The following is a 264234-nucleotide window of genomic DNA, read 5'->3' as shown; positions in this document are numbered from 1 at the left end:
CCTCTGTCCATCCTGAGCCTCACTCAGTAATGGAGACTGTTTCTCAAGAGCGTGAGCGCTGGAGTCAGACTGCTTGGGTTTAAATTTTATTTCTGTTGTTCATCACCTGTGTAATCTTAGGCAGGTAGCTTCATCTTTCTGGGCTTCAGTATTTGTATTCATTTTACAAATTTAATGCTTCCTATGTGCCAGGAATTGTCCTAGATGCAGGGGAGACTGCAGTGAATAAAACCAATCCCTAGCTTTTAGAGCTTACATTGAGGTGGGGGGAGCAAAATAAGAAAAATTAAATATACAGTATGTTAGATAATGGTATGTGCTAAGGAGGAAAATAAACAGGGAAAGGAATAGGAAGTTCGGGAGGGTGTTGAAACTTTAGTGTGAGGAAGGCCTCAACGAGAAGGTAGCACTGAGGAAAGCAAAGGAATGAGTCATGCAGATATCAAAGAAGAGCCTTCTGTCCAGAGCCTCTGACATGGAAGTGTGTCTGGCATGACTGAAAAACCAGCAAGGAGGTCAGTGTGTTTGGAAGTGAGTGAATGAATGAGCAGTGGGGAGAGTGGTGGGAGATGAGGTCAGGATGGAAACCTGTTTCTGGTTCATGTAGAATCTTAATGGGGCCTATTTTTGCCTTTGCTCCGAGATGGGAAACCACTGAAGGGCTTCGAAAGAGAAGTGATGTGATCTGACACATGTAAAAAGATCATTCTAGGCACTGAGACAATCCAAGGTAGACAGGAAAATCTTTTCCAGAAATGGTGCTGGAACAACTGAGTCTAAATGAGAGAAAAATTGGGACTTCCCTGGTGGTCCAGTGATTAAGACTCTGAGCTTCCAAGGCAGGGGGTGAGGATTCGATCCCTGGTTGGGGAACTAAGATCCCACATGCTGCGCAGCAAAAATACATAAATAAATGAGAAAAAAATTGAATCACAATCCCTACCTCATTCCATATATTGATACAAAAACTAGTTTGAGATGGATCATAGATCTAATGTAAAAAATCAAACCATAAAGCTTATAAAACAAGAGGGAAATGTTTCTGTGACCTTCGCACAGGCAAGATTTCTTACGACAAAAATGAAAAAAGAAAGCACTAACCATAAAGAAAAAATTAATAAATTAGACCATCAAAATAAGTCTCTGTTCATCAAAAGAAACTTAAAATGAGAAGGCAAGCATAGTCAGAAAAAACATTTACAGTACGCGTTTCTAACAAAGGGCTTGCATCTCATTTAAAAAGAGCTCCCAGGTACTTCCCTGACAGTCCAGTGATTAGGACTCTGCGATTCCAGTGTCGTGGGCCCAGGTTCGGTCCCTAGTCAGGGAACTAAGATCCCACAAGCTGCTGGTGTGGCAATAAATAAATAAACAAATAAAAAGGGTTCCCACAAATCAATAATAGAAAGACAACACAATACAAACGTCACTCTGAATGCTCTGCTGAAAATAGAATGGAGAGGGACAGTTGCTTCTTACCTGTATTGCAATAATACAGGTGAAATATGATGGTGACTTGGACCAATGGGGGCTGGTGAGAAGCACTCAGATTCTGGATCTATTTTGAACTAACCACAGTTGCTGACATTGGGTATAAGAGAAAAAGAGGGGGAAAAAAATGCCCTCAGTATGCCATGTTCATGAATGTAAAGACAGTATTACAGGGACTTCCCTGGTGGTCCAGCACTTCCACTGCAGGGGGCAGGGGTTTGATCCCTGGTCTGGGAACTAAGATCCTGCATGCCGCACAGTGCGGCCAAAAAAAAAAAAAGATTCAGTATTGCAAAGATATAATTTCTCCCAAATTGGTCTATAGGTTCAATATAATACCAATCAAAATCCCAAGAGATTTTTAATTGACAGACTAATTCTGAAGTTATGGGGAAATGCCAAAGGACCAAGAATAAGCAAGAAGACAAGCTTGAAAAAGAGTAAAGTCGGAAGATTCGAACTATCAGATGTCAAGACTTTTAAAATTTTAGTAATCAAGACAGTGTGATACTGGCACTTAGTAGACCAATGGAATAGAACAGAAAGTCCAGAAAAAGACCCACACTTGTTTTATGACAAAAGTGGCAATGCAGAACTGTGGGGAAAAGACAGTCTTTTCAATAAACGATACTGGATATCTGGGGGGGGAATGGTTCTTGACCTTGAACCTCACACTGTACATGAAATCAGTTCCAGATGGGTTGTAGATCTAAATGTGAAAAGTAAAACTGTAAAACGTATAGAAAATAACAGAATATCTTCATGACCTTAGGATAATCAAAAAAGTTTTTTAAACAAGTCAAAACTCAATAACTATAAGAGAGGAAATTCCCTGGCTGTCCAGTGGTTAGGACTTGGCACTTTCACTGCAGTGGCCTGGGTTCAATCCCTGGTCAGGGAACTAAGATCCCGCAAGTCTCGAGGCGTGGCCAAAAATAATAAAAATAATCAAGAATATCTGTTTATCAAAAGACATACCGGGCTTCCCTGGTGGTGCAGTGGTTGAGAATCTGCCTGCCAATGCAGGGGACACGGGTTCGAGCCCTGGTCTGGGAAGATCCCACATGCCACGGAGCAACTGGGCCCGTGAGCCACAACTACTGAGCCTGCGCGTCTGGAGCCTGTGCTCCGCAGCAAGAGAGGCCGCGACAGTGAGAGGCCCGCGCACCGCAACGAAGAGTGGCCCCCGCTCGCCGCAACTCGAGAAAGCCCTCGCACAGAAATGAAGACCCAGGACAACCCCCAAAAAATTAATTAATTAATAAATTAAAAATTCATGTTTAAAAAAAAAAAAGACATATTAATCTCCAGGGAATTATACTGAGCAAAAAAGATCAGTACCGGGCTTCCCTGGTGGCGCAGTGGTTGAGAATCTGACTGCCAATGCAGGGGACACGGGTTCGAGCCCTGGTCTGGGAAGATCCCACATGCCGCGGAGCAACTGGGCCCGTGAGCCACAACTACTGAGCCTGCGCGTCTGGAGCCTGTGCTCCGCAACAAGAGAGGCCGCAATAGTGAGAGGTCCGCGCACCGCGTTGAAGAGTGGCCCCCGCTTGCCGCAACTAGAGAAAGCCCTCGCACAGAAACGAAGACCCAACACAGCCAAAAATAATAAATATTAAAAAATTAAAAAAAAAAAAAGATCAGTACCAAAATGTTACGTACTACATATATGATTCCAATTATACAACTTTTATTTTTAATTGTGGTAAAGTACACATAACATAAGATTTACCATCTCAACCAATTTGAAGCCTACATTTCAATGGTATTAAGTACATTTATATCATTATGTAACCATCACCACCATCCATCTCCCAGAACTCTTTGTATTTTGTAAAACTGAAACTCTATACCCATTCAACAATAACTCCCCATTCCTCCTTGTCCCCGGCCCCTGGCAACCATCGACCTACTTTCTGTCTCTATGAATTTCTCTACTACACATACCTCACATAAGTGAAATCATAAAATATTTGCCTTTTTGTGACTGGCTCCTTTCACTTAGTATAATATCCTCAGCGCTGAATAACATCCCACTGTATATATACACCACATTTTGCTTATCCATTCATCTGTTAATGGACACTTGGATTGCTTCCATGTTTTAGCTATTGTTTTTGTTTTGTTTTGGTTTGGTTTTTTCCCCCCCGACCAGGGATTGAACCCGGGCCCTCAGGAGTGAAAGCTCCGAGTCCTAACCACTTGACTACCAGGGAATCCCTATTTCTAATTTTTTGAGGAACTATATTTTTCTCCACAGCAGCTGCACCATTTTACATACCCACCACCTACCAACAGTGTACAAGTGTTCCAATTTCTCCACATTCTCACCAACACTTGTTCTTTTCTTTCTTTCTCCCTTTCTTTCTTTCTCTCTCTTTTTTTTTTGGTAGTAGCCATCCTAATGGGTGTGAGGTATATATAACATTTTTGAAATGACAAAATTTTAGAAATGGAGAACAGATAAGTGGCTGCCAGCGGTAGGAACAGGGGTGGGTGTGGTTATAAACATTAGGGATCCTTGTACTAGAACTGTTCAGTAACTTTATTGTGGTGGATACATGTACATACACAAGTGATGAAATTGTGTAGAACTTAATACACTTACATAAGTGAGCACAAGCAAAACAGGAAATCTGAATAAAATTGGTAACTTATATCAATGTCAACATCCTGTGATATTTGGCTGTGGTTATGATATTACTCTGCAGTTTTGCAAAACGTCACCAGTGGAGAAACTGGGCAAAGTGTGGAAGGGACCTCTCCATATTATTTCTGACAACTGCATGTGAATCTACAATTGTCTCAATAAAAATTTCAATTAATAAACACACACACACACTCACGCACAAGGACCCATTGAGAATGTGAGAAGGCAAGCCTTAGAATAATGGGAAAAGATATTTATAATACATATATCTGGGGGAAAAAAGTAGCACTCAGAATATATTTTGCAAATCAAGAAGGAAAAAGACAGATAACCCAACAGAAAAAGAGAAATGATGGCTCAAGCACTACACAGAATGGCCAATAGATGCATGAAAACATGTATGGCAAAGATAGTGGCAAAGACAGTGGCAACAATATTTTCCATTCTACATGTTCCTCTTACAGTGTGACTTTGACAGTCCTTCCAATTAGAGGTGGAGCCTATGCCCCCTTTCCCTTGAAACTGAGTGGACTTTAGTGACTATTTAGGTCAATAGAATACAGCAGAAGTGATATTATATGACTTCCAAGGCTAGCTCATAAAAGACAATGCATCTTCCACTTTATTTGCTGGAATATTCTGTCTTTAAGTCTTCAGCCACTGTGTAAGCAGTCTGACTGTGCTGTGAGGAAGCCCAAGCAGGCAGACCACATGGATAGGCTCTGAGCTACATGAAGAGAGAGGGATGCCCGGCCAGCTCCCAGCTCTCCCAGCCCCCATCTGACTTCATCTGCATGAGAAACCCCAAGCCAGTTCTGCCCAGCAGACCTCCTGAAATCCCGACTTCCAAAACTGTGCAAAGTAGGAAAAGGACTGTTGTTTAAGCTTCTAAGTTTGGGGATGATTTGTTACACAGCAATGGATAATGGGAATAGCATGCATAACTTCATTAGTCATCAGGGAAGTCCAAATTCTGACCAGAACAGATATCACTGCACATCCACCAGAATGACTAAAATGTAAAAGAGTAACAATACCAAGTGCAGGGGAGGATGTGGAGCAACTGGAAATTTCACACACGGCTGGAAGGAATGTCAATACAACCACTTTGAAAACCTGTTTGATGGAATATAGTACCTACACCTGAACGTAAGCATGCCCTTTGACCCAACCATTCCACGCCCAGCAGAAATACACACACATGTATGTACAAGAATAATGGGAGTTCCCTGGCGGCCTAGTGGTTGGGATTCCGGGCTTTCACCGCCATGGCCCATGGCAGCGTGGTAAAAAAAAGAATATTCATGGCAGCATTATGAATAACGGCCCCCAAACTCAAACAATCCAAATGTTTACTAATGGTAGAATGAATAAAGTGTAGTGTTTTCATGAAATTGAATACTGTGCAGTAATGAAAATAAACCAATTACTGATCCATACAACAACTTGAATGAGTCTTGTAAACATAATGTTGAGCTAAAATGATACATTGTACATCATTCCATTATACAACATCCAAAAAAGCAGGCAAAGCTAATCTATGGCATTAGAAGGCAGGATAGAAGTCACCTTTGGAGAGAAAGAGGTGGGTAACAGAGAGAGGATGCACCTGGGAAGGTGGTGTTTCTTGACCTGGGTGGTGGTTACTCGGGTGTGTTCACTTTGTGATAATTCACTTATGAGTTTGGTGGGGGGTTTTTTTTTCTTTCTTTTCGTTTTTTTTGGCGCCACGCAGCTTGCGGGATCTTAGTTCCCCGACCAGGGATCAAACCCAGGCCCCTTGCAGTGGAAGCTCAGAGTCCTAACTACTGGACCACCAGGGAATTCCCCATTTTTTGAATATATATATATATATATATATATATATATATATATATACACACACATATATTGTACTTCGGTAAAAAGTTAATTCAAGAATAAATTGTCGGGCTTCCCTGGTGGCGCAGTGGTTAAGAATCTGTGTGCCAATGAAGGGGACACGGGTTCAAACCCTGGCCTGGGAAGATCCCACATGCCACAGAGCAACAAATCCCGTGTGCCGTAACTACTGAGCCTGCGCTCTAGAGCCCGTGAGCCACAACTACTGAGCCCATACGCCTAGAGCCCATGCTCCACAACAAGAGAAGCCACGACAATGAGAAGCCCACACACCACAACAAAGAGTAGACCCCACTCGCCGCAACTAGAGAAAGCCCCCGCACAGCAACGAAGACCCAACACAGCCAAAAATAAAAACAAATAAATAAATTTTAAAAAGCGAAAAAAGAATAAATTGTCTCAGTGGGTGTATACATATTCCAAACTTATCAAATTGTGCATTTTTAATAGGTGCAGTTTATGGTCAATCATACCTCAATAAAGTATTTTTAAAAGTTGAAAAAAAAAAAGAATAAATTGCCTCCAAGGCTTTTTGGCTGATCTGGAAGAACGGAGCTGCTATTTACTGAAATGGGAAAAACAGTTGAAGGAGCAGGTTTGAGGTGGGATCAGGGACCTCAGTTTTTGACATGTTAAGTCTAAGGTGCCTATTAGAGAAATTTGCCAACTAGGAGGTTCACTTTACAAGTTAGTTTTGGGGAGAGGTCTGGCCTGGACACATGGATTAGGGAGTCACCGGTGTGTAGACAGTATTTAAAGCCATGGGACAAGATGAGATCAACGAAGGAATGAGTGCAGGTGTAAAGAGAAGAGGTTCAAGGATTGAGCCTGGGGCCGTCTATAGTGAGGGTTGTTATAAGGACTAAATGACATAGCTCATGTTCGCATCAAACATGGCACTTCATGAGCACTTAGCTTGTAGGAGCTGGTATGATTTGCTTGGTAGCTGGCTTATAAAGCCCTCTTGCAGGCATTTCTTTTTTTTTTTAACATCTTTATTGGAGTATAATTGCTTTACAATGGTGTGTTAGTTTCTGCTTTAGAACAAAGTGAATCAGCTATACATATACATATAGGCATTTCTTTTTTTCAGATTTTAATTTTATTTTCCAACTGATTACTAAAATGATGTATATGTTGTACTTATTTAATCCCTGAGTCAACCCTGTGAAAAGAGCTACTGCCCTCCATTTTATGAAATAACAGAGACTCACGGAAGTGGAGAAACTTGCCCGAGGTCACACAGGGTCCAAGCCAGAACCAGGACTGCCAGCCAGATGCCCAGACTCTGAGGCTCCTGCTCTTTTCACTGCTGCCTGTTGACTTTCAGGAAATGGAGGCCTGGGTGGCCGCACTAGGACCCAAGAAGTATATGGTCCTGGTTAGCCTTAGCGTCAGGGACAGTGGCTAGCCAGAGGAGACGACCAGCGGGGCCTGGGAAAAGGCAAGGGTCTTGCTGAAAGAGGCTTGAAGGATGCAGCAGGCGGGGAAGAGGCAATGATCTGGAGAGAGGCTGAGGCATCAGCACCTGTGTTAAAGCCAATGGACTCCGAGAGTGGGGAGAACAAGGCCTCGTTCCTGAGCCTGGAACCAGCCTCAGGAAGGGCTGAGGGCCCAGCACAGAGGGGGTTAAGCACCCTGGAACCTTTGCCTGGGGTGGGGGTGGAGGCGGAGGACTGTCTGGAGGAGCCTCTTCTGGCCTGATAATCCAGGCTGCCTATCTCTTTCACAGCAGCTGTGAAGCAGACAGGTTGTCCTGGCAGGGAGGGAGGGAGGTAAAGCCTGGCTGATGGCGGGAAGGATTTGAGGAAGGAGGGACACCCAGCCTCCCTGGAGATCCTTTCCCACCTAACAGCTACCTTCAGGACTGTGCCAGGAGATGGGAGCGGGCATGGCCCGCGTCTGGACATGGGGGCTCCCACTGACCAAGAGAACAGGAACTGGGAGCTGATGAACAGATCTAGGGAGGTGTGGGTTGGAAAGTTTCTATTTCTGCCTCAGTATGAGCCTGGGCAGGTGTGCGCTCCCACACACACCTGGCAGGTATTTGAGTGAGCACATGCCCCCCCCCCCGCCCCGGGGAGGATGAGTAGGAAAAGCCCATGGCAAAGCCAGAAGGGAAGGAGCCTGGCATTTGCTGAGCTCCTGTTACATATGAGCCAGTCCCTAGGTTAGAAACTGTCACCTCTACTGTCTCATTTCATCTGTACCACAATCATGAAAAAGATGGCATTTTAAGCCCATTTTACTGATAAGGAAGCCAAGGCTCCAAGAGCAGGGCAGGGCCCAGGCCCACTCGGCAAGCCGTGATAGAGCCCAGGCTCTGACAGATCCAAAGCCATGCTTTTCCCTTCTGGCTCTGAGTCCATCCTGGGCCGGTGGTCTGAACAAAAAAGCAAGAGTCTAAGGCATGACTCCTGAACTGTACAGGCTGAGGCTCTTGTTCAAGCCTCAGATGGCCTGGCCTGTGATTCCAGGGCGTGTGAGCTCCATACGAGGGCCTGGCTCGTGAGCCGCAGGAGGTCAGAGAATGGAGAGGATTGTTGCTGGGTTGAAGCTGGCCAAGAGCAGGTGTGGAAGAGGCTTAAAAAGGGGTGAGACGGGTGGGAGTATCTGAGGAAGCAGAAGCAAGGAGGGAATCCCGACTCCATTCGGGAGCTTCCCACATACTCTTTCACTGAGTCTTCCCAAGGTCAGCCCCATTTTAGAGACGAGGAGACCAAGGCTCAGACGGGTGAAGCAAGCAATATGGTCAGAATCACATTACTGGTAGGTGGCAAAACTCAGGTCTGATTCCATTGCCTCTGAAACTTTATAAGGCCCCACAGAGACACACACAAAATCAACCTCATTCATAGCAGCTTTGTGCACAGAGCCTGGGATCTGGAGTTTAGAGAGCAGAGTTGTAGTCTTGCCTCTTTTCCTGATTACTGTGTGACCCAGGGTCATGAGTTTCCTCCCAGAGCTTCAGTTTCTGTTATAAAATTGGCATGCAGTCATCTTTTGCAAACTGATGGACGTTGGCAAAGCCCCCAGAGAAGCCATTGCCATGACCCGCAGCACCTGAGTTCATTGCTCAAATCGTGCACTTGCTCATGGGGCCAACAGGAATAGAGCGTGTAAGGGGATGTGTTGAGAACGTGAGTACACACTGGTCACTGTCTGCAAGGCATCTGTTCAGTGTAAGGCTTTCTCTGAGCATCTCCCAGGATAAGGCCCATGAAGGGTGCTGGGGCCATAGAGAAGAATCAGACAAGGTGCCTGCTCATGGAGCCACTGGGGACAAATAGGGGATCAGATGAATTCTCACAGTGTGATAAGGAGAACAGAGCAGGTCCAAGCCTAGACACAGGGGCAAGTGTCAGGGAGGGTTAGGAGAAGCTTCACAGGCCAGTCATGACAAAACCACGCCGGGAGATAAGGCGATCGCCAGCAGTAATCTCCGACAAAGCCCCAGGTCGCAAGCTCCAATCTACCACATGGAGAGTAAGGATTAGATCAGTTTTCCAGCCTTTCTTTCTCACACCTGTTAAGCTCCTAGAACCACACCAGGCTCTTGTTTTGAGTCCCCCGAATCTAAAGCAAAACAGGAGAGCAAGAACTTCCCAGAACTTCTTAAAGTCCTTGGTTCCAAGATGAGTTTTGCTACTAACTGTGCTGTGAGTGAGACATTGAAAGACCATATTTTTTGGCCTTCTTTTATCTTTGTACAAAACTGCCAACTTCGTGAAACTAGTAAAACAACCAAGAGAAAATTAAGAGTAATTTTACTAGCTGAGTCCAATTTTTTTGATGTGTATCTCCGTGTGTTATAGGTCTATGCAGGCATCATACATGTGTGTTGTGTATGTGTATCTGTGTGTGACTGTGTGTGTATGTCTGTGTATCTGTGGGTAGCTGCTGCTGCCTTCCTGTTCCTCATAGGGTCATGGGTTCCCTGATTCTGAGAGGTGGAGGGAACCCTGAGGCTTTGGATGATACCCTCCCCTCCTCTGGGCCTCAGTTTCCTCTCTTATATAAAGGAGGGACTTGAACTTCATGATTTTGAAGGAATCTTGCAGATCTGACTGTCCTTAATTTCATCACTCAGCATATGGCTTAAGGACTTCATCCAAAGAAGGACAAAATAAGTCAAATGTTTAAAGCTGCAGTGGCAGGGATTGGAATCAGACTTTGGAAGGATAAGGTCCCAGACAAGCCCACCCTGGTCTCAGGAGAGCCATGAAGCTCCTAGTCTGAAGCAAAAGCTGTGAGCATATAAGGCTTCTCCCAAGGACTGGGATTGTGTCCCCCAACCCCAGGCTGGCTGCCAGGCAAGGGGCAGAGTCTCCATGTGACCTGCAGAAGGGGAGAAGGACTCCCAATCTAACTGCCCTCAGGGTTCTAAGGAGGGAGAAGGATGGAAAAGCAGCCATCCAGGAGACTGCCCTCAGCATGATGTGTCCTCAGGTTCTACTGTGGCCCTTGCAAGCTCCTGATAAGCAAAAGCACCCCTACCCTGATAGCCCCAAGTCTGCTAATCAGGGTCCCCAGACTACCCCGCCCAGGTTCAGACTCTCCTTCAGCCCACACCCTGATCGCAGGCCCCTCCACCCAGCTTGGGGCCACAGTCACAAGATCTCTGGCTGGTGGAGATATCTCTCCTCTACCTCCAGGACCGCTGAGTTCTGTCCATGCTCACCCTTGGACTTGGCCCCCAGGGTCTAAGTGGAAACCTAGCCAGCGAGTGGCATGAATTTGGCCCTAGTGCATGAAGGCTTTACTCTGGGAAAGGAGCCTGGACTATCTGTGGGGTCACAGGAAAGGGGGTTGCAGGGAGGCAGGAGTAGACAAGGATAATTCCTCACTGGGTTAGAGCACCTGGGTCTATAAAGGCTTCTCACCCACATTTCTCACTTAATTGTTACAACTTGGTAAGATACGTCTTATCACCAAAGCTCAGAACAGTGGCATTTGCCCCCAGTCACACAGCAAGAGAGTGAAACAGGAAAGGAGAGAAGGAAACTGACATTGGTTCATGCACGCTGGGCTCTGATCTGGGTGTTTGACATGAGTGCTCACATAATCCTTGCAACCACCGCTTGAGGTAGGTTGGACAGTGCCCATTTTACATTTGAGGAGACTGAAGCCGAGAGCACTTGGCCCAGAGGCACAGAGCTGGATGCAGTGGAGTCGGGACTGTCACCCCAGGCCTGTTACCTCTAAACCTGGGCTTTCTCTATGGCCTCCAGCTGCTTTCAAGAGTATTTCATGAGTTTTCAGATGTTCAACAACAGGTCTCAGGACTACCCTGGTGGCACAGTGGTTAAGAATCCGCCTGCCAATGCAGGGGACACGGGTTCGAACCCTGGTCCGGGAAGATCCCACGTGCCGTGGAGCAACTAAGCCTGTGTGCCACAACTACTGAGCCTGTGCTCTAGAACCTGGGCTCCGCAGCAAGAGAAGCCACTGCAATGAGAAGCCCGCACACTGCAACGAAGAGTAGCCCCCACTCGCCACAACTAGAGAAAGCCCACACGCAGCAACGAAGACCCAATGCAGCCAAAAATAAATAAATAAATTAATTAATTAACAAGAAACAACAGGCCTCGCCTGTGGCCTTCAGCGAGCCCCTGTGGGAAGGGGGTGAGGTGGCATTAATTTGTTTAACCCCTTCCGTGGGCCAGCACTAGCACTGTGCTAAGTGCTTCACCAGCAGCTCACCACCTAGCTCTCACAGATCTGCGAACTGGGGTCTGTTATTACTCCTGTTTACAAAGGCGAACAGGGATGGTCCAAGAAAATGACTTGCCTGAGAGAGCCACAGCTTTGTCTGTCTGCCTCCCCAGGTCAAAGTCTCTCCCCTTCCCCATATTACATCAGTCATCCGACGGGAACGCTTGTTTAGTCACTACTCTGTGGTAGAGATACGTTGGTGAATAAACCAGGCCCTCGTGATTATTTGCTTAATGTGAATAATCACACAAATAAACAAGCCCATAACAGGGGGATTTAACTAGCCAGGAAAAACTTCCCTGCAGAAGAGACACTTAGAGATCTGAAGAGGGAATAAGAGTTAACTAGACAAGAAAGGAGGGAAGATCATGCCAAACAGAGGCAAGAGCATGTGCTAAGCCTCTGTGACAGCAGGAGGTAAAACACCTCCAAGGAACCAAAAGATGTTTGGGTCTCTCCCCTCACTCCCCATCCTGGCCTCATCTGCCCCTGCAGAGGGGGGTGTAACTGCTTCCCAGCATACATACCAGATGGTCTAAGAGAGGGGAAGGGGAGGGAGCAGAGAAGCAGACGTGTTCCCCAGAATGTGGGTCCAAGGAGCAGAGGCCCTGCTTTGAGGAGTCTCTACTCCAAGTCTCACCTTTCCCGGAGGCAGAGAACCTAATACTGCCGGGCTCTCACTCTGGGGGCCTTGAGCTCTGATGAACAGCCCCTACCCATTCCTAAGCTGGCTCCCACGTGAGCTTGGGACTGACTCAGCCAGCCGCCCTCAAATGTTCCGGCAGAGGACCCCTCCCCCTAGAGGACCTTGCCCTGGCAGAGGTGGGCAAAGGGTCCGACCTCCTTGGGTTCAGCATAAACATAGACAGGGGCCTGGGGACTGAAATTTAGGTCAGAGCTTGCCCCAAGATCCAGCTGTCAGGACCCTCCCTGCCTTATAGAGATTCAAACTAACATTCCCACCACCAAAAACAACCACCACCACCTCCCCAGGGCTCTGACCAGCAATTAAGCCCTGCAGAATGGCTGGGGTGAGGCTGTGTTTTCTTCAGCCAGGCCCAGGCCCAGCAGGCTTAGCAAGGTCCATAAAAGAGTATGTGACAAAGGGCCTAATGGAGAAGGGCCAGTGACCCTCAGTCCAAGGAGTCTAGCAGGGAAAGGGTTAAGAGGCAGGGCCTTCCAGAACCCGGGAAAGTGCCCCACCCAAGGGGAGGGGCCAGCTGGTGGATTAAAAGGGAGCAGCTTGAGTGGAGAGGCAGGAGGGATGGGGTTTCCCTACTTCCAAAGGCCTTAGTCTGCAGTTCCAGCCCCAGGTAAGTGTTCCTCCTCTGGGTCTGTCTGCTTGTTGCTCTGACCAGAGGAAATCTTCTGCTTCATTATGTGATCTCTGGCTTGTTAAACTCCGGCGCTGGGTCCCTAAGGACATCTCAACAGACCCTAGCTCTGAAGGGCTCTTTGGATCAGTCCCCTTCAGGCTGCCCTTGACCACAGAATCAAGGAGATGCCGGCCAGGGAGTGGGGAGCTCTGTGTGTCCATCCCTGACCTGTCCTGCTGTGCTCCCAGTGCCTGGCTCTCTCTGCCACAGTGCTCTCCAAGCCACGCTCCCTGTGCCTCCTGCAGGGCCCTGACTGGGATATCATCATATACTGTAAGTTTGTGATGAGACACTACAGTATAGATGATGTACTAGTCCGGGTACTCCCAGCTCGGGAGGCTGATGAGGAGGCCAGGGGTTGCTGCAAGCCCACGGTGCTCACTGCTCAGCCTATCACAGCCTGCCGACCGCCAGGGCACTTGGGAGTGGCGAGGAAACCGTTACCATTACTGAGTTTAGTAATGGTAACGGTTCTCTTGCTGCACCCAGAAAACGTGCCAAGAAGATTGCTCGGGACCCTGGAGCAGCCTACTGAAGGGAGGGAGACTCCAGCTCAGACAACGGGGTAGGTGTGGAGGGAATGGGTACGTTTTCTCTTTCCTGTTCTAAAGAAATAAAGATGAGAACCAGAATGCTGCTTGTCTCTTAACTTTATTAGCATCCGAGATTGGAGACAGGGGTGGGGTGGGAGGGATCAATGACTTGAGGAGCAGGTGGGAGGCACTATCTCACTCAGGACACATAGGTCCTTACACAGCTGCAAGGTGTACGAACTGAGGGGAGAGGGGAAAGATCTCCCTGCTAACAACTCAGGAAGAAACTCTGGGCCCAATGCCAGGTGGCAGCAGTGCTCCCACACCAAAGGGCCAGCTTCCAAGACCTAAGCAGCTACAGGCCCAGGCAGAGGAACCACGTGCGAACCAGGCTAAGGTAGATTTCTTCCTCCAGCAGGAGGCATGGCCGGGCAGGGGCTGTGCAGACTTGCCAGCCACCCAGCGGTCAGCCAGCCAGTCACTGTCCGGGCCCGGGTCCAGGCCCTGCAGGCCCCAGGTAGGGGCAGTTCTGGTCAGTGGCTCCCGCCAGCAGCTTGGGCGGGGATGCCTTGGGAAAGATATCAGAGGGTGGTCACTTGAGGAGTTTCACAGACAGGCGGAGCTGAACTTCACAGAGGAAGATGTTCATGAGGTCGCGGCCCACCTCCTGTGCCATCTGGGAGATCAGGTGCCCTTTCGGACCGATCAGGATCCTCTGAGGGTGGGGTAATAGACAGGGACGTGAGCCTGCTCTCAGAGCTCCCAAGCAGTCAGGGAGGAACCCCTGCCTAACAGAGTATTGGCCCCTCCTCCAAGCCTGGCCCTGCTTACCATGTGAGATTCTTTGGGCACCAGAAGCTTCTGCTCAATCATCAGCTTCCCGTTTGGCCCTTCCTCCCACATTACCGTCTTCTGCACAGGGAGACATCATGACTGGTCAGGCAGGCCCCTACCCACGCCCTCTTTGGGACCCAGCTGTCTGCTCCGGGTGTGTGCCTGATGGAGAGCCCCATGACCCCCAAATGTGCCTGCACCTGCTGCACGTTGTAGGGCACCTCCTGGGGCAGGTACTCCAGGAGCTTCTCTCGGATCATGTTGGCGCAGATCTCCTCAGGCGTCTGGCTGGTGAGGACTCCACTGTGGAACTCCCAGGGCCCTGGCTGGGCCTGTGCCAGGAGGTATTGCTATGGGCACAGAGGGAGTAGGTAGGCATCTCAGTCCCAAGCAGGACTTTCCTCTCACTCTCACTTCCAGGAGGAGGAACTCTGAGGCTTGTCTTCACATGGTGGAAACCAAGGGCCAGGCTACGGTCAAGGCTAACTGACCTTTAGTGTTTTCACATCCTCCTGGCTTAGGGCTGACAACATGAAGATCTCCTGGAAGTGGGGCCAGCCAATCCGCTGAGGGTCTCCCATAGACAGTGTGTTTGGGCCCTTAGCTGCTAGGCTGGGGCAATGGTTGCCCCGCTGTGAGCAGATGGCCTGCCTCGTTTTGAGCTTCTTGCCATTGACCACACCTTCAGTGAGGGCTGCTGTAAGCTCCAGGAGAACTGACTTCTGCTTCAGGCAATCAACCTGGGGGTGGGGGACGGGCAGGGGATTGTGGTCAGTGAGACGGGGCCCTTGAAGTAGACCCCTTCCTCAGGTAGGTGGTGCTCACCTTGTTCATGACAAGGATGCTGGGGACTTGGGAGAACTGGGTCAAGCACTGGAGCACCTGGGGACTGAGCTGGTTCCGAGTCCACTTGTCCGAGACATCCACAAGAACCACAACTGGAAGTTGGCAGTGTAGGGAGGACAAGGTTATGACCACTCTTTCCCCCCAACTTCCAAAACTTACAGGGTATGGGATCTGGCCAACCCCCATCCCCCTTAACTATCAGCAATGAGAGGCCATGACCATGTAAATTGGGCTTCAGATTCCCATCCTGAGCCTAACCCAGATCAGCAGATTCCATGCTCTTCCACGGATCTTCCAACAAAGAGAGCTCCAGATGGTGCCTAAGGGACAGACATACATAGATCACGAAGGGTCTTGGGAGTGATGCTCTCCTGAGGAGGGATGGGGTGTGATAAGGGGGTTTTCCAGCCCCTATGATGGAATCTCCCCACTCCCTCTTCAACACCTTTCCCCCCTACAACTCCCTGTTTCCCCAGCTATTACCTTTTCTGTTTAGCAGGGCTGATGAGGCCAGGTGTGTCAAGTAGAATCTAAAATCAGGAAAGAGAGATGCCCAGACCCCCAACCCCAGGAGGAAAGATTATGGCTGGGTAGTGAAAGGTCACCCACCCTTGATGTCAGGAGCCTGCCCCCACTTCTTGGCCAAGCTGACTTCAAATTTTTACCCTCCAGCCTTGCTTTAATTCTAGATAGGATCCAGGAAAAAGAGGACAACTGAATATTTGGAAGATTAGGAAGCAGTAAAGAGGCAGTGAGACCTTTCTGACTAGATGCCAAAGGGGGAAGGTAGAGAGAGAACTGCATAGGCCTAAAGGAAGAGGAGCCCCCTTCCCTCAGAGAAGTGAGCCTAAGCATCATTTTCTTCAGGTCTAACAGTAAGGGAGACCCTCTTAGCTTCACCCTCTGTCCTGTTTGCTGGACATCCATTGCAAGTACCCACCACCTGGGTCTCTTTCTCTGTGATGACCCCCAGAGCTTGGCTGCGAGTGGTGTGCACCTTCTGGGAGACAGGGAACACCTGCCAGGAACAAAGAAGTCCCAAGTGAGGTCCCAGATCCCTCTAGAACAATCCACGAAGGCACAGTAAGAAGTGAGAAATGAAAGGGTGGGGGGTGTCAAGGATGCAGCATACTTTTCGGCCCAGCAGCTGGTTGGAGAGGGTTGACTTTCCCGCATTCGGGGCACCCAGAAGGACCACTCGTAGGACTCGGGGGTTCTCAGGCATGTCGGGGCGATGGACCAAGAGGAGATCCTGCTCATCTGTGTGGGGGAATGGGAGGGGAGTGAGAGGTAGTGCAACCTGGATCCCCTGTCAGGTACTCGGTCCTACCCATCGAAAAAGGGAATACGGATACAAGATTAGTGCATCAGGTTGAAGCCGAGACCTGGCTTTGAGATTCAGTTTGTCCATTACTTTGTTTATATGCCTTTATCAAGTTCTCTAACCTCTATAAGCCCCTTAGTTTTCTCATATGTAAAACAGAAATGATATCCATGGTAACTACTTACTGTATAACCTTCTTTTGACAATTGGCAATTGTGTAAAACCACTCAGCACAATGCCTGGCACTTAATACTCAATAACCTTGTGGAATCGTATTGTGTAGTTGTGCCCAGTAAATGTATGCACATGTGTGAAAGTATCTCTATACCAGATAAAGCCAGAAATCCCTCCAGCTCTATCTCACCCCACTAACAGTACAATGAAGGCTCGGCAAGCTTTCTCAGTCTTTCTGTATTTGCTCCTTATGACACTGCATCGTAATTACCAGTTTTTGTGTTCAGCCTTTAGTCTATGCTACTTGAAAAACAGAGGGTGCTATTTCCAGGTGTACAGTTGACCCTTGAGCAACATGGGTTTGAACTGTGCTGGTCCACTTATACGCAGATTTTTTTGTTTTTTTTTATTCTTCACTAAATGTGTACTATGCGATGTGCAGTTGGTTGAATCCTCAGATGGGAATCGTGGATACGGAGGAGCTGCATATACGGAGGGCCCACAATAAATTATATGAGGATTTTCGATTGCGTGGGTTCTGCACCCCTAACACCTCTGCCCCGAGTTGTTCAAGGGCCAACTGGAATTCAGTGTCTTGACAAGTAGATGGGTCAAGTTTGCTCCCCATGTGAGGACAGAGAGCCACAACTCTGCCATGCCTGTGGCCCTTCAATCTCCTGCTCTTTGCGAACGTCTGTGGTTGTGACCAGATCGGTTCCCTCTGGCTCGAAAACTCTTAGAACCTAGTATCTCTTTCCTATGAGATCCTTCACTGCTCGCTTCTATCTCTCGGGGCCTCAAGATCGTTTTCTGTAATACAGAGCCAAAGACGATATCCCCAGAGACTGAGGGGTTTCCCCGACACGGGACTTTCAGTGCTAAAACCGTGACAGCCCCAGACAAATCTATCTGGGCCCTTTACCTCTGTGCATGCACACGGCAGGGACGCGAAAATTCAACGAGCTGTCTGGCTGAGAGAGTCCGAGGAAGCAGTCCAGGGCTGAGTTCTGGCCATTAGGGCGAGAAGCCGAGGCCAGGCGGGGACCAAAGAAGGCCGGGCCCGAGACACAGGAGACGCACCTCTGCTGGCTTCCCAAGAGCGAGAGGAGCCGGGTCACCCATTCCCTCGCAGCGTCGGGACCCGGCGGCCAAACCCCTAACACGGTTCGAAGGAGCGCAGCCCCGCTCCTACCGGGGGCAGCCATCGCAACCGCAAGGCACTCCGGGAACTCCCAGGAACGCACCTATGATTGGACAGTGCTGCGGAGAGGCGAGCGAGCGGGAGAGAGCTAGATCGGCCCGAACAGAGCGGAGGAACATGGGACATTGGAGGTGGGCTGGAGTTGGAACCGCTCTGGAGACTGCCCGAGGCTAAGGAACGGGGGAAAAGTGTATTTAGAGTTTGTGTGAGCTTGAAGATCGTTTTGGATTCCCATACGCATCGTGTTTTCTTCTTCTCCTGCCAAAGTTTTGTAGATGGCCCTGCTAGCCCTGCCTCATGAAAGACTACATCTCCCACGAGGCCAAGCGGCAAAATCGTTCGCTTAGCGCCTGACCTCACTAAGCGGGAGAAACTCGCGCAACGGAGGAGGGATGGTCCGGGGCGTGGGACCGTGTACTGCTCCCCCTGAGGGTCTTTTTAGTCCTTTCCAGCCTCAGGCTTGCAGGATCCCCTCCCAGTGCCCCTCTGGCTTGGCCTAGCGTCGGCAGCGGCCTCCGGCAGTCTGTACCTTTACTTTATGGGAGCCTCCTGTAAGGAGTGGTCGGTGTTCCCAATGAGCAGCAGACCCGGATTTCCCTCCTGTAAGACTCGGCTACTATCTCCTCTCTGAGGCCATTCCTTTCTGGAGAAAAACCAGAGGGTCTGCAAAGGGAGAAGAAGCGGCTTAGTCATCTAGGATCTCCCGGACTGCCTTAGCGGCCTGAGGAACCTGATACACCTTGGCCGATCTGTGGCCTTAAGCCCTCTCTTCATCCTTTGAAGCCTCAGTCAGACTTTTGGAATCGAGGGATAAATGTCGCGGGTTTGGAGGTGCTGAGGATACAACAATGAACAAAGCGGATAGAAATCTCCAGCACGGGACTTGTATCCTGGGGGCCGTGTGTGTGTGTGTGTGTGTGTGTGTGTGTGTGTGTGTGTGTATGAGAGAGAGAGAGAGATACCTAAGTGACCTGTGACCTGACAGCAATAGTTTCAGTAGGATGGTCTGGGTGAAAGCCTAAATGGAGTGGGTTTAAGAGAGAATGAAGGGAAAGGAATTGAGGGCGGCCAGAATATATATACAACTCTTCCCAGAGGAGCAGAGCAAAAGAGAATGGTAACACAAGAGGGGGAGAGAGGGGTGGAGTTAAGAGAGGATTTCCTTTTTCTTTTTTTTAAGATGGGAGGTTTTTGTTTGCTCATGGTAGTGACCTAGTAGAGAGGAAGAAATGGATGATGTAGGACAGAGAGGGGAGAATTGTTGGAGGATGGTAAGAACCAACTGGCCAGGCTGCTGTTGTCGGAGTGGATGCTGAGTGTCCAGAGAAGCTTAGTGACGTGGATTGACAGAGCCTTGGGCAGCCAGATGCACTGATGGTTTGCAAATGGTGTCAAGTTCCAGCTTTCAGGCTGCCTGCTCTGTTAGTAGAAGAAACAACCTTTTTGGAACATGATATTCTGGATGTTCTTTGGGCATATGGGTGTCCAAAGAAAAAGATGCTACTAAATATGAGACAGCCGACAATCAGAAAAATACAAATCTTCCTTCATGGACAGTTAGGTGAAATACCATTTAAACTGCGATTTAGGTGAAGGGAAATTTCAGGTTAAACAGTAGTTGAAGAGCTTAATTGCATAAATGCAAATATCACCCAAGGAACACATATTAAGTACTACAGTGGTGGTAATAGATAACAGTGAAAGAATCCCAGGGATGACACAAAAACTTAGGGGAAATGAGTCAAAGTGTCTTGTTAATTCTCTTCTTTCCCAGAGATTTTCTCTCAAAGGATATTGTGGGGGGAATTTTGTATTTTGTGAGGTTAGGAGAGACTAATCAAATGAATCAGACTGCCTGGGTTCATATCTCAGCTTGCCACTTATTAGCTGTGTGAGTTTGGACAAGTTATTTAAACTCTCCACGTCAGTTTCCTCATCTGTAAAATGCAGATGATAATAAACATTTATCTAATATCATATGTTCATTTGAATCTAGGGTTTAGAACAATGTAGGCTCTTAATAAATGTTCCTATCTTAAGGCTGTTTTACCCCTTCAGAAACCTTATTCCATGAATTATCCTTTCTTTTCTTTTTTTAAAAGTAAATTTATTTATTTAATTTATTTATTTTTTGGCTGCCTCAGGTCTTCATTGCTGCGTGCGGGCTTTCTCTAGTTGCGGCGAATGGGGGCCACTCTTCGTTGCGGTGCGTGGGCTTCTCATTGCAGTGGTTTCTCCTGTTGCGGAGCACGGGCTCTAGGCGCACGGGCTTCAGTAGTTGTGGCACGCAGGCTCAGTAGTAGTGGCTCGCGGACTACAGAGCGTAGGCTCCGTAGTTGTGGCGCACAGGCTTTGTTACTCCGCGGCATGTGGGATCTTCCTGGACCAGGGCTCGAACCCATGTCCCCTGCATTGGCAGGAGGATTCTTAACCACTGCTCCACCAGGGAAGCCCCTATCCTTGCTTTTCTGTATAGACAATTTCTCTCTGTACTATATTCATCCCATCAGTATATTTTTTTAAAACATCTTTATTGGAGTATAACTGCTTTACAATGTTGTGTTAGTTTCTGCTGTATAACAAAGTGAATCAGCTATATGCATACATGTATCCCCGTATCCCCTCCCTCTTGCGTCTCCCTCCCACCCTCCCTATCCCACCCCTCTAGGTGGTCCCAAAGCACCGAGCTGATCTCCCTGTGCCATACAGCTGCTTCCCACTAGCTATCTATTTTACATTTGGTAGTGTATCTATGTCAGTGCTACTCTCTCACTTCGTCCCAGCTTACCCTTCCCCCTCCCCGTGTCCTCAAGTCCATTCTCTACATCTGTGTCTTTATTCCTGTGCTGCCCCTAGGTTCATCAGAACCTTTTTTTTTTTTTTAAGATTCCGTATATATATGTTAGCATACAGTATTTGTTTTTCTCTTTCTGACTTACTTCGCTCTGTATGACAGACTCTAGGTCCATCCACCTCACTACAATAACTCAATTTTGTTTCTTTTTATGGCTGAGTAATATTCCATTGTATATATGTGCCACATCTTCTTTATCCATTCATCTGTCGATGGACACTTAGGTTGATTCCATGTCCTGGCTATTGTAAATAGAGCTGCAATGAACGTTGTGGTACATGACTCTTTTTGAATTATGGTTATCTCAGGGTATATGCCCAGTAGTGGGATTGCTGGGTCGTATGGTAGTTCTACTTTTAGTTTTTTAAGGAACGTCCATACTGTTCTCCATAGTGGCTGTATCAATTTACATTCCCACCAACAGTGCAAGAGGGTACCCTTTTCTCCATACCCTCTCCAGCATTTATTATTTGTAGATTTTTTGATGATGGCCCTTCTGACCAGTGTGGGGTGATACCTCATTGTAGTTTTTGACTTGCATTTCTCTAATGATTAGTGGTGTTGAGCATCCTTTCATGTGTTTGTTGGCAATCTGTATATCTCTGGAGAAATGTCTATTTAGGTCTTCTGCCCATTTTTGGATTGTGTTGTTTGTTTTTTTTGATATTGAGCTGCATGAGCTGCTTGTATATTTTGGAGATTAATCCTTTGTCAGTTGCTTTGTTTGCAAATATTTTCTCCCATTCTGAGGGTTGTCTTTTCATCTTGTTTATGGTTTCCTTTGCTATGCAAAAGCTTTTAAGTTTCATTAGGTCCCATTTGTTTATTTTTGTTTTTATTTCCATTTCTCTAGGAGGTGGGTCAAAAAGGATCTTGCTGTGATTTATGTCATAGAGTGTTCTGCTTATGTTTTCCTCTAAGAGTTTCATAGTGTCTGGCCTTACATTTAGGTCTTTAATCCATTTTGAGTTTTTTTTTTTTGTGTATGTTTGTTAGGAAGTGTTCTAATTTCATTCTTTTACATGTAGCTGTCCAGTTTTCCCAGCACCACTTATTGAAGAAGCTGTCTTTTCTCCATTGTATACTCTTGCCTCCTTTATCAAAGATAAGGTGACCATATGTGCGTGGGTTTATCTCTGGGCTTTCTATCCTGTTCCATTGATCTATATTTCTGTTTTTGTGCCAGTACCAAACTGTATTGATTACTGTAGCTTTGTAATATAGTCTGAAGTCAGGGAGCCTGATTCCTCCAGCTCCACTTTTCGTTCTCAAGATTGCTTTGGCTATTCGGGGTCTTTTGTGTTTCCATATAAATTGTGAAATTTTTTGTTCTAGTTCTGTGAAAATTGCCATTGGTAGTTTGATAGGGATTCATTGAATCTGTAGATTGCTTTGGGTAGTATTTTCACAATATTGTTTCTTCCAATCCAAGAACATGGTATATCTCTCCATCTGTTGGTATCATCTTTAATTTCTTTCATCAGTGTCTTATAGTTTTCTGCATACAGGTCTTTTGTCTCCTTATGTAGGTTTATTCCTAAGTATTTTATTGTTTTTGTTGCAATGGTAAATGGGAGTGTTTCCTTAATTTCTCTTTCATATTTTTCATCATTAGTGTATAGGAATGCAAGAGATATCTGTGCATTAATTTTGTATCCTGCTACTCTACCAAGTTCATTGATTAGCTCTAGTAGTTTTCTGGTAGCATCTTTAGGAATCTCTATGTATAGTATCATGTCACCTGCAAACAGTGACAGTTTTACTTTTTCTTTTCCGATTTGGATTCCTTTTATTTCTTTTTCTTCTGTGATTGCTGTGGCTAAAACTTCTAAAACTATGTTGAATAATAGTGGTGAGAGTGGGCAGCCTTGTCTTGTTCCTGATCTTAGAGGAAATGGTTTCAGCTTTTCACCTTTGAGAACGATGTTGGCTGTGGGTTTGTCATATATGGCCTTTATTATGTTGATGTAGGTTCCCTCTATGCCTACTTTCTGGAGAGCTTTTATCATAAATGGGTGTTGAATTTTGTCAAAAGCTTTTTCTGCATCTATTGAGATTATCATATGGTTTTCATCCTTCAGTTTTTTAGTATGATGTATCACATTGATTGATTTGCATATGTTGAAGAATCCTTGCATTCTTGGGATAAACCCCCCTTGATCATGGTGTATGATCCTTTTAATGTGCTGTTGGATTCTGTTTGCTAGTATTTTGTGGAGGATTTTTGCATCTATGTTCATCAGAGATATTGGCCTGTAGTTTTCTTTTTTTGTGACATCTTTGTTTGGTTTTGGTATCAGGGTGACCTACCATCAGCATTTATTTTTTAAATGCTTCACCTCTTCCATCTGAACAGCAAAAACCAAAAACTTCCCTGACCCCCAAGTCCTTTTCCAATAGAAGTAACTTTATCTTTCTCACTAAAATAGTGCAGTGAACATGGTGGAGAGAAACAGATGGATTCCAGAGATTTAAGGAGATAGAATTTGAAGGAGATGGTGCTTAAAACCCTCCAATGGCCTCCTATTACAACTAGATTAGTCCAAAGTCCTTGCATGCATTGAGCCCTGCTAACTTCTACTCCCAAGGTGTCAGGCACACTAGTTTTCTCTTTTTTTTTTTTTTTTTAAAGCAGTTTGTTTAATTTTTTTTTTAAGACAAGTAGAGGTCATAGAGACCAACACAATTTTTTTTTTTTAACAATTTTAATGATGTAGTGAGATGTGGGCTTTTTTTTTTTTTATTTATTTATTTATTTATTTATGGCTGTGTTGGGTCTTCGTTTCTGTGCGAGGGCTTTCTCCAGTTGCGGCAAGTGGGGGCCACTCTTCATCGCGGTGCGCGGGCCTCTCATTATCGCGGCCTCTCTTGTTGCGGAGCACAGGCTCCAGACGCGCAGGCTCAGCAGTTGTGGCCCACGGGCCCAGTTGCTCCGCGGCATGTGGGATCCTCCCAGACCAGGGCTCGAACCCGTGTCCCCTGCAGTGGCAGTCAGATTCTCAACCACTGCGCCACCAGGGAAGCCCACTAGTTTTCTCTTGAATATATCAAGCTAATTTCTGCCTCAGGGCCTTTACACCTGCTACTCCTGCCTCCTATGTTCTAGATTTGGCTTCTGCTCCCCATTCAGGTCTCAGCTGAAATGTCACTTCCTCAGAGAGCCTTTTCCTCACAGCATTTATCACTACCTGCAATGATTCTGTTGCAGTGTCTGGAATACTATAAGAGGCTGCGCAGGGCTCTTCAGGGTCTTACCTACCTCCTGATGGCCCCAGTCTAACCGAGTCACTCCCTTGCTTCAGTGCCCTCAGGATAAAGTGTAAACTAAGTAACGTGGCTCCAGCTTACTTTGCCAGTCTCGTCTCTTGTTACGCCTCTTTTTCAGCTCAACTGAATTTTTTTCAGTCCCCCAATTGCCTGGTATTCTCTCTCACTTCTAGGTCTTTCCATAACCTGTTCCTTCCATGACTGGTTAAATTTTCTCTTAGGATCCTTTATCCTTCTATGACAAAGCAGTTAATAATATAGTGAATGAGCACACAGATTATTGAGCCAGACATCCTGGCTATGGTTCTCAGCCTCATTATTTTACTGTGTGACCCAGGGCAAGTAACTTCTCTCTACTTCAGTTTCCTCATCTATAAAACAGGAATAATGATTGTTGTTGTAAAAGAGGGTTGTTACGATTAAAGGAATTTAATATGTGTAAAGTGCTTAGAACAGTGCTTGGCACATTGTAAATGCTATGTGTCTGCTGTTATTATTATTAATTAATTAATTTATTTATTTATTTATTTTTGGCTGTGTTGGGTCTTCGTTGCTGCACGTGGGCTTTCTCTAGTTGTGGTGAGTGGGGGCTACTCTTTGCTGCAGTGTGCAGGCTTCTCATTGTGGTGGCTTCTCTTGTTGTGGAGCACGGGCTCTAGGCGCGCAGGCTTCAGTAGTTGTGGCACGTGGGCTCAGTAGTTGTGGCTCTAGAGTGCAGGTTCAGTAGTTGTGGTGCACAGGCTTACTTGCACCGCAGCATGTGGGATCTTCCCGGACCAGGACTCAAACCTGTGTCCCCTGCATTGGCAGGCGGATTCTTTTCTTTTTTAAAATTTATTTATTTTGTTTATTTATTTTTGGCTGTGTTGGGTCTTCGCTGCTGCACGCAGGCTTTCTCTAGTTGTGGTGAGCAGGGGCTATTCTTCCTTGCAGTGCATGGGCTTCTCATTGCGGGCTTCTTGTTGCAGAGCACGGGCTCTAGGTGCACGGGCTTCAGTAGTTGTGGCACATGGGCTCAGTAGTTGTGGCACGTGGGCTTAGTTACTCCGCGGCATGTGAGATCTTCCCGGACCAGGGCTGGAACCCGTGTCCCCTGCATTGGCAGGTGGATTCTTAACCACTGCACCACCAGGGAAGTCCCTGCTATTATTATTATAGGTCCTCTACTAGACTGTAAGTTGTGAGAGGACAAATAATATATATATTTTATATGTATGTCACTACTGTGTCTCCTGCATCTAGAGCAGTGTCTGGCACATAGTGGGCACATAGTGTCTGGCACATTGTTCAGTGACTGAATAAATTACATCTTTCTTTGGATTGGCAGTCCCTTGGTGGTGTCAACATGGTTGAAGCAGTTCCAGATATTATATCTTCTTACATCCAGTTTTTGTGGGAAAGAGCAACAGATCTTCCCAGAAGGAACTCCTTGTGCATTTTTGGCTCTGACTGGGTTACATGCCCATCCATGAAACAGTCATTGTAACTTAGGGAATGTTATGTGTTGATTGACTTGGGGTCTAGGCTATGTGCTCATCCACATGGTCTGAAATTGGAGTAGGGGTGACTCTCTGAATGAGTATCACTGGATATAGTGAGTGAATGCTTGGCAGGAAAAAAAAGTCACAATTTCGCCCTTGGTAAGACATTCAAATAGGGAAATGGCTCAGGAGACCCTTATGGTTCAAATATAAGAAAATATGCTGTCATCATATAGATTCCAGCAGGCCTTCCCAGGGGCTGTGTGTGGTGGTGGGGTTAGGAAGTCACAGTTTCCAGAAGCTTCAGGGGCAGCTATGGCCTACTTTTTAGTCATCCATTCATCAGAACATAGTGTCGATATTAATTCTTGCTCCTTTCTGGTTCTGCAATTCCCCTGTGGTGCCAAATGTGCTCTCATTCCAAAGGATAATACTTTTGCAAGTAATGACAACCCTTCTAAGCCTGGAGCTAGCCTCTGTAGAGCCCCACCTACAGGATGTCCTGTTTACTGCCCACCACCCTGCTCTGTCAGCTGTTGTAGTTTACTCTACGTATGTCCAGATGGAACTCCCTAGCTGGGAGGCTATTCATACATGAAGCCTGAACCTTTGAGTAGATTTGCTTTTCTAGGGACAGGATTATGCCAATTTATACACTGTTTCCTTCAGCAACATATGTATATATGTAAAAGCCTATGTATGTAAAAGTCACAAGCATCTGAGGAGAAAAAAAAATTCTTAGTTTCCTAGGTGCTGCAGGGAGTAACCCTTAGTTTCTTAGGGACCTGAGAATTCCATTATATGCATTTGTATATGTCTTCCTGCCTCCTTTTACAGAAGAATGTGAGCAGGCTCTATTACCTCCAGCATGTCTGTGACACTCCATTTACAGCCTTTTCAACCTTTACTCTAGGGCCTATTTTTGCTTTTTTCCAAAATGAGGAAGACCCTTAATGTTAGATGAGGAGTTCAAATATTAATCTTAGATGAGGAGTTCAAATATTCTTACCAGGTCCTGGCATCCAGCAGTAGCTTTTGCTTTCCCTAGAAGTAAAGCGAACTTAAGACCCTTCACAAAAGAATGGAACTTCTTCTCTTTCTCTCTCTCTCTCTGTGTCTCTCTCTGTCTGTCTGTCTGGACTTACATTATATCTTGGTCTCTATTCCTCCAGACTCTGAATTGTAGACAGGAGATTGGGCTGGAGGTAGGATGGAAGAGTCACGGTGATAAGGAGAGTTTGGTCCTGTACCTCCTCTTCCCTTTAACTGCAGTGCATCGCCCACAGCTTTCAAGTTTGCATTGTTGAGGTGAATTCCCTGGTGGTCCAGTGGTTAGGACTCCATGCTTTCACTACCTAGGGCCGGGGTTCCATCCCTGGTTGTGGAACTAAGATCCCACAAGCCACCAGACGCTGCCCCCCCCCCCCCCACAGACACAAAAAAGTTTGTATTGTTGAATTCCTGGGACTGAATTGAGCCTAGTTTCTTGTTGGATTATGCTAAGGCAGCAGTCTAGGTAGGGGTCTAGGGGTGATAGCTGGGCCTCCTTGGGCTAAAGGCCTGGTTTCTGTTTACCAATTTGCAAAAGAGCCAGACTCCACAGCGAGAGTTGTAAAGTAGGGGACTATTAACCTGCAAGTCCCTCGATGGCACATATGAGATGCCTAGAGCATTTTCGTCCCATAAACAGTACGTGCTTGATAAACAGACTGAACAGTGCATTCTAGGTGCAGTCACCTTCTTGACAAGGTCCCCAGGGCTTCTGAGCACCTACTGGCCAGTAGTGTATTCAGGGATGTCAAAGTTGACTCTTGCACAATTACCCCTCAGTGCATTCTAGATGTGATCGTATTCTTGAAAGAAACCTAAATTTATCAGTAGTCACGTCAGAGCATTCAGGCCTTTAAGTGTAAGTGGGATCCAGAATCCTGGAAGTGCTATGAAGTCTACGGCCCCTATGGGCACCGCGTTTAGAAACCTACGCTACCTTCCAGAAGCCTCAGACCCTTGGGCAGCCGCCAAAGCCTCTAAGTTTAAGTCCTCAAAGACAGCGGCCATGTCCACCCGAGACCCGGGGGTCCAGGGCATCAGGCACTGAGGCAGACACCCCCCCGGTGCGGGCTGCGCAGGCGCGGGCGGCCCGAGAGGGCCCCGGCGCTCCAGGCTGCGCAGGCGCAGGAGCGGCTGCCGGCGAGTCCCCACGGCGGCGGCGGCGGCGGCGGCAGCGACGACTGAAGGGTCGGGGCGTGGAGCGGCAGTGGCGGCGGCGGGCGGCAACGGAGCAGCCATGAGGGCCGGGCCCAGTCACCGACAGTGAGTGGTGGTGGAAGCGGGGTGGGCGACGGGAGGGAAGGGGGTAACCTGCTGGAGGGATACTCCGACTTGGTGGGGGGGGGCTCTGCCTGTCGGAGGCAAAGGGGCGTGGGGGAGGGACAGTTTGAGATGATGATGCGGGAATTTGGGGCAGGGGTGGTCAGATGGCCCGGCGTCAGGGCTGGACAGCTTGGGGAGGGAACGGTGTGCGCGCTGCAGAGTGAAGGAGCCCGCCGCTGGGGCAGTGTCCCGCGCTCCCCCGTTTGTCATCGTCCCTTCCCCCGGGAGCTTTCGGTCGCCTCTCCCTTTCTGCTTCTTTCAGGGAATCGTCTCGGGGGGTGGGGGTGCGTGGAGGATGAAAGCCCTGCTGGGGCTGAAGAAGACGGCTCTGGTCCAGGCAGGGAAGAACCGGTCGCCCGGAGTAATAGGCTGCTCTGGGTAGAGGGTGGGGGTCGTTTAAAGCTGGGAGGGGTCCAAGGAAAAGAGCTAGGGGCTTAGAGTCCGGCAGTTTCGAACCCACGTCCACCGCTGTTTAAAGCTGAAAGGTAACCTTGGGCAGGTCCCACTTAACCTTTCTGAACCTCTGGAAGATGTAATGTGTTTCAACGGACTGTTGCAAGCATCATGTATGTGATTGAGATCGTTTATAAAAATTGTAAATTGTGAGTACTGTGCCGAGGTTGCTATATCACCAACAGTATCACTGGATTTTAGATCTTACCGTTATTAATGGAATGACTGATTTCTTTGTCAAGGCGAAACATATTGTTTGTAAAACCTCAGTAGGCACAGACGTGTTTTCTTCATCAGCACAGCAGATCATGTGCAGAAATACCAGTTTCTTCTGTGATGTGACAAATTAACCATCAGACTTGTGTAGGAAAAATACCATACTCTCAGGCATTTTTACAAATGGTATGTAGTTCCTTACTCAAGTGGGAGGCAATAGAGAATGGAAGGCCAACCTGTTAAATGCTTTCTGAACACAGCCCGTTTAGGTTTGTTCCCTTGTAACCACAGTTGGTACTAACGTGCTTTATGATGAGTTGAAGAAACTAGTTTGAGACAAACTGGGAGGGGTGCACAGTGAGGGATGTGCAAATACAATTTGTTATTTTTTAATTGTAAAATAGTTTTTCGTTGCAAGAGTCTCTGGTTGCCCCAAGGCCCTGTCTCTATTTTAGAGGTTAGATAGCATATAGCAACTTTTCATCTCCACTTTTTGTTACCCTGCCTGTGGAACCTCCAGGGTGGAGTGCCTCTCAAAGAAAGACAGAAGCAGCTGTGCAAGAGCCCAAGAGGTGGCTGGTTTGTTTCTGAGGGGCTGAAGGAGCGCTCCTGAGGCTTTGTTGTTGTTCTTGCTGTTTAGGGTGGACAAAGCAGAGGACAGAGTTAAACTGTGTACTTGGAGAGAGAGAAAATGGCTTTCTAGTCACAGCTTTTGAAAGAGATGAAACTCCTTTCAAAAGGACAGAAAGAGACGATGCTTCATCTCTGCTGCCTCTGAGGATGCAGAGCTTGAAATGGCGAGGTCTTTTGGAAATTAGTGAGTGATTTGTCTTTCATCTGACCAAAGGTAGGGAGTATTAGATCCTTGAAGGTTCACAGATAAGGGGAATGAATTATTTTATAGGAATAGGGAAATGCACCTTAGTTGTCTTTAACTTCTCCATCTGGTAAAATGTGTTTTACTTCTTTCCTGGAAATACACAGTGATATATCATTTTTAACTTTTTGCTTTAGTTCCTTGGCTGTCCCGATAAAATCTCTGTCCATAACACAGAGGTAAGTTTTTTATTCTTATTTAGAGGATAGTTTAAAAAAGAAAGCATTTGTTACTGTTGTCATAGGTCATTTACAGGATACAAATTTATTCTATCTTTCACCACCACATGGAAGATGAAGTAGAGGTATAAAATGTTAGAACTAACCTAACCATCTTATTTTTAATAGTTGGACATTTATTTTTAATTTTGGTAATGCATTTTCCCCTCTATTGGAAATTTCCATCAGTTCAAACAAGTCCATAAGTGCTATCCTTATTACGTTAAAATGGTAGAGGTTTGTTCAGCTGTGATGAGAATTTCCTGTCCTCTCCTTCTATTCTCTTTCCTATTTGTGGTTCCTTTTATGTAGTAGATTACTGTTACAGAATGAGTAGTCTTCCCCTGAGGGAAAGAAAGAGGATGGCCAGTGCCTTGATTGCCTTGTTGTGTGAGCAGTCCGTCTAAAGTGGGGATGTAAGGACTTCCCCTGAATCCCTGACATAGCAAGAGCTAAAATAAAAGGAATAAGGTTTACCAGTTCATTTTTATTCTAATAAAATGAATCATTTTTCTTTAAAAAAAAAAAAAAGCAAAAAGCATCTCATGCCTCAGGGGAGCCTTTTTATTTTTTTAAAAAATTAATTAACTGATTAATTAATGTATTTTGGCTGCATTGGGTCTTCGTTGCTGCTCGCTGGCTTTCTCTAGTTGCGGCGAGTGGGGGCTGCTCTTCCTTGCGGTGCGCGGGCTTCTCATTGCGGTGGCTTATCTTGTTGCGGAGCACGCGCTCTAGGCGCGCGGGCTCTACAGCGCAGGCTCAGTAGTTGTGGCGCATGGGCTTAGTTGCTCCGTGGCATGTGGGATCTTCCCGGACCAGGGCTCGAACCTGTGCCCCCTGCATTGGCAGGCGGATTCTTAACCACTGCGCCACCAGGGAGGCCCCTCGGGGGAACCTTTTTAAAGCAGTCGGTATAAAAACAAAATTTTGGTGTTTTTACCTCCCTCTCTTTTTTCACTGAGAATATTTGCTTGCAAACAGAATCTTTGTTTCTTCAGAGCCTTTCTGATCTTGCCACCCATTCCTTAGCTGAAGTCACTTTTGTGATATTTTTATAGCCACTTAATAATTGACCACAAAGGGGTGGTTTTTTTTTTTTTTTTGGTTTGTCATTTGTTTTGGTTCTTGATAGAGTGCTAACAACTTTAAAGGAATACTATATGAGAAAATGTTAAAAAGGAAAAGTAGAGTGGATTTATTTATTTATTTATTTATTAAACTGAAGTATAGTTGATTTACAATGTTGTGAGGAGAGTGGATTTAACTTAGTGAATTTGTAAGTTGGTTCTGATGTTTGGAAGGTAAAGGATTCAAGAATGGACCTGTGGTTCAGAGTAACCTTCTGAGGACCAGGGTTTGCTTATCAGTGTTTATTTATTTAGCATAGTTGTTGGCATAGAGTAATTGCTCATTAAATATTTGCTGAAGGGAAAAATAATAATATGAATCATAATCAGCAAACATGGGTTCAAATCTTCTGCAACTTTGTGTATCTTTGAATAAGCTTACCCTTGTGTCTTTACCTGTTTCCTCATCTATAAAACAAAGATAATAATTGTACTTACTTCATAGGGTTGTTGTGAGGGTTAAATGTGGTAATACATGTAAACTGTTTAGAGTGGTACCTGATACTCAGTAAATGCTAAATGAATGCTAATTATTACTAGTGTTTGTTGGATACACACTCTCTTTGTGCCCAAATCACTGGTCAAAGATGATTATGACATAGCCCTTGCCCTCTGGGAGTTCACAGTCTAGTGAAGGAAACAGAAGTATACAAAGTAATTATATAGAATGCAATATCTGTTTCATCAAATCTGTGGTGCTAATGATTGTAAGGCTCACAGTTCTTTTGCATACCACTAAGAAAGAAGAAATGCTGCTAATGAGACTGGCGTGCCATCAGTTGTAAGATGTATACTGTTTTCAGAGAAATGTGACGGAAAAAAGGGTGTCTTAGAATTAGATGGAGAGACTTCCCTGGGGTCCAGTGGTGAAGACTCCATGCTTCCACTGCAGGGGACGATGGTACGATCCCTGGTCGGGGAACTAAGATCCTGCATGCCAAATGGCCAAAAGAAAAAAAAAAAAAAAGAATTGATGGAGTATAGTAAATGGTGCTCTACTAGAGAAAGGTACAGCTTGTTATGAGAGTTGATGGAAGGGCTGGGTTCAGATATTGTCAGTAAAGGCCTCTGCTGCATTGAACCTGCATGATAGGCCCTCACAGATGGACATGGAAGATAGGACATTCCAGACAGACAGTAAAGTCTGAAAATGGGAAGGGAGAGGGCATTATTGATGTGTACCACCATATCAGGGCAAGCAGGAGGAGGAAATGAGCTAAGGCTTTGGCAGAGTAACATTGTATAATGCAGCAGAGCAGGACAGGAAGCTTGGAACATTTTCAGAAGAGACATGGGCCTAATTCTTGGATTTAAACTCCTAAAATATCACAACTCTAAAAAGATGATTCTAATACAATAAATTGGGAAGTGAGAGTATGTGTGAGAAGTGAAGTGGTCGGGGGAAGGGCTGAAACTTTACAGCTGACCAGAGAGGGGATAAGTGTGAAGTCTCTGTACTCTTGGTGTGAGGTGAATGCTTTTTCAGCAGAGAAGTGTTTAATATCTATTTCTGTCTTTTCACTGCCTATCAAGGTCTTGATTGTGTCCCTTTTAGAGCTTTGTAACTTAGAGTGAAAAGGAATACAACTTGAGAGGAAAAATGCTAAATTTTCTTTATTAAAGATACATTTAATACAAGGAGGGTAATAAGTTATCAGATTTGATAACTCAGTTATAAAATGGTGGTTTGGTACAGTGCTGGATTGTACAGTTTCATGGGAAAATATAGGTCATTTAAGGAGTGACTTAAAAGACTCAGAAGAAAAGAAAAAAAGAAAGACTCAGTTACTAATTTTCTGGTAACTAACCCTGAAGCTAGTAGGGAAAACTATGAAAAACGAAAAATAGCATAAGCATGAATTTCTGTAGTGTCTTTTCTTTTCACCGGTAAGCCAAAACTTGACTCTCTCTCTCTCTCTCTCTTTTTTTTTTAAGTATTTATTTATTTATTTGGTTGTGCCGGGTCTTAGTTGCAGCAGACAGGCTCCTTAGTTGCAGCTCACCAGCTCCTTAGTTACAGCACATGGGCTCCTTAGTTGTGGCATGCATGTGGGATCTAGTTCCCTGACCAGGGATCGAACCCGGGTCCCCTGCATTGGGAGCATGGAGTCTTAACCTCTGTGCCACCAGGGAAATCCCCAAAACTGGACTCTCTTAAGCTTTTTGGACTCTGGTCTCATTGAAAAGTTTTGGGGTTGATCCTCAGCAGTCAAATTCAGCAAACATTGAAGTGCCTACTGTGTGTTAGGCATTGTGCTAGGCACTGAGAATTAAAATGTGAATGACATGATCCTTGTTTTTAAGGTGCTCACTTTTTTTTTTTTTTTTTTAATTTTTTGGCCACACTGCTCGGCATGTGGGATCTTGGTTCTCCCACCAGGGATTGAACCCGTGCCCCCTGCATTGGAAGCATGGAGTCTTAACTAACCACTGGACCACCAGGGAAGTCCATTAGGGTGCTCCCATTTTAAAAAAAATTATTTATTTATTTATTTATTTATTTATGGCTGCGTCGGGTCTTCGTTGCTGTGCGGGCTTTCTCTAGTTGCGGTGAGCGGGGGCTACTCTTCATTGCGGTGCGCGGGCTTCTCATTGCGGTGGCTTCTCTTGTTGCAGAGCACGGGCTCTAGGTGCGCGGGCTTCAGTAGCTGGCTCCCAGGCTCTAGAGCACAGGCTCAGTAGTTGTGGCTCACGGGCTTAGTTGCTCCGCAGCATGTGGTATCTTCCCAGATCAGGGCTTGAACCTGGATCCCCTGCATTGGCAGGCGGATTCTTAACCACTGCGCCACCAGGGAAGTCCCCTAGGGTGCTCACATTTTAATTGGAGGCTGACAAATATGTAATTATGAACCAATACAGTATGTGCTGTCATAGAGATCTGCACTAAGAGCTATGGGAGCACTGGTTCTGCCTGGTGGTGGGAAAGGAAGGTTGGAGAAGGCTTCCTGGAGGAAGAATCAATTGAGTCTTGAGGAATGAATAGTTTGGCTGCTTCAACAGAAAAGAATTGGAGAAGATAGTATTTCAAGTGCAAAGAACAACTTGCACAAGGGTATAAGAGTATGGACCCTCAGGCTAGTGGTTTAATGTGCATAGATCATGGGGTATGAGGTAGAAGTAGAAGGACATGAGGTGAAAGATGGGTTGGAGCCCAATTGTGGATGGCCTTGGTGAGGGGTCTGAATTTTATTTTGTAGGTGCTGTGGGAGAGTTCAGATCACTATTTAAGAAAAGTAACACTGATGGATCAACAGCAAGGTCCTATATCCTGTGATAAATCATAATGGTAAAGAATATGAAAAAGAATGTATATGTACAACTAAATCATTTTGCTGTATAGCAGAAATTAACACAACATTGTAAATCTACTATACTTCAATATAATAAATTAAAAAAAAAAAGAAAAGTAATCTAACACTGTTGACAGTGTGGAAGTTAGATTTTAAAAGGAGAACTTGGCCGCAGGGAGACAGTTCGTTATGAGACTGGTGTGATGGTTGCTTGAGAGATATTGAAGATCTCAATTACAGTGGTAGTGATGGAATTGTAGACAGATTAAAAAGCTTTTTAGGAGACTGACTAGAAGGATCTTATTGACTTTATGTTGGGGAGTGTGTAAGGGAGAAGGAGTTGCCGAAGATGGATTTGAAATTCCTTGCTTGGGCAACTAAGTGAATGGTGATGTCATTAAACAAGATAGGGAATACAGGAATAAGAGGGTGTTACATTTGAGGGAAAATGAGTTTGATTTTGGTATGTTAGATTTGAGGTGTCTGGGAAATCCAGGAGCAAATGTCCAATAGGCTTCTGGATATTTGGGTCTAGAGTTCGGTAGAGAGGTTTAGAATGGAGATGCACATCTAGAAATCATTAGGGTGTAAGTAATAGTTAAAGCCAGCATGATGACCCTGTGAGTCTAAGTTCCAGTTGCTTAATACGTTGTTCATTCACATCATCTGGAGGGATTGGCTTAATGGAAATGTGGCACTCAGTACTTTCTCAGTAGTAGTTCATACTTATTTTTACATTTTTTAATGTGTTACATACTTGGCTTAAATTAGCAGCTTTTAGGTTGCAAGCAAGAATAAAACACAAAACTTCTCATCTTAGTGGAAAGAATGGTATTACTCTTAATTAAATAAGGATACCATTCCTGCTTAAAAGCATATATAAGTTTGTAAATTTTTCAATGAAAGGAAATTAGTGTGCACGTCAGCTGTACATTTTCTTTTCCTATTCTCAGTGGTTTACCAGACTTAGAAAACTGCCTTTTCTTTCTTTATTTTTTCTTTCTTTCTCTCCTTCCTTTCTTCCTTCTTTTATTTTTGGCTGTGTTGGGTCTTTGTTGTGGCACACGGGCTCCTCTCTAGTTGTGGCGTGTGGGCTCTGTAGTTGCGGCACATGGGCTCTCTAGTTGTGTCGCGCAGGTTCAGTTGCCCCGCAGCGTGTGGGATCTTGGTTCCCCGACCAGGGATCCAACCCATGTCCCCTGCATTGGAAGGCGGATTCTTAACCACTGGACCACCAGGGAAATCCTGAAAACTGCCTTTTCTAACATCAGTTCCATTATAGATATGGGGGGGAAAAAAAGGTATCTGTTCCACTGAGTACCTCAGATTAGAAGCTAGGTGATTTTTTTTTTTTTTTTTTTTTTTGGCTGCGTTGGGTTTTCATTGCTGCGCGCAGGCTTTCTCTAGTTGTGACCAGCGGGGGCAACTCTTCGTTGCGGTGCACGGGCTTCTCACTGCAGTGGCTTCTCTTGTTGCGGAGCACAGGCTCTAGGCGTTCGGGCTTCAGTAGTTGTGGCTCACAGGCTCTAGAACGCAGGCTCAGTAGTTGTGGAGCATGGGCTTAGTTGCTCCACGGCATGTGGGATCTTCCTGGACCCATGTTCCCTGCATTGGCAGGTGGATTCTTAACCACTGTGCCACCAAGGAAGTCCCAAGCTAGGTGATTTTTATGAACCAAAACCTCAGAAGATTTGATTTGAAGACCACAGGATAATTTTGAATCAGTGATACCAGGTTAGTTCAGAGTTGGGATTGGGAACTCAAGTCAACTAACTCTGTACAGTCTTCTCCTACCACACAGCTTTCCACCATTTATATAATAACTGAAAACACTGAAATAAATATGCCCGATGGTAAGTGAAAGATATACATGCTGTTGTTGCTTTTTGGAAGGACAATTTGGTATAATTTAGGTGCTCTTTTTTTAGTTCATGATTTTGAAATATAAGCAAAGGCATGTTTTATGAAAGGAAGGAATTTGCAGAGTGTTTAAAGTTGTTGGTAGATTTTAGCTAAGCATTTTTAATATTGACATTGAACAGGATGTCTGGCTTTGACTGGAGAATCAAATGCTGGGGATCACAGACATCCCTAGGGTCTTGACTTGGTTCAAGGCTTAGCTTCCCATACTTTTCTTTTTCTCCCTTTCCTGGGGGATTTAATGTTAAAAGGAAAATTAATAATTCTGTAGATATGTTATCTTTTTACCCCTTTATTATGGAAAATTTCAAACATATGCAAGAGTAGACAGAACAGTATAATGAACCCCTATCACTCTGTTACAATAGTTGTCAACTCATGCCTGTCTTGTTTCATCTATGTACCCCCTACCCACTAAGCCACCTACATTATTTTTAAAAAATCCAGGATAATTTCATGAATAAATATTTCAGTATATATCTCTAAAAGATAAGGACTAAAAGAAATCCCACAAAAAATTAACAGACATTTCTTAATAGCATCAGTTATCCAGTTAGTTTTCACATTTCCCCAATTATCTCAATAATTTTTCAGCTGTTTGTTTGGAACAGTATCCAAATAGGTCCATACAGAATGATTTCATATGTCTACTATTTATCGTTTAACCTATAGGTTTGCCCTCCATTTCTTCATGTATTCATTGAAGATCTCTTTTTTTAAAAATATTTATTTATTTATTTTTGGCTGCGTTGGGTCTTCGTTGCTGCATGTGGGCTTTTTCTAGTTGGGGGGAGTGGGGGTACTCTTCGTTGCGGTGCGTGGGCTTCTCATTGAGGTGGCGTCTTGTTGCGGAGCACAGGCTCTAGGTGTGTGAGCTTCAGTAGTTGTGGCACGCTGGCTTAGTTTCTCCGCAGCATGTGAGATCTTCCCGGACCAACCCGTGTCCCCTGCGTTGGCAGGCAGATTCTTAACCACTGCGCCACCAGGGAAGCCCCAAGATCTCTCCTTTTTAACAGCTGTTATCCCCTTTTACTCTTTTGGAGGATTCCTTTTACAGTATGTCGACAAGGTAGGACATTCTCTTTTCAGTTTCTTCCGGTCATTCAAAGCAATTGGCCATTCACAACAAAGATTTATGCATTGCCTACTCTGTGCTGGGAGCTAAGAATGAATTAGCTAGTGTAGCTAGTTCTGCCCACCCAGAGTTTATGTCCTGATGGGAGAAACAAAGTTAGCTATCAGTTATAGAATATAACGTGTTAAGAGGGATGTTAGAGGACCTCAGGGTGCAATGGAAACATGTTAACCCTTAACCCATATTTGGGGGATCAAGAAAGGCATGTGGATGGATGAAAGAATGTTCAATGTAACACCTGAAGGATGACTTGGAGTTAGGATTACTGGCAGCAGAGGGACTGTTGTTTGTAAAGTATAATAAGTTTAACATTTTTATTTTCACTGTTTGAAATAAACAGCATGTTTTTCAGGAAAATCGTGTTTTCAACTTTATTGTACCAAATAATATTAATACACATCTTTATACAAAACATTTTTCTTCCCTTCACAACTGCAAGGAAATCTCAAAACAGCTGTGCAAGTGAAAAATCAGAACCTTGAAAAATAAGCCTAGAATTTCCAACCCGTACAATACCCCCATCGTTTGTTTATTTATTTATTTATGGCTGTGTTGAGTCTTCGTTGCTGCACGTGGGCTTTCTCTAGTTGTGTTGAGTGGGGGCTACTCTTCGTTGCGGTGCGAGGGCTTCTCATTGCAGTGGCTTCTCATTGCGGATCACAGGCTCTAGGTGCATGGGCTTCAGTAGTTGTGGCTCGCGGGCTCCGTAGTTGTGGCTTGCAGGCTCAGTAGTTGTGGCACACGGGCTTAGTTGCTCTGCAGCATGTGGGATCCTACCGGACCAGGGCTCGAACCCGTGTACCCTGCATTGGCAGGTGGATTCTCAACCACTGGGCCACCAGGGAAGCCTGTAACCCCATCGTCTTTCTTAAGGTTAACCTAGGCAGCCAATTTCCATCTATAAGTAGACAGTTTTGGGGAAGCTGAAAAAATCCTTGACAAATTGATTCTAAAATTTATATGGGAACAAAATAGCCAAAACAATTTTGAAAAAGGTTAACAAAGTTGGGAGACTCATACTACCTGATTTTAAGACTTACTAAAGAACTACGGTAACCAAGACAGTGTGGTATTGGCAAAAGGATAGATATATAGATCAATGAACAGAATAGAGAATCGAGAAATAGACCCACACTATTTTTTTTTTTTAATTTATTTATTTTCGGCTGTTTAGGATCTTCGTTTCTGTGCGAGGGCTTTCTCCAGCTGCGGCGAGTGGGGGCCACTCTTCATCGCAGTGTGCGGGCCTATCACTGTCGTGGCCTCTCTTGTTGCGGAGCACAGGCTCCAGACGCGCAGGCTCAGTAGTTGTGGCTCACGGGCCTAGTTGCTCCGCGGCGTGTGGGATCTTCCCAGACCAGGGCTCGAACCGTGTCCCCTGCATTGGCAGGCAGATTCTCAACCACTGCGCCACCAGGGAAGCCCGACCCACACTATTAAATAGGGCTGTTTGATTTTTGACGGAGGTGCAAAGGCAAGTCAACGGAGAAAGGATAGTTTTCTCAACCGCTAGTCATTGGAACAACTAGATATCTATATGCAAAAAAAAGAAAAAAAAGAACCTCAACCTACACTTCACACCTTATGTAAAAATTAACTCAAGATCAATCACAGACCTAAATGTAAAATGGAAAACTAAAAAAATATTTAGAATGAAACAGGAGAAAATCCTTGTTACCTTGAGTTAGGCAAAGAGTTCTTAGATACGGTACCAAAAGCAAGATCCATAAAAAAAAATTGATAAATTGGGCTTCATCAAAATTTAAAACTTTTACTCTGCAAAAGACAAGACACAGACTGGGAGAAAGTATTTGCAAGTCATATATCAAGATAGGAACTGTATATAGAATGTATAAAGAGCTCAAAACTCATCAAGAAGAAAAGCTAATGACACCATTAAAAAAATGGGTGAGAGATTTGAATGACTTCACCAGAGAAGATATATGGATGGCAAATAAGCTCATGAAAATGTCCTCAACATCTTAGTCATTAGAAAAATGCAAATTAAAATCATAATGAGATATGCCATTAGAATGACTAAAAAACAACAAAAGAAAACTGTCCAGATTATGGACTGATGAGGATGCGGAACAATTGGAACTTTGGAAAACACTGTGGTGGTTCCTTATAAAGTAAAACATACACTTAACCATGTGACCCAGGTGTTTACCCAAATGAAATGACAACCTCTGACACAAAAACCTGTATGTGAATATTTATAGCAGCTTTATCGGTACTCACCCAAAACTGGAAACAACCTGAATGTCCCTCAACTTTGGAATGGAAAAACCAACCGTGATATATCCATACAATGGAATACTACTCAGCAACAAAAAGGAACTATTCATATATGCAGTAACGTGAATGAATCTCATATGCATCATGGTAAGTGAAAGAAGCCATACTCAAAAAGGCTACTCTCTACAACCAGGACCTACTGTATAGTACAGGGAACTATATTCAATATCTTATAATAAACTATAATGGAAAAGAATTTGAAAGAAAATGTATATATGTGTGTGTGTGTATATATATATATGTGAGATATATATATATATATATATATATATATATATATATATATATATATATATATATCATATATATATAACTGAATCACTTTGTTGTGCACCTGAAACTAACACAACTTTGTAAATCAGCTATACTTCAATTAAAAAAAAAACTACTCACTACACGATTGAATTTATATGACATTCCTTCATTACCCACAGTGCCTGATACATAGCACATGCTTGATTCCGTCTTCCTTCCTCCTTTCCTCATTATGTTTTTGCTTAGGCTGTTTCCTTTCCCTCCAAGGACACTTCCAAACAGGCAGACAGACATAACCAATAATCTAGTGAATCTCCTGATTAATCTTTAGGATTTAGCTCATAGCTCATTTCTTCTGTGAAGTCTTCCTAATTTCCAAGTCAGAATTAATCACTCCTGCTTCTGGGCTGCTCTGATATTTTAGTATCCTGTTAGCATTACACTTATTATTCTAATGTTTTGTTTCCTCAACTGGATTGTGAGCTCTTTGTGGGTAGGGGTTATGTCTTTTTTACCCTTTTAAGTTCAGCAGCACCTAACAACTAAGCCTGCCAAATTTATTGAGTTTCTAGTATGTGTTGGGAACTAACAATTCTCTGGTAAACACAGTCCCTGTTCTTGTGGAGCTGATGTTCTAGTGAGGGTAAACAGACAACAAACAACTTTTAAAAAATCAGTTGCAGAGCATTAAAATAGAATGATGTATTAGAGGATGAATGGATAGCTACTTTAGATTGGGAGAATAGGGAATATCTCTCTGAGGGTATGACATTTAAGATCCAGGAGGATACAAGGATTTGCAGATCAAACATTCCAGTGCAAAACTAAGGAGGAATGAACTCCGTATGTTGGAGGAACAGGAATAAGGCCAATGTGGCTTGAATATGGTGGGTGAGAGGGAGAGTGATGCAAGAAGAGGACAGAGGCCATATGACGTTGAGATTTGAAAGCTAGGGTAGTGTGCTTCCTTTGGAGGCTTTTTTTTTTTTTTTAAACGGATTTTTTCTTTTAATTAATTAATTTATTTATTCATGGCTGTGTTGGGTCCCCGTCTCTGTGCGAGGGCCCTCTCCAGTTGCAGCAAGCGGGGGCCACTCTTCATCGCGGTGCGCGGGCCTCTCACTGTCGCGTCCTCTCTTGTTGCGGAGCACAGGCTCCAGACGCGCAGGCTCAGTAATTGTGGCTCACGGGCCCAGTTGCTCCGCGGCATGTGGGATCTTCCCAGACCAGGGCTCGAACCCGTGTCCCCTGCATTGGCAGGCAGATTCTCAACCACTGCGCCACCAGGGAAGCCCCCCTTTGGAGGCTTTTAAGCAGGGATGTGATGTAAGTTGATTTGTAATTTTAAAAAGATACTCTGGTTACTGTGTAGAACTGGATTGTAGAGGGATCAAGAGTGGAGGCAAGGAGACTAGTTACAAGGCTATTGTATTAATTCAGATGAGTTGATAGTGACTTGGATTGGGGAGATGCTAGAAGAGCTGTAGAAAAGTAGTAGATTTGGGATATCTTTTGGAAATGAAGTTGACAGGGCTTGCTCAGGAATTGTCAGCAGCCAGGGGAGTGAGGTAAAGAGAGAAATCATGGCTAACTTCCCCATTATTGGCTGGAGAAGTAGGTAGGTAAATGGTGATTATATTTATTGATATGGGTAAGACTGTGGCAGAACATATTTATCAAGAATTCTGTTTTGGTCATGTCGAGTTCGAGCTGCTTGTTTGACAGCCAACTGGAGCTGTAAGATAGTTGGGTAGAAAAGCCTGGCATTCCAGGGAGAAGTCTGGGCTGGAATTGTAGACTTGGAGATCATCAACGTGTAGATAGAAGTTGAAATCATGGAATTCAATCAGGAGGTCACCTAGAATGGTTTGTGTCTAGAGAAGAGAGGTCTGACAGAGAAGGAGCAGCCAGTGAGGTAGGAGGAAAACCAGGAAAAATGATGTTATGGAAGCCAAGTAAAGAACATGTAAAGAAGGGAGTGGACCACTGTATTGCATTGCTGTCTCAGATAAGAGCAGAGAAGTACCTGTGGGATTTGGCAACCTAGAGATTATTGGTGATCTTGAGTTAGAACTATCATTGGACTGGTGGAGATAGATGTCTGATTGTAGTGGTTGGAGGGAGCAAATGAGATGAAAAGCATTTCATTTTCGTATGATGACAGCGAGGTTTTGGAAGCCTATTTCTAAAAACTTCCTGTGTCATTGTTACTAAATTCTTACCTATTTGTATTCCATTGTGGTTATATATTTTTGTTAAAGCATTATAATCTTAATGTTTTTGTACCATCATTTTAGGTAGATTTCTGTTCTCTCAAAACCTAGCTTAGGGGCTTCCTTGGTGGTGCAGTGGTTAAGAACCCGCCTGCCAATGCAGGGGACACAGGTTTGAGCCCTGGTCCGGGAGGATCCCACATGCCGCGGAGCAACTAGGCCCGTGCACCACAACTGCTGAGCCTGCTCTCTGGAGCCCGCGAGCTACAACTACTGAGCCCACATACCACAACTACTGAAGCCCACGCGCCTAGAGCCCATGCACCGCAACGAGAGGGGCCACCGCAATGAGAGGCCCACGCACTGCAGTGAAGAGTAGTCCCCGCTTGCCACAACTAGAGAAGGCCCGCACACAGCAACAAAGACCCAACACAGCCAAAAATAAATAAAATAAATTTATTTTAAAAAAAAAACCAAAAAAACCCCCTAGTTTAACTAGGGTTATGAACAATACACATACACTGGTGAGTGAATGAGACTGTATTTAAGGATCAGGTCCCTGGTTTTGGAAAAGCAGACTGGCTTGACCTTGGCTTTATGATACATCAGTTTTCTCAGCTGTCAAATGAGGATAACAGGACCAGTTTAGCTCAGTGGGTGGTTGTGAGGCATGACTACTAATGAAAATAATTGTAAAACACTTTTGCAAGTTAAAGTGTGATATAAATGCTAAATAATAGTTCTTTATTGGGATGTTGTGAAAATTAGCAATATGCTGTCTCTTAGAGCCCTTAAGTTCCTTTTGAGAAAGGTGATATATACATATATATATATATTTTTTTAAATAAATTTATTTATTTTATTTTTGGCTGCGTTGGGTCTTCATTGCTGCACGCGGGCTTTCTCAAGTTGCGGCGAGTGGGGGCTACTCTTCGTTGCGGTGCGCGGGCTTCTCATTGCGGGGGCTTCTCTTGTTGCGGAGCACCGGCTCTAGGCACGCGGGCTTCAGTAGTTGTGGAGAGCTGGCTTCAGTAGTTGTGGCTCGCGGGCTCTAGAGCACAGGCTCAGTAGTTGTGGCGCACGGGCTTAGTTGCTCCGCGGCATGTGGGTTCTTCCCAGACCAGGGCTCGAACCAGTGTCCTCTACATTGGCAGGCGGATTCTTTTTTAAAAAAAATTAATTAATTAATTTATTTTTGGCTGTGTTGGGTCTTCGTTTCTGTGTGAGGGCTTTCTCTAGTTGTGGCAAGTGGGGGCCACTCTTCATCGCGGTGCGCGGGCCTCTCACTATCGCGGCCTCTCTTGTTGCGGAGCACAGGCTCCAGACGCGCAGGCTCAGTAGTTGTGGCTCACGGGCCTAGTTGCTCCGCGGCATGTAGAATCTTCCCAGACCAGGGCTCAAACCCGTGTGCCCTGCATTGGCAGGCAGATTCTCAACCACTGCGCCACCAGGGAAGTCCTGGTGATATATTTTTATAAATACTATATGCAGAAAAAAATAGCTCAGGATTTGGGAAAAGATTGCTATCCTAATTTCTGGAGTGTAACAATTATAGAACCATAATGAGACAACTTTTTACTAAAGAGAATATTTTCTAAAGGTTTATTATAATATCACTTTAGAGGTTTCTTATCACAAGGGTTTTACCATCTTGGCTTTTTGGTTCAAGTGAGGGTGTGAGTGCTACCCTATGGCAGTTAAAATTCTGACTGTTTAAAGGACTGGTGGTGGTGATTTATTATCTATATTTAAAGTGTCACAGCCAATCAATAGAACCACTCAAAAAAAGCATTGAAAAAGCATTTTATTTTAGGCAACACCATATAGACATTTTAATGCAGGCTTAGGTGATGGTTGCAGTTAGGCTTTAAAGAGAGACACAGTGCCATTTCAGACAAAACTAGCACTCCTTGTTCCACACCTGAGTCTAAATATAGAATTGGTGGCATCATTACCTATAATGTACTTAGAAAATGCCTGAAATTTGAATCTGATGAACTAAATTTTTCTCAGCCTCTAAAGTAGCATTAACAATAGAGGAAAACTGGGATGTGGTTCTTTTGATGTTTAAAACCGATAAGGGAAATGGTTAAGCAATAGTCTGCTGACGTGCTCAGAACTTTACCCTGCTGACAGCTCAGTTGGGATCTTGTGTATTATTTTTTTCAGTGGAGACCTGTGTATTGCTAATTTTAGAACAAAGTGACATGAAGTTCTTAGCTTTACATAGGTTGGAATTGAATCTTTTTTCTGCAATTTCGGTTCCACAATCCATTACCTCTTTGTATCAAGGACAAGTGAAAGGTTTAGGTTTCTTTTCCTCTTTGATGGGAAGACTGTACTTGTTTTTGCCGCACCCGGGCATTATTCGCTTTATTTTTGCATTTGGTGACTGGAAAAGGGGTCCCTGAATGGTCTGCTTCTACAGCAAAGACAGTGGAGTAAGCTTTCTTTCTTGGAGATGCTTTACATTTGTGGTTGTATTTAAGCTTTCTGTTATTTGCTGCCATCATCTGCCTTGCTCATTGTAGACTCAGGGATTGGCTTCAAGTTCATAGGTAAAGGTTCATCTTAAATTCTTATTTTAGTTCCTTTGGATTTGATTTGCAGTTGACCTGTATCCATTCTACTTAATTGTTTCTTGTTTCTTCTCCAGAGTAGATATTTCACAAAGCTTCTATCATATATTTTTAGGAATGTATATTTTTTCCAGCTTTATTAAGGTATAATTGATTAATAAAATTGGAAGATACTAAAGTGTACAACATGATGATTTGAGGCACCCTTATCTTTTGTTATTGTTCTTCTTTTCATTCTGGAGGCTTGCAGTTGGCAGGCCTATCAAGCCAAAATACCTTTGGGACTGTATGGAGAAGGCACTTTCCACTACTTCCTAACAATATGGAATATATGTAGTACTTGATCTTATGTATTTCTTCTGTGACTACTAACTAGTTCATGCCCTTTGAAAATTTCCCCTTCGGTTGTTTCTTTTTCTTATTGACTTGTAAAAATTCTTCGTATTTTGTGACCAATTTGTTGCAAATATTCTTTAAGGCTATGTATAAATGAGAAAGCAGGCTATTGCATCAAATGCTTATCCAAGATGATATTTGGTTAAAATGTTTGCCTTGGTTATTTGAGCAATGGTAAGCTTCTTTTGTCTCTTTCCTTCCAAAAATGCATAGAAAAGCTCCTTCTGTCTGAAGTAAAGTGTTGGCTCTGTGTTGGTTATAATTTGCTTTTTCTGGCTGGCAGAGCCTTCTTTTTGTTTTCTGTCTTCTGACAGATTATAGGATTGTGGGGAAACAGCGTCCAGGGCTTTTTCAGGAACTGTGCCATTTTATCTACAGGAGAAGCCATTGGCTTTGGCACTAGAAGGGAATTGGCTCTTCATTTAAAGATGCCAAATCATGCTTGATTCACAAGTTTGCTGTCTCATTTTGTGTATGTGTGTGAAACTTTTTCAGGATGTTGGCTTTTACTTTTTCTACCATGTGCTACTCCATCAGTATGAGAAATTAACAACTTGTTCCTTCTCTCCAACTCTCCACCCCCAACACACACAATCCAAACATCCCAAACCATAGCAAAAGATGCAACAGTCATTTTGAGGATTAGGGCAAAATACACCACCCAAATGTTTCCATTGCCCTTTTGGTGACTTTGAGTTTTAATTCTGCTTTATCAGTTAAAGTCTTCATCTTTCCTATGTAGGCTTGAATTATTTAGGTGGGGAAATGATTTTCCAACCAAGATGTCCCTTTACAGAGGCTTTTCAAAGGCATCAGTGGAAGTGAATTGTCAGAGTACTCTATTTCCTAACTTGGGAAACTTATTTGCATAAGAGAGAGCACATTTAGGAAACTTCTACTTATTTATTTATCCTTGACATGCTCTTTTCAGGGGAGTGTAGTGTAATTTATCCTGATCTCAAATGAGAATTTTTATTATCATGTAAGTAGTCTTAACTCCAATTGTATCTGTTACCTTCATGCTTTTTAAACTGCGTACAATTGATTTTGAAACCTAGCCAACTAGATATTTTAGCAAATCTTCCACACACGTTAATGCCTCACTCCTCTACTTTCTATAGATAACAGTTTAAAGATACCTTCTAAGTGAAGCTATTTCCATTTAGATTAAGGTGGGTAAATTGTAAATAGGAGAATAAGCCAGTTTTGATAAGCTGGTTTGTCTAGTATGAATTTTTATATGGACACATGTTTTTTTCTCCCTCTGCCTAACCGTCCTGCCCCAAACCCACAGTCTTGCAAAAGTTGGGGTTTGGTTCTCATGTGCATTCTTTGTTGTAGTTTGCCTTTTTTTTCAAACTGGTGTCTCCCTTCACTAGACTAAGCACCTTAAAGACAGAGTTTGTAGCTTATTTGTCTTTTTGTCTCTGGGGTCTAATGAAGCTCCTGGTATGTAGGAATGCACTAAATACGTGGTGATGTGAGTGAATGAATGAATGAATTGAATTCCCAAAGATACAGTGAATGGATTTTATACTTCCCTCTAGTGTCTGAAAGAGAAACTGCAGCCAGTTAAAAAAAAGGTTAAAAGAATACCTTGCTACATTGAAATAATAGTCAAGGCATTGCCTTTTTTCTTTTTTCCCCCCAAGTTTTCACACTTGTTTTTTCAGACCTGTTGTTCTCTTTAAGTCTAGTGAATAAAAAATTTCCTCATCAATGTCTGTGTTCTGTCTCTTGGGTGTTTGAATTTTGTGAAATGTCACTAGTGGGTCTTTATGAGGACAATGCCTTTTTATTTTATTTAATTTTATTTATTTATTTACTTACTTATTTTTTAACACTAAAGTTTTATTTTTTTTCTTTGCCATTATGCTTTATTACAGGATATTGTATATAGTTCCCTGTGCTATACAGTAGGACCTTGTGGTTTATCCAATCTATATATAATAGTTTGCATCTGCTAATCCCAAACTCCCAATCCCTCCCTCCCCCACACCCTCCCCCTTGGTAACCACAAGTCTGTTCTATGTCTGTGAGTCTGTTTCTGTTTTGTAAATAAGTTCATTTGTGCATATTTTAGATTACACATATAAGTCACATCATGTGGTATTTGTCGCTTTTATTTTTTTTATTTTTATTGGAGTACAGTTGCTTTCCAATGTTGTGTTAGTTTCTACCGTACAAAGTGAATCAGCTATATGTATATATACATCCCCTCTTTTTTGGATTTCCTTCCCGTTTAGGTCACCACAGAGCATTGAGTAGAGTTCCCTGTGCTATAAAGTAGGTTCTCATTAGTTATCTATTTTATACATAGTATCAGTATATGTCAATCCCAGTCTCTGAATTCATCCTCCCCCTGCTTCTGATTTACTTCACTTAGTATGATAATCTCTAGGTCCATCTGCATTGCTGCAAATGGCATTATTTCATTTTTTCTGGCTGAGTAGCATTCCATTGTTTATATATACCACATCTTCTTTATCCATTTATCTGTTGATGGACATTTAGGTTGCTTCCATGTCTTGGCTATTGTAAATAGTGCTGCTATGAACATGGGGGGTGGGGTGCATGTATCTTTTCAAATTATAGTTTTGTCTGGATATGTGTGCAGGAGTGGGATTTCTGGATCATATGGCAGCTCTATTTTTAGTTTTTGAGGAACCTCCATACTGTTTTCCATAGTGGCTGCACCAATGTACATTCCCACCAACAGTGTAGGAGGGTTCCCTTTTCTCCACACCCTCTCCAGCATTTGTTATCTGTAGACTTTTTAATGATGGCCATTCTGACTGGTGTGAGGTGGTACCTCGAAGTTTTGATTTGGAAAATGCCTTTTTAATAGTGTTTAGCTTAGGTTCAGAATAGATCATTGTTATTGTTTTATTTTTGTTATCTGGTTCTGCTGAAAGCTGTATGTTTATTTTGATTTGAGTAAATTAAGCATCAAAGGCACCTTTTTTGGGTTTTTTTGCTTGTTAAAAATGTCATTTGGGAAATTTGCAAAATAGAGTACTCAAGAAATATTGTAGTGCAAACAGTGATCAGACTAGATGGATGTTACCTAAACTAGTTTTCAATCCAACCCATTGATCTTTTCCTTCTATTTCTGAGAGATGGTATGTTTGTTTTGTGTTTTAATATCTTTTGCTGATTATGAATGTAAGTCATGTTCAACACAGAAAGTTTAAAAATTACAAAAATAATAATTTGTAATTCTACTACTCAGCTAATCTATTAAAATTACAAAATTAATGCATGTTTTTTATCTTTTAAAAGGTTGAGTAAAACAAATATAAAAAATTTTTCTCCTTCATTCCTCCGTACCCCTCTTTTCCTCCTCTCAGTGGTTACTACTGTTGACAGATTGGTGTATATACTTACAGATATTTTCTTGGACCTAGAGAAATATATATAATATTCATATGTACTTAAAAAATAGATGTGTTAAAAAAAAAGATGTGTTTATCTTATAATACAATCTGAAACTTGATGTTTTAAAACTTTTTATTAAGATAAAATATATGTATAGGAAAGTGCACATTAAGTGTACAGCTCAGTGAATTTTCACAAATTGAACATACTTATGTAACTAGTTCTCAGATCAAGAAACATTATCAGCCCTCTTGAATCCCCTCCTAGCAATTTGTCCATGATATTGTTGAAGCACAGAGTGGATAAGTCCTTGGTCAGTACTGGCAGAGTTAGAATTTGGTTATTTGTTCTATCTTGAAAATGAGTGAAGTTATTAATGATTTCAACTTTGGTGGCTGTTATGAGAACTTGGGTCATTTAGTGATTTGGACCATTCTTTTGCTGTAGTGTTTACTGGTCTAAATATTTATAGAGGACTTTACTATGTATGACTTACTGTGCAAAATTGGGAAAGGAGAAGATACAAAGACAAGTGTAATATAAGCTTTGACTTACAGTCTAAATTAGGAAGACAAATCACATATTAGACAACAGAACAGTTAAGTACTAAATTGTGTAGTAGTGATTCAGAAAAGGAATCATAGCTGACAGTATTAAAGAAGGCTCCACAAGGGAGGTGGAATTTGAGCTGAGCCTTGAAGAATGGGTAGGATTTAAATGGAATGGTTATAACAGTACAAGTCATGGCAAGAAAGTTGAAATGGAAGATACACGGACAGTGAGCAAGCAGATCGGTCTGTCTGCTATGGGGGTAAACTGCTGAGGAAAGGTGGAGAGTAAGTTTGATAACATAGGATAGCACCAGATTGTGGAACATACAATAGCCATAGAGTGGAAGCTTGGTTGGATGGCATAGGCACCAGAGAGCCACAGTAGAGCTTAATGGATAGGAGTATTAGACTTGGAGCCAGGAATACTCAACTTCTAAAATTGACTTTTCCATTTACCACCTTTGTGACCTAGAGCAGATTGTTCAGCCTCTCTGGACCTCAGTTTCTTTGTAAAAATGGGGGAAATATCTATTTCATAGGTTTATCATGATGATAAAATCATAATTATTTATTATGTATATTTTTTAAACTGAAGTATAGTTGACTTACAATATTTTTCAGGTGTACAGCAAAGTGATTCATTTATATGTATATTTTTTTCAGATTCTTTTCCATTATAACTTATTACAATATATTGAATACAGTTCTCTGTGATATACAGTAAGTCCTTGTTATTTATCTATTTTATGTGTGTGTGTGTGTGTGTGTATATGTATATATATATTTTTTCCCCTTGACACAGGGCCTTGCACCTAGTAAATGTGCAATAAATTGAACTGTTTCTGTAGTTCTTAAGGGGAAGAGCAAATGGATGTGAAAGCAGTGCTATGTGGAATGAGGGAGGCTAGAAAGAAGTTATAGTTTCCCCCACAGACGTAGTAAGGGTCTCTGTTAGGGTAGTGGTAATAAGATAGAGTACATTTGAGGGGCATGAAAAGAAATTGGACTTGAGTTCCTCTTTAGGAGGAAGTGTTTTGGGCTTCCCCTGTGATCTTGTGTTAAACAGTTGTAATCCTTCTCTGTTTTCTTGGACTGTGTAGATGAAGATAAATTTGATTTTTTAATTTTAGTTAAGGTATTCAAAATACCCTGAGTTCCTCATTTATATTTTAGAAGAGGATATTAGAAGTTTTGTCTGAATTACCTAATTGTCAAGAACATTTGTGATAATGGTGAGACTGGCATGTTTATTTGTTTGTTTTTGATGTCTTGGCAAATTAGTGGGCTTATGAGTGATCTTGGAAGGATTTTTTTTTTGGCCGCGCAGTGCGGCTTGTGGGATTTTAGTTCTCTGACCAGGGATTGAACCCAGGCCCTTGGCAATGAGCGAGCGTGGAGTCCTAACCACTGGACCGCCAGGGAATTCCCTAAATTTTAGTTTCTATTTAATCCTTAAAGAGAGAAAAATTGCCTTTTTCAAGAAGAGTAGAATTTGAAGGAAAGTACTGACACAGCTGTTTACCTTAGTCATCAAGAGTAGCTTTTAGGCCAGCTATTTAAAATAGTAGTTTCTTGAAGTATTGTTTAGTTATTTTAATATGGAAAATGCCAGAGAATTGCTAAATGATATGGAGAGTTGTAACTGCTTTTGTGCTTTTGAGGATTTTTGTTTAGGTCAGATGTATTTGGGAAGGGAATGGACTCCTTAGCTAATTTGGGAGACTTTTGTGGGCAGTATTTAAAATAAAATTTTCACATTTGGTTCTTTTTATCTGGAACCTAGTCTATGAGACAGCAATGAAGTTCCTCCATAAATCTATTTAAGCCCAAGCCTTTTAATTTGGGTTAGAAAAAAGAGCTGGCTTTTAAATGGGCATGTCACACAATTCCTTTTCCATCTTCCCAGAACACTGAGGTTATATATATATGTGAAATGCTTTGGGCTCCACATAAGAAAAGGCTACTTAATTTTAAAGTGTTTTGTTGTTGTTTTTTAAAAATTGTAGTAGCACTTGGGAACTAAGCTGGATTGTAGTGTGAGGTAGACACTTAACATTAGTTGCAAGAATTTTGTGGACAAAAATGACAGTGTAGGTAATAACTTGCCTTCCCCATCCCCACTTTTTCTTAAATGAACCCCTACTACTGCTTCACCACTATACCTAAGAAAATATTCTACAGTCTTTAGCATATTCCATCCCAGCAGTGTTAGGCCCTTAACATTGACGTTAGTGATTGAAGTGTTGATGCAACCTGCCAGTTATGCGGAGGCCTGGCAGTTCCTGAGAGTTTTTTCTAATATTAGGTGTATGGCTTGAACAAGACTTAGATGTTTGTTTCCTAATTGTACTGAAACCTGCTAAGGGAGTGGCTAGCTTGGGTTTAATTGGATGTGGATAGCTTGTATCTGAGCTGGGTTGCATCCAACTGTGTGTGTGTCTTTGGTGTTTTGTTTGTTGCAGATGATTTGATGTATTTCTTCTCCCAGCGCACCAACTTCCAGATGAATCCCTTCCCAATATGCGCCCCCCTCCCCCCTTAATTTCTGCGTCACGGGAAGCAGGAGTTTCAGACAGGGTGGATTGATGTGTGCAGCTGACCTAATATGCAAACCTAAATCTATGCACGGTTATGAGGGAGTGCAGTTGATTAGTCTGAGAAAAGAAGGGCGAGGCAGAGAGGCCTGGGGAGCATCTTTCTACCCTCAGGTGTCTCCGGATGGCTATTGCTGTGGAAGTCTGATGCACTCTGGGAGGTACTGCCTGGATGGGGGTCACTCCTAGTACCCAGGTAGGGCGTGGGCGGGGGAGCAGGAGAAGGGGCGCCGCATCACCTGGCCCATCCGGGCTGCCGGGCTGCTGGCTTCGGGGTGGGGGCCTGGAGAGATGGGGGCAGCTCTAACAAAGAGGAGCCGTGCCAGGGCCGGGGCCGCGGGTAGCTGGCCTATCCCGGGCGGCTGACCTCCCAGTGGGCCTCCCCAGTTGGCTGTTTGGTGAGTCGCTCCGCTGGCTCCCTGGCTCGCCATTGGCTGTGCGGACTGGAGGGGGCTCGAGAAGGGCCGGGATGGAGTTGAGGGGGCGGGGCTGGCTTCCGGCGGTGAAGGGGGAGCGAGCGGCAGCCGGCTGGGGGAGGGGGTGTCGGCGCGCCGCGGAGTGCTGCGCTCAGAGAGCCTGGCACCCGGAGCAGCCGCCTCCCCCTCCCCCTGCCAAGACAGCTAGAAACCCCTTCTCTTCCATCCTCCCGGGGCTCGGGCGAGGAGGGCTGAGCTGCCCCAGGCAGGCGGGGCGGAGCCCGGAGCCCCACCGAGCGCTGCGGAGCGAACCTCACCTCCCTCCCTTCCAGGGCTCAAGGTGTGTGTGCTTTTTCTAACCAACCCCGACTTCAGCCGACTTAACCTTGTGAGAAAAGCGGAAATGGAATGGGAAGTAAGAGCTCCCCATCTAATCAGTTTATTTTGATTTTCTAATTCTACCCTTCGTTCTTCTTTCCCTCCCTTCATCTCACCCGTGCAGCAGGGTAAGGAGATTCAGGACTCTCATCTCTTTTTACTGATGTGTCGATGTCGGTCGCGTAGTAAAATGAACAGAGGAAAAAAGAGGAGCCCTTTCTTGTGTGGCATCTGATGCAGTAAACCAAAAAAAAAAAAAAAGCAGGTTAGGATAGGAGTGGGTTTTGGGAACTGTTCTGCATCGTGTCCATTAAGGCTGTCTTCACCATTTTCCTACTTGGGACTGCCTTAATCAGCAAAAACAATCTGAAAAGGAAGGAGGTGCTAGTGGAAAGAGGGATCAGCCCCCGTCAGATGGTGGTTAAAGGAAATCCTGATAGTTGTTAGCGATTAACTCTGCTAAAGTCTCTCCCCGAGTACAGTGTTACCGGCTTTGTGTAGCACTCAGCCCTGTTGGAGAAACCTAGCTAGAGCAAGCAAACTTACCTTGCCGTTACTGAAACTTAAAAGTCTTATCTTTTTCTCCATCTGTATATTTCTCATTCATAGGCTCTCAGAGGGATTAGTTTCTGTCATTAAAAACCAAACTTTAAACAAATCCAGATGAATTTTGTTTAATTCATTTATTTTTTAAAGTGCCCCCCCATGAATTCGTGTGGCTGTATCATTACAATTTATATGTATGTCTTGAGTTCCTTTGCTTCTACAATGTATGTATCCCTTCTTTCTGAAGGACAGAGCTCATCTTCAGCCAAAATCAGGAACCTCTTTATAGGTTTTTAATTGAGAGGAAAGTTATCAATTGAAGATAGAGAACCCAAAATTTATGATAGAAACAAAGGGAGGGTGTGTGTGTGTGTGTGTGTTGAGTGGCAGTGTTCATGGTAAACTTGTTTGGACCAGATTTATCTTAATGTTGATTAGCAAAGAGCTAGAATGCCAAAAGTGAGGAATATCAGTTTTTTTGGCAGCACTTTGGTAAGTATTAATTGAAATGATTGAGAGTTGAGTCTTGTAATCCAGGTTCAGTTTCCAGAAATTGTTCTAACGGGAGTTCAGTTTTGAAGATAGAATTGATATGCTGGAGCTGTTTTACCATTTAAGCTAGATTAATATTTTTTCTTTACATTGATTTATTTTATCTCTAATCAATAAGGAGCAGTTTGGGGTAAAAGCAAGTATTATAAAGACTAGGGAGGATGGGGTAGGGAACCATCTCAGTTGTGGAAACTTACTAGGGATCAGGAACTTAGTATACTTTTTTTTTTTAATTGCAAGTAGCCTTAACATAGAGTTGTGCAAAAAAAAGTAGATTCACAGTAAACCTTTGTTAGATTTTGGGTTTTTAGTTTATTACCCATTTATCCCTTAAGACTCCATGAATCATGTTTAAATTGAAAGGCAAAGAGAATCCCCCAGATGTTGTCTTACCCAGCTTGTTATTGAGAATGAACTGTTAAAAATCACTTTGAAGCTTTGACGGCTAGCTAGTGTATAAAACGAAGTGTACTTTGATGTCTATATAGTAAGCTGAGGGAGTGACAAAACCCACTTGGAGGCCATGTTAAAGCATATACAACTTCAACTTACTTCTACCAAAAAACAGGTTGTCCTCCTATTTGATATCTAGGTGTTTTTTTCTTTGTCTACTCATGAGTGAGCAGTTAATACAGCTTTATAAAGTTACATTACACTTTGCTCACTTAATGTTTTTATATTTCTATTTTCTTGACAGATTTGTGTAATCTGTATTTTGCACGGTGCAGTGATTTCCCCAAAGAGTTTTTCCCAGGAGACAAAAGGCTATGTATAGGACTAATCATAGGTGTGTATCTATACTGATCTCCAATTATCATTTAAGGGGGATGGAAATTCAGATTTGGTCCTCTACAAGGAAACAATTATATGAAGCCATGACTTTCCATAATCTCTTAGGTTGAGGGGACATGGTGCAGCTGAGGTTCAGTCCACTGATTTTTCTTTAGCAATCTGTTTTTATCCATCCTGCTTATTTCTGTGAGTCACAGCTTAGAATGTGTTAAGAAAAAGGGCCCTATGTTCTCTCTAAAGGGAGACTCAAGCCCAATCCCCCATTCTCATCAGAAGTATAAAATGGTCCCCTTGAGAAGGTGAAGGAAAAGATTGGACCCTTGGCATTGTTTGAGTCTCATGATAATCAACTTGAGTGTTGTCAGGTTTGGAATTGGGAAAAGCTTGCTCAAGGTGAGAAAATATTAGAGGCAGAAAGACCTGGGAGACAATGAATGCATTCATATGGAGATGCGGCTGGTGGTAGTTTTTAGCTATTCAGCTCTGTCAGTCAGGTGTCTGAGACAATATTTTGTGTGTTTAAGCACAACCCCCTCCCCCAAAGGTTGACTCTTGGAAGCTGAATCTTTTGAGGAAGTTGTTTGCTGTCTGAATCCAGAGGGTAGAGGACTTGATGGAGTCTGTTATCTGTTTATGGCTTAGATAAGGACATGGAATTGATTGCTGGTGAGTTACTGAACTCTTCCTAATGAATGGTTGCTAGGCAAAGTGCATCTCAATCAGTTTAATCCTCAATAGTTTACAGGTCTGCTCTTGGAGAGGGCCAGAGCTGTCTTTCTAATGATACTGCCCTTTAAGAATCCTGTTGGATGTGCATATATGTTGCTCATTGGTTCAAAAAAAAAAAAAAAGAAGAAGACTAGAATAACTTGTGTGTTTCATTTCATCCATCTAAAATAATTTAGCTTTTGGTAACCTGGATCAGCATTATCATTAACTTCTCTCCTGGATCAAGTGGTGGGATGAAGTTGCTCTCCAGTGTTAAGATACCACTATTTGATTATCTTTGAGTTTGTAACTAGTAAGGCAGTGAACTAATACATTCATTTTGGAAACAGGCCAGTGATAACACTGCACTTGGGCCTGGATGGATGGAAAAATAGGACAGAGTAAACAATTGAGGGCATAAATAATGAATCTTCCAAATGAGCCCTGGGAGAATGAAGGAGATTATCCTCAGAGCTGTTCAATCTGGCAGTGAAAGGGGAAGAGTCCACTGAATTAATTACCCTGACTTGTTTGATACTGCACTTATTATGGGATTGTTAGAGCCATTCAAAATAGAGTTGCCTTTTAGATATAAACTTTTAATCCTTTTTTTTTTTTTTTTTAAGCCAAACACCCAGATAGCTCATCTGTTTCTTAGAATCCAGGCCTTTGCTCCCTCCCCCAACTTTGTTTTCTGTATTAGCATTTTATGAATACTGGACAGTCCTTTTGTTTGGCCACATCTTAGAATTTTGCTTAATTAGAGATTTCATCATCTGTAAATGTATATAGTAATAGAAGAGAGGACCTGAGCCTGGTTTAAAGGAATTATTTGATACCTTGAGTACATATTATATTGTACCTTGAAATTAAATGTCGGGTTGTAGGGTGTAATATATAACAACTCACAAAAGGTTAAGACAAGAATTCCTTCAGCCCAAGAATCATTTCCAGTATTAACATAAATATTTTTACTTTTCTTCCAATGAATTAAATAAGCACTCTCTTAGTGGTCTCAGCATTTCTCTGAGGTAGGGAAAACTAATGCCTCAAGAATGTCTGAATAACTTAGAAAGTGATTTGGTAGTGAAGCCAGACCCAGAGCCAAGGTCTCTGAATTTCTAATATGTTTAATTCTTTTATCCAAGAACTCCTTTCAGGGTCCCTATTTGAAATGATTGAAATTTTCCTATCTCTACCCTGAGAAGGTGTTTTTATTTCTCTAGTTGTGAAGAGAATCCAAAGACCAAGATGCCATGATCAGTCAAGAGAAGGAGAAAGGTTCAAGATGAGGTGTTGGAGGAATAAAAGAGATGTAAAGGAAAGGCCAAATTGAAGTTTTATTAAATTTGGTGCCGATGGATCCGGGGCGGGGTGGGGGGGGGAGCGGGTGGCTGATTAGATCAAATTTAGTCATAGACTGAGTTTGTTGCATTTAAGCCTAGCTGAAATGGGCAGGAGGCATCTTTACCAACATACAGGCAGAACTCTAGTTAAGGGCTCATTCCTGGTCGGAGAATACAGTCAGTTCTTGATTATTCATGCAGAAGGGCAAACAGGCAAAGTATAGACAAGTAAAATCCAAAGATATTCCTAGGCCACATTTTTAAGCAATAGCTTTAACTTCCTCTGCTTTTTTCTTTTTTTTAATTTTTATTTATTTATTTATTTATTTATTTATGGCTGTGTTGGGTTTTCGTTTCTGTGCGAGGGCTTTCTCTAGTTGTGGCAAGCGGGGGCCACTCTTCATTGTGGTGCGCGGGCCTCTCACTGTCGTGGCCTCTCTTGTTGCGGAGCACAGGCTCCAGACGCGCAGGCTCAGTGATTGTGGCTCACGGGCCCAGCTGCTCCGCGGCATGTGGGATCCTCCCAGACCGGGGCTCGAACCTGTGTCCCCTGCATTGGCAGGCAGATTCTCAACCACTGCGCCACCAGGGAAGCCCCTTCCTCTGCTTTTTAACTGCGATTTTCCAGCTGAACACACTGATTAAAATTTTGTTTCTTTGTCTGGTCATTCAAGAGACAAGTAGGTGAGATTGCCACCAGCTTGGTTTACAGTCAGTTTCTTAATCATCAAAGGTAGTGTATAGCTCAAAACAGAACCTAGAAAAGTTCAGCTCAGTTTTGTATCCTTGAGACAGTTTGTTTTATTTACTATTTTAAGACTTGACCCTTGTTATAGGACCTAATTATACTGAGGTTCTATGGAAAACTGAGATTTTCCAGGTAAATCATAAATCTTGACACTGGCATGTTTTCTTTGTTGGTGTCTTCTTGCCCCACAGATATGCAAATCATTCATCATATGTGGGCAAGCTGTAGATAGCCAAGCCAAAGAAGAACTATTACCAAAGTAAACCCCTTTTCTAACACTGGGCTCTGTGTACTCTAATGATGGGAGCTGTTGGCCGAAATGAAATCCATTTACACCTTAGATTGTGATCAAAGAAGTACTATAAATTACAAATTCAAAACTGAGTATTTCTTTAAACGCTGTTTGGTGGGAAAATGTTCTCTCTCTCTCTTTAGTGGAAGATCAACTGAATATTACAGCAGATTTAAAAGGCAATGTTTTATAACTACTCGCTAATTCTTGGCACTCAGCAAAGTGGTTTTGAGGATCAGTTGCTGATCTGAGTGAAATCAGATTTTATGCCACTTGCAAAATTGAAGTGATTTACACAGCATCCCTGTTGCTTCAGAGGAGAATCATAAGCATTATTACTCACAACTTAATTTTTTTCTTTCCTTCCAAAAAAGCTAAAGTACTTCTGCCATTGACATTTCATTTATCACTTACTATGTAAAGGATAGGACTTAATCTATTTTAAAAGGAAAGGGGTATCAAGACTATGAGAAGTTAAAGGCAGCTCATCCCAGGTCACAGTATATCAATGGAAAAGTCACATTTCCTGGGTTCCTGAATGGGCCTTCTTTATCACCCAGCTATTCAGCTGGAAGTGGTTTTACTATTATGAAGACATTAATTTTGTAGCTGTGAAGGTAGTGGTTGGCTTTTGCTTATCTTATTCTCCCAGAACCTCTTTCATTCAACAGAAAGTGGGACCAGTGGATTAATGAAGAATCCATATCTTGGTTCTGACCTGTCGTGCCAGGTGTTATTGTGCATTCACTAAAGTGCTTTACTGAGGATTTTAGTACTTAGGCTTCATTCAGTCCCTGTGAGGTATGCTACGATTGGAGTGTGATACTGTGTTAGAACATTTCTCCAGAGAGATGAAAGGAACCTTTCCTCTTAAGAAAAGTGCTTTGCCTTTTTCCATATCCTGTGGCAAAATTCAGTGGGAACAAGTTGCTTTTTCAGCAAGCTATATTTTAATTTTTGCCTCTTTCAAAGCTGAACAAATGTCCCAACTGAAAAGTGTCGTTCTTATCATTCATAGTATGTTCTGGAGAGCTTGTTCCTTAGTACACCTAGAAGTGAGAGGCTGATGCCACTTCAGTCTGCATGCCAATTTTGTAGCTCTCTAAAATTCTGTTTCTACCAGCTCCCTCCATCCCCCTGTCCACAGCTGCTCATCTTTCAGCTCCCCACAACTAGAGAAACGCTAGTCTTTATTAAAGTCAGAGTTGCATCCGGCAGCAGTCTTTGTGTGTGTGCTAGTGGGCTTGCATTACTTTTTGCATTATTTCTTGAAGAGTATTTCAGCATTACAGAAACAAAATTTTCTTCTTCAAAACAAGTTGATCAATTGCTTTTTATTAAATGTGCAAGTACCTAAGAGTTAAACTTGAAATGAGAGGGGGGAAAAACTATTTTAGTTATAGTTTAATTGCTAAAAAAAGATCTCTCATGTAATTAAAAGCTGTACTGCTGCCTTGCACTGAAACTAGCAGATAAAGCATGGAGAAAGTACAGTTTCTCAGTGAGGACCACACTCTGACTATGCTATTTAAGGTTGCCGCCCCATCCAGTCCTCCTCATCTCCTTACACTGTTTCATTTGTTTTTTTCATAGCATTTATCACCTTCTAATAGTCTATGTCACTTAACTATTCATTAAGTTTATCTGACCCTTGCACTCTACCTCATGTACAAATGGAAGCACCATGAAGACAGGAGTTTTTGTCTGTTTTTTTCATTGCTGAGTCCCTAGCTCCTGGAGCAATGCCTTGCTACATAGTAGGTACTCAATAAATATTGGCATTAATTAATTGGAGGAAGTACTCTTTAATAGAATAGATATCTGGGGATTAGAACTGGAGTGATGGGAAGAGAATATTCCTGGAGCTAGTACTAAATTAAGAATTAGATTACTTAACTACTTTAAGGGAAATAATATTTATGTGAAAAAACTCAAGTAAATGGGATTAATTATCCTAGATTAGAGAAATGACAGACATTTTACTTTATTATTTTTAATTAATTTATATTTTTGGCTGCGTTGGGTCTTTGTTGCTGTGCGCGGGCTCTTCTCTAGTTGTGGCGAGCGGGGGCTACTCTTCATTGCGGTGTGCAGGCTTCTCATTGGGTGGCTTCTCTTGTTGCGGAGCACGGGCTCTAGGCGCATGGGCTTCAGTAGTTGTGGCACTTGGGCTCAGTAGTTGTGGCTCGCGGGCTCTAGAGCACAGGCTCAGTCGTTGTGGCACACAGGCTTAGTTGCTCCGCGGCATGTGGGCTCTTCCCGGACCAGGGCTCGAACCCATGTCCCCTGCATTGGCAGGGGGATTCTTAACCACTGTGCCACCAGGGAAGCCAATGACAGACATTTTCTAGTATGTAAATATGAAGGAACATTGTATAAAGATAGATGGCTAGCTCTTATTCACCTACACGAGGGCAAAGGAATAGGCTGAAACTTCTGAACAACGAAAATAAGACATGCAAAAGAATTTACTGATTTTGAGAATAAACACTGGAACAGGTGACCAAAGAGGGATAGTTTCTCAGAATGGATTTTCAACACTGGCACCATGTTGGCGGCAATGGTGAGAATGGAAACAGCCGAGAGCCAGGAGTCAGGAAATCTGGTTGTAGTCCAGGCAGTTACTAGCTTTTCCTAATTTCTTCATCTGTGAAAATGGCACTAATGATACCTGCCCAGACTATCTCAGGGCATTTGAGAAAATTAAGTTAGAGAATCAATGTGAAAGCACTTTGAAAATTGTAAACCTCTCTACAAATGTAAGCAATTGTTAATGATTTTACAAAACCACCTCTGTAAGTGATTTAGAATCTTGGAATCTGGAAATTGGATTTAGTGGTTGTTTAGTCCAAACTCTTAGCCACTTAAAATAAACTCTTCTATCATTCTTAATGAATGGGTCATTGCTTTTGCTTTAGCGTTTCTAGTGCTGTGCCACTGTTGAATAAGCTCAAATTATTGTTTATGTTCACTGAAAATTGCCTTTCTTCAGACTTTATGAACCTATTTTTGATCTCTGGAGCTCAGAGATAAAGGTGCTTCCTCCTTTGTATGACAGACCTCTTATGACACCTTTATTTGAGATCTTCATCATCTCACACCTCGAAATCACTATAGCCACTTAAATGACTTCTGCCATCTCCCATTTGTCTTTCACACTTCCAGCAGATTTATTTAAAATAGACATCTGATCATGTTACTGTCCTTAAAACCTGTTCCTATCTCCCCATGGCTTCAGGATAAAGTCTGACATTAGCTAATAATAGTTATAACTACCATCATTGAGCATAGGCACTGTACTAAGCACTTTATAAATATAATCTCATTTAATCATCACAATTAGTCTATAAGATGTCAGGGCTACTTTTCTGCTGATTTATTTATTTATTTAAATTTTAAATTTTTTTGGGCTGCGTTGGGTCTTCGTTGCTGTGTGTGGGCTTCTCATTATGGTGGCTTCTCTTATTGCAGAGCACAGGCTCTAGGTGTGCGGGCTCAGTAGTTGTGGTGCACGGGCTTAGTTGCTCCACGGCATGTGGGATCTTCCTGGAGCAGGGCTCGAACCCTTGTCCCCTGCATTGGCAAGCGGATTCTTAGCCACTGCGCCACCAGGGAAGCCCCTGCTGATTTATTTTTAATCTGCTATTCTGTCCCTCTAGTATAAAATATAAGGCTCTTCATAATTTAACACATCAGGCTCATCTCCAGGTTTAGCCCATACACCCGACACTCTCCTCTCCATACCAGACCACTTGTGGTTCCCCAGACAAGCCAGTTAGTTTTACAACTGCATGCCTTGCATTATGCTAGTTTTCTCTGTGTAGAGTGGCCTACCTGTCTCAATCTGGTAAATTCTTGCTCAGCCTTCAATGACCCATATTGTTTTCTCCCATCTTTCTCATTGTTTCCTGGGAGTATTTTTTTCATTATTTGGGTTTTCAGACAGCTCTGTTTTCCTTCCTTCCTTCCGTCCTTCTTTTCCTGAAGTTTATTTATTTATTTATTATTTTAAAATTATTTATTTATTTATTTACTTGGCTGTGCTGGGTCTTCGTTGCGGCATGCAGGATCTTCAGTTGCGGCATATGAACTCTTAGTTTCAGCACGCGGGATCTAGTTCCCTGACCAAGGATCAAACCTGGGTCCCCTGCATTGGGAGTGTGGAGTCTTAGCCACTGAACCACCAGGGAAGTCCCTCCTGAGGTTTAATTGATAAACAATATGATATTAGTTTCATGTGTACAACATAATGATTTGATATTTGTATATATTATGAAATGATCACATTAATCACATACCTCATCAAGGTTTTGTCTGCCATATCTGTATTCTTAATACATAGTACTACTACTACCATAGTGCCTAGTGTATCATAGGTGCCCAGTGAATGAATGAATGAATGACGTTCCTACTACGTGTCCTCTTTTTCAGGTTAAACTCCTGTTTCACTTTACTATCCATATTACAGTTTCTAGATCCTTCTCTTTTTTACATACTGGATGAGCTATTCTTAGGCTTTTCCATATTTCACATCGGAAAATGTATTTTGATGACTAGAGGAAGTAAACTGCAACCTTCCAAAATAACTTTTATTGAAAAGTATACCAAATGGACAGTTGGTCCAGCTGCTTCCTTGGGGATGGTTCTGATTGCATTAGTAATTTCTCTAGCCACCTCCTTGCTGGGATAGAGCCCAGACCACCTAAGAAAAAATAAGCAGAGGTAGCACTTTGTACTTGTTTTTCTCTTTTACCTTCTGTCACCTCAGGAGGTTACTGCCTCCTGCTCACTTTACAGGTCATTGTAGATATAAAGACCACAATTTTCCCCTTTTGTAAGAGTGGCTACCCAAGATGCCATAATACCCTTAAGAGTCTCAGTCTCTTGGGCTGTAGACAGAATTGAAAAGCAGAGAGTCTGATACTAATTCCAGGGGAAAGGGCACAGTTCTTGTCCAGAATTGAAGGCAGATGAGTCAGGCAGCAGGAATCTATCAACTCCAAAGTCAATTCAGAAGCGATTTAATCTTTGCTATTGAAGCAGATCTGCAATGCCATTTGCCTGTCTAAAAATGAGATTACCCAGGATTCTCTTACAAGAAGATAAATTATTTGTGTAACAGTAGCTCCCAGCCTTGCATAATGTCTCTTCTTACTACCACATGCTAGTGGCACAGGGCACATCTCGTGTATAGTACTAAGGTGTGGAGATCAGGCCACATTGCTTTACTTAGGGTGTCCAGGGAAAGTTAACAGTTCTCAGCAACTCTCAGCCTTAATAGGCTTGGTTATTGTTAAAATTCATCTTTATCCAAGGAAGTGTTGGTTAATGATTTTTCTCTTGGCCCAACATGCCTGGGCATTAGCTGGAATTGCTGAGTGATTTGCAGTGGGGAAGCCATGAGAGCAATTTCTTGTTTGTCCACAGATTATCATTAGCAGTTTCATTTGCAGATTGAAGGAGCAGGAGGAGTGGGCTCTTCTCCAGTTGCAGCTTCCCTATGACTAGGGCGTTAGTTCAATTGTGTCCAATTAACTTTTATTGCAGACAGTGGTGATAATTACTTGCGAGTCAGTTTTTTGGCTGTAGTTATCCTGAGGCTGAAGTATGAACTTGATGGATTTTAATAACCAGAGTGACATGTTTCACTCCACTGCAGTTACTTATTTTTCCAGACTTCTTTTAGATAGGAGGTCAAAGCATTGTAAAAATCCATTTCAGAATTAAAACATATTGTCCTTCTTTTGAAGAGCTGTGTAGGATCATATTTTAAAAGAATCTATGAGGAGCAGCCTTAATGGCTTTTTATATTCTGACATCATATCCTTGAGTTCATTGCTGCTTATCATGGGAGAATAGACTGAGATGGAACTAAATGTCATTCACAGGAGTATGTGCTTATTGTAAGATTATAGTAATTAGCAAGGTGCAGTTTAGTCCTCTGCTTGCACTAAAAGTGCAAAAGAAAACTTTTGGGCACTAAAGTCAGTATGGGGACTTCCCTGGTGGCGCAGTGGTTAAGAATCCCCCTGTGCCAGTGTCGCCAATGCAGACGACACGGGTTTGATCCCGGGTCCGGGAAGAACCCACATGCCACGGAGCAACCAAGCCTGTGTGCCACAACTACTGAGCCTGCGCTCTAGAGCCCGTGAGCCACAACTACTGAGCCCATGCGCTGCAACTATTGAAACCTGAGCACCTCAACGAAGAGTAACCCCCGCACGCCGCAACTAGAGAAGCCCGCACGCAGCAATGAAGACCCAGCACAGCCAAAAAAAAAAAAAAAAAGATAATAATAATAAATTAAAAATTAAAAAAATAAAGTCAGTATGACACTGAGGACACGTTTCTTTAGCTCTATAGGAATTTTAGTTTGTGATTTTTAAAAGAAAGTTGCATAATGTCTTTGGAAACAATCCTTGCTAGGTAGAGAAAGAGGGAAGAAACAAAAGGAAATAGTTTGTCTTTCTCTAAAGATGATGAAGTTCCTTTGCTATTTCCTCTTTCTCTGTTGTTGTTTGATGGTTACCCTGAATTGGCTTGTAAGCAAAATTTTCTCTCTTTAACACGAGAAGAGTGAAGCTGATTCCAGCTAGGGCTGTTCCTCGATCTCTAGGTGACTTGCTGCTGCTTTCATTCTGGATGTTGTTGCTCACCTTAGTGTCCTTTGTTGCTAGGCTCTCTTCCCAAGGGCCTGTCAGTCTCCTTAGATATTTTCATGGATGTGGCTGCATAAAAATTTTGTTGAGGATAAGTTGCCAAAGAGTATGGCCATGCATTTTAAGAGTCTGCTTTTGTTAGTGTTTGTTTAAAGTAAGGGAAGGGGAATTCCCTGGCGGTCCAGTGGTTAGGACTTGGAACTTTTATTGCCATGGGCCCGGGTTCAATCCCTGGTCCCTGGTCCGGGACCTAAGATCCTACAAGCCGCGTGGCACAGCCAAAAAAAAGGGTGTGGGGGGGAGAAAGTTCATGGCTGCTTGGAGACAGGCTATAATATAGTTATTCCTCTTCCAAAACTTCCATGATCACCCTAAATAGGAAAGAAGAGGAAAGGATGAGTGATAAACATCATCTTTGTACTGCTTCAAAGCTCTTCATTGTTACTGAAAACCTTTCTGCTGTAGAATAACCAAGACTCTGCCTGCCAGCTGCTGCTGGTGTGAAAGTAGAGAAGCTAGTTATAGTTGCTACATTTCAGGAAGTCTGGAGATAAAGCTTATGATGTCATTTGAAACTTTTTGTGTAGTGGGAGGAAAGAGTGTCAAAACCCTGTTACAGTCTGGAAGATATAACAAGGCTTTCCCTTGGAGCATAGGTTATATGTGTTCAGAAGAAAAGGCCTTGAAAAACTCTTACTAAAACATGAACTTGATGGGGATGTTAGTGAATGTCAGGCCTAAAGAAAGGAGGGTCATTAATAGTGCCTCCTTCAGGATAAGACATTGCTTTTGGAACCTTTCTAAAGGTGAAATTTTCCATCTTTAGGGTAAGAGAGTTGTATGAAAGCCACTTAGTGGAAGCATTGCCAGAACAGAGTGGAGGTTGGGAGAGAATTTGAAGTGCAGGCACAGGAGAAAATGTTATTCAGATAAGTGCTGAAAAGAAATTAGAAGTTGATGAGGCAGAAAGATACAGGAAACCTATTCGAGAAGACAAGAACCCCAGTGTCGGCACTCACCAATTCAGAGATGTCACCTGCGTTGAGATAAAATGAGAATGGTTTCTAACAGACCACTCTTTTCAACTCTTCTTTATGATCTCCACACACCCCCCCTTCAGATTTCAACACTGCTATCTTGTTTTTTTTGTTTGTTTTAACAATTTTAGTAAAAAATTTGGAAACAGGGACTTCCCTGGTGGCGCAGTGGTTCAAATCCGCCTGGCAATGCAGGGGACACCGGTTCGATCCCTGGTCCAGGAAGATCCCACATGCCGCGGAGCAACTAAGCCCGTGTGCCGGAACTACTGAGCCTGTGCTCTAGAGCCCGCGAGCCACAACTACTGAGCCCGTGTGTCACAACTACTGAAGCCCGCACGCCTAGAGCCCGTGCTCCACAGGAAGAGAAGCCACCGCAATGAGAAGCCTGCACACCGCAATGAAGAGTAGCCCCCGCTCGCCACAACTAGAGAAAGGCAGCACGCAGCAATGAAGACCCAGCGCAGCCAAAAAAAAAAAAAAATTGGAAACAATCTCAAATTTATAGAAAAGCTGCAAGTACAGTACAGAGAATATTTTTCTTCCTTAAATCATTTGAGAATAAGTTGCTGACTTGATGCATCATCATCCTGAATACTTTGGTGTTTATCTTCTACGAACAAGAACATTCTCCAACATTATCACAATTCAGCCATCAAAATCAGGAAGTTAACATTGACAGATTGCCATCATATAATTCTCAGACACCCCTCAAATGTTGCTAGCTGTACCAGTAATGTTCTTTATTACAAAAAGGGTCCAGTTGAGGATCATACCTTGCATTTATTTCTTATGTCTTCTTGGTCTCCTTCAATTTGGAACAGTTTTTTAGGCCTTCTTTGATGTTCACGACCTTGACACTACTGAGTTATTTTGTAGAAAGTCCTCAATGTAGGATTGTGTAATGGTTCCTCGTGTTTAGTTTAGGTTATATATCTTTAACAGGAATATCACAGGAGTGATGCTGTGTTCTTCACTGCATAATTTCAAGAAGTGCAGAATTTTTATTTGTCCAGTTACTGGGAATGTTTGATCACTTGGTTAAGGTGGTGCCTGCTAGGCATTTCCAGTGTAAAGTTACTCTTTTCCCTTTGTAATTACTAAGTATTTTGGGAGGAGACAATTTGATACCATGCAAAAATATCCTTTTCCTCTTAAGCCTTTCAGTTTACTAGTTTGTTTACATTAGTATGGACTCATGATTTCCTATTTTATTCAACTTATTACATTTTATTAAATTTAATCTGTTATCTTTACTTACTTTGATGTTCAAATTATCCCAGATTTTGCCAGTAAATCAGGAAAGAAAAATACATAACTATATGTTTAACCCTTAAAGATGCCCAAGTGATTTGCTGTCCTTTTATTTCAAAGGTTTGGCTGACACTAACCCAAACTAACATCTTTTGAACAGTGGTAGGAAAAAAAGTTTCTAATTATTCTATTCCTAGTATATGCCTCCTTCACTCAGTGCATCCATTCTCTGTTCCCTCTAATTACTACTGTGTAAACTTATCTTTCTGGAGTTTCCCTCACCAGTTGAGCATCCTGTAGCCTCTGTGTTCTTTGACATGTCACCATTATTCTTTGAGCACTTCCTTTCCTGCACAGTAGTATGTACCAGCCTCATCTAGTACTTTCTCTGCCTCAGCCATTTTTCCAAGGAGCCTTTGTTCCTGTTAGTGGAGGATTTAGTATTTAGAAGCCAAGATCTGAGCAGACCCTATTGGGGCTCATTGTTATTGAATGGGAAGTAGTCGCTGCATCCATCCCCTCTGGGGATGTTCTCACACCACTTGGGTTCTGGCTCCCCACATCAGGGCTCCCCACCCTCAACTTTGTGGATACCCTCCGCACTCTGTACTCTGTTTGGGTACCTTCTCTTTCTAATCCAGTTGAAACAGAGGGAATTGGGTGAAAGTTGGTTAGGACACTTAGTTGGTGAGGGAGACCCCAGAGCGAGAAGTTGACAGAGTTGAAATTAGGACAGTGAATAGGTACACTGAGTAAAGGAGGCATGTACCAGGAATAGAAGAGCTGTGAACTTGTTTTTTGCCACTGTCTATAAAATGTTAATTTGTGTAGTGTTAGCCATTTCTTTGAGGTATCTTTGAGATAAAGGAAGACAGATCATTTAGACATCTGTAAGATAAAACGTGTATTTATATACTTTTTCCTGATTCACTCAATGCTAAAGTAATCTTGAGTTAAATTGCTTTGTTTGGGTGGCACTTAATATTTCGTATAAGACACATATTTGACTAGTTAGAACCGGTCACACACTGACATACAACAATGATGAATGATTATGGAATTTCTCAGGGCCAGTCTGCTGATGGGTTGATCTGTGAGTGAGCTGTAGTACTTTGAGTCCTTGAAAAATTTAAAACTACTTTGTTAGTTTTTGTTTTGTTTCCTAAGGCAGTTCCTGAAATGAGGAAGCCTCCTAAAGCTAAGTTCAGAATCTTATTTCTGTGGGTGTTTACTCTAGCTATCAAAGTATTCTTCCAGCAGGGAAGGGACTGTCTCTCTGTTCTCTAGTCTTCCTGTGGATATAGCCAGTATTCTGAATTTCATTAGCCAGTTGTGGTAGTTTGCAGGGTATGGGGGGAGGTGTTGCTCCTCTTCCTCAGTAAGCTTTCAGTTCCTGGGTCCTTTTGAGGTTTATCAGCCTCTCCTGCTTTCAGAAACACCTTTAGCTTCAGAAGCCTGGTAATTCCTTGGATATGTGGAGTGTGAGCCATAAAGCGTCAAGTGATAGTGAGTCTTAGTGAAATGGCAAGGCAAGATCTTTTGATTTTCACTAAGGCTATAGAAACCCTCCCCCAAAGCTGTTATACATCAGAATTCCTCACTGTCCTCTACTCAGGCTGGGGCAGAAGGAAGGGCCTAAATGAACAGAACGTATTAGTGTATCAATCATGCCTTGTCCTATTACCTTAAAATCTGCCTATTGCCAAACTAACCCTAATAATACTAATACAGTGAAGGGTGATGTGTTTACTATAAGCATAACTTCATTCCCTACCTGCACTGAATTTACTAGCCTTACTGAAACTCTACACTAGAAATCTAAGGCACATAAGCTCAAGGTATTGTGTACAGAGAACTAGTTCTAAGAAGGTAACAGACCAAATGAATATATGGTGGAAATAGTAGATGCATAGCCATGGAAAAGCGTGAGCTCCTTTTCACCCCCCCAAATTTAGAACATCTTAAAGAGCAGAGGGATGCTTCCTGTCAGAGACCTTGGTGGGCTGTGTGATGCCCAGCTTCCGTCATAGTAGGCGTGTCCAAAATGGAAACTGACTTAGAAAAGGTATGAGTTGAGAGTACGTTCAGAGTTAGTCAAGGTTTACTTCTCACATTCAGGAAAGAGCATGAGAATAGGAAGGGAAGAGTTTTCTGTACGAGGATTGAGAATGAGAGATAACTGTGTTTGATCATTACTTGTAGTATTCTCTGATACAGTTTCCTCAGTGTGAATGATAGAGCTTTCCCCTGGGGAAGAAAGTCTGACCACTCGAACTTAAAGCGTTTCTTTGCCTTTATGTAGTCACTTTCCCAATGCAGTCTTACCTTGGTTATAGTTGCTGCCCCGCCCCTTTTTTTAAAAAGGAATTTTCACTAAAAGCTGATTCCAAAGTGTTAGGCTAGCCGAAGAGTTACAGAGTATAATAGTATAATAGAGTTACAGAGCGAAGTGCTGATGTGGGACAGGTAGTTCCCCAAATCCATAGGAAAGTCGATAATTACACTTAAAAAACAAAACCATGGCTTAGAATTGTATGTTTTTGTTGTATATAATAGTGTAGGAAGAGGGCTATGATAGGTACTTAATAAATATTGACTTGAGAGGCAGCCGTGGTATAGGGCAGTGTTTTTCGAACATCTTCATCTGTGCCCACAATAAAGACTGCATCCCAGTAAATACACACATAATTTAAATAGCTGGAATAGAGTCATGAAACAATAAGCATTCTTACTGTTACTTTGTGATTTTTTTTTTTTTAAAGGCTGGTCACAGCCTACAGATTAGAAAATACTTGTCTAATGGAATGAGCCACAAGTCTAGAAGTTATGACAGAGACTCTATATGAGGTCCACTATCCCAGCTACATATCACTAGACAAGTTACCTAATCTTTCTAAACCTGCTAATCTATGGAAAGGGAATGATACTTATTCCATATAGATTAAAAGATTGTTTTAAATTTCAAGTGAAATACTGTATGCAAACGTGTTTCAGAGTATAAAGAACTGTAAAATGTAAGGTGGTGGTTTAGTTGTGTTGGGAAAATAAAAAGTGACCTGGATTTTGATAGATTAAGAAAGTGGTAAGAGCCAACATTTGAATAATGTTCAGGCACCGGTGTCCTAAGCACTTGAGTGTATTAAACTCATTTAATTCTTACAACAGTCCCATGAACTAGGTCCATTTTACAGATGAAGTTGTTTCTTTCCCAAGGTCACATAGCTGGTAAGCAGCAGAGCTGAGAGTCAAACTCAGTCTTGTCTCTTAACCACTTTGATGTTTTGCCTCTTGTTAATCCAGATTTCTTCAGGTGATTTGAGCTGCACTTGACACTTATCTACATGTGAGTTTTCCCCTTTTGAAAACTTATGAGAAAATGACTGCCCTTGCCACCCAGTTTTTTCCTAAGTTACTTCCTTGGCTCTGTTCGTTTTATATTCAAGAAATGAAAGCTAAGTAGAATGTTATCCTGAACTAGATAGTCCAGGAATGAGAATTTATCCCCACAAAAGTGCTGTAATGCATTTAATGGTCAAATACAAATGACTTCATAATTTTTATGTATATATAATAAATTTAACAAAATTATTATTATACCATATATATATATATATATATATATATATATATATATATATACACACTTTTTTTTTTTTTTTTTTTAGTTTTGGCTGTGTTGGGTCTTTGTTTTTGTGCGAGGGCTTTCTCTAGTTGAGGCGAGTGGGGGCCACTCTTCATCGTGGTGCGCGGGCCTCTCACTGTCGCGGCCTCTCTTGTTGCAGAGCACAGGCTCCAGACGCGCAGGCTCAGTGGTTGTGGCTCACGGGCCCAGTTGCTCCGCGGCATGTGGGATCTTCCCAGACCAGGGCTCGAACCCGTGTCCCCTGCATTGGCAGGCAGATTCTCAACCACTGCGCCGCCAGGGAAGCCCTATATATATACTCTTTTAACCCAGCATTTATATTATAAGCATTTTTTTGTCCTTAGATATTTTTTAACAATATATATTTTTTAATTTGGGAGGCTCATACTAATTTTATTAGATGAATAGCCCATAATTTATATAAGGATTTCCTTACTTTTGGACATTTAGATTGTTGGAGTTTTTGCACAATTATGAACCATACTACAGTGAAGAGAGTTGTATGGAAATCTTTGTTTACATTTCTGATTATTTCCTTAAGTTAGACTTTAGAAGTGTAGTTACCATATCAAGAGTATGAATATTTTTAAAACTTCATATTTATTTCTAGAAAGAATGTGTCAACATCTCACTTTAGTGACTGTTCAGTGTATCCTTGACTCAGTGTGTTCTAGATTTTTTTTCAAACATGTTTGTCAATTTTTAATCAAAAAATAAAATGTCATTCTATTTAATTTACATTTCTTTAAATATTAGATAGTTGCACCATTTCTTTATATGTTTAGTACTTGCTTATATTTCTCCAACGACTTTGGTGGGAGTTGTGTCTTCAGTCCACGCACATGCATTCAGATGTTGCTGTGGATCCTGTCTCCTTTCACTGCTTCCATTCATAACTCTTCAACACCTCTTCAAAATTTCATTAAAACCATTCTCTGCAGTTTTGACAAACTACTCTCTTAGGCAGTGTAAATCAGTGTTACTCATTACATAGCAAAAATATGGGTTTATAAATGTCTCTTGAAATTTCTAAACCCAGCAGTGAGCTTGGATGAGGCACTTTAGACCCAGAAAAGAAGACATCTTGGCACCGGGGTGAGGAAACAGAAGCACACACAGACGCAAACACTCTCATCTAGATGTGTTTTAGAATAATACCTTGTAGGGACTTCTCTGGTGGTGCAGTGGTTAAGAATCCGCCTGCCAGTGCAGGGGACACGGGTTCGAGCCCTGGTCTGGGAAGATCCCACATGCTGCAGAGCAACTAAGCCCATGCGCCACAACTACTGAGCCCGCGTGCTGCAACTACTGAAGTCCACGCGCCTAGAGCCCATGCTCCGAAACAAGAGAAACCACTGCAATGAGAAACTCTCGCTCACCACAACTAGAGAAAGCCTGTGCACAGCAACAAAGACCTGATGCAGCCAAAAATTTAAAAATAAATAAATAAATTTATTTATTAAAAAAAAAAAGAATAATGTCATGTAGTTACGTACTCAAAATGGAGCAGGCTTATAAAAAAGTGAAATAATGCCATTTGCAGCAACATGGAGGAACCTAGAGATTACATGCTAAGTGAAGTAAGTCAAAAAGAGAAAGACAAGGGGAGTTCCCTAGTGGCCTAGTGGTTAGGATTCTGGGCTTTCACTGCCGTGGCCCGGGTTTGATCCCTAGTTGGGGAACTGAGATCCTGCAAGCCATGCAGCTTGGCCAAAAAAAAAAAAAAAGAAAGAAAGAAAAGAAAGACAGACAAATACCATACGATATCACTTATATGTGGAATCTAAAATATGACACAAATGAACTTATCTACGAAACAGAAACAGACTCACAGACATAGAGAACAAACTTGTGGTTGCCAAGGGGGGGTGTGGGGGAGGGATGGACTGGGAGTTTGGGATTAGCAGATGCAAACTATTATTAAATATAGACTGGATACACAACAAGGTCCTACTGAAAAGAATATGAAAGAGAATGTATATATATGTATAACTGAATCACTTTGCTGTACAGCAGAAATTAACACAATGTTGTAAATCAACTTCAATAAAACACATTTTTTAAGAAAATGAAGCAGGCTTTCTAAATGACCTTAAGTCTCTTAAATTTCTGTCACCCTTTAAACTTGAAAACCAGACTCTAGACTGAGTTAGGGGGCCTACTCTGGTGAGGTGATTCTGAGGCAAGGGAGTGACTAGAGAATGCGGCCTCTGTGCAGGTGAGGGGAGGAGAAAGGGCGTGAGTAAGCAACTCATTTAGATGTTCTTTAAACACATGCTTGCCAACGTTTTTTAACAGCCTGCTAAATTCTTCAAATTCTTTTTCCATGTTGTGTCTTTGATCTGTAAAATTACAGAAGCTATACTGAGAAACTGCCTTTTTCATTTTTACCAGAATGAATACCTGTCTATGATCTGACTTGTTTTGGGCTCAGTCAAGGCCTATTAAAAGACTTTTTAGACACCCGGAGTCTTAAAATTGCACCCAACTTTGATATCTTTCCTACAGATTTCCTTTTTTTTTTTTTTTCAATGATTAGGTCTTATGCCTCAGTTTCCCCATCTGGGTGTGAGATCTGTGCTTCTCTGGCAGCTTTTCATGGACTCATGTGCGATGCGGGCTTTGAAGATTAAAAACTGCCACATAATTATAGGTTATTTGTTAACTTATATTTAATCTGAGTAATAATCAGAAACTTTCTGATTTGATACAAGTTTCTACAGGAAATTGTAGAAGGTAAAAATCCAATATTTGTGTATTATCTCAAGGAAGCGGTTTCTTCTGGTTTCTTGTTATTCTCATTGTCTTGCTGGGCACAGTCCCAGGTACTTATGAGTAAAATTCTACCCAGCTTGAGAGCTCTGCTTGTGATTATGAATGTGGTTAAATACAAAGGTCAGTCTACCTTTCTAAAACTGTTCAGCTTAAGTTATAGTGATACAACCCTGATAGGAAACTGAAGGCTATTACATACGATAATGAAAAACTGCAAATTCTGATTTAGCGGCTTGCAATGAACACAGCCTGCATTTCACATTTTTAGGAACACTGATTTCTACCTAATGGGGATGAAAGTACAGAAGCCAAAGGATACTTTTCTTTTTTCTTTCTTTTTTTACTTTTTGGCCTTGCTGCACTGCATGTGGGATCTTAATTCCCGGACAAGGGATCGAACTTGGCCCCCTGCAGTGGAAGCATGGAGTCTTAATCGCTGGACTACCAGGGAAGTCCCAAAGGATACTTTTCAATACAATGCAAAAGTAGTACCTGGGCCTTTTTTTTTTTTTTTTTTTTTTTTAAAGTATCTAGGCAGTTTTTGTCTCCTCTGCTCTCTCACTCTCAGAGTAAAGGCACCTGTGCACACACGGGCATGGACACTTTTTGGCACTTGTATTATCCATGTGTTTCAAGGACCTAAATTCAGATGAATTCCAGAGCCTGGGATTAAAGTATATTGCTATTCTTCTGGAATGTGAGCCAGTAATATTTATTAAACGTCTGTTACATGAATAATCTCATTTCTGACCCTGTAACTTGGAAGGATAAATAAAAGACAGTCTTTGGAAGCTCACACTTGAGTTGAAAGGTTAGAATGTCCAGGGCAAATACTTTCCTAGGACCTGAATAACAAATTCAGGAGAAAGCACTGGGTCATAGATGAAATAAATAATAAGAGGATCTAGGAAAGAGTATTCATGCTAAAGAAAGCACTGGCAGAGAAAGCACCTTTAGGGACCAGGGTGGGGGTGGGAAACAGAATAGGAACAGGACCTGTTGTGATGGGTTTAAAGGGTAGTTAGAAATAATGTTTCCAGGGCTTCCCTGGTGGCGCAGTGGTTGAGAATCCACCTGGCAATGCAGGGGACACAGGTTCGAGGCCTGGTCCTGGAAGATCCCACATGCCGCTGAGCACCTAAGCCCGTGCACCGCAACTACTGAGCCTGCACTCTAGAGCCCACGAACTACAACTACTGAAGCCCGTGCACCTAGAGCCCGTGCTCTGCAACAAGAGAAGCCCGCGCACCACAACGAAGAGTAGCCCCCGCTCACCACAACTAGAGAAAAGCCCGTGCGCAGCAACGAAGACCCAACGCAGCCATAAATAAATAAATAAATAAATATTTAAAAAATAATAAATAAATTTTTAAAAAAAGGAATAATGTTTCCAAACCCCTTGAGCCTCTGTGTTCAGCTATGTGGAGATGGTTTGCAGCAGGGATAGTTCTGGGCTTTCAACAAAGTTAGTCCAGAGTGAACATCCATCTTTCTCTCCTGCTCTTTCTCCCAGCCCAGAGTTGTGAGGTTACAGTTATAAGTGACTTTAAGTCCCCTATTGAGTTAAAGATAGAGAAGAAAGATGCCTTTGAGCAATGACTGTTACTCAGATTGGGTAAATAGTGAAAAGTACAAGGTAGTTGGAAGTTCACAGTTACCTGGACTGACAAAAATTACCGGTTGAATAGATTATTTCATTGACACAGACCATAAGATGACTGATTCTGCAGAGTCTGATTTGATAAACATGTAATATTTGCCATCCTTGACCCTGTTTATTTTCCCCAGAGCAGTATTTCCGTTAGGTTTTAACCTAATTTCTTGGGCTCCAGGAGTAAAAGAATGGGAAACAGTAGGATAAAACTTCTACCCCCACTACTGAAAAGTAGTGTTTTTAGATAAGCCTTTTACCTCATGGATGAGAAGCCTTATTAATCAGAGATAGTGATGACTCTTTTAATTAATGTAGTTTCTCAGTGTTAATCATATTCTCTTAAGATGCATGTGCTTAGGATTTTCACTGTTGGGTATATTTTATAAAGTGGAGTCAAATTACATGGGGCATAACATTTCTTTTTTTTACTTGGTATTTCAGAGATGGCACTGCTCTCAATTTCATTTTTTAATTAAAGTCCATAAATGGCAGGTTTAAAATTTTGAACCACAGCATGAATCAGAAATTGGGCTAGTCAACCTTTTTTTTGTGGCGGTAGTGGGGGGTTCTTTTTGAAGGTGGGGTTGAAGGCAGGGAAGGAAAAGGAAAGCAGGAGAGAGACTTGGCAAAGAAGGGTACTGGAAGGCACTAGGGTGTGAGTGGGAGACTATGCTGGGAAGTGATTACTCTAGATCGCTTCACCCCCAGCCCCCAAGTAAAAATATCTTTGCTAGCATTTTATTTTCTCTCCCTTCCTTTTCTCACTAAAAAAATATGAAGAGGAGTCTTCCTTTTTCCTCCTTTTCTACCCTTCAGTGGTCGTAAGCATAAACAGGGACAAACAGTACAGACAGCGGAGGTTTTCCTACCGGCACAAACCTGTCCTAAGGCAGAGATGGTCCTTTATCAGATGCCACCCAGGAAAGCAGAGAGTGTAACATCACAGCTCTTAATAAAACCTCTGTCAGTCTCAGTGGGGCGGAGGAGGTGGGGGGCATGGATGAAAGTCCTTTCGAATTTTCTCAGTGGGGACAGTGTTTTTTTGTTCCTTAATTAGAGGTAGTCTGGGAGAAGCTAGCACTTGTGCAAATGCCCCAGGAGAGTCTGGACACCTTAGTTCTGTGCTCATGGTTATACTGTCGTCCCCCTACTTAGGCAGCAGACCAGCTGGTGGTGGGAAAGCTGACTGAGAGCTCCCAGAGAGGCTCTGCCAAGATCTTTTTTCTTTCTCTGTGGCGTCTGCAGCTCATTTGGTCTGAGCACCAGGTTACTACTTGATTCTGTTCAGTAGTCTGGACTTGAATTTTGAGGCCCTTTCAGAGAAGGTAGAGCTCATGTTGATTTCTTGGTCTAATTGTGCTTCTGGAAATATCAGCTGTAAATTGTATTGGAATTTAACGTTTAAGAAAAAGCCAGATGGTAATCAAAATGTGTGGGTGGTTTGAAGTTTTTAAATAAAAGGCTTGTGCTCAGCTGTCAAGCCTCCAGAGGAGTGCTTTATACTATGCATCCCTGCTTTCTAGAATGGGTTGTGGAAGGAAGTTGCTTCCTTCCTGTTTCATCACAAGCTTCGTGACCTTGCCACATTCTCTGCCTTCCCTGCCCTGGCAGAATCTGATTCTTGACTACAGTAAAACTGCTCAAGGGGCTTGAAGATTAAGGATGGCAGAACTCTTAAAGAAAGGTTCACAAACTAAGGGCTGTACTCTTAGCAGCCCAGTTAATGCCAGTAAGAGCTCAAGAGTATTCTAGACTTGCTGGGTGATTCTGGTTGGGAACATAATCATAGAGGGTCCCAAGCTCTGGTGTCTTTCTTATTCATTTACTTCTTCCTGCCCAAACTAAAAACGGACTTTCTGGAGTCTTTACAGAATTCACCTCTTATTTTTGTTCCTTTGTTTGCTGTCAGTAAATCCATTAATGCCTTTTGCCACAGTTTAACTGGCTTAATTCTCTCCTGTTCTGCCTCTTTTTTTTTTTAATAAATTTATTTTTGGCTGCGTTGGGTCTTCCTTGCTGCGCGTGGGGTTTCTCTAGTTGTGGCAAGCAGGGGCTACTCTTCGTTGCAGTGCTCGGGCTTCTCATTGTGGTCGGGGGCTTCTCTTGTTGCGGAGTACAGGCTCTTGGCTCGTGGGCTTCAGTAGTTGTGGCTCACGGGCTTTAGAGCTCAGGCTCAGTAGTTGGGGCGCATGAGCTTAGTTGCTCCTGTGCATGTGGGATCTTCCGGGACCAGGGCTCGAACCCGTGTCCCCTGCATTGGCAGAGGGATTCTTAACCACTGCGCCACCAGGGAAGTCCCTCTATTTTTTTTTTATATTAATTTTATTTATTTATTTTTGGCTGTGTTGGGTCTTCGTTTCTGTGCGAGGGCTTTCTCTAGTTGCGGCAAGCGGGGGCCACTCTTCATCGTGGTGCGTGGACCTCTCACTATCGTGGCCCCTCTTGTTGGGAGCACAGGCTCCAGATGCGCAGGCTCAGTAGTTGTGGCTCACGGGCCTAGTTGCTCAGCGGCATGTGGGATCTTCCCAGACTGGCAGGCAGATTCTCAACCACTGTGCCACCAGGGAAGCCCCCTGTTCTGCCTCTTGAAATCCAGAGTTGTGACTTGAAAGGCAGTATGTTATAGTCAACTCTTAGGATACACAACTTCCACTCGTCTCTTCTTGGTTGCAAGGCATCAAGATTTACTAGGTATATCAGAGATTACAGTGATCATTCATAGATTGGTTCCTTCCAGAAAGTACAGGGAGAGAGTGTATCTGCAAGAGAGCTGAATGAATGTGTTTTTTGTACCTCCATAGTCACAGTATCTCAGCTTTCCAGGTGAGTTACAAAGCCTGGAGGTGGGGGTGTGCTTGGCTCGTTGGAAGAGCTCCAGGGAGACCACTGTGGCTGGAAGTAGAGTCAGCAAGAGGGGCAGGGGAGGTTAGAGGATGAGGTCGGAGAGGTAATGATCATGTAACAGATCATGGAAGGCCTTGTGGGCCACGTTAGGATTTTGTATTTTATTCTAAGTGAGATGGCAAGTCATTGGAGATTTTTGAGCTGATATGATTTCCAATTTAAAAAAATAAATTACTCTGGCTGCTATGTGGGGAATAGATTGGGTGATGGGGCAAGGGTGGAACAGAGAAACCATTTGGAAGGCTATTGTAGTAATCCAGGCTAGAGATGATGAGATGACAAGTGAATTTATTGCCTACTTCCAAGAAAGGTTGGGAGACGTAATTAAGAAAACATCACTAGGACTTCTCTGGTGGCGCAGTAGTTAAGAATCTGCCTGCCATCGTAGGGGACACGGGTTCGAGCCCTGGTCCAGGAAGATTCCACATGCCGCGGAGCAACCAAGCCTGTGCGCCACAACTACTGAAGCCCGCGCTCCTGGGGCCCGTGCTCTACAACAAGAGAAGCCACTGCAGTGAGAAGCCTGCACACTGCATCGAAGAGTAGCCCCCGCTCGCCGCAATGAAGACCCAACGCAGGCAGACATACATACATACATACATACCTAAATAAATAAATAAGAAAATGCCACTAAAGCCCCTCACACAGTCCATTTCACAATATTAGGCTCCAGTATTTGTTAATTCTCTTCCTTTCCTTGGAGTTTGCCCTCAGCTGTATTAGGACCATAGGGGGGGAGAGGTTATTAAATAGAGATCAGCATTCACAAGGGAAGGGTTGTGAGCAGTACCTCAGTCATTTGACCCTAACAGAAGACTTTTTATTTCTTGAGGCACTGCAGTTGACACACTGTGTTCATACTGTCATCCCACCCACCAGAGACCTGAAAAGACTGAATCTGTGCCAGAACTCTGGGGCAGCTCCATTCTCATTGAGGCATTCACTCTTCAGTTCTTTCTGCACTTGCTGTCTTAGACACAGTTTGAGTAGCCTTTTTTACAAAGTATCTTTTCAGCTACCTGGCCTTTCCAGCTGGAGCTCTCTGATACTCATCTTTACAAAGTAGTTTCACATACTTGAGAGGGCCCTCTAAGGGAAAGAAAGAGGTTTTGTGGTCTTTGTTTAACATTTGAGCTTTCCCCCATTCCTCTTTTGTTGTGATCTAAAGCCTTAATATGCCACCTTGATTTCTGGGGTTTGCAGTATGGGAAAGGAATTTAATGTGTTTTAGTACATTATAGTTGTTTGGGAAAAAGCTTGGTCCTTGGTACACAGGGAGCTTGCATTGTTGACAAGGCTTCCTTCCCTGCAGAAGGCTACATCAGTGTCTCTGCTTGCTTTGGCTGTATACCTCTTGTTGGAAGACTTCACTGATGAAACCATGCCATCTTGATACAATGTCAGGATTGCCTGCCCAAAGAGGGCTGCTGGCAGCCTACCACCTCCTTGATTTACCCTGGGAGCAAAGCAATTTTTTTCTTTTTTTGGGTTCTGGAGGTCTAATTGTGTGAATGGCAATAAGAAGGTGAATCCCTAGAAACGTACAAACAGAGTTTGCTTTAATAGTAGTTAATTTGTCTCTTAGGATGCTTTGTTCCTTCTTTTTAAAAGTAAGTTCAGGTGAAATTCCCTGGCGGTCCAGTGGTTAGGACTCTGCCCTTTCACTGCTGAGGGCCCAGGTTCAATCCCTGGTCAGGGAACTAAGATCCTGCAAGCCATGTGGTGTGGCCAAAAAAAAAAGTTCAGATTACCGGGGTCATAAGTTGGACTTTGGGTGCCTTTGCAACTCATATACTGTACTGTCTCTGGAGATGTCTGACTGCCCCAGCCCCCAGCCAAGGCTGTGAATAGACTGAGCCAGGCCCTATGAGGGCGAGCTCTCTTCAGGAACATTGTTCTGTTTTCAGGGAGAAATCATCTTTCCCTTCACCTCAGTTAGACTGTGCCCTAGCCTTTCTGCTCCTGCCTCAGCTGGGGCACAGATGAAAGCCAGCATGCCGTTTATCTGGCAGCCACATGGGCTTACCCAAAAGCAGTACGGAGAGGCAGTCTACAGGAAATGCAAATGCCAAACGAGTGCATCTATAGCTTGTGAACATAAAGACCTTCAATCGTTTGTGTGGATAGGTATTTTCTAGTTTTTATTTTTCCCACCCAAGCATCTGTGCTGACTGAAATATTTGAGCCATAGTAATAGTTGAGAGCAAATTGTGCTACAGATAAAGACATAGATATATTTTCAACCAACATGCTACTAATTAAATTGTTTATCTGTCTAAACCTGGACCACTGTTGCTCGTATCCGATGTCCCTGATAATCTTCCTTGAGTGAGTTGCCTTGTGTTCCATGACCTTGTTTTTTTGTCATTACAGTGTGAGTGACTGCCTCATGTTGTGTTGATGCTGGTCTGCCATGCTAGCCTGTCTACCAGGGCCAGGTGACCTGTCCTTTCAGCTTCTTTCTCACACGCAGATGAACACTGGACTTCAGAAATGTAAGTAATCTGGATCCCAGGGAAGGATGTGATCCTTTATTTTTTCCCTACATTTGAGCTATACCAGAGGCACATTTGGGGTACACTGACCATGAATTTTGGTACCTCCAAGATATTCTTCAGCACAGACAGCAAGAAAGCAGCTGCAAAACTTGTCAACAATGTGAGACACTTCTCTGATTAGAGAGAGCCTCTTTTTTTTTAATTAATTAATTTAGTTAGTTATTCTGTTTATTTGGCTGTGTTGGGTCTTCATTGCAGCACACAGGATCTTTGTTGCGACGCGCGGGCTCAGTAGTTGCGGTGCGCGGGCTCCAGAGCACGCAGGCTTAGTTGCCTCGTGGCATGTGGAACCTTAGTTCCCCCGACCAGGGATCAAACCTGTGTCCCCTGCATTGGAAGGCGGATTCTTAACCACTGGACCACCAGGGAAGTCCTGAGAAATCCTCTTAAATACTAGAGTTCCCCAGTGTGTATCATCTTAATTTTAATTGTTGCTGATAGTTATCTGTTAAGCAATAAGGCTGTAAGGAGTTTTACAGGATATATATCAAAGAAGTGTTTCAATTTGAACCCCCATGAGGAACTGAATGAAAACTCACAGTCCAGATTACTTACTGTATCTCTGAAACAAACTGTATCCACTGTTCTGTTGTTTTGAGCTCTCTGAGCACTCTCCGCCATGGAAATAGACAGTTCCCTTTGGCTTTTCTGTCTGCCTTCTGAGCTGTGGCCCTCAGTTCACAGCGAGTAAAGAAGCTTTCGCTTCCAGAACGGATAAGAAGCTGGCTTGCTCAGTCTCTTGGGCGTGTTCCTGTTAATATACTTGCTACAAGACGGAGTTTTTGAGAACTGTTAGATTCCTGTCTTACGTTGGCTGGAATTGGGGCTTTATACTTTGTATTTTCCCAGATTCCTACCTTCTATCCCTGTACTACATCATGTGCAAGGAAAAGAGTCTATTCCTGGCTTATTACCATGTACGGCATCTTCAAGTGTAAAAATGGCCCTAAATTTGGAATAGACTTTCCTTTCAGAGCAAAAAGGGAAAATCAATGAGGCATCTAGGCTTACCCCTTAATAGAAAAGGAGCTTCAGCACCTTACCTGAATCCTTTATGACAGAGGTTGGCAAACTTTTTCTGTAAAGAGTCAAATAGCAAATATTTTAGGCTTTGTGGATCAGCCCATATGGTCTCTGTTACATGCACTCACCTCAGCTGTCGTAGGGCACAGGCAACCGTAGACAGTATGTAAACAAATGAGTGTGGCTATGCTCCAGTAAAACTTTCTACAAAAGCACAGCAGCTGGGTTTTGGCTTGCAGGCTATAGTTTGCCGCCCCCTGCTCTGTGAGATCATCTTCAGAAGTTAAAAATGGTCTGGCCTCTTGACTTCCTTTCTTTGAGGGAGAGTAAGACTCAGAGCCTGGCTAGTTCTAGAATTTGGCCAGTGAATCCAACTTGCGTAATGACAAAGCTGAAGGTGACAGTCTTCCTTCTGCAGCTGCTTGACACAGTAGGCCAGCTCTGCTGTCCCAGCTCTTCCCCAGCTTTTCTCTTACTAAATGATAATTGGGTGAGGAAGTTGTCTGGGCTCTTTGGCCACCCAAATCTGCATGCTCACTGCATTGTGACTGGTTCCAGACTTCCAGGCACACAGCTGGGGAGGGAATGTACTCGGAAGCGTGCAACAAGATAACAAAGAGCAGCTCACCGTCTTCTAGGCGCCTTAGCACACTCTGGCAGCTTCACCCAGAGATGTACTATCAAGGGCTGAACCGTTTGGGAAGAAAGGCAAATTGGCAGCTTTATCTTAGTTGCTGACTTTGGACCTTCACGCCCTTCTCCCCAAAGCAGTCCCCAAGTAGCCTCTGCCAACCACTGTCCCAAATCTCTATTCAGGAATTGAGGTTTCCTTTTTCCCTGGTTTCAGGCTTACCTGTCCGTTTAGGGGACAGTGTATTTGAATCCCTTTGACTCTCTTGTTGCTCTCCTTAACTACACCTAAACTTTTGCAGAGGAGAAAACCCAGTGGTGTTTTTAAGCCCACTTACTTTCTTCTTTCCTCTCCCAAAATGTGTAAGAAAACAAAAATCCTGGGACTTCCCTGGCCGTCCAGTGGTTAAGACTCCGTGCTTCCAACTGCAGGGGGCATGGGTTCGATCCCTGGTTGGGGAACTAAGATCCTGCAGGCCACACAGTGCGGCCAAAAATTTAAAAAAGAAGAAGAAAATCCTGTCTTGTGACTTACAGCTCTTCGCATTAAGCATTTACCATTAAGGTGAGATGGAGTATAAGCTGTCTCCTTTGGAAACCAGCAGCCAAGGAGCTGCTCAGAGCCCAGGCCTATCAGCTGTAGAGACCTTAAAACCAGTTTTGTAACTGCTATTCAGCCTTTCCCTGCCCTCATCCTAGGGAGGGTCTTAAAAGATGTTCAAAACACGGAACTCCGTATCTGGTAAGGGGATGGGGTACTGATATTTATAGCTTAATATACTTTTTTTTTTTATTGTTAACATCTTTATTGGGGTATAATTGCTTTACAATGTTGTGTTAGTTTCTGCTGTATAACAAGGTGAATCAGCTATATGTATACATATATCCCCATATCCCCTTCCTCTTGCGCCTCCCTCCCCTCTTCCCTATCCCACCCCTCTAGGTGGTTACAAAGCACCGAGCTGATCGCCCTATGCTATGCAGCTGCTTCCCACTAGCTATCTGTTTTACATTTGGTGGTGTATATATGTCAGTGCTACTCTCTCACTTTGTCTCAGCTTACCCTTCCCCCTCCCCATGTCCTCAAGTCCATTCTCTATGTCTGCATCTTTATTCCTGTTCTGCCCCTAGGTTCATCAGAACCATTTTTTTTTTTAAGATTCCATATATATGTGTTAGCATACAGTATTTGTTTTTCTCTTTCTGACTTACTTCACTCTGTATGACAGACTCTAGGTCCATCCACCTCACTACAAATAACTCAGTTTCATTTCTTTTTATGGCTAAGTAATATTCCATTGTATATATGTGCCGCATCTTCTTTATCCATTCACCTGTCGATGGACATTTAGGTTGCTTCTGTGTCCTGGCTGTTGTAAATAGTGCTGCAGTGAACATTGTGGTACATGTCTGTTTTTGAATTATGGTTTTCTCAGGGTATATGCCCAGTAGTGGTGTTGCTGGGTCCTATGGTAGTTCTATTCTTAGTTTTTTAAGGAACGTCCATACTGTTCTCCATAGTGGCTGTATCAATTTACATTCCCACCAACAGTGCAAGAGGGTGTAGCTTAATATACTTTATATTGTAAGAGTCAGCTCAAGGCAGGGGAGATGGGTCTGGGGTCAGGAGAGGGCATATGTGGCTTCTTGGCCCAACACTGTCAGTCACCTGGCTAATCACTTTTCCCCAGGCTTGAGCTGCCTTATGTACAGAGTCACAGGATTGGTCCCTTCAAACGCCAACATTTTCTCTTCTCCCCTTCCTCTTCTACATGTATAGGATCACATCATCACAATGCATTTTCCAACCTAGAATATAATTTGCCATAGTTCAGGCTGGATTAAAGGACATCTTGCCTCTGGGTGGGTCCTGCACTTGGTAGAAGACCACAGTTGTGGTTAGGTGGATGCCCTCCTAGCACTTTTCTCGATTGTTATTCCATAATGTCATTTGCGTTGAGAGACCTCAGCCATTTTGGAACTTTGTACTTGCAAATCTATTTTCCTCTGACCCGTCTTCTCCCAATTCCCCAGAAAATGTGTTTTTGAACATTTTTTTCTTCATTAACCCCAAGCATCTGCTCCTATTTTTCCAGCTCACAGTCAGGTATATAGATAGGGTGGCTTGATAAATATTTCTGGGTAGAGTGGTTGAAATGACCAAAGGTCCCTGAGTCCTCGCATCATCTTTTAGACAGTTACTGTGACCTCTTTCATTGTAGAGTTTTGGGGCCTAGGGCAAGTATCGAAATTAATTTTTTACTACTTCTCTGTATGCTTATCTGCCCCCTAGTGGAAAGACCTGGAAATGGTGAATTGGCCCAGTGACTGGATAAACTACAGAGAAATATCAGAAACATTAGCTAACATTTGTTGAGTGCTTACCATATGCCAGGCACTATCTTGAATATTTGTATGTATGTTCTCATTCATTCCTCAATAATTCCATATGGGAGACTCTCTTATCTTTCTTTTCGGATGAGAGTGTTTGTCAGTGTCACATTACTATTCAGTGACTGGGCTAGAACTCCCACTTGGGTCAGACTCCAAAGCCTGTATTTGACACACACTGCCTGTGTCTCTCCACAGGTTAGAGGTTCCTGCTGCATAAGCCACCCATGTCTTTTGATCTTCAAAACAGAAGGATAAGCAGGGAGGTCCTTGCAGGGAAGCCTGGATTCAGGGAGATGCCCCCAGTTCCTGGAATAGACAGCAGCGCTTTCTCTACTACATGTAATGCTCAGACTCAAGTTCAGGAGGTACTGCAGTTAGGGCTTCCATGGTCAGGTTACTTTGTCCCGTCTGTGGGCAGACTCAGCCAAACCTGCTATCCTTGAACAATAACTATGGACAGTCATAGTTCCTGTTCACAGAGCATTTCCCATTCATTGGATCCCTTGATCTTAGTAATTCTGTGAGGTAGACAGCAGGTATCATCCCTGTTTATAAATGAGGAAGGACTGAGAGAGAGACTGAGTAGTCAGATAATAAAGCCAGTGCTCGAATCTGGATCTCTCTTTTTTCTAGCCACAGAGTCCCTGTTCTCTACCCTGCCTTATGTCTCGATTAATGACAGCACTGGTACCAGATATTTAAATAAGTTGCTTACAAAGCTGTAGTATCTGTGATAGCTGTGCATTTAGAGGAAGATGATGCAGAAGAAAGAAAGGCTTCAGGGTGCCTGTGTGGGGACTGAGATAAAGTACTGAGGAAAACTTGGCTCTTTTTTAAGGGTTGGGCTGAAATCTGGTACATGAGGTGGGTGGTGTTGGATTCCCAGAATGTGGCCTCTTTCTTGTCCAATATGCTCATCTCATCCTTGAGATTCTTCCTTAACATACTGTAGCCTGTGTCCACCCTTCCCGCCCCTCACCTCACCTCATCACCACTGTCAACATCAGTGGAGGCAGCACAGAGAGAGCTAATCGGGTGTAGTGTCCCACTCCACACTTCTGATTGAGGCCAAGCCATCAATACCTCTGCCTCTGCTAGAAAAAAACAGCCTTAGAGTTGATATTGACTTGGAGCAAAGGAGCTCTATTATTCAGCAAGCCACTGTACCAGTCTCTCTTCCCTGACCTTCAGAGAGAGGAGCCCATCAACATGGAGGAAAGCTCTTCCAACATGGAGGGGCGGACCTTCCTTTCCTGTCTGAACTGAAACCCAGCAGCTTCAGACTCCCATTACTCAGCCGAGTCCCAGTTGTTCAGTCAGACAGTACACTTACCAAGCACTTAACTACACGTTTGCTCTGGGTAAGGAAGACACTGAGCTAGGAATGTCACGTGTTTTTGATCAGTCACACAAGAGTACAGTGGCTGACCAGGGCAGCTTCTAATGGAATTCTGGTGCCTTGAGTTTAGGGAAGATGTTTCAGTGATCCCAGACTTTTTTGGTGTCTTCTTGTCCAGGAGAATGTAAAACCGATCAGAAAATGGCCCCACTTTGTCGAGACTGAAGCCTATTAAGGGTCAGTGGCTTATAAGAAGCCACAGAACTCTGTTCTCCAGGCTTTGACCTCCTTGCCAGCTAGTGCTACCTAGTAGGTGGGAGACTTCCAGGCCTCTCTGCCTCCCTCTTTTTCCTGCCTTCAGTTGTCACTGTCACATTCATCCTTCTAAATCAGTCCTTCTTCAAATCAGTCATCTTACAAACATTTCGTTTATGGACGGAGCAACTATTCTGTACTCAGTAAATAAAGCAGAACCTTAAATATGTGGGAGTGCCTACTAAGTTCAAGGCATTGTGCCCGTGTTTGAAAGCACAAACCTTTTCCTTTCTGTACCCTTTTTGCTAAGTTCTACCTTGTTGAGTATGAGTCCGGATCCCTCTGCCTCTTCTGGACTTGAGCTTTCTTTTCTTGCTTCCAAGAGCAGCAGTTTCTAAGCAGTTGCTGCCAGCCAACCAGCAATGTCACCTAACGCAGGCAGCTGTGCCCTTTTCCTGCTAGCACACTCACTAGACTACTTCTGTTCCAGTTGATGCCCAGCGACGTGACTTTGAATGGGGTCTCCTCTGGGCCAAGCCAGCTGAGGCCACAAGCCAGGCATTTGGCCAGCTCAGTCCTTGGTCTGCCCTGGCTGCCCCCTAGAAGGGGAGGAAGTAGGGAGGGAATCAGCTAGCTGAGCCAAGGCTCCCAGCCAGTCCCCTTTTTTTTCTGCTCTGGGCAGTCTGTGTACTTACTCAGCAAGCCTTTATTAAGCACCTTCTGTGTATACTCAGGGGAGACCCTCCCCAGAGAGAGGGAGAAGGGAGCAGAGACCCCTTGCCAGGAGCCTGGCATCCTTAAAGAGCTCTTGTTCTCAGAACCTTTTCCTTCTTGATGGAAGCACGACATCCGCTGGAGCCCCCTGATGGGAGGCAACTGGAGATGGGAACAAAGAGACTGTTAGCATTAATGAGGCCCATTGAGCGGTGTTTCCGCAGTCTCCAAAGAGGGCAGGTTTTTCCTCTTTCATTTTGGAAAGTGACAGCTCACAAGGGCCGAATACAGACTATTTTTGGCTCTCAGGACTTAAAGATTCTCTGAATCCTTTCTCCTCAGTTCCCTCCCTGCTGCCCTGTCATTATTGTCACCCCCACAAGGAAATAAATAAAGCCTTTTGATCTTCACCCAGTCAGGCTTAGAGTAAGCTTGTAAACAAAAGTGAACTTGTGACTTGGGGATGGGGAAGGGATGTTCGCAGCTTACTCCTCTGCCCCTGAAAAAGAAGCATCCTGTCTGCTGCGCCAGGATGCCCACCCAGTCGGCACGGTGCCCCAGCTGCCAAGGCAGAGAGAAAGTTGATGCCTCACTGGCAACTGCAGACTGTAGAGGAGTCGTTCTGGGTACCCTCTTCCCCAGGGTGTCATGGGGCAGGGACTGAGGGGCCCTGACAAACAGCTCTGCTTAGAACCTTCAACCCTCAGGCCAGGATGGGCTGGTAGGAACTTGGAGAGAATTCCATGTGAGAATTGGCCAAGTTCTGGCTCTCTAAGATACAAGACTTTGGAAAGTTGCTCTGCTATTCTGATCTTTAGTGACCTCATTTGTAAAGTGGGAATACCATGATAGTACCTGCCTCCTAAAGCAGTAGCAAGGATTCGTTGAGATAGCCTGTCACTCAGCACAAGACCTGGTCCATTAGAAGTACTCACTAAATGTGAGCAGTGCTTGTTTTTGTGGGGGCTGAGGCTGGGTCTCAGTGGAAGACTAGAGGTGACAGCTTAGTTCGCCCTGCCCCTCAGGCCCTCAAATGGGAAATCTAGAAGGGCTGGTTGGCTTGGCACTGATGAGCTCCGTCTCCTTCTTTGCTCTCCTTCCCCTTCTCTCTCTAGGGGACACTACACAGAAAATGAGAACTGCTCACTATCCTACCCCAGCCGAATTGGACGCGTATGCTAAGAAGGTCGCAAACAACCCACTGACTATAAAAATCTTCCCCAACAGTGTGAAGGTTCCCCAGCGGAAACACGTTCGTCGTACTGTGAACGGCCTCGACACATCAGCCCAGCGCTACAGCCCTTACCCGACTCAGGCTGCCACCAAGGCAGGCCTGCTTGCCATTGTCAAAGTGCCAGCCAAAAGCATACTCAAGGACTTTGACGGCACCCGAGCCCGGTTGCTCCCTGAGGCCATCATGAACCCCCCAGTGGCGCCCTATGCTACTGTGGCACCCAGCACTTTAGCCCACCCCCAGGCCCAGGCTCTGGCCCGCCAGCAGGCCCTGCAGCATGCACAGACCCTGGCCCATGCCCCTCCCCAGACGCTGCAGCACCCTCAGGGTATCCCGCCACCCCCGGCGCTGTCCCACCCTCAGAGCCTCCAGCAGCCTCAGGGCCTGGGCCACCCTCAGCCCATGGCCCAAACCCAGGGCTTGGTCCACCCTCAGGCCCTGTCTCACCAGGGTCTCCAGCACCTCCCCACTCCCTTGCTGCACGGAGGCCGGAAGATGCCAGACTCAGACGCCCCCCCGAATGTGACCGTGTCTACCTCAACTATCCCCCTTTCCATGGCGGCCACCCTGCAGCACAGCCAGCCCCCGGACCTGAGCAGCATCGTGCACCAGATCAACCAGTTTTGCCAGACGAGGGCAGGCATCAGCACTACCTCAGTGTGTGAGGGCCAGATCGCCAACCCCAGCCCCATTAGTCGCAGTCTGCTCATCAATGCAAGCACTCGGGTGTCGACCCACGGCGTCCCCACACCAATGCCTTCATGTGTGGTCAATCCCATGGAGCACACCCACGCGGCCGCAGCCGCATTGCCCGCTGCAGGCCCTGTCAACCTGCCCACGGGCATCTCTCGAGCCCCCACTGGCTACCCTAGCGACCTCAAGCCAGTCGCCTGGAACCAGCACCAGCTGGCCCACCTACAGCAGATGTGCAGTGAGGCCGGCGGGACGCCGGCCCCTGGCCTGACAGGCAAGCATGCGGCAGGACGCGAGTTGGCAGGGCCTGGCTTTGTGGGCAAGGCCCCTGCCTACCCGCAGGAACTCTGCCTGGCGCAGGCTTTCCATCTGAAGCCACCCCTGGAGAAGCCAACCCCATCCCCACCAGTCAACGGCCTGGCAGCCCCACTGGCCTACCCCAATGGTCACTACTTCCAGCCCCTGTGGAACAACATTCTGCCCACTCCCAATAGCGACAGCTCGGGGTCTCAGGACCTCGCCATGCCGTTCCACAGTGGGCAGCCTGCGGGCGCACCACTCGACTGCGCGGCGGCAGCGGCTGGGGCCCACTACCGGGCAGGGACCGGGGGCGGTCCGGTGGCAAGTCAGAACAGCCTGGTGCAGACACTGGATTACCTAAGCGGGGATTTCCCGCAGGCCTGCTTCCGAGACCAGAGCCTGGCCATGCTGAGCAAGGCCCACCGAGCCCCTGGCAGCCGAGCCCCTGATCCCACAGATAGTCGAAATCTTCATATTCAGCACCCTGGGTATAGATAGGTAGCCCTGGTGCCCTCCACAAGCTACACATCATACATCACCCTCCTAGGTTTAGTCTTACTTTTGAGTAATTGAATAGTTTCAAAGTTTCACTGCTCCAACGTGATCATTCTTAGATGTCTAAGAAAGGGAGTTTAGTGGGATCTAATTGAGGACACAGGGGCATCCTCTTTGCTCTCATCTTCCCCTCCACCAGCCCCAGCAACTTTTGGGTTTATGTTGGGACCTAATCCCAACTTCAGGCTTTTGTCTCTAATGCCTGCCTATCAGTGCAGTTCTTCCCCCCCCTGGCCATTTCCTACCAGCCCCCTTTTGTCTATTCCTGCACCTCTCACTGTTTCTCTTTGGACTGAGGTGTGGGCTAAGGGAAGGGCCCCCTAGGTCAGGTAGCTGTCAGTGCCCAGCCGCCTAAGCTAGGTCTCTCCCTGTCTGTCTCTCTCTCTGGGACTAAGAAGCCAGACCTCCCAAGTGCTCTGAAAGCCAATTCCTTGTTTACCCAAAGACCTCAAATCAAAACTGACCCAGTCTGCATCTCCTCCCAGCCCTTCTCCTTTCCTCGAGGCTTTGTTTTACATCTGCATTGACCCCAGAGCCACTGCACTTGTCCTTGCCACACTCCTCAACGGCATCCTGCACGCACGTGGCCATAGCCTTGAGACCGAGGGGAAAAAAACCTGTGTTTGGATTGATACCTTGGTTCCAGACTCCCTTTCCATCCCTAGAGAAATGCCGAGACCGTCCAGCATACCCAAGATCTTTCTCGCTGCTGTCTCTCTCCTAAGTCATCTGCTGCCCTCATCCCCCACTCCCCCCTCAAAAAAAAAAAAAAACGCAAAACAAAACAAAAAGTCTTTCTTGAGGGATTAGGTAGTAGGTATGGGATGATCACATTGGAGTTTGGAATTAAAAACACTGAAAAAAAAAGTTAAAGTGCATTTGGTTCTCTCTACACTGGCTAAGAATATTGCTCTACGCTGTAAGTTTTAAACGTCCTGTTTCTGTATGAATGTAGTGTGGGTTTGAGTAGCAATGTGTGTGAACGGCCCCACAGGTGCATTCACTGTCTAGTCACCTTTCGCAGCCCCTCAGTTTAACGAAGAAGAAAACACAAAGCCTTAAGCTCTTAGAATTCTCCTTTACCAAATGAGCATGGTTCTAACAGCTGGAGATGGGCCGCTCTTGGAAACAGCCCCTTCTGCCCCTCGCCCTTTCTTCACCCACTCCATGCTCCAAGTCTCATTCCCAGGTGACAGTTAGTTGGCTAGAAATTTAAAACTTTTCTGTAACTTTAAACTTAGATTATGTTTTGTTGTAATGTTTTGCACCCTTCTGTTAAAGATGCATAGTTGGGCTCTTTTTTTTTTTTTAAACCAAGTAAGCCCTACCCTTTCCTCTTGTCTCTGGGGAATGTGAGCTGATGTTCTTATTTAAGATTTGGGGTTTTGTTTACTATATTGTCTGCTGTTCTTCAGCCAGAAATTCTCTAGTGATCTGAAGCAATGTGACTGAAGACCAGTTTTTAAATTATGTGTTGGCAAGTTGCCTTATATTTAAAAAGAGAAAAAAGAAAAAAATGCCTGATTGTGTTATGCCAAATGATAGCAACATGAAGTCCTAACTCATTGTTCCCAATGGTTTTCCTGCCGTCTGTGAACACTGGCACCTCCCTGTCCTGAGCCCCCAGGAGCACCTGCAGCTTCTGGTGCGATGCCTTCTCCCTGTGTGTTGGCCACCATCTCACCCAGGGGCCCCTTCCAGTTCTCGCTTCTGAATGAACACCATTGTCTCCCCTTATCCCTTGCCTGATCTCCAAACCAGATATTTTTTGCGGTAATTTTTTCCAATGCCTCTCCCCAAAAGGTGAGCTGCCATTTTAGGAAATTGGACCAGACACCAACTTGGGGGCTTAAAGTCAAACCTCAAACCCATCTCTTCCTGTGTAGGGGTGCAAGCCTCTGAAGCTCTCACTCCCACCTCTAGTCTGCATGGAAAATGTACTGTGACCCCCTGCCCCCCACCTACCCTTGCCTTTGGTGTGAGATGTTTCCTAGTTCACCCTGAGCCCCTCTCCCCCTCTGCCAGCCAACCCCCAACCAGCAATAAGGGTCCAAGCCAGGGCCTCCTATCCGCACCCCCTGCCTCCATTCCACACTGCCCCTAGAAGATACCTGGATCCCCACACTGCCCACATACTGTAGCATTCATTCTCCATCTCCCTCATCTTCTCACCTGTGGTGGTTTATGGGTGTGATGGGGTTTTTAAGATTATTATAAACCAGTAAAATGAAAAAACTCACCTTTGATCTTGTCCTATTCGTTTAATGCTGTCAGTGTTTGAGGTGATCTTTCATAACGGTTTTTAATATGTCTTATTAAGAGAAGTAATTTCTCATTTTTAAGGGGATCCCTATAGTATTTGTCCCCGTCAGAAGCCCTCCCACTCCATTATCCCAGACCAGGTGTGTTCAGTCAGCCCCTGGAGGGCACCTGGCTGACCGGCCCTCCCCCTAGGCAGGGCTGCAGGGGGCTTGGTGGGATTTGGTGGTTAAGAATGGTTCGCTGCCCTTCACTGTTGGTCCAGTTCAATGTAATGCCACTTTCACTCCAAGGACTGTCCGTCACTGAAAAACGGGGATCCGGTTTGCTAATAAGCCAGCTTAAGACTAAACGACCTTTCCCCCTACCCCACAGCCTTCTCCAACCTTCTCGAACATTTTGGAATTTGAGGACCTCTGGCAGGTGGAAGTAATAGGTGGTGTGATAGGTGGTTTCCTTCCCCCCTACCCCACAGCCTTCTCCAACCTTCTCGAACATTTTGGAATTTGAGGACCTCTGGCAGGTGGAAGTAATAGGTGGTGTGATAGGTGGTTTCCTTCCCCCCACCCCACAACCTTCTCCAACCTTCTCGAACATTTTGGAATTTGAGGACTTCTGGCAGGTGGAAGTGATCTGTAGCACGAGAAGTGGCCCTCTTGGTGGTTTGAATCTTCTTAAGGGTTGAGTACTGATGGGAGAACTTTTTGTCTGCAGGGGAAAAAAAAATCCAAAAGAGCTATTTACGTCCTCTCCTCCCTCTCCTCCCCTTTCTCCTGCGTTTGGGTCTGGGCTAAGATGTGATGGAGGGAAGGAAAGATCCCACAGGTTGTGGGACTCAGTGAAGGTGGAATCAGATGGTTAGGTGGCGGCTCGAGTTGAAAGCACCCTCCTGAGCATGCCCTTTTCTGTGGGGTGCCCTTTTGTGAAGGTGCTTTGCCTCCTTTACTCATCCCATCCCTGTGAAAGAAAGCCCTCTTCTGCCTGTGTCAAATGAGACCTGCAGTCAGCCTAGGGTCACAGGACTAGACAGAGCAGATGGTTGAGTTGAGCCCAGCTCATGCTGTGAGGCAAAATCTGGCCTGAGTTCCACAAGCAGTTATGACTGCCTGCAAAGGCACTGAATGAGGGTTAGGCCTGGGTATGGGGTCAATCGCAATATCCACTGCAGGCAACTGAAGGCGGCACCAGCCTTCTTTGTGAACCTACCGCCTGGAATGGTGCAGTGGCACAGTGCTGCCAGCAGAGGGAGCCCAAGCTTGATCCGGGGGGGGGGGTCTGGCTTCTCTTGGAAGGCTTCTGCAGAAGAGTGGTTCTACCTGTTGCTGCGTGAAGCCCGTGCTTAGGTGAAGGCATTTCCCCTGCTAGAGCCCATGGTCTTCTCTACCAGCTTCCAGGCTTCACAGTACCAAGACAGTTTAGATGAAAGAGCCATCTTTACTTTCTCAGCAAGGCAGCCAGGGCTTCATCTCTCCCTAGATCAGTGAATTTGACCTTTTGAAGGCTAAGTTGATTAGTTCCCCGGGCTGGCTGTCTCAGGTTCAGACCTTTCCTATCACCTTCTGATAACGGCTCTTTTCACCTGAGTCTCTGGGAAGTAGAAAAGGCAGGCTACAGCCCTTGAACCTTCTCCATACTAAACAATACTTCCCATACACTGGGCCTCTTCTCAGGGCCAGGCAAGAGTAAGGCACTTTATGCTGATGAGTTAATCTTTATGAATCCAGCAGGACTACTTTAATTTTACCAGTGAGAGTAAGGATGCCCCATGTAGCTAAGTAACTTGCCAAAAAAGCAAGCACATCAAGGATCCAAAACCAAATCTACTGCCAAAATTAAAGGAAGCTAATCTTCTAGTGACTGCTGGAGCTTAAAACAGAATCCAGTGACAGGGGGGAAAAAAAATCCAGGCCCTGCCCCAAACTAGCTGAAAGATCACTGAAGTCAATTCACTCCTCTGTTCCTATTTCACCAGTCAAATGTGGATAATCACAGGTACCCATTGAGGCCTGTATGAAAAGTTTAAGTATGGATGAGAAAATTTGAAGGCTCCTGTGCACAGTTTAGGAGTCCCTGGGTGTGGGCTGGGCTTCGGAGTTAGACTAACATTCATAAAGCACTCACAGACATCCCTCAGTATCCACAGGGAATTGGTTTAAGAATTGCCAGCGGATACAGAAATTCACCAAGTCCCTGATATAAAATAGCATAGGATTTGCATGTAACCTATATACATCCTCTGGTATACTTTAATCTCTAGATTACTTATAATACCTAATACAATGTAATACTATGTAGATTTGCCCATGAGTGGCCCAAAACTTTTGCTTTTTGTAACTTTCTGGAACTTTTCCCCAAGTATTTCCAATTCACTGTTGATTGAATTCGAGGATGTGGAACCCACAGATACAAAGGACCGACTATTTTTACTGGGAACATGCATTGTCTTCACCACAGCCCACTAAGATAGGTCCTTTGATTAAAAGCTATTTCACTTGACTGTTGTATTAAAAGAAATAATGCATATTAAGTGCTTACCAGTGTCTGCCACATCAAAAGTACTCAATAAATGGTAGCTATTATCATTAGACCAAGAAAGACCTGCCTACAGCACAGGCACTAGTCCTTGGTGGGGTATCGATCAGAGACTCTAAACCTTGTAAGACGTCCAGAGCCTGCACCTCTCTCCTCTAACCACTAGAGGGCAGCAGCAGGCAAATGGCCTCCACACAAAGCCTAGTGCAGTCCCTCTGTCTTCCATCGGAGGGCGATCCAGCAGTGCAGCTGGATCCTGGGGCCAGAGCAGTTGCAGTCCCTGACTGGTCCCTTGACTTCACAATTGGGCCCTAAGCAACCCAGATGAGTCAGGCTGGAACCAAGTTAATAAATACAAGTCAGGATTTATTAAAAATCAGGGCTCCCCTGCTGTGCCCTTCTGGCACTAAGTAAATAAATAACCAGAGGGGACACAGCTGGGGAAAGGAGACATCAGATCTCAAGACAGATTCTTTAACTACCCCTCAGTTTCCCAACTCCCCCTCCCCCCTATGGCTCTTGGGACATAGCACCAGCAGGCACCTCAGTCCCTGGAAGAGTGTGGCCGGCACCAAGGCATGTCTGCCCTGATCCCAGGCAACAGGCCCCGGGATCGCTTGTTTCCAAGCCCTTGTTGACCCCAAGACCTGCTCTTCCCAGAGGCCAGGGCTGAAGCACCAAAAGGAGGCACCTGAGGGCGGTAGGGAAGGAGGGAGGGGGAACAGGGTAGCAGAACCTAGGCAGCAGAAGCAGCTGTAAGGGGGTCCGGCCCCCTCTCCAGGCTCAGCCTGCCTGATGGAAGTCATTTCCCACCCCCCTTTTTCCTATAGCTGGGTCTGCTCTCAGCTGAGGATCTTTCGGGGCAATTCAACAGAGGCACGGATGAAGACTGCATCATCCCGCACATAGTTTCGCTTGCGGATATCCTGGTGGGAGATGAACTTGGGGTAACCAAACCCCAGAGAACTCTCATCCAGGGAGCCCCGCCAAGTGCCTGGTTTTTGGAAATTCTTCCAGTTTGGGTCAGGGTGAAAGGTCTCAGTGACATGCTGTGGCTTAGCCAGCCCAGGGTCGCTCTGATCCAGCAGGGAGAAGGTGACGCGGCGGGCAAAGGGCCACTCAAGGAGATTGTCAAAGGCACCTGGCAGCACGCGAATGTAGAGCGAGAGATGTGTGCCCTCACCACTGCCATTGCCATTGAGGAATGCAGACACCTGCAGCTTGTAGCCATACTTATGCGTGTAGAAGGCGGGGCTGAAGCACTCGAGGTTGGGCTTGGCTTTGGCCTCCTGTAGCCGTCGCCCGTAACTGCCAATCTTCCAGATGAGCACGCCATCACTGCCCACGGACAGCTCCTCCAGCTCTCGTCGCAGCTCCTGCAGCTCTTGCCGTTGCCGGCTCACCAGGGCACACATCATGGCCAGATGTGGCTTCACGCTCTCCTCCACGTGCCGTGCCATTGCCAGCTTAGGGCACTGTTGGCAAAGCCCCAGGCCATGGGGGAAGAGAGGAGAGTTAGTCGGGGCAAGTTCAGGGGAGAGGGGAGGAGCAGGTACAGGGTGGTGGGCACCCAGCTCTGAATGAGGAAGGTAGGGGGCACTAGGAGGCGGCTGGAGCTGGCTGGCAAGGGAAGGGCTGAGGCTTCAGAGCAGCACAGCAGGGACCACTAAGGGCCTATGTCTGAGGTTTCAAGGACCAAGAAGAGAGCTGACAGGAAGGAAGAGAAGCATCTCACCCTGTGCTTGCAGCCGGAGTCTTTGAATGGGCACAGCACCAGGGCAGTGCTACAGCTGTCCTTGAGGTGGCCCGGCAGATCCTCCCGAGCCATGGTGCCCACGCCACACTGGTTGGGGCACGGCACAGGTAGCCTCGGGCACTGGTACTGGTGGCTCTAGGGCCGCAGAGGCAGAGAGAAGCAGTCAGTAGCCTGACTCCCTTCTACCTGCCCCGCGGCCCACAGCTCAGGAAGGGCCTCACCTGGATGGTGTCAAAGACAAACTCCTTGGTGCAGTAAGTGCAAGGCTGGGTGCGCTTGGGGCACTCAGAGGTGGCATGCTGGGCCAGGAGCCGCCGCATCATGCGGGCACCACACTTGTTCTCACAGTACACACTCTCTTGCGGGCACACACCTTCATGGCTCTGTGGAAACGCCAGAGGGGCTGAGTTAAGGGATCCCTGGGCCACCAGGTGCCCCACTCTCCCTCCACCCTCAGCCAGGCCCCACCCACCTCAAAGGCCTCCCCGCTGAAGTCACAGCCACAGAACTCGCACTTGAGTCGCCGCTTGGGGCAGTCGTGCTGCAGGTGCGCGGGCAGATCCCGGCGGCTCAGCTTGGCGGGGCAGCGGTTGGGGCAGGGGACAACGTTGAAGCTGCAGGTATTCAGGTGGCCCTGGTGGGAGGGGCCGCAGTTAGTGCCTGCCCAGGGAGGGGCAGTCCCCCCACCCCGGCCCCTTCAGAGCCTCACCTGTAGGTGGCGAAGTGGCCCACTCCAGCGGCAGCCCTCCTCACTGTGGATGCAGCGGATAGGCAGGCCCAGTACCTGTACCTCCAGCTCTGGGTCTGGGTAGATCTGGGGGCAAGGAGGCGGGGAACTGGCCAGGGTCAGAGCCTGCTACAGTCCCCAGTTCCCACCTCCTCCACCCCAGATAGCTTAGCTCTCTACCTTAGAGCCAGTAACAGCCCCTCGGTGGAAATTCTCCTCTGTGCCCAGGGATAAAGAGCGCAGCAGGTGGTCTCTGCTCCAACACTAGATTCCAGGGTCCCCAACACGCTGGCCCAGGACGCTCCCTTCGGAGCAGCAGCCAATCAGCCTGCTCAGCCCCAGGCAGCCTCCACACCCTTTGCTTCCTTCCTCCTGGTACAGGGGTCCTGGCCCTCAGCCACAGGGCTGGCCAGCCACCCAAATGGGAGGGGACACTTCTAGTGGGCACAGAGCGGCTCTGTACACCCCCACAGGCTGGGCATTGTGCCTGCCCTACAGGGCAGACTCGGGCCTCATCTGCAAACTGGCCTGGTGGGAGGGAACAGGCCACCTTCATAGGGGTGCGCGATTCCACAGCACCAGGTTGACACTGGCCCCGAGCCCACTGGCTGCAGCAGCTCCAGCCTCCACCGAGGGCAAGAGCCTGTACCTGGCACGGTGGACTCACCTTGGCATAGTCCAGAGGAAGTTGATCCTCAGGGCACTTGAAGACTCCTTCACTGTGAAGGGGGAGGGGACAGGGTCAAGGCGCCATACTATGGGAAGAGAGATCCCTGGGCCCCATCCCCTCAGCCAGGGTAGCCTCCTTCCCTCACCAGACTGGTTCCCAGGCAGCCCTACCGGAGAGGGCAAGTAGAGGCCTGAGGGTACCCACTTCTACAGGACCCCCAAAGATCCCAGCTCCTGTCCCCGGGAGGGTGGATTTGGGCCCAGTGGAGGCAGAGGCAGCTGCTTCAGACAGCATTTGGCCAACAGGTGGCAGCTGGCACCCCTCCCCCAGGATGGCAGCTGGACGGCGAAAGGAACAGGCTGCCCAGCCACCCAGCCCCCAGGTTACTTTTCATTGGCTGGGCTGAAAGCTGTTGGGGGAAGGTGAACACGGATGGGCTGAGGTTAAGAGCCAGGGCTGCCCAGCCCCTGTGAGGGTGCCCAGCCAAGAACCCAGGGCAAAGGTCAGCTTGGGGCCACCTTACCCCAACTCTCCCCTCCTCCTATGTGGGTGTGTCTTCTAAAGCAAAGAGGAGGAAAGGCTCACTCCAAGGGACTGTGTTTACACTCCCACCCAGTTCTCACAAACTGCCTGAGAAGGGGCTCAGTGTCCCCATTTTGCAGATGAAAGAACTGAGGCTCATGGGTGAACTGACTATGTCTGTCTGATTCCACAGCTCAGATAGTTTCTACTACCCTGTACACAGAAGAGAGGCTAGTCCAAGAAAAACTGTCCAGGCAAGCACAGCCAAGACTCTGGTCACTGCACGGCAGGCATCTGAAGCCTGCTGACCCTGTCCGCTGCTCTCCCTCTCCTCCACCAATCCCACACCAGGCTGTTAGCACTCAAGGAACCTGTGGCATGCCTCCTTCTGCTAACATGGCCTTGCTGACCCTAGCCAGAACCAGACACGCATGCCTGGCGCGGCCTAGGCAGGGCAAGGGCTCACCCAGCAGGACTGAAGACCCTCAGGCATGGCATTTCTGGCAAGTCTGAGTCAGGTAGGTGGGAGGCAGGCAAGGATGAAGGCGGAAGCAGAGGCTACATGGCAGCCCTGTCCATGAGGGCACTTTGCAGGACGTGGGCAGTCCATGCCCCAGGTGCTCAAAGGATTTCTAGCACCCACCTCCTCCCCCTGGCCCCACAACTACTACTGGGCATGCTGCCAATGCCAAGAATAATACATGCCCAGGCACTGAGGAGGTATGCCCATGCCCACAGGGTAACCAGGCTTCCTGGACCAACCTGAGTAACAGCGCTGGCAGGAGAAGGGAAAGAGGGGTGGGCCGTGGGGGAGGGGGTCTGCTTGGCTGCTTCAGGAATGTGCTGACTTAGTGATTTTGGAGTCAGGGAGGGGACTGAGGCAAGTCCCCAGGCTTCAGGCAGAAGATTAGCCTGGGCAGCTTGGGGCCCAGCCAGGACAAAGGTTCCCCTAGGGCTATGGACACCCTAGCTGGTAGGGTGGGAGGGGCAGGGCCTGTCCCACCATCCCTTCCCTCCCGGGCCTCAGCGTCAGAGTTCAGGCGCCAGCCGAGGTGGGGAGGCAAGGGCAGACACTGCTTCCAGGCCGTGCAGTGGAGGCCCAGGCCCAGGGGAGAAGACAGGATGGGGGGAAGGGGCTGTGGGAGAGGAAGAGGGGATTTCCGGGAGGGGGAGGGGAGAAGCAGCAGAGAGGGACAGAAGAGGGAAACAGGCCTGACAGCCCCCTCCCCCGTTCCTTCCCCGAGGCAGTCAGGGTGGGTCAGCTGAGGAGGGGGGAGGCTCAGCTGGCCTCATCTGGAAGCCAGAGGGCCGGGGAAGAGCACGGGAGAAGACAATGGGGCTGTGTGTAGGTAGGGGAGTGTGTGTACACTGAAGGGAGGAGGGAGGCGGGTGAGGGAAGAGGAGGGGGCAGCACAGCAGCTTGTGCAGGAGCATATGGGAGGGCAGGACCGGCCCAGGCTGCGGGGAACCGAAAACAAAGGGCCTGCTGAGATTTCCGCCGGGCAAGGGGCTGCGGAGGACGGAGGGACGGAATCCCAGGGGTGCTTTCCCAGCCTGCGTGCGCCCCACGAACCCTCAGCAAACAGCCTCCTGACTCAGGGCACTGGCTGACCCAGCCTTCCCCGGTGCTCTCGGCCCACGACCTCCCCACGAGACGGGGCTCCCTCTTCTTGCCTCCCCACACCCCAGAATGAGCAGGTCCCAGCGTGGACAGGAGACTCAGGACACCGCAGGGCGCCCAGAACTCAACGAGTGCCCAAGAGCCCAGGGAAGACCTGGGTCGGAAGAGGGCAGGGGGCGTTCAGTCACACCCAGGGTGCGACCCCCTCCCTCACGACTTCTAGATCACTCGCGGTACTCAGGACCCCCAGGGGCAGGGAGGGACACCCAACGGGTTCCTGTTTCAGGGGAGACCGGGAGCGTCGCGGTCCTCCCTCTATCGTGCGACCACAAGCAGGCCGGGCTTACACCCGTTAAGCCTTTAGGTAATTGTGCGACCGTGGGCAAATCGCAGCCTTCCTTTGAATTTGAATCTCGTTTCCTCATCTGTGAAATGGGAGAACAATAGCTGCCGTTCTCGGAACGTCCGAAGACTCAGAAGAGCTTAGATGGGTGAAAACTCCGGAGGCTTAAGGTGCTGCGCGGGGCAGAGGGTTTTGTCCTCCTCTTCCCAGAAGGATTCAAAGTTCAAGGGTGAGGCCGTTCTGGCTCTCAGGTGAGGGGGAAGGGCCGGCCACGGATCAGGAAGGGCGTCTTTTCCCACCTCCACCCTGCGGGAAGGCACGGAATTCTTCCCACCTGGCCCGTGGCACGCGGGACCCTACGGATCAGTGCGTGGGGTCCTCCCTCGGGGCCTGACGTCACCGCCGCCCTGTGACGTCACGGTGGGCGCTCCTGAGGTCACGGGGCCGCGGCGCAGACAAAGGCCCGGCGTGCCTCCGGCCTGGGTCCTCCCCCGGCGGCGTCTCCCACCCCCACCCGCCGTCCCCCGCTCCCGCCGGGCCGCACCTGAGGAACTCCTGCAGGCAGGTGTCGCAGAAGCGGTGGCCGCAGGTAGAAACTTGCACGGGCTCGCGCATGGGCTTCCCGCACAGCGGGCACAGCAGCCGACGCTTGGGCTTCTCCAAGAACTTGTAGTCAAAGCCGGGCATGGCGGGCGGGCACGGGCAAGCGGGGCCGGGTTCGCGGCGGCCCCACAGCCCGCGCCTCGCTCCGGCCGCGCTCCCGGCTGCGGGCGGCGCCGACTGGCAGCCGCGGCCTGCGCCCAGCCCTTGAGCCCGCCCGCCGGAAGAGGGGGCGGGGCTGTGCCCGCGCGGTCCTAGTGTCCTCTCCGCCGGGCTCCCCACCCACCCGGCCGTCCCGCGGCTTCGGGGTCTGCACTCAGACAGGCTCTCCCCCTCCAGGAAGCAGGGTCTCCTCTTTATGCTCGGGAACAGAGGTCGAGGCCCCGCTACTCCCCGGGGGTGGGGTGGGGTGGGGGGGAGCTCTGATGCTGGTTGGGGCGGAGAGCCTCGGGGGACGGGCCGCGCCACAAAGATTCGCTTCTCCGGAGTCAACAGCTCGGCCTCGGGGGCCACGTGTCGCCCAGGGGCCCGGGGCTCCAGCTTCCAGGTGCTAGGCAGCTGAAGCCTGGCAACCAGATCCGGGGAGCCCAGCTGGGTGGGGAGGCCGGGCTGGGAACTGGGCCAGAGGAACCTCGTCCCGGGCCTCAGGCTGCTCCCACATTCCTCTCTCCACCGCGGCCCTGCAGCCCAGATGGAGCCCAGCCCAGCCCTGGGGTGGCCGCCACCCCCAGCCCTCAAGAGACCACACTCTAGGCAGGCAGCTGATTTTTTATTGGCGCTACTTCCCAGTCATCTGGGAAACTAGTCTGGTCCAGCCAGCTACCCTTTCTCCCAACGTGCTTTGGGGGAATGGCATGGGGTGAGGGGCAACCTTCAGCAGGGATGTCCTCTGCTGTATACTGCAGCCCATGCACTCCCCCAGGGGAAGGGAGGCACTCAGAGATTGTGTAAACCCCTGCCTCAGGATATAGGCGTGGGGGCGGGTGGTAGCAGTCCCGGGACCTCCCTGCCCCAGGCAGTGCAGGGGCTAGGCCTCTGGAATGGCCAGAACAGGCAGGCCCCAGCTTGCTTTACTCCAAAGCACTGAGCTGCTCTCCCAGTAGACACCAGCGACTTATTTTCTAACTGGGCTGGGGGAAGGGGCAGCGTCTAGGTGGAGCCACAGCTACCTCCAGCCTTTTTCTGCAGAGGCTCTGGAGACCTCCCTGCTTCCAAAAGTTACATCTGGACTCCAACTCTAGCCAGGCTGAACCCTGGGGACGTTGACTAAAGATAAGAAGGGGTGGGGAGGGGAAAGAGGGATGTTGGGGGAATAGGGTGGGTTGAGTTTTACATATCCAGGGCCAAAGGCAGAGCAGGGGCTTTACTGGTTCTTATACCCCATTGATGATACAATCCAGGGGGCTGGTCATGCCTGAGGCACCTGCACTTTTCAAGAACGTTTACAGGAGAAGCAATATCAGGGTCATCCAGAGGTGTATCCAGGTGCCTCAAGGGGGGACTGGCTCATCTGTGACTGCTGGAGAGCACAAAAGAGAAATCCCTGCAGCCTCCCAGAGGGCGATGCCTCCAGCAAGCCTCAGCTACTTCCACTCTCACTCCCACACTGGGCCCTGGACTCTGGACCCTGCCAGGCCAGAAATAGAGGTTCAAACTAAACTGGACTTGAGGGTTGGAGGAGAAAGAACACATTTGGGCCCTGGGGAGGAGCGGAGGCAGCCCTTCAGGCACGAGAAGCACCTACCCTTGCCCACCCCAGGGGCTCACTTTTGCCCAGCAGCTTCTGCTTTCATTTATCTGGGGGCTGAAAATGCTTTTAATAATTTGGGCTGTGACCACTGGGGATGGGAATGTGGGCAGGGGCCAGCTGGGTTAACCCTTGTGTGGGTGAGGGTGAAGTTAGAACTCACGGCGGATAGCCAGGAGAGTGTTTCCATGGCAACAGGACACAGAAGTCACTGTGTAGGGGTGTGTCTCATCCAGCTGCACTGGCCTAGGGAGTCCAGCATCCTCATCCCTCCTTCCCAGTCGACCTCGGGCCCCTTTGCCCCAAGAGTACACTTCACTTTCTGCCAAAGAGAATCCCAAGGAGAGAAATGGAAGAAAGACATACCTTAGCTAGCTTCCTAGATTGCCATACTGGCCCCAACATGGGGTTGCTGAGTTCAGTAGCCCTGAGCATAACCCCCCATTGCCCCTGGGTCTGCCCACACCTCTACCTGCCCCCACAGTGCCCACTAATCACCTGCCCCAATGGCCACAGTGAAGGCATCCCCACAGGCCACCATTGCTATCTTGATTCCCTGGAGGCCTTGGACTTGACAAGGTACCCGGCTGACCCGGCGAGCGATGGTACCCAACTGCCCATGCTGATTGCTGCCAAATGTGTAGCAGTCACCAGAGGCTGTGGGGGAGGAGAGAAGAAAGGAAGGAAAGGGTGCCTCAACAGAGGGCCCAAGGAAGCCAGGGGAGTCCACCTTTGGCCTCCTGTGCCCAGGTCCTACTTACCAGTTACAGCAGCTGAATGAGCAGTGCCCAGGTCCACGCTCAGCAGGGGCTCCCGCTCCAGGGGTGCAGAACCTAGTGGTGTGAAGCTCAGGGCCTCCTCCACCTGCTGGTGTGGGGCAGGCTCCTCCCCTAGGGAGAGATGGTCCAGGCCCAGCTTGTTGAACCTGAGGGCAGAGCCAGAAGCCAAGTCCAGCTGACACAGTTTATATAGACTGTCCTCCCCCCACCTATCTGGGCAGGAGCTGCTGCACCAGGGGACATATCTTACACTGGGTTGAACCCACAGAGCACTCAAGCCCCCCTCAGTTCTAATCCCTGGTGGGAGGTAGGCAATGACAGATGGAGCACTGGCAGCTAAGGTGGGGGAGAGGGCGGGCTAGTCACTGTAGTGCACCTAGTTCACATACCTGTTGCTCCCACACGCCAGGGCTTGGCCGGGCACAGTGAGGATCATGGAGGAGTCAATGCCACATACAACCCGCTGGGCTTCCTGTCCTGGGGGCATGGGTACCTGCTGGGGGCAGCTGTGGGACTCCCTGGTGCCCAGTCCCAGCCGGCCTACAAGGAGAAACCGGCACTGGGCTAGTTTGAGCTTTAGGGTTAGTGATACTAGGATAAGGAGGACCCACAGTGCAGCATGAGTGAAGGCTGTTCCTGACTGAAATGCCCATCCTTGGCCCCTCCACGGGTCAAAATTCTACTCCTCTTTTAAGGCCCTGTTCAGGTGCCACATCTGTCTTCTCCAGGTAGAGTCCCTTGCCATTCCTTGTGTTCCCACACCTCTGGACCTTGGGTGAGCCCTGATGCTGTCTGTCCTCTATCACGCTGGAGATGTGTCATCCTTCCCCCATCTAGACTGAGCCCTCCAGGAGGACAGGGACCCCATCTAAGTCATCCCTAGTTTCAATGCCCAGCCTGATGCCTGACCCAGCGAGGGGCACAACATATATTGCTGGATGAATGAAATCTCTCTCATTACATCATGACCACCCGAAGGAATCGACATCATGTTCATCTTGTCTCAGCACCCAGCACAAGGTGGGTACATAGTGGGTGTGCAATAAAGGTTTGTCGAGTGAATAAATGAATCAGAGAGAAAAGGAGGAGGAGAAAACAGGCCATAGGGTAGAAGATGGCTATGAAGAGGAACAAATCATGGCTGGGGGGTTCCAGAGGCTAGAACAGAGTGAAATCTTACCACCATCTCCGCGGCCCCAGGCAAATAGTTCTCGCTCAGTGGACAAGGCCAGCACATGAGACGCCCCACAGGCCACCTGCACCATCTCATAGCCCAGCAGGGCCTCCACAATGGTGGGCTAGAGAGAGGGGAAGCAAGGGCAGACTGGGCAAGGGGTCTGGACTAGCCACCTGGCCTCAGCATCCTCTGTAGGGATGAAGTGGGAGGCTGCAAATTCTCATGAGGTGGCTGTCTCTTTAACTCCCCCCCACACATATTGCAACCACTGGGGAAGCCTGGTCTTTCTGTACTTCCCCAGATGCTGCCCAGAACAGGTGCAGCCTGGGAGCTACAGGGACCTGTGGCTGCTGGGGATTCCCCTGCCCCCAACCTGGGTGTCAGCTCTCAAATGTGGGCTGCTTGCCATCTCCCCACTTCCTCCTCCCCAATGTACACTCAAAACCCACCTGGCTGATATCATTGAGGCTGCCATGGCCTAGGCACCCATTGCTGCCACTGCCAAAGGTCATGATGATGCCTCGGTCTGGGAAGGGGAGCAGTGAGGAAAGGGAAAGGAAAGAGGTTAGGCTGTTTTTCCAGACAGACCAGTGCAACGTTGGATCGGAGGAGCAAGAAAAAGTTAGTTGGAGGCTAGGGCTGGAAGAATTGGATGGGGGGGGGGGCGGGGAAGGACTGGGGGTCTTTCTTCCCAAGTGTGTGACTTTGGACAAGTGTCAGCCTCTGAGCCTTAGTTTCTAGATCTGTCAAATGGGGATGATATAGCTGCCTTGTCAGGCCTACTGTGAAGGTAAAGGAGATCGGGTAAGTAAAGCACTCCCTGGAAGGTAAAAGCATTATTAAGTGAGCAGTTAGCAAATGATAGGCAAGGAAGGGAATTGCTCTGGGGGGGTCTTCTTATAGCTGAGTCCCCACAGGGTAGTCCCCTGACCGGCTCACCAGTCAGGCAGGCCGTGAAGAGGTCCCCACAGGCCACGTGCTTGATAGTCACACCCGACTGGCCCTCCAGGAAACGGGAGACGAACTGGGGCTGCTGCTGCTCCACCGCCCCAGGGAGGAGGGCGCCCCCTCCAGCGCCTAGGGGCGGGGCCTGCGAGCGGACAGGGGAGGGCGTGGGCGGCGCCTGAGTGCTCAGCTCCTGACCCACGCCCCCCTCCATTCAGGCCCACCCGCCGCCTGCTCACCTCCCAAAGTATGAGGCGCCCGGAGCGCGTGACGCCAGCCTTCTGCGTGCGCCCCGCTGCCACCTGGACCACCTCTGTGTTGAGCATTGGCAGCCGCAGCGGCACACTGAGCCCGCCACCCCACGCGTACACCGATGACAGCGGCGGCGGAATGGCCGGCCGGGCAGGTCCCCGGGGGACACCTGCGGGGACAACTCATCAGGCCTATTAAATTGGTGGGATGGACTTCCCTGGTGGTCCAGTGGATAAGACTCCACGCTCCCAGCGCAGGGGGGCCGGGTTCGATCTCTGGTCAGGGAACTAGATCCCGCATGCGTGCCGCAACTAAAAATCCCCACGTGCCGCAACAAAGATCCCCATATGCCGCAACTAAGACCGCGCACAGCCTAAATTAATTAATTACTTAATTAAAAAAAATAATAAATTGGTGGGAACGCCATGGTGTCCGTCGGAACCCCTGCGGTCGTCCCGACTTACCTCTGCAACGGCCACTGGTGGTCCTGCCCCCTGTGCTGCCGGGGGCCATGGGTGGCCCGGTGGCCAGGGGCTTCTCTGCCCTGCAGGACAGATGGGGGCCTCAGGACAAGGACCCTCCCTGGCATCCCCACACCCAGAAATGGTGGACTTGCCGAGAATGCCCCTCTCTGCCCCAGGTCTACTGTGCTCCCACGGGGTGCCCCACTGCTGCCCAGGGCCCCCTCCCTGCACCGGCCTCCGCATGCGGACGCTGCCCAGGTCGGTGTGGAGGTTGAGGAGCGCCCGGATGCAGAGGGGCTGCGCCATGATGTGGCTGAGCGGGGGCCGCTGTGCAGGCTCCAGGCTGAGCAGACTCAGAACCAGCTGGCGCAGCTCAGGGCTGTACCGGTCAGAGATGGGCGCAAAGGTGCCGCTCATGATCTTCAGCACCAGCGCCGGCAGGTTCTGTGAAGGCACCACGTGTGGGGTTGGCCAGAACCTCAGGCCAGGCTCTTAAACTGCAGCACCCCCAGCTCCAGCCCCAGCCCCTAGCCTGGTGGGGTGGTCACAGCCCTGCACTCAGAAGCCATCGGTCTGGTGAGGGGGCTCCCAGGATGATAGGGGAGCCAAACCCTGCTTTCAAGAACCTCTGATAGGGGAGCTGCAGCCATGTCAGCTGGCTGCATGTTGGGAAAACTCACGTCTTGCCCTTAGGAGGGTCCCTAATCTGATGGGAGAGCCCTACCCTCAGGAGCCCTCAGTTTAATGGGGGGACCCAAGCCCTACCCTAAGGGACCCATAGTCTTAGGGAAGCCACAGCCCTGGCCTGGGGTAATCCACCAGTCTGATGAGAGAGACATAAGTGAGCCACAAGAGAAGAAACACAGAAGTGGTTGGAGCCAAGGACTTCAGGAGATAGAGGTAGGGATTTCCCAGTTGTCCCCCTGGGGGGGACTTACTCACCGCAGCCTCAAAGGCCCTCTTGAGGCTGGCCAGCTCATATAGGACACAGCCCAGGGCCCAGATGTCACTCTTCTGGTTGTAGGGCTTGCCCTCACACAGTTCAGGGGAAATGTAGCATGGAGTACCCACCACCTGCAGGAGGGAAGCTGATATTACAGCCCCGGGGTGGGAGGACCAAGGCTCTGCCCAAAAGCCCACTTAGAGACAGCTTCTCCCCAAAGTAGGCAAAAGTGCTTCCTCCTGCAGGACCATCCAGCCAGGGACTAAGGGGCCAAGGTCTTGGGGGTGTGGGGCTGGGGACAGGGGTGCAAAGTAGACCTTGGCCCTCAAAACCTCCAGCACCCTTGAGGTCCCCTCCATGCCCAGGCACCGTGTAGGCCTTGCTCTTGCTGCTAAGGATCTTGGAGATGCCGAAGTCACCAATCTTGACGACCATGCGGTGTTTGTCTAGAAGGATGTTTTGGGTCTTGAGGTCCCGGTGCAGGATGAGGTGGGTGTGCACATGATGCAGCGCCAGCAGGATCTGCACAAAGAAGTGCAGGATGGTCTCCTCCTCCAGCAGGGAATTACAGCGCTTCTGGATGAACTCAGCCAGGGTGCCACCTGCAGCCGCAAGGAACTAGTCAAGATCCAGGCTTCTCCATGCTTGAGATTTTCCTTTTATGAAACTAAAGACCCAGACGGGGCAAGGGCCTGCCAGTGTCACACAACTGGGGTCAGAACCCTATACCCCTAACCCTCAGCCAAGCCCATTCCAAGGAGGGAAGCTGGCTGATCTGTGCCTGCCTGTCCCAGAGGTGAGAGGCCCTTGGAGCCAGGCCAGTGCAAGGAGGCTGGCCCACCTGGTGCATATTCCATGGCGATCATGAGAGCCTTGTCCTCCAGGAAGTTCTCGTAGTACTCAATGACATTGGGGTGGTTGAGCAGCTTGAGGACCTGGCACTCATTCTGGGCTGCCTGCCTCTCTTCCTTGGTCATCTGCTCCACTGGGATCTGCTTGATGATCACCAGCTTCTGGTCAGCCTTGCGAAGGCACAGATGAACAATCCTGAGGACATGGAGTACAGGAGTGGGTACCAGCTGAGCTTCCAGCCACATATCAGGCAGGGCAGACCTGGTGACTGGGTGTTCCTTAGGACAAGGGAATTGGCACCTAGACTAAGAAGTCATCTAAGTTAGTGCACAGAACACTGAGTTTAGGAATAGGGAGAACCGACCACAAGCTGTCTGAGACCTTGGGTAAGTCGTTTAACTTAACTGGGACTCAGTTTCACCACAGGCACAATGACTGTGCCTAATAAAGTTAGTCTTGGTCTCTGTAAGTCTGCATAGACTCTGGAGTTAACTGCCTGGATCAAATCCTGGCTCTTCCTCTTACTAGTTATCTGGTCTTAAATTATGTGACATCAGGATCTGGAAAATAGGATCGATCTCACAAGGTTGTTGAGAGGATCAAATGAGAAAATGCATGTACTGCACTTAGCACAGCACCTGGCACATCAAAAATACTCAGTGAGTAGGAGCCATTCATTTTATTATTCTCTGCCAATTCTGTCGTCAGCGTTCATAAAAGCAGGGTTTTGTTCTTTCTCCTTCACCACTATAGCCCCAGTGCATAGCCTAGTGCATACCCCAGCACTTAGTAGGAGCTCAATTAGTATCTGTTGAATGATGGACTATCTAAGTATCAACTGTATATCTCCAGCTCAGACCTCTCCTCTGAGCCTCAGACTTACATATTCAACTACCTGCTTTGCATCTCTACCTGAATGGCTGGCAAGCATCCTGAATTTTAACAAATACAAAACTCTTGATTCCTGCCCTTGAAACCTTTCCTTCCTCAGTTTCTTCCATCTCAGTAAATGACACCACCATCCCCCAGTTATTAAAGTCCCCCAGTTAGTAAAGTCAGACACCTGAAAATCATGCCAGAATCTTTCCTCTATCTCACACTAACATCAGTAAATCTTGTTTCTACTACCTCCAAAATACTGGGAACCCACCCATTTCTCTGTGTCTTCTGCTGTAACCCTTGGCCAAATTATCATTTCTTGCCTGAAATACTGCACTAGACTTCAAATGGTCCCTTTCACTCTTGTCACCCTCAAATCTAAATTCTACACAGCAGCCAGAGTGACATTTTAAAAGTGCAAATCATATCAAGACCATTCCTTTGCTTAAACCTCTTTTCCTTTACACTGCAAAAAATTCAACTTCTTTACCTCAGCCTACAAGGCCGTAATTTGGTTCCCACCCTCTGTGACAATCACATTTTATTCCACTGGTTACCTTGCCCACTACATTCCAACTACATTAGTCTTTTTCTCAGTTCTTTGAATACTCTGAATTCTTTCCCACGTGAGGACCTTAGCATAAGCTGTTTCCTCCGCCTGAGAAGCTCTGCCTTTTTCAGACTACATACTGGTCCTCATTCCTCAAGTCTTGGTTTGAAACTTCACCTCTCAGAGAAATTTTCCCTGACCATCCTAAATGAATACTCCCTGGTGTTGTACTCTATTCTCGCCGTTTGTTAATCACTGCTTTAACAATGTCCTGTTTATTGTATAATTTTCCGATCGTCTGTAAGCTCCGAGAGGGAAAGGAGCACGCCTGTTTGTTCTTAACTGTATACCCAGTATCGAAAGCCTGACGTGTATAGTTGCTGCTCAACATTTGTTGAATGAATGAGTCAGGATCAAAGAACAAACTCTGCGGGGGGCCGCAAAGGCTGGCCGGGGGCGTGACCTCCTTGGAGGCGGAGTGTCCCAACCAGGACTAGGACAGGAAGCCTGGGCAGGGCTTCCCGGATTAGGCGCTCACGCATCGGGGCGGGGCTAAACGGGGAGAGATTTTGCTGTCGGAGTTGGGGCTTATTTTCCCTCTCCCCGAGCAATTGCCTCCCCCAGAGCCCTGGCTCACCCGAAGGCACCTCTGCCCACCACTCGGATCCGCTCGTACTTCTCCATCTCATTTCTCAGAGTCACATTTCCGGAACCCCCAAATCTCAGACACAGCGCGTGCGCGAGCCCGCCCTCTCTAGAACCACGCCCCCTGCACTGCAAGATAATTGAGGGGGCGGAGCTAGTGGAGCTAGGTGTTGGTTCAGCCTCTCATTTGTCTCCGCTAATTTGCACTGTCCCTGCAGCCCGGATCCGCAGTCGCCCTCCCAGGGTGCAAGGAATGGGGCGATATGCCATTTCTTGGCACGCCCCGCAAAAGCCAGCACCGTACCAGCTACTTCCTACACACGTGGCCGCATCCGGCCCTCGCAAAGCTTCCTTAGACCGGAGGGGTTCCCAGCGCAGGCCGAGTGAGGGTGGGAAGAAAGGACCGATCTCTCTCTGCCCCACTCTTTGGCCACTAGTGACGCTGTTTCCGAAGCAGAGGGCAGATTCTCACTGACACGCGAACGATAAACACTACCAAAACTGAACCGAGTCGGCGCTCTTGGTCTGTGGGGCAGGGTGCCGGATTAGTTTCGTGTTTGCCTAGGGAGGGACCGGGGAAACCCCGATCTGTGCAAGTTGATTCACCTAGGGAGGACGTGACGCGGTCTCCGGGCTGTCCCGACTAGTGAGCTAGTGAGCACTGCGCTCGTCAACACCCTCAACTCCCCAACGCACACATACAACGCTGCCACTGCCGCAGAGTAATCTGCCTTCAGTTCTCAACTAGAGAGAACCTCCTTGGGGGAAGATGGGAGGGAAGTGGACTACTACCTGAAAGCGTCGGGGAGAGGGGGAAAGACCCTTGTTCGGCTCATACGGGTTCAAGGCTTCTGCCCAGAGGTAGGGGGTCGGTTAGTACAATTGTCTAAGACCTTGACCAGAAGTGAGTTTAATTCCAGGTCGCTCCCTGGCGCTTTCTGCTCTTCACGAGTTCCATAAAAGCTCAGTTTAGGGAGCAGGAAGGATGGTGATTAGCTAAGGGATGGCATCCCTATTTCTGAGTGGGCGAGGAACGTGAGGAAAGGGGTGTTTATCTTCAGCTCCCACCCTGCCCCTTGAAAGGGTGCCCAAACCTACCCACATGGAATGACTGCTGGAAGGGCCCCTCATGAGGGCCCCTCAGTCTGGCTCAGGCCGCTGTGGCTGTCGGACAAAGCTGCCCTGTGAGCAAAGGGGAGAGCAGAGGGGAAGGCCGCTCAGCCGGGACACTCCGTGCTCTCACCTAGAAACCGATCGGGCCTTGGTTGACCAAGGAGTCCCAGAGGGGTTAATGTGTAACCTTGGAGCCATCAGGGGAGGCAGAACAAACACCCAAACCGCTTTGCGCCTCGGGTTTCTGGCTTTTCCTCCCTCTCGCAGCACCTCCACCACCTGCCCCCCCCCGCCCCCGCCCCCGCCCCCGCCCCCACTACTCCTTTCTCCTTTACCCCCGCCCCCGCCTCCGCCTCTCCGCCGCCCTTCAGTTTGCCTGGTTCCTTCGCCGGCGGTAGGGGATCCCGCGCCACGGTGAGGACAGGCTGACACCTAGTGGTCTCGAGCTGCAACTGCTCCAGGCCACTGGCCTGCAGAGTGAGAGTCACCCCAGCGGCCTGGGCAAATCGGCCGTCTTCCCCGCCCCAGCCTCCAGGGAGCAGGGAGAAGAGAGCTGGGACTGTCTGAGGGAGGACTGTGACTGCCGCGCGGCCCCAGGAACCCAAGAGCCGGATGGGAGGATGGGTGATGAGTTAGTCGACAGTTTCTAGGCACCGACTCGGTGCGGGACGAGGTGGAGGCAGGTAAACGTGTTCGTCTTGCGCTCGAAGAAGCTAGTGATCCAGTGGAACAAGGTCCGGGCGGAGATCACAGTTCGAAGCGGGGCACCGGCTGGTCCCCAGAACCAGGGATTAAGGACGTGGGTTGTGACGGGCCTCGCTTAGTTCTGCCCACAGAGGAGTTGAGGGCGGGGAGAGAGAGTTCTCTCAGTACCCGCCCAGGCAGGGGGAGCCGGGACCCCTGGGGGAAGTGGGGATGCGGGTTAACGAGGCCAAGCGAGCGAAGTGGGACTCCGTCGGCAGTCGGGAGCTGCCAGCGAGGGGTGGCTCGATGGCGGCGCCCCCAGGACAGCCCATTTTGCCCGAAGTCCGCGGGAGCCTGGAGGCGCCTGGGGGGGGCCCCGGGAAATGGGGCTCGCGCCCTCCGCGCTGCAGAGGCGCCGGAGGGGCGGGGACAAGCGGGCGGGGCGGGGCGGGGCGGGGGCGGGGGCAGAGGCCGGCGGGGAGGGAACTGGAGGAGCGAAGGGGCCTAGAGATCTGCGCCGAAACCGTGTGTGTGAGGCCGGCGGCCGGCAGGAGAGGCGTCCGGGGTGGACTGGCCGGAGAGGGAGCCCCTTTCCCGAACGGCCGGAGGAGGCCACCTAGAGGGCGGACAGACAGAGGCAGGGAGGGCCAGCATGCCCCCAATGCTGTTCTCCGCCCTGCCGCTGCTCCTGGGCGCCACGCTGACCTTCCGGGCGCTCCGGCACGCGCTCTGTCGCCTGCCCCTGCCTGCGCACGTGCGCGCCGACCCCCTGCGCACCTGGCGCTGGCACAACCTTCTCGTCTCCTTCGCCCATTCCATTGTGTCAGGGATCTGGGCGCTGCTGTGGTGAGTGAAGGACTGGGGGAGTGAAGGTGGCTAGGGGATCCCGCATTACACTTTCCATCACTCACCGGCGGGCTAAGGCCCAGGCAGTCTCACCCGATTCCCGGTTTAAAATGCTGTCCAATCAGGAGCGGCAGCAGCGCCAGGGGAGGGGGGGGGTTCTCACCTGGGAAACGGGAGACACCTGGGTTTCAGCCGAGCCCCTCCTGGCTCCCCCGTCAGCCAATAGCGCCAGCCCAGACCCTCCGGGGACTGGCAAGGGTAATGGGGGTGGGGGGAGAGTTGTGGGTCCCTGGGGATACGGAGATGAGAGCCTGCCTTTTCCCTTCCCTTCCAGTATATGGCAGACCCCTGAGATGCTGGTGGACGTTGAGAGCGCATGGTCGCTTTCTGGCTATCTGCTTGTTTGCTTTTCCGCAGGTAGGTGTTCCCCAGGAAGCATTAAAAAGGGGGGACAGGGATAAGCTTCTTGTTCAGTACCATTTATGACCTCTTCCCCCAACCCTCCGCTAGGGTACTTCATCCACGACACGCTGGATATTGTGGTTAGCCATCAGGCACGAGCTTCTTGGGAATACCTCGTCCACCACGTCATGGTGAGAAGCAGGGGATGTGGTATAGGCCTGGTGCTAGCAACCTAGTCTCAGCTGTCTTTCTGAACCTGGGAGGTAAAGACCATCTTTTCTTAACCTCATCCCCACCCTGTGTCCCACATCTCATGCTAGAATGCTGAGGGCTGGCAGTCTCTGGGCCCTTGCTTCACTATTTGAGGCCAGCAATCATGGCCTCACCTTCTTAGACTGGAAACTCCACCCAGAGAGAGAATCTGTGGGCAGGGATCAAAATTTAATCTTTTTGAATCCACTGTAAACTATATTTCAGAAAGAAGCAAATAAGGGAAGATTTCCTACCCCTCACTCTGGTAGCCTTGTTATTTCCACCAACTTCCAGGAAAGCCTTGACATCTGGGTTCCCTAACCCATTCTCCCCCTTGCCTTGTAGGCTATGGGTGCCTTCTTTTCAGGCATCTTTTGGAGCAGATTTGTTGGTGGGGGCGTCCTAACACTGCTGGTGGAGGTCAGCAACATCTTTCTCACAATACGCATGATGATGAAGATCAATAATGCCCAGGACCTCCTCCTCTATCGAGTCAACAAATACATCAACTTGTTTATGTACTTTCTTTTCCGCCTGGCCCCTCAGGCCTACCTCACCCATTTCTTCCTGGGTTACGCCGGCCAGAGGAACCTGGGAACCTTTCTGCTGGGCATCCTGCTTATGCTGGATGTCATGATCCTCATCTACTTTTCCCGCCTCCTCCGCTCTGACTTCTGCCCCCAAGGTGTCCCCAGCCGGCAACACAAAGACAAGTTCTTGATTGAGTGAAAAGCGCAGTTAGGGACTTGTGGCAAGAACAGCAAACACAGCCAAGAACACCCTCACACGGACTGAGAAGAGACTTAGACCCTTGCCTGAGCTGTCCTCTGGGGCCAGCCACTCCACCTTTCAAACCTGCACCCACTATTGAAAACACTAATGAAAGCACTCTTCTGAAGTCCTTGTCCTTCCTTGGGCAAGGGGTGAGGGAAGCAGACAGACCGGTTGGACATGGTAGATGGCTATGGGCACAAGGTGCTACCGGAAAGCCAGCCAACCCACACTGCCCTGAAATGGATGCTAATGAAAACTCTGGATATTGGTTTCATACAAAGCCTCTTCCAGAGATAAAGGAAGGGGTTCTTGCAAAGCTTCTTGCTTGGTCTCTTACCTCATGATGGAGGCCAAGTTGTAGTTGTCCTACGACAACCAACTCTAGTCTGGGTCACAAATATCTGTTACAGGTATGGTGAGGTGATAGGGCTGAGTGTTCCAACAGGTTAAGGAGACCAAGTGTCTTGCCCAAGCCCTGTTACTTAGGTGTGTATATACCACAGTATGGCCTCCCAGCCAGAAATCAACATAAAGAAAAGAAGCATACATATAGTGAAAACTTTTATATTTAGAATTAGTCAGCTGGACTCAGTTTAGATGATCCCAATCTGAAAAACAAAAGGGAGCTTTGTTACTGGGAGTTGAAATGTGAATATTAAGAGGGAAATGTCAAAGTTAAAAAGCAAATTGAGGGCACATGGTGAGGGGTAGGGCCTATTAAAGAAGGGGCGCAGTCAGTCAGTTGAAACTAATCACCGAAGTCAGGGTTTGGTCACTACAGACACATCATTTGCACCCAGGAAGGGGGGGGTGTTAAGGAGTTTGTAGCAAAGGAAGCTTACTTTGTTGGCAACATCCAAAGCGTCATAGTCAGGAGCCAGTCGAACATATGCCTTCTTCTCTCCATCAGGCCTAGGGTGGAGAAGGAAGCCTTAGTCCCTACTGCCCTCACTGCCCCCATGCCCTTCCTTCCTCCCCAATCTTCTGGCGTATTGGTGGTTCCTTTGTTCATGTCATTTTCCCCCCCCCAAACAGTGATTTTACCATCATTTGCGCAGAGGGGGTCAGGGAAGCCACTAAGCCACAAATGAAGCCAATTCCATTTTATGGGAAACACCACAGGCATTCTGACAATAACTGTATCTTACTCTAGGGTCTGCTTCTGTCTAGAGGTAGGGATTAAGAAAATGAGCACCAACCCCTTAAGTCCTAAAGGCAGGACAGCTGATGTTTCCTCAGAAGTCCATACTCCATACAAGGGACTGCAATTACAGCAGGGGCTGCTCACTGGGAAGTCTACTTCTGATCCCAAAAGCAGCATCAAGGAATTTCATACCATTCAGGTTTCCTGGCTTCTGACAAGAGGCCCAGAGGCCCCGGGCTCCTCCCCATCCCACAGGACTCCACTCACCTGATCAGGGTGTTGACCTTAGCCACATCAATGTCATAGAGCTTCTTCACAGCCTGTTTAATTTGGTGCTTGTTGGCTTTGACATCCACAATGAACACCAGTGTGTTGTTGTCTTCTATTTTCTTCATGGCTGACTCGGTGGTGAGGGGGAACTTGATGATGGCATAGTGGTCAAGCCTGGGAGAGAGGCAAAATGGGGTCAACTGGCTTGGGCCCAGTAAAATAAAGAATGGGCCCTCTTTTGGAGCCCAAGTGCATCAGACAATGAGGTAGCAATCATTTGCGTCAGACTTTGGTCGCTGAACAGTGTCATCACATGCACCCTGAAACTTAGGGACCTGGAGCCTCAGCTTGGGGACATCTCAAGGGCTTTCACTCTTTAAGTGATTAAAGAATCATTTTTGAGTTCCAACCTTCTTCTTTTACCTGACCTCAACATTTCTGAAGAGCAAATTTCTAGAAGAAATTTGAGACTTTAGAGGTTAGACAACTTAACCCAAGAGCATAAAGTTAAGACTATGGAATCTAGAAACTCAGGCTAGGGTTCCAAAGAATGTTGGTGCTTCACTGAGGCTGAATCGACTGTTTTGCCCCCTCTGGTTGCTGAAAACTGGCTTACAAGCCATCAATTCTTGAAAGCAACTTTTTATTTACAGCTCAGGTTAAAGTTACAGTGGCCATCTAACACAGCTTTCCCCCTGAAATTTGGAGAAGAAAGGCTCTATTTGCCTGGGTACACCATCCTCTTTTGAAAGTAGAGATCAGATCTCAACCTCTCATCACACTAAATTCTAGGTCCAAATGGCAGTAAAAAGTCTGTCAAGTCCATTTCTCCATGGACACAATCCACTCTCCTGCCTTTTTCTTAGGAAGCAGTGGGAGGATCCACTGGTGGTAACCACTACCATGGCTCTACTCTAAACTGTGCTCCCTAAGGTCAGTCGTTACCACTAGAGACACCGAACACTCAAGTACCCTAACCTTTTCCACTCACTCCCCCAACCATTCCTTGACTGTAAACATTTGGGAAAGTGAATGAAAAGAAGTTGCCATACACTGCTACAGGTCTTCACTGTCCAATATAGATGAATGAATCTCATCAATCTAGAATCATCCCACATCCTCACCTTCGAGGACTATTCCCCACAGCAAAGGTTTAAAAAAAGTGCAACGAGGAACAACCTAAACCTGGAACCCCCAAACAAAGAACATCTAAGTCCCACTTTATACTCACAAGAAAGTAGACTGCATATGAAACAATGATTAACCTAACAATTCGCTAATCTTGACAGTGACTCTGGGTTGTTTTAAACAATTCCTGCTAATATGCTAAACACGCCTCCTTTCGTTCTTAAACAGGGCATTATTCTCCTCATACTTCCTTTAGAGAAGCACACTAGGTACCAACGTGGTTTTGAGAAGCCATGCTCTAGGTTTGGTAAATTTCCAAATTACCAATGGAGGATATCCAAACATCTTTTCAAGGGTACGGGGCAGTACTGACTTGTTTCTCCTAGGGGCGCTCTTCCGAGGATATTTGGGCTGCCTCCTGAGCCGCAGTGTTTTGGGCCGTCGGAAGGTGGGTGACGTCCGGATCTTCTTTTTTTTGTGGCTGTGTACGCCTTTCAACACTGCTTTCTTGGCCTTCAAAGCCTTTGCTTTGGCTTCGGCTTTCGGAGGGGCAGGGACTGAGAGAAGGAAAGAAAACGAGGGTGCGGGATTCAGAAATCAATCACTTCTGGCCTCAAGACCCATAGTGGGTGCCCGAGGCCACACGTGCATCAGTGGTTCCTTTGAAGACATCACAAGTCTCAGGAGTTTAAAATTTTTCCATCATATGCACGATTCTAGGGGGAACTTGGGATACGATGAGAAAGAAACTAGCAATGACCAAACGCTTGACACTTGCTAAAAATGTGAACTAGTAATTTTATGTATAACATCGTCCAGCCATCGGCGGACAGTATATAGCCCCATTTAACATGGCGATAAAAGGGAAGATGAGAGTACCGATTCCTTACAGGTCTAGAGACATGGAGCGCCCCAGAACCGACTGTCTGGCTGTCCCCCGCAGGTGGTACCGGCCAGGCTCGCCTCCCCAACACCCTTCACTGAAGCCCAGACCATGCGGCTGGGCCCACGCGCTCCTCAGCGTTGCCAAAACTCGAGGAGCGGCCCCACAGCAGACACCGCAAGGCCTGGCCCAGCCATCATCCTCTCAGTTCATTCACTCTGCGGGGAGCCCAGGCCAGCCAGCTGTGTATCCCCAGCCCCGGCACACACCTTCCTTCTTCGCTTTCGGCGCCATCTTCGTGAAAAGGGCTTCCGAGACTTGTTCCCACGGGCTTATAGAGTCAAGTCTCACAGAAGACTCGCGATACTTTTTACTTAAAGCTGATTGGATACTCTGCAGCGCGGCGCCCGCCGGGAATGGTAGTTAGATTTTACTTCCTCGCGAGAGGGATTAAACTAGCACCACCCCTCCGTTTGTTAGACCCTAAAGCCTCATGGGGGTTGTAGTTTTTTGGAGACGCGTGTTTATTTTATGTGGCGGGTGGATGGTGTAGCCTGCGGCTGCACGGGACTGAGCGCTTCACATCTTGAGCAACTTTAGGGAGGAGGATTACAAGATTGCAGTTCCACTGCAAAGTGGAATTAATATACTGTAGTTAGATTGACTCAGGTAGAGTGAAGCAAAATTCTAGAACGTTAGAGCAGAATTTGCCCAGTCCAACTCCCTCAGACATCTGTGGAAATTGAGGTCGAGAGAGGGGACACGGCTTATTTATAACACGGTGATTAGGTGGCAGAAAAAGTCGAGTCAGGCGGAGGGGAAGAGCGAAGTGTCAGAAGAGGTAGGAGGTGGCCACATTGCCCCTATGACAGATTTCATGCGTCTTCCCGATAATACTGTTGAAGAGACTCTACCAATTATTCCAAATACCCAGCGATCAGATTTCTCCAGGATACGATCGTTCTTCATGGGAATAATTTCATTCACAGTCCCCTCCCTTTAAGCAGTCTTCTCTTCCTTGCTCCAGTCATCTTTGCATCCCCAAATTCAGTTCCTGACACAGAGCAAGGTTTAGTAAACGCTCGGGTTTTCTTCTTTGAAGGACTGTGCTTACCCCATATCACATCGCCTTTCTGTCCTCCCCCTCCTCTCTTGGAATCACCTTTGAAGGTGAGATTTGTTGTGTGCTACTCCTTCTTCTAGCCTGCAGACTGCAAAAAAGAAAAGTCCTGGGGGAGTGGGGGTGGATTTCAATGGGGTCAGAGCGAAGAACGCCCATACCAAAGGAGAGTCCCCATGTCCCAGAGCGGTGACTTCTCCAAAGGGAGGAATTCTGGGTCCCCTAGCCCTCCTTTATCCTCCACCAAGGGAGGCAGCTTGGTCTTCGGCGCCCCAGGCCCCCAATCTAACACGCACCAGATTTCGGACCTCTCTCTCCTTGGTGGCACCTCGTTCCGACCCTGGCACCCCCTCTACGCTCCCCACCACCACCTCCCAGGGCAGAAGGGCGAGTGGGGGCAGACCCTATGAGTCACGTCCTGGGCCTGGAGTTGAGGAGGGAAGCACCGCCTCTCCTAGGGCCCCTTCTCTCCCCCTTTCCCCTCCCGCTGGTTCCTGGCGCAGCCAGATGCTGCGCAGCGATCACCGATTCCCCATCACCAATTCGACTGGGTAAGGGTCCCCATGGAGGCTCCGCCCGGCACAGGAGGTACAGGGGAGAGAGACCTGGGGGATCCCGATCTGGGAAGGTTACAACCAGGGTGAGGGCGGGCCCGCAGCCGGGTGAGGCGTCTGCAGGGGGAGCCTGACCTGGGGCAGCGCTGGCGGGAGGAGGGGAGGGGGAGGCTGGGGCGGACTGCAAGGCCTGGAGCTGCCGGGAGAGGGGCGGGGGGCGGCCCTTTTCCAGGAATTTCCGGGGATCAAGTTACAGCGCTTGCGAAGGGAGAGCCGAGTGGGACGCGAGGCCCCGCAGCGCACTGGGCCCCTCGCCCCCTCCTCCAGCAGTCCACCGGCCGTGCTGTGCCGTCCCTGCCCACACTGACCCCGTGTGGCGGGGCCGCTCCGCGCCCCCGGGCTTCTCTGTTATGGTAGGGTCGCCTCAACCCCGAGTTGTCGTCGGGTCTTCACGGCCTCGAGTTATTGTAGGAACTTTCCGGCCCCGGGTTATTGTAGGGTCTGCGCGGGCTCGGGTCCCCCCAGACGGGACTCCACGCCCCAACTTGGCGGCCGAGGGGTCTCCTCGCCCCCGAGTCGTCCTGGGGACGCCCCGGGCCCGGGTGATTGTGGGTTCGCCCCGGCCCCGGGTGATTGTCTCATCCCCGTGGCCCGCGGTGGTTGTAGCGTCCCCGAGGCCACGGGCTCCCGTAGGCTCCCCGTGGCCCCGAGTTATAGTCGGGACCCCTCGGTCGCGGGTGATTGTCGGGTCTCCACGGGCCCGGGTTGCTGGGGCGGATCAGGCCTCCGCGCCTTCTCAGGGCGCCCCGCAAGGCCGCAGGCAAGATGAACATTCTGGCGCCGGTGCGCAGGGACCGCGTCCTGACGGAGCTGCCCCAGGTAGGCGCCAGGGCCACGTCGGGCTTCTGGCTGCGGTGGGTGTGGGCGGGGAGGAGGCGGCACCAGACCAGTTACAGGCTTGGGCCCAGCCCTGCCGCCCAGCTAGGCCTGCTGCTTCTGGGTGGTCCCCTCCCCATCCCCCGCCGCGGGCTGCTTGGTTGCGGGAAGAGGGCCAGGAATGGGTGAGTCCCGTTCTCTTCCATCCCTCTCAGTGCCTGAGGAAGGAGGCCGCTTTGCACGTGCACAAAGGCTTCCACCCCCGCGTCACCTGCGCCTGCCAGGAGCACCGGACAGGCACCGTGGGGTGAGTTAGAGACACCCGGAACGAAGAAAGGAAGTCCCAGGAAACCTGTAGTCAAAGCAAGGGTACAGAGCCAACAACTGGAGGCTCCATTTCAGCTTTTACCAGCTATATGGTTGTTCCCCCTTTTCATGCCCCTGTGTGCTCCCGTTTCTTCCAGCTAGGTTGTGGCGAGTCCTAAGAGATGGGGTGAGGTAGGAAGGTGGCAGTTTAATTCCTGACACAGAGAAGGTGTCCAACATGAGGGCGTGGTCACCAGCTCAGCTTCCCCCACACCATCTATTTGAGCTCCAGGGCAGGGAGCAGTCCTAGAGGGATGAGTCCTATTGTGGGTAAAAAAAGGTAACACTCTTAACAGTTGCCACCAGTAATTGAGCATTTACTGTGTGCCCAAGCAGTGTGTTGTATACTATTATTGTCTTTTATTAAATGGAAAACACCGCCACTTTTAAGATGTATCCTGATTTCAGAGATGTTAGAATGTATGTTTGTGATGTATGTTTGTGTGTGTGTGTATGTCTCAGAATATAGGACATTTATCTCATTTTAACCTTCACAACCACCCAATAAAATGTATGTTAAATCCCCACTTAACAAAGGTTGAAACTGAGGCTCAGAGAAGCTGAGAAACTTGTCCTAAGTCACACAGCTAGTAAGTGAGAGCCGGAATTCAAAATCATGTCTCTCTGATACTAAAACAAAAACACTCCTCCCCAGCATATTTGTCCAGGCCTGGTGTCTATGGTAACCTCAGCCTGGGTGCAGCTACCTTTGTGGACCTACTAGGGAGCATTGGGACTCCTCTGAGTGAAAGAGCTAGCGCTCACTTTTCCTGCCCACTCTTGTGTCCAGCAGATTTAAGATCTCCAAGGTCATTGTGGTGGGGGACCTGTCAGTGGGGAAGACTTGTCTCATTAATAGGTAAGAGGGTGCTGCAGCTGAGCTGGTTTGGGCTGGGCAGAGTGGGCCCAGGTCTAGCCAGGTGGGCTGGGCTCAGGACCAGAGCATCTGGTGCCCCCTCAGGTTCTGCAAAGACACCTTTGATAAGAACTACAAGGCCACCATCGGAGTGGACTTTGAGATGGAACGATTTGAGGTGTTGGGCGTCCCCTTCAGTCTGCAGCTGTGAGTTCTTCCTCCACTCCTTCCCGCCGTTCCTTCTCCCAGCACCTATCTCCCACCGCAGCCACCAGCACCACCCTGCCCCACACATACCTGTGTTCCCCCCTCCTTCCTCCCAGCTGGGACACCGCTGGACAGGAGAGGTTCAAATGCATTGCATCGACCTACTACCGAGGAGCTCAAGGTAAGGGCCACGGTTAAGTGAGGTAGGTGGGAGCACCTGGCCTCTAGTCTAGGGCTGGAGGGATTGTGGAAATGAACCAGTAGTGTCTTCCCCAACAATCTGCATATGTTTTCTCCCACTCTTCCAGCCATCATCATCGTTTTCAACCTGAATGATGTGGCCTCCCTGGAACATACCAAGTACGTGGGCATGCTGAACTATAATGGGGGCTCTGGGAAGAGAAGGTTCAGAAAAGAGGGGGGTCAGGAGCATGGAAGGGAAGGAGAAGAATGCATATCCTTCTGGGCATGTAAGTGTCAGCGGGGGGAGCCTGTCTAGCTCCCTCATCCCTTGCTGTCCACTGTCTATGGCAGGCAGTGGCTAGCTGATGCACTCAAGGAGAATGACCCTTCCAGTGTGCTTCTCTTCCTCGTGGGTTCCAAGAAGGACCTGAGTGTGAGTGTGCCAGGCGGGGGAATTCCCACCTTGACAAGGGAAACCCCACCCACAGCATCTGACTCTGACTCTCCCTCAGACTCCTGCTCAGTATACGCTAATGGAGAAAGATGCACTCAAGGTGGCCCAAGAGATGAAGGCCGAGTACTGGGCAGTCTCATCTCTCACTGGTGAGTCAGAGGCGTCCCGCCTTCTGCCGTGGCATTCCTGCCTACCTTGCCTCTCACTCCCACACCTCCAGCTGTGCTCATTGACCCCAGGCCTGGAACTGCCCCTGAGCACCCATCTGCTCCCCGTGTCAGGTGAAAATGTCCGGGAATTCTTCTTTCGTGTGACGGCACTGACCTTTGAGGCCAATGTGCTGGCTGAGCTGGAGAAATCGGGATCCCGGCGTATTGGGGATGTTGTCCGTGAGTGCCCGCCTGGATGAGGGTGGCAGAGGGCACAGGGACCTTCCAATCCGTGCTTCACATGTTTCTCACCCTTCTTCAGGCATCAACAGTGATGACAGCAACCTCTACCTAACTGCCAGCAAGAAGAAGCCCATGTGTTGCCCATGACGGGTGAGGGTACTGTCCAGAGACTGCCCAGCCCTGGGGCAGTGTGCCACATTTACTCCCCCAGAGCTCAACCCCTGGACATTTGCACTGACTGTTTTTCCAGACCAAAGAGCTGCCCCTTGGTGGCAGTATCCCCAGAGGTGTAGCTGGGACCATGCTAGTCACTTCCTGCTCCCAGGCACCATGCCAAAAACTGGATGCCCCTCTCCTCCAGGGCTCTCCAGGTTGCCCAGTGGTAGGGAGGTGGGTGAGCCCTGCTGCTCTTACTCAGCCTGCTGGGCCCTCTGGGTTTGAGGGTGCTTAATGGTCCCAGCCTCACACTATGCCTTATGCATTAAAATATCTGTTATTAGCAGGTTAGGTGCTGGAGTCCTTTGTGGGGGATCAGGGATGTGGAATGGGCAGGGCTGTATGGTGATCTTGGGACTGGAGACTTCTGGGATTCTGGCCATTCCTGGCCTCTGGGCAGGCCTCAGGCAGGCTAGGAGCTCAGGGACCACGTTTGGGGGATGCACCGAACCCTCACTGGATGACATCTGAATAATTTTTGAGATCTTTGAGAGCCCTTTTCCTTTGGTCCCTTCCCCCTCAAATGTCTCCTGCTACTTCGTGCTTATACCCAAGTCCACCATTGGATAATATTTTTATTTTTTTTCACCTTCCTCCTGCCTGTCCTTTAAAAAATACTTCTCTGAGGGGAACACAGTGAGAAGTGAATGAGTTTTGGGTGCTTTTTGGGTTGACCAGAAGGCCCAGGAAGGTAGAGGCAGGGCTCTTACTCAGAAGATGTGCTATCTGACAACATCTAACTATATTAGTTAACAAAATTATCAGTAGCATATTCTTATATTTTAAAACAATTAAAAAACTAAATTGGATTAAAAATAAGACATACGGGGACTTCCCTGGTGGTCCAGTGGTAAAGAATCTACCTTACAATGCAGGGGACGTGGGTTCGATCCCTGGTCAGGGAACTAAGATCCCACATGCTGTGGGGCAACTAAGCCTGCGCGCCACAACTACTGGGCTCACGCACCTCAGCTAGAGCCCGCGTGCCACAAACTACCGAGCACACATGCCCTGGAGCCTGAGAGCCACAACTAGAGAAAAACCCGCACACCACAGCCAGAGAGAAGCCCGCGTGCCAGAACAAAAGATCCTGCACGCCTCAACGAAGATCCCGCATGCTGCAACTAAGACCCAACGCAGCCAAAAAAAAAAAAAAAAAAAAAAAAAGGCATACACTTTTCCCTCTTCAAAAAAAAAAAAGACGTGCTCCAAGTCAGGAGGATTTGCATTTGAATCCTTGCTGTCCATCCTGGGACACTCAGACAAATCACTTAACCTCTGTGACTTAGTTTCCTCATCTCTATTATTATTTTGGGGGGGGCATGCCATGCGTCTTACAGGATCTCAGTTCCCTGACCAGGGATTGAACCTGGGCGATGGCAGTGAAAGCCCAGAATCCTAACCACCAGGCCACCAGGGAACTCCCAGTTATTTCATGGATGAAATAAGATAAAGCACTAACATACATAGGAAGAGCTCAGAAACCTTAACTATTATAATAACAATTTCGGTGAAGAGTGACCAAGAACCTGGCTCACTGTTGACATCCAGAGAGCCAGAGATTGGCTGGAAGTGTCTCAGATATCTGGGCCAACAATGGAGGGACACATGTGGCCTGGTGTCATCCTGGGGGGTCATGGAGGGTCAAGATTAGAACACAGATCCTCGTTCCCAGTTAGCAAGTGCTCTTCCTTTGCTTCCATTCTTTTTTTAAAAATTTAAATTGGAGTATAGTTGCTTTACACTGGTGTGTCAGTTTCTGCTATACAGCAAAGTGAATCAGCCATACATATACATATATCCCCTCTTTTTTGGATTTCCTTCCCATTTAGGTCACCACAGAGCACTTGAGTAGAGGTTCTCATTAGTTATCTAGTAGTGTAGTAGTGTAGTGTATAGTAGTGTATATATGTCAATCCCAATCTTTTGCTTCCATTCTTACCCACTACTCTATTCTGGAAGAGTTGGCTTTTCTGCACTCTCCCCTTTCTACTGGCTTCCCGTCCCCTGCTGTTCTTATTTTTTTAAAACTATTTTATTTATTTTTGGCTGCATGTGTCTTTGTTGCTGCACACGGGCTTTCTCCAGTTGCGGTGAGCGGGGACTTCTCTTGTTGTGGAGCACGGGCTCTAGGCACGTGGGCTTCAGTAGTTGTGGCACGTGGGCTCAGTAGTTATGGCTCACGGGCTCTAGAGCGCAGGCTCAGTAGTTGTGGCGCACGGGCTTAGTTGCTCCGCAGCATGTGGGATCTTCCCAGACCAGGGCTCGAACCCTTGTCCCCTGCATTGGCAGGCGGATACTGAACCACTGCGCCACCAGGGAAGTCCTCCCTGCTGTTCTTAGAGTTCTCTAAAGCTACAGTGGGTAAGAGGGTCTGGGTGGTGATCCTGCCACTCCGGCTGCTGGGTCTTGAGGAAGGTGGAGGTTGAGATCATGCAGAGCAGCAGCAGGAGAGGCCCTTGATGACTCTGGAGAAAACAAAGTTTAAGCAACATCCTTTTCCCTTCTCTCCATCCTTTGAGGCATATCCTGGCTTTGGAGCCTGGTACCAAGAGAAATTGAGAGGTGTGATGTGTGGAAAGATAGTGATGTGGCTGTAACACTTTTTTCACACTCTCATGGAATTGTTCTTCCATCTCTGTTTCCTTACAGGACTGTGATCCCCAACTCTTGCCTTACACAGAGTGTGTATGTGTGTGTGTGTGTGTGTGTCCTGCACCATAGTACTGCTGTGGAGTGTTTGTGCTGCGTGGAGCGTGGGGAGCAGGAGTATGGGTCTGTGTTCTGGGTGGTGTATGTGAGGGGCGTGTGCATGTGTGCGTGTTGCGTTGGTCCGTGTGTGGTGAGTAGATATTTTAACCTGCGCTATGAGTGTGGTACATGCATGTGCAGTGTGTATACTATACTTGAGGGTGAGAGGGGTGTGCACTGTGAGGGGCGTGTGTAGTAGGTGACTATGCGGGCAGCTTGCCCTGCTCCCCGCATGGGGCAAGCCTATGGAGATACGACATGAGGTTGCAAGAGTGAAATAAAGCACTAACACACACAGGAAGAGCTCAAAAACCTTAACTATTATAATAAATATTTGGGGGAAGAGTGACCACGATTATTTGGCTCTATGTTGATGTCTATATTGGGCAGTATTGTCTCAATACAGGGTGCCCCATGGGGGCTAGGAGGGGGCGCTGTGGGTGGGCGCCACAGGCGGGGCTGCAAGCCGACATGACGTCTTCATTAGCTGGGCTCCAGTGGAGGGGCCTGCGGACGGGGAGAGAGAGCGAGAGCGAGCCCGGCCTCCCGCCAGGGAGGGAGGGACCTTGGAAGAGCCAGGATGGCGGGTTGGAGTTTAGAGGGAGTAGCTCCCTAGGCACGCGGGCAGGGCCCCGAGTGTAGATTGGGGGCGGGGCTAAGGGCAGCGGCTGGGTGCCGAAGGATTGGGAGGGGCCCGGATGTTGAGAGAATGGCTGGGGCGGGGCTAAGAACGGGGTTAGGGGCGGGGCTAGGGTCTGGGGGTAGGACTAAACCTGGAGCAGATCTAGAAAGGAACTAGGGATGGGATTGAGGGCTGGGCCTCAGCGGCCGAACTAAAGTTTAGACCTGAGATAACGGGGAGGTGCTAAGGTTAAAGTGGAACAAAGAGGGAGAGGCCCGAATGAACTGGGAGGACCCGGATGAAGAGCGCAGCGGAAGCTCAGACTTGGACTAAGACAACGCAGCCTAGAGCGGAGGGAGGCGGGAGACTGGGCAAGCATGAGGCGGAGTTAAGGGCTGGACTGGGGCGAAGCTGAGATTGGGGTTTACGTTGGACTCGGCCAAGCTGAGGTTCAGGGTTGGACTTCTGCGAGGAAGAGTCTTGTAGAGACGAAGAACTAGGCTGAGAGATATGTGGGTTAGGACGACACTGAGGATTGAAAGGTGGACTAAGGAAAAAACTGAGGACGATGCCAGCTGGTGGGACGAGAGCAGCACTGGTAAGGAGGGGACGTGGCAGCAGATTAGGGGAGGGCTTCCAGCTGGGGGCGTGGCACGGGGGCTGGCTTGAGAACCCGAGGGGGGTGTGGAACCTGAGAGAGCCCGACGAAGGAGGCGGGGCCAAGGACTGGCTGGGGCGGAGTTAGGATATGGGGGTGGGCTCACGTCGAGCCATGGACCAATGATTGAGGACTGGGGTCCTGAGGACCTAGAGAACTGCCTGCGCGTTCAGCTGGGGTGGTCCGGTTGAAGCCAGAGCTGAGACCTACGGTTGTAAGGCTGGAAGACGTTGCTGTGCCGCACCGGGGGCCCAAGCCGCTGCCCAAGAAGTGCGGGGCTTGGCTGGAGCCCATGGTCCAGCGCCCAACTAGTCGCCGGGGCTGGGGCGGGAGGTTTCATTGACTCTGGGGCAGGAAAAAGTCCGGAAGTTCCACGGGCGACATCACAATCGCCTCCAGATGTGGGCGGGGCCGGGGAGGCATTTCCGAGGAGACGGGAGCCGCCCTGCCTTGCTCCCTCCTCTTCCCTCCTTCCCTTCCTTGGTTACTCCCTCCCTTCCTTCCTCCCTCCCTCCCTCCTTCCCCCGTTCTGCTGCCCGGGTACCCAACCTGAAACCCTACCCCCTGTGCTGCAAGGTCGGGGGGAGCGCCTCAGCTCGCCAGACTGGGAGGATTCTGTACAAATGAGCATCACCTGTGAGTTTTGGCCCCTGCGCCCAGAATAATGCCCTACTGAGAAAGAGACCACAAGCCTCCCTCTTCCTTTTAAGCTATCACTCTCATTCATTATGAAGTCCCCCCCTGTGTCCAACTTCAATCACTTCTGCTGAGGAGCTCTGGACTGCTGCCCTGGACTGCTGCTTCAGTCGGAAACTCCGACTGAAGATCTGAGGAGAGTTATTAAATCCCTCCCCTTGGTAGAGTTGTAATTGTCAGGGCTTCTTGGGGGTGTCGGGGGAATTAGCCAGTGGACCCTGCATATAAGCCTCTTCCATGGTGACTGGAGAGAGCAAGCAGAGTTTGAATCCTGACCCTGGCTCGCGCTCCTCTGGCCTGACCTTAGGGTCCAGGCTGGATACGGGAGGCTGTGGAGTCAGGACTGAGTAAAACCAGAGGGTGAGGAATTGGCTATATTAGAGTTGAAAAGCCGGTGTAATGGGAAGTGATAGCTGGCAGGACAGGTTTTGGATAGGAACCATAAGTAGGCTGAAAGAGCATAGACTATGGAGCCAGGAAAACTGGATTTGAATCCTACCTCTGTCATCTGTTGTGTCTTTGGACAGGTTACTTATTGTAAGTCTCTCTGTCCCCATCCATAAAATGGGCTTTGGTGAGGATTTAGAATCAAAGGCATATTTTAAAAGCCGCCCCCCCCCACCCCCGAAAAAAAGCCCAGCACAGTGCCTGACATTAGGAAGATGCTCATCCAAGGTCAATTCTCCTTCCCTAGAAAAGTCCCCAGGTTTGAACCCTGAGCAGAATCTCCAATGCCATAGCTTCTTTGTGGCTCCACTAGGGGCTTTATTCTCTTCTACTCATGTGTTCATTCAATCAACCAACATTTACTGAGCACTTTCCATGTTCCAGGATCTATAGATACAGAGGTGGATTAAATATAGGCCTTGTTCTCAAGTTGCTATAAACACATGAAGTACATTGGCGCAGGGTAAAGGGGCAAAAGAGAAGTGTGACCCATTCTACTTGGATAGCATTGTTCTTTCCAAGATGAGCAGGTGTTCCTGGGGAGTGGGAGGCAGGAGAGAAGGAATGGAAAAGGGAGGGGTGGGAGGAGGGATGGATGGACAAGAGGAACTTATAACTGAAGAACCAGGGCCTGGGTCCTGGGGACCAGTTCTGTCCTGATGAGTTCTTACCTCATCCTGAAGGCAGTGGAATGCTATTAAAGAGGAGGAATGTGCTGAACCGGTTTGGCTGCATTGTGAGGAGTGGATGTGGGTAGTGAGACAGAAGTCAGGGAGGCCAGGCAGAAAGTTACTCCAGCTGTCTTGGTCAGAGGTAATGAAGATCTAAACCAAGACAGAGGCAGATATGGGGGCAGGTAGGCATGGCAAGACTTGGTCATCAGGTTGGTGAGAAGTGAGGGAAAGAATGATCCCTAGATTTCTAGCTGAGGTGTCTGTTGCTCTCTGAAATGGAAGATACAAGAGGAGGTGGTTCATGAAGGGTAGGGAGAAGATGGTGGGTTCATATGGGACATGCTGGTTTGATGTTTTGGGAATGCCCAAGAGGACATTGGCTACGTGCTCATGAAAGCAGTCTGAATTGGAGACCCAGATTTATGTCATTTTATTAGTGGATGTTGAAACCATGGAAGTGGATAACATTATCCAAGACAAGCCTGTAGCTTCTTCTGAGTAGACCAAAGACAGAACCTTGGTAATCACCAATTTAAGGGATACAGCAGAGAAGGAGGGGACAGCAAAGGAGTTAGGAAAGAATTAAAAAGCTGGGAAGGAAGAGAGGAGAGGGGTCTGTCATGGGAGCCAAAGGAACAGTTTGCAGAAGAAAGAGATTGATTGGTCAACAGGGTCAAGTGAGATGAGACTAAAAGAAGGCCACTGGGTTTGGCTATTAGATCACTGGTGGCCTTTGCCTGGGCTATTCTGCTAGAGGGGCTGGGATGGCTGCCATTGCTGTAGGTGGCTGGAGTAGAAGAGAGAGGTAGAGACTCTGAGCTCACTAAAGTAGGGACTAGGCTTCCTTCACTGGTGCCTAGTAAAGCTAATCCATCCGTTAAATGAGTGAATAAACTTGGATTGAAAAGGAAGAGGGGTGGGATATGCAGTGGCAGAGTGAGAAACAGGGTTCATAGAGTGTTTTGTTTAAAGATGTTCATAACAAAACAAAAAACAAAAACAAAAAACAAAAAAATAAAAAAATAAAAAAAATAAAGATGTTCATAGCCTGTAAGGAGAAAAAAAAACCAAAAACAGTAAAGAGGCAGAAGGCGAGAATTCTGGCTGGGACCTAGAGTTCAGGTGCTTGGGCAGGAGGAAGGAGGGCCACTTCCCCAGACTGGAAGTTGATGAGGGTGGGGGCAGCCATAGATAATGCTGGTGAAATTTTGTGCTGAGAGGAACAGAAGCAGGGTAGGAGTTTCCAGGAAAGTGCTTGGAGTTTCATTCATTCATTCCATTAATTTTGAGTACTTCCTGTGCTGTGGAAAACAAGCTCACCAGGGACCAGTAGAAGGATGACCGAGTGCCACTGAAAGCCCAGCTGAAGTCCCCAAGCAGTCAGCTACCTTCCTTAAGCAGGACTCAGCTCCAGTACCCCAAAGGACAAAGCTAATAGTAGGAGGAAAAAGGAAGTGGCAGACTCTACCCTGTGGTTGCTGATGGAGCTGCTGCCGGTTGGAGCTGTCTTTGGGAACACCCTGGGACAATTCCTGGAACTGTCCCTTCTTGCCTAGACTCTGGCTCACTCCTATTCATGACTCCAGATTCAGCTCCTATTATGCTTCTTCCAAGAAGGTCCCCCCATCCCTATCTCAGTAGGTGTCCTTGTTCTGTCCTCCCACAGGCCTTCCTCCCCACCATTTCCCTCCCTATCAGTGTCTGCCTCACACTACTGTCATGCACTGTTCCACAGACCTCTCCTGCCTCAACCCTCCTCATCCCCTCCCCCAGCCCCTTGACAGCAGGGACTGTTGTGTCGTTCTTTTAATCTCTGCATCTTCTGGGGACTGCACCTGGAGCTTCTCAGGAAATGTTTTTTGAATGAATGGCATGGGGAGGGGGGCTGCTGTTACCTCTCTGTACTCTCTCAGATATAAACAGGTTACCCAGCTGGGAGAGAGGACATCTGCTGGCTGGTGTGGCATCCAGCACTGACGCACCTACCTTCTCTGAAGGTGGGTCTGTCTGGGGGAATCTCTGGCCCCAGGGGTCCCCACCACCCCTCACCTGGTGGTAGGCAGGAGGGAGGGAAGTGTTTGGTCCTGAAGGGTCACCCAGCTGCCCTACCCTGAGACCCCTTCTTGTGCCAGACAGAGAGGGCCACCCCTTCCTGGAAACCACAATCACCCCTTTCCTTTGTACGGCACTTTATGTATGGTGCACAAATATCTTTGACACATGTGAACTGAGTCCTCCCAACAACCCTGCAAAATAGGTATTACCATCATCCCCATTTTGTGAATAAGGAAATCAAGGCTCAGAGAAGTAAAGTAACTTGCCCCAGGTCACCCAGCTAGACTTGGACTCAGGCCTGACTACAAGTTCAGGGCAGTTGCCACCCTGCTGCCCTTTGCTCCAGTTCAGCCGTGCTGGAGAAAGCCCGAGGTGGTGGTGCAGGACTCTTACTCCCCCTGCCCCTTATTTCCCTGAGATGGAGAAAGGGCATGGGAGGAAAGGAAGCAGAAAGGGAGGCCACTAAGTGGATCAGGGGTGTATGGGGGACGTAGGCCCCCCAGAGCCTGGTGGGGGGGAGGGAAGGGGAGGAAGAATGTAGGGAAGGCTCAGACCAAGCTGCTGTCTCATCTCTCAAGTACTTTAAGGCCACTTGGAGTAATACACCCCCAGCCTGATTAGCTACTAGCTGGTGGCCAGTATGAGGTCTTGCCCCAGTTCCACCCCTTGTAGGGGCTGGATAAAGGCCCAGTCCTCCTGGCCTGTTTGGAGGGAGTTAGCCAGCCGTAGCACCCCAAGTCGGGCTGCCCTGGCACTTGTGAGTGCCCGCCCCCTTCCTCCTCTGGGAGCTGGCAGAGCTGGAGTTCAGGGGGAACCTGCAGGAAGGTGCCTTGTCCTCTCGGCACAGGGAATCACTTCATGGGCTTGTTTTAGATGGTGGCCCAAGGGGAGAGCCATTGGTAGATGGGGCCTTAGGCAGGGTCAGAGCTGAGGCAGTGAGGGTGGAGGCTGGGAGACACCAGTGTGTGCACAGGGCTTGCATTCAGCTGAGCAAAAGAGGTAGGAACCTTTCTTCAGCCCTTTCCCCTAATCCCCAGGCCTCTCCCCAGCAGCTTCTCCCCTGTGCCCTGGGACATGGTATCTGTGTCGCCTACAAGGGGTGGACTGTTCAAGTCTGTGGCTCTAAGGACTGGGGAGAGAGAATGGATGGGGAATGGGAACTTGATGAGTAAAGAGAAGGGAAAGAATCAAGAGTGAGTCTGGGAAAGGGGAGAGAAGTGAGAGTGAGAAAGGTGTCAGAGGGAGAAGAGAGGAGGGAAAGGGAAGAGTCAGCAGGAGAAGCCAAGGAACATGACGCACTGGAGGCTCAGGCCTAGCTCCCCTCCAGGCTTGAGCTGTCATGCTGCAGCAGGCCCTGGGGCTGGAGTGGCTTCAGAGGCTGTGAGGGGTCGGACACTGGCCTCCTGGGCCTGAGTGGGGCAGGCGCAGGAACCGAGGATGCTGCTGCCGGCAGCGTTAACTGCTGGGGACTCTGAAGTGGCGCTCCCCTCTGCCGCGGCAAGAGGGCCCTCCCTTACCCAGGCACTCTGTGCAGTGGGGCAGCTGACAACTCCGAGCACTGGGCGAGGGGCAGGCAGGAGTCAGCAGAGGGCCCTGGGAAGGAAGGAAGGTAGGCTCCCACAGAAGGCAGGGGAGGGGAAGGGCAGGTGTCACAGGACAGCAAGGGGGACTTGGTGAGACACTGTCCTGGGAGTCTGCGAGGGGCAGGCAGAGAGAGTCACACGCAGTGGACTGGGGAGAGGAGAGCGCTGGGCTGAGTTACTACTACTCAGCAGCAGAAGCAGCTGTGGGGGGAATTCCCTGGTGGCCCAGTGGTTAGGACGTGGCGCTTTCACTGTCGGGGCCCGGGTTCAACCCCTCGTTGGGGGAACTGAGATCCCACAAGCTGCATGGCGCGGCCAAAAAAAAAAAGAAAAAAACAGCTATGGGGGAGGGAGGGACGATAGCGGCAGCAGGTGAACTTGGTGAAGCCTTTAGATTGAGCTGTGGGAAGGGAGATCCAGGTATGTTGCCGCTGCTGCCCGGTACGACGCAGACTCTTACCCCAGACTCCTACCCCGTCAGGTGAATTCAAGGACACTGACAGGTGCTGCTGGAAACACAGAAAGTGCACCGGGCACATCATCCATCCCTTCACCTCTGACTATGGCCACCACGACGTGCACCTGCACTCTATCAGCCACTGTGACTGTGATTCTAGGTAAGGACCCTCCTCCTTGGGAGACCCACAGCCCAGGAGACTCCTGGGTAGAGCCAGATCCAAAATTTTCACTGTGGTTCCCCGCTTCAGCTTTGACTTGGCGCTGCCAGCCCGGCCCCAGCTTCTGTAAACCTGGCTTGTGTTCCAGGAGCCACGGGGAGGTCTTTTGGCAGACTGGGCTGAACCCAGTGGAAGCCTGCTGTTCCTCAGGCTTCTTGCTCTGGGCCCCTGGGGAGTCATGGAGGCAGGGGAGCCAGCCTGAGTCCCCTGTGTGGCAGGCTGAAGGACTGCTCAGAGAAGACATATAGCAGTTCCGGAGATGTGGGCCCAACCTGCTCCCAAGATGTGGACTCAGCCTGTTTCAACATCATCCAGTGCCCATGCTTTGAGCTCATCCCAGAGGAGGAGTGTGTGGAGCAGTTCTGGTGTGGCTGGTGAGTGCCGGTGGGCTGATGGGGGGCACTGGCCCCCACGCTCTGTCAACCGTCTTACCCTGTTCTCCTCTCCCTCAGTTGCAAAAGCTACAGGCCTGTCTCTGTGGCAGTGATCCACCATCCCATCCACCATGAGTGCAGGGCAGATGACCTAAACCAAGAAGAGGAAGAGGAGGAGGAGGAGGAGGAGGAAGAAAGCAAGCCTCCCATCCCGACCCAGGTGGGGCCCCCCGCCCTCCCCACCAACACAGGTATGGGCATGGTCACAGGTACCCCTGACTTAGCAGCTCCCATCACCATCTGGCGTTCCGAAAGCCCCACAGGGAAGTCCCAGGGCAGTAAGGTGATCAAGAAGATAAAGAAGAAAAAGGAAAAAGAGAAAGACAAGGAGGAGGAGACGGATGAAAAGGCAAAGGTGAAGAAAAAAGTCAAGAAGGGCAAGTTGACTAAGAAGAAAAGCCCAGTTAAATCAGAATCACCTCCAGACTTAAACCGATCGTTCAGCCCAAGAGAGTTGGCCAGGATGTCAGAGTCCAGCCCAGACAGCTGGCAAGATCTGGAGAGTGAGGACAGTTACAATGACCCTGGGCGGGAGGAACCCTCCAATGGGGATATTGTGGAGTCTTCATCACCCAGGAAGAGAGAGAAGAACGGGGTCCAGGCCAAGAAGCCCGGGATGAAGACCTTGCCAGTCAAGAAGGTCAACAAGAGGAAATCTCCCCCAGCATCAAACCCCAATCTCAGTTGAGGCCAGGGCGACCAGGGTGAAGAATAAATGCGATCAAGCCTGTAGCTGACCCCCTGCTTCTCTCTCCCTCCAACCTGGCTACTTCTGGGGGGAGGGGGCAGCCTCTGGGCATAACTGGAGCCAAGGGGCTAAGGAGCTGCAGGTGTTTCTGAAGGGCAATCCATCTTTCAAGAGGAAGCCCAGAGAAGGCAGGTGGGAGGGCAGGGAAGGGGCACAGCCTGTTTCTCTGTAACATCCTAGATCCAGGGCAGCAGCACCTCTGGGTGGGAAGGAGGCTTCCTGTCTACTGGGAGACAGGTCTGTGCAAAATCCACTTGGTGATAGGCATTGTGTGCAGTGATACCACTAATAAATTGAACCTTTTAACCCACTCCGTGCAGCCTTGCCTTTCCCTACTCTAAGTGGCCCTGGGGCAGGTGCTGGTGGCATCAAAAGGAACATGAACCTTCCCAGCTGGTGTGGCCCTGCTCCTGCTAGGCCCTTCTAGGCCTTTTGTGCTGAAGGGAAAGGAACTGAATTCCTGTCAGAAGGCCAGCCCCTTCCCCCAACTCTTGCCAACAAACAGCCAAAGGGATCTTGAATGAAGGAAAGCAAGGCAGGGAGCTCTCCAAGTTTGGGCAGCAGTGGCCTTTTCTGACTTCTCTGCTGAGCCCCAAGCAGAGGAAAGGGAGGGGGAAAGCTTTGCTTTCCCAGAGCTGACAGGCAAAGCCCTGAGGTGAAGCCCTAGTGAAGAAACACAGGGAGATCAGTCGAGAACAAAAGAGGCAATGGGGCTGGGGGAAGGGACTAGTCAGCTCTCTTCGCCAGGGCTGTGTGTGTGTGGGACCAGGTGAGTGGGGGGCCCATCCTGGGGGAGATACGCTTGACTCACGTGGAGGTACCGTCAGAGACCAAGGCCCAGCCGGCAAAAAGGGGAGAGAGAGGTGCAGGGTTCAAGTGGAGACACCCAGATTGACTTCTCCCATGTGCCAGAGAAGACTAGAAGGCACAGTGGATGGGGTGGCTGTGTGTGAGTGTAACAGCAGCTGCTAACATTTCCTGAGGCTCGATGAGGTCCCAGGCACTGGACTTAGCACTTCACACATTCTTTCTTAGTCCTCACAGCTGCCCTGCTGAGCTAGGTATCATCATCTCCATTTTACAGATAAGAAAGCTGGCTTAGAGACAACAGGAACTCGCTCAGGGTCACAGGGCTGGGAAGTGGAGCAGGGATGTGACCCTAGGCAACGTGGTACAGAAGCCACCTGCTCTGTACCTCTGTAAGTCCCTGCCTCTCTGATGGCCTGGAAGAGGGAGTCAAGGGAGCCCTCAGAGCTCCGAACACTGCTTTGAAAGCTCCCCCTCAAGAGCTGGAGAGTTGGAGAGAAGCTTTGCCAAGTGCTCTGTAGAAACACTGTTTATTCAAATGACGGGCAGGAAGCGTGGCAGCAGGGGGTAGGGGCAGCCAGGTGGGGCTGGGCAGGTTAGCACTGCTCCCCTACGTCCCTTGTGATCCTGCTTTGATAGCCACCCAAGCTGTTGGTATCAGGGTCAGAAATACCTTCCCTCCTCTCTCCTGTCCCAAACTGAATAAATAGCATCCCTCTCCCCACGAGAGCTGGGGGAGACTCACGTGCTGAGCTGGTGCCCCGTCACAGCCCAGAGTCAGGTGAGAGCAGAAGCTCAAAATGGCTTGTAGGGAGTAGAATACAAAACTGTTTGTTCCACTCTCATTTTCTTTTTCCTCTTCTTCCTCCCTGCCACACTCCCTTCCCAGCCTGGTCCCAGGACAGGTGGTCGGTGAGGGCCTGGAGTGGGAGTATTGTTGCCTAGCGTACACTGAGCTCAAGTGCGCAAGGCCATCCAGCCTGTCACCCATCCAGGCTGACCACCAAAGAGAACGTCAATTCACTCCACTTTATGGACAGAAAAGGAGGGGCAAGGAGTGAGGCAATGGGCAGCCAGGCCTCTCCCAGCCTCAGAGGTAACCAGAGTCCTAGAAGCAGGCCCCCTATCGATCCATCTCGTCCAGGAGTGGGGTGGCATCGCCAGCAATAGACATGGGGGTGCTTTCGATCATAGGGCTGGGGGAGGGCCGAGGTGTCAGCCGCTGCTTCTGTTTCCGCCGTTCTGCCTCCTTCTCCTGCAGCCACTGTTCCGCCATCTTCCCCCAGTCGATGGCTGCATGGCTGTTGGACCTGGGAGGGAGAACAAGGGCCTTTGAGACTGGGACTCTGTAGAAAAAAGCCTTCCCAGCAATCACTGGTGAGTATCCATTCTTGCAGAAATGGACCTCGCCTCTATGGACAGCAACCACGGCCTGCTGCCACACTGTGTTCTTCCCTCTTCTCCCAGAAAGCAGTCCTCCTGGGGACATCACCTGGGTCATGGCTGTCAGAAGATCCAGAGCACCTCCCTCTCCTAATAACCTGTTCTGTGCCACCATCTGTATACTTACTTTGGCTGCTGCTGCCGTTGCCGGGAGCTGGAGGAGGGCTGGGGCTGGGCCTGGGCAGACTGAGGGGTGGTGCTGGCCTGTAGCTGGTGGTACTGCGGTGTGGTGATGGGCTGGCTCGGGGTTGTGTAGGAGTAGCTGGGGGTCATTAGTGGCGTGGCCACTGGCTGCTGGGCTGGCGTCGGGAACACCTGGAGAAGAGTGAACAGTTGAATCGGGACGGGTTTTGTGCTTATTTGGTTTTCCTGTGAATTTCTGGCAAGCTGAAAATTTGGGCTCCATCCAGAGCCTTCCAGCTGACCCTCTCCTGAGCAGTGTGTGGTTCTGAGCAGCAGAGGCAGGCTAGCACGATGGGACCTGGCACAACAACAGGGCACACCCTTGACCACTTGAGGTTGTCAGAGGCTTGAGGATTCTAAAGATCCCAAAAGACTCTGTGGAAAGGTCAGAACTTCTCTCATTCCCTTTCCCCTCAAATGGGCCTGAGAAGAAGGAACATCTGCTGGAGACAGTTCCTAATGCTGTGGTAGCCCCTATGAAGGCCCTCGTGGTGGGCACTGCAGAGGCCAGTCTATGGACACAGGCTGGTAAAGGATGACCGTTCCCTTTCACCCTTCCCCACCCTCTGCAGGGAGCTTCCTCCCCAAGCCACGTACGTGGTAAGCGCTGCTGCCCCCTCCGCTGCCGCCATAGCCATACTGGCTGGAGGCCCACTGCGCTGGGGTGGCATTAGGGTTCTGGCCTTGGCCTGTCACGGCAGCAATGGCACTGAACACCTGTGAGGTCATGTTCTGGGGCAGGGCGTTCACAGCCCGTGTCAGATCTGTAAGCACACAGAGGTGGGAGATGGGCATGTTAGAGGTGACAGTCCTTCTAGCTCCATCCCTCTTACCCCCAGTCCCCGGCACGAGCTCCTTACCTGCAAGGTTGATGTTGGCTGGGGTAGCATTGATAGAGGCAGGTGTCCGGGTCCTGCTGCTGCTACTGGGGGTGATGCCTGTAAGAAATGGCCCAAATTATGTCTCACCAGAAACCTACTTCTGGTTTTACAACTGGGGGGCTGGGAGAGGTACTGAGGTGGGTGGAAAGAAGGGAAGCTGGGGGTATTCCCTGGCGGTCCAGTGGTTAGAACTCTGTGCTCCCACTGCTGAGGGCACGGGTTCAATCCCTGGTCGGGGAACTAACATCCCACAAGCCACGTGGTGTGGCCAAATAAATACATAAATTAAAAAAAAAAAAAAAAAAGGGAAGCTGTATAGGCAAAGTGGAAGATGGAATAGGAATTAAGAGAACTATAATGACAGCCTAGGCCTCAGCCCCTCCTATAGAAGGCTAGTGATTATCTTGACTCAGCACTTAGGTGTCCCTTCAACCACACTCCAGAAGTCAGAGAGAGTAGAACTCACCTGGTACGGGATCCTGATAATGATCCTTAAACCATCTGAAAAGGCCATTCACAGTCGGGAAGATTTGGCCCCGGTACCGGAATCCTTCTGGAGTCACTGTTACATATTCTATCCTGGGATTTTGGGAGGAAACATGCATCAGATACCACTTGTGGCCAGCTGTAAGAGAGCGGCCAGAGCAGATTTCCACCATGTGAAGTAGCCACACTGGGTGCTGGGGGAAAGGAGAGATAAAAGAGCCAGTCCCTGACCCTGTAAAAGGAGGCTGCACTCTGGGTGAGGTGAGGAGGGCACAGCAGAGTCCAGGCAAGGCCAGGCAGGAGTCAGCAGCCCCTGGTGTGCTATGTTCAGGCTGCCAGAAGAAGCCTTGCTGGGGGCTGGGCCACCGTCCTGCGCTGCAGTATGTTGGCAGCACGCTGCAGGTCAGGGTTACTGAGATCACAGAGTGTCGGGGTTGGGAGGGGCCTCCCAAGGCAGCAAAGCACAGCTCCCCACGAGCCGGAATCTGGAAGTGCTTCTTGACGGTGGTTGGTCTGCCCTTATTTAACACTTTGCCAGAGCAGAGAGTGGATCAGAGGCTGGGCTCTGGGTTCAGACCCAATCCTTGTTCCAGTTTTGTCTCTGCCACTCATCACCTATATAGCTTTGTACCAAGTTACTAAACCTGAATCTCAGCCTCATTTGTAAAATGAGGATAATAGCACTTAAACCTATAGCGTGGGTATGAGGAATAAATGAGACAACACGTAAAGCACTTATCGCAACACTTAAAACAGGTTGTGCTCAATAAAGGATAGCTGTCAACAGCCAACAGTCAATGCTAAGTATGGCAATGTGCTGACTCATATTAAGCTGAAACCTGCTTCCTAGATCTTCTACCCAAGTGTTGTTCATTCTGCACCACAAGGAGTTTGTGCCCCTTTCCACGGGACGCTATCATGTTGCCTCTGCTCCTGGTTTAAGTCCCCTGTTTGTTCAATTGTTCCTCATGGGATAGTTTCCAACCGCCACATGGTCCTGGCTGCCACCTTCTGGAAGCATGCTGGTGAGTCAGAAAAGGCTTCTCAGAAACAAGCACAATATTCCAGAAGTGCCCACGATGGTGCAGCGTCCAGAGTCCAGAGCTTCTTGTCCTCTGGCCTCTGAGCCCCTCCTAACAGAGCCCACACTGTGCATCATGTGCGAGCAGTACAGGACTAAGAGCAGAAAGGCACAGGCCGTGGCCAAGGACCAAAGGGAGGATGGGGGAGTAGAGAAGGCTAGTACGGCTATCAGTCTGGGTAACGGACACAAAGAAAGCAGGCCTAAGGAAATCAGACTTTGTCTGATGCCGGGTGAACAAAGGAGGGACTCAGATAGAGGAATCCCTAGGAAGGCCAGCCTGTCAGTCACACACAGAAGGGAGCAGAGCAGGTTAGTGACTGGAAGAGATGCTCTCCTGACCTATCCCCGTTCAGCGCAGGCTCACCACAGCAACAGTGAGCCACGGTGTGCTGAAAAGCCCTGGTGAGGGTGAAGCAGAGAGTGGAAGGAGTGACCAGTGTGTTGGCTCCCATCTTTGCCAGTCAGTGGAGAGAGCGTCTGGTGATTTCTATCACTCTCTGGGAGGGAGAAGAGGTGAAGGGAACACCTTTTCCCAGGGTTGATTAAAGCACCTTTCTTATTCAGTCTGCCTTTTGCCTCTAAATCATCACCCTCTTTCCCCACCTCCAACCTTCACCTCCACTCTAAACAGATAAGAGGAGAAAGGCAGTCAAGCAGAACCAGAGAGAGTACTGTTTGGGGGCCTGCTAACCTATCTGTGGACCCCAGTGGCAGCACCTTCTCAGCACCAGTGCTCACCTGGGTTTACCCCGGGGCTGGTATCCCAGTAGGAACTTGCCGGGCAGTTCCTTGCAGGCACAGATGAAATAGGGAATGAAGGTGGGCTTCTCCTTCTTAGTTTTGATGAGCAGCTCCTCTAATTTCTGGGGGTAGAATGAGGGGGAGAGGTTGGGATAGCAGCGTGCTTGGTACACAGTGTCTGGCTCACACGTGACGCACACCTCCTTCACCAGCTCAGCATCCCCGACACTGAAGGGAAACCATACATCCGTAAGCGACTGGGAGGTGTCATCCCTTGCAGGGCCCTGGGCTCACCTTACGGTCCCCACCACTGCAGTCCTGGTAATACTTGTGGTTCAGAAGGTCCCGGGCAAAGGATGCCATAGGCTGAACATAGCGGGCAACAATCTCATCCAAGTCTTCAAATTCCTGTGGGAAGAAAAAGGCCCTGACTGTCATATCCAGAGCTGAGAGTCAGCCTTTCATCAAATCCACCTGGAAGAGAACCCACTGGAGGGGAGGAACTCCCCAGCCCTGCTGCAGCCTCACTCTGCTGCAAAGTCCCCTCAATTTATCCATCTGTTTGAGTCATGCCCAGATTTATTAGCTTATAAGGCACAAAATCCTTTTTTTCATAACTTTAGTTCTCCCTTAGTGCTTGGGAACAATAGGGGGCTTCATAAAATTTCTCTCCACTGAAAACAGGACAAAGAAATTTGGTGTGTGTGTGTTGTGCACGAAGCACTTGCATGTGTATTTTCTCCTCTTCCTCCAGCGGTTCTCTAGTCTACTTTAAAATTTGGAGGACAGGGAAAGAAGTGCAAAATATACAAAACTGATATCAAATTACTCATTTCATAACCAACCTCCTGTTTTGTTGCTCTGTGTAGCTAAAATACAATGCATACCAGTAACTAAGATGAAAGTGGTTTGTTTCTGGAAGCAGGAGTGGGGATGCTAGTGCAGGCAGGGGCTGCCTCTCACCTCACTGTTGATCCACAGGGTGGCTCCCAGGCTGAAGGCATTTTCCTTGCCCTCTTCCCGCACATCCACGTGCTGGTATATGCCGTCACTGACCTTCCAGGTCACTGTCAGGTGATTTTCACCCTTGCTGCTCGGTCGGATGATCACGTCACCCTGGTCCATGGTCTCCATCATTTTTTCTGCTTGCTTAAAATTTATATTATGGAAGGACGGGTGTGCAATCACTCGCTTGATATATGCTGAAGAGAGTGGGAAAGAAGTATAGATCAGGTGATGGGACTGGGAGCCAACAGCAATGGGACAGGCCATGGCTTAATTTCTGACCCACTACTGAATTCTGAGACTCTTTCACCCTCTCTGGGCCTGGATTCTCTGATATGAAGGATATGTTAACCTGGGCCCCTGGGTGCTGAGAGAATGAAGCTTTAAGAGTCACAGTGCATTAGCAAAGAAAATGTGACCCAAGAAGACCCCAGCTTCCAGCCCTGCCAATGGCTCCCTTTCATGATGCCTCCGGGTCTCAGCACCTCAGAGCTGAGCACTCACTGCCACTGGGAAGCTGAGCAGTCAGCAGTGCATCCTGCAGAGGGAGAGCTGCCAGGACTTGGGGTGCACAGGCGTGGTCATGGGCACACTCACTGGTCCGCTGCTGCTTCCGTTTCATGTCCTCCTCCTGCTTGTGGTCTGCTGCTTCCGCGTCAAAGTCATAGTAGGTGTCCTTGGGCAGTTTCCACTCGTTGTTCCTGTCCATGAGGTCTGAGGTGCGGCAGGTCAGGTCTGCACTAAACTTCTCGATGTCAATCTTCATGATGCGGCAGTGAACAGTCATTCCCACCTAGATCCACAGAACATTTGAGCTGGAAGGGACAAAGATGGTCTAGCCCGATGCCCTATTTTACATGTGAGAAAAGCAAAGTCCAGGCAGAAAGGTGGAGTGACTGCCCAAAGCCAGCCAGCTACTGAGTGGCAGATTAGTAGGAGTTCAGGGTTGAGTCTCGTCTGCAGACTACAGTCTGTGCCCTGTACTGATGCCTCCCACTCTAGGCAGAAAAACCAACTGGAGCCTCCTGGGACATCTTCTGTCACTGTAATAGTCCCTTTTCTCATAAAGCTGCCTAATTATTGCTGCTAGGATGTGATCCAAGTCTGGCTGCCGTTTTTGGAGGGAAAGCAAAGTAGTAGCTATTTTCTGTACTTTACCCCTGATTTGAGCCCTTCTGTCTAAGAGGGACAAAACCTAGTCATCTGCATGGCTCTCCTTCTGAAAATCTCCCTAGCTTCATTTACAGGCATACCTTGGAGATATTCCAGGCTCAGTTCCAGACCACCGCAATAAAGCAGACATCACAATAAAGTCAGTCACAAGAATTTTTTAGTTTCCCGGTACATATAAAAGTTATGTTTACACTACAGTCTACTAAGGGTGCAACACTATTATGTTTTAAAATATGTGTACATACCTTCGTTAAAAATTACTTTATTGCTTAAAAATGTTAACCATCACCTGAGCCTTTAGCGAGTCCTAATCTTTTTGCAAGACTAACATCAAAGACTACTGATCACAGATCACCCTAACAAATATAATGAAAAAGTTTGAAATACTGTGAGAATTACCACATGTAAATGTGACACAGAGACACGAAGTGATCAAATGCTGTTGGGAAAATGGTACTGATAGACTTGCTCGATGCAGGGTTACTACCAACCTTAAATTTGTAAAAACAAACACACAAACAAACAAACAGTATCTACAAAGGTCAATAAAATCAGGTATGCCTGTATTCGGAATGTCTTTCCCCAGCCTTCCTAAGTCCATAGCTCAGGGGTTCACAACACTTAGAACCAGAGAATTTGGCAGATCTGGTACCAGCTGTATCACTAACAAACCAGCTGATCCTGGAGAAGGCACTCAAATTTCTCTGAAAAAAGAAGGTAGTATTTCCTTCCCCATCAGGCTGTGAGATTTGAGTCAACATATGTAAATGTCAAGGGCTGGTATCTAGTGTGTGCATAATAAATGGCAGCTCTGACAAGAGCATACTAGAACAGAAAGGGAGCTTAGCCTTTCTGCTTCACAGCATGTAATGCTGGGCCCTGCTTCCTGCCCGCTGGACTAAACCGCAGCTTCCCACACAGGAAGAGAGAGCCGTCTCTCAAAGGGCTGGCAATTTGATGAAATTTCACAAAGGCAGTGCACAAAAGCTGCTCCTCATTCAGACAGACGGTTCTTGCCCTGACTTCACTCAACTGGCTATAAATCCTCCTGAAATGCCCCCCACCAGGAGCCACTGGGAACAGAGCCTAACTCCTGGTGGGGACAGCCCAAAGCCAGCCTGATTTGGGCAGCTGAAAACTACACCAGGGGCCTTACCCCAGTCATTCACCTACCTTCACTCGTTCCTCCGGCCGCTTTACCACTTTGTCACTGAGGAATTTGGTGGGGATGAAGCCAGTGACACCATTGTCTAGCCTTGTTTTGACACCGATGGCCTGGCCTGGGCATGAACCACTGTCAAAGTGGTTCCAGACCTAAAGAGGACATCAGAAGAGGAGCTTGATCATTAAGATTCTGGAGATCACACATTCAGAAAAGAGCTGCCAGGAGTGCTGTAATTCATTTTACCATTGACACTGGCATCATGATGTGAGAACACAATGACTTAGCCACCCAGCAACACAGAATTTGAATATTCCCGAAGTTCCTTGACTCATAACTCATGTTTGGCACCACTGGCCATCTGACCAATCTTTTATGTTAATCTAATTTATATGTCCCTCCAACTACAACTGAAGCCCCTCCCTCCCATTCTGTTCTGACCTAGTGGGCATAAGAAATATCTCTGTCAGTCTCCTCAGAACAACTCATTTCAGTGAACCAGGCACACCGTGGCTCTTTTATAACCTGGACAAATCTCACCAGCTTCTTTTATTGGGTAAAGTTAAGAAATTGTCTATTTTACAGTCTGCCTAAATAACATTTGAGGATCCAGAAAAAGCTTTCAGGATGGCTTTTATGAGTTCTAACCATGAGAAAAGCAGATGATGTCTAGAAGAATGTGGGAAAAATTAAGACGTGTGTGGAGAATGAAAAAATTGAAGGGAGCCTTACAGACACCTTCTAACTAGCATAGGGACACCATGCCTACACTGTATGTGAGAAATGCATATATCCTCTTGTCTCTACTCTGGTTGAGCTACATCCTCAGAGAATGGGAAACAAGGATTAAGGGCTGAGCGAGAACAGAAAAAACCACATAGATCACTTCCGACTAGCATACAGAGGGACTTCGTGTTAGGCCTATATGCATTCCAGCCCTCTTCCTCCTTTGTGTATTCACTTGGTAAAGTGTCATCTAAACTATCCCCATTCTTGGTTCCTTTCTAGGGCACTGAGACCATTCAATAAAGGAAATTCAGTGTTACCATGGTAACACTGCAGCATGTACCTCGCTTAGTTCAGGGAAATTGTCCTGTTGACAGAAGGGGCACTGCCATAGCCCTGTCTCATCGTTGCGGATTGCCTGGTCATAGCTCTCACCCTGTGGACGCCTGTGGGCGATGCCAGTGACGTTGCAGATAATGAGCTTTCCTGGAGGAAGGGGAGAGGAGGAGAGGGAAGGGAAGAAGAGAACAAGAAGCAGGCTAAGAGAACTGGAGAGGTAACTCCTTCCCACCAGCCATTTAGTGACAGAACTTCTGTCCTAGAGCATCTCCACTGATTTCCTTCACATCCTCAAAAAGGGAGATCTTCCTCTCATTTGATGACAGGAAAATGAGGCCATAAGACTGACCCCATGAAGACCCCACAGCAGCAGGTTAAAAGCATAATCTGACCTTGCACTCAGCTTTGACTTCCAGCTCAGGGCTCTATAATCTTCTTAAAAGTTTCCCTGGTCTTTCCCACCTATAGTACAAACTGTACTGTACAGTTCAAACTCTTGCTTGGTTTGAATGTGTACAGTAAACGCATCCCCTCACCCCTACATATCCTCCTCCAACGAAAACACAGACACAGAATTTACCAATGTAGAAGGTCTCTGGTGTTTCTTTGGTTAACATATTGAAGATTTCCTCTGTGTTGGGAGAGCGATAGGCTGTCCTGAGGTCCTTATACCGACAGCTCAGCTCCGCTCGGATGTCATACAGAGTGATGTGTTTGTCACCATAGCCCTGGGGAAGAAGCCCCCATCAAGAAGAGCCTTGCAACTGCTCCCCAACTGAGCCATCAGGGGTTTCGATGAAAGAAGTAAGCCAGTTGCCTCCTGTCAGGGTTTCTCTTCTTTCCCCCCAACATTTACTAAAGGACTAAAGGAGGTTTTCAAACTTTTTCTTAGCCATGGAACACTGTTCTGATAAAAATGCCTCACGGGGGGGCTTCCCTGGTGGCGCGGTGGTTGAGAATCTGCCTGCCAATGCAGAGGACACGGGTTCGAGCCCTGGTCTGGGAGGATCCCACATGCCGCGGAGCAACTGGGCCCGTGAACCACAACTGCTGAGCCTGCGCTCCGCAACAGGAGAGGCCGCGATAGTGAGAGGCCCGCGCACCGCGATGAAGAGTGGCCCCCGCTTGCCGCAGCTAGAGAAAGCCCTCGCACAGAAACGAAGACCCAACATAGCAATCAATCAATCAATCAATCAATCAATCTTAAAAAAAAAAAAAAAAAAAATGCCTCACGGAACCCCAATGTGTAAAACAGACAAATGCAAAGCCGCACCATTGGAGAGGAGGAAAGAGGGCCTAGAAGGAAACCCTGCTACTCACCCCCTCCCAGCTCCCTCACAATGTGCCCCCAACAATGACTATAGCAGTCTCTGAGACGTCCTTAGCTCCTTAATAAGCAGACCGAAAACATCCTTGAGAAACCCAGTACAGCACAGGGAGAGAGAAGGATCAGGTCTCCTACACTAACAGTATTAGGGCTTCTCTGAGGACTTGCTGCCTGAGTCTCCTCTCAACTAGGCCACTTGGGATGGTTTCTGTGCCAGGCCTTCTACACTGTCACCCACCTGCCTCTCCAGTTCTTCTGCAAAGGCATCCAAGTCCAGGTCCTTGAGTCGCTCTGGGTTTTCCAAGATCTCTTCAAGGGCCCCTGCAGGGTTGGCATCCTCGGCTGATTCATCATATTCCAGGGCATCCACTGCCATCTTCCTGGCCCACTCATAGGTCTCAGGGTGAACTCGGGAACCATCAAGGACTTCAATATATGAGTCAGTGCTGAAGGAAAGGCAGAAAAGGGGCAGGATATATAACGAGAAGCTTCTAGTAACAACCCAGACGTCCACCAATGGGGAACTGGTTAAATAAATTAGGGTACCTCCATACAATGGAATACTATACAGCCATTAAAAAGAATGAGGTAGATCTATGTGTGCTGACATGGAAAGATGGCCACAATATATTGATAGGTGAAAAATGCACTGCAAAACACTATGAACCGTATGATCCCATTTTTGTAGCAAATGGGTAGTTAGTAAATGCATAGCAAAAATAAAATTTAGAAAAGTTGTAGTATACATCCACTTGTTATGGTAATTATCTCTGGGGGGTGGGATTATGGGGGACTTCCACTTTCTGCATAATATTTCTATATGTTGAATTTTATATCATGAACTTATATAAGTCTTATAATAAGATAAAACAAGAAGGGGGAAGAAGACCTTTGAGAATTTGCTGACAGCTACTTTCCCCCATAAAGCCTTCCCAGGCTGGTCTTGCCCGTGCACTCACATGGACCTATGTTATTCGTGGAGTGTTACAGCAAAGCTGGGTGGAAAATGAAGTTTTAGAACTTGAAGCCTATTTCCCCACTGATTTCCATTACTGAATGAGGAGCTATGTGCCCGTGGAAAAGATCCTCCAAAGACTGAGTTGATAACTTCTGGAGAGGAAGAGGTCAATAGTGAAGTCCAAAGTCCAAGTGAATAGAACTTTCTCTCAATAACATCATCTCAAAACATACCAAATCTCTCTCCCCCTTCCTTATGCCTCAGACCCCCACACTGCTTCTCCACTGCCCCTTCTATTCCCACCCTTATCTAGCCACAACAAACTATTAACAACAGAACAAGTTTGTGTTTACTGAACGAAGTCTTATGTTTTCTGTCCTTAATTTATAAACTAAGTTGGTTCTTTTTATGTTTCTCTCACAAAAAAGCTTCACATAATTGAACTGATCTTTTCCATAGGTCAGAGGCTCTTGACTAAATAAAGGTTCCTCACCTTTGCTTTAAAACATTTCCTAATTTAAACAGCTTGTGGCCCTTTGACAGCCCTAATCCCTGAATCCCCAAAGCAAAGCCCAAGAGAATTCCTCTTGGCCCACCCAGGCAGAGGGCATCACCTGTCCCCCAGGGAGGCCGTGTCGATCTTGAGGAAGCCAGCGCAATTCATGAAGACTTTGGGACCCATGTGGCACATGGTGACCAGCTGGGTCCGGCTCTCGAGCCTGGTGTTGTTCTGTTTCAGGATCTAGAAGAGAGGACTGGAGTAAGCTGGAGTAGTAGGCAGGCCCCACCTCCCAGCCTGCTTTCAGGTCTCTGGGAAACCCTCCATGATGGGAATTTTGCCGCCACACCCCGATATCTAACTGAGCACTACACCATACTAACTGCTTACTAAAAAAATTATGTTAAAGAACTACACTATGCCAAGCAAAGATAATACATACCTAATGTATTGCTTCAAAGTTAATAATACAGTCAAGTAGCCACCCCATATTAAGAAAAAAAAACATTACAAATACTCTTGAAGATCACTACATACCCTCCTCTGTATTGAAATCCTTGCTTTCCACTGGGGGAAAAAACCTCACTATCCTGGGCTTCCCTGGTGGCACAGTGGTTAAGAATCTGCCTGCCAATGCAGGGGACACGGGTTCGAGCCCTGGTTCAGGAAGATCCCACATGCCGCGGAGCAACAAAGACCATGCACCACAACTACTGAGCCTGCGCTCTAGAGCCCGCGTGCCACAACTACTGAGCCCGTGTGCCTAGAACCCGAGCTCTGGAACAAGAGAAGCCACCGCAATGAGAAGCCCGCGCACCACAACGAAGAGTAGCCCCTGCTCGCCACAACTAAAGAAAGCCTGCGTGAAGCAACAAAGACCCAATGCAGCCAAAAATAAATAAACAATATATATATATATATATATATATATATATAAAAAAAACAAAAAAACAAAAAAACCCACTATCCTGAGGTCTGTGTCTAGTACACTCTCGCTTTCCTCCATCTCTTTTAAATCATGGCTCAGGCTATCTTTTCCAGAAGCCACCACTGTACAGTAGTAGTGAAGACCATGACTGTGGCCACCTGGTCTGAAGTCTGACTCTTGACTCTCACTAGCTGGATGACTCTAGGCAAGAGGTAAAGTGCCTTTACCTCTCTGACCTTGGTCTGCCTGTCAAAGCATATTGGCAAAGTAAAGGTTCAATGAAACAGAAGTTTTCTTTTTTTCTGATTCAACCCAATCCTACCTTTAGGAGATGGGTCCCTTTTCGAGGTCCCAGGCCACAGACATACTGAATTAAGGCCTGGCTGTAGGGGTGGGCAATGGCACGGTTGACATCAACTCCAACCTCATTGACTCGGTTGATAAATTCACAGTACAAGGCGTTGAGCAGTTCTTCTTTCACCACATGCTCCTGTCGACACACAGCAGGCAGGGATAAGGTTATTGTGCCACTCTGTCCACCTGGGCCTATCTGTCAAATCCTACTCACCTGCAAGGGGTGAAACTTGAGGCACAGGATGTCTTCATCAGAGCTGCAAACCTGGGCAAATTCAATCAGAGGGTCCTGGATACGCCGGGCCAGGGAGACTGCCTGTCTCAGCACAGGAGGGTAATCCCGGAACTCTGCCTAGAGTCAAACGAGGGTCAGCAGGGCCATAAAGTCTCCTCAGCTCTAACAGCAAGAGGAAATCCAAACCACCTGGCTTTTTAAGTCAATTTCTCTTCTCTGGGACCATTTTTCCTGGGACCAATTTAATCTCTGGGGCTCCCAATCTGAACCATGACTGGCACAATGGAGATCCTCTGCATAGGTAAGTGAACAGGTGCAATCCTGTGCCCCCATAATCTTTGTTTCCCCAACTCCCTGGGATTGATAGCTCTTGCCTGTGCAGGGCCTAAGGGTGGGGCTCCAGCATTACCTCTGATTTCTTGCTGTTCATATAGAGAATGGCCAACTCATTGTCAATCAGCTCCACCCCAATAGAGGACAGCTGCTGACCCTGGTCCAGCTCATGCACAATGCGCTTCACATCCTCAATCAACATCTGGGCATCCCTGGAGGAATGAGGGGTGCTGGTCAGGGATACTTCTGGACAGTTTCTCAGGGATGAACAATCTCATGGCTGGGAGTGGGGGAGGAGAGAACTTTGAAGACAAAGAGGTACAATATCCCCAGGGATATCCCCTGCGGATGGGGATATTATCAAGGCTCTACACAGGCGCATGCCTACTCTGTAACAGGGACAGAGCAGATTCAACAATAAAGGATGAGTGACTTTAAGCTAGGCCTGGCCCAATCCCCTGGTACCCCTACCTGTTCTCTCCTGCAACTGTCACCACATGAGGCTTTTTGTTCAGGAGGAATTTCTTTAGAGTTTCAATGTCTTGAGCCTGGAGTGAAAGAAAATTGGAGCTGAATGACTTTGAGGATAGGGAGATTTCAAGCACTTCTCTCTCCCTAAGTAGCTTGAGACCTTACAAGACCACAGAACAATGATGCATCACACGTTGTCAAACTGGAAGACAAAATGAGGGGACTAGGACCTCTAGTTTGAATATTATACTTCTGTTAATATTTCCTAAGATTATTACACTTCTGGCTTATACTTGAGTTGTGTTAACTAAACATACTTAGGTCTTTTTTAACATAAACCACTGCCTGGCAGTCAAGACTATTCTAATCTCCACTTTAAGATTTTTCTTTCTTTTTTTAAAGAGCTGTTTGTTGAAAGTTATTTTTTAGAATGGAGTTCTGTCAATAAAATTGAAAGATACCTTTATGCTAAAAAAAATCAGAAGCATATACACAAGATGAATTCAAATTTCTCTTTCCCTGGTAGAAACACAAATGCTAAAGCAGGGAAAAGATTGGCTTAATGCCACAGTGGCTTTCAGCTCCTGGAACAAGCTGACCCAGATGCTGGTAAAAACAAAAGAAGTTATGGCAGTTCCAGAAGCACATAAGGCCTAGGAACTGGCTTCAAGCCAGAAGGAAATTCTGCACTAGAACTTGAGTGCCATCTACTGCCTACGGAAGTGAGACTTATCCCAGGACTTAAGACGTCAGGGACCAGGTCAGAGATAATCAGGGTCTTGCACGGGATGTTGCTTAGACCATAAACTCTTATCCCCACTGAATTATAAGATGTGCTCAAGATGTACACTTGGTAACCTGTCCTAGTCACTTGCCTTCTTCTCCCGTTCTTCCTCTCTCCATGCCGTTCGCCGTTTGGTAAAATGAGGCAGCCGGAGGAAGTCTGTCACTTCTCCTTCACCGTTGACCAAGGAGCAGAACACAGGGTGATCTCTGCCAGCCCAACAAAAAAAGAACCGTGTGATAATCAGCAATATGAGGACATGAGTAAGAGAAGAACAAGACTAGGGAGACAGATAAGGGGTGATGCCAGACAGGAAGTTACCTGGCAGAGGAGAAAGCAATGCCTAGGACTCGGATGCCCTTCCCTTGGTTCTCATCCATAAAGTCGTCATCTTCCTCTACCTGTTGATCCGGCCGGTAGGGTGCCACCCTCAACCAGTTGTAGAGCTTCCGACTACAGGCCTGGGGAGGAGGCACACCAGTCACTATGGCCAGCAGGCTCGCCAAGTATGTTAAGGAAACAGATGCAGGCACACATTTGCAAAGGTCTCATTTATATGCATGCACACTCCTAGCCCTCGGCACGCTTACAACCTGAAGGCGTACTTTGCTTTTAGAAATAGGAGAGTACACAGAGGCCAGTCGTATAAACAAAGAATATGTGTATGCGGTGGGGGAGGGAGGGAAGAGGCTCTTCAAGTGGGGAGGTCTTGGAGTGACCCATGACCTTGTTTGCACCCCCTCTCAGGTTACGCTACGCCTGCCCCCAGTGTTTCCCCATTAGCTACAGGACAGCTATTAAGGGGTGCCTTCACTCTCAGCTCTAGCTTGGGGAAATCGTATGACTAAAGATCACGAGTTCCTGTCCTCACCTTTATGACATATTCTTTGGCTTCGGCCAGCAGCTTGTTCTTGAGCTCTTTGGCCATCTGCACGTACAGGAACTGCTGCAAAGCTCGCTCGATGGCCATGGTGCGCTGCCGATTCCACTCCTGCACCTGGTGGCTGAACTCATCTCGGTAGTAAAATTGTTTGATTTCTTCAAAATACGTCTGGTCATTGCCATAGCTGAGGAGAGACAACACTGTGGTGTCAGGGACAGAGAAAAGGTGATGCCCAAATGCCCTTGAACACTGGGAGTGACTAAGCCAGGGACGGTGGCTTGCTCAGTTCTGAAAGTGTGGTTCACATTCCTGAGGGACCCCTCCTTCCAACAGACTACTGACCAAGCCTTCCCCAAAGAGCCCCCAGCCCAGAGCTTTGCTTACCCTTCCACCCCCTTCATATCTATGCTGATGTCAATGGTGAGCAGCCCTTCATCTTCAGCCAGGCATATCTTGAGGAACTGGTCATCTCTCAGTTCCTTAACAGGCTTGTTCTTTAAGTACTTGAAGGAGTAAGAGTAGTGGGCTTCATCCACATCCTGTACACAAGAGGGAATCATCAGTCAACAGACAGACTGGGCTTGACCCTGGGAAAAAAGACCGACTCTCTGCTCTCAGGCAGACAGCTCAGCTAAGCGAGAAGGCAAGAAACTCAGTTCAATCAAACAGAGCTGGACCACATGCTAGATCAAAGCCCCTCAACTGGCTTACCTTTCTACCTTTCTTGGTGGGGGTTATATTGAGCTTGGCTCTCTCCTGGAAAGTTTGCCTCAGCACCTGCCGGACAAGGGGCTCTCGGGCAATCTGCAGGGCTACCATGTAGCGGGCACCTTCCAGCACAGCTTCTGGTGTAGGGAACTGGCTGTAGGGAAAATGGAGGAGCTGCAGGATGAGGACATCTTTGCCCTCAGGTCCCTCCTCCTGCCAGCCACCTACTGCAATGCCTACCTGCAAACATAATCCTTGGCCAGCTCCAAGGGCTCTGCAGGAAACTGCTCTGTCTCGTGCCTCTGGTAACTGTCCCGGAGGTTTTCCCCAAATTGCTCAGGAGTAAGTCCAAACTTTTTGGCTAAGCCATCTAAAGCAAACCAGAAGGGTGAAAGGTGAGCCAACAGCTGGGCCCAGTAACCTCTTGGCTTTCAGTCTAGAGCAGCAATTCTGGGCATTAGACTTTAAAGGGATCACGAATGAGCAGGAGCAGGATGTCTTACAGTGAACAGTGAAAACGCTGACTTTAAATACCTAACAGGCTGTCACAAAGCAGAAAAAATAGAAATTTTCTATGTGACTACTGGAGTCAGAACTAAGGTGGAAGTTACCGTTTAGTAAAAGAACTTCCCAAAGATAAGATGAACTCCCTCTCTCTGATCGTGTGTTTCCCACTCCTTCAGGAATTATGGGAGAGGCTGGACCATTCTTGTGGCGTGGGTGTGGTTCATGGGAGCAAGTGTTAGAAGTGGATTGGTGACTCACTCAGATGTCCTTTAGGTCCTCTTCCTACCTACCAGTGACTATTGGGGAACGTCTACAGCTAGTTTTTACCTAGCCCAGCGCTCTGGCAGATGGTGTACATATCTCGGCGGGAAGCCTGCTTGAGCTCTGGCCCTCTCTGCTCCTCATCTTCTGCCTCTTCCCCATCACCTGGGAAGAAAACATGAATTAGTCCTCTGGTTTCCAATCACTCCCAAGGATCTGACACATGTAGAGAAGTCCTGAAGTGTAATCGGCCAAGGGGATCCTTGGAAAGGCCATGGCCACCAAGCCTCTAGGTTTTCTTTTCCAACACTCACCTTCCTCATCTCCCTCTTCCCTTACACGCTTTAGCTTCTTGCGGCTGGCCTTGGCGGCATTCTGCATCTTGGGGATGTCACGACCATAATAAAGCAGGAAATGATTGTAGACATCTTTCAGTTCATCCATTGATTGTACATCCTTGAGCCTGGAGGGAAGGGACATAAGACCTCAATTGTCATGGAGGAAGGGTATACCCCAGTTTTGCTACAAGAGATCCAATTCCCATGAGGCAAGATCCCAACTAGGATGAGTACCTATATTCTCCAATTATTAAAGACATGCAGTGGCCCCAGACCATGACTTAATTGCAATCAAGGTATCTTAAAGGAGGAATATGTCAAACAAGTGGTGGCTGGTGGTTGTTAGAAATGGCAACAAAAAGGGAGAGGCAGACGTGGCAGCATGTCTCCAGTTCAGAGTCCCTGAGACAGTCCTTGTCCTTCTTTCCCAGGTTCATGCCGCTGGCCACTAAAACCATCTGCTCCCCTCCCACACCCCTCTCTGATTCCAGGCTCACCAAGCTACTTTCTGGTTGTAGTTTGGTTTCCCATGTAGCTTTTCACACAGGGAACATATAAATAAGCAAACATGACTATCTGATCTTCTTAACCTTTTATACCAAGATGGATAAGTAACAGGAATTTCCCTGTCAGAAAGATCACTTCTGACGTGTTGATAAGTTGGGTTTCTAAGGAACGGGTCCCTGCCTTTGGTGTGAGGGCTCCCTGTAATGGAATAAACCCTGCATATGCTACCTCTCCATGTCGGTGGTGTCCAGAGCCCGGATGCCGTCAGCAAGGGGCTTGTCAGGGTCAGCAGAGATTTGCTCGTACTGATAAGCCTGCATCTTCTCAAACAGCCGTGTTAGGTTCTCCTTACGGATCCTCAGCTGGGTCCACTAGGACAAGACAAAGCAGGAGTAAGGGATGGTATTCAGCATCGGACACCCAAGGCCATGCTGTTCCTTACTAGGAGACCCTGGGGGAAGCCTGACAGGGTCTGGGCTGCCACCTGATATGTACAGAACTTGGGTCCCAGTAGTGGTGGTACCCAGTCCAGCCCTCAACCCCTTGAGGGGCATGGATCCCTATATTACCTTTTCATCCCACTGCCACACCCTCCACAGGTCATTGATATGCAACTCAGGCTCCACATACTCCTTCCGGTAGAAAGCAATGAAAGGCACCTAGAGGGGCAAGGAGGTGGCAGTCAGCCAGAGAGGAAAGATGTGCAAGGACCCCCCTTTGTTAGAGGAATAAACAGCTCCAGGAAATTCAACAGTAGGAAGCTTGGCCTCCCTCACAGGCCCATCCAGGACACATGCTCTCCCCCACCGCCCCCAACAGGGGAAGACAATGCTGCATATGGGGTAGCACTCTTCTCTTGATCACTAGAGTCTATGGTCCTCACGCTTCTTGAGTCAAGGGACCACTGCTGTGGACAGAAGGGGGCTCCCCACCTGACTTAGGTAGCCACCTTTTCCATCACCCCCAGTTGAAGTTCTAACCAGTGGGCCACTAGAGCTTGAGGTGCTACCTCAAAATGCTGATTTCGCATGAAGCCCAGGGCCTCTTTAATCTTCTGAATTGTGCTGGGCCCTTTTCGACTGAAGCTGCTGGTTGGCTGCCCTCGGTCTAGGTAATCACAGCTTTCCTACAGTCAGAAGAAAAAAGAAACAGCAACGACACCATTACTTGCTCTGTCTTACCACACACAAAACTGCTTCTTGTCACAGGATGACCTTCTCAGATTAAATCTAGAAAAATCTCCCTCACATACCCGCACACACATGCTGTTCTATACTAGGCCCACAGATGTCTGGGGCAGGGGAGAAGCAGCTCCTCATTCTAATGAAGTAGCTTCTGGTTCATGTCAAAATATAGCATCTTTTTTCGGGTACCTGCAGAGAAATGGTTGGTGTGGCAAAGGCATTCCTGTAGATCCAGTCAGCCTCTTCTTCCAGTTCATCATCTTCAGCCCCCTTGACGGAGATGGAACGGAGCTGCAGGGGATAAGGCATCACCATGAGACTGACTTTATCTTGTATCTCACGTAGCAAAAACATGCACTACTTCTGGACAAAAACGTGTGCTCCAGAGGCACACGTTTCCAGTACCCAGAAGAGTGTTGTCTGGCAAGAAGTAGGCATGTCGTGTATTTGCTCAAGAATGAGTGCCACGTCAGGAACCATAAGCCACCGGAGAGTCTATGTTGAGCTAGACTTCCTGTACGCCTGGTCAGATGGGGTTCAAAGCCGACTTCCTGTATACCATTTTTTGTTTTTTTTGGCTGCGCTGCCCCAACGAGGGATTGAACCCGCGCCCCCTGCAGTGGAAGCATGGAGTCTTAACCAGTGGACTGCCAGGGAAGTCCCCCTATATACCACTGTTGTTAGATTGTTGCTAGATTGTTTCTCTGCTATAACTCTTGTACCAAGGAGGCTCAGGGCAGTTGATGACAGTTCAGCAGGACAGACACTGGTACTTCCTTACCTGGAACCTCTCAGGCAGGTCAGTAGCTCGGATTTCATTGTCCTGATCTGTGAGGTGGCTGCTTTCTAGCTCACTGGGCTCATACATCTCAAAGATGCTCCTGCGGCTCACACGTTTCTTGGTGGTCTTCTTGGGGCGCACTCGGATCTCGCCCTCAGCCTCATCGTCCTCATACTCATACTCTTCCTCCAGTTCTTCATCATACTCGTTATATTTCTCAAATTCGTCATAGTCAAAGTCCACACCAAAAATCTCCTGGGCTTCTTGCAGGGCCCTGTGGGTGAGAGCAAAAGGCAGGTGGCCCAGATTCCGGTGAGAGGAGACAAACGCAGCCCCTGCAGAGATCCTGTACCTACCCCAAGGAGACTAAAAAGGTTAAGAGAAATGTAAACAAAAAAAGCATATTCACTGCGGAGGAAAGGCTTAGTTGGGGGACATTTCTGGGGAAACTATTATTTATTGAGATTAAAAAGCCCATCTTTGGCATGTGCCAGTGACAAGGATCAAACAGCAACAGGGCACATGGGTTCATATCACGCTCAGTTGATCCACCTTCTGCTAAGACATCATAGTATTCCCTCAGAGCAAAAGCTTTCTTCTAACAAAATTATATTTAGAAGACTAATAAATAAACAAATGAACATGGAGCTGCAGGTGGAAGAGAGAGGCTGGATCCTTGCCTGTGTGTGCCTCCACCCTCATCCCACCACGGCCCTTGAATGCTGAGAGAGCTATCAGAGCTTCTAGAAGCAGTCTGACATCACTGCCTGGTAAAGGATATTAGAGGCAGGGAAGCAAAATGGCTGAGAGCTGACTGTTCCATTTTTAGCAGAGGCCTCTGACCTCCTCCTTCCTGCCCGGGTCCACTAAGATGCCCTTATCACCACCTCGCACCAGACCCCACTCACGCATCAGTGTATCCAGGAAGCTTTTTCCGCCACTTAGGTTTTTTCAGTGGTTGTCCATCGTCATCCACAATGAAGTCGTCAATGTCTGGAGAGGGAAGGGAAGGGTTAGTGCCCAGAGGCAGGGGATGAGCCAGGACTGAATGGCTTTAGTTCCTACTGTAGGAGTGGTCGGTGAGGAGAAGAGGAGACAGGCTCCTGAAAAGGAACTTCTTTGTGTCAAATGCTGGGGGCCAGTAGCTGAACAATGGTCTCCCATTCTATTCTTCAGGGTAGGAAATCCCAACACCCCGCCCCAAACTGGCTTCCCTGCCTAATGCCACATACCTGACTCTTCATCATCTTCCTCCTCCTCCTCTGGAGGAGCCATCGGGGCCTCCACGGCCTCCTGCCCTTCTTCCCCTTCCCCATCCTGAAAGATCTCCTCTGCAATAGCTTCTTTTTCATGTTCCTCCTTGCCATATTCCTCTTCGTCATCGTCCTCATCATCTGACATTTTTTTGACACGTCGGTATTTTTGCTAGGGGTGGAAAACCTGCCTTGTCAGGGTCTGAGGGAACTGGCGTAAGGATCCCTGCTCTCCAGTCTCTCTTATTTTCCCACCCCAGCTATACTGCCAAAGGAGATGGGAAAGAACACATCAAGTACGTCCCAAGGCCCACGCTGGAAACTTTGACAAGCCTTTAACAGGCACCCAGAACTGGCTCCACAGCACAATGATACTGAGCCACTTTCTCCTCGCTGACATTCCCCAAACTGTTCTGGATGTGCCTCCTCCCCCCAGAGTCACTGAATTTCAAGGGCTTCTTCCTTCACCCCCAAGGACAGAGACAAAAAGGGCACTTACTCCTCTTTTGACTTTGACACCCAAATTCTCCTCAATGAGATCAAAATCATCATCCTCCAAGCGGTCGTCAAAAGATGCTAGAGAAGACAGAGTGTTGCCCATGGTGATGGGGAGGCCCCTTCTCCACTATGACTTCCACCCCAGCCTCACCTGACCTGAGGAGAGGCTACTCACTGCGTTTTCTCTTCTTGTGGCCAACATCATCTTCTGAATCACCAGAGTCACTACCCTCATCCTCCTCCCCTTCATCTTCATCGTCATCGTCATTGATAAAGCCTTTCAGGTTTCCTTGTTCATCCTGATCATCTAGGTTCTCCTCCTCCTCCTCCTCATCTGGAAAACATGCATGTTTGAGGCATGCTGTTTGGGAAATAGGCTGGGGCTGGGGCTGGGCCACCTGCTTAACTGTTATTTCTCATCTGCTCTGAACCTAATGACCTGGATGCCATGTTAACTCTCCTGCCTCATCTAAAGATATAAAAAACACGACCACTGACTTAGAGCAGCTTCTGGAAAGGAATATCTCTTTTTCACATTCACCATCTGTATTTAGGCAAGATGAGCTTCCTAATTACTTTGGCTCGTCAAAATCATTACTAGAGGCTTTACAGCCACCAGTAACCTTTGTTTTCCTCTCAGTTTATAAACTCAGTAGCTATATTCCTTCTTTCATCCATAATGCTTTTCATGAAGCTTGCATTTTCCTTTCTAAAGCCATTTCATGGTTCCACTCTGCTGATGATCCTAATGGTTGGATTTGGACAGAGAACTTGGAAACTGGGTACATAAATACCAACAGTGCTAAGTCTCTAAAAGAGCGAAACATTACCTATGTATTTATTTATTGGTTTACTGTCTGTCCCCTCCCACTAATGTAAACTCTACGATAGCTGGGACTTTATGTTGTATTCCTAGTTCTAGGCACAGTGCCTGGCATACAGCAGACAGATGCTCAGTAAATATTTTCTATGAATGACTGAAAATTCTCAAGCTGGTACCTCATGTGTGATAACTTCTGTGCTCAGCCTGAGCCTCTCATCAGCAAGAATCCAACTATCCAAAGCTTAGCAATACTGGGGAGAAGCTTGAGGCTGGGGCTTCCTCACCGTCATCCTCCTCTTCTACAAATTTCTTGGTGACCCGGGGCACCACCTCGCCTTCATCATTGTACTCTTCCTCTGACTCCTCAGCCTCGCTTTCCACAAAATCAGACATTGCTGCAGCTTCTCACGGCCTGCCTGAAGACGACTAGGGAAGGAAAGGAGTTGGGGATAAAAAATGAGACAGAGGACCTTTAAACATTTCCACAAAAAGCATTCAGCTAGGTGCCACTGATCTGCCCAATCATTTCGACCTGGAAGGAGAGAGTAAGAATCAGATGGCTCTATCTCTTCCATTATCCATTCCTCTCACAATTGCCCCTCTCATGTGTACCTTTAAGAAAGCAATCATACTGGACTGCTCTGTATATAACATCTTGCTTGTCCAAAGAGTTTTATCGCACTTACCATTTGGGGACAGAAATAGGCAGACGAAGAAATTAGTGTAGGAATAATCATATAGGTAGGGATACGGTGTAGTGAGATTATATGACTCACTCATAAGTTTGGGAAACAATAATTAAATGCCAACTTAACGACAGGAACTTTCATATACATTATCAAAAGGAAAATCCTTTTCCACAGATTAAACAACGTTTCATCTCAGCCCACTTGTGTGAGTAGTGGTTGGGAGCATTTGGGTAGAGAAGGGGCCTCTTCAGAAACATCAGAACCACAACTCTATTGTGACCATTTACCTCCCCAGCAAAACAAAAACCAAAAAACCAAAAATACAAAACACACTTTGAAAGAGACTTCCATGGCCTACAAATTAAATGCAACATAGTTAAATACAAAAATTGCTGGGCCTAAGAGTAGAGGTCAAATCCTGGCCCCACCATCTACTAGGTATATAAACTTAAGCATATTATTGAATGTGCCTGAATATCAATTTCTTCATCTGGAAAATGGCAACAGCACTACCTACCTCGCAGGGTAGTTAAGAATATTACATGACATAGGAGAAAGAACATAGTCTACTATTTCAAAAAATGCTAACTGAGTTTAAATTCGAATCCTGGGCATAATTTTCCTCAGCATTCTGTAATTTTGTACCAACCAATCCCAACTTTGTCTTCTACTTTCCTGCTGTCAGATGCATCCAAAGTCTGGAAATGACTCAGTGGAGAACCACAGTACCATGACATGGAGTTTCCTGGGCTTTAAAACACAGCACTGGGGCTTCCCTGGTGGCACAGTGGTCGAGAATCTGCCTGCCAATGCAGGGGACACGGTGTTCGAGCCCTGGTCTGGGAAGATCCCACATGCCACGGAGTGACTAGGCCTGTGAGCCACAGTTGCTGAGCCTGCGCGTCTGGAGCCTGTGCTCCGCAACAAGAGAGGCTGCGATAATAAGAGGCGCGCACACCACGATGAAGAGTGGCCCCCACTTGCCACAACTAGAGAAAGCCCTCGCACAGAAACGAAGATCCAACACAGCCATAAATAAAATTAAAAAAAAAAAACAAAAAAAAAACAAAACACAGCACTGGGACTTCCCTGGTGGCACAGTGGTTAAGAATCTGCCTGCCAATGCAGGGGACACGGTTCGAGCCCTGGTCCGGGAAGATTCCACATGCCGCGGAGCAACTAAGCCTGTGCACCACAGCTACCGAGCCTGCGCTCTAGAGCCCATGAGCCACAACTACTGAGCCCATGTGCCAAAACTACTGAAGCCCGCACGCCTAGAGCCCGTGCTCCACAACAAGAGAAGCCACTGCAATGAGAAGCCCGCGCACCGCAACGAAGAGTAGCCCCCGCTCGCCGCAACTAGAGAAAGCCCGCACGCAGCAACGAAGACCCCACGCAGCCAAAAATATAAAAAACAAAACAAACAAAAAAAAAACCACAGCACTGATCACACAAATCATAGCATCAAGATTCCATTCTGGAATCCTGAAGCTGGCTGCTGATCAACTCAGCACCACTCCTCACCCTGTCTTGAATTACGGTCCACTGCATATGTCCATTTTCTCCACTTAGACTATAAGCTTCTGGAAGTCAAAGACGATATCCAATGAAGGGCTAATAAAAACCATGAAAACATAAACGGCAATATAAGAGGCATTACATGGTACTTTATTCTGTACCAGATAAGCTGTTTCCCACTAGGTGCTCTATACAAAATAGAAACTACTAAGTATCTGTTAAATAGATTACTTATTGTTTCATGTCTTCCCAGTTAAAGATGGCAGTGGAACTGGAGAGAGAGGAGGGTGGCTAATGGCTACCTCAAGTGGTCTAAGCTCTAGAAGGAGGCTTAAGTTCTGTGGCTCTAATTCTCCTGAAAATTACCCTTACTGATATCAACTGATACCAACTGATACCATAACCAATTAAGATTAACTGAGCTCAGGGAAATAAAACTGAAGGTACTAAGTTCTGGTGGAAAGGGAGGGTCAATGCTATGGTCTTATGTTCAATTTTAGGCTGAGGTTTCAGATGCCATTCTTTTCAAACTGTACTGAATGCCTACCAAGTACAAACATTCTGCTAGGAGCTGGGGATTTGAAGAGAAACAGGACTGTATGTTCTCAAGGAGTTGATGTCTAGTAGAGGGCCAAATAAGGACCTTAGAATAATTTTATGTATTTTGACATATTATGTAGAGCAGACACAGGAAGAGAATTGGAAAATGAACAAACCCACAAAACTGAACCAAAACTAATATAGGCCTTTCCTGGGTACTTTAAGCAATTAAAAAAAATGTGCACTGAGGAATATTTGTTGCACACCTACCAAGTTCCAGACACTTAATAAATCACCTATTAACCCCTACAATGTCCTAGGAGTTACAGCACACTTCTCTCTCCATTCAGCAAAGGAGGACATAGACTCAGAGATGAAGTCACTTGTTCAAGGCGACACAACTGTCAACTGCAAGAGGTGAGACCTGAGTTAAGGTCTGTCTGACTCCACAGAAACAGTTGTTTCTATCACATCAGTAGTTCTCAAAGTGTGGTCCAGGGATCACCCCCTCCTTTCTCTCATGAGTGTACAATGGAGTTTTCCAGAGGTTATACGACATGTAGTATCACAACAGACTGAATGCAGAAGCAGGTAGGAGAATCCAGCATTCCTCTGTTAAGGCAGACATTAAAAGGATTTGCCAAAAACAAAACAAAACAAAAAAACCCAAACCCAAAACCAAAACAAACCCCCCTCCGAAAACCCAAACCCCAAAACAAACCAAAAAAACCCCAAAAACCAAAAAAAACCAAAAACCAAAAAAAACCCCAAACAACGTCACTCTTGTTACTACGTTTTTTGTTTTGAAGATTATACTTGTTTTTCATAAAACGTGTTATTTATGCTAAAATGCAGTGGGCTTACTTTTTTTCTCAGCTTTATTCATGTACAATTGACCCCTGAACAACATGGGTTTAAACTGCGTGGGTCCACTTATATGTGGATTTTTTACCCAGCAAATATAGTAGTATCTGTATTTTCATTTTACAGATCTTTAAATTAAATGTGGGAAACCGTTTGTGTTTGATTAGAGATCACAATATGTGGAATCAAAAGAATCAGGGTTTGAGTTTTGATTCTATCCAAACTGTTTCAGCTTCCTGCCCTTGGGTGAGTCATTCATCAATTCCTTTGTCTTTGAGGCAGAGATAACCATATGCAGATTGTGAGGGGAAGAGAGGTGGGTCAGCACATCAACCCTGTGTTATCCAAGGGTCAACTGTAATTGGCATATAACATTGTGTAAGGTTAAGGTCTATAGTGTGTTGATTTGATATACTTGTATATTGCAAACAGGCTTATTATTATGTTAAAATGAATTAACATTCATCTATTTATTTAGTCATTATTAATTTAGTTTAGAAATTAACTTTAATTTCTAATCTGGTTAACATCTATATGTATAAATCTCATAAACATCAATAGATATAACTCACATTAACAAAATGTCTTTGGAATCTTAAATTATCTTTAAGAGTATAAAGGGGTCCTGAGATCAAAAAGTTTGAGAGCCACTATACTACACCATTGTATAGGTCCCACAGGGTGGTGATACAGGAAGCCTTGGGTTAGACTGATGCCCTTTCCCCCCCAAGATCTGTATCCTTAAGGTCATTCAGCCTGAGTACAGCCAAAAGTGAGTATCTAAAAATTCTGCCGATTAAATGTGGTGCTCTAATTTTAATACTGCTCTCTTTCAGCCCTGAACTGAGTCATTAAAAATAGATTTGGGTACAGCAGCCCCCACAGATAGCTTGCTTTAATTAGCCTATCAGACCCACAAATTCAGTCTTGTAAGGCCTCAACATCTTCACACTAAATGCCAGCTCCTCCAGACCAGATGCCCTACAGCCTACTTAGCAGAGAGAAACAGACAGCCTACCTGATGAAAGCACAGCTTTATTCTGTTTTGCGGGCAGCTGGTGCTCTGTGCTGCATGCAGCTTTCCTCCCATTCCCTAGGTTAGCAATGAAGTACATGCTGTGCTATAGCCGGGGAATGCCTCCGATCTAACTCACTGCCAAGACTTCTAGTTAAAATAGCTTGTGCCAGACGCAATCCTGATTTGCTGCAATTTGGGGGAGCTAGGTGTGCAGAGGGTGCTGCAGCAGCACTGCAGGCTGAGGTTGGCAAACAGCAACTATTCCAGAACAAAAACACTATTTATTAGTATGTGATTATCATTAATATATGATATCTGAGTCTGATGTCATTTGGATTTTGTATTTAGGACTTATGCTCTTGAATTTTCCCCATATTCAGATTGTAAGTTAAATTTGCTACTGAAATAGATCCAGAAGGGGAGTTGGGTGGTGAAAGGAGAAGGTTTCTCCAGGCGGAAGCACAGCTGCAGTACAAGATGTGGCTCAAAGGGACAGGCTGGCGGTTACCATGACATTCTCTGGAAGAGGAACGGAGCTGGGATCAGATTGCCACAGGGGAGGCCCTCCACAGTCCCTCCCTTTGAACAAGATGATGTAGGAGGCAATTAAAAGGAGACCAGAGCAAAAAGAGATGTCTGTTAATTCCCCCCACTGGCAGCTTCAATTAACGTTTACAATTTTGTTTTTTTAGGGTAAAACTCTGTGCTGGGACTTGGGTATATAAAAATAAGTAAAACATGCTTTTGACCCTAGTGTTCATATTCATCTCACAAAAAACTTGTAAATAAAGTTATGACAGGGGCTTCCCTGGTGGTGCAGTGGTTAAGAATCTGCCTGCCAATGCAGGGGACACAGGTTCGAGCCCTGGTCCGGAAAGATCCCACATGCCGCGGAGCAACTAAGCCCGTGCGCCACAACTACTGAGGCTGTGCTCTAGAGCCTGCGAGCCACAACTACTGAGCCCGTGCGCCACAACTACTGAAGCCCGCACACCTAGAGCTGGTGCTCCGCAACAAGACAAGCCACCGCAATGAGAAGCCCGCACACCACAACGAAGAGCAGCCCCTGCTCGCCGCAACTAGAGAAAGCCTGCGTGCTGCAACGAAGACCCAACACAGCCATAAATAAATAAATAAGTAAATATATAAATAAAGTTATGACAGAGCACAATAAATGTTTTATGGTAGTTATATACGAGAACTATGAAAGCAATATTAAGACAGAGGTCAGAGAATGCCTCAGAAAAGGTGATGCCTGAGTTGAGAGGAGTTAAGAAGATAGTCTGGAAAAAGGCAACATGAGCAAAGGCTTAGAGGTCTGACAGGGCCTAGTGATCTGGAGAATAGCCCTAGAAGTCTGGTGTGGAGTTTAAACTATAAGACATTCTGCATTTGATGAGCAAGAGCCTAGGACTTCTCCAAAGGTGTTCACAAATGACTACCCAACTTGGAATACAAAAACCTAAGAGTTTAATAAACAAAAGTATTCAGAGTCCACTCAAGACAAGTTCTTTTAAATTTGGGATTCAGAACTCTGTCATGAAAAATCCTAATCACATCAAGATGTTAGAATACAGAAAATGTTAATTCTGCCTATAACCATTTTAACATGCATACCGTATTTATAAGAAATAACAGTATTAGAATCTTTTCAAGAATCTTTTCAATGCCTGGGCATAAAAAGCACTATTGTTAATAATGGTTAACATGATAAGTAATGTAAAAATATTAGTTTTTTCTTTTCTTTCCATATTTCCTTGGGGGACAAAGAAAGGGCAAACGAGGAGCAGGAACAACTAAAATATATAACCAGATTCAGTATCCCTGCAAGTTACTGAGCCTTGTGCAACACACACTGGGGGAGCAGACAGTTCCTGCTCTAGCACAGAGGGGCTGATCTGCCATTGTAGTACAAAAGCAGACATAGACAGTATGTAAATGAATGGGAGTGGCCTAATTTCTTAGTGTAGGAACCCCTAATCTAGAAGTACAGAAGGTCTTTAAAGAATTGATGGCATGGGCTTCCCTGGTGCAGTGGTTAAGAATCTGCCTGCCAATGCAGGGGACACGGGTTCAAGCCCTGGTCCAGGAAGATCCCACATACCATGGAGCAATTAAGCCCGTGCGCCACAACTACTGAGCCTGCGCTCTAGAGTCCCCGAGCCACAGCTACTGAGCCCGTGCGCGCCTAGAGCCCGTGCTCTGCAACAAGAGAAGCTACCACAATGAGAAGCCTGTGCTTGCCACAACTAGAGAAAAGCCCGCGCACAGCAACAAAGTCCCAACGCAGCCAAAAATAAAATAAATAAAATTTTAAAAAATTTATTAAATAAATGTTAAAAGAAAAAAAACTGATGGCAAAGGTACCATGGGAGCCTGTAATAGAGGATTCTAACCTGCTTTTGAGAAAGTGACTTTAAATAAAGACCTCAGTGAGGCGGAATTAACTAAGTGGAGGAGTTGGCTTCTTTGGAGATGGTTCGAGAAGCGGTGTTGTTGGAGAAAAGTGCTCCCAGCGCAAGGCCCAGAATATGCTGTAGCAGGAACAGTGAGGGTCAGTTTGACTGGAGAGAGGGTTCATGATGAGTGAGAGGTGAGGCCACAAGGATCTTGATAGGACAACTTAAGGATTTTGGATTCTATCTGAAAGGTGCTGGGAAGCCCCTACAGGTTTTAAACCAAGAACTGACTTAATAATTTACTTGTTAATTAAATAAATATTTATTTAATGAGTGCCTACTACACGCCAGGCACATACAAGACAAACTCCCTGCCCCTAGGATACCTGTATTCTGTAGTTTGCCAGGAGACAAACCACAAACAAATAAAATAAAGCTTGCTGTAAGTGCTAGGAAGGAAGTAAACACCCTCACCTTTGAGAGGGTTAGTTTAGGCCAAGAGGTCAAGAATGGGCAGGCTGTGGTATGCAGAGCCAGGGGAGGAGGTTCCTGGCTGAAAAGGTGGGCAAGAACTTGGCACATGGTAGGCAATATCCTATGGCCAGTGTGACCAAAGAACGGTGAAGGCAGCGGAATGCGAGAGGGAGAAGGGGCCTGCTCAAGTCAGGCTGAGAAGGCCACAGAAAGCCACTGGAAAAGAAAATGACATGATCTGACCTGACCTGATCCTGCTAATGTGGAAAATGGACTGGGAGGGGTTCTGGGTGGGAGCAGAGAAAACTGAAGATACTATTGTGGTAGCTTGGGCAAAAGATGCTGGTGGCTTGGAACAGGGTAGCAGCAGTGGAGATGGAGAATAGAAGAGAGATTTGAAATATATTTTGGAGGTAGAAATGACAGGACTTAATGAAAGACCTGGCGGGGGGGTGGGGGGGTGGATAGTAAAAAAGAATCCAAGATGATTTTCAGAGGTCTGGCTTTGGTAAGCATGTGGATGAGAGCACCACTTAGTAATGTAGGGAAGACCAGGTTTGGGATGATGGGAAAAACCAAAATTTTCTTTTTCTTATGTCAGGTTTGGGATGTCTAAGAGACATCCAAATGGAGCTGTTAAATAGGCATTTTGTGTGATTCTTAAACATAGAGAAGGCTGGGCTAGAGATTTAAACTCGGGAGTTGCCAACTTTCAGATGGTTATTAAAGCCACAGGACTAGGTCATCTGAAGGAAGCATGCCGAAAACCCAGGATTAAACTCTGAAGGAAATTCAACTGTAAGATGTGACTGCACCACTTCCTGATGTGATTAATCCCAGGATGAGATTTAAACCTCTTCGGGAGTAGCAATACCATGCTAATCTGATCTAGTAGCCGCCCAAACCAACTAAATAAGCTTTCAGATGTTTCAGACTTGTACTGGCTGGAGGAACACAAATCATGCAAAAGGGCTCTAAATTCACAGTTGATGGGGGAGCAGTCATACTTTTGTAATCAATACATAAGACTTAAAAATCAGTAACTTTCATATAAACAGTTAAACTAAAAAACATCGAACTAAGCTTTTTTTGTCCCAAGAAATCATATTCAAAATTCTTTACACTCTCCATGTTCATTAACAACAGCAGTGTAACTTAATACTCCCTTGCTACTTCTAATATTACAGTGAAGTATTTTAAGAGAGCTGAGGCCTCCTCTAAAAGAAAAATAAGTATCAGTACTTGTAACAAACACGGGAAATGAATCGCTCCAGCTGGTTCAAGGTAGTCCCTGGAGAGAAAGGCAGAAACTGGAAGAAAATAAAGTTTTTGTCTTAATAGCCCATTCTGATGTGTGTGGTAAGCGTCTGATGAATGTAGTCATTTACAAAAAGTTCTAATTACATTACTCAACAATATGGAAAAAGACGGAATTTGGCATCGCCCTCTAGCCTGATGGCCGAGTTGCTGGAAGCTCCGTAGGTTTCACATCCCCAGGACAAACAATTCGATCACCTGATCCTGACTCGGAAGCCCCAGGTCCCTTCCATTCCAAACCCTATCGCGCGGGCCAGTTTTCAGAAGCTGCGAGAGAAGGACGGCATCCCAGGAAGCCTGTTGACACAACAGGCCACCCAATTCATGGGTTCTGGGTGGCAGAGGGTTGGGAAAAGCCTTGAGACTCCGAGCAACTACCTCGCTTTCTTCCTCCTTCTCTCTCATACAGCAGGGCAGGCCGGCGGCCCCCTTCTTCCCGCATACGGCTCCCCAGTGCCTCGTCCCTTACGGGACCAGGCCCTAGGAGCCTGGCTCCCCACCTGACCCATTCGAGGAACACGCTTTCCAGTCCAAACTTTACCTGCCTGAGGCCCGCCGCTTCTCCGGTGCGCTAAGCCCCCACCGAGGAAAATGGAGTCCTCGAACCGAGACTGGGAAAAGATAGTACGGACCCACCGCACAGTACCTCCGCCGCCACCGCCGCCGCTGCTGCTGCGTCAACGTACTACGTCACTTCCGGCCCCCTGTCACTGGGAGTGGGCGGACCAGTTCTTGCTTTCTTCTCCCAAACAGGTCTACGGGCTTCGCCGGGGGCGGGGGTCGGGTGGGGAGGGAGGGATGGGGGTAGCTGGGCTGGGCTGGCCAAAGCAGGTCAGGAAGGCAACTGTCACAGGGCCCCCGGAACAGAATAAGTTGAATGAGGAGGTCGGAAGCAACCAGACCTAGCCTGTTCCTCAGGCCGCTCTAGCCAAAGGAACCATAAAGACCAGACTAGAGCTCCTTTTCGTCCTCTCTGTGGTTCCACCCGCGGCTTCCGGTTCCGGGGAGGAGCCGAGTTTTCTTCGAAGATTAGGGGTTCCGTGCTACAGACAGGATGGCTGTGGTGTCGCTGCTGTTGTTCGGGGGTTTGTGGAGTGCTGTGGGATCGTCCAATCTGGCTGTCGTTACATGCGGTTCTGTGGTGAAGCTGCTCAATACGCGCCACAACGTGCGACTGCACTCACACGACGTGCGCTACGGGTCAGGTACGGCCACCCGGGTTCGGGTGGGCTGGGAAGGCCTGGTAGGCTCCGGAGGGGGCGGGGCCTAGAGAGACTCTGAGGGGTGTGGTCTGGGAAGGTTAGGGGAGCCCGGGGGAGGTTCCTGAGGTCTGGAGGCGGAGAGTCCGAGAGTTGAGTGGTCTTTAAGCATCTTAATCGTAATCTTAGTTTCTATGTGGTGAGCTTCGTGCCAGGCACATTACATATTTGCTTTTTAAGACTTATAACATTCCTACGACGCATAGACTATTATTATCCTCATTTTACAGGTGAGGAAACAGACTCAAATAAATCGCATACTCAAGTCTTGGCAGCTAGTGAATGACAGTGATGGGGTTCGATCCACATCTGTCCAGGGTCAAAGTCTGCTTTCAGTTACTGCAGGCTGGTACTACTCAGTGCAGGAGAGACAGACATGTAGAAAATTACAGTAAGTGCTGTTATTTCTGAAGTCTTCCAAGACCTCATTCTTTGATTATAACCCTCTGTTCTAGCTCTTTTCCATCTTACACTTGCTCTTCAACTCTTTTCCTTTGGCTTCTTTTCACTCAGACCTTATCCTTTTTGTAAAGAAGAACTGAAGCACTCACTGGAATTGGAGAGGAAACTGTTTAGAGGGCTTTTTAACGTATGAAACTAAAATGCTTAGCTTGTGGGTTCATTTATAATTCAGCAATTATTTGTGGATTCATTCATTCAGTATAGATTTAAGGAATCTACTGTGTGTCTAATATTGTTCTAGATACAGGAAATATAGCAGTGAGCAAGTTACAAGGAAACGAAAACAGACAGAAAGGAGAGAAAAAAGTTCAGGTAGTGAGATGTGAGAGACATCTAAGATGACTGCTAGATTTCTATCTTAGATAACTGATGATGCTATTAGCCAAGAGAGGAAGGAGTTCTCTTAGATGGAGACTGGACTGTGGTTTATGATACCCAAAACCTGTCTGGCCAGGTAGACTAGGAGAGGAACTGAATTGTCATTGTTGGGACGTCTTAATAATCCTAGCGGTGGGCTTCCCTGGTGGCGCAGTGGTTAAGAATCCGCCTGCCAATGCAGGGGACACAGGTTCGAGCCCTGGTCCGGGAAGATCCCACATGCCGCGGAGCAACTAAGCCCGTGCGCCACAACTACTGAGCCTGCGCTCTAGAGCCCGTGAGCCACTACTGCTGGGTCCATGTGTCACAACTACTGAAGCCCGCGTGCCTAGAGCCTGTGCTCCGCAACAAGAGAAGCCACCGCAATGAGAATCCCGCACACCGCAACCGCAACGAAGAGTAGTCCCCACTCGCTGCAACTAGAGAAAGCCCGCGCGCAGCAACGAAGACCCAATGCATCCAAAAATAAATAAAGTAAAATAATCCTAGCGGCCATTCAGTGAATACCTACTATGTGTCAGGCTTATTATATTTTAATTTGATCTAGTTTCCTATTTTGGATCTACTGAATCAGAATGTGGGTGGAGAGAGGCTGCCAGTAGGAATCTATAGGTTTAAAAATCTCTTCAGGTGCTTCTGATGGGCATCCAGATTTGAGAACCAGGTTCAGTCTGGAGCTCAGAAGAGAGATCTGTGCTGAGCCTGAGATACAGAGTTAAGTACAACATCATTGTCTGGGTGGTGGTTGAAGATGTGGGGAGAGTAAATGAAATTGCCCAGGATGAACTGCGGTGTGCAATCTGGTGTCAATTTGAATCACTTGAAAAACTTGTTGAAGCACTTGTAAATGCTTTTGTCTTGATCCCCAACCAGTATTTAAGAATGTATAAGGGCCAGGGATGGAACTCTGGGTAATCCTAAAGTTTAAGAATGGGAAAGGAAGTGGAGGGTTGAATAGAAAGTGAAAAGTAGGAGACAGAAAGTGTAGACCATGATTTAGTGAGGCATGGAAGTGAGGACCAAGAGAACTGTAAGGCAGTAACCAGAAGTGAGGAGGGAGGGTTGGTTAGCCTTTTGTTTTTTAAGATATAACAAAATCATTGAGTTGAATAGAAGAAACAAGAGAGAGAAACTGGTAGTTTAGTCATAAACATTCACCCAGATAACTGGTACAATGCAGTTATGTTAAGTGGTAAAAGGGAAGTGTCATCAAAAGTTTGTGGTCAGGCAGGGCCAGGGGACTGAAGGGAAAGCTAGGAGCAATAGGCAAGAGTGACTGAGGAAAGTGTCTGGGAAATACAGAGTGCCTTCAAAGAACTGAGTAGTGAATGAGGCCTAGGGAAGAGAATATCCCTTGAGTTTATATGAGTGGCCTATTTGGGGGAACTTAACAGAAAATAAAGCTTTGTGGGAGGCCAGGTGGTAGAGTGGTTAAGAGTGTGAGTTCTAGAGTTGGTCCACTTAGGTTCAAACCCTGCATTGTCTCTTAAGATTATGTGATCTTGGGCATATTATTCAGCCTTTTTAACACTCCACTGTAAAATGGGGGTAATAATAATAATAGCTACCTCAGAGAGTAGATGATTGTATCAATTAAGAATATTCAAGTAAAAAGCCTGGGTTTGTATCTGATACCCAGTAATTGCTCAAGTACACATTAGCTGGTTAGCAATTATTATTTGTATATTTCCACTTTTTTTCAAGCCTGTAGCTACATGTTTAACCTGGTACCTTTTAACCTGCAAAATCGCACCATTTTTAAGTAGTATGAACCAAATTTAGATGACTTAAGAATACTTTTGTGGGACTTCCCTGGTGGTGGAGTGGTTAAGAATCCTCCTGCCAATGCAGGGGACACGGGTTCGAGCCCTGGTCCGGGAAGATCCCACATGCCGCGGAGCAACTAAGCCCGTGTGCCACAACTACTGAAGCCCGCGCTCCTAGAGCTTGTGCTCCGTAACAAGAGAAGCCACCGCAGTGAGAAGCCTGCGCACTGCAACAAAGAGTAGCCCCAGCTCGCCACAACTAGAGAAAGCCCGTGCACAGCAACAAAGACCCAATGCAGCCAAATAACTAAATAAATAAAATTTTAAAAAAAATGTTGAAATTGTAAATTAAAAAAAAAAAACTTTTGTAATATGTTGGCTATATCACTTACAGGAATTGGAGAGCTGTAATGGCTTGTTGGATTAAAGTTGACAGCAAAAACCAGTCTCATTTTATTTTGTTTTTAATTAATTTATTTTTGGCTGCATTGGGTCTTCGTTGCTGCGCGCGGGCTTTCTCTAGTTGCGGTGAGTGGGGGCTGCTGTTCGTTGCGGTGTGCGGGTTTCTCATTGCGGTGGCTTCTCTTGTTGCGGAGCACGGGCTCTAGGTGCGCGGGCTTCAGTAGTTGTGGCATGCAGGCTCAGTAGTTGTGGCTCGCGGGCTCTGGAGCGCAGGCTCAGTAGCTGTGGTGCACGGGCTTAGTTGCTCCATGGCATGTGGGATCTTCCTGGACCAGGGCTCAAACCCGTGTCCCCTGCACTGGCAGGCAGATTGGATTCTTAACCACTGTGCCACCAGAGAAGCCCTGATATGGTACACTCTTAAACATAGTTTATCATATAATAACTAATACTATATAAATACATTTAGTGTTTTTCATATATATTTTAATATCATAGAAGAAAAAAATATGAAGCATGGGGTTTCCTTCCCAGCCCCCCAAACCTATTTTATGACACAGGGCACATTATTAGCCATAGGAAAGAGAGGGGTCAGGTTAAGCTCACCCTCTTTTCTTTTTCTTTTTTTTTGACTGCAGGTAGTGGGCAGCAGTCAGTGACAGGTGTAATCTCTGTGGATGACAGCAATAGTTACTGGAGGATACGGGGGAAGACAGCCACAGTGTGTGAGAGGGGAACCCCCATCAGATGTGGTCAGCCCATCCGGCTGACACATGTCAACACTGGCCGAAACCTCCACAGTCACCACTTCACCTCACCTCTTTCTGGAAACCAGGTGAGGTGGCATCCTGTGGGTCATTGCTGCTCATTACTCAGTTGAGTTGTTTGATATCTTGGTTCTTAGCCCTTTCTCTTCCAGGTATAGATCTTCTCTTTTGTGCAGACCTGAAGAATTGCCTCTGTCTCATAAATGTGAAGGAAGTTGTTTCTGGTCAAAATGGAGACTCTACGTTTAGATCAAATCAAGAAATGAGGAAAGAGAGAATAGGTATATGTTAGTGTATCATAAGTTATCTTGATAAATCTTGCAATAAAGAAACCCAGTGTTTTCCAAACTTGTGATAAAAATTATTATTTTTTTATGATGCCAACTAACCACATTAGGAAAATGAATTAGGTATTGTGCCATTTTTTTTAAGCCTTGAACTTTTGAAGGATGTGGATCCCTTAATGACTGCTTCCCTCCCACTCCCCCTCTGTATATATTTTTCCCTATTAACATCTTAACGTTAGTATGGTAAATTTGCTACAGTTAATAAAGCAATACTGATACATTATTATCAACTAAAGTCTATAGTTCATTCTGATTTCCTTAGTTTTTACCTACTTTCTTTTTTCTGTTCCAGGATCCCATCCACATTACATTTAGTTGTCTCCTTAGACTGCTCTTGGCTGTGACAGTTTCTCAGATTCTCCTTGTTTTTGTTGACCTTGATAGTTTATTTTTTATAAATTTATCTATTTATTCATTTTTGGCTGCGTTGGGTCTTCGTTGCTGCATGCATGCTTTCTCTAGTTGGGCGAGTGGGGGCTATTCTTCGTTGCGGTGCGCAGGCTGCTGATTGCGGTGGCTTCTCTTGTTGCGGAGCACGGGCTAGGTGCATAGGCTTTAGTAGTTGCGGCACGCAGGCTCAGTAGTTGTGGCTCACAGGCTCTAGAGCGCAGGCTTAGTAGTTGTGGTGCACAGCTTAGTTGCTCCGCGGCACGTTGGATCTTCCTGGGCCAGGACTTGAACCCATGTCCCCTGCACTGGCAGGCGGATTCCTAACCACTGCGCCACCAGGGAAGTCCCGACCTTGATAGTTTTGAGGAGTGCTAGTCAGGTATATTATAGGGTGATCCTCTGTTGGAATTTGTCTGATCTTTTTCTTATGATTAGACTGGATTTATAAAGGTTTTGGGCAGGAAGACCACAGAGGTAAAGTGCCATTTTCATCCCATCTATCAAGGGTACATAATATCTTATGATTGTTGATATTGATTACCTGGCTGAAGTAGTGTTTTTCAGGTTTCTCTTGTAAAGTTATTCTTTTCACTTTTTCCCTTTACATACTGTACTCTTTGGAAGGAAGTCACTGTGCACAGCTCATACTTGAGTTGGGAGTTATGCTCCTCTTCCTTTAGGGTAGAAGAGTTACATAATTTATTTGGAATCCTTCTGCATGGAAGATTTGTCTTTTCTCTATTTATTCAGTCATTTATTTTCATTGGTATGGACTCCTGTATATTTATTTTATACTTTGAGTTATAATCCAATACCACTGTCTTCATTATGTTGCTCACATTTTTCCACCTTTGGCTGTTGGGAGCTCTTTCAGTTGTCTCCTGTGTCCATTTGACCTGCTCCCATCATTGTGTATGTGTGTGGCTACGTTTTAACACTTCCTTACTTTCCGGCAGTAAAAGATATTCCAGGCTCATCTTGTATATTTCTTGCCCCACTCCTAGAATCAGCTATTTCCCTATGGAGTCCTGCTTCCTTTTATTGGAAAAGGGTATTCTTAAACCAAGATCTAGGCCTTTCATGAGCTTGTTGCTAGGGGATTTTGTTTCTTTTAGGCCCTCTCACCTGACAGAGCAAAGAAATATATGTATGTACGTGTATATACTCATATTTATTGTAAGTGTTCACATATGTAACCATCTATATCTATATTAAGTTAAACATGAGTTCTTACTGATGCCTCCAATTCTAATCCATTGCTACATAGACCATTTTAGCCTCCTCCCTTTGCTTATTTGTAAATTCCCACTCTAACAGTGAGACGCCGGGCTGCTAACACTCTCATGCATTTACTTACTTGTTCAGTTCCAGTATACAAGTATAGTAGTAGAATTGTTAATTATGTGCAGTTTCTTTTGCCTTTAGTCTTACAGACTTTATTTCCAAATAACTGATTTTTATCATCTAAAATTTTATAGCTCTTAGTGTATATTTAAATTGTATGTGTCTGGTAGTGGTCATTTTGTAGTACGTTTTGTAATGTATTGAGTCACTGTGTTGTGCACCTGGAACTAACATAGTGTTGTAGGTCAATTATAATTCAATTAAAAAAAATTATATATGTCTGAAATAATCAGTTACTTTTAAAATTGTGATAGAAACTCTGAATTTTTGGTCTTATGGGGAATGGGATTAGAATACGAGTGGAAGATAGAATCTGCTATACTCTGCTCAATTAATATTTATTATTTTATTTAATTCTCACAATTATTTTGTAAGGTATTATTGTCGTCATTTTATAGAGGAGAAAATGAAAGCCCAAAGGAGTTACACAGGAAGGGACAAAGCTGACATTCAAGGTTTGCCTGTTTCCAGAGCCCATCCTCTTTCCAACTTGTGTTTCTCACCACGTCACTTAATGTCTAGTTAAGGGAATGAGGCAGGAATATTTAACGTCAAATAACAAGAGGTAAAGTATTTTAAGACTATAATAGAAAATATAAGGCAAATAGAGGAATATTTGCAAAGTAAACGTTTGGACCATAATCTTATGGCAAGTGATTTCATGTCCTTGGTGTCTTTTTATCTTTTTTCCACAGTTTTATTCTATTTTATTTATTTTTAAACAACACTGGAAAGCCTCTTATTTATCACTTTTGGATAGTCTTAGTTTTCTTCCCATTGCCTCCCTCCCCTTTTCAAGTCTATGTGTCAGCCATACTAATGTCACTACCTATCTGTGTCTTCCAGGAAGTGAGTGCTTTTGGTGAGGAAGGTGAAGGCGATTATCTGGATGACTGGACAGTGCTCTGTAATGGGCCCTACTGGGTGAGGGATGGTGAGGTGCGGTTCAAGCATTCTTCCACTGAGGTTCTGCTGTCTGTCACAGGAGAACAATATGGTCGACCCATCAGTGGGCAAAAAGAGGTGCATGGCATGGCCCAGCCAAGCCAGAACAATTACTGGAAAGCCATGGAAGGCATCTTCATGAAGCCCAGCGAGTTGTTGAAGGCAGAAGGCCACCACACAGAGCTATGAGTCTGGAGACTGTGAGCCACTGTCACCACACAGTGTTCATAGACATCTGCTGCTCCTTCACCCTTTGGATCCCTGCCACAGGTGACCATGTCACCACTGAGATGAAGATGCATGATAAGAAACAGTAGCTGTGTTTGGAAGCCTCAGCCCTTCACACTTGAATTGGTTGTTCTCCCAGACTTGGGTCAGTTATTTCTGAGTACAAGACTTGGTGGTGAAGGAGCAGATGCTTTTTATTCATATTAATAAAACAAAAACTGAGGGAGGCATCCCTCCTAGCTGGGAAATTTTTATTCCTCAGAATCTTGGCATCATGGATTATTAATGTGTGTGACTTTTCTCCCACTTTCTTTCTCCAGAATGATAAAAAAAATTTCACTGTTAGTCACTGTGTTGTCATTTATTAGGCACGCTATTTCATAATCTGATTAATCCTTGAGTCCTAAGAGTCATTGCTAGCACTCTTTTGAGATGATGGGAACCTTTGGTGTGGGCCCTTTTGAAAGCCTTACTTGCATCCCACTTTTTCTATCTTTACTTTCATTTCTCCCTCAGCACCTCATCTTTATTAGATTTTTGACTAATTATGGCTATAGACCCTTAATAAATAGCCAATAAAATGTTTTATTTTGGATATGTTACTGTACTTGAGAAAAAAGGGTAGGGGTGGAAAGTGGAACCAACATTTATTTACTGCTTGCTAAATACTAGGCACCATATTATAGATATTACCTCATTTAATCTTCACAGATATGTTACCGGGTATATACTACGATTTTACCAATGCAGAACAGAAAAGTTGAGTAACCGCCTGAATTCTTAAAGCTAGTAAATAATTTGTAGACAGGAATCCATCTTTTTACTGCAGTACAACTGTGTTTAGTTCTTGGGAGATAACTATACTTTTTGGACAAATGTAGATATCTTTCTCTGAAAAGGGGATTAGAAAGCTTTTGTCCTCTACTCACCTTACTTCTTCCTTTCCTCTGCTTGGAAGTTCCAGGAAGTTTGCTTCTCTGTCCTCCAAGGATGGTAGTGGTGAACAGAAGTGTCTGCCATCTGCTGGAATTTCAGTGACCAGCGGGCCTTTTTATTTTTAGAAACTTCTGGATTTTTTCCTTTCTTGCTTTAGGGAGTTAATGTTGAACATTTGGGGGTACCAGGTCTGTGCCAGACGTGACCTGTAACATCAAAAGACTTGATCTCTTTTACAAGGGCTCGTCTCAGTAAGCTGAGACCAGGAACTAGTTGAGCTCCATCTCTGCCCTCTTCCCTCTTTTTCCACTTCAGTTGCATTGCTCCCTTGAGAGCTCTCCAGAAAGAAGTAGACAAATGATAAAATCAACATTTCATGCCATTGAGATAGTTGGGAGTAGGGTGGTAACAGTCTGGGGAGAAAGAAAGGAAGCGATAGAAACAGCTGAGTAAAGGGATCAGCTTTCACAACATGAACGAGAGTAGGGAGTTGTGTTGCAAGTACCCCTTTGTGGCTTGGTCAGAGTTTTTACTCAGTTGTTGGGCCTTCTCTGAAGGTTCACAGACAGAACATACCTTGAGGCTGCAGATTACAAGGTGGATGGCGGAACTATAGTGCCCGAGAGATAAGTACGAACTTGAAAAAAACAGTGGTGGAGCCCTTGGGAAGATGTGAAATGACCAATAAGAGGATTAGATGAGGAAGGAAACCAGTTGGAGGGGTAAAAGCAACTTTGGGTAACCTAGGTGAAAGTTGAAATGGTGCTTTATCTGAAGAAGTGAAAAAAGTCTCCCAGAGAAATTCTGAAGGATGTTTATGGAGATGAGGATGTCAGAGCAAAGGGATATGAAGTACTTATTTTGAAATAAGTATGTCGAAGAATCTGAAGCTAAAGAATTTTTTTAGATTGTACTGTATTAACATCACTATACTAGAGTTGGAAGGAATCTTTGTCCAATGACTTCACAGAGAAGGAAATAGGCAAAATAAAGTTGGCCCTGAATTCTCGATTTCATATAATTATGTTTGCTTCCTAGATAAATTGTTGCTGAAGAGCAAGAACAATATTCTTTACTTGTGTAATACCCCCTGGCCCAGTGCCTAGATTGTGCTATTCACAGTAGAAACTGAAAACTGCAATGAAGGGTCCAGAATGGTGCAACTCATTCCTTTGTGGATGGAATGAGGTGGGATTTTTGAGGCCTTTTAATTACCGCTTGGTTTCCTCCTTAATGATGTTCAGACAAGACTCGAATAAGACAGGATAACTACTTCGTGTGACCCAAGGTTATAACTTCCGCAGTAGCCTCAGCATGAGCCCTAGGTGGCCAAGCAGACTGTATAACTACTCCGGGAAACTGCTTTGAAAGTGGAACTCTCCGTGGCCCAAACGACCCAGCCAAGTCCACTGCCAGCCAAGGAGCGGGCGCAGGCCCAGGCCACTGGCAAACCCCCGGCTCCCCTTTTCCGGGTCCCGAAGGGTGCGCCCGGGGGCGGGGCCCGTGTGTCAGTCCGCTTGAGGGCCGCTCCCCATCGCTCTCCTTCCGGAGCCACGCCTTCACTTCGCGCACGCAGCCGGTCGGCCCCGCTGGATCGCGGGCGCCGGGCGGGGCGCGGCAGGGAGACAGCTGGCTGGCTGGCGGGCTGTGGGGGGGCGGGGCGCACGCGCGCCAACGCTTCCTCGCCCAGCGCCATCCCTGCGCGTGCTGCCGGTCGGCCCGCGGCGGCGCAGCTCGGAGCCGGCGGGGCGGGAGGGGCGCCCCGGCAGGGCGGGGGCCGGAGCCAGGCCGGGCCGGGGCCGGAATGCCCCTGTTCTTCTCTGCGCTGTTGGCCTTGCTGTTGGTTGCGCTCAGCGCCCTTTTCTTAGGCCGGTGAGGGGATCCCGGCTACGGCGTGTGTTGGGGGGGGGCGGGAAGGGAAGGAAGAGAAACCGAGGAGTGGGTGTGCGCTGGAAAGAGGCGCGCGGGAGGGGGAGGGGTCTTGGGGGAGGTGCGCGGGGTCTTGGGGGAGGTGCGCGGGCAGCGGAGGGGGAGGGGCCGAGGAGGGGGCGCGCAACGCGGGGAGGGGTCGAGCGGAGGCGTACGACCGGAGCTGGCGAGGAGGAACCGAGAGTCGGGGGAGACTGAGCAAGCGGGCGAGGCCTGAGAAGATGCTGAGATTGGGGAGCGGATAGGGGTGTGAATGAGGAGGGGGCCCGGCTGGCTGGTTTTCCTTTCCCCATGCACATGCCCCTGAACGTCCCCTTCCCCGAGCGCGAGGGGCGCCTGCATCCTCGCCCTGGGGAGCCGGAACAGGTTTGGCTGCCCAGGGAGAGAGGCATTTGAGCCGGCCGGGTGTGAGCCCGCACTGCCTTCTCGCGGACACCTGTCTGGAGGGCGGAGAAGGAGACCTTTTGCGGGTTATGTGATGGCACATCTGGCACTGATGCCTGTACTTCGACTCCTGTTGGGGCCTCTTCTCTCTACCTCTGGGGTTCCTGAGGATTTGAGGGGTTGATTTCTTTTGTCTCCAACTTAAATGGTGGAGTTTAGTTCGTCTCATTTCATCTGGGTGGAGGAGACGCTCTGGGGCTAGGGTCCTGATCATCGTGGCTGAATGTATGTGACAGAGTGGTGTTTTGGGAGACAGGAGGGTTGCCAAGAAGATCCACCTCCAGTTCATGTCCCTTTGCAAGGCCTTCTAGGACCCGCAGGGGGTGAGGGAGGCAATAATTGGGAGAGGGTCCTATGAACTCACAAGGATTTTTCTGCAGGTGGCTTGTGGTCCGGTTGGCCACCAAGTGGTGTCAGCGGAAGCTGCAGGCAGAACTAAAGATTGGCTCCTTTTTTTGGATTCAAAATGTCAGTCTTAAGTTTCAGCAGCACCAGCAAACAGTGGTGAGTCCTAGGAAACTTCCTGGGAATGTATGTGGGGTTGATCCAACTGAATTTCAACTTTTAATTTCCTTTTTAAAAATATTCTGGTGGCTTTCTTAGTTAACCCCGGCCTTGCCATCCCTTTGCCAAGATGATTTTAGAGCTAGTTTGGGAACACTGGAATTGATGCAAGTTGTTCTTTTATAAATGCTTATAAGGCACAGGGTGTCCAGGGCATGTATGAAAGATACAGAAGTAAAGCACAGAACAAAGATAACAGAAAGTAGAAGAGCTTACTGTTCTAATATAAGAGGGGAAACAGGGCAACATATCCATAAAAGAGAAATACTAAACAAGTTCAATCAGTGTCATTAGAGAAACAGGATATAGTGCTGAGGAGAGAAGCTGGTGGAAAGGGGATGGAGAATACTTAGTGGAAGGGCTATAGCACTTCCTCCTCTTCTTAGACCCCTTCCTGTCTTGTCAAGCTGGTCTTGGCTTGCCTAGCAGCTAGTGTACAAAGCTTTTTCCCACACTGTTTTAGGAAATTGATAGCCTGTGGATTTCCAGCAAACTCTTTAGCCATGATCTGCCGTGAGTACCCTATCACCTCACTCTCCTCCTGGGGAATATTTTGGGATTGCGGTTTGCAGAATGAGATTCTTTTACAGAGGGCTCACAGCCCAAGGAGGGAAGTGGGTTCTTGCTGATGTCTCTGGATTAGCCTTGAAGCTATTGTTTTGTGGGACAGATATTGGTAACTACTATGAGACTGTCTTCCATGATTTGAGCTACATTTTTAGGGAGGATGGGAAAGTGAATGTGAGGGCGGGGAAGAGACTGCTATGGAAGGGATGGACCTGATGGCAGTGAGATTTCTCTTCTGGGCAGACACTATGTGGCCTTGTGCTTTGGCGAAGTACGTATCAGAACAGACCTACAGAAGGTTTCTGGCCTGTTTGCCCCATTCTCCCAGAGTACTGGGGTGCACCAAAAGGAGCTGTCCTTCAGCCCATCCTTATTGAAGATCTTCTGCCAGGTGAGACTACTTTCCCACTTTCCTGGACTGAAGTAGGAATGGCTGGCTGTGGAGTCATGGGTGGATTTTTTTTTTTACTGTATTTGAGGCATAATACTAAGAGCTGCCTCTTATTCTTTTTCCACTGGAAAGGAAGGACGTTGCCTTGATGTTAATTATCGTTCATTTTTGCATCTTCTTTTCAGCTATTCTCCATTCATGTAGATTCTATAAACATCATGGTTCTCAAGGTGGCTACTTCTGAATCCTTGTGGCATATTCAGATCAGATATAGCAGTTTTCTTTTGGATAGTGATGGGAAGAGGTAAGCACTGGGTAGAAGGTTTGCTAGTCCCATTCTTGCCTTATAGTTGTTTTAGGGTGGGTGGATGTCAGGGCTTTCTTATCAAGGTGTCAAGTTCTCATTCTGTGTAATTTGAGGAGAGAGTAAGATTAGGCACTTATGCTTGCCTTGTGCCTTCCAGCCAACAAAGCTTGATTGAAGGTAAATGGTGAGGAAAGGGGCCAAGTGCTGTTAATTTTTTCCTTTCCCAGGCTGAAATGTGAGGTGAGCCTAAGTCAGATCAACAGCAAAGTTCTAAAGAGTGGCCAGTTGGTGAGTACGCCATGGTCATTCAGATGCCTTGTTTTCTTCTGGGCATGAGGTATGAAGGAGCTTAGGGCTTACATTCTAGATTCTGTGTGCTACGGGGTTCCCTCAAGGATGTGTTCCAGATCACAGCATTTTGATCCCAAGCTCCCTACACGTTCACACCTTAGAGGAGTATCTTCCCTATAGGAGGACACCTGTCTAGCGGAGCTCTCACTTGCCCTAAAGCTGTGTCTAGAGGTGGGCATCAGAAGCCGGCAGCTGAAGGCGATCACTGTGGATGTGTGGACACTCCATGCTGAACTGCATGAGGGCCTCTTCCATAGTCAGCTGCTGCGCCAGGGCCCAGGCCTGGCATCCAAGCCTGTTCCCTGTTCAGGTAAAGCCCCAGTCAGTGAGCTTCTTAGCTTCCCTGTTCTCAGGTTATTTTGGAAGTAGAAAAGATATAGTGGTCTCACCACTTGTTCAGGTGTGATTTGTTAGTTGCCATGGCCTTTGACCCTGGCCTTTGAGGATAGCTAGAGGAAATAGGGCATTTGCTTGTGGTGAGTGAAAGAACTAACATTTAGTGGGTAATTATTATGAATTAGACCTGTACTATGTGTTTTGTATATGCTCCCGTACTAACTCCTTAGCATTTCACAAATGAGGAAACTGAAGCGTAGGAAGATTAGATAGGTTACTTGACTGAGATCACCTAGCTAGTCAGTAGTGAAAATGGGGTTTAAATTATTTGGCCCAAAAGTCCATATTCTTTTCATTGTACCAACCTGCTCTCCATACTGTTTGTTAGACTCTGGGGAAGGAAGTACAGCAAGTGCCTGGATCTCTGGGATCTTTGCCTTATGACCTAAGATTGGGCGTTTGCTTAGCCTACTTTATATGGGAGGATTTGGCCAAAGAGGGCACAGCATGTTGGGAGACTTAAGAGTGTGAAGGATTGATGGCTCTTGTCTTATTCATTCATGTTTTCAGAGGTGATAGAGAACTTGGCTGAGCCAACTCTGCCTGGCCTATACCTCCTTCAGCAGCTGCCAGACCAAATCAAGGTGAAGATGGAGATCACAAGTGTGGTGCTGTCCATGAATAGTCAAAAGAGGTGAGATCTCTCCTGACACAGAAGTGTGGAGAGTGATAGTTGGAGCTATGTGCTGGGGTCTCCATAACCAGCCTAGTAGCTGCACTGAGCTTGTCTGAGGGGATAAAGGGACTAAGAATAGCATCCCACATATTTCTAAGCCAGAGTCTGTGTCTGGTCCAGGCACCTCAATTGGACACTGAAGCTGCTGCATTTCCTGTACCACCGTGATGAGGATCAGCTGCCCCTTCGAAGCTTCACAGCAAACTCTGATATGGCACAGATGAGCACTGAACTCCTTCTGAAAGGTCCATGGGTGGGGATACTGGTACTGAGAGAGAATGGGAGGACCAGACACACTCTTCCCCAGTGCCCCACTTGGTCTTCTTAATTTAATATCAGTGTAACCGAGGAAGGGGAGGTGGGAACATACTGAAAGACAATAGTGTTGGTGACCTTCTGTTCATCTCCTTGCCTGCCTCTTACTCTCTCCTAGTCTTACCTCTTGCCCTCCCAGTGTTTCCTTCTGATCTGCCCTTTGCCCTTACAGATGGGTTGTTGCTGTCCCAGAGCCGCCAGCGCATTGTCTGCCTCAACTCCCTCAAGGCTAGTGTGCAGGTGTGTTGACCAAGAATCATTCCTTTTCTTCTCTCTCCATGCATCGTCGCATCCTGAGCTAATGAAATTAAACCTAAGCCCACAGTTCTGGTGTTCTTATTTCCAGGTGACCACCATTGACCTCACAGCCTCCCTGGTTCTGAACACTTGTATCATTCATTACCGGCATCTGGAATTCTCTCACTGGCTGCACATGCTAGCCCTGGAGACCCAAGAGTCTAGTTCATCTGTTCTTAAGCAAACGAAAAAAAGGTCAGTGTAATCTTTTTCAGCCACCATCTTATCAGGTGGATTCTTGGATTTTTTGGTCTAAAGTGGCATTTTGTGTTAAATATGTATATGATTGTTTGATCTTTTTATTTTTTATTTTTGGCTGCGTTGGGTCTTTGCTGCACTTGGGCTTTCTCTAGTTGCGGTGAGCGGGGGCTACTCTTCGTTGTGGTGTGCGGGCTTCTCATTGCGGTGGCTTCTCTTGTTGCGGAGCACGGGCTCCAGGCGCACGGGCTTCAGTAGTTGTGGTGCGTGGGCTTATTTGCTCCGCGGCATGTAGGATCTTCGTGGAGCAGGGCTCGAACCCGTGTCCCCTGCATTGGCAGGCGGATTCTTAACCACTGCGCCACCAGGGAAGTCCCTGATTGTTTGAGCTTTTTAAATCTCAGTTTCAGTAGCCCAGACTCAGTAGCAAACCAATTTTATATATCTTCCACATTAGACTAGACACTGGCGGTAGAACGACGTCCTCTTTGTTTTTATGTTCTCAATGCCCAGCACAGTTCCTTGTTATACAAAATGAACATTTGTTGAACTGAACTTAAATGATAAACAATATCTCGTCTGCCTTAGATTATAAGGTGACAGATCATGTCAGCAGAGCCATGACTCTCTCTGTGTAGTACTTGCATCGTGTTGCGTAGAGAACTTAAGGTCAGTTCGGAAGCGATGCTTTTGATTGTAGTAAGTTAAATCATAAGATATACTGATTTCATCACATTTGATCTACGAAAATGGCAGTTTCATCTGGTTCAACCTAATAAGTCTCTGTGGATTATCACTGGGAGTGGGAGCGAACTGATGAATTCAGTCTGTTTTTTTTCTAGTTGCCTTCCATCCTAAGAATCACAACAGAACTCACCCTGTCTTTTGAGAGGTTCAGGAATCTGTTCTATAGTAGGAAATTGCAATTCTTTCCTTATCAAACAGTGATGTCTTATCCCTATGCAGAACCTTCCCTCAAATCCTGGCTCCTATCATCTTTAGCACCTCCATCTCCAATGTCAACGTTTCCATTCAGCTTGGAGATACACCACCCTTTGCCTTGGGATTCAATTCCATCTCTCTGGGTAAGGCTGTGCAATGGAAGAGGAACAAGAATCTGTTCATTAGGGGAGCTGGGCCCAATTGATGGCCACTGTGGCTCCAGAGAACTCCTCTCTCCCACCTTTTTTCAGATTACCAACACCTGAGACCACAAAGTATCCATCAGCGGGGCGTCTTGACTGTGGACCACCTCTGCTGGCGGGTGGGCAGTGACTCCCACATTCAGCGGGCACCCCACCCACCCAATATGCATGTTTGGGGTGAGGCGCTTGTCCTGGACTCCTTCACACTACAGGTAGGTGGGGACTTTGGTGAATAGTAGTCTGTGAAGTTTCCTCATCCTGCCATGCTTTAGAGCACTGAGCATCTTTTTTTGGCAGCAGACGATGCATCAGTGCGTTATGCAACTGTGTGTTGGCATGCTTCTGATGGAGTCCTTCTGCTTCTTTTCTAGGGTAGCTATAACCAGCCTCTGGGCCTGTCCAGCACTCAGTCAGATACCCTCTTTCTTGATTGTACCATCCGAGGACTGCAGGTAGAAGTATCAGATACCTGTGCTCAATGTCTTTCTCGGATATTGTCCTTGATGGGCCCACAATCTGGGAAGTCAGCTGTCTCTAGGGAATCTTCATTTGGGGAATCTGTGTCGTTACTGTGGAAGGTGGACTTGAAGGTGGAGGACATGAACTTGTTCACCCTTTCTGCCCTGGTTGGTAAGTGGGAAAGGAAATCCATACTGAAGTGGGTAGTTTGTAACCTAAGCAGATTATGCTGCTCCTTCTCACTTAATAAAACCAATTATTTGAAAATTTTCTAAATTAAAGTCATGAAATGTTGGAAGGTCTTGCATAACTATTGGGCTTCTTGATGTTTCTTAAGGGTTTATAAATAGCAAGATGTATAAGAAAAAGATAGCTTTGATATCTGATCAAGAGAAAGATGCAGTTAGTTTTTTATTTCTTTGTGTATTTAGTTCTAGAGAGTAACTGATATACCTCTGGGAAATTGGTAGGAGTTTGGGAACTTCTTTGGCCCTGCCAGATCTAGTTAGGTTAAAATGGGAAAGGAAAAACTTCCGTAAAACATGAGAAATGAGGTTAGGAAGGTGTGGGGAGTAAAGATAGCTGGAGTGAAGGGAATAAGGAAGGAGGGAGAGTGAGGACTAAAGTTGCCATTTGAGAGCTGAGAACCAAGCCTGACATGGTTTCTGGATGTTAGGTGCTTCAGAGATCCGACTGGACACACTGACCGTCCTGGGAAGTGCTGAAACCTCCACCGTGGGTGTTCAAGGACTTGTGCTTGCGCTGGTGAAATCGGTCACAGAGAAGATGCAGCCCTGTTGTAAGGCTCCTGACATCCCCACTCCAGTGCTCAGCCTCTCCATGCTCTCCATCACCTATCACAGCAGCATCCGCTCTCTAGAGGTAATGCTTCTGTGGGGAGGTGGAGTCAGGTTGGTTTTTTCCTAGGCTTACAGCATTTTCCAGTCTTGAGTCATGTTGTGAAACTCACCTATGAGAAATATAACACCTTGTGGTTGTTCTTTTCTTCCTGGCTTGTTGTTTTGTTTTTTGTTTTTTGTTTTTTTTTAAGCTGTGTTGGGTGTTTGTAGCTGCACGCGGGCTTTCTCTAGTTGCGGTGAGCGGAGGCTACTCTTCGTTTCAGTGCGTGGGCTTCTTATTGCGGTGGCTTCTCTCGTTGTGGAGCATGGGCTCTAGGTGCGCGGGCTTCAGTAGTTGCGGCACGCGGGCTCAGTAGTTGTGGCTCACGGGCTCTAGAGCACAGGCTCAGTAGTTGTGGCGCATGGGCTTAGTTGCTCCGCGGCATTGATTGATTCCCAGACCAGGGATTGAACTCGTGCCTCCTGCATTGGCAGGCGGATTCTCAACCACTGCGCCACCAGGGAAGCCCTTGTTCTGTACATTTTTAACTCTTAATGTGGAATTTAAAATATATATAAAACTAGAGAGAATATACGAACTTTCATGCATCCATATCCAGCCTCAATAATTACCAACTTATGACCAACTTCATTTAGCTAAACTCTGAGCAGTCATCCCTGCCTTCTGCTCTGGGATTATTTTGAAGCAGAAACCAGACATATAATTTCAACTGTGAAGATTTCAGTGCATATATCTGAAAAATATAGGGCTTTTAAAGGTCACGATCTGGTATCATTTTACTGAAGCACTCAGCTCATCAAAAGACTGGAAGAGATCTGAAGATGGAGGCACTGGAAAGTTTTGAGAGGCTTCCCAATATCTTTCTCCTCAGAGTATCAGACAGACGTAAGGCCCTCTTGAGGGGAGAGTGGGATATGTTCCTGTTCATCAGACTTCAGCTTCCTTTGGAAACTGAAGAGTTTGCTTTCAGAGATTGGAACTCAAAGGAATTTTTTTGTCTTGGGATTTAAATTTTCTGTGCTTAACTATTGAGAATTGACTTTGTTTTTCAAGCTGACAAGGTCTCTACTCCCTTCTTTGAGGCATACTTTCCCAAAGGTCAATTGCTGTATTAACTTGTGTGACCAGTACTCTTTATACTTTTTAAGAATGAAATCAAGGTGCAATCAATGCATGAAACATTTTCCAATTGATTGTTGCAATGGTTATTTTACAGAGTGTGGTTGTTTTAGAAAGATAACTCATGAGCAGAAACATAAAGCCAAATAACTTATTGAGTACATGTGTATATACTGGATGTACTGTGGTAGATACCAGAACTAAAATACGTGGCCTCGGGACTTCTCTGGCGATCCAGTGGTTAAGACTTCACCTTCCAATGCAGGGGGTGTGGGTTTGATCCCTGGTCGGGGAGCTAAGATCCCACATGCCTTGCAGCCAAAAAACCAAAACATAAAACAGAAGCAGTATTGTAATAAATTCAATAAAGACTTTAAAAATGGTCCACATCAAAAAAAAAAATCTTAAAAAATAAAATAAAATACATGGCCTCTACTCTTAGACAATTTAGAATCCAGTTGAGGAGGACTTAAAAAGTGTAAATGCTTGTAAGTATAAGTTAAGAACTGTTAGCTCAGCATATTAGTGCAAAGAGGAGCAAAGCAAGGGGGTAATTAACGTGATTACTCAGGAAAGACTTCTGAGTGGAGATGGTTCTTGAGCCAGGTGTGCATGTATAATAGTTCCTGCGTCTCTTGTGTTCTGGGACATTGTAATTGATAGATCCTTTTCTCTTGCTCTCTAAAGGTTCAGTGTGGTGCAGGGCTGACCTCACTCTGGAGCCCTCCAGATCACATGTACCTGTACCAGCATATCCTGGCCACCCTGCAGTGCCGAGACCTACTAAGAGCCACTCTGTTTCCTGAGACTGTTCCACTTGTTGCACTAGAGACTCCAGAGACTGCCTGTGAGCCAGAAGGCTGTCCCCCTGAGTCCTCTCCCCCAAAGCGGCTACTAAGCCTGACGCTAGAGGTGAGCACAGCTAAGCTGACAGCTTTTGTAGCTGAGGACAGGTTCATTACCCTGGCTGCAGAGAGTGTGTCTCTGAGCCGGCACGGGGGTTCACTGCAGGCTTACTGCCCAGAGCTGGCTGCTGGGTTCGATGGCAATAGCATCTTCAACTTCAAGGAGGTGGAGGTGCAGCTGCTGCCTGAGCTGGAGGAGATGATCCTCCACCGGAACCCCTTCCCTGTGCTACAGACCCTCCGGAACCGTGTTTGGCTCCTTTCCCTGGGTTCAGTCTCAGTGGAGTTTCCTTATCAGTATGATTTTTCTCGAACTCTGGATGAGGCTGTGGGAGTTCAGAAATGGCTGAAGGGACTGCATGGAGGAACTCGTTCTCAGGCTTCTCCAAGCTCTGCCCATCTCCCACCTGATCTACTCTTGAAGGTTCAGCACTTCTCATGGGTTTTCCTGGATGACATTTTTGAGGTGAAACTTCGTGATAACTATGAACTGATGAAGGATGAAAGTAAGGAGAGTGCCAAAAGGCTGCAGTTGCTGGATGCCAAAGTGGCTGCTCTTCGGAAGCAGCATGGGGAGTTATTGCCTGCCCGCAAAATTGAGGAGCTCTATGCCTCTTTGGAACATAAAAACATCGAAATCTACATCCAGCGCTCCCATCGTCTCTATGGCAACACACCCATGCGCCGGGCACTGCTCACTTGGAGCCTGGCAGGGCTAGAGCTGGTGGCTCTGGCAGATGCCTCCTTCCATGGGCCTGAGCGTGTGGTAGAGCAGGTTCGAGAGCTTGATCCAGGCAGCCCTTTTCCTGTTGAGGGAGTAGATCTTGTCATTCAGTGGTGTCGTATGCTCAAGTGCAGTGTCAAGACATTTCTGGGTAAGTAGTACTTCCCTATTTGCAGGGCCTAGTGTTTGCCCTTGGAGCTCCAGGGAGCTCTTTGAGTGATTACAGAGGAGCTCAGTTATATTGGGAAATGTGGCTGTTTTTGGGTGGGTGGAGTGGGATGGGTGGACTCCTCTTCCCTTTCTTTGTTCCTGAATTTCACCCTGAAACCGCTTGGCTAAACACAAAGGTACAACTAACACAGTCATCTTCAGGGTTAGTGCGGCTCTTGGATCTCAGTGTTACTCCCCTCACTGTCTGCTTAGGGTCTCCGTGCACTTTTTCAGCCTTGCTGCCGACTGCCAACTCTTATTCTCTCAGTTGATCTTGTAAAATATCAATAGATGAGTAAAAATAGTAGCGGGGGGAAAAGTGCCCGAGAGTGCTAAGACAGTTTCCTGAGTAGCCGGTGTGTATCCTCCCTATAATAACAGTTCGGATAAGAGACTATCCCCGGTACTTGTTTGAGATCCGTGACTGGCGGCTGATGGGTCGACTTGTGGGCACCGAGCAGAGCGGTCAGCCTTGCTCGCGTCGGCGTCAAATTCTGCACTTGGGGCTTCCATGGGGTAACGTGGCAGTGGAGAGGAACATGCCCCCACTCAAGTTCTATCACGACTTTCACTGTGAGTAGAGGAGGGCAAATGATTTGACTGAGGTGTTGGTGATGGCTGGGGTGGGAGATGAGCTGAGGCCTTTCTGGAGTGAAGGCAGAAGAGAGGGATGAAGTTGTATAGCAGGCTGTGCCCTTTGCTCCTCTACCCCAGCGGAAATCTTCCAGTACACAGTGGTATGGGGCCCGTGTTGGGATCCAGCCTGGACACTGATTGGCCAATCTGTGGACCTCTTGACTAAGCCCTCAGCTGACCCCAGCCCACCCTTGCCCTGGTGGGACAAGAGCCGTCTTCTGCTCCATGGGGACTGGCACATGGACATTGAACAGGCAAACCTGCACCAGCTGGCTACTGAGGTGAGGGGTCCAGAGGAACTGTTTTCTTATTAGGATGGTATGGTTGGGGCTTGTACAGCACATGGGGGAAGAGAGAAAGGTACTGATTTGGGAGGTGAAGGTGATACGTTTATTCATATCTCACCAAGTTTTTGGGGTTGTTATAGGATCCATACAACACAACTGAAAATATGCACTGGGAGTGGAACCACCTGTCTTTTCATTGGAAACCTGGTCAGTTTGTGTTCAAGGGTGACTTGGATGTCAACGTGAGAACAGCCTCTAAGTGAGTGGAGTGATAGATGGGGCCTCAACAGGGTGTGGGACTCAGGGTTGGGGGAGAGGGGAAGAGCCGAGGGGCTGCAAGTGACCAGGGCACTAAGGGCCAGGGCTCTGTTGTGAGCCAGGTATGATGACTGCTGCTTCCTTCACCTGCCTGACCTCTGCATGACACTGGACCTGCAGTGGCTATGTCATGGGAACCCCCATGATCACCATGGTGTCACTCTACGGGCCCCAGAGTTCCTGCCTGAGGTGCCCTTGGGCCAGCTTCATGACTCCTACCGGGCCTTTCGCTCTGAGAACCTCAATCTCTCCATCAAGATGGATCTGACTCGGCACAGTGGAAGTGAGGCTTGGATCTGGGGCAGCGGGGAGGAAGGGCTTGGGAGGATGAACTTAAGACACCAAGGACTTCAGCTTGACCCTCTGGAGAGGGGATAGGAAAAGAGCAAAGGAGGGTTTGGGTCAAGATCTTTTTTTGGAAGAGGATTGGTGAAAGTAGAGAGCTTGGGTCTTTGAAAGGAGAGGGTGTTGGGGATATGGAGTGTGAGGCTTGAGTGCTGTTTGGGTTTTTAAATCTCTAAAACCTGAAGCTAGGGAAGGATTTAGCTTCGTCTCTGTGTTTTAACCACAGCTAGGAAATGTCTATTGTTTCCTTTGCAGCAATATCGCAGCCCCGAATTCTGCTGTATAGTAGCACCCTGCGCTGGATGCAGAACTTCTGGGCAACTTGGACTAGTGTCACAAGGCCTATTTGTAGGGGAAAGCTCTTCAATAACCTGAAACCCAGCAAGAAGAAACTCGGCCAGCACTACAAGCAGCTTTCCTATACTGCACTCTTTCCCCAGCTGCAGGTCAGCTTTGACAGTGCTACTGACACCTGCAGTTCTGTTCCCCTTCTCTAGTTTTCTTGTTTTCTCTTATCGGGTCTCTGAATCGTCTCTCTGATGCCATCCTTCATTCAGTGTTATGCTCTCTTGTTGTCAGGTGCATTATTGGGCCTCATTCGCCCAGCAACGTGGCATCCAAATTGAGTGCAGTCAGGGCCACGTCTTCACTCGGGGAACTCAGCGGCTTATACCTCAAGGTAAGATCAAAGGCTCCCACCACTTGTCCTTGCCTATTTCTTGTCCTCTTTCTCTTTCTCGGTTCCCTTCCCTTCTCTTTCTGCCCCACACTGTTCTGTGCGGGTTTGCATGGGCTCTGTATGCCTCTTTTTCTCAGCGGGCACAGTGATGCGGCGCCTCATCTCTGACTGGAGTGTGACCCAGATGGTTAGTGACTTAAGTCAGGTGACTGTTTACCTGATGGCCTCGCCCACTGAAGAGAATGCTGACCACTGCCTTGATCCCTTGGTAACAAAGACCCACCTATTGAGCCTGTCCTCCCTTACCTACCAACGGCACAGCAATCGCACGGCTGAGGAGGTATCGCCTGACACATTCTCTTTACTGCCTTATTTGTATCAGTAGGTGTCTTAGTCGGCTCACGCTTCCAAAACAAAATACCATAAACTGAGTGGCTTAAACAACAGAAATTTCTCACACTTCTGGAGGCTGGGCAGTCCAAAATCAGGTGCCAGCATGGTCCCGGTGAGGACCAGGTTCTGGTGAGGGCTCTCTTTCTGGCTTGCAGATGGCTGCCTTCTCACTGTGACCTCACCTGGCAGGAAAAGCAGGAAGCTTTCTGATGTCTCTTCTTATGATGACACTAATCCTGTCATGAGGGTCCCACCCTCATGACCTCATCTAAACCTAATTACTCCTAAGGCCCCCATCTCCAAATATGTCACATTGGGGATTATGGCCTCAACATACGAATTTGGTGTGGGTACATAATTCAGTCCATAGCAGTAGGTTTCACGCTAAGTCCCTGGTGATGTTCCTAACTACACTCTAATCATATATGTTGTTACTTTATGATGCACTCACTAGTATCAGCATCCCTCTTTTTGAAAATTCCTTTTTTTCCCTCTCCTCGTAAAGATAGTCTCTTGCTCTTCAGGAAACAGAGTGAAACTTTTTGTTTCTAGTGCCTTATTTGGTGGTCCCCCCAGCCCCCCACACACAATTAAGGAAGGATTTTAGTTGAAATTCTCTGAGTCATTTAAAATACAGTGGATATAGTCAGAGTGTAATCTAGTGCACACACTAAGACCGCTTAGGTTTTCTTTCTCTAGGGTTGTCTTGTATCCCTCAGAACAGGTTTGTTACTCAACAAGCATGTTTTTTATCTCTGCATTTGTGGTCTAGGAGGAATGTTGGGAATTTCCATGCTACTCTGAGGTTCTTTTCCTGTTTCTTAGGAGCTCTCTACTCGAGTTGGGGATCCTGCCTTTTACACACATCAGCTGCACTTGGTAGATTTACGGGCTTCTTGGACAACCACCAATCGGGACATTGCCTTTGGTTTATATGATGGCTACAAAAAGGCAGCTGTACTCAAACGTAATCTCTCTACTGAGGCTCTGAAGGGGTTAAAGATTGATCCCCAGATGCCAGCCAAAAAGCCAAAGCAGAGTGTCCCGACCAGCGCCCCAGCCCCACCTCCTGTCAACACTCCCAGCTTTAGTGGACAGCCTGATAAGGCGTCTTCAGGAGGTAAACTGAGGGAGACAAGACACCATAGGGTTAGGTTTAGAATATGTATGTGGCCTTGGACAGGAGTTTGAGAAGGACTAAATTATGACTGGTTCGATCTGTGTGTAAAGATGAAACTTGTTTTTCCATATTAGGCCACCTAAGTCTTACATAGCAGTGATGGGGGGCATTAAAGGGTCTGGTCCATGGGACTTCCCTGGCGCTTCAGTGGTTAAGACTCCACGCTTCCACTGCAGGGGGCACGGGTTCAGTCCCTGGTCGGGGAACTAAGATCCCACATGCTGCGCTGTGTGGCCAAAAAAAAAAAAAAAAACTTGTTTGGTCCTTTGGCCAGGAGAAGAGGATCAGGAAGGAGTGATGACTTAGAATGACTAAAGAAAAGAAACAAAGGATTAGAGAATTGTTTTGTGTTTTGATGAATTAATTTGTTCAGTCAATAAATGTTTATTGAGTAGTTAATAGGCACAGAGCACTGTGCTGGGTTTAGTGAGAGATACAGAATATATGATATTTTACTTGACTCAACAAGTTTATCATCTCTGGATGAGCTAAGATTAGTTCATTCATTCACTGAATCAATCACTCATTCATTCATAGATTCACTTTTTAGCTTTACTGAGGGTTTATAATGTACCAGACATGACCGTAGACATTAGGGATGTAAAGATGAGGGGGAAGCTCTGAAACTAAGAGTCATGAGGGACTTCCCTGGTGGTCCAGTGGTTAAGACTCTGTGCTTCCACTGCAGGAGGCACGGGTTCGATCCCTGGTCAGGGAACTACGATCCTGCATGCTGTGCAGCACAGTTTGGGGGGGGGCGGTGCGGGGAGAGTCATGAAGACGCTTTGTAAGAATGTTCAAGAAGAAAGTATTTAAATCAGCATAGGGTAGTCTAGAAAGGCTTCACAGAGAAGATAATATAATTGAGATGGGTCTTAAAAGATGAGTAAGTGTTTGATAGGCAAAGAAAGAAAAGAGGGCATTTTAGGGAGAGGGAATAACAAGTACAGAGGAATGTAAGTTCATGGTGAATTTAAGAACAAGGTGAAAAATGATAAATGCTGCTAGAGAGAAATTAAAGAATACGTGAGCTGTTCTTGACTGTAGTGAAGGGTTTATTGAGGAAGTAGCATTTGAGCTGGACTTTGAAGGCTTAGTATTGTTTGAACATGTGGAAATGAGGAGCAAGGGCATTAAAAGCAAAGGGAACATCCTGAAAAGGAGTGGAGTTGGTCAAGCTCAATATGTTCAGAGCAGAGTGAACAGTCTGTTTGGGTTGGCATAGAGTATAGCTACAGGTGAAGATGCTGGAAGGGAAAACTGCAGGTAGACCATCAAAAATACAAGGCTAAGGAGTTTTTGTTCTTTATTCAGTAAACAGTGGTGAACTACTGAAGGTTTTTGAAGAGGGGTGTGTCATTAGAATCTTACTTTTAGGAAGATAAATCTGGCAGTTGTGTGGGGGACGACTGGGAAGAAACTGGAGGTGGGGGAGACAAACTAGGAAACTATTACGGTGTCTCAGCAAGAGGAAAGGAGAGCCTGAACTAGGTAGAGGCGAGATGAGGGGATGAATAGAAATGTTATTATGTGTGTAAGAGATTTGGCAGCTGGTTGGAAGAGGGAGTTAAAATAGGGATAAAGTGATAATGATTTGAGGCTTTGAGCCTGGTGACTGGCCTGATGGTAACTAGGAGAGCCAGAGGCTAATAAACAGGTTTGGGGAGGTATAGAGTTGTTGAGTTCATATTTGGACATGCTAAGTTTGTGGTGTAAGTAGTACCTCTAGGTAATGTCTAAAAAACAGGTGGAAATGAGGATCTAAAAGCTTAGGGCTTGAGGTAGAGACTTAGGAGTTTCAGCATAGAACTAAGAGCTAATGCCAAGGAGATAATAGTTGCTTACTGTGTGGCAGGTACCCTGCGAAATACTTTATGTATTATTATTCCATTTAATTCTCTCAACAACCATATTAGATAGTTACTGTTATTTTACCCACAAGGAAACTGAGACAGAGAGGTTAAAGCAAGCAAGGTTACAATCAAGTAACTGGCAGAGATAGGATCTTGAACACAGGCAGACTAGTCTAATTCTGGAGACTGTGCTCTTAACCACAACACTGTTGGACAAACTCTTTAGAAAAAAGAAAAGGGAACAGGCCAAGGATAGACCTTAGGGGATATACTTATCTCTAAAACCTGGGAGAAGGTAGAGGATCTAAAGTCATAATCAGAGAAAGCAGTAGAGCTAGGAGAACAGTGACACTGATGGCAAGGGAGTGGTTTATGTGGAAAGGAGTGGTCAACAAACAAATAGCATTTAAAACAATATGAAATGAAAAAGAGAAGGAACAAAATGGAAGGAAAAAAGATCTAGAGTAATTCAGAGGTGGATATGCCTAAGAGAAAGGAATGCTACCACTTACATAGCATTTCTAAGTCTCTCTTGGGAATCTGTTACTTTTATTAAAATTGAAGGAAAATGAAATGACAACCCTTACCCAGGGGTCAAGGGGTGGAGTGGGCTGGGCTGGAGTTGCAGGTTGGGGAGAATACGTTCTAGAGAAATTGAAGGAAGATCAGTTTGGCCCTGGATGTGTTCTCTATCCCTTTGACTCTGTGGCTTTTCCCCCACTTCATATTTCTCTGCCAGGTGCCTACATGTTGCAGAAGCTGATTGAAGAGACAGATAGGTTTGTAGTGTTCACAGAAGAGGAGTCAGGTGTGAGTGACCAGTTGTGTGGCATTGCTGCCTGCCAGACGGATGACATATATAACCGAAACTGCCTTATTGAACTGGTCAACTGCCAGGTACCTTCTCTTTACTAGAGCACCCAAAGATAGGGCTAGATCATAGTCATATGTGTTTACCTTCTCCCACCTCTAAATAAGAATAGGTGGGTAGAGCTCCAAAAAATTATTCTTTCTAACAGGTATCATGGATAATCACTTCCATTACTAAAAACCAGTAGAGTGCACTCAGTAAGCCAGAATTAGACCCAGCTGCAGTCATTGGTACAGGCCCTTTCACTAACCTTCCATCTTCTTTGTGGCCCTGGTGCTGTGACTCTGCTTCTGTCTCTGGCGTAGATGGTTCTTCGTGGAGCAGAGACAGAAGGCTGTGTCATTGTGTCAGCTGCCAAAGCCCAGCTGCTGCAGTGCCAACACCATCCAGCCTGGTATGGTGACACATTGAAGCAAAAGACATCCTGGACTTGCCTACTGGATGGCATGCAGTACTTTGCCACCACTGAAAGCAGCCCCACTGAGCAGGATGGCCGACAGCTCTGGTTAGAGGTTAGTCAGCAGGGCTGGGAAGGCCCGTTGTATCTCCAGTTTTCCATAGTTGGCCCCTTTCGCCAAAATAGCTTGCAAGATCCTGACTACCTGTTGCTACCAGGTTAGCAGAATAATGAGGCTGATGATAACACTTGAATGTAGAAACTGTTGGCAGTCTCTGGCCTGTGATCTGTGAACACATAGTGCTTTTTCTGTTTTTTAAATCTCATACTATTCTATTTCATTGCAAGGGAGATTCTCATTTCCCTACATGAGAATAAAATGGATTGGAACTTTTTTACTTTTGAAATTGCCGACCCCTATGAATAAGATCACACTAATCAGCAGGCAGCCAAAAAAACAGGCAGTAAGTCTGAGAATTTTAGATAAGCTCTCTATCTGCCCTTTCTCTGATCTCTCTTATGAAGATGATTGGTTGTTTCAGCAAATCGGTAAGGTTGCATAGAAAGACTGCTTGTCTAGGAGGCAGGTTATTATGTGAGTTCTGATTTCACCTTTGCTATTTTAGTAGCCATGAGCCCTTGGGAAGTCACCTTTATTTGTAAAATTGAGTTAATACTTCACTCTCAGAAAACTGTTGAAAGGATCAAATGAGAACGTACTTTGAAAAATACAAAGCTTCATTCAGATGGAAAGTAGTCTATTTATTTGTTTTTTAAAATTTATTTATTTATTATTTATTTTTGGCTGTGTTGGGTCTTTGTTGCTGTGCACGGGCTTTCTTTAGTTGCAGCGAGCGCGGGCTTCTCATTGCAGTGGCTTCTCTTGTTGCGGAGCACGGGCTCTAGGCACGCGGGCTCAGTAGTTGTGGTTTGCGGGCTCTAGAGCACAGGCTCAGTAGTTGTGCATGGGCTTAGTTGCTCTGCGGCATGTGGGATCTTCCCGGACCAGGGCTCGAACCCGAGTCCCCTGCGTTGGCAGGCAGATTCTTAACCTCTGCGCCACCAGGGAAGTCCCAGTCTTATTTTTTTAAGTCAGTATGTTTGGGGAAGTCTTAGTGTATGTCAAGATAATGTTTTTGTTAGAAGGTGAGATTGTGAGCAGTTGGCAGGGACTAAGCTATAAATTTTCTTTTCAGCATCTTGGTAAAACTAAATTTGTACTATAATTTCTACGATATAATTGCATCAGATTTATTGGGAGATCTAATGGTTATGAGATGTACCTAGCCAATATTCTGCATTGTGGTTACTTATTTAACCAGTGTTAAGTGTCCACATTGTGCTGGGCATGGTACATTCAGATGAGTTATTGGATCCAGCTACATCTGATTAGGACCAATGTGAATACTTCATTTTTCATTCTACTCAATGGGGATAAAGCTAATCCCTCTTCCCTCCTCCCTGGCTGGTACTTCTTACTCCAATGACCTTAAGGCTCAACCCCAAGTATAAGTTATGTGAAGTAATAAGCATTTAATCAGATGTCAAGCCAAGTAAGGGTCAGGTTGTTGGTAATATGAAAAGTCATGCTGGTATATTACAGTTGTAGTTTAGGCAAGCAGTACCCTTTACCAGTAGTCTCAGGAGATAGGCACAGAAGGTGGTAACTACTCATGCAAAGATAGGCAGGATGAACTATGCAAGATCTCCCTATCTGGCATTTTCTGGGCCTCTGCTTCTTTTAGGCATGCGTTCTTTTGCAAGTGAACTTGTTTTTTCTCAGGCTGTGATATTAGCATTAGAGTGGAATGTCCTTGGCTTAGGTGGGAAAGATTTTGATCTTGCCTTTCCTATATGAATTTTTTTGTGACTTGACAGATTGTTTATGTTCTTCTCATATCACTCATTCTATTCAGTTTGACTCCAGCTTGGCAGAGAGTGTCAAAAGAATTCAGTTCCCTTCCCCCATGGCAACAGTGTCACAATGGTCTGAAGACAGAAAACAGCAAGAACACAAACACACGAATACCAAAATGGGTGGGAAGTCATTGGTTTTGATGAATTTTTTTTCCCCATGACATGATTTGATTTTTTTCCATTTTTAAAAATTGTGATAACATATACATAGTATAAAATTTATAAACATTAAAAAAAAAAAAAGAAAAGAAAAAAGGGACTTTCCTGGCGGTCCTGTGGTTAAGACTCTGTGCTTCCACTGCAGGGGGCAAAGGTTCCATCCCTGGTTGGGGAACGAAGATCCTGCATCCCACGCAGCGCGGCCAAAAAGAAAGAAATAAACATAACATAAAATTTATCATCCTAACCATTTTAAGTGTATAGTTTAGTGGTATTAAGTACATTCATAATGTACAACCATCACCACCATTCATCTCTGAAACTCTTTTTATCTTGAAAAACCAACTATACCCATTAAGCAATAACTCTCCACTTCCCCTTTCCCCCAGGTCCTGGCAATCACCATTCTATTTTCTCTCTCTGTGATTTTGACTACTCTTAAATACCTCTCATATATATATATATACACACACACACACATATATACTTTAGGTGTCTCATATATATATATATATATATATATATATATATATATACACACACACACACACATATATACTTTAGGTGTCTCATATAAGTGGAATCATATATATTTGTCTTTTTGTGACTGGCTTATTTCACTTAGTATAATGCCTTCAAGGTTCACCCATGTTGTAGCATGTGTTAGAATTTCCTTCCTTTTTAAACCTGAATTCCATTGTATGTATATACCACATTTTGCTTCTCTGTTCATCCATTGATGGACACTTGGGATACTTCCATATTTTAGCTATTGTGAATAATGCTGTTATGAATATGGGAGTACAAATTTCTCTTTGAGACCTTCCTTTCAATTCTTTTGGGTATATAACCAGAAGTGGAATTGCTAGATTATAGAGCAATTCTGTTTTTAATTTTTTGAGGAACTTCCACAGTGGCTGTATCATTTTACTTCTTATCAACAGTGCACAGAGTTCCAATTTCTGCACATCCTTGCCTTATTTTCTAATTTTTTTATGGTAGCCATCCTAATGGGTGTGAGGTGGGATGTGATTTGGTTTTAACCTAGCTTGTATTTTTCTGGCCTGAGGCCTGGCAAAACGTGCATGTAACTCAGTTGGGTTTGCAGAATTTGGGTGGTTTGAGCCAGGAGAGAGGGACATAATGTCCTTTACCCTGGGAGATTCTTCAAGCTATTCCAGGCAATGAAAATCTAGATAGTGTTAAACTTGTATAGTGGAGATAATGGAGGTATATAATGGAGCTTGTACAGGACAAGCTACTGGTCCCCCAGGAGTTAAAGGTGCCTGTATCTCTGTCTTCAGGTAAAGAATATTGAGGAGCACCGGCAGCGTAGTCTGGACTCTGTGCAGGAGCTGATGGAAAGCGGGCAGGCAGTGGGAGGCATGGTTACCACTACCACAGGTCAGTTCTCACCTCTTCCCCCATTATGTGGTTAGGAGCAGACATGCATCCTTAAGGGGCCTCATTTCCTTACCTATTTGTAAGATTAATATACGTGGAGTAGGACCACTTTGTGTTAGGCTATGTTGAAAGCAAGTGTCTGGAGTTCCCTAGACATCACGCATAGCTGGGAGGCTCTCACAATACCTCTTTTAAGAATGTCTTTCTCTTATCTCTTTCCTACCTCTTCGCAGATTGGAACCAGCCAGCTGAGGCGCAACAAGCCCAGCAAGTCCAGCGGATCATTTCACGCTGCAGCTGCCGAATGTACTATATTAGTTACAGCCATGACATTGATCCTGAGCTGGCAACTCAGATTAAGCCACCTGAGGTTCATGAGAACCAGGAAAAGGAAGATCTCCTAAAGAAGCAGGAAGGTATCCAGGGTTTGAAAGGCTTTTAGGAGGGGACTAGGGAACTTGTGAAAGTAGTTATTTCCTTAGTGGTTTTGAGGCAGAAGTGTTACTAAGAGTCCCAGTGTGCATAGGGCATTAACATTTCACTTTGCGTTACATTTTTTAAGTTCTTTTAGGAGAGAATAGAACTGGAATAAATGGGGGACTTCCCTGGCGATCCAGTGGTTAAGACTCCGCGCTTGCACTGCAAGGGGTGCGGGATGGATCCCTGTCCGGGGAACTAAGATCCCACATGCTGCGAGGGTGAGGCACGGCCAAAAAAAAAAAACTTACTGGAATGAATGGATATTGTTTGACTCTGAAATAAGCACATATTTCTACCCATGAGCATATCTCACCAAGACCTTTTATGGGGTTAAGTAACAGAAGTGGTTCTAGATATGGATTAGGAGATGGGGTAGACATTTAGGGAGAAACTGAGTCTCTTATTTAGCTGCTAACAATTACCTAGGGGCTGTGGATACCTTCACCCTCATCCATCATGAGCTGGAAATCTCCACAAACCCGGCTCAGTATGCCATGATCCTGGATATCGTCAACAACCTGCTGCTCCATGTAGAACCCAAGCGGAAGGTGAGTATGGGCCCTTGTAGAATGCCAGTTAGTCTCACAGGAATCTCCAGACCTTGTGCTTTATTTGGGGTCCAGTAAGAAAAGCCATGCTTCAGACTGAAAAAGGGCTTTGTGGTTAGTACATCCTCTTTTAGTCAGCAGCAGCAGTTGAAATTTTAGTTATCTAGGAAAGGTCTGAGTGTCCCTAAGACTGTAGAGTTGTTTACTTGTTTTTCTTGGTCAGTTCTTTACTCAGTCACTTACATACCTCTGAAAACGACAAACTACTTCCCACTTCCCACCTCTATCCCTACCCTGTGGGACTGGCTTATTGTGAAATCCACATTGCCAAATCTTCTGCATTGGCTTACCGCTTACTTGCACTCATGGTGAGAGAGAAGGTTGAGCTTTCCGGAAGAGATCATCATTTCTTGTTCCTTTCTCTATTTTACTTTACTACAAGACTTGTCTATTGTTCATTTCCTTTTCCATTCCTTTAGGAGCATAGTGAGAAGAAGCAGCGGGTCAGGTTCCAGCTTGAGATCTCTAGCAATCCTGAGGAGCAGCGCAGCAGCATATTACATCTACAGGAGGCTGTGCGGCAGCATGTGGCCCAGATACGGCAGCTGGAAAAGCAGATGTATTCTATCATGAAGGTAGTCTCCCGGGCAATCTGAGGACAGGGAAGTCTCCTAGGACAAGGGAAATCTCTCAGTTTCTCCTTATCTGGCTCCCTAGTCTTTGCAGGATGACAGCAAGAATGAGAACCTGCTTGACCTGAACCAAAAGCTTCAGTTGCAGCTAAACCAGGAGAAGGCCAATCTACAGCTGGAAAGTGAAGAGCTTAATATCCTCATCAGGTGCCACAGCATTCTTTCCATGCCCTTTTCCAGTGCCCCAGCTGGAGTCAATTTCTTTTGCCCGTGTTCTGATAAGTCTTTAGGTCTAGTGTGTATTATCAAAGGCTGATGTAGTAGATTCAGGCACCTTTTCCTGAATGAGTCTTGTTGGACTTGGCCAACAGGTTGAGAACAGGAGAGCCCTTTCTTAGGATCCTTATTAGAGTACCTCCGGGGAAAGGAGAAAAACAGGTAGTTCGGAAAGATCATTTTTGTTGCCTTGATAACTGTGCAACTAAACTAAAAATAAAATGTCTTGAAGTTGATCAGTAAGGAACACAATTGCAGATACAAACATAGGGGTTATCAGTAGGAACAGACTACTTTTTCAAGAAGCTGTAGAACTAAAGATGGGATTTGTGCTCCCATGGCCCAGGGTTTGAGGAGCAACAAATCCAATGAAAAAATTTAGGGAATAGCTGTTCTAGAATAGGTCCATCTCTGGGTTTACCTCCTGCATCATTCTAGGGCATTCCTCCCCACCCCTAACCCAAATGCTGTTGCCCTTATTGGCTTTGACCCTCCTATCCATTTATAGGTGTTTTAAGGATTTCCAATTGCAGCAGGCCAACAAGATGGAGCTGCGAAAGCAGCAAGAAGATGTGAGTGTGGTCCGCCGCACTGAGTTCTACTTTGCTCAGGCACGATGGCGCTTGACAGAGGAAGATGGACAGCTGGGAATTGCTGAACTGGAGCTGCAGCGGTTCCTCTACAGCAAGGTATTGGGTATATACAGTCACACAAAGACAGCTGTATTGAGAGGCACTGACCTTTCTCAGGAGTCTTAACTCACAAAAAGAGATAAACATAAAGGGACTGATTATTATATGACTGTTAATGATGGTATTAATGGTTATTAATAATGATAGAAACATGAGCAGAGAGTGCCGCTCATACACATTTGCTTGTAATATTAAATAATACAGATATAGATGAGCTTGATCAAATGCTTCCCTCATTGAATAAGGTTATCCCTAGAAATGTGGCTCAGAGGGAAGTAATCTTCCAAGTCCAGCTTAGAATAGAATCATTAATTCTATATTGGCATTCAGCTTTCCTGCAGTTAACCATGGCATGGAGGACACGACATTATTCATTATTCTTCCAACCCCCCAGGGACATTTGGAAATAAGTTGAGATCATTTTTGAATGTCACAGTGACTGGAAAGTACTGCAGGCACTTAGTGCCCTGGCCATGAGAACAAATGATATATGTAGCAGTACTCTAACAAGCTCCTGAGAAAGGCTTATTATAGTGGTTTGGGGGTGGCGGGGGGGAATCTGTCTTTATAGGTGAATAAATCTGATGACACAGCAGAACATCTTCTGGAGTTGGGCTGGTTCACTATGAACAACCTCCTCCCCAATGCTGTCTATAAGGTAAGTCTTATTTCCCTATTCCTAACCCATTCACATGCTTCCTAACACTGGGCATTTGCAATGATCCTTCCACATAAACCTACTGTGGGAAACAATGTGATCCGAGATGGTGGAAGCTTGCCCAGCTTAGCAAGACCATTGCTTCTTCTCTCCTCTGCAGAGGATTTGTGGGTTGATTTATCACTCTTTATTCTACAGGTAGTCCTGCGGCCCCAGAGCTCCTGCCAGTCTGGACGACAGCTAGCTCTTCGCCTCTTCAGCAAAGTCCGGCCCCCCGTTGGGGGTATTTCTGTTAAGGAGCACTTTGAGGTTAGTAAACAGTCCTTTGGGGACACGGGAACAAAAGGCAGTTAAAAACTATCTGTGCGTTGTTATGTTAGGGGTAGGTAAACAGAGGGATGATGTCTGAGCTTAATTGCTTCTTCAGCCTTTTTCCTCTTTAGGTAAATGTGGTGCCTCTCACCATCCAGCTGACACACCAGTTCTTCCATAGAATAATGGGCTTTTTCTTTCCTGGACGAAGTGTGGAAGATGACGAGGTTGGTGATGAAGAAGATAAGTCCAAACTGGTGACTACTGGTGAGAACTTTAATGGTGGAGCTCCAGAAGACTGGGGTAGCAGCCCCAGAGACAGCTGAAGCTTCAGCAAGAGGACAACAGCTAGTGTACTTGCTTTTTTATAGGAATACCAGTGGTGAAGCCTCGGCAACTGATTGCAACAGATGATGCAGCACCACTGGGCCCTGGGAAGGGTGTGGCACAGGGCTTGAGTCGGAGTTCTGGGGTCAGAAGGTCATTTCGCAAAGCACCTGAGGTATCAGAAATGCCCCTGATGATAGAAAAATGGGAGATCTTGGGGTACTCTGTTTGGCCTGGCTGGGGATTTCTTTCTGTTTCCTTTGAGTCTATTCCAGGGGTGAAAGGAGATGGAGATGTTTGGGGTCCTGAGTTTCTTGTGATGGCTTCAGGGGCACACTCTTCTTTCGTTCCTTTCCTAGCACCCTGTGGATGATATTGACAAGATGAAAGAGCGAGCTGCCATGAACAACTCCTTCATCTACATAAAGATCCCACAGGTTCCACTGTGCGTCAGCTACAAGGTCTGCCCTTCCCCAGCACTTTTTAAATTTTTATTTATTTATTTATTTATTTTTGGCTGTGTTGGGTCTTCGTTTCTGTGCGAGGGCTTTCTCTAGTTGCAGCGAGTGGGGGCTGCTCTTCATCGCGGTGCGCGGGCCTCCCACTGTCGCGGCCTCTCCTGTTGTGGAGCACAGGCTCCAGACGCGCAGGCTCAGTAGTTGTGGCTCACGGGCCTAGTTGCTCCGCGGCATGTGGGATCTTCCCAGACCAGGGCTCGAACCCGTGTCCCCTGCATTGGCAGGCAGATTCTCAACCACTGTGCCACCAGGGAAGCCCCCCCTAGCACTTTTTAGAACAGTGTGGGAACGGTACCACATAAGATCAGAGATTAAAAACAGATTAAAAACAGAGATAGGGGCTTGTGAAGCTTGTCTGTGGGTGATAAACCTGCTGTTCCCTCTGCTGCCCTCAGGAATCAGTACCAGACTGAGATAACGGGAAATAGGTATCTGTAGGTTGCTGCTGCAGGAAGGTACTAGACTTGGACTCAAGTACTGGCTTGGACTAAAACTGGCAGCTGATATATTTTTTTCTCTTCTCTTCTCTCCCCCTCTTGCAGGGTGAGAAGAACAGTGTGGACTGGGGCGACCTTAACCTGGTGCTGCCCTGTCTGGAGTACCACAACAACACGTGGACATGGCTAGACTTTGCCATGGCTGTCAAGAGGGACAGCCGCAAAGCCCTGGTTGCCCAGGTATCCTGGCAGAATTCATGGCTGTTTGGTTAGCAGGGGCTGGCAAGCAGATCCTCTGCTCAGGAGCATTTCATTGTAAGATGCATGTATTAACAAGCAGCCTTGGGAAAGGGGCAGGTGAATGAAGTGAGTGACTTTTATCCCTGTCCTCTCCATGACTTTGCTCAGATGGTTAAACTGAATGTTTACTGACTGTTGTATATATGTTAACTACTGTTGATTTTTAGGAAGTGAGGGCTGGCACAACTTCATGTTTAGCGTGGGTTCTAATAGACTGTAAGCTTCTTGAAAGCAGAGATCATTTTATAATTTGAATTGCCCCATTGTGCCTTCATGTAAGTTTGATAAATCTTTACTGACTTGGTCCACTTGATTTATTCTGCCTGTCTCATTAATATTTACCTTCCCTTTTACTCCTCTCTAACCTATCAGGTAATCAAAGAGAAGCTAAGGCTGAAGCCTGCAGCAGGGTCTGAGGTCCGGGGAAAGCTAGAAACTAAATCGGACCTCAACGTGCAACAGCAGGAAGAGGAGGAGAAAGCCCGGCTTCTCATCGGTTTAAGTGTGGGCAACAAGAATCCTGGGAAGAAGTCCATCTTTGGCAGGCGCAAGTGATCCGGCAATTCAGGAGAGGCTGCAGTACAGGATCTGACTCTGGCTCAGGCCACAGGGACTTGTGGGGTGGGAGGTGCTTCCCTTCATCCATTAGGATTTGTGGGGGTCAGGAGCCCACAGGGTACTGTGGATAGAGGCACTGCTCTTTAGCAGCTGGCCTGTTCCTTGCAGAACATGGTGGATAATAATTCTGAGTTCTACCTCACACTGATCAGCAGGCCCAGGGCCAGAGAGGCATCAAGAGAGCAAGGCCCAGGGAATGGCCCCAGGGCTAGTATCTGGTTCCCTTGGGGTCAACTGAAGGGGTGGGGGGACAGTTCTGATCAAGTGTGATAAATTTTTATAAATAGACATATATAAAAATATATATATATTTCTAAGTGTAACTGTTCTCCCTCTGTGCCAGAAAGTGGAGGGGAGGGGCTGATCTTCTGTCCCTCATTCCACTGCCTTGTATGAAAGTGGTATTAGTGTTGTGGGGGGAATCAGCCCCTCCCCAATCTGTGCCAAGCTCACTTGGGAGAATGGCAGTAGGAGACACAGCTGGCTATGGGTCCCTCTCCCTGGGGTATCCCCTGAAGAATGGTAAGAAAAAAAACATTTAAAGAGAAAAAATATATTTTAAATTTGATGCTGGTTTTTTTTTTTTTTTTGAGTGCATGGTTTCAGCCTGTATCCTTTTCTCCCCGTCAGTCCAAGACACCTAGCTGCCACCCTAATGAGGGTGGCTTCTTCCCTCCTGCCTGAAGCTGTCACAGATACTTCCCAGCCCTGATGTGACATTGGTCCCATGCTGATAGGTCTCTGCACATTTTAGTCCTGGCTATAAGCCATTCTTAACCAGGGGTGATAGCATTTGGGGATAAGGGTGAGGTTTGGCTGCATCACTTGCATCTCTAGTCATGAACAACAAGGGAAAGAGGCGGGGCTCATGTGTAATGCAGCATCAGGGGAGGAACTGCTTATGTAACTGGGACAGTAGATTTAGCAGGAGAGAGGAGGCAAAGGCTTGGGGATGGGAGCAGTGAGTTGTCGCAAGGGGCAACATGCCCAGATGGCTGCTCCTCATAAGGTAGGGTGGGGGGCTCTGGCAGCTTGTTTAGGGGAGGTGAAAGGCATGAGCTTGAGGCCTGGGAACTGGTAATAACAGTGTTGTCCACTGTGGGGGTGGGGCAGGGAGGCGTTACCATCAAAGTATTTATGGTAGGTGCAGTACTGAATCTGTGATGCCTTATGGGGAAAATATCCAAATATTACTTTCCTAGAGGATTTTAATTGTGTGCAGGAAATCTAGACCTTGGCCTGAAGCAAGGGTAGTAGCAATTTTGCCTGGGGTTCAAATTTACATCTCTAGGGTTGAGATTTGAGGGAGTGCCTGCTAAATGGGCAGAACCTGTAATGCCCCAGGGGCAGCAGGTTTAGTGGCTCCCTTGGTTCTCAGCAGGGTGGCAACATCCGGGGCCCCTGGGTCCGAGGCTAGAAGAGCCTCTGGCCAGGTGTGGGGACCACCAGGTCAGGTCTGCAAGAGTTGCTGTGGGGACTACAGGGGCATCACTTCCTGCACCAGGAGCCCCTGGAGCCAGCCCCACTGCTAGTAGAGAAGCCTCTGCCTGAGTGGCCAGTGCCTCAGTTCATCAACCTCTTTCTGCCGGAGTTTCCTATTAGGCCCCTTAGGGGGCATCAGCAGCTGAAGGTAGGTCAGTGGAATCCCTAGAAGGGGTCTCAGTCTTGGGGAGAAATCTAGAAACAATCAGTCTCAACTGCCCTGTTCTCCACTTCTCTGTACAGATTTTAGGCCTTGTGGCTAAAGGCTCCTTTGGAACTGTCCTCAAGGTGCTAGATTGTGGCCAGAAAGCAGTATTTGTGGTGAAGGTAGGGACCTAGATACTCTTCCACATTATTCTCTAGTCCCTGCCTCCAATCTTTATTCCAGAAAGGTTGGGAGGAATAAACAATTTAATACACTATTCCCCACTAGGAGTCATCACTCCTCTTCTTTTATAGGTGGTGCCCAAGGTAAAGGTCCTACAGAGGGACAACCTGAGGCAGTGCAAAGAGGAGGTCAGCATCCAGGTATGCACAGAGCCCTGGAAAGGATCCTAGGAAGAACCAAACCACAGGCGGAGAAAGCACCTTTCTTGTCCAACTGTCCTGCTTTTCCTGACTCTGACCCCTCCCTCTTCTTCAACCAAGAGATCCCAGGAAAAGTAGCTATCAGTAGAGTAATTCTAGGTCCTGCCAGGGAAATCTCTCCAGCATGTCCAGTGTGTTCCTTAGTACTGGGATTACCAGGCAGGCAACCTGTACTGAGAGTGGGGCAACAGCTTCCTTTCTGCACAACTAGGTAAATACTGACTTCTTGGCTGCCTTGATCCTCAATGACCCTGATCCTAACTTCCTGTTTTCTTGTCCATAGCGACAGATCAACCATCCTTTTGTACACAGTTTGGGGGACAGCTGGCAGGGAAAACGGCACCTCTTCATGAGTGAGTGACTGGATTCTCTCCTCATTCCCAAGGGTCCTTCTACCATACTCCCCACCTGAGATTACCCATCCCTTTGGCTTGTTCTGCCTTTGCTCTGTTCTCCTTTTCATAGTACTTCTCTCTCCCAGAGGGAGAGGGAACAGCAGGTGGCATCGGTTTGGGCAGGAGGCATATGATGCCTTGAGCCCAGGCATAGTAGCCCCCAAATATTGCCTAGACTTCTGGTACTTTGCAGTGTGTAGCTACTGCAGCACAGATCTGTACTCCCTGTGGTCCGCTGTTGGCTGCTTTAGTGAGGCTTCCATCCGCCTCTTTGCTGCTGAGCTGATCCTGGTGCTGTGTAAGTGAAACAGGAGTGGTAATAGAAATGAGGGAAGAATTAAGCGGGGAGGGAGGCAGAAGAGAATTGATATTAACTCTGGAGGTCAAAGAACAGGGATAGGAATGGGGTGGGAGCTATCAGGGAAATTGGAAGGACAGGAGAGCTTCAGCACACCCCATGCTTGCTGTCATCCACAGGCTATCTCCATGACTTCGGCATCATCCATCGAGATGTGAAGGTAGTTAAATGCTTTTTCATTTTGTTTAAGGAGGGACTTCTGTAAGACGTTCCAACAGGTCCAAGAAGGCGGGAGAAGCTGCTGAGAACAGTTGACCTTGGGGCCCTCATGGGTGTTAAGGATTTGGGCAAGGGCCCTCCAAGTACAGACTTGGATGCTGAGCTAGGGCATCTTCTTCAGCTGGGGGGTATAGTATACATGATGAAAGAGGATTGAAAGGAAGAGGATGAATAACTTCTCACCTGTGATTTTTCAGATGGAGAATATCCTTCTGGATGAACGAGGTAAGTCCTTTTCTTTTCCTAGTCCCAGAATGAGAGGTACCTCAGTTTGGAAGTAAGTCATGGCTGATGAGGGTTGGAACAGAGTGGTGCTGATGGCTTGCTTTTCACAGGCCATCTGAAACTGACAGACTTTGGCCTGTCCCGCCACCTGCCCCAAGGAACCCGAGCCTATACTATCTGTGGCACTCTTCAGTACATGGGTGAGAGAGAAGCTAAAGCTGGTGGGTAAGCATTGGGCAGAAGGATAGTGAACAGATATCAGTGACAAGTATCTTTCATACCCGTAGCCCCAGAGGTCCTGAGTGGAGGGCCTTACAACCATGCTGCTGATTGGTGGTCCCTGGGTGTCTTGCTTTTCTCTCTGTCAACTGGAAAGGTGAGAGAATGGTAGTGATGTTGGGCAGAGAAGAGAAGAGTTGCCCTGCGGTGGGAAGAAAGAAGACCTTAGGAAGTCTTGCCTCATTCTTACTAAGTAATGACACCTTCCCACCCCTTAACTCAGTTCCCAGTGCCCGCAGAGAGAGATCATGTGGCCATGTTGGCAAGTGTGACCCACTATGACTCTGCGATCCCAGCTTCTCTTAACCAGGGGCTCTCACTCCTGCTCCATGAGGTAAGGGTGAGCATGACTCTCCTTCTTGACTACAAAAACCATTCACTTCTTTCCCTATCACTGAAGTGATTATCTCCCCATTCCTCTGATTAATTATTAAGGGGGGATTCCAACTTGATCAAGTACTACCTCACTACTTGCCTTCTAATCAACACTTCAAATTTTATTCCTGAGTTCCTGGTCCTCCAAAGCTCGTCCCCATCCATAGCAGGTCACTTCTGAGAGAGTGGGCTAGTGCTGCTCTCTTACCACTACTACTCCTTTATTCCTACCTTTGCCCCCAGATTAGCCTGTTTCTCCCACTTTTACATATCCTCTACTCTTTTGGGTTCTTCTCCCTGCCCTCCACAGATCCATGAACTTCTTTCTCCTTTTCCAGCTTCTCTGTTCCGTCCCTTTCCTATCCCAGTCTCTCATCCTTCATGCTCTATTTCTCTTCAGCTATTATGCCAGAATCCCCTCCACCGTCTACGTTATTTGCATCACTTCCAGGTCCACCCTTTCTTTCGGGGTGTGGCCTTTGACCCAGAGCTCCTACAGAAGCATCCAGTGAACTTTGTCATGGAGACACAAGCTACCCAGCCCAGTCCATCATCGGAGTCCATGTTCTTCAAGGACTTTGACTGTAATCTGGAGTCCTTCCTGGTGCACCCCAGCCTGGCTTGAGCTCCTCTACTGTAGTTGGGGCTCATCTGGGAACCTGAGGACCTCCTCTGCTGCCAATTCAGTGTGACCACCTTGATGATTAAGTTTGTTTTTACTTTGTAGCCTTTTATCATTCTCTTCCTCTAGGCGTTGGACCAGAGTTCACACTGGGCATTCTGCGGTTGGTAGTCACAATGCCCTAGTCCTCACCCCATCATACAACCCATCTCTCAATTCAACATCTCAGATCAGAGTGTGGACCTTTTCCTTTGTTTCATTTCTCCAGTGTTTATACCCTGAAGTTTTTAGCCAGAAGTTTATGCCACTTTTCCTTCTCCTTGTTTCTGTGCCATGTTTCCTTTTGTGAGCAATAACAGCACTTCATGGGTTCCCAAGGTACTGCTATTTATGTGTTTAATAGGCTTGTCAGAAGCAGTATGAATGTTTTTCAGAGGTCTCAACAGCTGGTATTTGTTTCAACCCCTAAATATGCAGGTAAAACATATGATCTGGGGGCTCAAAGTCAGTCTAACTTTTAAAAATTTAAAAAGTGAATCTAATGGCCTACTGCGAGGAAGAGAATAAGAAATGAAACATGGGTGGGTTAAATGTCTTCTCTAGGGGGTAACTGGAATAGCTATACACATTTTTTCCAAAACAAAACCTCTTTGAAAGACACAAGAATTCTTAAACTGATCACTTCCCTAGATGGCCCAGGTTTCAGTTGGTGATGGGCAAACCAAGGGATTAAGAGGCATGACATCAACCTTGAGATTTAAGATCAGAGATGTAACTCAAGAACCTTTTCCTTTAGGAAAATCATCTGGACCTTAAATTTGTATACATTTCTGGCCTTTGTGACTTCATTTTTCTTAAACCAACTTCTTAAAAGTTTCATTTTCGTTATTCTTCAGTTATATCTGATCTCTCTTTCCAAACCAAAGAGAGTCTGGGAAGTATTCTGAGTACTATTTATTAATTTTGTCCCTGGATTAAGCCAGATTTGCCCTGTACATAGCTGGCATTTTACTGGCCTCTGCAGAACTGCTTTTTCTGAATTGTACTTTGGCAATCCATATGAAAATCCCTATGAAATTTAATTGCTGTAGATACTGCAAAGGGTGTTTATCATTATAATTCATAATGTTCTATATAAGGATGCATGGAAGAAATTTTCTCTGAACCCAGTTATTCTTTTCCTGAATTGCTGGTTGGTTTTTACCTTAAAGACAGTAAATATTCAACTGACTGTATTTTTCTTTTCATACTGATGGTAGACCACTTAGAGCCCAGTTTGTGGCCCACTTACAGCAAGTGTTTAGGACCTCATGTTATGTTTTGTATGCTAGCCACGTTCTTGGTTCCATCATCTTCCTTTTTGACCTTTACTTTCCTTATTCTCTTCTCATTTTTCTGTTTTAGTCCTTTTTTTAAAATCGTACTAGATTATCTCCATCTTTGTAAAGCCTTTTAGAATGAAGTTGAGATATAAATAAATAAATGAATGTATCCTTGATCCTTTTGATTATCTCATTTGTTTCTCTTTAGAGACTTTTTAGGCTTTATTACATATTTTTAAAGTTGTAATGACCAGAACTGCCACATTGGATAAAAACCAATACTGAATACTAGAAATGGGAATCAATGGCTTCTAAAATAGTAGTTAAGAGTATTAGATTGTAATTTAGGAGACCTGGTGCCTTGATCCACCAATAAATATTTTGGTGTCTTTATACAAGTCATTTTAACTCTCTGGACCTAGTTTCCTAATGTATATAACCACTGGTTCTTCACTGTGGGAGATGGGTTTCAGATTTCTGTGATGCTTCTTCAAAGGGCAGATGCAGATGATTTTATGATACTGTGTGTCTGGCCCAGTGTTAATTAATGTTCAGATCGCCCAACATTATATATAGCCTCTCTGGTCACAGCAGCATATTGGTTTAAGGTCTTTAGGACATGGTTAACATAATGTCACTAGGGTCCCTTTTCCTGGGTCATGTTAGATAGCTTAGAGACCAGGATCATGTAAGTGTAGTTTGAATCATTTCTTATCAAATGAGGACATTTTTAACATACTCTCTTCAATCAGTGGTGCTTACAGCAGTGTTTCTCAGGGTAGAGTGGAGGCAGTGACAGAAAATCAAAGTTTCACCAAGTATAATTTGAAAAAGCACTGCCTCCACCCCTCCACCTACCCCAGTTTTGATATGCTCATCCCTGGGAGGCATTCTTTCCTGCCACCCTCCACCCCCATTCAGAATCACTGACCTAAAAATAAATACCTTCTACTTATTCACATGAAATTCATTTAAAAAAATTTGTTTTATATACAACCTGAAATGATCTTTTAAGTTTAGCCCTACATTTTGATTTTTCATTACCTAGAAGAAATCAGATACACTTTTAAGTATGGATATTTTGCTCTGTACTGCCTTCTATCTTTTCTAAGAATTTAAGATTAGTCTTATAAATAACAAGGACCTACTGTATAGCACAGGGAACTATATTGAATGTCTTGTAATAACCTATAATGGAAAAGAATCTGAAAAAGATTTTATATATATATATACACACACACACACACACACACACACACATATATATATACCTGAATGACTTTGCTGTACACCTGAAACAACACTGTAAACCAACTATACTTTACTAAAAAAAAAAATTAAGTCTTAACACCAAACCTTATATTCTTCTTTTAGAAAAGTGTCCTTTTAGTTCTACTCATTGTTTCTTACCTCTAACCTAATTTATCATATATCGACCAGTTCATTTGTTCACTTGTTCATTGATTTAACAAACTGGTAATCTCAATTCCTTGGTTTACTTCTTTAAATAGAGTCTTCAATGTAAAAATTTTGTCAAAGCCTTTTTGAAAAATTGAATAAAATCATTTTCACTGTATTATTAGCCCCTGTTACAGGCTGAATTGTGCCCCCTCACCATTGATACCCTGAAATCCTAACCCCTGTACTTCAGAATGTCACGGTATTTGGAGATAGGGTCTTTACAGGTGTAATTAAGTTAAAATGAGGTCTTATGGGTGGGCCCTAATCCATAATCCAATATGATTGGTTTCCTTATAAAGGGGGGGGGACTTCCCTGGTGGTGCAGTGGTTAAGAATCCGCCTGCCAATGCAGGGGACACGGGTTTGATCCCTGGTCCAGGAAGATCCCACATGCCGCAGAGCAGCTAAGCCTGTGCGCCACAACTACTGAGCCTGCGCTCTAGAGCCTGTGAGCCACAACTACTCAGCCCGCGTGCCACAACTACTGAAGCCCACATGCCTAGAGCCCGTGCTCCGCAACAAGAGAAGCCACTACAGTGAGAAGCTTGCACACCGCAACAAAGAGTAGCCCCCGCTCACCGCAACTGGAGGAAGCCCGCGTGCAGCAACAAAGACCCAATGCGGCCAAAAATAAACAAATAAAAATCTTACAACATTTGGGAGACTAGACCTACAAACATGAGATGGAGGAGATACCTAAACCAAGACAGAAAATGAAAGCACTATAGAAGAAAAAGAAGGGCTTCCCTAGTGGCGCAGTGATTGGGAGTCCGCCTGCCAATTCAGGGGACACGGGTTCGAGCCCTGGCCCAGGAAGATCCCACATGCCGCGGAGCAACTCAGCCCATGCGCCACAACTACTGAGCCTGCGCTCTAGAGCTCGCGTGCCGCAACTACTGAGCCCGCATGCCACAACTACTGAAGCCTGTGCACCTAGAGTCCATGCTCTGAAACAAGAGAAGCTTCTGCAATGAGAAGCCTGCGCACGGCAATGAAGAGTAGCCCCCGCTCGCCCGCAACCAGAGAAATCCCGCATGCAGCAACGAAGACCCAACACAGCCAAAAATAAAAATTTTTTAAATTAAAAAAATTTAAAAAAAGAAAATACATTTACATAAAAGATGAATGAATCAATCAAGATAAGAAATCCAGATGCTTTGAAGGGAAAGATAACATCTTAACCTCATAAAAGTTTTATCTTTGTATAGCCAAAGATACCATTAATAAAGTCAATGGACAAAAAACAGATCTAAAGAAAAATATTTGCAATGTGATGGCAGTTAATGTCTATAATACAGAACTCTTACAAATTAGAAAAGAGAAGTAACCTATTTTTTTAAAAAGGACATGGACTATGAAGTGATGAATGAGTTAATTAGATCTATATCAGCTGACTTAGAAAGCTCAATACAAGACATTGAGTGGGAAAAAAATGCAGAAGTGTAAGAAATGATGCCATTTCTGTAGACGACTCTCAATGCTTACTTCCCTTCCGTGTGTGTGTGTGTGTGTGTGTGTGTGTGTGTGTGTGTGTAAGAGAGAGAGAGAGAGAGAGGGAGACAGAGAGAAAGAGAAAGAATGAAAAAGAGAACCTGGGAGGGAGAGGGGAGTAATGCAAATGTAAAGAGAAGAGGAAAAAAAAGGCACTAGCTCTCAATCCCAGAGACCCCAGTCTGCACGTCAACTAATTTGGGTAAAAAAAAAGCGTGTGTAAATAAAAACAAACAAAATCCTTGTGTGTGTGTATACATATGTTGTTGTTGTGCTTTTTTGGCCGCATAGCTTGTGGGATCTTAGTTCCCTGACCAGGGATGGAACCCCGGGCCCATGGCAGTGAAAGTGCCGAGTCCTAACCACTGGACCACCAGGAAATTCCCTGCATATGTTTTTATAAAGGCATACACACTTCGTTACCTCAGGCAGGTAGAATGGATGGGGGAGGCTGTGTGCCTTTAATATGTCTTTGCATTGTATTGTTTCACTTGCTACAACGAGCATCTCTTATTTTTTAATTTGAAAAACGCCAAATTAAAAATATCATGCAGGGAGTTCCCTGGTGATCGAGTGGTTAGTTAGGATTTGGCACTTTCATCGCCGTGGCCCGAGTGCAATCCCTAGTTGGGGAACTGAGAGCCCGCAAGTCACGGAGCACGGCCTCCCCCCAAAAAAAATTCATGCAAAACAACACCAACAAATTAATTCTGCTTATGTTACCTATTTACAATAGTATTGTCCCTCTCATCTACCCTCCACATCCCTCCTAATTTGCTGCTGGAAGCACTATATCTCTTTGGTTACTCACCTGGCATCTGACATACCAACTGCAACAAGGACTAAGCATTCCAAGTCACACTTTATATAATACAAGCTTTTACTACTGGCGCTTAAGAGTTTTCTGTCTTGGTTTTTCTGCCCCTCTCACCCTTGTTTTATTTGTTGGACCTTTTTGATTGACCAGAAGTACATGTACCTTGGGATTCCCTCTGCTAAGTCTGGGGGAATCCCAGGCTCAAGTCTGTGTTCTTCTGTTGTCTTTCTCCCAGTTTTCCAGTCAAGCAACTGTTATCTCTAGCGTCTTTAGGTTGCACCATTATGTTTCTAAAGCGGTGTTGTCCAATAGAAATAATGTTAAGCCTCATAAGTAATTTAAAATTTGCTAGTAGCCCCATTAAAAATTAGGTAAAAAGAAACAGATGAAATTAATTTATTTTATTTAACCCAATGTATCTAAAATATCATTTCAACATGCAATCAATATTTTAAAATAAGATATTTTATTCTTTTCTTTTTTCATACGAAGTCTTCGAAATCTAGTTTGTATTTTACACCTATAATACATCTCAATTTGGACTAGCCACATCTGAAGTGCTCAATAGCCACATGAGGCTAGTGGCTATGGTATTGGACAACACAGTTCTAGAAGAGCCCATCCCCTGAGAGCCCTGAAGTTCGTAACATTATAGTTTTTCCTCTCTGGGTTATTGCCTTTTCCAAATTCATTATGACTTAAGAGTGTAAATAAGGTGCCGTGAGCGTTCAAAGGAACATACTTCATCATAAACTGTAACTCTGAATACTTAACTTTAGGCTGTTTCCAAAAATCAATCCCACCTCCAGTAGCTAATTCCCACACAGAGGGGTTTCAAGCGACAGGAGAATGCAGTAGTCGGTAGTGTGGGTGGCAATCTTGACTCTGCCATTTACTACCTGTGGGGCATTAGGCAAAAGACATTATCTGTGACTCGGTTCCAACGTCTGTAAAACGGGGATATTTACGGTGCCTACTTCACATGCCCTTTTGGGGATTAAAGGAGTTAAGATATAAAAGGCATTTGGAAGAGTGCCAGGCGCCTAATAAATGTTCAATACTTGTGAGCTATTATTGGTCCAGTAAACTTGTTGCGTACCCTGAGTTAAGTCCCAAGAAATCACCAGAAATTCTGAAGAGGCTAAATGACAGCGCAGGCTGAGAACCACGTCTCAGGCCATCACGGACGCAGGACCTATGCGCGGACCGAGCAGCCTACGTAAAAAACGCTCCACTCACCTTCCCTTCTAGACCCCCGACCGGCTCCTGCCGGTTAAAGCTGAGGTAGCTGAGGGAAACCTGAGGAGAAACTTCCTAAGGCCAGGCCACGGGGACAGCTTTTCCGACAGGGTGTGAGACTGGCCTACTCGAAGCAGGAGGGATGGACTCCTCGACTGTCCAACTTCCCGGTCACCCTCTCAGAGGTGAGGCCGAAAGACTGGCCTTCGGTCTGAAGCGCGTCCAAGCTACCGCCGGCGCCGGGGGTCGGGGGTCGGCTCGCAGAGCGCGCGCGCACAGGGGGCCGGGCGGGGCGGGTCCAATACAGGCCACGCCCCCGCCCGCCGGGCTCGAGCCCGGAGCGGACGCGCCCACCTGACGCACTGAGACTTCGCAGCCAATCGGGAAGCGCGGAGCAGGTTCAAATAAAGACGGCGGGTGAGCATGGCGTCGCTTCTTGCGTCTAGGAGGTGATCACCCTGTGTTGTGTTGAAGATGTGGCGGGTGAAAAAACTGAACCTTAGCGTGTCGCCTTCGCCCCAACCGGTGAGCGAGAGTGCCTCATGGAGGGAGAGATGGGCCGGGGTTTCGGGTCGGGGTCGCTGGCTGCCGGGCGTCGTGGAAAGCTGGGTCGAGCCTGGGGACGGGTGCATGTGGAGTCTAATGCTAGTCCTGATGTTCAGAGGACTGGGGTTGGAGCCTACTCTTTTTTTTTTTTTTTTTTTAATTTTATTTACTTATTTATTTATTTTTGGCTGTGTTGGGTCTTCGTTTACTGTGCGAGGGCTCTCTCTAGTTGCGGCAAGTGGGGGCCACTCCTTCATCACGGTGCGCGGGCCTCTCACTGTCGCGGCCTCTCTTGTTGCGGAGCACAGGCTCCAGACGCGCAGGCTCAGTAGTTGTGGCTCACGGGCCTCGTTGCTCCGCGGCATGTGGGATCTTCCCAGACCAGGGCTCGAACCCGTGTCCCCTGCATTGGCAGGCAGATTCTCAACCACTGCGCCACCAGGGAAGCCCTGGAGCCTACTCTTGTTATTGCTCGTGAGCTTCTTAGGGAGGGAGGGGAGCTTCTTCGGGCAGGCTGGCAGAGCCCAGGCTTTCTCACATTCTCTCTTCTGTTTTAGGGAAAAGCAGCTATGAGAACGCCTCTCCGAGAACTTATCCTGCAACCTGGTGCCCTCACCAACTCGGGAACAGGGCCCCCGATAGCCTACTCGTCCACCCCATCACTGTGCAAGCTAGGGCTGCAGGTGAGATTCGCCTGGCCAGCCTCTCGACTGGGCTCTTTGCCGAGGCCGAGAGCTCAGAGGAACAGAGGGCCAGGGCTGGAACGTAATTAATAACGATAATGAAGTTTCCTTCTTCGGTGACATCCATTTACAGCTATTCAGGCCAACAGAGAGGTACCCTAGGGTCGCTAAAGGAAGTCCACTGAGAACCCGCACCTCTATTTAGCTGTTAGTTTTTTTCATCACCTCCTCCCCCATTCTGTCTTTACCAAACGTCTCAGAAATACTATCACTTTGGTTAGTGGTCTCCCTCTTAATAGGGACTCACTTACGGAGATGTCAGTCAGCTGCAAGAATGAGGCAATGTCCATCCATTCCCAGAGGTAGTCAAAACTCCCCTGGGATCAAGTTACACCACTTCCAGACAGGGTTCCTGGACCACCGGAGTTGAAACTAGCTCCTTGTAGAACTGCCCACACTGAGTTGTACTTTTGTGAAAGGTCTTGAGAGACATAGCTATGTCTCAGTTCAAATAATGAGGATTGACTGTATACAGTTCAAATAATGAGGATTGACTGTATACATTTCTCTGCCTGTTGCTTTTCTCATTTAACAATGTGGTTTAAATCCCTCCATGTCAACTAGTGTAGAGCTAATTCATAAGATACTGTGGTATGCATGAATCATAATTTAGTCATAAATGGTCATTTATCTTTCCACTTTTTTTGCTTCTGCAAACAATGCTAATGTAAATATCTTTGTACTGATACCTTTATTTTGATGAGATACATTTTCAGGAGTAGGATTATTGGTTTGAAGGATCAGTACAAAGATATTTACATTAAACAATGCTAATGTAAATATCTTTGTACTGATACCTTTATTTTGATGAGATACATTTTCAGGAGTAGGATTATTGGTTTGAAGGAAAGATATTTTTAATTTTAAATTTTGTCAGATTGCTATCTAAAATAGCTATTACAATTCATATTCTCTCCAGCATTGTATGACGATATCCATTTCCCCACATCACCTCTTGTAGTAGTTGTTAGAGATCTTTAAAATTTTAGCCAGTCTGATGTGGTATCTTATTGTTACTTTAATTTGCATTTTCCTGACTACTAGTGAGTGTATCTCTTACCTGTGAGTTGGTTATTTGGGTTTGCTCTTTTGTGAAATGCTTATTTATATTATTTGCTCATTTTTCTATTGGGTTGTTAACTCTTTCATCATTTTCTAAGTGTATATTATAAATAGTCATCCTTTGTCATGCTTTTTAGCTAGTTTGTAATTTTCTTTTGATTTTTACCTTTAATCCAGAGGTTATCTAGGAGGGGTTCTTAATTTCTTTTTCATCATTTTCTAAGTGTATATTATAAATAGTCATCCTTTGTCATGCTTTTTAGCTAGTTTGTAATTTTCTTTTGATTTTTATCTTTAATCCAGGGGTTATCTAGGAGGCGTTCTTAATTTCCAAGTGCTTAAAAACCATTTTGTGTCACCTTTTAAATTTTTTTTCTTGCATTATGATCAGACTGTAATCTGTTGTCTTTGTAGCCAAGTATAGGATGAATTTTTCTGAGTGTTCCATGAACATATGAAAAAAAGCATATTTACTATTCAAAGGATGTCACATTCTATTATATCCATCAGCAGATAGTTAATTATTCTGTCCTTGCACTTTTTTTAGTCTGCCAGATCTGTTGAGTTTTGTGTTGTCCTTGTCTGATTTTGGTATCAACATAATTTTGGCCTTGTAAAATGAGTTAGGAAGTGTTTCCTTCTCTTTATTTAATTTTTTGGAAGAGCTTGAGACAAATGGGTATTAAATCTTCTTTGAATTTTGGTAAATTCAACCTGTGAAATGATCTGGTCCTGGACTTTTGTTTCCTGGGAGGTTTTTTTTTTTTTTTTAAATTAATTAATTAATTAATTAATTTTGGCTGCGTTGGGTCTTCTTTGTTGCGTGTGGGCTTTCTCTAGTTGCAGCGAGCGGGGGCTACTCTTTGTTGCGGTGTGCAGGCTTCTCATTGTGGTGGCTTCTCTTGTTGTGGAGCACAGGCTCTAGGCGCGCGGGCTTCAGTAGTTGTGGCTCGCGGGCTCTAGAGTGCAGGCTCAACAGTTGTGGCGCACGGGCTTAGTTGCTCTGCAGCACGTGGGATCTTCCCGGACCAGGGCTCGAACCATGTCCCCTGCACTGGCAGGCAGATTCTTAACCACCGTGCCACCAAGGAAGTCCCTTTGCCCATTTTTAAATTTAATTATTTTTGTTGTTGTTGTTGTTGTTGAGTTGTAGGAATTCTTTATCTGTTCTGGATATTAACCCCTTATCAGATATATGATTTGCAAATATCTTCTCCTTAAGTGATTTTTAAAAGGAATAAATAGGAACTTGATAAACACAGCAAAAACTTTAAGGTCATTTTTACATTTATGAAAGCCTTTGGTTTATATATTTAGCTTCTGGGCTATGTAGTGCCGACTGATTTATATTTTTTTATACCATATATCTTTAATTTTGTCTTTTATCGTAATAGTGCCATAACTTTACATTCTACCTTGTCTGATACTAAAACTGCTGCCTCTGCTCTCTTTGTTTGTTTTTGCCTGGTATCTCTTTGCCATCCCCTTTATTTTCTACTTTTCCTTTAGCACTTTGTTTTTGTTTTGTTTTGGTTTTTTATAAATTTATTTATTTTTTATCTTTGGCTGCGTTGGGTTTTCGTTGCTGCGTGCCGGCTTTCTCTAGTTGCGACGAGCTGGGGCTACTCTTGGTTGTGGTGCGCGGACTTCTCAGTGTGGTGGCTTCTCTTGTTGTGGAGCGTGGGCTCTAGGCACACGGGCTTCAGTAGTTGTGGTGCGCAGGCTCAGTAGTTGTGGCACACGGGCTTAGTTGCTCCGCGGCACGTGGGATCTTCCTGGCTCAGGGATCGAACCCATGTCCCTTGCATTGGCAGACAGATTCTTAACCACTGTGCCACCAGGGAAGTCCCTCCTTTAGCACTTTGAAAGAAAACTTGAAAATTTGAAATAAAATACATGAAAGTACATAAAACATTGAGCCTAACAAACTTGTATAAAGCACACATCGTTGTAACCAATACCCAAGGACATTGCTAGAATATCAGAAGTTTTAGCTCAACTTTATGTTTTAAAGTTTCATCCACTGCTGTAAATGAGAAATTTCATGTAAGTCTAATTCTTTTTTTTTTTTTTGTAAATAATTGGTCTTTATAATCTAAAGCTTCTAAAATAGTTTTGTTGTTCTGGTAGTTCAGAAAGTTTATCATTTTTTGTCAGTCCTGCTTGGAACTTGGTGAGCCATTTTAATATGCAAACTCAGATCTTTCTTTACCTTAGAGGAATTTTCTTCTAATACTTGTTAATCAGTGCCCCACCTGTATGTGTTCTCTTTTCTCCTTGAACTTCTTTTATTCACATGTTAGGTTTGCTGGATTTATTTTCCAGTTCTCTTAGCTTTTCCGTCAGATTTACATTTCTTTGTATTTTTGTCTTTAAGATATGTCTTCCACTTGATTGTCCAGGCCAGTATTCTTGTCTTAACTCTGATCATCCTCTTTCAATGCATATTACTAAAATTTTTGGTTTAAAAGTAATATTTATTATTTCCAGAAAGTCTTTGTGTGTGTGAGTTGTACTCAGATCTTCTTATGTATGCATATATTTTTTGGTGCAAATTGTTATCTGTTTCTTCCGTCAGCTGTGTTCTGGTAGGGCCTACCTTTCCTAACTATCTTAGGGTTTGTCCTTTCTCTGGCTACTGGATCCACATAAGTACATTCATATTTTCCTTTTTTTGTTCATTGAGTCTCAGGACCAGCAGCCCTGCAAGTGGTAGAAAGTGCAGTGGTCTCTGTCCCTATGAACCAGCAATTGGGAGGTTGTCACTCCCTTTTCAGGGCACCAGGAAGAGTCTTTCTGCTCTTCATTCTCCTCTGCTACAAAGGCTAGAGCTCTTCAAATCCCAAGGATTGAATGGCCTCAACCCATGTGTTCAGGATACCCTCAGTTCTTGCGGTCAAGGAGACTAGGTCACTGGCACAGGTTGATGTTGCCCTTTCTTCCTACGGTACATAGATCTCTGTGGGCCAAGTGCTCTCTCACTCTAGTCCCCAATTTCTCGTCTGTTCCAAAAGGAAGAAAATCTTATACCAACTGTAGAACTTGAGCCAGGGGTCCCTCCTACCCTAGAAGTGGGTTGGAATTAGTATTGGAGAAGAGTGGGGTCACTTTCAAGCCACCATCTTCCCGTGACATGGATAGATTATCTTAGACTTGTTTATACTGTAACCTGGTTCACTTGGAAGGACCCAGAATGGCTTCCCAGCTTTTCTACTGGGTCTCTGTAGTAAGTAGCAAGGCTTAGCCAAGTTCTTACCTAAGTAAAGGTAATGAGAACTCTTTCCTTTTTTGAGTTCAGACAGTATCCTGCACCCATAACTGTATATTGGGAACCAGAGCTGACTGTATTAGTCAACTACTTTTGTTTCCTTTGGCAGGAAGGCAGCAACAACTCATCTCCACTGGATTTTGTCAATGCTAAGAAGACAGACGCCCCTTCAGAACAGTTCAGCCATCCCTCAACATGTCTAGAAGCTTGTCAACATGAATCAGATGAGCAGCCCCTAAATCTGATTCCCCAAACCAATTCTACTCCCAAAACATCTGAGGAAGCAGTAGACCCACTGGGCGACAATGTGGTTAAAACCATGGTCCTTGTACCTTCTCCAGGGGGGCAGCAGCAAAACATTACACTCGAGGTCCATCTAGATACCATGGCAGAGACAAACAGCTTCTCTCTAGATGAGCCTTTGAGGCCAGGAGATCTGCTGAGAAAGGGGGTGGCCCCCTGCATGGAAGACAACTTTTCAGAAATTGTTCCTGCTATGCCGGAGAAACCTACATTTCAGGATCCTCCATCCCATCTGTTGGAGTACCCACAAAATCCCTGTTCTGAGCAACAGCTACACTGCTCCAAGGAAAGCCTGAAGGACAGTAGGGCTGAGGCTGTGCCTGAGGACTTAGTCCCTTCTGAAAGTAATGCCTTGTTGCCTTCCTCCCTGCTCTGGCTTTCCCCTTCAACTGTCTTAGCAGCAGATTTCCCTGTCAGTCTTGTGGACCCAGGGGAGGAAATTTTAGAGCACAGAACTATAGAGGAGAGAGAAATGAGCTTTCCCACATTCCCTGAGGAGGCCGAACTGGGAGATCAAGCACTTGTCTCAAATATGGATGATATTCCATCCATAGGCCTGACCCCAAATCCAGGAGAAATGGAATCCCAGGCAGCTCCAGGGCCAGCAGTAGAACATGCTGGTAGCATTCCCGTCTCTGATATGGGGCCTTGGATGTCTCCTCTGGCCTGGCTGGAAAAAGGTGTAAATACCTCCGTCATGCTGGAAAATCTCCGCCAGAGCTTATCTCTTCCCTCTGTGTTTCGGGATGCTGCGATTGGCACTACCCCTTTCTCTACTTGCTCGGTGGGGACTTGGTTTACTCCCCCAGCACAGCAGGAAAGGAGTACAAACACATCCCAAACAGGCCTGGTGGGCACCAAGGACAGTACTTCTGAGACAGAGCACCTTCTATGGGGGTAAGTATCCCTGTATCTTTGTGCTCCTGGACCTCATTCACCTGGATCTGCCACTCCCATCCCTTTCCCTCTCTTCTTCTCATGTTCTTCTCTTCCTACTGCAGCCGTCCTCCAGATCTCACTGCCTTATCTCGACATGACCTGGAAGATAACCTGCTGAACTCTCTTGTCATTCTGGAGGTTCTCTCCCGCCAGCTGCAGGACTGGAAGAGCCAGCTGACTGGCCCTCACCCAGAAGTTCAGGACAGCAGCACACAGACTGACACCTCTTCCAGTGGGGTAAGAAGGTTCTTCCCAAAGTGTGGAGGACCCCAGTGGGCCCTCTTCCTTAGAATATGTATAAAAGCTGAGGATCTGGAAAATCCCTTAGAGCTGTTGGTACTCACTATACCCCTGGGGTACATCAAGACCTTCCAAGGGAATGCAAGCAAGGAAAGTTTTAAAGGAATCGGTTTCTAGATCTTCATCTTCCAAATGCACTCTTTACTAATTTGTTTTCTTTCCTACTTCCCCATTCTCAATTACCCTTGCCCAATTTACTAACTTTACTATAAAGAAGAGCATATTTACTACCTGTCCTGAATCTTACATTGTCAAGAGGCAGCATTCAAAGGACAATAGAAAACATTTGTGTACGTGCTGAGAAGGCAATTGACTGCAATGATTATGTAACATGTCATTTTTGTGTGCTTTGAACAAATTTGAAGGAAGACTTCAGTTATGTCAGTGGATGGAAGTTCACTGTGAGATTTTCGGCATGTATCTCCAAAGGAGCTCCTAGAATTGGGTGACATGCCCTTCTTCCCTTCTTTCATTCCTGCTTATTCCCATTATTTATGTGAAGAAATTTTCTCACAGAAATCTTTTTATTTTGGCCGCACCACATGGCTTGTGGGATTTCATTTCCCCGACCAGGGATCGAACCCAGGCCTTTGGCAGTGAGAGAGCAGAGTCCTAACCACACGACCGCCATGGAATTCCCTCACATAAATCTTGTATCTGTAAGAATGGAAAATAGGCATAGAATTCTTGCTGAACTATGTCTTATTGTAGGAATTATAGTAATCACAGACACATGAACTAATAAGGGGAGGGATGCTCCATCTATTTCATTAGTAGATGGATCTCCAGTAAAATTTTATTGGATATGTTTATGATTTTAATTAAAAATTGTATTATTACAGTGATTAGTATACAACTGATGAAAATATTTCTCCATCCAAAAGAGAGTTTTCTCACTTAAACTCTTACGTGGGACTTCCCTGGTGGCGCAGTGGTTAAGAATCCGCCTGCCAATGCAGGGGACACGGGTTCGATCCCTGGTCTGGGAAGATCCCACATGCCGTGGAGCAACTAAGCCCGTGTGTCACAACTACTGAGTCTGCGCTCTAGAGCCCACGAGCCACAATTACTGAGCCTGTGTGCCACAACTACTGAAACCCACACGCCTAGAGCCCGTGCTCCGCAACAAGAGAAGCCACTGCAATGAGGAGCCTGTGCACCGCGACGAAGAGTAGCTCCCGTTTGCCACAACTAGAGAAAGCCCGCGCACAGCAACAAAGACCCAATGCAACCAAAAATAAATAAATAAATAAATAAATAAATAAATAAATAAATAAATAAATTTAAAATCTTATGGTCAGAGGAATTAAAAATTTTTTTAAATTTATTTAAATTTAGATGAACTTTTGTTGTCGTTGCAGAGATACTAATATCAGAGTTTAAAGTGTAAAAGTATGTTTTATTAGGATAAAATTCTGAGAGGAGTAAAAATAGAGGTTCAAGGAGAAAAAGGGATGATACAAAATTTCTGTTAAAGAGGAACGTCATTTTTTTAAAAAATTAATTAATTTATTTATTTTTGGCTGTGTTGGGTCTTCGTTGCTGTGCACGGGCTTTCTCTAGTTCCGGTGAGCGGGGGCTACTCTTCGTTGCGGTGTGCTTCTCTTGTTGTGGAGCACGGGCTCTAGGCGTGCAGGCTTCAGTAGTTGTGGCACGTGGGCTCAGTAGTTGTGGCTCGCGAGCTCTAGAGCACAGGCTCAGTAGCTGTGGCACATGGGCTTAGTTGCTCTGCGGCATGTGGGATCTTCCCGGACCAGGGCTCGAACCCGTGTCTCCTGCATTGGCAGGTGGATTCTTAACCGCTGCGCCACCAGGGAAGTCCCCTTTGTGTATTTTCTAAAGGTATCAAATAGGTATTAAATCATTATGGTTTATAAAGCAGAAACAAATACACCATTGTAAAGCAATTATACTCCAGTAAAAACGTTAAAAAAAAAATCATTCTGGTGTATGTAACATTTATACCATTGGGTATATTTAAGAGTGATGTAACAGTGTTATTTCAAACTGTCAATGTTTATAAGGTGGTGGAAATTACAGCCTTTGTAACAATTTAAACGTAAGAGTACTCCAGCTTTCAAAATTACTGTAGGAGATATGAGAGGAAAACAGTTTAAAGACCATTGTTCAAGAGGAATCCTGCTGTGACAGCACAGGCCGAGGAAGTAAGGGAATGTGTCAGGGAAGGAATTGAGGTCCTCAGTGTTGTGACTGTTGAGGTAATAGGTGGCTGCTGCTAAGAAGAGATGGTCTCGGGAATTCCCTGGCAGTCCAGTGGTTAGGACTCCGCGCTCTCACTGCCGAGGGCCGGGGTTCAATCCCTGGTCGGGGAACTAAGATCCCACAAGCCGCGCAGCGCGGCCAAAAAAAAAAAAAAGATGGTCTCTAAAACTCCAAAGACCTCCTTTGGGTTGAAAATATCCTCAAAATAATGATTTTACTTTTTGTCAAAATCCTGGAAGCCATAGGCTCATCATTCCTGTATTTTCTTATTTTTGTATCCTTTCCTCTTGTCCTTGACCTTGTTCCCCATCCCTGAGTTGGCCTTGTACCCTCTTTCCTTGAAGCTTGCCAAATCCTTTTAGAGACCACTGGAGCAGAACCAAAGAGAGGAAATGACAGTGCCTTCAGCCATTCCCCATCACAGTGCCATGTCCTTGCCGCTTGGCTGCCTCATTCACGCTAACCTCATCACCTGCCTGACTGGCCAGCCCTGAGCAGTATGTGTGCCCTGTTCCAGGGCTCCAGGGGTAACTCTGTGCCTTACTGCATGACGCAGTCGGGAACAATGTCTGCTTTGCTGGGGAGGGGAGCGATGAACTCTAAGAGATCTGCCTCCTTATATCCAGACTGCTGCAGCATCGTGACTCAGCACTGCTGCTCCAGCACTAGGCTTTTTCCTAGACGATGGCTGCCTTGCAGCAGTAATGAAGGTTCCCCACTTTTCTCTCAGAACTTCAAAGTTTCTCTACGGCTCTGCTGCCTTTGAAATCATACTTATCTACTCCACATAGCACACTAAGATTTTCGTCTGCTCCAAGATAATGAACAGACCATTAGAGATTAAGAAAATTAAAATGAGTAGTAAATAAATATTTGAGACGGTTACCATTACTGGTAATCAGAGAAATGCAAATTGCAACATGAGATGCTATTTTCTTCTGACAAAATAGCAAAGAATAAAATAGATAATAGTGGTAAGCATTGTCCTGTCGTCAGTAGGGCATAAATTGGTTCAATCTTTTTTTTTTTTTATGCTTTAAAACAGTTGTATTTAATATTACATTTAAAATTTTTTTCTCTTGTTTGAACATTATGCCTTTAAACGGGTTCAGCCATTTTTGAAGGCAATTTAAACTGCTCAAAGCAGTTCAAACTTTTTGACCCAGTAACCCCACTTCTAGGGATAAATCCTAAGGGGAAAAAAAAAATTCTGCATAAAGATGATAACTTTTAAAAAATGAAAAATAATGGTACATCCATAAGATGGGATATCCTACAGTTATTTAAAAATATATTTATGAAGAGTTTTTTTTTTTTTTTCCAGCCGTGCAGTGCGGCATGCAGGATCTTAGTTCCCCCACCAGGGATCAAACCCATGCCCCCTGCAGTGGAAGTGTAGAGTCCTAACCACTGGAGTGCCAAGAGTTTTTAATAGCATGGAAAAATAAGTTTAATGTTCATGGTTTTTAAAGAAAGGAATTCAGGGACTTCCCTGGTGGCACAGTGGTTAAGAATCCGCCTGCCAATGCAGGGAACATGGGTTCGATCCCTGGTCCGGGAAGATCCCACATGCTGCGGAGCAGCTAAGCCTGTGCGCCACAACTACTGAGCCTGTGCTCTAGAGCCTGTGAGCCACAACTACTGAGACTGTATGCCACAACTACTGAAGCCCACGCACCTAGAGCCAGTGCTCCACAACACGAGAAGCCACTGCAGTGAGAAGCCTGCACACCACAACGAAGAGTAGCTCCCACTTGCTGCAACTAGAGAAAGCCCACGCACAGCAACAAAGACCAAACGCAGCCAAAAATAAATAAATAAGATCCCACAAGCCCCATGGCCCAGCCAAAAAAAAGATACCTAGAGATCAACAAAAATAAATAAATAAATAAAAAGAAGAAAAAAAAAAAAAAGAAAGGAGTTCAGAGTTCATATAACCTCTAAGAGGCTTTGAGGTGAGGTAAAATGTCAGCAGAAGTTAAAAACGAGTGATACTCCACTTTGATAGGTCTCCCTAAAGCACATATCCTAGTCTCAGGCTCTCAATGAGGAGACTAAATATAAACTCAGGGCTAAATAACATTAGTATAATAAAATTAAGTAAGAAAAGCAGGACCCCAAATTTATTTATATATTATAATCTCAATTGTGGTTTTTCTTAAGCATTACTGTCTTTCATCAAATCTAAGATACTATCAATATTGAATGCATACCAATGTCAGTGGTGTTAAAATGTAAAGACAGGGACTTCCCTGGTGGTTCAGTGGTTAAAACTCTGTGCTTCCAATGCAGGGGGCACGGGTTTGATCCCTGGTCAGGGAACAAAGATCCCACATGCCATGCAGTGCGGCCAAAATAAAAAAAAATTGTAAAAAGGCAATCATCTTAGAATTTATTAAATATAGTTATTTCTTTCTAAATCAGTAGTCTACAACTTTTTTCTCCCCCTGACACCTGAGGGAGGTAACATACTCAATCAGTTACAGCAAATCCCTATAGCAAGGAAATCTGGTGTGGAGGTATATTGAAATCTCTTGGGGTGGGTGCTGTACTGTTGGTTGAGAATCACTGCTCTAGGGGTGAAATTGATAATGATTCTTTTTCCATTTTATTCACTTTCCTATTTCCAAAATTTTACAGTAAACACATAATCAGAAAAAAAAGTTATTTTAAAAAGTAATTTTTTTACCTACCTCTGGATTTTTTCTGACTTGGCTTCATCAAGCTGTGAGCCTTGCTCCTGATTTTAATGGGAAAGGCTCCTGTATCTCGGTGGTAGGGGGAATGAGCTGCTGGTGGTGCATGTTGCCTATGCAAAAGGGGCAACTCTGTTTCTCCAACTAGATGAGTAAGAAACCTCAGCATCTTCAGGAGAGCCAGGAGATTGGACAGGCTCTGCGGCAGGCCAGGAATGTCATGGTAAGTGCTGATTGACCTTATACCATTGCTGGGTCTCCTGTGAAGATCAAGAATGGCGACTCCTGAGCAGTTAGCAGATGATGGATGGTACTCAGCCATGGTAGTGAAGGGAGGTTTCCTTTTTTTTTTTTTTTTTTTTTAAATAATTGTTTTAGCTGCTCAAATGAGTTGCATCATTTTTTTTGTTTTTTTGTTTTTTTAAAAAATTTATTTATTTACTTATTTTTGGCTGTGTTGGGTCTTCGTTTCTGTGCTAGGGCTTTCTCTAGTTGTGGCAAGCGGGGGCCACTCTTCATTGCGGTGCTCAGGCCTCTCACCATCGTGGCCTCTTTTGTTGTGGAGCACAGGCTCCAGACGCGCAGGCTCAGCAATCGTGGCTCACGGGCCCAGTTGCTCCGCGGCATGTGGGATCTTCCCAGACCAGGGCTCGAACCCGTGTGCCCTGCATTGGCAGGCAGATTCTCAACCACTGCGCCACCAGGGAAGCCCGGAGGTTTCCTTTTGTTAAGAACATCTCTTCCTTATTGGGAGCGTGAAATTGGGGTTGGTGGCTTCCTCCTCAGTGTCCCTGCTTACTTCCTGCTTAATGACTTTATTTGATCTAGCCTAACCATCTCTCCCTCTACAGCAGTCATGGGTGCTGGTCTCTAAAGAGCTGATATCCTTGCTTCACCTATCTCTGCTGCACTTAGATGAAGATAAAACTGCTCTGAGTCAGGAGGTAAGCAGCATGCAGATGGAGGCAGAGGCCTTTGGTGAGACTGAAATTCAGCCAAATAAAGAGACCAGACACAGCATATGATTCTTATCTTATAGTCTCGGCGTACAGAAACCTTGGTGTCCTGCTGTTTTGATGTGTTGAAGAAATTGAGGGCAAGGCTCCAGAGCCTCAAAGCAGAAAGGGAGGAGGCAAAGCACAGAGAGGAAATGGCCCTCAGAGGCAAAGATGCGGTAAGGTGTCAGGCTTTTGTTCCTGGATGTGGGAGGTCTCTTCCTAAGATTCCTGCAGGAACATAAATTGACTTGAGACACAGATGGGTGGCCTGAGAACTGCTTGCACTGGGGAATAATGAACTAAACTACTGGTGTGACGGATAGTTATGGCTTTTTGTGCTGTATCCTTCCTCTGCCCACAATGTCCTCTCAACCTCTTCTCTAAACAGGCAGAGACAGTGCTAGAGGTTTTCTGTGCACACGCCAGCCAGCGCATCAGCCAGCTGGAACAGGACCTGGCATCCATGGGGGAATTCAGAGGCCTTTTGAAGGAAACCCAGACCCAACTGGTAATTGAGGGCATATTCTTTCCTGGGATCCATACTGACACACTGGGAGGATGGTCATGTACCCCTACTTCTCTGTATCCAGAGGGACAGGGCCCCCTGCACTGACAATCCTTCTCATGTAGGTAGGGCTTCATACTGAGCAAGAAGGGTTGGCTCAGCAGACAGCAAGTCTTACTTCAGCCTTGCAGCAGGACTGGATATCCATGCAACTGGATGTGAGTATTTGGGGCCATTATACTGCTCCTTTGCTCACAGCCAGCCCTGTTAGGAGTCTTCTCTCAAGGGTGCTCTTCTGACCTGCTTGCTTCCCCTGGTAGTGTGTAACATGGACAGCTCTGCTGAGCCGGTTTCGACAACTCACAGAGAAATTTACAGCCAAGAGCCGGCAGACCCTGCAGGAACGTGACGCTGCAATTGAGGAAAAGCAGCAGGTACAAACCAGGGGTGGGGACTGCTTAGGCCTGGTTTCCTCCTTCTTCTCTACAGAAGGCCTTTCTGATGAGTGGTGTCATTAGCCTCCTCCCTGGGACCTGTCTTCTTTCCATCTGTGGGTTTGGAGACCAGCCAGTCCCTTTGCTATAAGATGGCCTTCAGCACCTTCTTCAGCAGCTTTTCTCCTGTTTCTACATTTTCCTGAGGATCAGACTTATTTGCTGCAGTGTTTTTGCCCAGGAACAAGGTGGTTTGTTGTCCTGTCCAGAAAGAGAAACTGGACTAAGTCTTGGGACTCTTGATTCAGGAGGAGCTGTGGGAGGAAAACTGTCTTTTTCTCCTAGGTTTCCAGGGAGCTGGAACGAGTCTCTTCCCATTTAGAGGACTGCAAAAGCCAACTAGAACAACTGGAGTTGGAAAACAGTCGCCTGACAACAGGTGTGTGTGTGTGCATGCGTGCAAGCAGTTGTACCCTGCTGAGGCTTGGGGTGTGGCAGTGGTGCAAGAAAGTGCTCTAGGGCACTTGTCTTAGAGCAGAAGTGTGGGGACGTTTGGGCCTGGGGACCACATGGTGTCATTTGGATAATTTTGGTCTAGATCTCCGGGCTCAGCTGCAGATTCTGGCCAGCATGGAGAGTCAGCTAAAAGAGCTACAGAGTCAGCATGCCCATTGTACACAGGACCTGGCCATGAAGGATCAGTTGCTCTGCCAGCTTACCCAGAGCAGTGAGGAGAAGGCTGCTCAGTGAGTTCCTCTCAGGTTATTGTGGCAGTAGGCATCCAGGATATGGGACCAATGGGATCTAACGTAAGGTCTCTGGCAGATGGCAAAAGGAAGAGATGGCATTAAAACATATGCAGGCAGAGCTGCAGCAACAACAGGCGGTCCTGGCCAAGGAGGTGCAGGACCTAAAGGAGACCCTGGAGGTAAGGAAGATGGCTTGGGGCAGGGGAGCTGCAGGAGTGTGACTCTTCCCTGATGGTATTGAGGTGAGGTTTGAGACTCTGGACTGGAAAAAGCCTCTGTTCCCAGGACTCTAAAATTTCCCACTTAGATGCATTTTCCCCCCTCCCTTCCTCGCTCCTTGCCTTCCTTCCTGCTCCTGTCTCCCCAGTTTGCAGAACAAGAGAATCAGGTTGCTCACCTGGAGCTGGGCCAGGTTGAGTGTCAGTTGAAAACCACCCTGGAAGTCCTCCGGGAGCGCAGCCTGCAGTGTGAGGACCTGAAGGACACCATGGAGAACCTGAAGTAAGACCTCTGCCTTTCTGTGCTTCCCTGTTAGTGTGTATCTCTCCCAGGACCGCTTCTAGAAGCTAAAGTCTCCAAGAAGGGAATTGTGACAGGGTTCGAGAGCCTCTTGTTTCCCCTCTTTGAACGCAGTTCTGTGTGGGGATTTGGAGAAGTGCTCAGAGAAGGTCACCTGGTGTTTGGCCATCTTCTCTGTTCCTTCCATATTTCAGGGCTAAACTGGCCAGCACCATGGCAGAGAAACAGCAGCAAGACCTGGAGAAGACACGCCAGTATTCCCAAGAGCTAAGGGTGCTGACTGAGCAACTCCGTAGCCTGACCCTCTTCCTGCAGACAAAACTAAAGGAGAAGGTAGGGTCCGGGGTTTCCTTCTCTTCCCTTACAATTGTATCAGTATCTTCGAATAAAGATGGTTTTATTTCTTCCTTCCCGAACTGTATATCTTTTATTTCCTTTTCTTGTCTTACTGTGTTAGCTAGAACTTCCCCTATAGTGTTGAAAAGGAATGGTGAGAGGGGACATCCTTGCCTCGTACCTGACCTTAAAGGGAAAGCTTTGAGTTTCTCACCTTTAAGTATGATGTTAACTGTAGGCTTTTTGTAGATATTCTTTATCCAGTTGAGGAAGTTCCCCTCTAATCCTAGTTTACTGAAAGTTTTTCCACTTGTATCCTTACTGTATAGAATGGTCTTCCTAAAATTCTACTCTTGTTCCATCTCTGTGACCTTCAGTGACTTTCAGTTGCCTACAGGATGTCTTCAACCTGTCACTCAAACTTTTCTTCTTCTGTCTCCTACCTCCCTGTTATGAACCCTTTACTCCCATAGACTGCCTACGTACTACACACACGTCTCATCCCCATTCGCACCCAGATGCGTGCTGTTACCACGTCCGTTCTCTTCTATCTTCAAACTGGAAAGACCTTTTCCTTCCTATTAAAATCCTCCCTGGTTCACCTTCTTCTTTGAAATGTTCCCAAACATCAGTGGACTCAGTGATCTCCTGCTATATTCCTCATGAACTTACTCTCCTTTTGCACTTGTATTAATTTTCCTTGGATGTTTGGTCTCTTCAACTAGACTGTATTTAAAGAAAGCAGAAATTTAGCCTTGCTTCTTTGGCTTCCCCACAGTGCGCACTGAACAATAAATGGGTATTTTTCAGAATGCAGCGTTAGTTAGCTTATTCAACAGTTAAAGGCACAGCCAGAATCCTGAAATCGAATTGCTTATGATCTGACCCCATTCCCCAGTGTGTGCTAAGCACAGGAATCCAGTCTTGCAGGGAAGACAGACAGATGTAAACTTGTCATCTTGGCTTGTGATTGTGATAGAGGGTTGCCTGGATGGCCACTGAGGGTTGCCTGGATGACCACAGAGAAAGGAGCCTCAGTTTTACCTTTGAGAGTTAAGATGTCTTCTCAGAGCAGGTGACTCTTGGGCAGAGTCTTGAGGTTAGAAGTTTGTAGGGCAGGGTTGGGTATATAGGAAGGCCCACCAGGCAGAGGGAATAGTATGAAAGTCATAGAGGCACTATGGGTACTTTTTGTAGTGTCTACCTTGTGACAAGACCTGGGTTAGGTGCTGGGACTACAGGTGAACAAGGCCAAGGCCCTGCTCATGTGGAATGTGGCGAGTTTGGGAACTGGGAGGTAGCTCTTTATGATTGGATTATAGGAGCTATGTGGGGCAAGGATGATAAGGAGAAAAGGCTGGAGAGCTAGGCAGGAGGCCAGATTTTTTAAGGCTTGAACTAAAGGGATACGGAGGAGGGGATGAATTGGATGAATTCAATACATATTTAGGAAGTAAAAGTAACAGAACGGGGACTTCCCTGGCGGTCCAGTGGTTAAGACTTCGCCTTCTAATGCAGGCGGTGCGGGTTTGATCCCTGGTTGGGGAGCTAAGATCCCACATGCCTCGCGGCCAAAAAACCAAAACATAAAACAGAAGCAATATTGTAACGAATTCAAGAAAAAAGACTTTAAAAATGGTCCACATCAAAAAAATCTAAAACAAAAAAGTAACAACGTGGTGACCAGTTTGATATAGGAGTACGGTGGAAGAGTGAATGATGATCTCTAGATTGCTGGAAAGATGGCGACACTCTAGAACTGGGATTGGCAGACTTTTCCTGTAACGTGCAATATGATAAATATTTTCGGCTTTGCAAGCCGCATGGTCTTTGTCTCAGCTACTCAACTCTGCCTTTGTAGCTCAAGAGCAGGCATAGAGAGTATATAAATAAATGGATGTGGCAGTGTTCCAATAAAACTTTATTTACAAAAACAGGTGGCAGGCCAGATTTGAACCACAGGCTGTAATTTGCTGCTCCCCTGCTCTAGGATCTTAAATACAGGTGGAGGAATAGATTTTTGGTGGGGTGGGACAGGAAAAATGGTTAGCTCAGCTTTATACATACTAAATTTCAGATGAACTGTGGAGCAATCTGGTAGATTTTTCACAGGTAGTTGAGCCTTTGGGCCTGGAGATTGGGAGAAGGTCCAGTTGAGTGAGACAGATTGAAGGGTCATCCATGTAGAAGTAGATGTTTTTGTGGAGCTCCTGAGGTGAGGCCACCTGGGGAATGTAAAGAGGGTCAAGGATGAACCAAAAGGAGCCCACAGTTAAAGAAAGACCTGTGGATAGAGAGAAGAAATAGCCAGAAAGGCATGAGTCCTACCTGTGAAGGAGAGAGAGTCATGTCACACAAGTGAAGAAAATGAAGTTTCTAAAAGAACATGGTCATTGGTTATCACATAGGTCAGGTAAAATAAGACCTGAAAGGTGTCCGATGCCATTGGTGTACCAAATAATGAGAATTTTTGTGGAATGGTGGGGCAGAAGCCTGAGTGTAGTGGGCTAGTGAGTCCATACATGGTGAGAATTTTAGGCAAGAAATGTAGGCTTTTCTTTCTTTTTTTTTTTAATGGAAGGGAAAAAGAAAAGGCAGTAGCTAAAAGCATACTTAAGGTAAGAAGAAGGGTTTTTGTTTTTTTTTTTAATTGTTGTTCTAGTGAGAGAGAATTAAGTTCAGGGAAAGGAGCTAATGGAGAAGTTGAAGATAGAGAAGAGAGGTGACATATAGAACAGCATCCCGAGGAGATGGCCGGTGAATACCTGGAAGTTCAGGGAACCCACTATCCCTGAAAAGCAGCTGACGTTTTTTTTTCCTTTGCCCTTAGGCTGAACCAGAGACCCTCCCGATAAGCAAAGCCTGTGCTCCTTCCCAGGAACACCCTCTGCCCAGTGACAGCACCTTTTTGGGAAGCACCCTGACAGCAGTGGCAGATGAAGGTTAAAGGCCCTGGAATTTAGGGGTGGGAAAGTTGTGACTCTGCTCCTGATATCTTCAGCTGTTGAAGATGCCGCCAACAGACCCTGTCTCTCCCTGGCTCCCGTGATGGCCGACCCTTGACTGGGTCACCAGAGGGGCCCTCTACCATGGTTGCATTTTGTTTTAGAGCCAGAATCAGCTCCTGTGCCCTTGCTTGGAAGTGACAAGAGTGCTTTCACCAGAGTAGCATCAACGGTTTCCCATCAGCCTACAGGTTAGGATGGGCCCCAGGGATCCTGCCTCATTTCTAGATCTGGTAGTGATGATAAAGACTAAAGCAGTGAGAAGTGCTTTGCTCTAAAAACCTCAATTTTACTTGGGCTCATTTCATTTCTGCCTTTTGGGATCGGTAATGTTCCAGACATTCAGATCCTGTGGGTGGGGAACATGGATAAGAGTTGTGGAAGTGATAGCTACACGCTCCTTCCTTCCAGAGCTAAAGGGCTCTACCTCTATCTAGTACTTTCTCTTTCAGAAACCCCAGGCATCGAGAATAGCCTGGCAGAAATGAGTACTATGACTCTGGAGCTTCAGAGCCTATGTTCCCTGCTGCAGGAGTCTAAAGAAGAGGCTGTCAGGACTCTGCAGCGAAAGATGTGAGTGGAATGCAGTCTTGGTGAGAGGGGGCAGGTCAGGTGAGCAGCCCCTTATGTCAAGGGCCCGGGCAGCCCCTGGTGGGGACAGGAATAATGCTGAATTCTTCGCTCCCCTAGATGTGATCTGCAGGCTCAGCTGCAGGCCCAGGAAGAACAGCATCAGGAAGCCCAGAAGGCAAAGGAAGCGGACATAGAGAAGCTGAACCAGGCCTTGTGCTTGCGCTACAAGGTGGAGGAGGGGCCTGGAAGTGAAGCGATGAAGAACTGGGGCAACTGTGAGGGCCCACTGGGAGCTGTTGTCTCTCCAGGAATCTGGGTGGTGGAGATTTTCCAACCATTGCCCTAGTTTTGCCCTTCCTGGGGTCAGCCAATTCACATGTTTGGGAACCAGCTATAGACTGACCCATCTTCCAGGCTGACCTAGAACTCCAGCAGAACTCTCTCAACATGGAAATGTGCCTGGCCTGACATAGCCCTAGAGGAAGAATTGGAGTGTTATCAATTGGTATCACCTGGGCTGAGCATGGTCAGGCACAAAATCCTATCTCCTGGCAAGGGCTGCAAAGAAGCCAGCTCTCCCACTGCCTTCTTACCTCCCTTTTCCTCACAGAATGAAAAGGAACTCCAGGAAGTGATACAGCAGCAGAACGAGAAGATCCTAGAGCAGATAGACAAGAGTGGTGAGCTCATAGTACGTTCATCATGATGCCCAGCCTCTGCCTTCTATGTCACTGGTAGCCAGGGTCCCAAATGTGGGAATTGGGTCCCCTGGTCTACCCTTGCTCACCACATGGGATAAGGATAGAGAGGACCTTTGAGGGCTACTAGATACCTCTCCATTCTCATCCCCAGAGGCTTAGAGAGGAGGTGACCCAGCTCACCCGTTCACTTCGACGTGCGGAGACAGAGACTAAGGTGCTCCAAGAGACCCTGGCAGGCCAGCTGAACCCCGACAGTCAGCCCATGGCCACTAACTGGATCCAGGAGAAAGTGTGGCTCTCCCAGGAGGTGACTCAGAGTTAACAGAAGAGCTGGGCAACTGGTGGGAACCCTAGGCTGTGCCCCGACTGATCTGAACATATCTATAGGTGGACAAGCTGAGGGTGATGTTCCTGGAGATGAAAAATGAGAAGGCAAAACTCATGGTCAAGTTCCAGAGCCATGTAAGAATTTCCATGTCATTCTAGGGCTATTTCCTGTCACCACTAGCAAGTGCCCTGCCATATTTATCTTTCCCCACAAGCTATGTTGTTCTTTTTTTAAATTTATTTATTTATTTTTGGCAGTGTTGGGTCTTCGTTTCTGTGCGAGGGCTTTCTCTAGTTGTGGCAAGCGGGGGCCACTCTTCATCGCGGTATGCGGGCCTCTCACTATCGAGGCCTCTCTTGCTGCGGAGCACAGGCTCCAGACGCGCAGGCTCAGTAGCTGTGGCTCACGGGCCTAGTTGCTCTGTGGCATGTGGGATCTTCCCAGACCAGGGCTCGAACCCGTGTCGCCTGCATTGGCAGGCAGATTCTCAACCACTGTGCCACCAGGGATGCCCGCTATGTTGTTCTTTTAAGCGTAGAGCTTATGCATCCTATTTGCTTTTTAGAGAAACATCCTGGAAGAGAATCTGCGGCGCTCTGACAAGGAGTTAAAGAAACTAGATGACATTGTTCAGCATATTTATGAGGTAAAGGAGGGAGGGAGTTGATGCAACTAAGGCACTTGGTATAAGGCCTGGCCCAGGGGGTACTGATGAGCATAGCTGTGGTTCCCAGCCTTTGCTGAGAGCTGGGCCTGACTCACTATTGCAGCCTTCTCTGTGGCTTCCATTTTCCCCCCTCTAACTCAGTGGGTGCTTCTTGGGGCTGGGAGCCTTGGGCCTTTGGCCTGTGACCCTGAGCTGCCTTTTCTGTATCTCTTGCCAGACTCTGCTGTCCATCCCAGAGGTCGTGAGGGGTTGCAAGGAGCTACAGGGATTGCTGGAGTTTCTGAGCTAAGAAACTGAAAGCTGGACTCTGTTTCACCCCTTTTTACCTGCAGTACTCCCTTACCCCAACACCAGGACCAATTGGCTTAGAGCCAGCTCTGTTTAATGCTATTTAAATAAAGTATATTTAATGTATTTCTTCAGGCTCACTGAACCTTATTTCTTGGGTAGGAGGTGGGTGGATGAGGTCATGGGAGAGGCAGCTTGGCCCTCTTGCCTGGGCATCCTCCACACACTCCTCCCACTGCATCTAGAGCCAAAGCCAGTCTCCCCCCACACCCCGACACCTTTTCTTCCCCAAATACTCTGGTCACTGGACTGCTTGTTCCCTGGCTCACTGCCTGTAGCCCTGGTGAATAAGGGGGTGAGGACAGAGAAACTCAGTTCCTTACTCTCTGCCCTGGACTCCCACACTGTTGGTGCCTGTGTCCCACCTAACCCAACTGTTGTGATTGTTTAGGTGACACTCCTTCACCAGACCAGGCTTCGTCCCCAACAGCCATCACAGTGCTCTGCACATGGTAAAGGCGATTGTGGCAGAAATGAGGCGAGGCCATTTCCTGCCCATGGGGCCTTGGTGGCTGGCCCAGGAGGTGGGAGGGGGACAGTGCGCAACCACCTCGGAGATCCCAGCAGAGTAGTCACTCCACCTCGTCGCCCCGCCTCTGTGGGCGTGGCCTTGCCACTGACTCCAGTCCTGGGAGAAGGCGTGGCCAAGGCGGGGTGGTGCTGGCCCCGCCCTCCGGGGGAGTCACGTAGCTCTGCAGTAGCTGCAGCCTCATTTACAGGAGCCGGGCTTGGAGCCACAGCTGCTGCGGACCTGAACCGGAGCTGCTCCTGCGGCTGCCGCAGCTAACTCGCCGCGCACAGGTGAGGCCTGGGGCGAAGCGGGAGTTGCTCAGCATCTCCGCTTCCTCTCCCTGACTCTTCTTTCTGCCTTCCTTACCCTGCTCCTGGGGGCCCCTGGATGTGCCTTCTCAGCTCTCTCCTTACATTCGCTCTCCTTTCTGTCCACTGGAAACCCCACACCACTGCTCAGCTTCTCCCACTCCTTCCTCTTAAGCTCTTATGCAGCTTTTCCAATCCCAAATCTTCTGCCTACTGGATTTTTCCTTGGGGTTAGCCTCTCTCACCCAGACCAGCCTGCTCCCTCTCCTAGGCTGAGTTCCCTCTCCAGTTCTCCTCCCTTCATGGTCCCCCTGGTCTAGGTCCTTCCACCTGACTAGTTAGCCTGTCTCACCATCATCTCCCCACAAGTCTCCTCCCTGCTGCTCCTGCATCTCTCCCTCTCTCTCCTCTCAGGCTCTCTCCTCATTCCTTTCAACCCTGATCCTCTGCTCCCATTCTCCTGACTGCCTAGGCAGTTAGGTTCACGGAATGGAGAAGAGGTTATGGAAGCCTGTGGCCGTTTTTTGTGCCACTCCTCCTCCCTACCCCCACTCTTTTCCTCCAGAAGCTGAGGGAAGAGGGGTGATGGGTAATTTTGCCTCATTCTGAAGCCTCTGAAGTAAGTGCATTTTCTCTCAGGGCCCTGCTGAGGATGAGAAGAGGGAAGCTGGAAAGGCCAGGGCTTACGCCCACCTGAAGAAGGGGCCAAATTCAGTGAAAAAAGCGTTGGCATCTTTATTTGGGCAGTAGTTTCATAAGAAGACCTGCAGCTTTGGGGCTGCTCACCTCCCCACCCCCACCCTGGGGCTGGGAAGGGTGCCCATCAGGGACAAAAGGAGATGTGGGAACTGAGGCCCTGAGCCTGCTAGCTGTCAGAGGGATTGGTGCCATTTTAATGCCCAGGACCCACGCCAAGGACTGCTGCTGCCCTGTTCCCAGCCCCTCCTTGTTGGGGTGGAAGGAAAAGGCCATTCCTCTCCATATGGACAGGAGAGGAAGCAGAGGAGGTAGTGGGTGGGGTCCAGCTTTGATACCTTGTCTCCATTCCACAGAACTGTCACCATGCCCCACTCGTACCCAGCCCTTTCTGCTGAGCAGAAAAAGGAGTTGTCTGACATTGCCCTCCGGATTGTGGCCCCAGGCAAAGGCATTCTGGCCGCAGATGAGTCTGTAGGTAGGTCGGGGCCTGTGGTCAGGTGGGGAAGAGGTGTCCAGGGAGCCCTGGGGATGACCTTACCACCCTACGTTGTTTGCCCCCAGGCAGCATGGCCAAGCGGCTGAGCCAAATTGGGGTGGAGAACACAGAGGAGAACCGCCGGTTGTACCGTCAGGTCCTGTTCAGTGCCGATGACCGTGTGAAGAAGTGCATTGGAGGTGTCATATTCTTCCATGAGACACTCTACCAGAAAGATGATAATGGTGTCCTCTTCGTCCGTACCATCCAGGATAAGGGCATTGTCGTGGGCATCAAGGTGCAGCCACTGGCCCTGGATGGGGGCTGAGCATGGAAATAGGTGTGTGGGTGTGAGGGGTGGCAAGCGGAATCCTGCCTGGGTTCAGTTCTGTGCCTGTGTTTCCCCTGCAGGTTGACAAGGGTGTAGTGCCTCTAGCCGGGACTGATGGAGAAACCACCACTCAAGGTACAGGAGGGGTGGGCTTCAGGACCACAGGGTTGTTGGGTGGTTCCTGCTGGCAAAGAGGAGCAGAGTAATGAGGCTGGCACTATGCCTGCAGGGCTGGATGGGCTCTCGGAACGCTGTGCCCAGTACAAGAAGGATGGCGCCGACTTCGCCAAGTGGCGCTGCGTGCTGAAAATCAGTGAACGCACACCCTCAGCACTTGCCATTCTGGAGAATGCCAACGTGCTGGCCCGCTATGCCAGCATCTGCCAGCAGGTGTGCCTATGTGTGTGAGAGGGGGTCAGATGGGTGCTCTGTGCCTGGTGGTGAGAGGGTTACATGGCTTTCTTCCATCTTACCTACTGCCCATCCCAAGCTACTCTGCTCTTACCTGCAGAATGGGATTGTGCCTATTGTGGAACCTGAGATCCTGCCTGATGGAGACCATGACCTCAAACGTTGCCAGTATGTTACAGAGAAGGTGAGTCCACACCTGGGCACAGACATATACCACAGAGAAAGCCTGACAGGGAGCCTGTTCCCCACAGTCCCTGGCTCAGATGCAGGCACCTTCCTCAAGCACTCTTTTACTTGATCCCAGAATGTACCTGTGAGTCTGACCTGTACCCACCCTCACAGTCATGCCCACCCAGCCGTAGACAGGGAACATAATGTAGTGAGTGGCAGGGGCCCAGAACTTTAGTAAACCTCCTCTGATCCCCAGGTCCTGGCTGCGGTGTTCAAGGCCCTGAGTGACCATCACGTGTACCTGGAGGGGACCCTGCTCAAGCCCAACATGGTGACCCCTGGCCATGCCTGTCCCATTAAGTATAGCCCAGAGGAGATCGCCATGGCAACTGTCACTGCCCTGCGTCGCACTGTGCCCCCAGCTATCTCAGGTACCACCGTGCTTCCAAACCTGTTCCTTTCCCTAAGACCTATTCTCACGTTCTTCCCCCGTTCTTGTGGCCTCCAGGGGTTCCTTACCCTGGAAAAATAAGGAGCGATCAATCAGTTTGTCTTCTCTTCTCCACCCTAGGAGTGACCTTTCTGTCTGGGGGTCAGAGTGAAGAGGAGGCATCTCTCAACCTCAATGCTATCAACCAATGCCCCCTTCCCCGGCCCTGGGCCCTCACCTTCTCCTATGGGCGTGCCCTGCAGGCCTCTGCACTCAACACCTGGCGAGGGCAACGGGATAATGCTGGGGCCGCCACTGAGGAGTTCATCAAGCGGGCCGAGGTTGGGAGCTAGAGGTGGTGGGTGGGGAGGTGGTGTGTAGGCAGGCAGGGTCAGCACCCAGAGGCTGTAGTCTGGGACGGTTCAGCACCTGTGGACTGGGTTGGCCTACTTACCCCCTTCCTTTTGCAGGTGAATGGCCTTGCGGCCCAGGGCAAGTATGAAGGCAGCGGAGAAGATGGTGGAGCGGCAGCACAATCCCTCTACATTGCCAACCACGCCTACTGAGTACCCACTCCATACCACAGCCCTCAGCCCGGCCACCTGCACCCAATTTTGCCTGTAGTTACGGCCAGGGCCAAGTAGCCATGAAGAGTGGAGATGCCTCCACCCAGCATTGAGTCATCTTCCTTTTTTCTCCTCCCCTCCCCTCTCCGATTGCTGCACCTGGGACCATTGGATGGGAGGATAGGGAGCCCCTCATGACTGAGGGCAGGAGAACTTGCTAGAAGTCAGAGCAGGATGCCTGGGTCTCCCCCCTGCCTCTGCCAGCCCCCACAATTTCCCCATGACAGGGTTGCTTCTCCTTGGGCTCTCCTTGCCCACCCTCTCTCCTGGGATCAGAGGGTAGGGCACCAGAGCTGACTCATGCTTTGGGTACTTACCACATAGCAAATAAATGGTAGCAAAACATGCTACTTTGTCTGTCTTTTTTACACATGCAATTCCCACCTCCCAGTTTCTGATCTCTGCTGACTACTGTCTCAGCCCTCTCCGACTGTGGAGGTGGAGAGGGTGGGTTTTGAGTTTTACTGGGCTTTAAGTTTTGGGGGGGTGGGGCACAACCAGTCACCATTCTCAGCTCAGGCTCTTGCTGTTGATGTCCGAGGCTGGAGCGTGGCAGTATGGAGGGCTGTGAGTCTTTCGGGAACTGCCACTTCAGAGGCACTTGGCAGCAGGTGCAGAAGGATGGAGTGAGGCAGGACTCAAGCTACTTCTGAACACAGCTTTTGCACATGGCCCCAAACTGGGATAAGAGGCGATGGGAGGAGTCTCTCACCTCTCAGCTGTGTTGAGCCCTGCTGAGGCTTGACACATTTCACCAGGGGGAGCCACTGCAGAAGGAGCACCTGGGTTGCCCAACAGGGAAAATCGCCGGGGCTCAGCGATGCCTGACACAGCAGGGTATCTAGGAGGTTGCCGAGAGCTATTGCTCACTCCCATTTGGGATAGATAGGGGCACAGAGGGAGCCAATTTAAGGGTCTGGGCAAGAGCAGACCTGGTGAAGTCTCATAATGAACTTTGACCACTTAGCTTGGACGTGGGGCTGTAGGTGGAGCACCTGGGTCTATCTGAGCAGATGAAAAGATGAGAGAACCTGCTGTGTGTTCTGTGTGAACTGGGGAGGCCATGCTCTGTGTGAAGTGCACAACCAATGCTCCGCCCAGCTAATTATTGCAATATGGGAGTGTAGGCCCAGTGTGGCCTGATCTTGTATTAATAAAAATAGCTCAAACTTACATAGCAGTCTCCTGCCAGGTCCCATTCTAATCACTTTACAGTTGTTAACTCATTTACTACAACAATTCTACATAAAGTAGATACTACTGCTATCCCTATTTTATTTATTTATTTATTAAAACAATTTTATTTTTCTTGGCCACGTCACGTGGCATGCGGGATCTTAGGTCCCCGAATCGAACCCACGCCGCCTGCAGAGTCCTAACCATTGGACCGCCAGGGAATTCCCTGCTATCCCTATTTTAATATGAGGAAACAAGCACAGAGAGGTTAATTAACTTCTCAAGCTCACTCAGGTAAAGTGGTGAAGCTGGGATTTGAACCCAAGTGATCAGGATCAACCAGAATTCTGTGCCCATGAATTTTCAAGAATTTTAAGTGAGGTATTCAGACTTTAACAAGTTGTAAATGAATTCAAATGAATTTTTAAAATATTAAATGAGCTAAATATCCTAAAAAGGTACTATTAGTTTGCTCCTCCGGAAGAGGAGCTCTATAATAGGGATGATAAACAATGATCGTGATAAGCGACTTTCCGTGTGCTCGTTCCATGAATGACCTCATTTTAGTCAAGTATCTCCATTTTTCAGATGAGAACACTGAGACTTAAGAGCTTCCCGTGGTCTCCCGGCTAGTAATTAACAACTGTAGAGTTTGCGCTCTTATTCCCTGGGCTAGGCGCGGGTTCCACAAGGAAGCAGACAGTGTCTTCCAGCAAAACCGAAACCCGCACAGCTGCTCAATCGCCGGGGCAGCGTCCTTTCAAGCTCCGGGAGAAGCTCCCTGCGCACCCCGCCCACCCTTCGCCGGTTTTCGTCTGGAGCGCCCCTCGTGATTGGTCGCGATCACTGCCGTGGGCACGCCCACTCCTTGCGGGTTTCCGATTGGGGGAGGCCTACGCAGCTCCTCCCCTCGGCGGCAAGAGCGGTTGGAAGCGAGTATGGCGGCCCCCGGGGCCGCAGCTACAGACCTAGGTGCGGTGGCATTCGGGAGGGGGCTGCGGCTCGCGGATTGCGAGGGAGGAATGCGGGGGTGGGGACTGTGTTGTGCCAGAGGTCCCGCGGATGGGGGTTCGGGGTTCGTCTCAGGCAGGATCCCTTCAGACTAGGGTCCGGGCCCCTCGCCGGGGAATCCCTTTGAATGCGGGCTGAGAGGTTGAGTACAGGTTGCCGGGGCTCCTCCGCGTCGGGGGTGGGGCCGGCACCCGAGCCCACCTCTGGCGGCGCCTCAGTGGGTCCCCCCGTGTCCCCAGAGGTGGTTCGAGGCAAGCGCGCCGCCCTCTTCTTCGCCGCGGTGGTCATCGTGCTGGGGCTGCCGCTCTGGTGGAAGACCACGGAGACCTACCGGGCCCCATTGCCTTACTCCCAGATCAGTGGGCTGAATTCCCTGCAGGTAAGACCTCAGTGGTGGAGGACCAGGGGACAGCCCACCGGCAAGATGGAGACTCACTGGTGGCCCTGATGCTTCTTCCCGCAGCTCCGGCTCATGGTGCCGGTCACTGTCGTGTTTACCCAGGAATCAGTGCCATTGGACGACCAGGAAAAGCTGCCCTTCACCGTTGTGCATGAGAGAGAGATCCCTCTGAAGTGTGAGTTCCTGATCAGGGCTGCCTTTCTGGTCTGAGTTCAGTCCGCAGATAGGTTGGATAGGAGGAGCATGGGTATCCCGTAAAGGTGATTACAAACTTATTAAAAGGCCACTTTGAATGAACAGTGTGTTTGCTAAGAAAAAAAGCAGCTTTAAATTCAGTATTCGCCATTAAAGGGGCAGTTTTATTCATAAAACAGTTGTGCTACCTGATCAGAAGTAGGTGATGCTCATTACGGGATAGGGCAGGATGTGGGATGTAGTGGAATGAACACAGGGTTTGGAATCAATTTGGACTTACATACAGGCCTTATTCAGTTTAACGTTAAATAGTTTACGGAGTGTTAGGCACATAGGTATCAGGAATTTGGGGATGAATAAGAAATTGATATTGGTTTCAAGAAATTCATAGGTAGGGGAGAGAGACAAAGAAATCACAGAAGTGTATAAGTTTATAAGAAACAGAGATTGTACTTAAGAAAGAGACTATAACTGGAGGAAAGAAAGGTAGAGAAGGTTTTGAGGGCTGTAATTTTTAAGCCGGATTTTTTTTTAAAATTTATTTATTTATTTATATTTATTTTTGGCTGTGTTGGGTCTTCATTTCTGTGCGAGGGCTTTCTCCAGTTGCGGCGAGCGGGGGCCACTCTTCATCGCGGTGCGCGGGCCTCGCACCGTCGCGGCCTCTCCCGTTGCGGAGCACAGGCTCCAGACGCGCAGGCTCAGTAGTTGTGGCTCACGGGCTTAGTCGCTCCGCGGCATGTGGGATCTTCCGAGACCAGGGCTCGAACCCGTGTGCCCTGCATTGGCAGGCAGATTCTTAACCACTGCGCCACCAGGGAAGCCCTTAAGCCAGATTTTTAAAGGATGTGTAGGAATTCAAGTTAAATGAGGAGGAGAGGGAGGGATAACACTAGTTAGTAATAATGATAGCTAATATTAGTTGTTCATTATATGCCAGAAACTCAGTGAAACACTTTACACGTGTTGCCTCATTTAATCCTAACATTATGATCCCCATTTTAAGTCTCTTGTCTCTTTTATTATATACCAGCTCTCCCTACCCCATCCCAATATACTTGTTTTCATTGATTTGTTGGAGAGACCAGGTCATTTGTTTGATAGAACATCTCACATTCTGGATTTGGCAGATTTCTTCCTCCTGGTTTCATTTAACTTATTTCTCTAGTATCCATATTTCTTATAAACTGGTAGTTAGATCTAGAGGTTTGCTTAAAATCAGTTTTTTTTTTAAATTTTAAAAATTTTATTTATTTAATTTATAATTTGGCTGCATTGGGTCTTCGTTGCTGCGTACGGTCTTTCTCTAGTTGCAGCGAGCGGGGGCTACTCTTTGTTGTGGTGCAAGGGCTTCTCATTGCGGTGGCTTCTCTTTTTGCGGAGCACGGGTTCTAGGTACGCAGGCTTCAGTAGTTGCAGCGCGCGGGCTCAGTAGTTGCAGCGCATTGGCTCAGTAGCTGTGGCTCGAGGGCTCTAGAGCGCAGGCTCAGTAGTTGTGGCACACGGGCTTAGTTGCTCTGCAGCATGTGGGATCCTCCCGGACCAGGGCTTGAACCCGTGTCCCCTGAATTGGCAGGCGGATTCTTAAGCACTGCGCCACCAGGGAAGTCCTAAATTTATTTTTCGGCCGCACTTCGTGGCATGAAGGATCTTAGTTCCCCGACCAGGGATCGAACCCGTGCCCCCTGCAGTGGAAGCACAGAGTCCCAACCACTGGACTGCCAGGGAAGTCCCCAGGTTCAGGTTTTTTTTTTTTTTTTTTTAACATCTTTATTGGAGTATAATTGCTTTACAATGTTGTGTTAGTTTCTGCTGTATAACAAAGTGAATCAGCTATATGTATACATATATCCCCATATCCCCTCCCTCTTGCATCTCCCTCCCACCCTCCCTATCCCACCCCTCTAGGTGGTCACAAAGCACCGAGCTGATCTCCCTGTGCTATGCAGCTGCTGCCCACTAGCTATCTATTTTACATTTGGTAGTGTATATAGGCACATATATGCAATGGAATATTACTCAGCCATAAAAAGAAACGAAATTGAGTTATTTGTAGTGAGGTGGATGGACCTAGAGTCTGTCATACAGAGTGAAGTAAGTCAGAAAGAGAAAAACAAATAGTGGATGCCAGCACATATATATGGAATCTAAAAAAAAAAAAAGTGGTTCTGAACAACCTAGGGGCAGGACAGGAATAAAGACGCAGACGTAGAGAATGGACTTGAGGACATGGGGAGGGGGAAGGGTAAGCTGGGATGAAGTGAGAGAGTGACGTGGACATATATACACTACCCATGTTCAGTTTTTTTAGGCAAGAATACTTTCAGTTGGTGTGTTGTACTTCCTATCGTGCTATATCATGTAGTGGCCTGGTTGTTTCACTTTGGGTGATACAAAGATGATTATTTAGTTCAGATATTGTCAGCTTGATTTCTGTATTTTAGTTCTCTGTCAACCTTTCACCTGATGATTTAGCATCTGTTGATACTGGAATCCATTTCATTAGGTTGCAAAATGGCAATTTTTAAATTCTGCCATTTCTTCTGCATTCTTCTGGAATTCTGTAAAGAAGAACTTTCCCAATAAATTTTAGGTTCAGCTTGTCAAGTTCCAGGTGGCAAAAAAAATCCCTTTGGAATTGCCTTACATGTTTAGATTAACTTGGAGAGAATTGACATCCTGAGAATATTTAGTTTTTCCATCTAGGAGGCTTGTATGTGTTTCCATTTTATTCAGATCTTCTTTTATGTCATTGAGTAAAGTCCTGTGTTTTTTTTTTTCTTACAGTTTTGTACATGTATTCCTGGATATTTTTATATTCTTTATTGTTACTGCAATTGGGATTTTTAAAAATACTTGCTTTTTTAATTGGATATTGCTGGTATTTATTAGAAAGCTACCCATTCTTGCATTTTCTTATAATAGTTTTTTAGTTGGTTCTCTTTGATTCCCTTTGAAAATAATTATACTACTTCAAAAAGTGGCCATTTTGTCTCTTTCTTTCAAATATTCATGTTTCTCTTTTTTCACTTACTGCATTGGTCGGGAACTTCAGGAAGAACAGTGCTGAATAATAGAGGAGATAGCAGGCATCCTTGTTTTCGTGCTGATTTTAATGGAACTATAGTGTTTTGTCATTAAGTGTGCATCTTATTTTTATCAAGAATGTTCACTGAGTTTATTTTGAGACATCTATTGAAATGATCATATGGTTTTCCTCCTTTTACCTACTAATGTAATGAATATTGTAATAGATTTCCCTGTGGGAAGGGTACTTCAGGTTGAAGGTGCACAGCGAGAGGCAAGAGCTGGGCAGGTGGAAGAGGTGGAGTGTCATGTGTTTATATCATCCATGCAGAAATCATTAGAATTGGCTGTTGCTTCTTGGTATTTCTCTGCAAACAATCATCTTGCTCTCCTCGGACACTGGACAGCATTAGGGCTGGAAGGGCGGGCAGAGTCTGACACTTGCTTTTCTCATCATGCTTCTTTCTTTTCTCTAAGACAAATTGAAAATCAAATGCCGTTTCCAGAAGGCCTATCGGAGGGCTTTGGATCATGAGGAGGAGGCCCTGTCATTGGGCGGTATACAAGGTACTAGGAGGGGTGATCATTTTAACAGGAAGCCCTCTTTTTCCTTCTGATCTCTAAGTGTGTAGTTTCCATATCTTGTCCTTTTTTTTTTTTTTTTTTGTGCCTGTGCCGTGCGTCCTGCAAGGATCTCAGTTCCCTGACCGGGGATTGAACCTGGGCCACGGCAGTGAAAGCCCGGAATCCTAACCACTAGGCCACCAGGGAACTCCCTCCATAACTTGTCTTAACTCCAAAATCTCTCTGGGAAAGCTGGGAATGAGATACCTTTCTTTCAAATATTCATGTTTCTCTTTTTTCACTTACTGCATTGGTCGGGAACTTCAGGAAGAACAGTGCTGAATAATAGAGGAGATAGCAGGCGTCCTTGTTTTCGTGCTAATTTTAATGGAACTATAGTGTTTTGTCATTAAGTGTGCATCTTATTTTTATCAAGAATGTTCACTGAGTTTATTTTGAGACATCTATTGAAATGATCATATGGTTTTCCTCCTTTTACCTACTAATGTAGACCTTGTGTCTCAGCCTGGGCCACCAAGGGCCAAGCCTGGCCACAGTGTCAGCTGGGTGTGAGTGGGAGGTGGAGTGATGGGTTAGGCACCGTGTGGGAGCCAGAGGGAGAGGGGATGGTGTTTTCGCTCCTGGTACACCACCTGTTCTTGACCCCAGAGGCAGAAACCATGTTTGCTGAGCCATCGGAGCAAGCAGAGGGCTCCCTGACAGTGTACGTGATCTCTGAACACTCCTCACTTCTCCCTCAGGTAGGGTGAGCAGAGAGGCTGCGGACATGCCTTCTCCCTTCAGCTTGTCCTCTCCTAAGTCTCCTCCTTGCAGTATTGCTGCCCATTCCTTCCGTTTGCTACAGAAAACTCTCCTCAAGTATTTTTTAAAAAGAATGCAAATAGGGATTGTTTTCATTGACTCTGGGTCTTTCTAAATCCAAGGCTTGTATGTGGTTAAAGTTCCATTTTTTTTTTTTTTTTTAATAAATTTATTTATTTATTTATTTTGGCTGCATTGGGTCTTCGTAGCTGCGCGTGGGCTTTCTCTAGTTGCGGTGAGCGGGGGCTACTCTTCGTTGAGGTGCGCGGGCTTCTCATTGCAGTGGCTTCTCTTGTTGCGGAGCACGGACTCTAGAGCGCAGGCTCAGTAGTTGTGGCGCACAGGCTTAGTTGCTCTGCGGCATGTGGGATCTTCCCGGACCCGGGCTCGAACCCATGTTCCCTGCATTGGCAGGCGGATTCTTAACTAGTGCACTACCAGGGAAGTCCTAAAGTTCCAATTTAAAGTGGAAAAAAAATCAATAGGGTTAAAGAAGCTGGTTTGAATGGGCTGTGATGATAATATGAGCAATACATTGACCTTTTCAGTTTCTGAACAAAAGGCTTGGTGGGAGCTGTACCAGCTACCATTTTATTTTTTAATTTATAATGAAATATTTAATTATTACAAAAAGATGAAGGAAAATTTTAATAAACATCCATGTATCCACCCCCAGCTTGCAAACTATAATGCAGCCCTGTGCATCTCCATGATTATATCCCATTCCCTTGCAGCCAAAGGTGACCATAGTTTGTATGTATCATTTTCATATTTTTCTTTCAAGTTTTATCACATATATCTCTATAAACAATATGTTTAATTTTATATATTTTTGAACTTTATATAAATGCCGTAATGCAGCGCATGTTCTTCTCCAGTTTTCATTTTGCTTGACCTTTATGTTTGAATCATCTATGATAATATGTCTAGTTGAATCTAATGCATTCATTTAAAATTCTGTCTAATGTTTCATTGTATAAACATATCACAATTTATCCATTCTGTTGCTGACAGGCATTTGGATTGTCTCCAGTTTTATCCTATTACAAATAATGCTGCTGTGAAAATTCTTGTACTTGCCTCTTTGCCATTTGCCATTTACTTATATCAAACTTTCCAGTAGTTTGTTTATTCTTGCTCAGCATGCCGTCCCTTAGTTTCCAGCCCATGAAGATATAGCTGTTGCCTGCACTTATGTCAACTGGGAAGAAGAAGGGAACTGGAATGAATGAAAACACTCATATATACCCATAGCTCAGAAATGTTGACATAATAGTTCGCAATGAATCTAGAGAGAGGTGCAGGCCTGTTGGTCGGTGGCAAAAGGCCAGATTCTCAAAGACAGGAGCCAGAGTGCTCTTCTGCTTTCTTCCCTGAGCCGTGGGTATTCTGTCCCTTGCTTGCCCCTCATAGGACATGATGAGCTACATTGGGCCCAAGAGGATGGCAGTTGTGCGGGGGATAATGCACCGGGAGGCCTTTAACATCATTGGCCGCCGTGTAATCCAAGTAGCCCAGGCCATGTCTTTGACTGAGGACGTGCTTGCTGCAGCCTTGGCTGACCACCTCCCAGAGGACAAGTGGAGCTCTGATAAGAGGCGGCCTCTCAAGTCCAGCTTGGGTAGGGTGACCGGGCTGTGCCACGGGAAGGGAGAGGGAAGTGAATTATGTGGAGACAGTGGGGCAGGAGGGGACTCTGCATGCAAACGCTTCACTCCTTTCTTCTGTGGTTTCATCTTTTTCTTAAAGCACTCAGTGTTCCTCATCCCAGTTTTATCCTCCCTTTGCATCCATGATGGCAACCAGCCCCATTTCAGAGGAGAACCAAGTTCAGCTCAGCCAGGGGTACAGGCTGCCTTTGATCCACAGATGCCTCTGGCTTCCCTGACTCCTGTTTTTATAGGCTATGAAATCACCTTCAGTTTACTCAACCCTGACCCCAAGTCCCATGACGTCCACTGGGACATCGAGGGGGCTGTCCAGCGCCACGTGCAGCCCTTCCTGAATGCCCTCAGGGCTGTGGGCAACTTCTCTGTGGACTCTCAGGTGAGACTGGGAGCAAGTTGAGGAGCCCTTTTCCCGGCTGCACCATCCTTTTCCAAGTCCCTCCATGTTTGGCATTTACAGGTGTAGTCTGTTCTTCCAGCTCTTTGAGCTTGCTGATTTGCCAGGAAATTCCTGTGTATGTATATGGTTCTGGGGTCTACTTTCCCTCCTTGGTGTCCAGCTTGGGGAGTTTTGTCAATGCTTGTTAAAAAAGTAACTTCTTTATGGCTCCCTCTGGAACTGTATTCACCAGTTGTGCCATCCTAAAAATTTATTAAAAAACAAACAAAAAAACTTCCTGAAATATGTTAATGTAGTAACAATAAAGATGTGATGAATGTAGTCTTCTGAATTACACAGTATCCTTTTAGGGAAAAGGTGGGAGAAGTTTTTATCAGGTCTTGGTAGTGGGAGAAATTACTTCTGAATAACTGATTTGATTTGATCTTGTGGACACTGAATTATGCTATTCTTTGTTTAGGCTGTGAGAAAGCCTGGTAAAATAATTTGGTGTTCAAAACATGGATTTAGTGTGTTAACTTTACCCTTAGCTTTGTTATTTTTTTCCCTACTCCTGTTTTCTCTCAGCCTTGATTTTTGTCTCTTATATTTTGCCCTGCCTAATGGTTATCTTTTTAAGGCACCTTAAATCTTTTGGGGGGACAAATTGGAATATAGCTCAGTAGACAAATAGCATGCTCCCTCTTTGCTCTACAGATCCTTTACTACGCAGTGTTGGGGGTAAACCCCCGCTTTGACCCAGCTTCCTCCAGCTATTATTTGGCCGCACACAGCCTCCCCCATGTCATCAACCCAGTGGAGTCCCGGCTGGGTGAGCTCCTGATGATGAGGGTCTTTCTGCCAGGCCGGGGAAGGACCCTGAAGGCTCAGCCTGGGGTGGGAGGCGGGTTGTATATAGCGATGGCTCCCGGGTTGGGTTGGTCCAAGGACGTTGAGGAGGTGCTGGGCATTTAGGCTCCTTTTTCACAATAGTCTGTTGACATCTCCATCTCCACACTGTCACATCCAAAAGCATTGACTAAACATTCCCAGCACTTTTTATAAACAAATGGATAGGCTGTGTCTCCCTCCCTGCAAGCCATCCAGGAAAAATATGGCCACACGTGTAGGAAAGACAACAGCAGAAGTACATGAAGGCAGAATTTGAATTGACAGTTCTGCTGATTGAGGCTGAAGAACCTTGAAGCTGGGGTTCCAGTTTTTCATTTTGGCGCTGGTACCTCAGAAAAGTAGGTAGTACAGTACAGTAGAACTGTAATAGACCCAAACCAAAGGGAGTATATCACTAGTTGTGGAATTTTAGGCACCAGGGTTAGGCCAGTGTGGACCAAGGGGTACTGGTGGGGCAGCACATGAGGCCTTGGCGAATTCCTCCTCCTCCCCTCCCTCCCTTCTTCCCTCCCTTCTTCCCTCCTTCCCTCCCTTCTTTCCTACAAGGTCCAAGGGACTGCTTTATGGCACTGCCGAAAAAGGTGGGAGGCTGTTGGAGGAGAGGCGATTTGGGGGCAGTTTGAGGCTGAGGGCTGCACTTCATGTATGTGGCACGTCTCGGGAGAATGCTGAGGTTCTTTACCACAGAAACCCAGGCCTGGAGGATATCCTAGTGATTATCAGTTGGGGAAAATGAGGCCCAGAGTGAGTGACCAGCAAGTTAGAGGCTTACCTGGACCTAAGATCTAGACCCAACGTGTTTGGTGTGCTGACTCCCCTTCTCTTTGTGCCACAGGATCCAGCGCTGCCTCCCTTTACCCTGTGCTCAACTTTCTACTGTATGTTCCTGAGCTTGCCCACTCCCCCCTGTACATTCAGGACAAGGATGGGGCTCCAGTGGCCACCAACGCCTTCCACAGTCCCCGCTGGGGTGGCATTATGGTATGGTCACACCACGGAGACCCCAGAGCCCAAACGTCAGGGATGTTCCTTGAGACTGTTACTTCTGTTGTTCCTCTGGTGTCCTCTGTGGCCCAGCCTGGGTTGGGGGGTGGTGGTGAGGTGCTGTGAGCTCGTGTGCCCCCCCACCCCGCACCAGCCCCACTGCTTCTTATTTCCATCAGTGTTTATATAGTAGGACCCTTTTGCACTTGCAGTTTGCGCTGACTTAGGACTATTCTGTGTATAACTTAGATCTTGGCCCTGTTTGTGGGAGTCTTAACAAGGTTGGGAATGTTGTCTCCCCTGTTAGATTGGAGTTTCTCATGGGTAGGAACTGTAAAGTGGAATAAACATTATTTCTTTAACAAGATTTTTGAGGGAGTAGAGGAGATAATTTATATAAAGCTCCTAATAGCAGGTATTCCAAAAACATTAGGTTTGTAATTTTTAAAGAGCACAGAGTATGTCTTCCTTTCCTCTCATGGCCTCCAGAGTGTCTAGGGCAGAGCTGTGCACGGTCCTGGCGTGATGTTGAGGCACGCTTATTTCCCCCTGCAGGTATACAATGTGGACCCCAAAGCCTACAATGGCTCGGAGCTGCCGGTGAGAGTCAAGGTGGACATGGTGCGGGTGATGGAGGTGTTCCTGGCTCAGTTGCGGTGAGGTCCTGGGGGATCCACTTGGGGGCGAGGCCACTGAGACTGACCACAGTCTCCTGGGCTGACTGCAGTTAACCCTCACTTGGCAGGGATACCTTGGCTGTGCCTGGAGCCCCAAGGAAACCAAGAAAGGTTTCCAAGGATCACTTCATCCTTCTCTTAAGAAAGACTAGTTGTTGACAAAAAGTGTTTTAGGAAAAATAGGCTCATGAATGTCAGGTCCATAGGCTGTGATTAGGGATGCTTAAGAAAATAGCTGTTAATTCTTGTGCGAACGGATCTATTGATAGTGGCCTCCTGATGCCCTGTGTTGAGTATTCTGAGGCTGTGTCTGGGCTCATCAGGAAAGAGGATTCTGATTGATTAGCAATGTCTGCCATGGTGCAGGAATAGAGAGGCACAGCACGAATGCCTTGTCAGAGGTGGTCCTGGATCATCCCTTAACTAAGGCTCAGGGGCCCCATTTGTCCAAAGAGAGGGTAGACAGGGTGAGGGGATTAAACTAGTTGGTGTTAATTAGAAATATTTTAGCCATGGAACCTTTTTTCACACGAGATCTTAGAATATAGAAACAATATAGAAACAGGTAAAAGTGAAAAACCACTGGTTAAAGTGGGGCTTGGGGCTCTGTGTTACTTAGTGTTGCTGCTCACCCCCTAAGACGCTAAGGCACTTCCTGCAACCCCTGTGGTTCTGGGTGAGATCGAAAATCCTAATAGTTATTCTAGGAATCCTAACCATCTTCTCCCACCTTCTGCCCCTTTGACCTTCTTTGCTGTTCCTACAGGCTGCTCTTTGGGATTGCTCAGCCCCAGATGCCTCCAAAATGCCTGTTTTCAGGGTCTAAGAGTGAAGGGATAATGAGCTGGGAGCTGGACCGGCTGCTCTGGGCTCGGTCAGTGGAGAACCTGGCCACAGCCACCACCACTCTCACTTCCCTGGCCCAGCTTCTGGGCAAGATCAGCAACATTGTCATCAAGGACGACGTGGCATCTGAGGTAAGCAGGCAGGGGACGGATTCTGTGGCCTAGGCCTGGAGTGGCCAGCAGGGCCCAGGGTGTGGTGAAACCAGAGAGCCATTTGAGGTCCAGAGGATGTGTGGGCATGCCATCCTTGAGTGCCCAGGCTTCCTCTAGAGGTCAGTGCCAGCTCCCCAGTAAGGAGTCTAAGTGCGGGTGTGCGGTGTTAAGCAGGCACTAAGAAGATACCCCCTAGCCCTTTTATACCAGCCTCCATATATCCTGGGCGAACTCCAGGCAACCTGCCTGGTAGACGGAAGACACAGTGAGGCCCTCTCCCACCCTCCCCACCAACCGATGCCTAGGACTTTTTGGTAACCCCCTGCCCCCTTCCTAGGTGTACAGGGCTGTAGCTGCAGTCCAGAAGGCAGCGGAGGAGTTGGCCTCTGGGCACCTGGCCTCTGCCTTCGTTGCCAGCCAGGAAGCTGTGACATCCTCAGAGCGTGCCTTTTTTGATCCCTCACTCCTCCATCTCCTCTATTTCCCTGATGACCAGAAGTTTGCCATCTACATCCCACTCTTCCTGCCTATGGGTGTGCCCATCCTCTTGTCCCTGTTCAAGATCTTCCTGGAGACTCGCAAGTCCTGGAAAAAGCCTGAGAAGATAGACTGAGCAGGGCAGCATCACAGTAGGAAGCCTTTCTTTCCAGCCAGGAGGGGAGGTGTTAGATTGAGAGGCACATAATGGGGCCTGCCACAAATGACTTGTCTCCAGCCTGCTCTGTTGCCACTCCAGCAGTCAAAGTATAACACTCCTTCCCATTCTTCTGACTCAGGTCCCTCCCACTCTTCATCCCCCCACCCCCCCATCCTCAAAAGACACATCATCTGGGCCTCCTTACCTGGCCTGAACTTGAAGGCCCTTTTCTATCTCCCTCTGGAGCAGGGGCAGCTTGTGCTTCTGCCCTGTTCCTCACAGTCCTCTTGCACTGAGAGGGAGCATTAGGGGAAAGCCCTGGGTTGGATTCTAGGGCCCTTCCCTCCACGCTTCTCTCTAACCCCTCAGGGAGAGCCCTAGCACTGCTCTCATAGAAGGGGCCAAGCACCTGTCACCTCTGGGACCTTCTCCTTTACTCCCCTCCCTCCTGGCTGGCTACACCTGTTGGGTGCAGCCTGATGCTGGGTGTGGCAGAGGTTCCCTTCACCCTTTCATAGAGGCAGTGTTGTGAGCGGGGAAAGTTCTGGACTTGGGATTAAACATGCCTGAATTCAGACCCTTGCTTCTGTACTTATCATCTGGGGAGCTTTGAATAAGCCACTTAATCCTCTCTGAGCCTCAGTTTTTCACTTGTTTAAATAGTACTAATGATACCTCCCCTACAAGGTGGTTGTGAGGATTAAATGTGATGAGCATGTGATAGTGTCTGGCATATTCTAGGCTCTCAAGAAACATTGGTTGAATGTGAATTGGAATGATATGAAGTGTGAGCATACCTTTCATTCTTCATTCGTATGTAAGTAATGGTTTCCTGGTGTCTGTCCTCCTGGGCTCACTGGTCCATTTTGCTTCCACCTGGCCATGTGCCCTTCTTGCCTCGATGTCCTGGAGGGCCCTGTGGTGGCTGGACATTGTAGGCTGTTGTCCTCCGGTATGTCCTGGGTTGTCTAGCAGGGGGTCTGGGAGAGAATAGCTTGTAACAGTGTAAGCCCTCAGATACTGATTCATAAATTCAAAAAAAGAACATACAGTTGACCCTTGAACAACATCGGGGGTGGGGTGCCCACCCTCTGTGCATTCAAAAATCAGAGTATAATTTATATTTGTCTCTGTTGATCTGCAGTTCCATATCCAGAGATTCAGCCAACCTCCCATCGTGTAGTACTGTAGTATTTTCTATTGAAAAAAATCCGCAAATAGGTGGTCCCACGCACTTCAAACCCATGTTGTTCAAGGGTCAACTGTATTGAGCACAGGCTGCACGGGGCACTGTGCTAGGTAGGTGCTGGGTATTATAGAGAACAAAGACAGGATCTCCACTTTCACCGAACTGGTCTTTTAGGAGGCGGAGTCAGTGAGCAAATGAAACTAATTTCAGATAATGCATTGGAAAGAAAAAACAGGCTGATCAGATGGTGACTGGGCGTGTTTGAGAGGGTCTCTGAGCAGATGACATTTGAGCTGAGACCAGAAGGGCAAGAGGAGGCCATCTGGGGGAAGAGCATCCCAGGCAAAGACCCTGAGGCGGGAACTCGCTTGCGGGGCAGAGGGAGGGGGCGAGTGGCTAGAGCACAGCGAGTAAGAAGGAGAAGGTAGCCAAGACCCCTTAAAATCCCTATCGAAAAAATGAAAGAAGCCCAGGGCGGGCCGCCTCCCTGCCCCGGGTGAGTAGCCCAGGTGGGCGGGCGGTGGGCGGGGCCAGTACCGGGCCCACCCTGGGGGCGGGGCGGTACCTGGGGCCCCTGCCCGGCCGGGGGCGGGGCTGCGGACGCTCCCCCTTCCCTCGGCTCCAGCCGGCGCAGGCAGCCGCCGCGGCAGCGAGCTAGCTGCGGCCCCGCGAGGCCATGAAGGTGAAGAAGGGCGGCGGCGGGGCCGGGACGGGGGTGGAGCCCGCTCCAGGGGCCTCGGGCCGGAGCTTGGAGACCAAGCCGGAGCTGCAGGCGGAATCCGAATCCGGGTCCGAGTCGGAGCCGGAGGCAGGCCCGGGGCCCAGGCCGGGGCCGCTGCAGAGGAAGCAGCCGATCGGGCCGGAGGACGTGCTGGGGCTGCAGCGGATCACGGGCGGTGAGCACCCGCGAGGGAGCGCCACCCGCGGGCGGGAGCGAGAGAGCACGAGAGGGGGCCCTCGAGGCGCGCGGAGCCCGGGCCCCCGCCCCCTTTCCCGCCCTCCCCCCGCCTCCCCTCCCCGACCAGAGTCCCCCTCCACGTCTGCCTCCAGGCCTGAGATCTCATGTTCCCCCTTCCCTTGATCTCTCTCTGCGCCCCTCTTGTCCCTTTAGAGATTTATTCCCACCCCACTCCTTCCTTTTTGAGGAGTCCATCCCCCTTTCCCAGGTGGAAGTGGAGCAACACCTGCAACTGTGACCCCTTCCCCACAGAGTCTTCAGAGCCCTTTGAAGATTTTCTCTGCAATAATGAGGAAGGGGGCTGAGTGCAGTCTACTCTCAGTCTCCTCCACCCTGGAGGCTAGGTGGAGGCTGAGTTACCAGGGTGGTATCAAAACCCTCAGTTCTCCCCGACCATTAATGCCTTCACCCTGGACACCCCAGGAAGTCTGGGGCCATCCCCCTCCCCAGGACAGGACCTGAGGAGGAAGCTTCGGTGGGTTGGCTCTGGGCGCTCTCAAGGGAGTGGGTTAATGCCCACCCTTAGCCTGGACTAGGGCCTGTCCTGTTTTGGGAGGCCAGGTCTCCACTGTGGTTGAATTTCTGAGCTGGACTGCCTAAGTTGAAGTTCCAACTTTGCCATGTAATTGACTGTGTGACCTTGGGCTAATAACTTCACCGCTCTGAGCATATTCATCTGTAAAACAGGGATAATGATACCTACCTTGCAGAGCTATTGTGAAAATAAATCCTCTGATTTTGCACCATGCCTGGCATGCTGTGCATGCCCTGTAAATAGGGATCTTTTATCAATAGTACTGAGGGCCCCACAGGACTGCTCATGGCTGCTGCCTAGAGGCAGACAACTGGGCATTCAGGGCAGGGGAGGGGGTCACCATAGGCAGGGAACAAGGGCTGGAAAGTCTCATGGCAGAGGCAGTGGCTGAGCCTCAAACAGAAGGTGTTTGGAGTGGCCTACTACCTTGGCCTCATTGATTAGTAACCCTGCCGCAGCTCCCTCTGAGAGAGCAACTCTTGGGGCTCCCCTGTGGGGGTAAGGGGCAGATGCTGGAGTGGACCTGAGCTCTGGAGGTGCAGGAGCAGCAGAGCCCAGGGCTCCCAAACAGAGCTGTGGAGGAGGCCATGATGGCAGGTCTAGGCCTGTGCGTCTGGGTCCCCGGGGGACCAGCATCTCCCGTCTCTCTGAGCCAGGCAGCAACCATTCTTGGCTAGGCCCCCAGAGCGCTGAGCTGCCTTACCCAAGCAGGCACTGGTAGAGGGAGGGGGCCTGGGCCAGTCCGATGTTGGTGCCAATTGGGCTGTAATTGGCAACAGCAGCATTTAGGATTCAGGTTAGCTTTGGGGCAGAACTTCCTGATAGGGTGTCTAACTTGTCCAGGTCCTAGGTAACTTTAGAGGTTATTTTGCAACTATGGGGGCTTCCAACCCATGTACAACCGTGTGTCTCTGAATTTGGAGGAAATTTATAGCCCTTAGAGATGCGGCATCTGCTGTAGATGAGCAGAGGAAGAGTCTTCACAGGAGCCCTTTCTTTTGTAGAAGTTGAGGACAGGGCTCCAGGACTCTCCCCACTGACACCCCTGCCTGGTCTCTTCTGACCCTAATCGCACAGGTCTGAGGTTTTTTGTTCCTGGATTACTCAGCCCTGAATCCAGCTTAGGAAGCTATTTGTGGCTGAGGGGAAGGGAGCAGTTGTGTTCTGAGCCCTCGGCCAGTCTGCCCCTTATCTGACCTGACCCTGGGTCCCAGGCCTCATCCTTCTCTAGCAGAGGGAGGGAGTGGAGGTGGTGTCCTGAGCCATGGGCCTCTCCTGTTCCTCACTTCCTCTAAGGACAGAGGAGTTGATAGGTTGAGTTTGTGGTAGAAAAGACTGAGGTCATACTGCAAGTTGTTCTCAAATGAGAGGAGAGGCTCCAGAAGTTAGAGAATGGGGGAAGAAGGAGGGCTTTATGGGGAGCTGGGAGTTGGGCAACTAGGATGCTGTTCCCAGTTCTGCCACATCCTCTCCTTATGCCCCGCACCTTCCTTCTACATCTTTGGATTAGTGCTTACTTTCTGTGAAAATAAGGTGTGTACAGGGTGAGGTAGGAGTTACCTACTTCCATTCCTCCTCCTCTCCTCTCACCACCATGGGCTGTGATGGGCAGGCCAGGGCTCAGACCCCTCCACAAGCCCTATGTAGTCCCTGCTGGACCCCAAGGTGCCAGGTGGCTACCAGGAGGGCTTCCTGGAGGGGGCTGCCCCAGGCTTGAGGGAGAGAGAATGACTTTACATTCACTTCCTCTTCCTGCCCCAGAGGAATAAGAGGTGGTCTAGGGGCCTGGAGGGTGATTTCCGGGCCTCTACGGGGAGGATGTGATGCTATGCAGGCTGACAGCACCAGAGCCCCCACTGCACCTCTGTGTTCCTTCCTATTCGCTGCCAGGGCCTCCTTGAGTGCTTGCAGTTGCTGCTGCAAGAGTGGTGAGGGTTGGATCAGGCCCTGCTATTTCTAAGCTTCCTCAAGCAGGGCCCACCACTATTCCTGGTTCCTCTTCTGGGCTCGAGGACTCCCCTTACCCCATGCACACCCCCGATGCACCTGCCACACCCTCTTACTGGCCTTGCCTGTACTCTTCTCTCTGGGGGTGGCTCAGCATCAAGGCTGGATGGATGACCTTTGAGGGGGTTCCTTCTGTTTGCTAAGACCTCCTGCTTGAAGATCAACAGGGATGGGAGCAAAGGTGGCTCCCTCCCCCCCCCCCCCAATATTCCAGGCTCTGGGCTTGAGTCAGCAGAGCTTTGGCTAAGCTGCTTAAGGGAGCTGGGTTTGTGTAAGCCTCTTATGGGGAGAGGAGGGGCCGGGGTGGGGGGTGAGGAGGGATAGGGAAGGGGTTGTTCGCTTGGCCCAGCACTACCCAGGTCAGAGAAACTCCTTGTTTGACACATCTAGATGTGTGCCAGGGGTGGCTATGGGGTGGGGGCGGGGGCATCCTCTCCTGAGGTAGAGCTGTGTCACCCCTGTTACAGTGAGGTTCCTAAAAGCAGGGCTCTATCTTCCCTCTCATGGTGGCGGGGGAAGGGCTCCCCATCAGATTAGAGACTCATTTGGTTAAACGTCACCGAGCCAGTCCTGGCAAAGCAGAGGCTGGAATAAGGGCCCTCAACCCCTGGGTGGGCGGCAAAGTGTTGGGGAGGTGGCCTTGTTCTCCACCCTGCCCCTCCCTGACCCCAGAGGCTACCAGGATGGAACCATTTGTCTCCCATTAGATCCCAATGGCAGAGCTATGTCTCCCGCACACTATGGGGGCTCCCCCAGGGTAGGGGCTCAATTCTCTCTTTCTGCAAGGCAGTGACCTTAGGGAGCAGGGAAGGTGGTAGCTAGTTCGGGGTTCCACTAAAGCTGAGTTGGCAGCAGGGGCTTCTGGGCAGGCCCCTTCCTTGCTCAGCCGCCCGTCTCCCGTAGACTACCTGTGCTCCCCTGAGGAGAATATCTACAAGATTGACTTCGTCAGGTTCAAGATTCGGGACATGGATTCAGGCACTGTTCTCTTTGAAATCAAGAAGCCCCCAGCCTCAGGTGAGTGGCTTGGGTGGGTCATCGACAGAGGGAGGTGGGCGAGGGCTGTGAAATGGGCTGCCCAGGGACTCCTCAGGCCACAGAGGAGTCAGAGCAGAGCTGGGATTTGCACCCAGGCCTTCTCAGGAGACACCAGGCAAGGGGGCCTCTGCCTGGGGCTGGGCCTCTTCTTTTCCTTCCCATGTGCTCCTGGGGTTGGACATCTTGGGAAGACAATCCTGCCTCTTCAGTCCCTGCCAGCCTGCCCCCTGCAGGCCCCCTTGGGAACTGCAGCCCCAGAGGCCCCAGGTCTTTTTGTCTCTTGCGGCTTAGGGAATCTCAGTTGAAATTGGTGACCCGCTGACCAGTTGGAAGCAATTGGAAGCATTCAGCCAGTGGTCTGAACCCTCAATATACATCAGGATCTCCTGAGGAGTTTTGAAAAATTCAGACAGATGAGGGCCCTGGGGTGAAAGCCCGGGTGGGCATGGGCCCCAGCCTGAAGCCCACTGAGCCCTAGCTGGGGTGCATTACAGAGCGGTTGCCCATCAACCCACGGGACCTGGACCCCAATGCTGGGCGCTTTGTCCGCTACCAGTTTACGCCTGCCTTCCTCCGCCTGAGGCAGGTGGGAGCCACGTGAGTCACTGGGCCGGGGTGAGGGCTAGGGGTGGGGGCTGAGGTGCGGGTGAGGGTGGTAGGGAGTCCTTCCCGAGTCCCAGCTCAGCCCCGCCCCCTTCTCTCACTCAGCGTGGAGTTCACAGTGGGAGACAAGCCTGTCAACAACTTCCGCATGATTGAGAGGCACTACTTCCGCAACCAGCTGCTCAAAAGCTTTGACTTCCACTTTGGCTTCTGCATCCCCAGCAGCAAGAACACCTGCGAGCACATCTATGATTTCCCCCCTCTCTCTGAGGAGCTGAGTGCGTGGGCAGGGCCCTGTGGGAGGGATGCAGGGGGACTCAGAGAGACCAAGTTGTGGGGAGTGTGGGTCTGAGCCCCTTTCTTCCCTCCCTGGGTCTCTTGTGTCTGGCCACCATTCGTGTGTCACCTGTAGGGAAACTGACGCTCAAAGAGGCTGGGGGAACTCTTTGTTCAGCTTGTCCGCGTCCCCTAGTCCTGAAGCCCCTGCAGTGGCCTGGCTCAGGCTTCTGACCTTTGCCCCAACTGGCTGGGTCTCTCTTGCAGTCAACGAGATGATCCGTCACCCATATGAAACACAGTCTGACAGCTTCTACTTCGTGGATGACCGGCTGGTGATGCACAACAAAGCAGACTATTCCTACAGCGGGACGCCCTGACCCCCAAACCACCCCCTACCCCAGGAGGGTCCTGGGCCCGCAGCCGTGACCACCCCAGCACTCACCTCTCAACCCCAGGTCTTCTGCCTGGGCAGTGCTCCAGAAGCCCTGAACCCTGAGTCAGTGTTGGGGGGGAGGGTGCCTGATGTCCCCCGTCCAAGTCTGTGCAGCCCATGGGGCCTGGCATGTGGGGTGGGGTGGTGGGGGGCTGTTTGCCTCCATAGCCAGGAAGACCTCCCATGGGAGGAGTAGCCAGGACTTCCGGACAGCCGAGCTGGGCCTCTTGGGCCCAAGTTTCAGAATAGTGTTCCCCTATCCAGGCTTTGACTAGGTCGGGGCAGGGACCCATTCCCTGTCCCCTGCCCACCACTGACAGGCCAGAGTTGTAAATTCACAGAGGAAGGTCCTTGTGGGGTCTAGCAGTCAAGCTTCCCAAGGGGGTCTGGGCCCTGACCGCAGCCCCGGCCTCTACCATCAGGGGCTGAGATCCGACCTGAGGTGTGGGAGGGACCTGCCCAGATTGCAGCCTGGGGTAGGGGCTGGACCAACTGTATATAGTTTTCAATAAACTCTCCTTTTCTGTTCTCTGGTTGTGGGCCAGCATGTGCGTGTGGTGGTGGCTGAGGGGGCCGTGATGTGGTCCCAGGGCCCTCCTGTTTCCTAACCCGCTGTAGCCTGACCCCACACCCGGCATCTAGAGTCAGCATTTAGTATGTGTTGCAGCTGGAAAGGGTTTTTCCTTTGATAAGGAAGGAGACCCAGGCCTTGAGAGGGGAAGCTTTGGCCAAAAGTCGTAGCCAGCCCTGAAGAACAGAGAGAGGCTGGGACAAGGGCCCCCAACTCTACGGTGGCTGGGAAGGTGTTGGGGAGGTGGCCTTGCCCTCTACCCCACCTTCCCTGACCCCCAGAGGCCACTAGGACCATTAGGTTGTCCTTTTAGCCCCCATCAGTGAGAGAAGGCTAAGGCCTGGAGCCATCTTGCCCTCAGCTGCCTTGGGGAGGCCCCCTGGCCTGGCTGCCCTGCATATAACACCACCCCCAGTCCTACCCCAGACCCAGAGGAGGTCTTCATTTCCTTAATGGAGGAAATTCAGGAACTGAGATAGGTGGAGAGTTTACTGCAGGGTTTACAGCTTACTGTTCCAAGTGCCAATTTGGATACATGTGGCTCTAGGCCTCCCTCTCCCTCTCTGGGCTGAGGAGTTCATCTAACCCTGAGAGGCCTAGACGGGCTGGAATTCAACTGGGTTCTGTGGAGCACTTGCTGGTGGCCAGGACCTGGGCTGAACTCTGGGATTCTAAAATGAGTGAGACACAGGGAACAAATACCTGTCCCTAGAATAAGATGAACTGGGCATACAGGGCAGCAAGAGTCGTCCTGCTTGGAGGGTCCTAGGGAGGATTCTTGGAAGAATCTTATTCACCCCGGCATTCAGGCCACAAACAAGGGATTCAGTCTCAACTCCTCCCTGTTTCCAGCTCCATCCAATCAGTCACCAGTCCTGGAGATTTCACCTCTTAAAAAATCTCAACTTCATCTACTTCTCTCCAGTTCCTTCACCTCTCACTCGAATTCCTACAGTTACACTGCTCAACACCCCTTTGCCACTACTATGGTAGTACGTGGACTCTGGAGCCAGACTGCCTAGATTTGCATCCTGACACTGCCACTTAATAGCTGTGCAATGTTGGCAGGGCAAGCTAACCTCGCTGGGCCTGCATTTTCTGAAAAATGGGCATAATCCTCAGAATTGATTGTGAGCAGTCTTAAGTTAACACATATAAAGCACCCAGGCTTGGGCCTAGCACTCAATATATATTGGCTATTATTAGCTTCATTCTTTGCAATCCACCCTTCACTCAGCTGCCAGAGATAATCTGGCCAGGTCGTTCCTGCTTAGTCCTCCTCAGTGGCCCACCGTCGTCCTCAGGAGAAGCCCCAACACCTGAACCACAAGGCTGCACAGGTCTTTCACATTGTAAATATTCACTTTCTTGAATGCAGCTGATAAATCTTGCCTCTAGACCTTTGCTTTATGCCGTTCACTGTGCCTAAATGCTCTTCCCTCATCTCTTCCTGTCAAAGTCGTCCTAAATTTTCAAGCGTTTGTGGTGGTGGCTGGGATGATGGTGTGGCTAACCTGGCTCTACTGGTGTTCAGTGAACAGGGGGCAGGAATGCCAAATGCGCTCCACTTAATGGGAGACTCAGTGCTAACAGTCCGCCCCTCACAACGGAGGGTCACTGAGTGGGCGTGTGTAACCCCAGAGAAGGCCAATGAGCATCTGAGAGCAGGGCAGAGGGAGAGGAACCAGTGATGGAGACAGGAAGAAAAGCCGGAGAGGGGAGGGCAGGAGCCTGTTTGGGAGCAGGCTGTGTTAAAACTAAGGGAAGAAAGAATTTCACCAAGAAGTAAGTGGTCAGCAACTGTCAGCTGTCACAAAGGTGAGGAAGGGGCGTGGGATGGGAGGGGGTTTTGGTTTGCAGATGAGGCTGTACAGGTATACAAGTGTTTGGAGTTGGAAGTGTTGTTTTGGGGGTTACAAGTCTACAGAGAAGGTATAGCAAGCAAGAGGGACTTTTAGGCCAACACAGGTGTCAGGAAGAAAACCCTCCCCTACCACTCTGGTAACAGTCCTCACTGCACCTGCTAAATCGAATCGGGTTGGGGTCCTGGATCAGGCCTGCTGTACTTCCACCGTCAGATGGATAGGGAGGTCCCTGTTCTGAGGTCCTCATCCCTGGAGCATGTACCAAAGAGGCCCTCATCTGAAGAGGTCTGTGTCCCCTGGGCCTGGAGGAGGCCTGGCTGGGAGAAGCCTTGGCACCCTGCCTCCTTTTAAGTCTTCATGCCTCTGGCTCTGGTCCCACTGCTAATGGTGCAACTGGGTGCATTTGGTCCTGGCACTTTTCCTGGGAACCCAGAGGATGCCTGGGCAGTAGAAGGAGGAAGAAGACAGGGCCGGGTGGGGCTAGTCCTGGCTCTGGTGAAGACGAGCTGTTGACCTTGAAGGCTGATCTGGACCTTGCCAGATCGGGGCCTCAGATTCTGTCTCTTTGAAGTCAGCCAGATATTTTTGCTTTGACTCCTTAGGGGTGTCACGAGGACCCCACCACTGGGTTGAGCAGGAAAACCCAAATTCTACAGGGAGACCCACCACACGTACCCACCTGGGCTGGAGCCGGGGTGCACATGGGGACTGCCACACCCTTTGTAAAATATTGAGATGCTTCCCTTCCAGCTGGTGAAGAGCTGCTGTCCCAAGCCCCTAGTGCCTTCCTCCCTAGGCTGGCCCCTCCCCTGAGAGCCACCCTCCATTTCCCCACCACCTGGCAACTAAAGCAAGGGTGCTTTACTTTTTTGTGTGTCATGGACCCAGTGTTGTCTCTACTGAAGCCTGTGGACAGTAAGGTTTTTTTTTTTTGATTTTTAAAAAAATTAATTAATTTTTATTTTTGGCTGTGTTGGGTCTTTGTTGCTGTGTGCGGGCTTTCTCTAGTTGCAGCGAGAGGGGGCTACTCTTCATTGCGGTGCGTGGACTTATTGCGGTGGCCTCTCTTGTTGTGGAGCACGAGCTCCAGGCGCGTGGGCTTCAGTAGTTGTGGCACGTTGGCTCAGTAGTTGTGGCTCGTGGGCTTAGTTGCTCCAGGGCATGTGGGATCCTCCCGGACCAGAGCTCGAACCCATGTCCCCTGCATTGGTAGGCAGATTCTTAACCACTGCGCCACCAGGGAAGCCCCAATAAAGTTTTTATGTACATAAAGTATATTGTAATCCTATATATTTTATGAATTAAAAACTATATAGAGAGATCTATACATATTCTGCAATACCTGTAATGTAATATGAAAACATCTGTGATTTCTCTACCTAATGACCATGTCACAGATTCTGTGAAAAGCTATTGTGATTTATTGCTGACTTTTTTTTTTTTCGGCCCGCTGTGGTATCTTAGTTCCCCAACCAGGGATCAAACCCGTGCCCCCTGCAGTGGAAGCTCAGAGTCTTAACCACTGGACTGCCAGGCAAGCCACCCCGTTGCTGACATTTTAAAAAAAAATAAATTTATTTATTTATTTTTGGCTGCGTTGGGTCTTCATTGCTACGCGCGGGCTTTCTCTTGTTGTGGCGAGCGGGGGCTACTCTTCATTGCGGAGCGCAGGCTTCTCATTGCGGTGGCTTCTCTTTGCTGTGGAGCACAGGCTCTAGGTGCACGGGCTTCAGTTGTTGTGGCACGTGGGCTCAGTAGTTGTGGCTCATGGGCTCTAGAGCACAGGCTTAGAAGTTGTGGTGCACGGGCTTAGTTGCTTCGCAGCATGTAGGATCCTCCTGGACCAGGGTTCGAACCCGTGTCCCCTGCATTGGCAGACTGATTCTCAACCACTGCGCCACCAGGGAAGCCCATTGGTGACATTTTTTAATTGAGAGAAATGCTAAATTCGAGGTAGAGATGAGTGAAAATGAAGGTGTAATTCCTTTATTCAAATTCATGGACTCATGAATTCTAACCAGTTTTAGAACCCTCATGTTTAGAGCCCCTGAACAAAAAGGTTAATTCCCCACAAATAGAGGACTAGTGGATAGTGTTAGAGCATGCAGACCCTGCATCCAATCAGACTGTTCCTCACTC

The 264234-nt window shown here is 47.3% G+C and overlaps 15 protein-coding genes, 2 long non-coding RNA genes and 4 other non-coding genes across 45 annotated transcripts; 11 read left to right on the top strand and 10 right to left on the bottom strand.

Annotated features, from left to right (window-relative positions):
- Positions 1-13748: 13748 nt before the first annotated feature.
- ERAL1 (Era like 12S mitochondrial rRNA chaperone 1) lies at positions 13749-18042 on the bottom strand. 2 transcript variants are annotated; one of them, XM_068531306.1, is made up of 10 exons: positions 17750-18042; positions 16462-16589; positions 16270-16347; positions 15813-15859; positions 15588-15649; positions 15309-15421; positions 14975-15223; positions 14684-14833; positions 14481-14561; positions 13749-14364 (listed from the first exon to the last, which is right to left on the bottom strand). In XM_068531306.1, exons 1-10 carry the CDS (start codon positions 18030-18032, stop codon positions 14242-14244), a joined length of 1314 nt encoding a protein of 437 aa, XP_068387407.1. In that variant the 5' UTR covers positions 18033-18042; the 3' UTR covers positions 13749-14241. The 2 variants fall into 2 exon arrangements, with proteins under 2 accessions (XP_068387407.1, XP_068387408.1); XM_068531307.1 differs by lacking the exon at positions 14481-14561.
- Positions 18043-27790: 9748 nt separating this feature from the next.
- On the top strand, positions 27791-91137 carry FAM222B (family with sequence similarity 222 member B). 2 transcript variants are annotated; one of them, XM_068531581.1, is made up of 3 exons: positions 27791-27943; positions 79581-79702; positions 87236-91137. In XM_068531581.1, the coding sequence occupies exons 2-3, from the start codon at positions 79621-79623 to the stop codon at positions 88843-88845; spliced, it is 1692 nt and encodes a 563-aa protein (XP_068387682.1). In that variant the 5' UTR covers positions 27791-27943; positions 79581-79620; the 3' UTR covers positions 88846-91137. The 2 variants fall into 2 exon arrangements, with proteins under 2 accessions (XP_068387682.1, XP_068387683.1); XM_068531582.1 differs by lacking the exon at positions 27791-27943 and adding an exon at positions 52080-52259.
- An 8-nt stretch (positions 91138-91145) lies between these two features.
- Positions 91146-100098, bottom strand: TRAF4 (TNF receptor associated factor 4). Of its 2 annotated transcripts, XM_068531583.1 has the most exons (8): positions 99877-100098; positions 96844-96895; positions 96159-96263; positions 95922-96083; positions 95671-95832; positions 95429-95584; positions 94877-95168; positions 91146-91869 (listed from the first exon to the last, which is right to left on the bottom strand). In XM_068531583.1, exons 1-8 carry the CDS (start codon positions 100017-100019, stop codon positions 91526-91528), a joined length of 1416 nt encoding a protein of 471 aa, XP_068387684.1. In that variant the 5' UTR covers positions 100020-100098; the 3' UTR covers positions 91146-91525. The 2 variants fall into 2 exon arrangements, with proteins under 2 accessions (XP_068387684.1, XP_068387685.1); XM_068531584.1 differs by lacking the exon at positions 91146-91869 and having other exon boundaries at positions 94039-95168.
- Positions 99775-105238, top strand: LOC137755430 (uncharacterized). The gene is made up of 3 exons (XR_011072015.1): positions 99775-99921; positions 103296-103478; positions 104799-105238. It is a non-coding gene; the product is annotated as an uncharacterized lncRNA (long non-coding RNA).
- Positions 100689-110346, bottom strand: NEK8 (NIMA related kinase 8). 4 transcript variants are annotated; one of them, XM_068531579.1, is made up of 15 exons: positions 110264-110346; positions 107081-107286; positions 106609-106841; positions 106239-106370; positions 105532-105740; positions 105297-105376; positions 104820-105001; positions 104575-104725; positions 104085-104161; positions 103639-103756; positions 102848-102998; positions 102441-102604; positions 102178-102336; positions 101843-102001; positions 100689-101451 (listed from the first exon to the last, which is right to left on the bottom strand). In XM_068531579.1, the coding sequence occupies exons 2-15, from the start codon at positions 107214-107216 to the stop codon at positions 101423-101425; spliced, it is 1980 nt and encodes a 659-aa protein (XP_068387680.1). In that variant the 5' UTR covers positions 107217-107286; positions 110264-110346; the 3' UTR covers positions 100689-101422. The 4 variants fall into 4 exon arrangements, with proteins under 4 accessions (XP_068387680.1, XP_068387678.1, XP_068387679.1 ...); XM_068531577.1 differs by lacking the exon at positions 110264-110346 and adding an exon at positions 109158-109231; XM_068531578.1 differs by lacking the exon at positions 110264-110346 and adding an exon at positions 109158-109231 and having other exon boundaries at positions 100689-101448.
- A 1106-nt stretch (positions 110347-111452) lies between these two features.
- Positions 111453-114652, top strand: TLCD1 (TLC domain containing 1). The gene is made up of 4 exons (XM_068530913.1): positions 111453-111808; positions 112143-112225; positions 112319-112401; positions 112808-114652. The coding sequence occupies exons 1-4, from the start codon at positions 111615-111617 to the stop codon at positions 113189-113191; spliced, it is 744 nt and encodes a 247-aa protein (XP_068387014.1). The 5' UTR covers positions 111453-111614; the 3' UTR covers positions 113192-114652.
- RPL23A (ribosomal protein L23a) lies at positions 113699-117038 on the bottom strand. The gene is made up of 5 exons (XM_068530914.1): positions 116931-117038; positions 116152-116335; positions 114648-114824; positions 114079-114148; positions 113699-113844 (listed from the first exon to the last, which is right to left on the bottom strand). Exons 1-5 carry the CDS (start codon positions 116953-116955, stop codon positions 113830-113832), a joined length of 471 nt encoding a protein of 156 aa, XP_068387015.1. The 5' UTR covers positions 116956-117038; the 3' UTR covers positions 113699-113829.
- Positions 113964-114033, bottom strand: LOC137755651 (small nucleolar RNA Z17). Its single transcript, XR_011072045.1, has one exon. It is a non-coding gene; the product is annotated as a small nucleolar RNA Z17 (small nucleolar RNA).
- Positions 114224-114292, bottom strand: LOC137755732 (small nucleolar RNA SNORD42). Its single transcript, XR_011072114.1, has one exon. It is a non-coding gene; the product is annotated as a small nucleolar RNA SNORD42 (small nucleolar RNA).
- Positions 114899-114970, bottom strand: LOC137755650 (small nucleolar RNA Z17). The gene has a single exon (XR_011072044.1). It is a non-coding gene; the product is annotated as a small nucleolar RNA Z17 (small nucleolar RNA).
- LOC137755731 (small nucleolar RNA SNORD42) lies at positions 116424-116490 on the bottom strand. Its single transcript, XR_011072113.1, has one exon. It is a non-coding gene; the product is annotated as a small nucleolar RNA SNORD42 (small nucleolar RNA).
- Positions 117039-118217: 1179 nt separating the features above from the next.
- Positions 118218-122176, top strand: RAB34 (RAB34, member RAS oncogene family). 2 transcript variants are annotated; one of them, XM_068531161.1, is made up of 11 exons: positions 118218-118332; positions 119002-119214; positions 119427-119518; positions 120368-120436; positions 120539-120640; positions 120757-120821; positions 120949-121000; positions 121175-121256; positions 121336-121426; positions 121559-121666; positions 121749-122176. In XM_068531161.1, exons 2-11 carry the CDS (start codon positions 119161-119163, stop codon positions 121814-121816), a joined length of 783 nt encoding a protein of 260 aa, XP_068387262.1. In that variant the 5' UTR covers positions 118218-118332; positions 119002-119160; the 3' UTR covers positions 121817-122176. The 2 variants fall into 2 exon arrangements, with proteins under 2 accessions (XP_068387262.1, XP_068387263.1); XM_068531162.1 differs by having other exon boundaries at positions 118219-118332; positions 120371-120436.
- Positions 122177-125407: 3231 nt separating this feature from the next.
- PROCA1 (protein interacting with cyclin A1) lies at positions 125408-133541 on the top strand. 5 transcript variants are annotated; one of them, XM_068530837.1, is made up of 6 exons: positions 125408-125856; positions 126493-126552; positions 129647-129730; positions 131853-131988; positions 132267-132422; positions 132501-133541. In XM_068530837.1, the coding sequence occupies exons 1-6, from the start codon at positions 125769-125771 to the stop codon at positions 133168-133170; spliced, it is 1194 nt and encodes a 397-aa protein (XP_068386938.1). In that variant the 5' UTR covers positions 125408-125768; the 3' UTR covers positions 133171-133541. The 5 variants fall into 5 exon arrangements, with proteins under 5 accessions (XP_068386938.1, XP_068386939.1, XP_068386940.1 ...); XM_068530838.1 differs by lacking the exon at positions 126493-126552; XM_068530839.1 differs by lacking the exon at positions 129647-129730.
- A 1010-nt stretch (positions 133542-134551) lies between these two features.
- Positions 134552-166614, bottom strand: SUPT6H (SPT6 homolog, histone chaperone and transcription elongation factor). Of its 3 annotated transcripts, none has more exons than XM_068531677.1 (37): positions 166253-166614; positions 157177-157318; positions 156245-156403; positions 156071-156147; positions 155551-155743; positions 155227-155311; positions 154319-154592; positions 153727-153828; positions 153363-153479; positions 152923-153012; positions 152582-152724; positions 151823-151971; positions 151575-151673; positions 150981-151110; positions 150744-150894; positions 150417-150571; positions 150021-150216; positions 149471-149610; positions 149241-149358; positions 148366-148442; positions 147971-148106; positions 147541-147678; positions 147295-147462; positions 146160-146287; positions 144826-145033; positions 143841-143988; positions 143265-143407; positions 142207-142347; positions 140458-140653; positions 139819-140057; positions 139150-139263; positions 138853-138977; positions 137011-137123; positions 136524-136601; positions 136261-136427; positions 135608-135795; positions 135053-135347 (listed from the first exon to the last, which is right to left on the bottom strand). In XM_068531677.1, exons 2-37 carry the CDS (start codon positions 157283-157285, stop codon positions 135161-135163), a joined length of 5181 nt encoding a protein of 1726 aa, XP_068387778.1. In that variant the 5' UTR covers positions 157286-157318; positions 166253-166614; the 3' UTR covers positions 135053-135160. The 3 variants fall into 3 exon arrangements, with proteins under 3 accessions (XP_068387780.1, XP_068387778.1, XP_068387779.1); XM_068531678.1 differs by having other exon boundaries at positions 166257-166614; XM_068531679.1 differs by lacking the exon at positions 136261-136427 and having other exon boundaries at positions 134552-135347.
- A 57-nt stretch (positions 166615-166671) lies between these two features.
- Positions 166672-174654, top strand: SDF2 (stromal cell derived factor 2). Its single transcript, XM_068531681.1, has 3 exons — positions 166672-166916; positions 170617-170813; positions 173733-174654. The coding sequence occupies exons 1-3, from the start codon at positions 166766-166768 to the stop codon at positions 174018-174020; spliced, it is 636 nt and encodes a 211-aa protein (XP_068387782.1). The 5' UTR covers positions 166672-166765; the 3' UTR covers positions 174021-174654.
- Positions 174655-176728: 2074 nt separating this feature from the next.
- Positions 176729-203658, top strand: BLTP2 (bridge-like lipid transfer protein family member 2). 4 transcript variants are annotated; one of them, XM_068531698.1, is made up of 39 exons: positions 176729-176867; positions 177749-177872; positions 178396-178445; positions 178743-178890; positions 179076-179194; positions 179425-179485; positions 179669-179858; positions 180455-180578; positions 180741-180865; positions 181108-181175; positions 181282-181427; positions 182397-182515; positions 182624-182787; positions 182947-183205; positions 183711-183916; positions 185702-186794; positions 187235-187426; positions 187568-187770; positions 187917-188035; positions 188157-188377; positions 188695-188885; positions 189019-189118; positions 189256-189458; positions 190337-190631; positions 193284-193441; positions 193721-193927; positions 197193-197292; positions 197526-197708; positions 198199-198320; positions 198800-198955; positions 199047-199159; positions 199737-199917; positions 200492-200578; positions 200777-200887; positions 201022-201157; positions 201262-201392; positions 201577-201678; positions 202278-202412; positions 202845-203658. In XM_068531698.1, the coding sequence occupies exons 1-39, from the start codon at positions 176800-176802 to the stop codon at positions 203025-203027; spliced, it is 6693 nt and encodes a 2230-aa protein (XP_068387799.1). In that variant the 5' UTR covers positions 176729-176799; the 3' UTR covers positions 203028-203658. The 4 variants fall into 4 exon arrangements, 3 of the variants coding, with proteins under 3 accessions (XP_068387799.1, XP_068387798.1, XP_068387800.1); XM_068531697.1 differs by having other exon boundaries at positions 199038-199159; XR_011072024.1 differs by lacking the exons at positions 201577-201678; positions 202278-202412; positions 202845-203658 and having other exon boundaries at positions 199038-199159; positions 201006-201157.
- Positions 203659-203732: 74 nt separating this feature from the next.
- On the top strand, positions 203733-209094 carry RSKR (ribosomal protein S6 kinase related). Its single transcript, XM_068531700.1, is given in 12 exon segments — positions 203733-204099; positions 204469-204720; positions 204816-204899; positions 205032-205100; positions 205444-205513; positions 205749-205853; positions 206033-206073; positions 206330-206357; positions 206468-206557; positions 206645-206733; positions 206860-206970; positions 207412-209094. Coding segments are annotated over 12 exon segments (1221 nt in total). The 5' UTR covers positions 203733-204042; the 3' UTR covers positions 207637-209094.
- Positions 206313-214199, bottom strand: LOC137755500 (uncharacterized). Its single transcript, XR_011072025.1, has 3 exons — positions 213964-214199; positions 206639-206778; positions 206313-206375 (listed from the first exon to the last, which is right to left on the bottom strand). It is a non-coding gene; the product is annotated as an uncharacterized lncRNA (long non-coding RNA).
- A 160-nt stretch (positions 214200-214359) lies between these two features.
- SPAG5 (sperm associated antigen 5) lies at positions 214360-235272 on the top strand. Of its 2 annotated transcripts, XM_068531328.1 has the most exons (24): positions 214360-214488; positions 215067-215192; positions 219692-220782; positions 220887-221061; positions 226192-226266; positions 226895-226987; positions 227083-227217; positions 227430-227549; positions 227672-227764; positions 227867-227980; positions 228326-228419; positions 228579-228726; positions 228806-228908; positions 229097-229230; positions 229443-229581; positions 232415-232526; positions 232694-232780; positions 233042-233162; positions 233280-233391; positions 233773-233853; positions 234015-234170; positions 234251-234325; positions 234757-234837; positions 235076-235272. In XM_068531328.1, exons 1-24 carry the CDS (start codon positions 214438-214440, stop codon positions 235145-235147), a joined length of 3588 nt encoding a protein of 1195 aa, XP_068387429.1. In that variant the 5' UTR covers positions 214360-214437; the 3' UTR covers positions 235148-235272. The 2 variants fall into 2 exon arrangements, with proteins under 2 accessions (XP_068387429.1, XP_068387430.1); XM_068531329.1 differs by lacking the exons at positions 234251-234325; positions 234757-234837; positions 235076-235272 and having other exon boundaries at positions 233773-233842; positions 234015-234094.
- Positions 235273-235896: 624 nt separating this feature from the next.
- Positions 235897-239514, top strand: ALDOC (aldolase, fructose-bisphosphate C). Its single transcript, XM_068530077.1, has 9 exons — positions 235897-236007; positions 237078-237199; positions 237286-237497; positions 237611-237665; positions 237760-237920; positions 238042-238125; positions 238369-238543; positions 238684-238883; positions 239013-239514. Exons 2-9 carry the CDS (start codon positions 237088-237090, stop codon positions 239106-239108), a joined length of 1095 nt encoding a protein of 364 aa, XP_068386178.1. The 5' UTR covers positions 235897-236007; positions 237078-237087; the 3' UTR covers positions 239109-239514.
- Positions 239515-241234: 1720 nt separating this feature from the next.
- Positions 241235-260187, top strand: LOC137754275 (protein unc-119 homolog A). 8 transcript variants are annotated; one of them, XM_068529798.1, is made up of 16 exons: positions 241235-241316; positions 241595-241734; positions 241819-241930; positions 245455-245544; positions 246211-246302; positions 247777-247984; positions 248267-248409; positions 249127-249241; positions 250157-250302; positions 250861-250961; positions 251749-251959; positions 253359-253434; positions 258210-258323; positions 258839-258941; positions 259053-259225; positions 259491-260187. In XM_068529798.1, exons 1-16 carry the CDS (start codon positions 241283-241285, stop codon positions 259601-259603), a joined length of 1971 nt encoding a protein of 656 aa, XP_068385899.1. In that variant the 5' UTR covers positions 241235-241282; the 3' UTR covers positions 259604-260187. The 8 variants fall into 8 exon arrangements, with proteins under 8 accessions (XP_068385899.1, XP_068385902.1, XP_068385900.1 ...); XM_068529801.1 differs by lacking the exons at positions 258839-258941; positions 259053-259225; positions 259491-260187 and adding an exon at positions 254432-254702; XM_068529799.1 differs by lacking the exons at positions 258210-258323; positions 258839-258941; positions 259053-259225; positions 259491-260187 and adding exons at positions 254432-254702; positions 254973-255193.
- The last annotated feature ends 4047 nt before the right edge of the window (positions 260188-264234 follow it).

The sequence above is a fragment of the Eschrichtius robustus genome, chromosome 20, assembly GCF_028021215.1.
Source record: "Eschrichtius robustus isolate mEscRob2 chromosome 20, mEscRob2.pri, whole genome shotgun sequence".
NCBI lineage: Eukaryota > Metazoa > Chordata > Mammalia > Artiodactyla > Eschrichtiidae > Eschrichtius > Eschrichtius robustus.
Note: the sequence above shows the minus strand (reverse complement) of the source record. Positions and strands in the feature narration are given on the sequence as shown.

What these genes read in the sequence shown, in the direction of transcription:
- FAM222B (XM_068531581.1), top strand. Translation starts at nt 79,621, where the DNA reads ATGCTAGCCTGTCTACCAGGGCCAGGTGACCTGTCCTTTCAGCTTCTT. An exon ending in GAACACTGGACTTCAGAAAT is followed by an intron (nt 79,703 to 87,235) that starts GTAAGTAATCTG and finishes TTCTCTCTCTAG; the next exon opens with GGGACACTACACAGAAAATG.
- RPL23A (XM_068530914.1), bottom strand. Translation starts at nt 116,955, where the DNA reads ATGGCGCCGAAAGCGAAGAAGGAAG. An exon ending in GCCGAAAGCGAAGAAGGAAG is followed by an intron (nt 116,336 to 116,930) that starts GTGTGTGCCGGG and finishes TCCTTCTCTCAG; the next exon opens with TCCCTGCCCCTCCGAAAGCC. An exon ending in AGCGCCCCTAGGAGAAACAA is followed by an intron (nt 114,825 to 116,151) that starts GTCAGTACTGCC and finishes CCTCTCTCCCAG; the next exon opens with GCTTGACCACTATGCCATCA.
- ERAL1 (XM_068531306.1), bottom strand. Translation starts at nt 18,032, where the DNA reads ATGGCTGCCCCCGGTAGGAGCGGGGCTGCGCTCCTTCGAACCGTGTTA. An exon ending in ACCAGCTGCTGGGCCGAAAA is followed by an intron (nt 16,348 to 16,461) that starts GTATGCTGCATC and finishes TGTTCCTGGCAG; the next exon opens with GTGTTCCCTGTCTCCCAGAA. An exon ending in CAGAGAAAGAGACCCAGGTG is followed by an intron (nt 15,860 to 16,269) that starts GTGGGTACTTGC and finishes TCCTGATTTTAG; the next exon opens with ATTCTACTTGACACACCTGG.
- SPAG5 (XM_068531328.1), top strand. Translation starts at nt 214,438, where the DNA reads ATGTGGCGGGTGAAAAAACTGAACCTTAGCGTGTCGCCTTCGCCCCAA. An exon ending in TGTCGCCTTCGCCCCAACCG is followed by an intron (nt 214,489 to 215,066) that starts GTGAGCGAGAGT and finishes CTTCTGTTTTAG; the next exon opens with GGAAAAGCAGCTATGAGAAC. An exon ending in AAACAGTCGCCTGACAACAG is followed by an intron (nt 228,420 to 228,578) that starts GTGTGTGTGTGT and finishes ATTTTGGTCTAG; the next exon opens with ATCTCCGGGCTCAGCTGCAG.
- TRAF4 (XM_068531583.1), bottom strand. Translation starts at nt 100,019, where the DNA reads ATGCCCGGCTTTGACTACAAGTTCTTGGAGAAGCCCAAGCGTCGGCTG. An exon ending in TTCCTCTGGACTATGCCAAG is followed by an intron (nt 96,264 to 96,843) that starts GTGAGTCCACCG and finishes CCTTGCCCCCAG; the next exon opens with ATCTACCCAGACCCAGAGCT. An exon ending in TTGTCTTTGACACCATCCAG is followed by an intron (nt 95,585 to 95,670) that starts GTGAGGCCCTTC and finishes CTGCGGCCCTAG; the next exon opens with AGCCACCAGTACCAGTGCCC.
- RAB34 (XM_068531161.1), top strand. Translation starts at nt 119,161, where the DNA reads ATGAACATTCTGGCGCCGGTGCGCAGGGACCGCGTCCTGACGGAGCTG. An exon ending in AAGACTTGTCTCATTAATAG is followed by an intron (nt 120,437 to 120,538) that starts GTAAGAGGGTGC and finishes GTGCCCCCTCAG; the next exon opens with GTTCTGCAAAGACACCTTTG. An exon ending in GGCAGTCTCATCTCTCACTG is followed by an intron (nt 121,427 to 121,558) that starts GTGAGTCAGAGG and finishes TCCCCGTGTCAG; the next exon opens with GTGAAAATGTCCGGGAATTC.
- PROCA1 (XM_068530837.1), top strand. Translation starts at nt 125,769, where the DNA reads ATGTGGGTTAGGACGACACTGAGGATTGAAAGGTGGACTAAGGAAAAA. An exon ending in TGTACAAATGAGCATCACCT is followed by an intron (nt 126,553 to 129,646) that starts GTGAGTTTTGGC and finishes GTACTCTCTCAG; the next exon opens with ATATAAACAGGTTACCCAGC. An exon ending in CGCACCTACCTTCTCTGAAG is followed by an intron (nt 129,731 to 131,852) that starts GTGGGTCTGTCT and finishes CTACCCCGTCAG; the next exon opens with GTGAATTCAAGGACACTGAC.
- BLTP2 (XM_068531697.1), top strand. Translation starts at nt 176,800, where the DNA reads ATGCCCCTGTTCTTCTCTGCGCTGTTGGCCTTGCTGTTGGTTGCGCTC. An exon ending in TTGGATAGTGATGGGAAGAG is followed by an intron (nt 179,195 to 179,424) that starts GTAAGCACTGGG and finishes TTCCTTTCCCAG; the next exon opens with GCTGAAATGTGAGGTGAGCC. An exon ending in CACTCTTTCCCCAGCTGCAG is followed by an intron (nt 188,886 to 189,018) that starts GTCAGCTTTGAC and finishes TCTTGTTGTCAG; the next exon opens with GTGCATTATTGGGCCTCATT.
- TLCD1 (XM_068530913.1), top strand. Translation starts at nt 111,615, where the DNA reads ATGCCCCCAATGCTGTTCTCCGCCCTGCCGCTGCTCCTGGGCGCCACG. An exon ending in GGGATCTGGGCGCTGCTGTG is followed by an intron (nt 111,809 to 112,142) that starts GTGAGTGAAGGA and finishes CTTCCCTTCCAG; the next exon opens with TATATGGCAGACCCCTGAGA. An exon ending in ACCTCGTCCACCACGTCATG is followed by an intron (nt 112,402 to 112,807) that starts GTGAGAAGCAGG and finishes CTTGCCTTGTAG; the next exon opens with GCTATGGGTGCCTTCTTTTC.
- SDF2 (XM_068531681.1), top strand. Translation starts at nt 166,766, where the DNA reads ATGGCTGTGGTGTCGCTGCTGTTGTTCGGGGGTTTGTGGAGTGCTGTG. An exon ending in CGACGTGCGCTACGGGTCAG is followed by an intron (nt 166,917 to 170,616) that starts GTACGGCCACCC and finishes TTTTGACTGCAG; the next exon opens with GTAGTGGGCAGCAGTCAGTG. An exon ending in CACCTCTTTCTGGAAACCAG is followed by an intron (nt 170,814 to 173,732) that starts GTGAGGTGGCAT and finishes TGTGTCTTCCAG; the next exon opens with GAAGTGAGTGCTTTTGGTGA.
- ALDOC (XM_068530077.1), top strand. Translation starts at nt 237,088, where the DNA reads ATGCCCCACTCGTACCCAGCCCTTTCTGCTGAGCAGAAAAAGGAGTTG. An exon ending in ATGCCAGCATCTGCCAGCAG is followed by an intron (nt 237,921 to 238,041) that starts GTGTGCCTATGT and finishes TCTTACCTGCAG; the next exon opens with AATGGGATTGTGCCTATTGT. An exon ending in GCCAGTATGTTACAGAGAAG is followed by an intron (nt 238,126 to 238,368) that starts GTGAGTCCACAC and finishes TCTGATCCCCAG; the next exon opens with GTCCTGGCTGCGGTGTTCAA.
- LOC137754275 (XM_068529798.1), top strand. Translation starts at nt 241,283, where the DNA reads ATGGCGGCCCCCGGGGCCGCAGCTACAGACCTAG. An exon ending in GCCTCTCAAGTCCAGCTTGG is followed by an intron (nt 247,985 to 248,266) that starts GTAGGGTGACCG and finishes CTGTTTTTATAG; the next exon opens with GCTATGAAATCACCTTCAGT. An exon ending in CAAGAAGCCCCCAGCCTCAG is followed by an intron (nt 258,324 to 258,838) that starts GTGAGTGGCTTG and finishes GGTGCATTACAG; the next exon opens with AGCGGTTGCCCATCAACCCA.
- NEK8 (XM_068531577.1), bottom strand. Translation starts at nt 109,204, where the DNA reads ATGGAGAAGTACGAGCGGATCCGAGTGGTGGGCAGAGGTGCCTTCGG. An exon ending in GTGGGCAGAGGTGCCTTCGG is followed by an intron (nt 107,287 to 109,157) that starts GTGAGCCAGGGC and finishes CCATGTCCTCAG; the next exon opens with GATTGTTCATCTGTGCCTTC. An exon ending in CACCAGTGGCCGTTGCAGAG is followed by an intron (nt 105,002 to 105,296) that starts GTAAGTCGGGAC and finishes TTGTCCCCGCAG; the next exon opens with GTGTCCCCCGGGGACCTGCC.
- SUPT6H (XM_068531677.1), bottom strand. Translation starts at nt 157,285, where the DNA reads ATGTCTGATTTTGTGGAAAGCGAGGCTGAGGAGTCAGAGGAAGAGTAC. An exon ending in GGAAGAGGGAGATGAGGAAG is followed by an intron (nt 151,674 to 151,822) that starts GTGAGTGTTGGA and finishes TTTTCTTCCCAG; the next exon opens with GTGATGGGGAAGAGGCAGAA. An exon ending in ACAGTTGCAGGAGAGAACAG is followed by an intron (nt 148,107 to 148,365) that starts GTAGGGGTACCA and finishes TCATTCCTCCAG; the next exon opens with GGATGCCCAGATGTTGATTG.